The sequence below is a fragment of the Podarcis muralis genome, chromosome 1 (genome assembly GCF_964188315.1).
Source record: "Podarcis muralis chromosome 1, rPodMur119.hap1.1, whole genome shotgun sequence".
NCBI lineage: Eukaryota > Metazoa > Chordata > Lepidosauria > Squamata > Lacertidae > Podarcis > Podarcis muralis.
In genome coordinates this window covers 74,110,519-74,394,189 of record NC_135655.1, presented here as the reverse complement: position 1 = coordinate 74,394,189, position 283,671 = coordinate 74,110,519, and the positions used below count along the sequence as shown (strand labels likewise).

General features: G+C 43.8%; 8 protein-coding genes across 26 annotated transcripts; 6 read left to right on the top strand and 2 right to left on the bottom strand.

Annotated features, from left to right (window-relative positions):
* Nucleotides 1-43,430: 43,430 nt before the first annotated feature.
* LOC114599311 (cytosolic 5'-nucleotidase 1A-like) lies at nt 43,431-59,868 on the bottom strand. Of its 4 annotated transcripts, none has more exons than XM_028734343.2 (7): nt 59,501-59,868; nt 57,091-57,149; nt 55,149-55,316; nt 50,471-50,600; nt 46,640-46,762; nt 45,702-45,880; nt 43,431-44,089 (listed from the first exon to the last, which is right to left on the bottom strand). In XM_028734343.2, the coding sequence occupies exons 1-7, from the start codon at nt 59,700-59,702 to the stop codon at nt 43,787-43,789; spliced, it is 1,164 nt and encodes a 387-aa protein (XP_028590176.2). In that variant the 5' UTR covers nt 59,703-59,868; the 3' UTR covers nt 43,431-43,786. The 4 variants fall into 4 exon arrangements, with proteins under 4 accessions (XP_028590176.2, XP_028590192.2, XP_028590202.2 ...); XM_028734359.2 differs by having other exon boundaries at nt 57,091-57,144; nt 59,501-59,634; XM_028734369.2 differs by having other exon boundaries at nt 57,091-57,168; nt 59,501-59,632.
* Nucleotides 59,869-65,883: 6,015 nt separating this feature from the next.
* On the top strand, nt 65,884-86,991 carry SYT8 (synaptotagmin 8). Its single transcript, XM_028734333.2, has 9 exons — nt 65,884-66,106; nt 71,582-71,712; nt 73,944-74,104; nt 74,553-74,648; nt 76,419-76,586; nt 77,454-77,621; nt 82,663-82,780; nt 83,713-83,846; nt 85,379-86,991. Exons 2-9 carry the CDS (start codon nt 71,604-71,606, stop codon nt 85,610-85,612), a joined length of 1,188 nt encoding a protein of 395 aa, XP_028590166.2. The 5' UTR covers nt 65,884-66,106; nt 71,582-71,603; the 3' UTR covers nt 85,613-86,991.
* Nucleotides 86,992-87,124: 133 nt separating this feature from the next.
* LOC114599301 (uncharacterized) lies at nt 87,125-105,341 on the top strand. Of its 5 annotated transcripts, XM_077931427.1 has the most exons (7): nt 89,045-89,332; nt 91,319-91,393; nt 93,028-93,099; nt 95,026-95,207; nt 95,346-100,684; nt 101,705-103,483; nt 105,308-105,341. In XM_077931427.1, the coding sequence occupies exons 2-5, from the start codon at nt 91,330-91,332 to the stop codon at nt 96,183-96,185; spliced, it is 1,158 nt and encodes a 385-aa protein (XP_077787553.1). In that variant the 5' UTR covers nt 89,045-89,332; nt 91,319-91,329; the 3' UTR covers nt 96,186-100,684; nt 101,705-103,483; nt 105,308-105,341. The 5 variants fall into 5 exon arrangements, with proteins under 5 accessions (XP_077787565.1, XP_077787556.1, XP_077787553.1 ...); XM_077931439.1 differs by lacking the exon at nt 89,045-89,332 and adding an exon at nt 87,125-87,424 and having other exon boundaries at nt 95,346-103,483; XM_077931430.1 differs by having other exon boundaries at nt 89,044-89,332; nt 91,230-91,393; nt 95,346-103,483.
* Nucleotides 105,342-106,870: 1,529 nt separating this feature from the next.
* TNNI2 (troponin I2, fast skeletal type) lies at nt 106,871-114,991 on the top strand. Its single transcript, XM_028734305.2, has 5 exons — nt 106,871-107,015; nt 108,517-108,645; nt 111,757-111,846; nt 112,877-113,053; nt 114,542-114,991. Exons 2-5 carry the CDS (start codon nt 108,523-108,525, stop codon nt 114,635-114,637), a joined length of 486 nt encoding a protein of 161 aa, XP_028590138.2. The 5' UTR covers nt 106,871-107,015; nt 108,517-108,522; the 3' UTR covers nt 114,638-114,991.
* Nucleotides 114,992-122,216: 7,225 nt separating this feature from the next.
* On the top strand, nt 122,217-200,115 carry LSP1 (lymphocyte specific protein 1). Of its 2 annotated transcripts, none has more exons than XM_077931417.1 (11): nt 122,217-122,396; nt 172,213-172,365; nt 178,236-178,418; nt 181,648-181,978; nt 182,657-182,770; nt 183,276-183,319; nt 184,816-184,897; nt 185,985-186,122; nt 186,856-186,936; nt 187,684-187,807; nt 199,074-200,115. In XM_077931417.1, the coding sequence occupies exons 1-10, from the start codon at nt 122,320-122,322 to the stop codon at nt 187,780-187,782; spliced, it is 1,302 nt and encodes a 433-aa protein (XP_077787543.1). In that variant the 5' UTR covers nt 122,217-122,319; the 3' UTR covers nt 187,783-187,807; nt 199,074-200,115. The 2 variants fall into 2 exon arrangements, with proteins under 2 accessions (XP_077787543.1, XP_077787546.1); XM_077931420.1 differs by lacking the exon at nt 122,217-122,396 and adding an exon at nt 150,115-150,548.
* Nucleotides 189,745-213,438, bottom strand: PRR33 (proline rich 33). The gene is made up of 2 exons (XM_028734274.2): nt 213,108-213,438; nt 189,745-193,991 (listed from the first exon to the last, which is right to left on the bottom strand). The coding sequence occupies exon 2, from the start codon at nt 193,980-193,982 to the stop codon at nt 192,396-192,398; it is 1,587 nt and encodes a 528-aa protein (XP_028590107.2). The 5' UTR covers nt 193,983-193,991; nt 213,108-213,438; the 3' UTR covers nt 189,745-192,395.
* A 2,139-nt stretch (nt 213,439-215,577) lies between these two features.
* TNNT3 (troponin T3, fast skeletal type) lies at nt 215,578-258,377 on the top strand. Of its 10 annotated transcripts, none has more exons than XM_077931397.1 (17): nt 215,578-215,715; nt 227,060-227,091; nt 228,822-228,835; nt 231,555-231,572; nt 233,743-233,760; nt 234,503-234,520; nt 240,319-240,330; nt 240,714-240,725; nt 246,075-246,099; nt 247,721-247,766; nt 248,025-248,141; nt 248,847-248,924; nt 249,285-249,398; nt 249,944-250,053; nt 251,247-251,337; nt 255,335-255,375; nt 257,987-258,377. In XM_077931397.1, exons 2-17 carry the CDS (start codon nt 227,072-227,074, stop codon nt 258,033-258,035), a joined length of 783 nt encoding a protein of 260 aa, XP_077787523.1. In that variant the 5' UTR covers nt 215,578-215,715; nt 227,060-227,071; the 3' UTR covers nt 258,036-258,377. The 10 variants fall into 10 exon arrangements, with proteins under 10 accessions (XP_077787523.1, XP_077787521.1, XP_077787525.1 ...); XM_077931395.1 differs by lacking the exon at nt 255,335-255,375 and adding an exon at nt 252,464-252,504 and having other exon boundaries at nt 215,579-215,715; XM_077931399.1 differs by lacking the exons at nt 231,555-231,572; nt 255,335-255,375 and adding an exon at nt 252,464-252,504 and having other exon boundaries at nt 215,579-215,715.
* A 2,906-nt stretch (nt 258,378-261,283) lies between these two features.
* On the top strand, nt 261,284-272,978 carry MRPL23 (mitochondrial ribosomal protein L23). Of its 2 annotated transcripts, XM_028733778.2 has the most exons (6): nt 261,284-261,393; nt 262,413-262,535; nt 264,085-264,167; nt 265,670-265,743; nt 267,618-267,747; nt 271,214-271,348. In XM_028733778.2, the coding sequence occupies exons 1-5, from the start codon at nt 261,377-261,379 to the stop codon at nt 267,705-267,707; spliced, it is 387 nt and encodes a 128-aa protein (XP_028589611.2). In that variant the 5' UTR covers nt 261,284-261,376; the 3' UTR covers nt 267,708-267,747; nt 271,214-271,348. The 2 variants fall into 2 exon arrangements, with proteins under 2 accessions (XP_028589611.2, XP_028589599.2); XM_028733766.2 differs by lacking the exon at nt 267,618-267,747 and having other exon boundaries at nt 271,214-272,978.
* Nucleotides 272,979-283,671: the final 10,693 nt, after the last annotated feature.

Genomic DNA, 283,671 nt, shown 5'->3' with positions numbered 1-283,671 from the left:
AGTCTGTAACCTGAAGCATCTGTAACCTGAAGCATCTGTAACCCAAGGTACCACTGTACTACCCAAAGAGGACAGAGTCCTTTGCCTCTCCCACATCTGCCTAGACCTAGACTGGAGTTATGCTGTGTAAACTACAGCGGTACCTGGGGTTACGAACTTAATTTGTTCCAGAGGTCCGTTCTTAACTCGAAACTGTTCTTAACCTGAGGCGCGCTTTCGCTAAAGGGGCCTCCTGCTGCCGCCATGCGATTTCCATTCTCATCCTGGAGCAAAGTTTGCAACCTGGAGCAACTACTTCCAGGATAGAGGAATTTGTAACCCGAAGTGTTTGTAACCTAAAGCGTTTGTAACCTGAGGTACTACTGTATGGGGAGATAGGAGACGGCAGGCTAAAGCTTGACCAGCAGATTATTAGGAGCATGGCTTACTTCTGAGCAAATCAGTCACATGATGTGGGAAGTGGGTGGCCGTTACAACCTTGGAAGCTGCCTTATACTGAGTGAAACAGTCCATGTAGCTCTGTATTGTTCACACTGACAGTGGCTCTCCAGTTTTTCAGATAGGGGACATTCATAGCCCTACCTGGAGATCCCAGAGTTTGAACCTGGGCCCTTAGGCATGCAGAGCAGATGCCCTTCCACTGAGCTACACCTCTTCCCCTTATACAGTGGAGGACATGTTGCTGGCAGTCTGCTCACAGGACTATTACTGGAATGGTGATGGCTTTGCCACCCCACCCATGAGGCACTGCCCCAGGGCACTGTGGTAAGTTCAAATGATGGTTCACCTCCACATGCACACTGCTGTCTGCCGCAGCTGCCAAGTGAGCTCACCACATGGTCCACCACTAGAGGAGGTAGCCCATGAGGAGGGCCATTGCTCAGGGCATCCTCAAACCTAGAGTCAGACCCGAGACAACCACATTCGCAATCCCTCTAAAGTGAAGCTGTCCCAGATTACTCTAACCAATTCTAAATGTTTCTCCACAAAGCTTATAAAACTGCGTCTTTATTGAAATCTTTCCAAAAGACAGCAGGTATAAACTAACACTTAATGAGTTCAGCTGCTAGTGCCAAAAACATTCCAAATTGCATCCTCATGTTTACATAGCTCATCATGTCAACAGCATGTCTCCTAATGAATTGATAAATTAGTACAAAAACAATCGACGGAAAAGAAACTGTATGAACTAGAAACAACAATGGCAAGCACAAAACTTGAAGCAGTATCAATCTGGAATCCCCAGATTTATTTATTTTTTTAAAATGAATATATGTCCACTCCATATATTTGTTTCAGGTTATGGAATGAATCTACTTGGAATGAATCTCATCTAAACAGCATGCAGATTCACACTCTATGAAAGTCCTTAATTACACATTGCTCTTCTAAGACTGCACCATGCAAGCAGATTTTTAAAGACTGACTGAAGGAAAGAAGTTTGTGTCTGAAAGTGAAATGAGGATTGTGTATTGAAGGTTCATACAGGCAGTTTTTAAAACCCTTACTTTTCAGTGAGCCTTATACTTGTGTTAGGCCTCATTGACCAGGTATGGTGTGATAGCCTTAAAAAAAGAAGTTTGGCTTTTTAAAAAGGAACTATTAATGAAGCTGGAGGATATTGTTACGGTTGCTTACGTGTATAACATTGTTTCTTCTGTTTTGAAGGTCTGTGTTGCATTGCTTTGCTTGCCTCATACCATGAGAGGTGCTAATCTTCTCAAAGAGTAACCCAAACACTAAAAACGCCATTTTAAAATTGTCAATATAATGTACGGGATGGGCGGATGGAGTCACAGACACCGTCCACAGCAGGTACATCGCACTTGCACAGTGTTATGTTCACCCAGCACTCTAAGGTGACAGGCAAGCAGGCTTGTCACATGTCTGCATTCAAACACACATGGGGTTAGTTATATGTATATGTGCACATTTATAAAGGATTGTTGTAATTTTAATTAGAAATACAACACATCTGACCATCATGGGGGAAGTGTATAGCCATGATACCTGCTTGGTATAGTGTGCAAGTGCTGTAGACGGGCAATTTCCAGGCCACAACTCTTCTCCCTTTTTATGTTTTTATATTTTCAAATGGGATTTGCACAGGACAGCTGTTTAAATAGAGGTGCTCTTCAAACCTGGCAGCCAATGAATGAGAGGGCTATCCTCTGCAAAACAGCGCACATGGGCACGCTACAGATAGATGCATCCACAGGTGAGTTTTGGAAGTGTTTACTGCACATGAAAAGCTTTTTTGGCTGGGGGGAGGGCTTTTTCAGGAGTGGTGGTGGTTTTCCTTATTTTGTAGTTGAGGTTCCCCTCTTCTATTTTTACACTTAAATAACAACATCCCCTTCCAGCTGATGGCCACCAATGGGTGGGGAGACTTGGCCACTTCATCTAAGTGAGGTACACCCTGCTCCATTTCTTAGAAATATGCCTACCACCAGTATGAGATACCAAAAAAGGGGGAAAGGGGGAAAAAGCATTTGGCTTATCTCTAGAGAATACGCTAACTAAGCAATTCAGTAATTGGTGGTGGTGGTGGTAGGTATAGTTACTAGTGAAATAGATGAACCAAAAAAACAAGATGAAATTGATTTCAGTATAGAGACTGATGGTGGTGATGAAGAGCTGCAAGAAGCATCATAAGACTTTGGTCTAATGCTTTCAAAAGATAGTTATGTTATATCATGGTAAGTTCCATTAATTCACGAATTTGCATTGAAAAGGGCCGGGGGGGGAAAGAATGCTTTAAAGTGAATTTATAAAATGCTTGCAGCTATGTTTGCCTATTATAATAAAAAAAATAAACACATCAAAAGGACTATATGTTTCTTAAAGGTAAAGGTAAAGGAACCCCTGACCATTAGGTCCAGTCGTGACCGACTCTGGGGTTGCGGCGCTCATCTCCCTTTATTGGCCGAGGGAGCCGGACAGCTTCTGGGTCATGTGGCCAGCATGACTAAGCCGCTTCTGGCCGTTTACCTTCCCGCTGGAGCGGTACCTATTTATCTACTTGCACTTTGTGCTTTCGAACTGCTAACGAAAAAGTGACAATACAGCCAGCAAACTTTGTAAGACTCTTCTTCAGACTGAACAACAATAGCCTAAAAGTGCTAGGTGGTTTGGAGCATGAAAGAAAAGCCTGGGTGTGATTTTGAAAATGTAGAAAATGAAATTTCAAAATGAAAAGAGAACATTTTCTTTCACATGTTTGTATGAATGGGATTCCATGTATGTGTCTGGGAGATGGTATGTGGTACATGCTTTTACTTGGCCTTGAAAATAACGCTTGGGCCCACCTCAGATCCCATGGAAGCAAATTCTTAAGGCTATTCCTTCTCCAGTACTCTACTATATATGAAAATAATCTTAATGGCTCAATGCTGGAAGGCTTCCCTAAGGATTTCAAAACATCAGGATCATATTATTATTCATAGTAATGGTGCTCAATGGAGCATATTGTTCATCTTCTGATAATAGGTGATTAAGCCTTGCTAATTGTCCAAGGGATGACACACCATGCCTAAGGGGCATTCTGTAAACATCCGAGCTATAATTTGAGTGCAGTGTGTGCTCACAATAAGGCAGGTCACCCAGGATATTGCAAAAGCTTCCCTTAAACAGAGACCCAGTTACTTGATTGAGCACCTTCTCTCATATAGACCTGCCTGCATGTAAAAATCTATCAGAGAAGCACCCTTCACAAAGCGGAAGTTGACTGATATTTGATCAACTGCTACACAAGAGAGGCAGTAGCTGAGTTGGGGTGGCAACACTTACCTGATCTGGCAGCGGAATCGCTGTGGCTTGCTGGGAGAAAGGATGGGAGGGAAAGGCTAGCACTGTTGAAACACACCAGCAGGAGCACTATATTGGCTCCTTGTCCACTCTTGGAGAGAGGGCCTTTTCTGTGTTGGCCCCCTGAATGTGGAATTCCTTTCAGATATGGCTGGCATCAACTTCTTTGAGTTTTCAAATAACAGAGGCCAGTTGAGGGACACCTGCTATTCAACCCCCAGTGAATTGGGGGTTTGTGTTATATGGGCAGTATACAAATGCAATAAGTAAAAAATAAATACCTGAAAGTAAGTACTACTGAATTCAATGGTTTTAGATGGCTTTAGACAAACTATTATCTCAGTGTGTCGTCTCCCCACCCCCACCGGTGACCCACCATCAGCAATATAGGAAATAATAATACTGACTTAACTTACAGGGTTGTTGAAAGGCTTAAAACTAAATAATGCATGTTAAGTGTTATGAATATTTGAAAGCAGTATGCAAATGTTTATTATTATTAATTGATAGTTAAGGCATAACTGTACTCCACGCTCTGGTAACTTCCCGATTGGGTAATTGGAATGCACTTTACTTGGAGCTGCCCTTGAAGATGACTTGGAAACTGAAATTGGTACAAAATGCAGCAGTTCGTTTTTGTTCAGGTTTCATACAATTCCTGTTTTGAAAAAGCTGCAATGGTTGCCAGTTCATTTCCAGCCCAGTTTGAGCTGCTCATGTTAATGTTTAAAGCCCTAAACAACTCAGGCCTAAAATATCTGAAAGACGACCTCCTTCCCTACAGACCTTCTTGGGTACTGAGATCAATGGAGGGGCCCCCCTTGGTAGTTCCTCTGCCCTCAGAGGTTTTCTGTGATGGCCCCTAAACTGTGGAACACCCTCCTCACAGAGCTCATTGTACACCTTTGGTGAATGCTGAAGGCACACCTATAAACTCTGGGTTTTGACACTTGAGGTGTACATTTATACGACCCACCTTATTTTTGTGATTGTTTTGATCTGTTTTTAGCATTGTGGTGTAATGTTGTAACTTGCTCTGGAACCTTAGGGCAAAGGGAAACTAATTCATCATCATCACCATCTATGCTTAATGATACCAAGTATGCACTTTTGCTTAAAAACACAAGAAGGCCCATAGCTGAATGTTAGATTACATGTTCCGCATTAAAAGCTCTCAAGCGGGGCCAGGAAAAGAATTCTTGCCTAAGACTCTGGAGAACTTCCTCCAGTAGACAACACTGAGGTAAATGGGCCAAGAGTCTGACTTGGTAAAAGACAAGAAGTACAAAGGTCCACTTCATCCAACAGCAGGTAGTAGGTGGTCCATCAAAATTGGCACCCTGCTCTATCTTTTACCTATTCTCTGCTGCAGACATGCCTTTTCTTGGCAGGTATCCCACATTCTGTAAATGAGTAGAGTACTATGTGTCAGCTGTGCCAATCACCTTGCAAAAACTCACAGGATGTAGCTTTCATGAAACCCAGCTCTTACACACTTTGCCTTTCGATATTCAGACTACTCCCAGCTCTTTTGTTATCCGTGTTGCCAGTGAATCAACACCTATCTACATATCCCTTTCTGAGCTTAATTAACAAATGCTAGGGGCTGTTTCGGGCATACAATGCCATCTCTTGTGATGATCCTGTTTCTGCATGCTCACCCCAATTGAATCTCCTGCTCATGGGCACACCTGCCCTCCTCTCTGTGATCAGTCAGAAGAAACTTCTATTCCATCAGCTGAATCTACCCATCTATCTATCCATTGCCCATGGCTGCAAGCATTACTCAGCATTATGTAAAGAAAACCCCCAAAACATAATAATAATAATAATAATAATAATAATAATAATAATAATAATAATAATAATAATAATTTGTTATTTATATGCCTCCTACCTGACTGGGTTGCCCCAACTACTCTGGGCAGCTTCCATCAAATTAAAACACAGTAAGACATAAAACATTAAAAACTTCCCTATACAGGGTTGCCTTCAGATGTCTTCTAAAGTCAGATAGTTGTTTATTTCCTTGACATCTGATGGAAGGGCGTGCCACAGAGTGAGTATGTCTACCGGGAAGGCCCTCTGCCTTCTGTAGCCTTCTCACAGTGAGGGAACTACCAGAGGGCCCATGGAGCTGGACCTCAGGCTGAACAATCTAACTGCACAGCAGAAAAGATGGGGGCTGGGTTAAAGTCTTCATTAAGGGAAACTTTCTAAAACCTTCTAAGAACTACAGACACAGGATGTGGTTGGTGGCAGCCACTTCCTCAGGCAGAAAGGGGACCCTTTTTAGACCACCAACACCTTCGTCTTCCATCTGGACAACAGAAAACATTTTTTCTCACCAAATAATACTTCATAGAGACTTCTCTCAACATCAGGAAGTGACTTCCAAATCCGTGAGGTTAAAAAATCAACATGCTCAGTACACTCTCATGGTAGCCTCAATATTTGTTTCCTCTAGAAGAGAATAGCTTAGTTGGCTAGAGTGTGGTGCTGATAAAGCCAAGGTTGCTGGTTCAATCCCCATATGGGACAGTTGCATATTCCTGCAACTGGCTTCCAACTCAAAACTTTTATGATTCTATCTGTCCCACTTAAACGTATTAGTGTTCTAAACATTCTAAAGATTCAGCAGAGCTTCTTCTGTTCATCACCATACAGAGTTGTATGTTGATTACATAGAGATGTTGGGAAGTAGGGATGTGCATTTGTTTCAAGACAGATGGAAAATGGAATCAAATGAGGTTCACTCAGTTCGGTTTTTGATTGTCCTATACAGAGTGCAAAGAATGGGCATGAACTGGGGTCATATTTGGGGCCAAGTTTATTTGTGTCCAACAGCAGTAGGAGCTGAATTGACACGGAAAGCAGTATGGGACCACTCAGAGCCAGCCCAAGACATTTTGGCACCTGAGGCAGACTCCAAAATGGTGCCCCCTCCCTGCAAGAACAAGGGAGGAACATCAGGAGGTCAGCTTACCTTGACTCATGCGTTGGCTGGCTCTGGGACCATTCTTGGTAGCTGCCATTTCCTAATCCCCAGAATCCCTAGACAAAGTGCAATCCCAGGGCATTTTGCAGGGGTGAAGAGTGGATGCTGGATAAAACAGAGGTTCCCCCAATGCTGCCTGCAGATGTCTGCTGTGCTGCCACCACAAACACCAGCAGAGAGGAGAGACCAAAAATGAATGCAAGTACTGAAATGAAACAAATGTAAATGAGTAAAACATAATGCAAATGCAAATGAATGAACCATGAAGCAAACAGTTTTCAGCAATGAAAATGAACAGAATAATCCTGAAACAAAAGGCAATTTATTGTAAACCTCTACTGGGAAATGGACTGAGAATTATTTTCTGTAGAGCATTCAAGTTGTCAACTTTTTTTTACTGGACTCTGCTCATGATCCTTCTACTGAACCGCAGGCACTAGCAGGTGATGCACAGAACAAGCAGCTCATTTGGAGACAAAATGCTGGACTGGATATCTTTTTTTCTGATTTGGTACAGCAATACTGTACTCCTGCAGTCACATCCTCGAGGTGTGAACTGAATCTACTTTCTTCCTCATCCCTTCTTCTGATTGGACATGTGGACTGCTAGGTTCTTAAAATGTATTTAGTCCTGCAGAACTTCCTTTCGAAAGAAACTGGGCAGTCTCTTAGAGAAGAAAGAAAGAAAGATAGATAGATAAAACTTTATTCGCATTAGCCAATGGCCATAGCAACAATAAAACATTACAGTATATGCAGAAAAGGAAATTTGATATAAGAGCACAATTTAAAGTCCTGAATCAGCAGTCCATTAGTGGCCCTTATTCTGATTGCCCCTGCTATGAACCTAGCAAGCTTTGCTGTTATCTGCTCATTTTGATCTGATAGAAGAAAGGACATTGTGGCAGTGGTTGAGCACCTTGGGATGGTTAGTATGAGTGGGGTGATGATCTCGTTCCTCAAGTCTTTGTAGAGAGTACAAGACAGGAGGACGTGTGCCACTGTTTCGATGCTACCATCTCCACAAGGGCAAAGACGTTTCTCAGGCGGGATCTTTTGGAATCGACCCTCAAGTACCGCAGATGGCAAAACATCCAGTCTTGCAAGTGTAAAAGCACACCTGTATTTTAGGATAATAAGTTTGTGCAGATATGGGGCCAGAGAATCAAAATGGAGAGGTGGAAAATGAACATACCAAGGGCAGAATTTCCTTATAGTGGCCAGGTTGTCCTGATGCTCGATATCTTTTAGATGTTGACCAATTAGACTGTTTGCTTTAATAGAGCCCATAGTGAGTAGGTGTTGTGGTGATAAGCCACAAGAGTGAAGTTTTCGATAGACGGTTTTAAGCCAGGCACTTTTATGAGAGTCTTGAAGGGATAGTAAACCGGGGGGGATTTGAGTTTAGGCAGAGCCAGAAGTTAAGAGTTCTTTGCCAAGTCCGTACTGCTACTGAAGGGAGACTGGCCTCCAGTCTCAAATGATGTGTTTGGGACGCATGGCGGTACAGAAAAAATCCGCCTTAGAAACTTTGATTGAACAGCTTCCAAAGTGCTACGGTGGTTACCAGTCCACGTCTGAGCCCCGTATAGTAGCTGGGCTAGGGGTTTAGCTTGGAAGACTTTTACGGCTGATGGCATATGTTTGCCACCCTTTGTATTGAAAAAGCGAGTCAAAGTTTTGGCATTTTGGGATGCTTTTTCTTTTGCACATTTTTGGTGTGCTTCCCATGACCCTGTGGACTGGAAGATAAGGCCCAAATATTTGAAAGCTTTGACCTGTTTGATTGGCTGATTGTCCATACGCCAACTGTGGGGCCTATATTTTCTTGAGAAAACCATAACTTTGGTTTTCTGATAGTTTACGACCAGGTGTTCTCTCTGCCATTACACTGAGAATTCTCTTATCACTGAGAATTCTCTTATTTTTAGGCTTATTTTTGTTTGGGATAAGAGGACCGCATCATCAGCATATAATAGTACAGAGATTGGTTTTGAGCCCAGTTTAGGAGTGTGGAACTCTGGAGATGTTAGGCACTGGATCATATATAGGTTAAAGAGTGCCAGAGCTAAAATGCATCCTTGCTTGACTCCCTTTGTGGCTGGTACAGATCCTGTAAGTTGGCCATTTGTAGAGCAACGCACTTTCAGCACAGTGTCTTTGTAAAGGCAGTTAATCAGATATAATAATCGTTTGTATAGGTTAAAGAGGTGTTCAATTTAGCCCATAGTCTTACTCGTGAGATTGAGTCAAAAGCAGCTTTCAAATCAATGAAAGCAGCATACAGCACACTGCAAGATTGCTTGGTGTACTTATCTATGAGGTGGGCTAGGACGAAGCAATGGTCTATAGTAGATCTGCCTTGCCTGAATCCTGCTTGCTGTTCCACAAGGATAGCTTCAACATCAATCCAGTTGATTAATTTATTGTGGAGGTGTTTTGCATATAATTTACTAACTATAGGTAAGAGGCTGATAGGTCTGTAGCTGTCCGGATCCAATGTAGGGTCCTTTTTGAATATTGGGATGATTACCGCAATGGCCCAGCTGTCAGGGAGTAAACCAGATGAATCAATGTGAGAGAATATTGCCGCAAGCAGAGGTGCCCACCAGTCAATATTGGACTTCAAAAGTTCTGGGGGCAGGTGATCAATGCCTGGGGCTTTATTGTTTTTTAGCTGCATAATTAGGTCTTTTACTTCAGTCATGGACACTGGGGGCCAAGCTGGTAAGTTTTCTGGAGATACTGTTGGGTGATTTAGCTGAGCATCCTGGTCTTGGAAAAGTGAGTAGTAGGGGTTCTTGGGGTTCAACAGTACAAGCTGGCTTGCTACGCTCATGCTCTGGTAGGCCTGATATGGTATGCCAGAAACAGGATGTGTCCTTCTTGTGTGAGGCCTTTATTAGGCTGTACCAGGCGTTTCTTTCTGCTCTCTGTCTTTTCCATTTAATTAGTTGCTTGTACTTCCGTCTAAGAGAGACGTATGCAGTAAATAAGAGAGGCGACCTGGAGGTCCTATATTTACAGTAAGCTCTCTGCAGGTGTCCCTTTGCACCACATATGATAGAAACTGCCTTCTTTGGATTTACACTTCCAACACCTATTATCCCCGGCTTTATACATTTTTTCTAATTTCACGGGGGTGATGTACCAACGGTACATCATCTTTCCCATATTTTCTTTAAGGGTGGTGCAGGCAGTAAATTTCATACCTTTATTCCATAGCCATGTCCAATTATCTTAGTCCAAATTATATCCAAAGTCTATTGCCCATTTTATCATAACTTCCTTGACCTCCTCATCCTTAGTATCCCATTCTAGTAACAGGTTATACATTTTGGATAGAAGTTTGGTTTTACTTTCTATAATCTCTACCTGGAACCTAGATTTTTTCTCATTCATCCCAGTTTTTTTGTCTTCTTTCCATAAGGCATTAATTTGATGGTACTGCAGCCAGCCTGTTAGTTTGTCTTTTAGCTCTTCGTAGGGTCTGATTTTCCATCCTTTTTCAGATCTTTCCAGGAGGTCTTCATAGGTCCATCTCTCACCTTCTATATTTGATTTTTTAATGGTTAAGATATCAATGGGTGATAACCACCAAGGGGTGTTTTTTTCCAACAATTTCCTATTCTTTTCCCACACCTCTAACAAGGATCCTCTGATGATATGGTTTGAGAAGCCTTTATGCACCTTTTCCTTATTCTGCCAGAGATAGGCGTGCCAACCGAATCTTAAATCGAAGCCTTCTAAATCCAACAAATCTGTGTTTTTTAAGACAATCCATTCTCTGAGCCAACAAAGGTATGAGGCTTCATAGTACAATCTCAAATTTGGGACCACAAATCCTCCTCTATCTTTTCTGTCTGTTAACAATTTAAATCTAATTCTCGGTCTTTTACCTTGCCATATAAATTTGGAGAGAATTTTTTGCCAGTTTTTGAATATAGAATTTCCTCTAATCACCAGGACATTTTGAAATAAAAATAGAAGTTTCGGCAGTATACACATCTTAATTGCTGCCATTCTACCTGACCAAGAGAGTTTTATCCTATTCCAAATATCTAGTTCCTTTTGAATTTCTTTCCAGGTGTTTATGTAATTATCTGCCATTAAATTTATGTTTTTCGTAGTTAGCCAGACTCCCAGGTATTTTACCTTTTTTGCTTCTTTGATTCCAAATTGAGATTCCAACTGTCTCTTTGAATCTTCTCCCAAGTTCTTAACCATCATTTTGGTTTTGATTTTATTTAGTTTAAAGCTCGATACTTTCCCAAATTCCTCTAATAGTACTAGAACTTTGTCAACACTTTTTTTTGGATCCTCCAACGATATTACCAAGTCATCAGCATACACTTTCAATTTATATTCTTTCAGCCCAATTCTGATCCCCCGTATCTCTGGTGTTTCCCTTATCTTGTTTGCAATTACTTCTAGTACCATTATGAATAAAAGCGGTGACAAGGGGCAGCCTTGTCTCGTACCCTTCGAGATCGTGAATGAATCAGTTAAGTTATTATTAATAATCAATTTAGCTCTTTGACTTGAGTAGATCACTTTAATTCCTTCCAAGAAGGCACCTTCTATCCTTGCTTTCTCCATACACTTTAATAGAAACTGCCAGGATACATTATCGAATGCCTTCTCTGCATTGATAAAAATTAAAACCGCAGGGATTTCATTCTTCTTTTCCAAATATTTTATAATGTTTATTATGTGCCTTACATTGTCTTTAATTGTCTATTAGGAAGGAATCCAGCTTGATCCGTGTGTATTACGTTTTTTAGATATTTCTTGAGTCTATTCGCCATTATTTCAGCAAATATTTTATAGTCATTATTGAGAAGCGATATCGGTCTATAGTTTTTCACATTCAGTTTGTCTGAGTCCGCTTTAGGTATCAACGTGATATGCGCTTCTTTCCAGGAGTCCGGTATCTTCCCTCCCAGTAGTATATTGTTCATTACATCGCATAACACCAGGGCTAAATATTCCTCCAGGACTTTATAATATTTGGTCGATAATCCATCTGGACCCGGTGCTTTCCCTGGTTTCATTCTCTTTATTGCCTCCTGGACGTCCTCTATTTTTATAGACTCGTTCAATTGGGCTTTCTCTTCCTCTGTTATAGATGTTATTCTATTGTTTTCTAAATATTTTCCTATTTCTGTTATATATTCTTCTTCTTTTTTATATAATTTTTCAAAGAATTTAAGGAAGTTTTCCTTTATTTCCTTTGGGTCTTCCACGAGTCGATCTTCTATTTTTATCATATTAATCGCCTTTCTTTTTTTCCTTATGATAGAATTGTTGAGGAGCGGACCTGCAAAAGCCAGAGTTAAGGGTAAGTGGTTGCTCTCAATGTTATAACCCACTTGGAACCCTGTGAGTCTCTTAGAGATGTTTAGCTTCTGCAGGCAAGCCAAATCATATTGTTCATATTTAGCCAGGACTCCTTCAACACTAGGTGTACTGTCATATACATTTTTTTAAGCAGATGGATTCCCCTGTCCTGTGCACAGTGCCTATCTTATTCTGCTCCTGATTGATATGCGGGCCATATTTCACGCTACTGAGGACTTCCAGAGGCATCGTATTATTGGTAACTTCAGTTCAATGCATCAATCATCTAGATAAGGATAAGCCATTCAAAGGAAATCGAACTAGCAGACTGGAAACCGTTGGTGTTGGTTACCACAAATTGATATATCTTAAATTTGAAAAGTCAGACATTTGCTAAAGCCACAAGACTGAGAATCACCGGTTTCACCAAAATATAAAGTTTCTAGCCCTGTTTGATGTAAAGACCAAAAATGAGAGCAGATTGTGCCCTAAGGGCTCAAAAATATGAGTCAAACAATAATAAGCCCAACTTCCTTTTCTGACGGCTCCCTGACACTGTTCCCAGCAATCTTCACAGATACACCCATGAATCATCTTTGATGCAGCTTTGTGAGCTAGGTGTGCTTGGTATCTGATTTCTCAGGATTAAAAACATCTGGGTCAGCCAAGCCTAAGATTGCCACCTTTTTCCTGGCAGAAACTCTGTGCTTTAAAAGCTTCACGCCAGGCAAAAATGCAACAGGTGTCGTTTTCATGTTTCCTGCCTGAGGTAACATCAGATGAAATGAAGGCTCTGCTGATACTTTTTGATCTATGATGGCAGCTTCACGCATGCAAGCTGCTATTGCTGAAGATGAATTCAGCCTCCAAGTAACTTCTCTCAAGGCTTCCCAAAGGACAAGAAATAATGCAAGGGGTGGGGCTTTGGCAGTGGTTCCTTAGTGCAACAATATGTACAGAGATCAGAAGCAAAACCAGCAACAGCAGGGAGAGGAGTCTGAAGGGGAAACAAGAAGTGAGGAATATGGTATCTTTTATTCCAGGTGTATTCTGCAACATGTTATTGACACAATAATAGTGCATCAGTGGTAGACTTACTTTACTCTTTCTGTTGTTCTGCAACGTTTTCACCAGGCTACCACATCACTGTCTGGAGTGTGCTATAGTACAACAAAAGTGTCACAACAAAACAAAACCCAGAACATTTGTGGTATGAAAAGTTGCAGAGATTCAGCAGGAAATTACACTCTATGCACTGTTGGATATGAAGCAGTAGAATCATAGAATCATAGAGTTGGAAGAGACCACAAGGGCCATCGAGTCCAACCCCCTGCCAAGCAGGAAACACCATCAGAGCACTCCTGACATATGGTTGTCAAGCCTCTGCTTAAAGACCTCCAAAGAAGGAGAATCCACCACACTCCTTGGCAGCAAATTCCACTGTCGAACAGCTCTTACTGTCAGGAAGTTCTTCCTAATGTTTAGGTGGAATCTTCTTTCTTGTAGTTTGGATCCATTGCTCCGTGTCCGCTTCTCTGGAGCAGCAGAAAACAACCTTTCTCCCTCCTCTATGTGACATCCTTTTATATATTTGAACATGGTTATCATATCACCCCTTAACCTCCTCTTCTCCAGGCTAAACATGCCCAGCTCCCTTAGCCGTTCCTCATAAGGCATCGTTTCCAGGCCTTTGACCATTTTGGTTGCCCTCCTCTGGACACGTTCCAGTTTGTCAGTGTCCTTCTTGAACTGTGGTGCCCAGAACTGGACACAGTACTCCAGGTGAGGTCTGACCAGAGCAGAATACAGTGGCACTATTACTTCCCTTGATCTAGATGCTATACTCCTATTGATGAGGCCCAGAATTGCATTGGCTTTTTTAGTATGAACATCCCAAAACGTTTGCAGGTTCAAACAGTATCATCATGAATGTGGAATAAGAAGAATGGGGTGTGTTTGTAAAGATACAGGGAGAGTCAAGGAGAGAACAGTGGGCTCCATAACAGCTCTGTATGAAATGACCTTAATGCAGCGTGAGGTTTATACTAAGTTTCTTTGATGACACAAACACTGTCGCATGAAACACTTCATATAAGAAACAGGAGTGCTACTTAGCATGTCCTTATTTTCATCTGAAATGTTGGTCAAGGTTACCATAGCGATGGGAACCAGAGAACATTGAAGGTGACAACTGAACTGTCATCAAGTGATTTCTGGGAAGTTGTTGGAAGTGAGAACAGCAAACCAAGAAGGGATTGGTGGCAATCCGTGATAAAGATGCATGGACTGCAAGTTGGATCTTCTTTGAGTGGCTTACAATGGGTTGAACAGCATTTACGAATGGTGCAAGTCATCAGCTGCATGAAATATTGTCCAAAGGGGACATGCACTGTAGGTGGGACGTCCATGTTACCACCCACCCCTTAAAATATATGTAAGCCTACTAGCGCCTGTGCCCCGTCTCACTCCATTTGCTGACCCCACACCACTCCCCCTACATCAACCCCCCTAGAGCTTCTCCTTCCCATCTATGCAACTACTAAGCTCACTTTTCACCATCCCAATTTCTGAGGCTGCTTCTCCTATTCTGCAGGCTGACTTTGCACCCTGTTTTCACATTCACCCCATGTCCCTCCCCCCTCCTTTTGTGCACCCTCTTGCATACAGACCACCACATGGTAACCTGCTGCATCTCCCCCCCCCCCCACACACACTGGAAGTATTAAGCACCCTTCTCACCTTCCACCCAGTTATGAAACCACCCCCCCTCCTAGTCTGCAACACTTTTCCTACCTGCATTTTCACCTCCACTCCCTTTTCCTGCCTCTTCCTTTCTCCTTTTTTGCAAATTTCCCTTATATGCAGACCACCCCCATTTCCATGTTTCCTCTTCTCTCCAATTCTGCATCCCCCTTCCCCACTATATTTATCTTTAGCAAACATATAATCTTACGAGCAAGCTTGACAATTAGCTTGTTCAATTAGAGACGGTTAAGTTTAGGTGATGGATGTTGGACATATATGGTTGCTTGTGGATAGAGCACCTGCTCTAAATTACTACCACACTGAATCTGGAGCATTGTGTTGAAGACAACACTTAACACAGTGTAAAATACCTTCTCCTTTTTTTTAAAAAAAGTCACCACTTTCTCTCTCTCAGTGACCCTCCCTTCCCTCTTCCATGTCACAGCCACTGCCTTTGGTTCCCTTACCCTTCCCTGCCCTTATGCAAATTGAGGATTGTGATCAGGTGCTACAAATCCTCCAACACAGATTGCATGATGACACTCTTACATTTTTATTATATATAAGATATACACCAGAAGGAGGCGTAGTAAAATGAGAATTAACTGGCTTGCCTCCAGCAGCTAAATGATCTTCAACAGTGGACAGCCTTGTAAGAGCCTGAGTCCAATTTGAATTAGGGAAGGCACAGCCCATCTGAAGACAACAGTACCTTTGGAATTTGACTGAGGGCCAGCCAAATTGTAACATGCGACTAAAACATCATTTAAACATTGACATATTTAAATATCGAGTGTGTATCTCATTTAATACACAGGCTTTAAAAGAATGAAATAGCAGCAGCTGGGGGTGCTGATAGATGGATTGGATCATAGCAGGCATGGAGGGAATATTTAACCCTTTCCTCCTCTTCCAGTCCTGAGGAAAATCCCTCTCCTGAATCTGGATGTTGTTTTATGGGAAACTGCTTCTGGTTGTTTGTCTCCACAGAAAGGATGGAGGCTAAATTGCTTGCTGCACTCTGAGCAAGCGGAATGTGTATGGTAGGGGTGGATTGATGAGTGATTAACTTAAGCAACAATTAAATAGCAATGGTTAATTTACTGCCACCCATGATGAAGGAATGACACGATCACATTTGTTGTCAGTCACATGAACATCAGCAGAGTAGTTATTTTTTGTTTATGCAAGTGGGGAAAAACTACAATTCAAACACTACAGTGCCAACATGCACAGTACTTTTCATTGGGTCATATCCCCCCCCCCCCGACAATGAATCTTTAACGAGATGTGTGACAGGCAGAAATTCAGCACAACCTTTTTCTAGCTGATAACAAGTGGTGTGAAAAATGGTATCTCTTAAATCAGTTGTTAAAAGACACAGAGCCCCTAAGGCAGGAAAATGTGACAACAGTAACTTTAAAATAATTGAAGAGACCGACATTATTTTGGTAACTCTTCTTAAATATTTGCTCCATGCCTCTAAAACTACAGTCCTACACATCTGTGACTCAGAATAAAAGAACACACTAGTAAGTAACCATGCCTAGTGTTGATTTTGGTTCAAGAGGAATATTGCAGCGACATACAGTATCTTGGATGCGCAGTTGTGAGCAGCAATCAACAGCAGCCTTCGTTGAGCAGCAGCTGTGGAAGGGGACACAGGGCTTTTCATCAAGCTAGAACAGGGGTCGGCAAGGTTTACCTCACCTGGGCCGGTTCTCTCCAGCAGAGATCCCTCAGTGAGCCAGATCATGTGCGCTCTCAATTTCCGGTGTCTGTGTCTGCGCAGACACAATTTCCGACACTGCGGAAGCAAGTCCCCGTGCTGCACTGCGCCAGTTTAGTGCAGCACGCAGGGACTCGCCGAGTGGGCGGCTCAGTTCAGGGGTGGCTCGTGGGCTGGTAAAACGACCCCCATGGGCTGCTTGTGGCCCATGGGCCTTAGGTTGCCAACCCCTGAGCTAGAACAGTGGTCTATCTTGCCCAATATTGTCTACATCACATGTCCTAACCTAGTCCTTCAGATGTTAGAAAGTAGAGCTCCCATCACCCTCCCCTCTAAGTTCTAGTCCTGCCTGGGAGGTTGCATTCATAGTCCTCAGGGTACGCCAGCCGCCTACGTGTGCGTTGCAGCCTGGGGTATTCCCTGGTCAGGGGTTCGGGTTCTGGCTCATGTTCCGAGGATGCTGGCTGCGATGGGGCCGTTTGGTCTGGCACAACCGGCTCGCTCAGTTGTAGCTCTGGTTCTGGTGTCCTTTTGGCCTCGCTGGTCCTCTCTGTATTTACTGATTCTGCCTCCCCTGCGGGCCCCTCCTGCTCTGTGGGCCCCACTGCCCCACTGTTCCCTTGGGACTCCTCTGACCTGTCCTCCTCCTGGATTTCTCCCGGGAATCGTTGCCCGTAGCTGGTTGCCAGCTTTGTCCCCCATCAGTTAGCACCTCGTACGACCTTGAAGACTATGAATGCAACCTCCCGGGCAGGACTGGAACTTAGAGGGGAGGGGTGTTATGTACTGAGTTGAATAGGATCCAAAATGCAGCAGTCGGATTGGTCCTAGAACAATAGGATTCAGAATGCAGGTTACAGACGCTTCAGGTTACAGACTCCGCTAACCCAGAAATAGTACCTCGGGTTAAGAACTTTGCTTCAGGATGAGAACAGAAATCGTGCGGTGGCGGCGCAGCAGCAGCGGGAGGCCCCATTAGCTAAAGTGGTACCTCATGTTAAGAACAGTTTCAGGTTAAGAATGGACCTCCAGAATGAAGTAAGTTCTTAACCCGAGGTACCACTGTATTGGCAATGCTAGCTGGGGCAGACAGGAGTGGTAGTCCAAAACATCTGAAGGACATTAAGTTGGGGAAGGCTGGTCTGAACAGGCTACCTTCAGCAATTCATTGTTTCAGGCAGACATTTGTTTACCTTGAAATTATTATTTGTCCAGATGGCCAGATTATTTGTCCTGCCCTTTCTCTAATGGGTCAAAACAATAACAACATACATGCCTTGGCCTATTTTATCCTTGCATTGCAAGGCTTACAGCAACTGTGCAAGGTAGGTTAGGCTGAGAGATAGCATCTAGCCCAATTAGCTTCATAGATGAGTAAGGAATGTGAACCTAGGTCTCCCGGATCCAAATCCTACATACTAACTGGTACACCACACTGGTCTTCAATGTCCTATATTATTTTGTGACTGGTAATGTGGCAATCTAGCTTTGTGTGTGTGTGTGTGTGTGTGTGTGTGTGTGTGTGTGTGTGTGAGAGAGAGAGAGAGAGAGAGAGAGAGGGAGGGAGGGAGGGAGGGAGGCAGAATATACATATTCAAATATCAGTGTTTGTACAGTAAAAAAACCCTGTACATTGTATTGAAGCAGAATTGTTAAATATTTGGAATGACTTCGGGCTAGTATGGGGCATAAAAATAAAAACTAGCACATTTACACTCAAACAACAACAACAACAACAATTTTATTATATATACCCCCCAACCCTGAAATCTGGTTGCATTTCCCCATCCACTCTGGGCAGCTTACAGAATATATAAAACATAATAAAGCATCAAATGTTAAAAACTTCCTGATACTGTACAGGGCTGCCTTCAGATGTCTTCAAAAGAGGTGTGTGTGTACGCGCATGCTTTGTCAAAGTTGCAATCTCAGGAATTATAGATAATTGTACATGTCAGGAAGATACATTGCAGAGTTTTCTTGGGAGTTCTGAAATAACAAGATTCTTATGGGATCAGCCAGGAACAGAATTAAGGTGCAACTAGCAGATATTTACAAGAAAACACCAATGGGAAACTAGTAGGATCGAGGACCACCAGCTGACCAAAAAGAAACAAGCAAACCATTGTCTGGCTTGTTCTTTGAACCAGATTCAGCTACCCTCTTATACTAGTGGAAGCCAGTGGAAGGACTTTGGCAGCAAAACAGGACTATCCCACTCCCCAAAATGCTTTCTGGAAGGTTGAGAGACCTCCCCCCGGGAGAAGAGGAGATTGTTCCATCAGTGGAAGCATTTCTGTTTGCCTGATGGAACGATCTCCTTAGCCACTACACTGAATTCCATCCAGTGACTTTCATAGTACCTTCATCTGTTGAAATCAGCCCTGGCAACTTCTCACAGCCTACAGATGTGCTAATGTCTGCAGATCAGGCAACTGTTAAAATCTTGGGAGCAGAAGCAGCCCTAATGGGATTACTCCAGTGTATATGGTCTGATTGTGAAGTAGCTAAAAAAATTGCCGGAAGTGTTTTAGGATAAAAGTGTGGGTAACTTTAATCCTTTACTCACTGGTACTCACATCATTCACACACCTCGCTTCCAAATCCTCTGTGTCTAAGACCTAATGAACTGAGGCATTACTCTGGGCTGGGTGGGAGCTCTGAGTTGACGCAGACGGAAATTCTTTAGATGATATTTGAGGACTCAGTCAATACAACAGTCTAGTGCCAAGTCTCAGAAGTGGCATGAAACCTTTATTTTGGCTCTAGAGAGCATCATTAAAATAATGGAGGCCTTTTTTGTGCATAGATCAACTGCATATTTGATCAAATTACCTGCACTTAGGCAAAAAACAAACAAATTAGAAAAGCTCTCCCACCATTAGTCTCTTTGTTCGGTTTTTGTTATTAGCCCTGCAATTATTCTTTGACATTTTTGTGCTGGGTGAGCTCACCTCGGCTTGATTCAAAATCAACTCAGTAGTTATGAGCTTTCTCAACAGGCATTCAGAAAAATGCTTCTCTGAGTTTTGTTTTGAATGTTGTTGTTGTTGTTGTTGTTGTTATACTTCTTCACATGTAATGACCTTACAATGCCACTTTTTTGGGGGGGGGGGAGCATTAGGATGACTACTGAACCAATGTTAGGATGGTTTCCCTGTTGCTTCCTACTGCAGAGAAGTGAGGTGGGATTGGTTTACCTTTTTAAATGAGGTGGCCCAAGCTGGTGGTTAAAAATGTACGCTTGAACAAGCATGTTGCAGTGGTTCTCTCCAAGCTTCCATCATGCTTTCCACACTCCTTCCTGTCACCTCCCAGTCCAGGAGGAAACAGGGAGCATTGCAGAAGCTACAGTGCACATATTTAAGCTTAAAAAATAAAATAAACCACTTCCCTCAGCCACTTTGTTTAGGAAGGTGAACTGAGTACATTTGTCATTTTCCCGAATTTCAAATGGTCCAAAACAGATGGTTGCACATATTTGCACAGCTCATCTTTATTCCTGTAATGCTCATCTTTATTCCTGATATTAAAAGACAATGAGATACTTTTCTATTGGAACTTTTTGGGATTGTTAAGTATAGCAATAGTGTGTTGTTTTGTTATTTCTTTGTTGTTGTTTTGTTTCTGTTGTGTGATCTTATATAAGCCCCTAAAATAAAACCACTATGTTTACTGATAATGTGATAATTGGTTGTAATGGCCTCTGTTGTCTTCTATACCAGCCCTATTGTCTGATTCCAAGGGGGAAAGAAGAATAGATTTCACATTCAGATGGCATCACACATATCTGTATTATCATAATCCCCATTGCCCCCTGGGAATTGTAGCTTGGTTTCCCTTGCCCCACACCCATTGAACGACAGCGGCCATGATGTGGAGCCGCTTGGAAATTCTTCTTCTCCCCCTCCCCCGCAAAACAACCCACCCTAACCTGGGAGAAAGAGCAGGGGAATGAGGTCAGCAGCCCATAAAACCTGTCCAGTATACCTGAAGGAGCACCTCCACCCCCATCATTCTACCCGGACGCTGAGGTCCAGCACCAAGGGCCTTCTGGCGGTTCCCTCACTGCGAGAAGCCAAGCTACAGGGAACCAGGCAGAAGGCCTTCTTGGTAGTGGCGCCCTCCCTGTGGAATGCCCTCTCACCAGATGTCAAAGAGAACAACAGCTACCAGACTTTTAGAAGGCATCTGAAGGCAGCCCTGTTTATGGAAGCTTTTAATGTTTGATGTATCACGGTATTTTAATATTTTTTGGGAAGCCGCCCAGAGTGGCTGGGGAAGCCCAGCCAGATGGGCGGGGTATAAATAATAAATTATGATTATTATGATTATTTGCCAGTGACAATCATAAGAAAGCCAAATAAGTAAAATACATTTCAAACAAAAGATGGTTTGGTTGGGTGTTTTGGTCACTGAGTTCACAACATTCAGTGAGAGTTGCATTCCTAGTAAGGGGCCGATGTCTGTGCATGTGCTTGTAAGGCCGCTGACTCCGTGGTTCATGTAGTTTCACATCAATCAATGGGTTGTTTCCAAACAAAAGGCCATTCACAAAACTGACCTTCCCCTTCTCTGTTTCCACACAATTCCATATGCCCCCCACTCTGCACATTGCAGCCTCTCATAGAAGATTTCTCTGTCCAATTTTAGGTCATTCAGAGGACCTTTCCTGATTCTCTTAGGAAGTTTTACAGGCAGCAGAGGAGGAAACATGAAATATTGATTGTGAAGGTGACCTTAGATGCAACCTAATGAGAGGTACATCAACGATAAGGGAATAATATTAAATAATTTCTGGGCATGTGACTACAAAGCAGCTGGCTTTGGACCTCTACTCTGTTGAATACTGAGTGCACATGTGCAGAATCTCTTTTAACCTTTTGAGAAGAACTTCTCACCAGATGATTTGTAATTTCATTCATTCTTTTGATGTTTATTTATACTCCACTTTTAAAAAGGTATGTTTTCCTGAAGGTGGCTGACTGGATGAAAGCAACAACAGAATCATAAAAAACATTTAGAATATGCAGTCACAAGCAGCTAAAACATATTAGCATAGGGGACAAAATATTGTAAACAATAATACAGCCAAGTATTATGAGTTGGACAAATTTGTATGCCAAACTAATTATGAACTTTGGCGCCATCATTAATTATAATGAGTAAACCATGTGCTTTTTTTTTTGTCTTTCTAAGCTGCGATGCCAAAAAGTGACACAGTCCTTTTCAGAGTGTGGAAAGAGACAATAATTTCCAGACTCGTGATTTCAGCAAGTTTGATCCTGGGACAATCTGTTTGTCAAAGGTCTATCTGAATAAATGCTAGATTTTTATTTGGTGCAAAACAAAACACACACACACACAAATAGGGATGCCAGGTTTGGCAATGTCTCCTCTTCCCTAACTCCAGTTGCAATTAAAATTAGGATGCTGCATTTGCTGCTACTTGTGGAATAGCCAACACTGTGAGCAGATAAAGCGGACTTTTGTGCTAAAAACTATTCTCCTGTTCATCTGTCTGCTGAGGATGATAATACTGATCCTCTGGCCCATGGCGGCACATTTACATTCATATGCTTCTTGATGACTCTATTTTACCTGCCCATTAAGGAGGGGAGCGGGACCATCTGCATAGCAGATACTCAGATTAAGACTATTGTTTGAGGAATAATGATGAGCTCTTTCTTCAGAGTTTCCTGTGCTGTCAGAAAGATTTATTTCACCAGAGCAAATGGGAAGGCTATGCTAATATGCAGAACTGGTGCCAACAGGATGGATATGCTATGCCCATAGCTGTCAACGTTTCCCTTTTTTAAGGGAAATTCCCTTATTCTGAATAGGATTCATCGCAAGAAAAGGGGAAAGTTGACAGCTATGGCTATGCCTGATGTGTTGACTGGATCAATTTTAATAGAAGCCAACTGATGTTTAATGCAGTGGCGGGGAACCTCTGGGTCATGGACCAAAAGTGGTTCCCCAGTCCTCTTTGCTGGGACTCTCTCCAAGTCACTCTCCCCACCTCAACAGTTCTGTTCTGTATCCTACTTGAATGCTTTTGCCTGTCAATAACATGTCCTTGGAACTGTGATAACCCCCGCCCCCTGCATGCCTGGATGAGTGTGTGGGCATGTAGAATGAAGTCTACTATAGAAAAGGCAAGAGTTCCATCAGTTACTCCATTCACTTCTGCCTTTGGCCCTGTCATGTGATTCCCCCTCACCCCAAAGGTTGTCCACTTTGTGGTACTGTAGTTGCCAAGTGGTGTTCACTGAGATTATGAAATGGATACAACAGAGTTAAAATCATTAACCATAATATCAGAGAAGCTAGTTTAAAATGCCTGCTGATTTATTTATTTATTTAAGTCTTCACCAAGTGCCTGATCTATAGACCTGGGCCCACGTTATTAAGTTCACAGCTCCTGCTGGCACAAGCTATGTGTCTAAGCCATTTGGGGGGACCAGGACCATTAATCATGACCCTCCCCCTGAGGACCTCAATGATTGAACAGGGATATAAGGAATCTTAACGTATCCCGGACCCAAGTTGTTAAGGGTCTTGTAAATTAATACAATGGTACCTCTGGTTACGTACTTAATTCGTTCCGGAGGTCCGTACTTAACCTGAAACTGTTCTTAACTTTAGCTAATGGGGCCTCCTGCTGCTGCTGCTGCCACCGTGCGATTTCTGTTCTCATCCTGAAGCAAAGTTCTTAACCCAAGGTAATATTTCTGGATTAGTGGAGTCTGTAACCTGAAGCGTCTGTAACCTGGGGTACCACTGTACAGTGGTACCTCGGTTCTTGAACGTAATTCATTCCAGAAGACTGTTTGACTTCTGAAACTTTCAAAAACTGAGGCACAAAGGGCTGGCTGCAAGTTCAACTGGAAAAACTGAAAAACATGCAGTGGAAACAGTTCAACTTCTGAGGCACGTTCGAAAACGGAAGCAATTACTTCCGGGTTTTTGGCGTTCAAAAACCGAAACATTCGGCTTCCGAGATGCTTAAAAACCGAGGTACCACTGTTCAAGAATTAATTTAGAATCCTGCACCTCCTGTACCTTCTATTCAGAGTCCGGGGAGAGCTTCTATTAGTGCCAGCTTGTATTAACATAACTGGATATTCATTTTAAACCGTGCTTTAAAAATATTATTAGTTTGGCTTTCTGAATTACCAACCATCAGGGTGTCACACATTGTCAATGGGGCTGTTGTCACCTGTTTGGCAGAAGTGGTTTGTTCATTTAAAGCAGAGCAAAATAAACACCGGAGCAGAGACTAGTTCTTTTCTATTGCATGTGTCCAAGTGAGTTGGCTGTGACACTTGTAAACATCTGTGATAAAGGCACTGATAGTACAAGATGGATAGCACAAAACAAGATACTGAGAGCACCCAAGAGAGACTAGAACAAGCTGCAGTTTGGACCGCTAGGGATTCAGGGCTGGTTTATGTGACAGTAGCAAGCTTGAGCAAAGTCTGTAGATATGTTACTCCCTCCAACGCAGCCCACCAGGGACTTCAAGTGCGTAGAATCAATGTTGTGTGTCACAAAGCTTAGGCCAGCATGCAGGATCCCAGCTGCATGCTGCTGCCTCCAGCAAGTTAAGCAGCTGTCAGGAAGGTGGATAATCCAGATACAGGTAATAACATTTTATAGCAAAACCACATCTGCCAATGAATTTAGGTGAACGCATTGTGCTTTTGGAAAAGTGCTAGACAATCACTTCTCATCTTTCTTACTTTTTTTTTCTTTGATCAAATCAAGTGTGGAGAGAAAGAAATGCAGAACAGCAAGCAAAGAATAAAATCCAGCCATCAGTTCTTCAGCTTGTACGTTAAAGAAGTTACGCTGATTTCTGCTAACAGAAAAGCTCCTCCTTGAAATGTTGTCACCTGTTTATAGTTCCCTGTGAACAAAGATCCCATTAAGCAGACTGCACAGCCATACAGACACATTAGTTGTGCAGAGAGCAAGCTGAGACACGTGTAGGAATGCTGAGCAACATGTGCAGCAGCTAGCTATCCCCATCGTACGGCTAAAGGCACAACATAGATCTCACGATAGATTTTCAGGGTGAGGTTAAGAAGCAGCACATAAAATTGAGTTGATGCTACTAGGCAATTTAATGCTGTTGAACATGTACACCAAAGTTTTAATGCAGAACCCAAATTCAGCAAAAGAAAGAAAAGGTGGAGGGGTCTTGACTGTTATCTTTCTTCAGCATCTCTCTTCTTCCAATTCCATGGTTCTTCAAAACAAAACATATCAGGACTGAAGCCCTCTGGCCTAGAAGCTCTCTCCCTTAAGCCTAGGTGTGTGGTCTGTTAGTCAAAACATGCTCAAACTCTCTCTTCTTAATATTACCCCATACATTCAAGCACTGAAAATCTGAATCCAAGGCCATATGTGGAACTGAGCCCTATCTCCAATTAAGCTTTGCTTTCATTTGCTATGAAATATAATGTTCCTGTTTAATAACTGACCAGTTAAAGCAGTCCTTTCCATCAATAACTGACCAGTTCAAGCAGTTGTTTCCATCAAATTATTCCTCCAATTCAATATGTTGCTCAACAGTTGTTTTACTACAGAATCCTGTTACAGATAGATATTACAGTATGTTCTTGTTTGGAGATTGTTTTCAAAGAAAGCACCAAATAAATGTATTTCCATTGCAGGGGATGTCTTGCAGCTGAGCTGTAGTTGTTTTTACAATGCAGTAATGATATGACTCCAATGACTGACTGAAACGTCTAAGCTCTACTATGGCAAAATAAATGACACACTTTTGCAATGATGTGACATGATGGCATCTACATGTTATTGACACTACTCACAGTCTACCCATTTGACAGCATGCAAGCTGCCATCACCTGTGTAATGCTGATATACTATACCAGAGAGCGGCTTGAAAATTCTATTGTCAAAACTTGTTACCAGAAACTAAAATTTAAAAGTAACCACAGCTGTGTTGTGAAACAAATTCCTTCCTCACAGTCCTATTTATACCTGATTCTAAGTCACGCAGATAGACCATTTGGATTGATCATGGAAATTCTGAGTTCTAATCTTTGTTGAGCCACAGAATCACTAAGTGGCCTATATGGGAACATTATTCACATTATTCACCTTCTTTGAGAAGCATCAGCAAATGAGTGTTTTGTAAGGTGGCTAGTGAAGTTCCACCTAATTATAAATTACAACTAGATGTCTTCCTGCAGAAGCTGCAGGCCCTTCGCTGTCCTTTCCACATCTAGACACACAGGCATTTTTGTACCTGTGTATGCGCACCTTAAAACTTCCCATCCAAATTATGCAATAACAAATGCTACCAGACCTTAGTTATCATATTTCATTCACAACGCGCTCATGATAAGATTTTAGGGTGGGTGGGGCTTGCATGCATTTCCATTTGGTGTTGCTTTAAAAATAAATAAATACCACTGCACAGTTTTTAACACGGAAATCTTGCACATGGAAATCTTGTATTAAAGAGGTATTTTAAAGTCCCAACTTATGTACTAGAAATATACAGTAAAGGTAAAGGTAAATGACCCATGGATGGTTAAATCTAGTCAAAGGCAACTATGCGGTGTGGTGCTCCTCTCTCTTTCAGGCTGAGGGAGCTGGTGTTTGTCCGCAGACAGCTTTCTGGGTCATGTGGCCAGATTACTAAACCACTTCTGGCACAACAGAACACTGTGAAAGCCAGAGCGCATGGAAACACTGTTTACTTTCCTGCCACAGTGGTACCTATTTATCTACCGGCACTCATGTGCCTTGAAACTGCTAGGTTGGCAGGAGCTGGGGCAGAGCAACGGGAGCTCACCCTATTGCACAGATTCAAACCGCCGACCTTCCAATCGGCAAGCCCAAGAGGCTCGGTGATTTAGGTCACCCGCGTCCCACTAGAAATACAGGCTCTGAGGGAATCCCCCACATGTAATGTGCAGAGAGATCTTGAGATAATAGTTCCTGGGAACTATGTTGCTGAAATTTGGACATGCCTTCAGTATGCTGCAATTAGTTAACATTGGCACACTGCATCACTGGGGTTTCCAGAAGCAAAATGGCTAGGTTGTGCTCATGTGAGGAGCAAACGGAAGTAGGGGTGTGGTAATAGAGGCCACCCACCAAAATATCCCCACACACCTGTAAAACCACCCACTGCAAAAATGTGCTAATGAGCTTCCATGTTGGCAGTGACCCTGGATGTGTAATGGGTTATTTTTACTTCTTGGTTGTTGTTGTTTTTGCAGGAAGGGGAAATCCAAGTTAAATGGGAGATGATATGGGCTGGTTTATTTTTTTATGTCAACCATGAGAAAACTTGCACGAATTTCAGAATATGCTCTTCTCTGGAAGCATCCTCTAGTTAAGACAACACAAGGAAGGCACCTCAGTCTCATTTAGAGTGACCAGGTGCAAGAACCATGACTGAGTTCAGAATAGTTGGGCAGTTTTGGTGGGTCAGCTTGTTGTCATGCAAGGATGTAAAAGCAGCGCTTGCTGAAATTTTCTCTTTTATCCAGTTAGTAAAGATATAAGAATAGTGAAGTTAATTTTAGAGTCCCCCTGCTTGCTTCTCCTTCTTGTTAAATTCAGTGTAGAATATGATGAAACTCTTCTCACTAGTCGACAAGATGTTAAATGCAACCAGCTTGCTAACTAGGTACAGGCCGTGTATGCAAAAAAGCCTGTTTTCACTTAGCCTTTGCATATAGAAGGGAACTTCATCATCCTTCTGGTGAAACATGATCAGGACAAGTTTATTATAGGGTATAGGAAGGAATGGATGTATAAGCTGCAAAATTAAACACCTTTTAAATGAGTTCAAGAGCCATGACTGCTAAAAAATAATAATGCTAGGAGCTAAGCAGTTTCTATGGAGACACTCCCACATTTGCTAAAGATCCCTCCCCTCATCTCACAGATCTACAATTCCTAAGATTCCTTGGGACAATGTGACGGTAGGGAAGTCAGAAGGTTTGTAAATATAGTACAGTGTCCTCTTTGGCCGCATGTCATTTGATCACCTTTCCTGTAATCTCCAGGAAGCCACTAGGTAGGAACTTCTGGAAGGATTGCCACACACACCCTGAATGTAACAATGCCCTCATTTGTCTGCACATGTTATACCCTCATTTCTGCACTTAAGCTTGCAACACCCAACTCTAATTAAGTCCGAAATTAATTCAAATTGCATGTAGTCATATTATTCTAGTTTTAAGGCTCTCAGGGGCTTCACTCATCTCCCTGAAACAGGGCCAATGCACTTTCTTCCTCAGCTCTCAAAGAGCTGCCAGAGCTCTAGATACTGCCTCAACAGGAATACACGGGGAGTTTTAAAAGGGTGGATTTGAAACGGTTCTAGTTCATGGATCATTTTGCCACAAAATCACTCTGTAGTTTAGGCTCCATTGTATCACCTGCATATTCACCTCTTCTCGCATTAACTTACATGTCTTTCCATATATATTATTCCAAGGGAATTGTATTCCCCAGTCGTATATTTAATTACAGACCGTGTATCCTGATATGACCCCAGCTGTTCTTAAACTGAGACCTGATGGTTCTTTCTAAAAAAAAATTACATCCTACATGGCTTGCCCAAAGGTATGCTGATCATTTGTGTTTGGTTGTTCAGGATTAATCACTCAAGAATAAATCTTGTTATGCTCTCCCCACTTCCCAAAATTCGGAGAACTTCTGAGGCAACACTACAGGATTTAGGCTTTAGTCCTGGCCCCATTTACCTGGGAGTAAGACCCACTGAATTAAGTGGGATTTACTTCTGAATAAACATAATTAGATTGCTTACTTAGTATACTATCTATAAAAAAGCAGTGGAGTTTTGTGAAGTCCTTGCTAGGCTCGTAAGAAGATGGATGGCAGGAGTGAAACCACTGCTCCTACAAATATCTTAGAAACACAGTGGTACCTCGGGTTACATACGCTTCAGGTTACATACGCTTCAGGTTACAGACTCCGCTAATCCAGAAATATTACCTTGGGTTAAGAACTTTGCTTCAGGATGAGAACAGAAATCATGCAGCAGCAGCAGCAGCAGGAAGCCCCATTAGCTAAAGTGGTGCTTCAGGTTAAGAACAGTTTCAGGTTAAGAACAGACCTCCAGAACAAATTAAGTTCTTAACCCGAGGTACCACTGTAGTATGCTTATGTTTGTGTTAATATTAAAGGCATGGGTGATATACTCTGGGTCAATGACTGGTGCCCCACTTTTGATTAAATTTTAAATTTAATTACTGCAGATTAAGAGTCTCATGTTCTGCCAACTGAGCCATCCCAGTGTTTTATGTCAGAAAATAAATGACAACTCTTCCTAAAACGCTTGGCCTCTTTCCCTTTGTGCTTTCCAACATGGGGCAGGTTAAGGGTGATTCTAATCAGGAATATGGCATGGGGGAAAGGCGCATAACAGCATTTACCAGCACTATTACCCTGAACTGATTTGCCATCCCTGCAATGGCTACTGCTAACTTTTAAATAAATCACAGGACATCCTGATCCTGGACCTCCCATATCGTGGTTCACTTGACCCTGAGACTGAGGCTCCTCTGACATCCCTTGCTTACTCTTGAACATTGTTTTATACTGCGGTACAGAGTTGGGGATTGGAGGTTGGATTATGTCCCATCCTTTTGGTTCTCTGTCCATTGTGGGCTAACAACAATAACACTCATATGCATTTTGACACCTCCATCTTCACTTTTCATTCTGGGAGGTTACAGATACAGAACCAAGCCTACCTGTATAATAAACCTTGGGATTATTTTTTTTGCAAAAGACCCAGTTATCCCACAGAGGCCAGGGTGTGGGACCTAATGGCATGATCCCATTTCTTTTCTCCACATTTTTCTCCTCCATATTTGCTATGTGAAAAGGGTTAGACTTTTATGAGAGTCTAGAGTTATCACTCTGTTGAGCATTTTTGGCAAATCTGCAGTTAAAAATGCAGAGTCATAGAACAGCCGGAAACAGAATCTAAGCATTTCCAACTTCCTCGTGATGATGTGATGATGTTCCATTCTTTATTCTTCTTCTGCTGTGTCATGCTTCTTAAAGAGCTGCCATGCAATTTTGGTCATGTGTTTTTACTCTGGTAATCGGAACAAATATGTTAAAGGGGATTTAATCATGGGTTTTTTTTTAAAGCAAGTTCATGGAAGAGAGTAAAAGTATCAAAAAGAAAGTTGGTTATAGGATGCCAAGGAGTGTGTGTGTGTGTGTGGGGGGGAACAGTGCTGTTGGTTAGGACTTAATTATTGATTTGCATAACAATTCACTAACCAAATCCTTGGAGACTACAAACTAAAAATGTGCTAAAAGCTCAAAATTATCACCGATAAAAGCAGTATTATTGCGCTAGGAATAGAACTGACTTTCAACATAATCAGATTTCACAGAAGAAGTTGTATGTTCAAAGAGTTTCACCCGTGCAAAGGAATCAATGTAAGATGAAAGCTAAGAGGCTGGATGCCAGCATTGCTGACTGTGGTTAGAGGTAAATATGGCAGAATAATTATTTATTTACCATATTTATAGATCACCTTTTACCTGACAGTCCCATGGCTAAAATACATAGAATTAAAAATCAAAGTTAGACTATAATATTAAATATAATATTAAAATAAGCCAACATAAATTCCACTTAAAACAGCAACAGCAGTACAAATCTGATCCAATGTACCTCACCCTTTCCCAAAAGCCTGAGCAAAGAGGTGTATCTTCACCCAATAATGAAACAACAGCAATGCCATTTCAATATGTGAGGTTGAGGCACAAAAGGCCAATGTGATATTAAATTCTGTTATTCATTGAGACATTATGAAGAAGTGAGAATATTTCTCCAGCAGCCTTTTTATACACACCTTTTCTGTACAATGATTCCACAACTGAGATTGCAACCTAACCTAAGACACAAGGCTTAAAAATAACCTATGACCTACCCAGGGTAGAATCATAGGGTAAAGTCATAGAATTGTAGAGTTGGAAAGGACCCACGAGGGTAGCTCAACCCCTTGCCCAATGTGAGACTCAAACCCACAACCCTGACCCACATTCCCATGCTCTACAAACCGAGCTATCCCAGGTACTTCTGTATATTTATATGTATATTATTTATATTTATATTGCTACATTGGAGGCCTTCATCAACTGAGGCCTTCATCAAGTTGGGATAAAGTTACAAGGCCTATAATTTTCTCTTACGAAAGATCAAAGACCAGAAGCTGGGAAATAATGGACGTAATTATTACTAACACCAATGTAGGCTCCATAATCCAACACAGGCTTAAGTCCATTGAAATCGGTGCTTTTAATTAGATTTAATTCTGCATGGAATTGTGACCATGTATAACTTCTGAGCAGGGAGCTAATGAAAATCTCCTTTAATAAATACCTATTCTGTCCCCTCAAAGATTGGTGTTTACATTTTCTGGTATAACAAAGGATCTAGTCATGTGTTATAATATTACTATTATTATGTCACAAAACCATCAGGTGGGCATGGTTTTGGGGAACTGCCCTCATGGGCCAAATTGAGACCCATGCTGGGCCTGGTTCGGCTCACAGGCTGGCAGCTTCCCACCTCTGCTCTAGCTTAAGGCTGCCTATTCTGACTGGCAGCAGCTCCTCAGTGTCCCGGGAGAGTAAAACACTCTTGGACGATGGAGATGGTTTAGATCCATTCCAATCTGGGTTCAGGCTTGGCCATGGGACTGAGCCACCCTTGGTTGCCCTTGGCTGCTCTGATGGAGGACATCTGCAGAGAGTGGGAATTTGGGGGAACCATGTCACAGTGGTGCCAAGCCTACCTACAGGACAGTGTTCAGAGAGTAGCGTTGGGACTGGTTATGTTATGCTTAACTCCAATGGTACAGTCAGTATGCTGATGATGTCAGGAGTGCGTGCAGGAGCCAGGCCCTGTGACCAGTAGGACTTTGCAGGACTGGGGCCTTCCTAAGTTTGTTCTGAAGAAGCAAGGCGCGGCCGCACAGGTGAGGCCGATTGGTAACTCACAGCACCTGGTGGCAAGAGCCGGGAAGGGATATAAGGTCAGCATTTCCCTTCGGCTCTTTGCCACAGCAACACATTCCCTGCCTTGCTGCGTTTGGCTCCTTGCTTCTTGATCCTCGGACCCCTGACTTTGTGACTCCTTGCTTCCTGACCGTTGGACTCTTGGCTTCCTGACTCCGGGCTTCTGGACTCCCGTTCCTGCTCCCACCCCGCCATCTTGCCCCCAGTCCCAACATCCCCAGCTGGGACTTTGATCGCTGGTGATCCGGACCGTGACAGATGACACCCGGTTCTGCTTCTCTATAACATCTGAATTAGGAGAGGCTGTGCACAGCGGTAAAATGGATGAGGAAAAACAAGATGAGTGTGAATCCTGGCAAGATGAGGGTGTTGTGGGTGAGCTATGTCAGCTAAATCGGTCAGTTTCCAACCCTGGATGGGGTTGCAATCTCCCTGAAGCAGCAGGTTCTCAGCCTAGGTGTGCTTCTCAATCCTGTTTTGTCACTGGAGACCCAGATGTTAAGAAATGAATGAAATAAAGAACTGGAGGTTCCTATATTGCCTAGACTCTAGACGATGGGATAGTATTTTCACTTCTATAGCAAGGGTGTCAGTGGACCTTAAATTACGACTTAGACAATAGAAAAAAAATATTTAGAATTTATTGAAGTAATAAGAACAATGCTTCTTTAAGCACATGTTTCTACCTATACTAAGTTTTGTGAGAAAGTAGTAGATTATATAAATATGATTGTGTGATAAAAGATAAGATTTTCAGAGTATATTATAATATACATACCTACCCTATGGAATTTGACAGTTGGTGCCACATAATACTTGCTCTGCATTTTAAAGAAATTGATCTTTTAGTGTGACAACACCCCCATTTGGAACTCCCTGCCTATGGTCATCAAACAGACACCTTCACCGTGCTCTTTTTGGTGCCTCTTTAAAACTTTTTTGTTTAGAAAAGTATATCCAGACATGTGTTTTAATCTGGTGTTTAGTTTATCGCTAATTTCAATTACCGGTATTTTAAAATGTTTTAAATGGTTGGTTTTAACTGCTTTTTACTGTTAATTTTACTGCTTTCTTCTTTTCGTAAACCACATTATATTATTGTTATTGTTATGTCATTTTATACCCTGCCTTGTTTCCTGATGGGACTCAAGGCAGCATACAGATAAAAACAAGAACTGCTGAAAACATAGAAAAATCAATCATTAAAAAAACAATTAAACATTGATAAAATTAAAACTATATACACGTATAAAATCTGTTTAAAACATACCAACCATTACAATAAAACCAGCACGGCTTTGAGGTATTATTACAATCAAGTGGTATATAAATATTGTGAAATATAAAGGTAAAGGTAAAGGTAACCCTGCCCGTACGGGCCAGTCTTGCCAGACTCTAGGGTTGTGCGCTCATCTCACTCTATAGGCCGGGAGCCAGCGCTGTCCGCAGACACTTCCGGGTCACGTGGCCAGCGTGACAAGCTGCATCTGGCGAGCCAGCGCAGCACACGGAATGCCGTTTACCTTCCCGCTGGTAAGCGGTCCCTATTTATCTACTTGCACTCGGGGGTGCTTTCGAACTGCTAGGTTGGCAGGCGCTGGGACCGAACGACGGGAGCGCACCCCGCCGCGGGGATTCGAACCGCTGACCATGCGATCGGCAAGTCCTAGGCACTGAGGTTTTACCCACAGCGCCACCCGCGTCCCCTTGTGAAATATATATATTTTAAATTACCCTCTGCTACTCTAATTCTGGCTCTGGTTTTCAGTTTTGGGGAGATTACAGAGAAAGGGGCTGCTTGAGGCTTGCCAGGCTTCTCTCATCCTCTCTTGAGAGGTGTAGTTTCTGTCCAAGGTTGACTCATCAAGGCATGACTGGTATGGGATTGACTCCAGCAAGCTCTCCTTACACAAGAAGAGCAACGCTTGAAACCCCTGGTATAAATGGCCCGGCTGAACTTCCTGCTTGAACACCTTAGCCGGGATACTAGCCAACTACTAATTACTAGTACGCTGGGAAACAACATTGATTGAGGAATACACAGCCTTGAATACGTTGTGTAACAAAGGCTGTGTACACATTGCAGACTTAAAAAGCAGCAAGGTTGTGTTTTCTCGATTCAGATTGAAGCTGGCTTGTTGGGGGGAAACGTCAAAATGCAGTATTTCATAAGAAACAACAAAATAAATACAGGATCATCGTCATCGTTTTATTTGTATGCTGCCTTTCCATAGTTGAAACTATGCTCAAGGAGGCTTACAACATGACAAGATTTACATAACTACAAACATAGCAGAAGTCATAAACAATAAATGTTGTTTAGTTGTTTAGTCGCATCCGACTCTTCGTGACCCCATGGACGCCAGGCACTCCTGTCTTCCACTGCCTCCCACAGTTTGGTCAAACTCATGTTAGTAGCTTCAAAAACACTATCCAACCATCTCGTCCTCTGTCGTCCCCTTCTCCTTGTGCCCTCCATCTTTCCCAACATCAGGGTCTTTTCCAGGGAGTCTTCTCTTCTCATGAGGTGGCCAAAGTATTGGAGCCTCAGCTTCACAATCTGTCCTTCCAGTGAGCACTCAGGGCTGATTTCCTTAAGAATGGATAGGTTTGATCTTCTTGAAGTCCATGGGACTCTCCAGAGTCTCCTCCAGCACCATAATTCAAAAGCATCAATTCTTTGGCGATCAGCCTTTATGGTCCAGCTTTCACTTCCATACATCACTACTGGGAAAACCATAGCTTTTACTATACGGACCTTTGTTGGCAAGGTGATGTCTCTACTTTTTAAGATGCTGTCTAGGTTTGTCATTGCAAACAATAATAAAACACATCAAAACACACACAACCAAATGGAGACAATTTCCACGTAAATCATAAGATCTAAGACTAAAGATACAACAATAATATCAATAACAGCAACAAGCTCAAACAATACTCCAGCCCAATAATCTGTTCAACAGCCTCAGTTTTTGTAGCTGGAGTCAGTCAGCACTCCACTCTCCCAGGCCAGATGGGAAAAGGCCAGCAAGGCAGGGTGCAGGATAGAAATGGATTGTAGTTTATGTCATGTGTACACTACTTCCCCAAACAGCATCAGAGCTAAATACATAGCCCTAGTGTCAGGAGCTGCTGGATCTGAATGCAGCTGCCCCATGTGGTGAACTACTGAACTGCAGCTGGCAACCTTCTTGATGAAGAACCTTCTGTCCTTGGACCACTTCCACCAACCCAGGCTGGCCCTTGGCTCCTCCCAGGCAGGAAGGATGATAAAGGGCTTCCTGTTGCAGCTCTGCTTGGCTTGAGCAATGCTGTGATGCATTCCTGTGTCTCTGGTTGTTCTTTGGCCTTGCATTCCTGTGTGCTGCTTGACCCGGTCTTCTCTTTGGGTTTATTCTCTGGTGTGAAATATGGGAAAATGCCAGACTTCTCTTATCTCAGGCTACCAGAAGGCACAATAGAGTTCACTCCACACTGTTGTAAAGAGAGTACTGGAAAGATGACTTAAAGTTGTTGTTGTTGTTGTTATTGTTATGAAGATAATTAATGGTAGGTGCAGGCCAGTTTGTGAGAGACCAGGGCCACAACATTTGGCTCTGATTTGCCCTTTGGTCTTGACTTCTCCTTCAGTCCTGACTACTGCCTTGTCCTGTGGCCCCTGGCTTGCTTCAGACTGCTGCCTGTGGTCCAGCCTTGATACCTTACTCCCAAGTTGTCCTAATGTAGCCTTCTGTGCTTTCACTTTCCATGGGAAATTCGGGGAGGTGTGTGGGCAGAGAAGAGAGACCAGGGAATTGCCCTTGACCTTATCTATAAAGTATGCTTTAGGCCAGGAGTGGGGAACTTGTGATTTTTCAGAAGTTGTTGGACTCCCAACTCCCATCAGCCCCAGCTACTGCATATAATGCATGTGCTCTACCACTGAGCTATGCGCCTTCCCTATAGGAGGCAGCTGTAGCCTTCACACCAGAGATATTTTGCTAGAAATTGTTGGAGAGACAATACTGAACCAGACGTATCCTGTGTGATAACGGCAGCACCCTGATGCTCTTATGAATTGACTGAAAAATATTGTGTTTGAGGAAATAATACAATTTCTGTCTATGCACTAGATCTCTGATGACCTATTTGCATGTGCAAATTACCATTTCATGTTAGGATAATCATCTGTTGAATATCTGTGTGACTGCTTCATTCTCAACTGAGCTTTCTTCATTCCAGCTCACACCACCTCGGTTTTCTTCTCCGCTGAATAAATTCCATTGTGTAACTATTCCTGCCTCCTCCATTTCTGAGTTTGTCACCAGGAACCACCCTGCCATGCTGCTCCGTTCTCAACTACACATGAGCATACATGTCCACACACATATAAGCACCCACTGCTTCTTTGATGGGGATTGCCATCAAAGAATGATGTGGACCAGAAAATGGCCTTTAGGCACATGACACAGTTCTACAGAACAGGTTTGGCGTGAATGGGAGAGACTGCCTGGAAGCCGTAGGCAAGCTGCTCATTGATGAAAAGCTGGGAATCAATGGGATAAGTTAGTAAGGAACAAAACAAGTTTCACCGGAACTGCAACAGTGTTTTCCAGGATGCCAGATTTTGCCATACTCTGTACCTGTCCTTTCTTGCCCATTTTCAACACTGCTCTTTTTACATGGCAGAATTACATTCGATTGTTGCTGGAAATGGTATAATATGTAGTAAAACTTACCTGCACCCTGACACCACTGTGACATTGTCCCAGTAAGAAGAGTGGGAATCACAGGGACTAAGGAGGACTTTAAAAAAATATATTGGGGGAATCCTCTCTTGTTCCTGAAGAAAGGGAGAAAGCTCTTGCATGCATGAAAAACACATCTTCCCATCCGTTCCATCCCTGGCACACGCACACACACTGTCATTCTCATCTCCCACCCTGCCAGTTTTCAAAATAGTCGCAAGTTTCTGCCAAAAGTTAATAAAGCAAACATATTTTGGACAACATTGCTATCATTGACCATAAAAATACTTGGTGCATCGCCAAGCCCCCACAGCACTGCAGGGATTTTTTTTCTTTCCGTTTGTGTTTCTGGAAAGGCAACAATCCTTCTTTGGCATTAGCTTTTCCACAGTCCTGGCGTTTCTTCGTGATTCCTATCCTGCTGCCCAATAGACAGACAGACAGACCTAACCCCAGACCTAAATCCAAAACATACTATGAAAGTTGCATGCATTTGGGGGGTGCCCTGTCCAGTGCTCGACATTTTAAGGAGGACACAGACAAACTGTTCTTACTCGTGAGGAAGGCAACAAGAATGACAAAGGGTTTTGGAAAGCAAGTCCTGTGAGAAACAGGTAAAAGAAGTGGGTGTGTTTAACCTGGAGAAGAATTTGTGTGAAACAAACACTCTTTGTAGAGATAGGTTGAGAAGTTAACAAAGTTCTTCACTGTCTCCTAGAATGACTATTGGTCTTACACTACCAGTAAATCACTCCCAGCCCCTTCTAGGATCTTTGCCTTCCCCTCAGGGAAACAATCTGGGTTGCCTTGCCTAGCTAACCACTAATTCGTCCCTAACCAGGCTCTAAATAGATTCTTATCTAGGTACTTTTTAAGCCCTAACTAACACTCACTGACAAACAAGCCCCATCACACAGTTTGACTGCCAGTTTCTAACTTTTTAATATTTCTCTCTCTCTCCTGATTGGATAACACTCCACCCAGCTCTGATTGGTTACTGGGTCACCAAGAAGAAGAAGAAGAAGAGTTTGGATTTGATATCCCACATTTCACTCCCTTTAAGGAGTCTCAAAGCAGCTAACATTCTCCTTTCCCTTCCTCCCCCACAACAAACACTCTGTGAGGTGAGTGGGGCTGAGAGACTTCAGAGAAGTGTGACTGGCCCAAGGTCACCCAGCAGCTGCATGTGGAGGAGCGGAGGCGCGAACCCGGTTCCCCAGATTACGAGACTACCGCTCTTAACCACTACACCACACTGGCTCTCCAGGAGGCTGACCCAGGGTCTGTTCATCACACCCCCAGTTAAAAGAATTCTAAGTAGCAAGGGAGTGTTACTAACAGTCTGTTGTGTGCTGGGCTACATGAATGAAAAAACAGCAAGTATTACAAGATCAAGAAATCATGAAATTGGTAATACAGTACTGAATTGGAAAAGGATTGATGTTATGAAATTATGCAAAATTAATATTAAGGCCCCACACTTTCAAATATTTTGTCTAAAGCAACATCCTCTGAGTTATATGCAATGAAGCCATCCCATTCATGCAAGGACTTCTACTTGTGCAGCAAAACTCTACTCCCGCCCTCTTTCCCCAACATACCCCTCCAAAATCCATTCTGGAAACGCTCTAGAGCAGATTGTGAGGGTAGGCAAGGGAAGAGAGAGAGGAAGTTCTGCTGCAGAAGTCCTTGCCTGAACAGGGCAAGTGGATTGGATGCAACCCACTGACTTTAATTGTACAACTTTGGAAAAAAATAAAATAAATGTCATGGGCTTTTATGGATTTATTTAATTTTTAAATGGTCTAAAGCTCAAAAGTCTGGGTTTTAAAACGGCATCTGATTCAGCTCAGGAAGGAAGCCACAGCACAACACAGTGAACATTTTACTGGAGCTTTCCATCCATCATTTTCAGGACCTTCCTAAGCTTTTGACGATAAGGAGATTCAATCTTGTAGGGGGACTTAATCCTCCCCAGTACAAAACTTTAAGGAGAGAAAATGTCAGCTTGTAGACAATGTAAGCAGAGCAAGGAACTAATGGCGAGACTATACTGGGAGCACGGCTCCAATGTGGCAGCTATGTGGATCTTGCCATCTGCTTGTGAGTGTAATAAGCTGCTGTATGGTGGAAAGATCCGAGCCTTTGATTCTGCCCTAGGAAGAATGCCAGGTTCACTTGCGGTGAGGCAATGGACCATACTTGTTACAACTGTCCTTAATTTAGGCACCTGGCTGGTAGCCATAGGTGATAAGGGATTCTGTGCAGGTGGGCATGGATGCTGCCAGGGGAGGGATCACTCTGTTCCCCCTCTTTGCCCAGCATGGCAACCAAGAGAGCCGCCAGAGGAGGGAATCCTCTTTCTTTGCACCAAGTCACGGAGCTCACCATTCTTTCTTCGCCAGCCCACAGTAGGCAAGTTTTTTTGTTTTTGTTTTTTAAAGCCGTGTTAGTAACTTTTGTGGACTTCTTTCCAAGTCTGCCTTAAAAAAACAACCCCACACCCTTGGACACTTGTCAATAATGGAAGGGAAATGCCAAAATGGTTGACAAAAATCGGGAGATGCAGGGCAATCGTGCTCCGAGTGGCCACTTGACTGACATAATGAAAAGGACTCTATTCCAGTCTTTAATGACTTCATAAACCTATTCAGTAACGCTGGCTTTTCTGCGTTCTCCTCAGGGCAAGGTGCCCAGCTGGTGTACATCAAACCCACAGCTTCAGCAAGTCCAGTCAAGCTACGCCGGTGACATCTGCTGGGGATCTATCCTTGTACTTGGAAACAGTTCAGTGCTACTTTGGTCTTGGTCAGCTTCCCAGGGCTTGTCAGGCAGCTGGATAATAAGGCCTCAGCTGCATCACAAAACAGCTTTAGCCAGAAAGCTCGCTGTTTCCTTTCAAAGTGTATTACAACCCTTTCGGTTCATTACTAGTGGCTAGTAACCTCGGCGGTCCAAAGGCCCGCTTTGCCATCCATTGATGAAGCGCAAAAATTCACCTCATGTGGCTGCTTGTTCAAACAACAGCACTTACAGAAAGATAATTTCGCTTGAGCCCGAGAGGAAACTGCAGAGCTGAGTCACATTGGGGGGGGGGGGAGGGAAGATGGTTGAGGACAGTGCTCTGTAAAAAAAATATCTGGGGAAATCTGGAAGAGGAAGCCAGAAGCCCAAATACTGCCCTGAATAGAGCTGGAGAGGTCTAGACTCACATCTCTACTTGCTTATTCAGCTCCCAAGGTGACCTTGAGAAAGGCACAGGTGCTACCAGTGTAACTTACCTACCTTTATTCTTAGGCAATTCTGTGAGAGAAGAGCTGTATATTTACCAGCTGGAGCTGTTTGGTGGAAGAGCAAGCTATAAACGTAATTAATAATAATTTGGAATTACTGGTAAGAACGAGACAAACCCTTCCCTTTCTCTCTTTAGGCATATTTTGCATAGTGTGTGATTACCTTATATGCTGATGGAACTTGATGGCACAGAGACGGCTCATTATTTCCTCAGCAATTACACACTTGAGCATTCCTGTTTGTCCAGGTGACAGAGACACCCTAGGCCTGTGGGTTGTTGTTTCCCTCTTCCCACCATGCATCTGGATAATCTCATCATGTCCTTCCCACCTGCAAGTCTTTCATTTCTACACCACTTTTTTTTGGCATTGCTTAATCCCCTTTCGTTCAGATATTTGACTGAGTCAGCCTTTAACATGACTGTCAGGAAAGCCAAGGGAATAGGTCTTAATTAAGAGAGTTCATTTGATGTCGCTATGCGGTACGGCTTGTTTCCTGCAGTGGATTCTCTCCCAGATCCAGAGCAGAGCCATTGAATTGGCAGTGTTGGTGTATCTACGACGGGATGGTCTCAGGTTAGCTTCCTCCTTGCAAATTATGTGTGTGTCAAATTCATGAATCACCATAGTTGCAAATGGTTCTACATTAAAGGAAAGGACTGTGATGTTACACCTTGTTTTCTAACCCACCCAGTCTGCAATGTTTTCTATGGCTACTTAACTGCCACCACAATAAAAACCCCTACCGTGCATTGTGCAAAAGGGGCCTCATAATAATAATAATAATAATAATAATAATAATAATAATAATAATAATTTTATTTATATCTAGCCCTCCCCAGCCGAAGCCGGGCTCAGAGCGGCTAACAACAATAAAATAACACAGTTTATATAAAATCACAATCAGTTAATTGAAATGCATTCTAAAATCAATTCAAAATCAAATTAATGACAACCATTGGGCTAGAGTTCTGTGAGGATTACCAAAGGAGGGAGTCAGGCTGTGCCTTGGCCAAAGGCCTGGTGGAACAGCTTTGTCTTGCAGGCCCTGTGGAAAGATGTCAAGTCCTGCACGAGCCTAGTCTCTTGTGACAGAGTGTTCCACCAGATCGGAGCCACAGCCAAGAAAGCTCTGGCTCTGGTTGAGGCCAGCCTAACCACTCTGTGGCCCAGGACCTTCAAGGTGTTTTTGTTTGAAGACCGTAAGGTCCTCCGTGGGACATACTAGGAGAGGCGGTCCCGTAGGTACGAGGGTCCTATAAGATGGTATATGCAGGAAGCCCTCATTTGCAGAGCACAATGATGGTTGGGTTTATAAGGGGTGAGGCAATCTTTCAGGTGTCCTGGTCCCAAGCTCTATGCAGCATGGCAACAAGGATTCAGCTGATATAAATGTGATGGGTGTGCAGCAAGTGGCGGGGACCTAATTTGAACAAAATAGTGCGCCGCAGCCAAATGCAAACTCTTATTTCTGCTGGCTAATCGAGAAATAACTCAGGTCGGCTAAAGCTGATAAGAATATTAAGCTGAAACCTGTTTGACTGCTTCCTGACAGGAAACCAAAAACAAAACAAAACAAAACCTTGATGATGCCAAGGAAAACTGCTTTCGCCAAGATTCCTCCCTGGTGTGTTAGCTTCATTCACGCAGAATGAATAGGATTCAAGCATGCAGTCGCCCCACCTGCCTTCTAAAGTGCTGCACCATCCAGTTTGCAGGTGCCCAACTCAGTGGTAGAGCACATGGTTTCTATGCAAAAAGTCCTGGGTTCAATTTCCTGCATCTTAAGGCTGGGCTGAGAAAGACTCCTGTCTGAAACTCTGGATAGCTGCTGAGAATCACTGTCGACAATACCCTGTGGGTTGGGCCAATGGTCTGGTGCTGGGTATAAGCTAGTTTTCTGTGTTCTTTGTTCTTTTGTGTGTGAGCGAGTGGAAAGTCTAAAAAGTAGTCAAACTTGCAAATGCTAAAAAATATACTATACAGCCCTGACAGGGATTCCATACAGGGTATTTTTTTAAAAGAGACCTATCACAGACATTGACACGTTGTTTTGAGGTCAGAGGGTGGAAAGGAATGTTATATTCACAAGCAAGCAAGCAAAGAATAATCTTGGCTGTACTAGAAAGAGCAGGGATAGGCTAAACCAGTGGTTTTCAACCAGTGTGTCGTGACACCCTGGGGTGCACTGAACGATAGTCTGGGGTGCTGCAGGCAACAATGGCCTCTGTCCCTCTTTCCTTCCCTCCCTCCTCTGGTGCCTCCGCCTCCCAAAGGCTTGCACAGCTGCTTATTGCAGCAGCCCTGGCTATAAGCAGGCAACACCTCTCTTTGGGATGGGGAGGGGGGCAGCTTAGAGACCAGGGATGATGGCAGCAGCTGCCTAGAGGACTCCCAAGGAGAGATGAGAGGAGGCTGAGGGAACACTCTACAAAGGAGGATATTAGAAAAAGCATAAGAGGCTGCCAGCTCTGCAGGCGAGGGGTGACATAACTGGGCTCCTGAGCCCCACAGGGGTGCCGCAGAAAGAATGTAATTGGTCAAGGGAGCCTGGGCTCAAAAATGTTGAAAACCTCTGGGCTAAACCATGCCAGCTTTGGTAGAGAGCTCTGTGCTGCCCCCGTGTGGTATAAACAGATTGGCCAGTTTTAGATTCTGTATTGGACGAGATGGTTGGACAGTGTTCTCGAAGTTACCAGCATGAGTTTGACCAAACTGCGAGAGGCAGTTGAAGACAGGAGTGCCTGGCATGCTCTGGTCCACGAAGAGTCGGACATGACTAAATGACTAAACAACAACAACAATTCTAACAGGGCATCAGTGGCCCCACTTAAAGTCAACACTCCACTGACCTCAGCAGAATTCTGGACGTGGCTGAAAAAGGCACTCATGTACACACTCTCTCATGATGAACCTTTGATGCTTCTGTTTGTAGTTCCTTCCAGGCTGTAATAATAAACTTAATGTAATACTTGCTAATATTTTATTTGTCCCTAGGAGCAAACAACTTCTTTCCCCCCATTAAAGCTGCATTGGAGGATTTTTACCATTGCATGTTATTGAGCTTTCTAGGCCCTTAATAATACTAATTTATTTATTTTTAAAAATCTATTTCCATGTGCACTAACAGAAACGTTCTTCCCAGGATAAATAGCAGGTGCTTTTTGGGGTGGGTGGATTTTCATTGGGACGGTAGTGTGGGACTGCCTTGTCGCTTCCACCTCTGTGCACCCAGAAAATCTGCTCCAGGTGTTTGAGGAACCTTCTGGATCTTGGGGAGAGGCGAGGGGGAGGTCCTATTGCATGAGTGGAAGCAGAAAATTCAACATTTTGGGAAAGAGTGCAACAATCACCACAAGCATGGACTACCTTAGAGCCACCCTCCCCTCCTTTCTCAGAGGTGTGGTTCCGATGGTAGTTATTATTGTTTTGCTGTGTTATTATAAATTTGTTTTTGTGGTGTTTGTTTGAAATGTGTCCTTGTTTCTTTGTTGCAAGCCACTTTGAGCATTTTTTTTTGTGGAAAAGTGGCATACAAATAAAATGAATCAATGATGAGTTCAGTGAAATTCTGGGGAAATTAGCTTATCTCCTGCATTTATACCTTAGGACAACTTCACCATTATATTTCTGATCAGTGCCATTTTATTTTGTATTTTTAAAAACCCACTATTTTTATTTCTGCTCTTTTTGCATACATATATATAAAATATTAGAGCAACAGCTAATACCGGTAAATGAAAATGCATTTTAGTGCAATAAAAAAGGCTAAAAAAAACCCCCAGCAATCACTCTGCTTTTTTTCTAGTCACCATTTAGCTATCAAGTCAATTAGTTATACTTCAGTCATTGTTCCTTTATGAGCTTTCTGCTGCACAAGTTAAATGGGTCCATATATTTGGATTTGTTCAGAATATATCGCAGCAAAGCAGCCGACACTGTATCTTCATGCAGCAGTTTTGTTCCCTTGGTCCCTAAATGCAGTCAATGCCGTTTCAACTTTGTCCTGTCAGTCTGAAGCTTTGCCCAGCCATCCTTCAATTTGTTCAATCACCACAATATTGCGGCCATGATGTGGTCCCTGTCAGCAGTCACAAGGAACCAGGGCAGAGGGTATGCCAACATCCTGGGCACCCTGGATATTGTGAAGACCATCGTCAAAGAAGATGTGGGGCTGAATCTTGGAGAGTATGGGGCCTTTAGGTGCTCCATCCATGAAGAAGGCCTCATCAATTGCCAGGCCCCATTCCCGAAGCGTTTTTATGGCCCGGATGCCCATGTCACGGCCACTGCGGGCAGTTACCAAGTAAATGCGGATGGGAGAGTCCTCTTTGCCAAATTTTTGGCGCATCTTCCCAAGATGCAAAGCAAATGCTTTCAGTGGGCCCTGTAAAATACAGCAGACAAAAGAGGGAAGCATTATATTATTCCACAGAACAGTAAATTATAAACCAAACAATTCTAATCAGAGGGGGGCAATAGGATTCTTGGGACCTTGTTTTTTATTTTTTTAAAAAGTGTAATGTAAACCACATGGCTTTATCTTACTTTATCCAAGTGACAACATTCGAGGAGTGATTATAAAAACGGCAAGTTTTTAAAGAAGTCACTGTATATGTGATCATTTCATCAGGGCATGGGAGAAGAGTTTTAAAGTGTACGTCGTCTGTCTGACTTTAGCATTCACTAGATCAAAGTACAGAAACCAGAGAAGATTGCTTTGTAAAGATAGATCAATGTAGCAAAGCCCCATCAAAAGAATCGCCTTCCTGGCCACTTCAGTCCTTTGAATTGGGTGGGGGAACTGTGGCATTTCAAAGAGTCAACTGACAGGTGAATATGTGCTGTTGGATGACTTGCAGTTGAACATATTCATCGCCTCCATTGAAAAGAATCAGGTTTGAGATAGTGCCAGGTGATAGGAAAACTGTCAGACACATCATCCGTAGTCATCAGGTAATGAACATGCCTGTGTAAATTCATCCGTCCTCTCTCAGGCCTCTGCCAGTCATGACCCATCATGCCTCTAATACACCCTCCTCACTTCTACTAACCGTACAGATATGAGCCTTGCTGCTGTTATCCACACTCTGGTAACCTGGTAGTTGAATTACTGCAATGCATTATACACATGAAGTTGCTTTAGGAAATGGTTTGGAAACTTCACTTGGTCAAAACAGGGCAGCTAGGTTATTACTGGAGAGCGGTAAATATGATCGTATTACACCAATGCTCCATGATTTGGAAGCCGCCCAGAGTGATTGGGGCAACCCAGTCAGATGGATGGGGTACAAAATAAAAATAAAAATTATTAATATTATCATCATCATCATTATCTGCACCATACCTTCCAACATTTCTCCAATGAAAATAGGGACGTCCTATTCCATAATAATAATTTTATACCCCATTCATCTGACTGTGTTGCCCCAGCCACATTGGGTGGCTTGCAACATATATAAACACATAATAAAACATTAAACATTTTTTTTTAAAACTTCCCTATACAGGGCTTCCTTCAGATGTCTTCTAAAGGTTGCATAGTGACTTATCTTTTAGGCTCAGGGGTTGCATAACTCCATACCCTCCAACATTTCTCCAATGAAAATAGGGACTTGCTAAGGAAAAGTGGGACATTCTGGGATCAAGTCAGAAACCAGGACGGCCGCTGTAAATCTGGAACTGTCCCTGGAAAATAGGGACACTTGGAGGGTCTGCTACACTGGCTCCCAATCTGCTTCTGGAACTTTTAAAGCTCTGCATGGCTTCAGGACAGGCTACTTAAAGGATCATCTTCTCAGCAGTTGGATATGAGCAAAGCCCATCAACTGTAGCATAACCCTGACCTTGCCATCTCGCCCTTGCTCAAGATCTCAATAGCTAGTTATATCGATTCATATATATTATAGAAATGAGTCTTAGAGGGAGAAATCACTCATACACCTTGCGGGGGGTGGGAATGGATGCAAGTAAAGGGTAAGAAAAGTAAGCAACCTCACCTCTCCCATGGGCACACTTTCCATCTTTTTCTCATACGCTACAGCCCCCTCCAGCCCCTTCTCACGAAAGACCCGCTCCGTCTCGTCTGAAAAAAGTACAGCATCACCGTCAAAGACGACGTGCAGCTGGGTGCTGGGAGCCTGGATCTCCTGCTGGAAGATGAGTGCTGCTGAAACTCCTGTATGACAGAGAGACGGTTAGATTGCCTGTCTGGAAGTGGTTCAGCAGAGGATGCATGATAGACACAGCTTGGACTAGGCCCCAATTTAAATATCCTATTCTCTGGCATGAAATGATCTCCTGAGGTTAAGCAGACACAGATGTGGTGTATCTCTGGAAGTGACAGATGTGAGGCATGCTCTGTTGGTTCACAGCCTGCTCATGACTATTAAAGCTTTTAGATGTCACAACTGACTGCTTTATTTTTTGTTTTATTTTGCTGTCAGCCTTCAAAGGGAGGAGGACAGGTTGTCTTTGATGCAGCTGCCTTGTCACAACAACAGGCTCCAGGGGAAAGCAGAAGAGATGAAGCAGTCTCGCCTAGGGTTGAAGCCTCTCTCCCACGTTCCCTGTGCACTAGCTGAACAGGTCAGTGTTTCCTCAAGATGTCTGTTCAGAAGTGTGAGGAACATTGCAGGGAAACACTATTCCTCTTCAGCAACGAATGTGACTTTCCTCACAATCACGCCGCTAGAGGAACTTACCACACTAAACAATGACACCAACCGGGATTTATCCTGGGTACAAACCCACAAACAGCATTTCGGAGCAAGAGAGCAAGCACATTTCTCTGTTGTTTGAACTTGATGGTGCACAGATGATTTTGAGAGGACATATGGAAGGAGAGATGGTAGGCCCAGGACATAAAATCAAAGCAATGTCAACAAACTGTAACAGGAACTTTTTAGGCGAAAGAAAAGAAGAAACAGAAACAAACCTCTTTGAAGCGCATTGCACACATCTGTCATGTCAGCTGAAAGGAAAAGCTTCACATTGTGGGTTTTCAAGTACTGGGTAGAATCTTCATCACTGACAAAACAAAACTTGGAGATCTCCAGACCTTTAATCCAGGGACAAATAAATATTGTGCAGTCAGTTGTAAAGGGGGGACTAACAAGGAGTTTAAGCATATTAGAAGAAAATATACCATACTACAAGGTCTGATTTGCAGGGCTGAACTAGGCAACCTCTTCTTAATCTTGGTTGTGTAACACTTAGAAATTGTCACCAGATGTCACTATAGTGCTACTTGCACAGCTAAAACAAAAGTATCAAGTCTTTCATTCTGGACCAAACTGGATACAATGTCAATGGCATGTAAGCAATTCATGGGCATAGTGTTTTTTTAAATGCCAATGTGGGGAGGCCCAGGCAGGATCAGGACTGTGATGCACAGGAAGGGGCATCATCAATCATTTCCCCGGTCACCACCTTGGCAAAAATCACTCCGGAAGTTGGCATTAGCCTTAGGAGGAAAGCTCCCATTGGTGCCCTAGAACCAACACTTCACAGACTCAGTCAAATCTATGCTCAGTCACAGCACCAGTGTTGGAGTGCAACTCTGATGGGGTAAACATGTTCTTTTTTAGCCCCATCCTAATATTAAGCAGTTTTGACTCTCTGTTGTAATAGAAATCAAGAAAATCATAGGCATTGACCTAGCATTCAATCAGTTGTTTATCCTGTTTAGATATATGTAGGTTAAAGTGCCAGATCAGAATGTGGAAATGGTCACTTTTAATAGCAACTCAATTGATTATTTATTGTTGATTAGTCAGCATTGCAAAAAGATTACCCCACCTTCTATAGGAGGCCAGTGTCTGTAGGTATGAGATATGGCTTACTCAATCCAACTTTGTAAGAGTCGGAGAAGGGAGGTGCCAAAATAATGTAATTATTGAGAAATTGAACTTCTTCACACAGCATTGGAACAATAGAGTACAGGACACAATACACCCCTGCTCTGTTTTGGAATGGATTTAAGCAACAGTACTAATTACTAAAACAGAACAGCAGAACTGTTAGAATCTATGATTATATTATTCTAACAGCGCTGCTGTTCTGTTTTTATAAATACTGTCAAGCATGGCAAAATGATTAAAGTGGCCATACGATTGGAACACCCGCAAAGTATTCTGCATCTTTTATTGTTTTCTTTCATTTTCACTAATAAAGAAAGAGGAAGGAACTACAGAAAGTTGTGATCTTCAAATGGTGGGTTTTTCTACATTTGATGCACGTACAGGGATGGGAGTAGTTATCTAAAGCACATACCCAAGCCCTGAGAGAGGGGTTTGGGGCCCATGAGATGGTGCTGATAGTTTGAGGCAGTCTCAGGCTCACATGCCCTTTCATTTTGAATCTGAAAGTCCCTGTCTTGGTTCCAGGCGCCTTCCCCCCTCAGCACTCACACTATGGTATGCCCTCAAGGGTGCCTGTTCCACCCATACAAGTCCTGGGAAATAAGTACAGCTGGTTAAACTGTACCTAGGTGAGTCAGAGCTTGAGACCACACCTTGGCTGCTTCCAGGTAGCCTTGTGTTACTGCTCACATAACTTCACAGTGTCCCCAACTCACATCCTCGCACAATGGGGAATAAACACCACAGGAAAAGTGGCAACCTTGCCAAGATGTAAATGCAGCACTTGCTCTCTGCTCTTTCCCGCTGCATCCTTTGTGGAAATTTCCCTCCATACTTTTATGTTTGTAGCACATACCCTTTCCCTGCCAATTGTGGGGAGGCTGCAAAGTCTCAGAGCTCATATTCACAGCTATAACCCAGATGATTGTTAAATGTGTCATCTCCTTCTTGGAGTACATGCCTGGTTCTGATTTTTTTTGGAATGTGGACCTAGTCACAGGCAGATTGGGCTGCATGGAAACCATCTCCCTCCCACAGTGGTGAAGCAGGGGTACATACAGACACAAGTCTTCAAGGAAGCTAGTTGACATGTGGGATAAGTATAGACTGAACTATTTGCAATACGAGACACTGCCACGTGTGTTCATTCATGAGTCTGTTCCATCCCATTTCCACATTTACCTGTGTGTGTGTTTTTAAAAGCATGAAAATTCATAGTTAAATGTGGATTTAAGCACATATTTTATCACAAACAATGCATTTCAGTACATATTTCATTGCAATGTGGGCAATCCTAAACATACTTTATATAATGCACAAATTTCAACAGATTTTTATACATTCTTTGAGCCAACCCAACGACTGTTTCGCAACATTTGGAGAGGTGTGAAATCCAAAAGATAATTTCAGTACAAACTTGGTCAGTGCACTGAAATATGTGGGCCAAACATTATCCTCCATCCTGAGCTGCCACTAAATTTTGGAGCCAAGTGCTCCCTGCCTTCTTCACCTTCTGCCTGCAAACAATATAGTCCTGTTCATATGGATCATAATCATAAAACAAAGATGGTGTCTTAGGCTGCAGTCCAAGCCATATTTATTCAGAAGTAAGTCCCCCACTGAATGCAACGGGCTTACTCCCTGGTGGGATTCCGCCATAAGTTACTTACTGGTACTATTTGTTCCTCCCTACTCCCTGGTATGTATACAGTGGTACCTCGGGTTACATACGCTTCAGGTTACAGACGCTTCAGGTTACAGACTCCGCTAATCCAGAAATAGTACCTCGGGTTAAGAACTTTGCTTCAGGATGAGAACGGAAATTGTGCTGCAGCGGCGCGGCGGCAGCGGGAGGCCCCATTAGCTAAAGTGGTGCTTCAGGTTAAGAACGGACCTCCGGAACGAATTAAGTACTTAACCCGAGGTACCACTGTATTGTTGTGAGTTGTTTCACACTTAAAGTGACCTCCATGTGTGCACTTTGGCAATATACAGGGACTATTTGTGCTTTAAGATCAGCAGGATGAACTGTGTGGTGTGAGGGCCCAGGGAAGTGCATTTTCAGTGGTAATTCTTTGCATATGGAACTCCCTCTATTTCAAGGTGTGTGCAGTCCTGCCTTTATGTAGTGTTAGGTCAGACATCCCCAACCTGCGGCCCTCCAGATGTTTTGGCCTACAACTCCCACAATCCCTAGCTAAAAGGACCAGCGGTCAGGGATGATGGGAATAGTAGTCCAAAACATCTGGAGGGCTGAAGGTTGGGGAGGCCTGTGTTAGGTGATTTGTCAAAATGCACCTTTTTGGTGTGCATTTGGAATACAAGGTTGACTAGAAAAAGGTCTAATTTGCTGCTGGTGGTACTGTTAGTAATTGCTACATAAATTGAATCATTATGAGCTGCTGTGCTTTACATTTTAAATGAGTGTGTGTGGGTTTTTTTTAAAGAGTTTACTTCTTTTTAATTCGTTTGACCTTTTAGCAAAGTGCCCTGTGGCTTCTGCAAAGGACAGGATATATATCACTGAAACAAACTAATAAATGAAACCACATTTGCCAGTGGCTGCCTGATTTGTGCAAATGCATGAGCCTTTTTCTAGATGACTCCTCCAGTTATGGGTCTCCCAAGGCACTCAGAAGTGGTCCTCTATAAGCATGAACTAGCCTCCTATTCCATACTAAGTGCTGTCTTCCTAGCACAGGGATGAATGGCTTTGTAGCCTGTCCAGTGTCCTTACCTCTTTTTGTTTCTCGATTCACAATTCATATGGACTCATCATTGTAATGTGCAGAAATGCAAACGAGGTCAAGAGGAAATCAAAATTACCCCCAGAAAGAATGAAATTTACAATGAATGGAAAAAATGAAATGAAAATGGCTTAACAATCTTATGCCTAGGACACCTACCATGTTGCTTAGCACTGTTGATGACCCGCACACCACTCTCTGGACTGTTATTGGAGAGGACAATCACGTCAAAGAGCTCCTTCTCCTCTGGGTCTCTTTCAAGAAGTTTCTTGTTCACAAACTGTGCTGCCTGGGGTGGGGTAGAAGTGCCCAGAGGTGTATTACCATTCATTACTATATACCTAAACCCTGGCCTTTAAGGCTGTAAGTGGTGAAGGCAAATGTGTTAGCATTTTAAATATGGCTCAGATTATTTGAAAGCATCTTCACTACTCTGAAAGCACAGGTGCATATTACTGTGCGAGAGGGAGTCGTGAAGAAGAAAAACCAGATCCACAATTTTCTAGCAGTTTCAGGGAACTGATTCTGTCACAGGCAAAACTGTGATTGTATTTGCACTGCTTATGGTGCTCTCACATACCCACTCCCCAGTTGTGGGAGAAAGGAATATTGCAACCATATATATTGCAACCATATATATATATATATATATATTTGCTTTCGTAGATTTTCACGGGTACAGGAATGCAGGTTTTGGTGTCCTCGGGTGTCTTCCCGTGTAAAAGTTGGGGTGTCTAGGCGACGTTTCGACGAGGTCTCACTCGTCATCTTCAGGCTGGTGCTTTCGGCTTCTTGTTACTGGAACAGAGCAGGATCTCAGTGTTTGAGTTCCTATAAATACTGTTGAGGAGGTGTGGTGTATAGCCTCCAATGTTCTGGGCAGAGAGGAAGTTCCCAGGCTAGTGTGCCTTTTCTTCTTTTGTTCCTTAATTGCTTGAGGGATATCTTGAGTGATTTCTTGAGTGATATCCTGAGTACCACTTAGGTGGGTCATTAGGTGTGGATTAGTTGCTAAAGCCTTTGTGTCTTGACCTCTTGAACTTTGTGAAGAGTTTTTCTGAGAAGATGGCTGTACTGCATTTAGTTGTGCTCTGGCTTGGCTTCGTGTATAGGGGCGAGCTGTGGTTTTGTGGCCTGTGCCAGCCAGATCTGTGTAGGGATTGCAGGGGGGTGCAGCATCCGGAGGTGCCACCATGGTTTGGCTACTGGATGGTGTCTGTAATTTATCTGTGGAGAGGGTCTGGGTTTGGGTCTGGTGTGGTTGATTGGTGATGGCGTTCTGTGTGCCTCTGGATCTGGTGTCAGTTTTTGTGGGGAGGGCTAATTTCCAGATGTCTGGCAAGCGGGATGTGTCGTCACGCTTGTTCATGTTGTGAGGGTGTTTCTCTATCTCGATGGCTTCCATGATTATTCTCTTGTGGTGATGTTCCATGTTAGAGAGCAATTTGGAATCTGCAAAATTAATTTCGTGTCCTGTTTCTTTCATGTGTTGGAAAAGAGAGGAAGTTTTTTCTTCTTTTTTGACGGCATTCTTGTGTTCTGCGATACGTGCATTTATTCGTCTGTTTGTTTGTCCAATGTACGTGGCTGGGCAGACTTTGCAGGGTATTTCATAGACCCCTTGGTTTTCTAACTGGATTTTATCCTTGGGGTTTCTGAGGATATTGGCTATTTTTTGGTTGGCGCAAAAGGCTGTTTTGATATTGTGTTTATGGAGGATTTTGCTAATTTTATCTGTAGTGCCCTTGATATAAGGAAGGAGGGCCATGCCATTGTTTTCTTCTGTGTCTTGGTTTTTGGGGGGTGTTTCTTTTTGGATTAGCTTCGTAACCCTGTTTTGCTGGTATCCATTGGCAATTAACACATTTGAGAGATTCTGTAACTCAGTTGTCAAGTGGTCTTTGTCAGCCAGGCGTTTGGTTCTGGAGATGAGAGTCTTGGCTACGGAGTTTATTTGTGCAGGGTGGTGGTGTGATTGTGCATGTAAGTAGCGGTTGGTGTGTGTTTTTTTCCGGTAGATAGTGTGTCCTAGGGAGCCATCAGGTTTTTTGTAGATTAGGACGTCAAGGAAGGGAAGTTGGTTGTTGGCTTCTATTTCCATAGTGAATTGTATTTTGGGGTGTAGGCTGTTGAGATGTGTGAGGAAGCTGTCCAGTTTTTCTTTCCCGTGTGGCCAAATTACAAAGGTGTCGTCAACATATCTGAGCCAAAGTTTGGGTTTGTGTTCTGACTTGTCTAAAGCATTGGTTTCAAAGTGTTCCATGTACAGGTTTTTGACTTGTCTAAAGCATTGGTTTCAAAGTGTTCCATGTACAGGTTTGCGATGACCGGTGAGAGGGGTGATCCCATAGGTGCTCCTTCTATCTGTTTGTATCTTTGTCCATCTGTTTGTATCTTTGTCCATTCCCCCCGAATACATCTTGGACCTAACCAACCACTGCCTAACCAACACGTACTTCATCCACAATGGACAAAAATACAAACAGATAGAAGGAGCACCTATGGGATCACCCCTCTCACCGGTCATCGCAAACCTGTACATGGAACACTTTGAAACCAATGCTTTAGACAAGTCAGAACACAAACCCAAACTTTGGCTCAGATATGTTGACGACACCTTTGTAATTTGGCCACACGGGAAAGAAAAACTGGACAGCTTCCTCACACATCTCAACAGCCTACACCCCAAAATACAATTCACTATGGAAATAGAAGCCAACAACCAACTTCCCTTCCTTGACGTCCTAATCTACAAAAAACCTGATGGCTCCCTAGGACACACTATCTACCGGAAAAAAACACACACCAACCGCTACTTACATGCACAATCACACCACCACCCTGCACAAATAAACTCCGTAGCCAAGACTCTCATCTCCAGAACCAAACGCCTGGCTGACAAAGACCACTTGACAACTGAGTTACAGAATCTCTCAAATGTGTTAATTGCCAATGGATACCAGCAAAACAGGGTTACGAAGCTAATCCAAAAAGAAACACCCCCCAAAAACCAAGACACAGAAGAAAACAATGGCATGGCCCTCCTTCCTTATATCAAGGGCACTACAGATAAAATTAGCAAAATCCTCCATAAACACAATATCAAAACAGCCTTTTGCGCCAACCAAAAAATAGCCAATATCCTCAGAAACCCCAAGGATAAAATCCAGTTAGAAAACCAAGGGGTCTATGAAATACCCTGCAAAGTCTGCCCAGCCACGTACATTGGACAAACAAACAGACGAATAAATGCACGTATCGCAGAACACAAGAATGCCGTCAAAAAAGAAGAAAAAACTTCCTCTCTTTTCCAACACATGAAAGAAACAGGACACGAAATTAATTTTGCAGATTCCAAATTGCTCTCTAACATGGAACATCACCACAAGAGAATAATCATGGAAGCCATCGAGATAGAGAAACACCCTCACAACATGAACAAGCGTGACGACACATCCCGCTTGCCAGACATCTGGAAATTAGCCCTCCCCACAAAAACTGACACCAGATCCAGAGGCACACAGAACGCCATCACCAATCAACCACACCAGACCCAAACCCAGACCCTCTCCACAGATAAATTACAGACACCATCCAGTAGCCAAACCATGGTGGCACCTCCGGATGCTGCACCCCCCTGCAATCCCTACACAGATCTGGCTGGCACAGGCCACAAAACCACAGCTCGCCCCTATACACGAAGCCAAGCCAGAGCACAACTAAATGCAGTACAGCCATCTTCTCAGAAAAACTCTTCACAAAGTTCAAGAGGTCAAGACACAAAGGCTTTAGCAACTAATCCACACCTAATGACCCACCTAAGTGGTACTCAGGATATCACTCAAGAAATCACTCAAGATATCCCTCAAGCAATTAAGGAACAAAAGAAGAAAAGGCACACTAGCCTGGGAACTTCCTCTCTGCCCAGAACATTGGAGGCTATACACCACACCTCCTCAACAGTATTTATAGGAACTCAAACACTGAGATCCTGCTCTGTTCCAGTAACAAGAAGCCGAAAGCACCAGCCTGAAGATGACGAGTGAGACCTCGTCGAAACGTCGCCTAGACACCCCAACTTTTACACGGGAAGACACCCGAGGACACCAAAACCTGCATATATATATATATATATATATATATATATATATATATATATATATACACACACACACACACACACACACACATACACGCACACACTGGAAATGAAAGTGTATGCAAAAGAACGCTTATATATTCATTTAAAACATCTTTAAAGGTAAAGGGACCCCTGACCATTAGGTCCAGTCGTGACCAACTCTGGGGTTGCGGCGCTCATCTTGCTTTATTAGCCGAGGGAGCCGGCGTACAGTTTCCGGGTCATGTGGGCCAGCATGACTAAGCTGTTTCTGGCGAACCAGAGCAACGCACGGAAACGCCGTTTACCTTCCCGCCGGAGCGGTACCTATTTATCTACTTGCACTTTGACGTGCTTTTGAACTGCTAGGTTGGCAGGAGCTGGGACCGAGCAACAGGAGCTCACCATGTCTGGGGATTCGAACCACCGACCTTCTGATCGGCAAGTCCTAGGCTCTGTGGTTTAACCCACAGCGCCACCCGCATCCTAAAAACATCTTTACAGTCTGATTAAAACACGAGGGGGACAAGATTGTCTATTTACATATCCATGGGTGTAAAGCATATTGCAAAGCCAGATTAACAGTGCAAGTGAAAAATCCACTGCCACCCATTTCAACAGCAAAAGTGTCCGTTAATTCCGATATGAGAATTCTAAAAGACACAGGGGGGTCTGTATTTCACACATGCCTTGACCGAGCTGTTCTGGGCACTTTACCTGGATAAAAGTAAAGGCTGTCCCTGGCTCCAAAGGGTTGTTCTTATTCGTTTGCTGATGCTTCACATATTCCTCCTTTCCCTTTGTCAAAAAGATCTCGTGCTCCTTTTCCAGGTTGAAAATAGCCCTTGTTGTCACAGCAATGACCAGAGCTTCCTTGGGATCTTTCTGAAGAGGAGAAGCCCAAGAACAAAGTCGAGGTTTGGCAACCAACATTGGTCAAGAGGGGAAACTGCACTGAAGGAAACCTGAATGAACATTTGTGTCTCTTCTGTATATTTGCAACTCCTCCCCACTCAAAGCCCCACTATTTGCATTTAAGACTATTTCACTGCTATATGTTTTGGCCACCTCTCCTTACACGAACTGACTTGGAAACAGTAATCATCATCATCCGAGGCTCTTCTTCATGAGTCCCTTTCATAAGAAGTCTGGAGGGTGGTATCCCTGCTTGTGCAATGCTCTCTCCAGGAAGATTTCCCTGGCACCATCTCAATCTATCTTTGGGTGCCAGGCTAAAAATTTCCCTTTTGAACCTGGCCCCTTTGTGTGTCCTCTCTTGGTGAGGGAAGATCTATAAAACCTGTCTTTTATTTGTTTGGATATGCTTTTAAAGGTTTTTATTAGTTGTGTTTATTATAACTGGTTTTAATATTTAAAATTTGTGTTGCTTTTGTGAATATAAACAACAGCAGCAGCAACAATATGCTTATAGCACATACCTCTACCTTCTTGGGAAACTAATTCTCAGAAACATGTATATCCTGGCAAGCTTAAGGCAAGCTATCACTATAATTACATCCCCTGCAGAGAGCACAGATGTGATGAAGCAGAACTTGAACTCCAGTGTCAGGACTCCCAGCCCATGACTTCAATTTGTGAGCTGGCAAAGGAACTACAGAAAGCAGCCAGACTAGTTTTAGGCATGTTTGAACAGCAATAGGCCAGAGTACATCATCTGGTACCAGCAGCTTGCAGGTTAGGCTTGCTCACTTGACTTGAGCAACCTTGCGAGGTAAGTGCAAATCTGCAACCTTGTGGTGGTAAAAACAGCTGTGGGGGGAGTTTTAGGAACCAAATGACTGAAAGGATAAAGGTAGTATTCCTTCTCGTTGTCATCCTTGGATAGAAACCCTTCACTGACAGTTCACAACAGAGAAATGACCTTTAGGATTCCCAGGGGAGCATTCTGCCTTTGAGTTAGACTGAGCCTAATGGGAAGCACCCTGCTTTGTTTTGGAGGAACTTTCTGATCATTCCAGACCCAGAAAGGGTTCTGTGCTAGAGAACATGCTTTTTCATGAAAAGCACCCCAGGTTCAAACCCTAATATCTCCAGATAGGGGAGAGACGCTGCCAATCAGTGTTGACAGTATTGAGCTAGATGGGCTGATGGTATGACTCGGCATCTTTTTTTTTTTGGTAAATAAATTTGTATTAGTTTTCCAATATTCCCCCATTAATGGCCAAATTGTAACAATACCAATATCTGACTCAGTATCCAAGGCAACTTCCTATATTCCTATGGTCTCTGAAACACAGAATATGCTGAACCAATCTGGTGTTCTAAGTTTGGGACCAAATTTTGAATCACTTGGTTTTCATTTGCCCATAACAGGCATAAGCAAACTGGGGCCTCCAGATGTTTTAGGACTACAACTCCCATCATCCCTAGCTAACAGGACCAGTGGTCAAGGATGATGGGAATTGTAGTCCCAAAACATCTTGCCTATGCCTGGCCCATAACAGTGGTACTGTACTGTTCACATATCTCCAGGCTGTATTTGTCTGGAAAACAAGACTCCTCAGTTTCTTAGTGTATACTGAGGGGGAAACCAGTTTCATTATGTTTAGAACCCTATTGTGCTTAATTGAAATAAAGCAAAATATAGTCCCTCCTTTAATATGCTGACTATAAACTACTATAGCTATTAATGCCATACCTGGGTCACACTGCTGTTTATGACTGTGCTTTCGAGGTCTGCCATCTTCCGCTTCTGACCTTGAAGGAGGGGAAATAGCTGAGGCACCAAGCATCACATTACATTCTATCCAGTAGCAGGAAAGGGAGCATTTATCAACCGTGAGAAAGATTGCACATGACACCTATGCCACGCTATCTCTTTCCATAATTTGTGGAAACAGACCTGCAAACCTCTGTGGCACAAACATAACTTTTCATAGATTTATGCAAAACACTGTCAGAGCCAAACTGAAGATAACATAAAAGCCAGGAAATAGCAACAGATTAGCCACTGAGACAAACAATATAAAACACAAAACAATATAAAAGCACCCGCAGAGAGAGTAACAGAGAAACAGAAATAAAAGGGTACCCTGCTAGCATTCTCCTCAAACTGATCTCACCTCCAAGGAGCGCACCACAGCCATCGTTGCCACCACTACAGCAACGCGTGATGAATTTTTTGGAGGCAAGATCTGCTGCCCCTGTGGATTATGCCGCCTGAGGCAGTTGTCTCAGTTTGCCTCTGGGTGGGCAGGCCCTGCATGCGAGGAATCTTTAAAAAAGCAACTAAGCAGCCACTCATGAAAGAGAGAGCCTCTGATCACCTCCAGGTTAGACTTTTGCAATGCATTGTGGGGCTGGCAGGGGTTGCCTCCAGAGACTGCACAGTTAACAACAGCCACTTGGCTACTAAAACAGCAGTCCTAACCCCACTTTCATAAGAGTAAGCCCCACTGAAGTCAACATGGCTTGCTTCTGAGAAGACATGGTTACAGAAGACTGTAACAGAAAAATCCTACAGGTCTACTTAAGTTATCTGCATGAAAGGAAGACCAACTGGAATTAATGGGAGCTACTTCTAGGTAAGCAAGACTAGCGGTCTTGAATGCAAAACGTTATTTATTTGCTTATACACCACTTGATTGTAAAATGAAACCAAACCCTGAGAGCGGTTTACAGAAAAGATAAAACAATAAAGTTACCAATAAGATGAATTAACCATAATAATTTATGACTTTTGAAAAGTTAAAATAACAAACTTAAAATTAATTAAAACTCATATCAACTTTCTCAATATCTGGATTGCCTTGTCTAAACAAAAATGCTTTTAGCAGGTGCCGAAAAGAGTACAGTGAAGGCGCTTGTCTGATATCAACAGGCAGGGAGTTCCAAAGTGTAGGGTGCTGCCACACTAATCAAGTTCTTACAGATGTAGAACAGGTATTATGTGTCACCTTTAACAGTGCCAGTTCTGCAGATCAAAGCACCAAGTGGGTGTATATGAGGTAAGGTGATCTCACAGGTAAACTGGTCCCAAGTTGTTAAGGGCTTTATATACTAACACCTTGAACTTGGCCCAGTAGCAAATAAGCAACCAGTGCAGATATCTGAGCACAAGTGCTATATGCTGACTAGGCCTCAATCCTGTCAGCAATTGTGCTGCAGTATTCTGCACTAACTTCAGCTTGCGGCTCAAGAACAAGGGAAGCTCCACATAGAGTGCATTGCAGTAATCCAGTCTTGAAGTAACCAATGCACAAACTACCCTGACAAGGAATTCCCAGCCCAGGAATGACTGTAGTTGTTGAACAAATCGCTACTGGTTAAAGGTACTTCTTGCCAATGTGGCTACCTGAACCCCCAGTGACAGAGCTGGATCCAAAAGCACCCCCCAAATTTCTTGGACACAGGAACAACTCGGCCATAGTGTCTTGCCAGGATTCAAGCTCATATTACAGATCCCTTGGTTGGTAGGTAGTTAGGAAGTTACCCAACAACTTCCTGTTTTGTTTCTAAATTCTGGTAAACTTCTGCACATTCTTTTCTAACTCCTGGCCTAGATCGCCAAAGATCAAAAGTGTGGAAAGGTGGGATTTTTTTGGTAGCAAATCTGATGGGTTCAACACAGGAGCCCAAGAAGACTTGGTAGTCATTGGCTCTAAATCCCGTTGTTCGTAGCAGAGCCCTACAAGCCCCGAGGTGAGCCAGAGCTATAAACTAACATTTTGACCTGTGATCCCATCACTGTCCCTACAAGCACGCGCAACTCTGGTGTGGAGCTCAGCTCACCCCAGCGGATCTCCTTCTTTTAGCACGCCCCAAAGTTTGAGAGGGAATGCATGGCTAAAGAGCAGCAGCAGCAGCAGCAGGCCGGCAGAGATCGTCTCTGATTCCTTTCTGCAGGATCCCTGCATCTCCTTTTAAGGGCTGAGTCCGAAAAGAAAAAAAGAACGGGAAGGATCGTCCCGGGGGGGGGGGGATACCAACTTGGGCAGCTTCCCGCAGCACTTCTAACAAGTGAGCGAACAGCAAGGATGGCGTGGGTTCCTTTTCCCTATCTGCAAAACACACCCATGCACAATAAATTCAAAAAGAGCGAAACTCACCAAACGCAAATGCAACTTGTCTCATCCAAAACACCCAGTATTTGAAAAAGATGCTGCCTCTTTCTATCCGGCAGAAGTAGAGGCGCCAGGCATTCTGGGACTTGTGGTCAACACCGCTGCCTTTCTTCCCTCTTCCGACGACGACAAAGAAGGCGGCGGACTCGCTTTCCCAGCGTGCTTTGCGCCAGGTCGCTGTCAACATGCCAGAGCGGTGGGGTGAGGAAGAGTCAGGCGATGGGTGGAACCATCGCGGCAATGACAGGGCATCTCTGAGCAGCGCTGCTAAGGGACAAAGAGAGACAAGCCCAGAATTAAATTTCAGGGTTGCCCTAGGCTAGCCTTTCATTTTGGGATAGGCTGCGCATTCATCAGCCGTAAGCCTACCAAAAGCACTTTTCTTCTCACTGCTTATAATTTTACTACAACCCTTTAATTTTATGGGCTGTAAAAGGCAGCTGTTAAATATAGTCCTGCCACAAACCTCATGAAAATACAGGCTGCTTATAAAATACAGCTATCAACATATGAAGAGAATTTGTAAAAACTGATTTCTTTACCAAGTGTTTGTCTGTGCTCTCTCCTTCTTTTCTGTTTTATTTTATTTATCTATTTCAAGATAGATTTAGGGTTGACATCTTTAATATTATTATTTTTAAAAATTTTTTAAAAAAATTAAAAAAAATATTTTTAAAAAATAATAATTCAGATGCCTCTGTACGTGTGCAGAGCACCATTGCCTTGAACGAAGCAAATGTTTTTTTTTAAATCAAAACAAAAACCTAAGGAGGGGAAATGCCTTTGAATTTCCTCTTTTGACAAGAAACTGCTTTAAAAATACTAACATGCAAATATCGAAAGCACTGGCCACAATGTTTCCATTCTGCTTTTTATGACAACTGGCCAGGAAGAGAGAATTCTGGTAGGCCAGTAAAATTCAGGCTGGTTGGTAATGGTATTTAGACTGTTTACCGAAGGCTGTGCTCAACTCTCACCCTGTTTATATTTCCTGTAAATTCCAGAGCAGCTGAAATGCATAGGAACTTTGACATGGCAATGCCACCCAACTCCATGAGCTGTTGAGTTTCCGCCAAGTGAGTTACAGTCATTTTATTTTAAAATGTCTAGGCTTCATCCTGATGAAATCAGTGTGCAAGAAAGCACACTTGTAAGAAAGCCCCACCTCAGCATCACACATACTTCATACACTTCAGACATTTTAAGATCTAATTCACAGGAAAAGGCTGTAGCTCAGTAGCGTATATGCTTTGTATGCCGGAAGTCCCAAATTCAATCTCCGGCTTCTCCACACAATTCTCTCTCTCTTTTTTATAATAATATTTATTAGTTTCCAACAAATTGAACACAACACTACAAAAAACCAAAAAAGAAAAAACATACAATAATACAATACAATACAAAAAAAGAAGAAAAAACACTGCAAAACACTAACATACAACTAACAAAACAAAACAAAAACCATTTAAAACACAGTCCAATTTCAATATTTTATCCTCCTTTCACTAATTTCCACGACCTCCTCACACCTCCCTTTTTGTATTCCACTTCTATTGATTGTTTCAGCAATTCCTTTCCATCTTCCTCTATTTTCTACCCTATAATTGTCTTAACACATTCTAACCTTATTTTCCCTTTAATGCTCTAATAATCTATTTAAACTTAATTCCTTATAACATTTCTACTAAAGCCATTTAACTTCATTCCAACATTTTTCTAACTCTCCACACAATTCTCACCATAGCAAAGGATACACCGGCTGGGAAGAAAACCACATTTTCCCAGTAAGAAGACACTGTCTTTTGAAGCTTTGGGAAACACAATACCCTTGCAATAGAGGTACAGTGGTACCTCGGTTTTCGAACGTAATCTGTTCCAGAAGACCATTCACGTTCTGAAACTTTTGAAAACTGAGGTGCAACGGGGACATTGAGAAAAATAACATATACACTCAGCGGAAGCCGTTTGACTTCCGAGGCGTGTTCGAAAATGGAAGCATTTACGGCATTTGAGTTCTGAAACGTTCATCAACGGAGACGTTCGAAAACCGAAGTACCACTGTATTGTGCTTTAAGGAGAAGATATTTGAGCACCGCACAACAAAGGCACAACAGCTGCACTAGGAATGAGTAGAAATTTGTCTGGTCAAGTCTTTGGTCAGTGAACAGCTCTGACTTTTTGAAAAAGGATGTGGTACAAGTATCTCTCGCTAAGGTATTCCTCAGCTACACTGGAGCTTGCCAAGCTTTGTTTGAGCTGCTGTCGTTATGCCCAAGCAGAACAAAACCCGGAGGCCTTTAACTTGCAATGCCTTTTGCGTGACACACTCCGCTCATTGCCAAACAAACAGGGCAGACCTGCTCCTGAGGAGATGGGACACCGGCAGAGAACACTCTGACTGACAGCCTTCATAAACATGGTAGCCCTGCAGGCATGCTTGTTGCTTCTTAGGAATTTATTACTTTTTCCTTATAGGGTGGAGTGAAAAGTATCCCAATTTAGGTGAGATCAGAAATATACAACCATAATGTATGCAAGATGCATTGGGTTTCTGTGACCCTTTGGTGTGGCACATTTCAGTGCATCAAGGTAGACCTGTTCCCACACAGACCTGTTTTATAAAGATTATGGGATTCCATTTTTATTTTTCAAAGTTAATCTCCAAAAGCTCCCTGTTGACTAGTTCATTTTATTGTATTTACATATTTTCTTAGACTATTACCTCTTGTGTTCTGAAGTATCTCTGTTAGAGGAGAGACATGTAAACTGTTTTACTCAGATGAAGATTGGGCTGTATATGACCCATGCATTCCTTATTTCAATGTCCCTTCAATTAGTAATGGTTGAGAGCTCTATCCCTCCTCTCCACAGATACTATGGATTCCTGTACATTTGGGATGGGGAATAAATTTGTTTCAGTTCACATTTAAAGGCAAACCTACCTAAATTGTACTTTCTGAAGCAATATGCATGCAGAAACAAAGAATTCACATTTTCCCAAATTTTGCAGTGCAGCTCTCCAGCTATGTAATGTGTTTAAAACTGCCTAGAGCCTGTCATCTCGCCTGTATGCCAGCTGTATGTCATCTACCCCTCCTTCTGAACTGGATTTAAGCCAGATTCCTTGGCGTGCAGCAGGACCAGTAGCAGAAACTTATTGTTGCTTAACTTTCACATTTGCTTTGTATTTATGTACTTATTCTTAGAGTGGGCTTTTTTGTAATGTAGAATTTATTCTGTGTTTGCTAAATTGTTGATTTTTGTTATTTTGAATTTACTGACATATTCTGTATTTTGTATATTTGTATATTTGTATTTTCAATGTTCTCTATTTTGATGTTTTGAATGTTCCACAGCTCATTGTGGAAAACCAGCCTGTAAGTGAAATCAACTAATGAATCAATATACTGAGGTAAAGTGTGCACAGAAAGCATGTATTAGTGAAAACAACATAAAAAATGAATTCCAAATATGTGTATATTAGAAGAAAGTTGCATTAAGATACTCATAAATTTTCATGGTGGTTTTTTATTGCAAACTGACATGGAAATGTGGATAACTGAACTAAATATTAGAAAAAATGAGAAACAAAATAAACCAAATTTGTCAGATTTGCCCTATCCCTACTGTAAATTCACACAAACAGGGTCCCCCCCCCAACCCTAAATATTTTAAGTCTGATAATGCAACCACTGTTTTCAGGCAGTTATTAGGGGATCGGATCACATTAGGAATATTGCACAACAGCATCGTGGAATCATATAAGACTGATTTGATTGTGGAGTTGGGTTCATACAGATACATTTGCAAATATGTTTGTATTAGATAATTCTACAGGAATTTAACCTGAGATCTTCTGGATGCAAAGCACACTCTCTACCAATGAACTATAGTCCTGCTTCCTTGAAATCTTGGCTGTACCAAAAAGTAAAAAAAGAAGAAAATAAAAGAAAGCATGCTAAGGACATGGGCATTGTTTGAATCCAGTGCAGAAATGTATATGTGTACTTAGATTCATTCATTCATTCATTCATTTCAATATTTATAAACAAGGCTTATTTATATAACATAACACTTGGTTCACATGAGAGGGTCCACACTTAGGAATGCCTGAGCTTGAGGACAATTGCACGGAGGGAACTGGATGGCACTACCAAATGGGTGAATTCATCCATGCATTCTCTCAGATGAGTTTTATTTCTTATTGATTTTCTATTCTCCAGAAGAATGAATTGCAATTAGAATTGTCCTGGCCACAGCACAAGCACCATGGAAGTAAACATTCTGCACCTGACTGTGGCTCACGGCTGGCTTTCAACTGTTGAAGGGTATGTCTCATGCAAAGCATACCATGGCATGGAGTTAATGATTAAACTGCCTATCCCTGAACTCTGCATATGGAAATAGAAGATTGGGTGGAGCATTACACAGAGCAAATCTCGGAGAGGCAAGAGACTGGCTGACATGTACACACCATTCAACCAGTTTACTGATTTGGGTGTTGTGAACTTTATTCAGCATTAATTTTGCTGGAAAGGAGCACCTCACTAGTCAGAAACTTGCTATGAGTATGAGTGCACACATGCATGTATATTATTTAGTGAATGCAACATCAGATGATTATGATTTATTAAATATGTATACCACCTTTCATCTGTAGATCATAGAGTGGTTCACAACATAAAACTACAAAATGAAAAGGGAAAATACATAAGACAAAAGCAAACCAACCAACAACTCCCTCTCACAGACACATTTTAAAAGGCCCTAGAACGTTAATCAGCCAAATGCCTGGTTAAAGAGAAATGTTTTCACCTGGCGCATAAAGATAGGTAATGAATGTGGGGAGAACATTCCACAAATGGGGAGCCACCACAGAAAAGGCCCGTTCTTGTGTTGCCACCCTTGTGGAGAAGGCCCATGAAAAAGGGCCTCAAATGGTGATCATAGTCTCTGGGTTGGTTCATATAGGAAGAGGCGGTCCTTGAGGTATTGTGGTCCCGAGTCATTTAAGACTTTAAAGGGTAAAACCAGCACTTTTAATTGGACCTGAAAACTAATTGGCAGCTAGTGCAGTCTGGCCAGGATTGATGCCTTATACTCAAACTGTCTTGCCCCGTGAGCAACCCGGCTGTGAAATTCTCCACCGGCTGAATTTTCCAAGCTGTCTTCAGAGGCAGCCTTAAGCATAGCATGTTTCAATAATATAACCAAGAGCATTAGAGCATAGAGAACAGTAGTTGGCCTATCCTTGTCCGGACAGAGACACAACTGAGGCATCATCCAAAGCTGATGGAAGGCACTCTGTGCCACTGAGGCCACCTGAGCCTCAAGCAACAGTAAAGGACCCACTCCTTCAACTGATGGAAATGTAAACCCCTCAAGAGCAGGCAGTCTCCCATCCATCTGGTGTAGGGAACCATCCAATAACAGTGCCTCAGTCTTATCTGGATTGAGCTTCAGTTTGTTGGCTCTCATCCAGTCCATTGCCAAGGCAACACAATGGTCCAGCACATCCGTTGCCATGCCTGAAGATGTAAAGGAGAAGTAGAGTTGTGTGTCATCAGCATATTGCTGAAAAAATACTCTTAGGCTCCAGATAACCCCACTCAGCAGTTTCATGTAGATGTTAAACAGCACAGGGGATAAAACTGAACCCTGGGGAACCCCACATGGAAGGCTCCATGGGGCTGAAGAGCATCCCTCAAGCATCACCCTCTGGAAACGAACTTCCAAGTAGGACTGGAACCACCACAAAGCGGTGCTACCCACCCCCAACTCAGACAGCTGCTCCCCAAGAATATCATAGTCAATGGTATTGAAAGCTGCTGAGATGATGTCTTGCATATCTCAAACATATCTCTGAGTCGGTTAGAGTGGAAGACAACAAAATTAATTTAAGGTGAGCTCTCTTTTCTGTTTGGAAACCGCCCCCCCCCCCCGACAATGGGTATTTCCTTCCACATGGGTATTTATTGTGGGATTGGTGCTCCTCATGTATGCAACGTTTTATTCTATCTGACATGTCCACACAACATTTCCCTCAGAATACCAGCCTGTTTCTTCTCCCATCCAATCTGCAATCAGTTTCAAAAAAGACCTGTAACAGAAAGCAGTGGAAACTCAAGAAAATATTAAACTCTAAAGACTAACTTTCCCCCTCCAGCAGGTCCTTTTCTATTGATGCAAACTAACACATGAATGCAGATGCCCATTAACTCAAGTTTACAGAGTCTGTTAGCTCTGTCACAGTGCTGTGTGGGTCTCTTATAATATTAGCATCTCACTGGGGAGTGCCCAGAGTTCCTGTGTAAAGGTACATAGTTTAACAACTGAGGTGGAGCTGACCAGAGCCATTCCTATCGCCTTTCTGGTTTCTCAGTTGACAAAGAAGAATTTCCGGTTTAGCTTCTGCTTTACACAGAAAAGGCAGCCAATTCCTGCGGTTGGGGATTAAATGCAGTGCATTGAGTTGAGGGTCAACAAGTTTTGCCACAATGTGCTCCATTCAAGCTCTGAGGTAGGAAGAGAAATGGCTAAACACCAGGAAGAAGGATTCTGTTAAGCTATGATGAAGAGAAACTAAAAAAAGTAAGTGGTCTTGCTTCTGTTTCCAATTAATACTTGCATTTTTTTAAAAAATCAAAGCTGCCTGCCTTACCTTGATGGCTGTAAAGTTATTACATACAGGGTTTTGGGGGGTATTTTTTTAAAAAAAGGAATTATATATTACAAACTATTTTTGAAAAACAAAATACATCAAGAAATGTATTCTGAGGATTTGAGATATAGGTTACATACCAGCCCCCTTTCTGCATTTCAGAAGTGAAGCTCAAATTGGCATTGTTGTACAAATGCAACAATATTGCAAAGGAATTAAGTGGATGTGAAAATGATTTCCCATGAATTTGTTAATTATTTGGTGGCTTAGGCAGATGTGTGACTCCCCAGCCTTCTAAATTGTCATCATCTGGTATGCTTAGGAGCTGCCTATGGTGGTGGTGGTTGTTTTTGAAAAACTGGATTTCTGCAGCAGCTCGTTTCTAATTCCCCTGAGATCTCTGGTCGGTTTCATACAACTGTAACTGTAACTGTTTCAACTTGTAATAGTTTCCTGCCTTTTAAGACCGAAGGTGATTTTGTGGTGAAGCCAACTGAAGGAAATGTAACCCCAGCTTTTTTTAAGGGTCCATAGGTAGGAGGATCCAGGGAATTATAACCCAGTTAGCTGCTATGAATAAACTCTAAAAATGGAAAGGCTTTTTAGAGTTAAAATTACCAAGCACAGAAGCACAATTCTTCCTGAAGAAACATCATCATGGCTTCTGCAAAAGTAAACCCTCCTGTCACACCAAACCTTTAGCATTCTGAGAGTGTCGATGAACATTTGGAACAGGAATGGAAGATACTGGCATCTCAGAAAAGACTCCTGAGTAAACTTAGTTGCCATGGCATAGGAGTAGGGGGTCCTCTTATGGATGTGTAACTGGTTACAGGAAGTAGGAAGTAGAAATAAATTGTTGGTTTTCAGAATGGTGGTATGTAAGAAGTGGGGCTCCAAAGGATCAGTGGGGCCAGTGCTTTCTATCTTCTTCATAAATCTAGAGTTAGACTTGAACAGTGAGATGGCCAGCTGTGCTGACAACATCAAGTTATTTCTATGGAATTTGGAGAATGAGGGCAGTTCACAGTCAAGCAAAATCTGCTTGAACCAAAATGAATGAGTGCGCATACTATCAAAAACGATGCCTCTGTCATACCACCTTAGAAATTAATGTCTTCTTCCAGCCTGTACATCTTCTCCAGGCCTAGGAGGAGAATTATATTAGAAAACAATTTTCTGCTTTGTTTAATAGTGGCATGTTTAATGGGGGCACATTCATTTCTGATCTTTCACAGCGCCTCGTAGAGTAGTGTGCAATCAATATTTCATTGGAAAGGACATTTTCATGCACTTGTTACCCACCGTCAGATGTAAACGCTCTTACATTTCGGTACTATCCAGAGATAGAATCACTGAAGCAAAAGCTTCTGTTTGAGCTTCAGCAGCTAAAGCTGCAGCCTATTCAAGCAAGTGGGTTTGGACTTGCCAGAGCTTGGGGTCCTCTGAATGCTGCTGTCCCCCTCCTGCATTGGCAACCTGCACCTGCAACTACCGTCATCCATGACCATTAACTATGCTGGCTTGGGCTGATGGAATGGGAGTCCAAAAGCACCTGGTGGGCTTCACAACCCCTGCCCTAGAATGCCCTACTGTTATTGCTCTTCCATTATAGTGGCACTGTTTCCAGAGACCTCACAATGTCAGAGCAGGAGCTGCAGAGGCTGGCTTCCTCTCCATTCTTGTTCTCCTCTCAACCACCAAAAGTCTATGGCAAGGTGCTCTTGGGACATGTTAAGGAATTTCCACCAGGCTGGTGCAGCAGAACTGATGGCTGCTGCTGCTGCCTTGCCACTAGATGAAAGGCAGCAGCAAAGGGACAAAAATTGCCCTTAAGGCAGCACGGGGATACCAGAGTATAATATAGAGAGCAGAAGAATAGATTCAAAAAGTGAGAACTGCCACAAAACATTTCAGTAAGGATGGTCCAGTTCGGGGTTCTAACCAGACAGTAGCAGTAGTGCAGGTATGGCTGTGTTGCCTGACTCATTTTGCAATTCTGCAAGTCACTGTCAGTTACTGGGAGGGCATGGGGTAAGGCAGGGCAAGGCAGGGAGCTCAGCTCAGCATGGTGCAGGCGCAGTGTGGGGATCACTGGATTGATTCCGCTGCTGCACTGCACCATGCCAAGCTCCCTGCTGCATTGCCCCATCCCCTTCCCTCTCAGTAACTGGCAGTGATGTGAGGTACTGAGAAGTCAGTAAAGCGATGCAGCCTGCACAGCCCCGCCAGCTACTACTACAATTAACTGGCAAAGTCCTTTCCAAGTATGTTCCTTTCTGCCCACTCCTGCAACAGTCAGTCAGCATTCTGTGGCTATTTTGAACATGTTCAGTACCCATTGTGTGTTTGGGGGTCTGCCCATCCCCTGCCTTAGGGTTTTCCATTTTTATACTTCCTTAAGGTCTCTCTGAGCCTACTGATACCTCCCTCTCCTGCCATTTAGGTTGCATAGGAATCCACCCTTCTCTGAGTTTGCTATTATTGTACAGTGGTACCTTGGGTTAAGTACTTAATTTGTTCCGGAGGTCCGTACTTAACCTGAAACTGTTCTTAACCTGAAGCACCACTTTAGCTAATGGAGCCTCCTGCTGCTGCCGTGCCACTGGAGCACAATTTCTGTTCTCAACCTGAAGCAAAGTTCTTAACCTGAAGCACTATTTCTGGGTTAGCAGAGTCTGTAACCTGAAACGTATGTAACCTGAAGCGTATGTAACCCGAGGTACCACTGTATAGGATATTATTAGTATTATATAGGCTGTATTATTTAGGAGTATAGCTTGCCTTATCTTGGGGAATCACAACACATATAAAAATGTGCATTCTTTGTGCATTTTTGTTCTGGTTGCTACGTTCTCTTGTTAAATATTGCAACACTAAAAGTTGCTTATTTTGGTTCTTCACAGTTTACAATATCCTTTGAGAGTTTCCCCTATTCCCCAGGGATGGAGAGGTACAAATATGTGTTGGGAGCTGTGCCCTTACAGATCATTATTTCCTCCACCAGAGCAAAACACACAGTACAGTTTCAAAGATGTGCTTTGTTCAGTAAGGATGGTCCAGTTCGGGGTTCTAACCAGACAGTAGCAGTAGTGCAGGTATGGCTGTGTTGCCCAACTCATTTTGCAATTCTGCAAGTCACTGTCAGTTACTGGGAGGGCATGGTCACATTTTCACATTTTCTTATGGTGGAAGTGGTGAACTGCACTGCCCCACAGGCCCAAGTATTTTTTTTCAAGTGGGGGGAAGAGGACCCAGGGACCACCTACCACTTCTGTCTGTGGTGGAGTGATAGTAAAGGTATCCACTGTAGTGGTGAGAATAATGATCCAAACAGAGCTGCATCCAAGCATTTTACTGGGAAACTTGGGGGACAGACTTAGATCTATATGCATATGTATTATATTATGTTGGCTTGGATGGTGAAATACTGCAGCTAAGAACTAGGAATCAAGACATTGACTATCCTGGAGTGTGCCTGAAATGCAGGAAGACTGGATTGGGTTTGGGGAAATAAAATTCAGCCCACAACTGAAGTGAGTGGAAAGATGGGCAAGAGACAGGGGAGCAGTGGTCTGAAGTCATGGGTGAAGAGGAAAAACCCTTTACACACTTATCCTGTGTGCACCTCAGGAAGGCATTAGGGAGTGGGGTCAGGTCTCTGCAGCTGGTGGCTCCAGAGGCAGCCCCACAGCCTGTAGAAGTGATTTAAAAGCCTGTGAGTTATGGTGTGGATTTGCCTCCACTAGTATGAAAGGAGTGGGTTTAAGCCACACACTGATCCCTTTTTCTCTTTCTTAACCCATGCTGGCTGATTTTTAGCACTTGGTTCCTACTTATTTTAGTGGATGATGCTTTGGAAACAAACCCAGCTGCTAGGAATGCATTGTAGTCCGTGGATCAGATGAGCTAAGTCTGTGTATCCAGACTCTGGCAAAAGAAACCCCTCTGCTGATATTAGGTCAAACCTGGGTCAGCGCAGCTCTTCTCTGAATCCCCATCCTGGCCAAAAGTGGAAGCCAAGGCAGGCTGTGGCTGCCCGGCTTAAAGGAATCACATGTAATGCGCAGTCTCTTGTAATTTGGCTTCTTGCCCTTCTGTTTTTTAACCTTCTGGATGCCTAATACATTTCAAGGGGAGGAAGCACCATCTTGTTCTATGCCTCAGGCAACAAAATGTCTTGGGCTGGCCCTGTCAAGGATCGTTCCTGTGTACTTAGTGATGTTATGCTAGCGAGAAACCTGGAAGCCTCAGCTTTTCACAATCATGAGTGAAGCTGAACAATCATGTCTGTTTCATCCAGTTATGAATACATAGGAGCATTCTGGAGGCCCTATTGCAGGGGCAGCTAACCTGTGGCCCTCCAGATGTTGTTGGACTCCAACTACCATCAGCACTAGCCAGCATAGCCAATGGATAATGGAAGTTGTAGTCCAGCAACGTTTGGAGGGCTACAGGGTCTCCAACCCTAGCACAGAGCATCTATCAAGAAAAAGGTGTCAACCTTAGACACAGGGCAGGCCTCAATGGATGGTGATGTGCAATGCTCATGATCTGTGTTTACAATTTTTTAAAATCTTCACCTGCTGAAAAGAAAGCTGAAGAGGCAATCTCCAGTAAGGAATGTTGTTTTAAAAACCATCCTTTCATTGATTGGAAAGCATGGCTTGCTATTTCCAGCTGCGTTTCTTGCTCGCTTACAGAAATGTTAACTCTCAGTATGAGTGGATATGGGACAGGAGCCAAGATAAATAAGCAAATACATTGACGCATCTGCCGCCCTGATTTGACGTGCCACTTGTGAGTGTGTTCCCAGGGCGGAGTTTGAGTTTCACACCTTGTTCTGATTACAGAATAGGTAACAGGCAATATGCAGGCAGGAAGAAAGGAAGGAAAAAGTCCATGCGTCTTACTCGTTTCTTGTGTATTATTAGCTAGGACTTGGCTAAGTAATGTGAAAATAATGAAAAAATCCTTATTTAAAAAGACCCCTTCTCAAATTTGGAAATATTCCCACTTCCAAGTTATATCAGTTCAAAGAAATACATACATTCTGTTGGGGTGTGCCATTTTGGGGTGGATCAGGAAAGGGGACAAATGAGTCATCCACAAAAGTTAATCTGCTTATTCCTCCCTTATTGGACCTTAGGATGGCCCCCCTCCACTCTGCACATGCTCAGAGGAGGAGATTTCTATTATTACTTCACACTTTAGAAAGCTAGTTGTAGCTACAAAAGGATTGTTTGTGGTACTTGTTTATTTTTCTTTTCTTAAGGAGGTAGTATTAAAAATGTCTTCTGATTTCTGGTTCAGATTAGGCCCTTATTATGAACTTTAACCTGCATAGGTGAGGTTGGAAGATCATAAACTTTTTAAGGAAATAACGATTCCATTTGTTTTTCCAGCTTGCCTTCCTGAGCCAGAACAATGTCTAACACCAGCACTACACCCAGCAGCCCCAGCAACCTCACGGCAACCACTGCTGTGACCACTGCTCAGCCAAGCATCATTGAAGACTTTCTTAACAAAATTCCATGTGAGTGCATGATGAAAGGGTGAATGGGGCAGTGGCGTAGCGTGGGGGGTGCAGGGGGGGCCGGCCGCACCGGGCGCAACATCTAGGGTTAGGGCAAATCCACAGGTTAGGGGGCGCAAATCCACGGGTTAGGGGGCGCAAATTACTTGCCTTGCCCCGGGTGCTGACAACCCACCCTACGCCACTGGAATGGGGTGGACTCAAATGTGATGTTTAAAGGATTGCTGGAAGACTTTGTCATGGGCGTCATTTTGATTTTATAAGCTAAAGCCGTTGTTTCTTCCTGTTTTAGCTTCCAAAATATGTGTATGTGTTTTAACTGAAATTCACTTGACTTTTTCCAGAACTTCTGCATGTTGTACAGTTCATTAAGGAAATTCAGTGCAGCCCATAAGGACAGTATTTTTGTTGGCTAATTCAAACCAACTCAACATATGCAAACCCATCCCAATCCTCTCTACATTGACTTGCTATATTTGCTCTCGAGGCACTTAACAATGGAGTACCATTTTGTGTAGGTCTGCACACATTGGAGAATACAAGAAGAGCAAAATCTTCTCCACTAGCTTAATTGAAATGAACAGGAGTTACTCAATGTGATCTTGAGCAACTTCTGCTCACTTCAATGGCTGTTGCACAGCTGATCATCGTCGAACATTTTGCCTCAGGAGTTCTTGACAACTTGAACCCTTCAGATGGTCAGATTCCTGCCTCATCTTCACTCTTTTCACTTCTCTTCCCTCATGCCTTCTCCCCATTTCCCTGAAAATATGTGAGGCACCAAATAAGAATAACAAAGAGAATTGTGATGCTATCATCTAAAAAGAAAAAAGGAAAGGAAGATGTTTGGCAAGAAGAGACACACTTACCTTTTGGCCTGTTCTTTCTAGGCACAGGTGCACACTTTAAAGCTCTTTTTTGTCCCTGCAAAAACCCACTCTCTAAAGCTGAAGTGCAACAAATGGCAATTTGGATTATCTATGGATTGCCATTTGCTCCAATTCAGCTTTAGAGAGTGGGTTTTCACAGGAAAAGCTACAGAGTGGGGGAAAATCCCCAATGCTTGGACACAGAGCTTTAAAGTGTGGACCTTGCCTGGAAAGAGCAGAGGAAAGATAAGCATGAATAAGCCCACAGTCAAGTTGAGCATACAAATCACTGATAGTCATTAATAAGCTATGGCCACCACTGTGTTCCCATTGGTTGGTTTCTTTCCATTTCCTTTTCAGTCTATTATAAATTGACTTTGACAACATAAAGTGAGAGAAGAAATTATTTGGCTGTTTTCGTGAGGGAGACTGCATTACACATTTTGCACAAATGAATTTCCTCTACTTCTCCCAGAACAGTTTCCTCTAAGGGGAACTAGCATGGGGAGTAACTATGCCATCTGGTGGTAATCATTACAAGAATTAAAAACAAAAGGGATTAGCTCAGGAACTGCTTGCTGCTTTTTGCAGGACCTAAAAGCAGAAGGATATAAGCCAGTAAGTGAAATGAAACAAATGAAATAATTTGCCTGCTATAGGAGGTGATACTAGAATTCCCCAAGATATTGACTGCATTTGGATGAGCATATCTTGGCTTAATAAACCAAGGTATGAAAAAGCCTGTTGTTTGTGCACAATTAAACCAGGAAGTCTCTTAATCATACTTTCCCATTTTGTCCTGATTTGGAAACCATGGTTATCAGTTTTGGAACAAGCTAACATATTAAGTCAACTTCAAACCATGATTCAACATTCTGGCTTGTTCTGAATAAGGAAGCTATGGTTTCCAGCTCCAGATGAAACAGTCAAGGTAAAGGTATCCCTGGCCATTAGGTCCAGTCGCGGATGACTCTGGGGTTGTGGCACTCATCTCGCTTTACTGGCCAAGGGAGCTGGCGTTTGTCCGCAGACAGCTTCCAGGTCGGTGATTTGAACCATTGACCTTCTGATCGGCAAGCCCTAGACTCTGTGGTTTAGACCACAGCGCCACCTGCACCCCAGATGAAACAGTAAACTATGGTTAATTTAAGACTTCCTGGCTTGTTTGCTCATGATGTGAAGGAAGGGGCAAAGAGGCTGCTTGCTAATATAAGATGTGAATGCAAACATTGCTTTTGGGCAAGGATGCTTTATTAATGTGCACTACACAGAAAGTAAGAATGAGCACCTTTCTTTCTTTCTTTCTTTCTTTCTTTCTTTCTTTCTTTCTTTCTTTCTTTCTTTCTCCTAATGCTGGAACAGTACCCAGATGGGCTCTCATAGCTATTGCTGTCGCAGTGGGCCTGGTCCTCCTCCTCTTACTCATCTGCATCATCAAGTGCTGTTGTTGTAGGAAGAAACGCAAGAAGAAAGAGAAAGTCGCCTTTCCCAGCACCAATGGCTCACCCACCCAAGCCACTCTGGTAGGTCTTATTGCTGCCCCATTGTGCCCATTGTGGGGTATGCTATGCACAAAGCAGAGGCAAATTGGTGTGGGGCAAATTAAGAAAATTTAAGAAATCTTCTCAGAGCTTGATATTTGGGGAAAGCCAACTTGAAAGAGCAGTCTACTTGTTTGGTTTGTTTGTGTTTGCTATTTGGGGAAAGCCAACTTGAAAGACCAGTATACTTGTTTGATTTGTTTGCTATTGCTATTGGCACTCTAGTTTTCATTACTTGGTTCCAAAATGGCTGTTCCTTAATGCTCACTCACAGCAACTATATTTTTGATTGCTGTTAATGTACCAGCTATGGATTTTAAACTGATATTTTGCCTCCAAGTGAATAAAGAGAAGTACAATACGCTTAGCAAACTGCCTCTTCTGTCTTAAAATTGCCCATAAAGAGAGGGTGTTGCTGTCTTGACAATAGATCCAACCTGATATTGATGACCTGGAGGGTGGACTGCAGAATGAGAAACGAGGACAGCTGCAATATTCTCTGGAGTATGACTTCCGTAGCCAGGAGGTATGATTCTCAAATCCCAGGGTGAAATATTTGTGACCCTCTTTTATTATAAAGCTATATTATCACAACCTCTTCCTTTCCCCTTCCTTCCAGCATTCAAAATCTTTCATTTTCACATAACCAGATTTATATCCACCCCCCACCCCACTCCACAACAGAGCAATCCTAAAATGGTGGTGGGGAGATTTCATGCCAGAGAAAACACCCTAATGGCACTGCTCCTCAGCTGCCTTTCCTGGGAGCTTACAATGCTCCCTTAATGATCAGTCCCAGTCATTGTCAGTATAGCTGGCTTTTCCTTCATTCTCACCCAGCCCATATGTCCGAAGCTGGAGTCAGGAGGTCAGCAATAAAACAATAAGCACTTGATGTCAGTGAAGTTAACTCTTTATTCAAAGAAACAAAACAACTCAATTGTGCTAGTCCGGGGGGGGGGGGAGGTTACCGGGAGGCGAGGTCAAGGTCCTGGGTCGAGGGTCTGTAGACTGTCCTCCATGGGCGAAGCGGGGACCAAGGCGAGGAGCTGGACAAGGACAGGAACTCTGGAGGAACAGGACTGGATGCTGGCCGAAACAGCTCTTCAATGACGTTGCTCCTGCAACCTGGGACCGTGCTGACTGGCCTTTATCTTCTCTGAGGCCAGGGGCGGCCCCGGCCCCCAGGAGACCCGCCTCTCCTGACCTTAAGGCGAGCACTCCTCCTGGGAGAAACCAGTTCCCTCCGCCTCTCTGCCCTGAGCCTCTGCAGCTCAGGAGAGGCTGAAGGGTTACTGGACCCAGGGGAAGACTCACCTTCCCCTGACAGGGCTGGGAGAGGCGCACCTGTAGGCACTGTGTCTTCAATCACCTCCGGAGCCAGAGAGGATTCACCTGGTGCCTGCTCCTGAGGATCCGGCACAGGTGCAGGTGCTTCAGATCCAAGGCCCTGCCCTAGCTCAGCCGGCCCTGGAGACGGGGACTCCTGTGCAGGCTGGGGTTCCTCCGGTTCGGCCTCTGAATCGGATTCCCAGGCCATCACATCAATCCTAGTGGTCACAGCAACCCTTCCCAGTAGGTCTTTCCCAAATGAAGCAGTTGTAAGGATTGAAGGTCCCCACCTGCCCACCGCTCTTTAAGTCTCTTCCTCTCCTGGTTCCTTCCGCAGCAGCCTAAGGCTCCATCATGTCTCTCTTCATCTTGTCTCCATCATCTTGTCTCTCTCTTCATACCTCTTCAGGTTCTGGGAATCCAGAAGGGAGGGGAGCTGGTCACAGCAGGAGGGGAAGACTCCTTCTTTAGCAGCCTGCCTCATCTCTGCCTCTTGACCGCTTCTACTTCTGCCTCTGATTCTGGGCTGCCATCTGCCACAGCCTCTTCCTGCTCACTAAACCCTGTTGTCTTTTCAGCTTCTGACACTTCTTCATCCTCCCGGTCTGCTCCCTCTACTCTCTCTGACCCTGCATCGCCATCCCACCACCAATCTCCAGACTCTGAGCCTTCTTCCCCATGGGGTTCCCTTAGGGGTTCACCAGCTGGTGCCTCCCCCCACTGCTCTGCATCGAGCCAGTCCATGACACCATAGCTTACATCAGTTATGCCATCCTAATAGCATTTTTTTATCTGATTCCTTCCTATCCTCTGCTACTCAGAACAGTTTTTTCTAACTTTCCTGCTTTCCCATACCATATGTAGCCTTGGTTTCCCCACTCCAGCTGTAGCCTATTTCTGCAGTGTCTAAGGGTATGTGAGCCATTCTACGATGTTAAATGCTTTGGTGTTGCTTCTCTTTAAGATGAAGGTTGGAGTGAAGCAGGCGGCAGATCTAAAGGCTATGGACAGCGGAGGCACTTCTGATCCCTATGTGATTGCCTACTTGACATCTGATATGAGGAAGAAGTATGAGACAAAGGTTTACCGTAAGACGCTGAACCCTGTTTTCAATGAGAGCTTCATTTTTAAGGTAGGAGGTAGTCACCTCTATCAATCAGTTCATTGCTCCACTTATAGCCATTTTAGCATTGCAGTGTGTAGATTTGTTTATATTATGCAGAAAAACAATTAAAAGACCTTGGGTAAAAAGAAAAGAAAAAATCAACATTATCAATCTGGTGTAGTTTAATTGACTCGAGTGAGATTACACCCCCTTAAATGATCAGCAAATTGTCTCGTTGAGACTAATAGCCCAAGCTCATGTGATAGCAAGCATAGCGTCTTCCACCTGGCAATAGGCAGAGCAGGGTGGCATTGTTTACTTGGCTTCCCAGCACTGGGGTCATGGCCATAGCTGTCAACTTTCCCCATTTTTTTGCAAGGAATCCTATTTGGAATAAGGGAATTTCCCTTTAAAAAAGGGAAATGTTGACAGCCATGGCCATGGCCACCCTCGCAGGGTGGCACCTAAAGCGGGAGGCAGGTTGGTGCCACGTTGGCACAGTGGCAAGAGCTGAGTACCAGTTGGTGTGGACAAATGGCAGTAGATAGTTATTTCTATCATACTCTGTTTATAAGCTTCCTTGGGTTATCTTTCTGTCCATTGTTGGAGACAGTGCTATACACTGTGGACTTTCAGCCTAGTCTGTTATGCTGAAGTATGACATTCCTGTATCAACCACAATAATTCTTGCATTAAACCCATAAAATGCCTTTGGTCCTCAAGATGTTGCTGAACTACAACTCCCCTCAGCCCCAGCAAGCATGGCCAGAGGCTAGGGATTCAGCAGCATCTGTATGGCCACACCCACCATGCAACTTTAGAGAGGCCTGCAATTTGGGCCTACTGGAAAAAGCTGGAAATCAGTTTGCTTTCTTCCTCTTTCCTCCTTGCCAGATACCCCAGGCAGATATAGCAGAATCCACACTGGTGATGCAGGTGTATGATTTCAACCGCTTCTCCAAGCATGACATCATTGGTGAGATGCGGATCCCTCTTGGTGATGTTGATTTGCAGCACGTCATTGAGCAATGGAAGGAGCTCACTGAAGCCGGCAAGATGGAGGTTGGTATTATCAAGCAGTGTGGCAAATCCTCTGGGCATTGCAAGTGTCTTCCAGAGTGGGTTACAAGAAATAATAAAAAAAAGTGAATATAAAAAAGTAAAATAAGCTAAACATCGCTGTGGTAAAAGCAGCACAAAATGGTGAGCAGTGTTAAAGTTGCATCTAAAAAATTTCTGCAAAATAATTTTAAGGAGTCTTTGCCAGGCACCGAAATGACAATAAAGCAAACAGCAGGTGAGTCTTTCTGGGGAGAGTGTTCCACAGGTAGGATGCTACCACTGAGAAGGCCCTTTCAGGTCCTCAGATGATAAGCAGCCACAGGAAGCCTTCTACTGAAGATCTGTATGTATGATTAGGTTCATGAGGAGATAGCACCCTTATCCTATGCCATGAAGTGCTTTAAAGGTCAAAAGCAGCATTTTAAATTGGGGAACAGGCTGGGAGCCTGGCTTAGCATAGCATAGGTGCAATCCCACTTATTCTGCACTAATTGCTGTCTTCAAAGGCGGCTGCACATACAGTAGCCTAACTTGGTGGTTACCTAAGCATGGATAACTGAGCAGATATGCTCAGACTGTGATTCTGAACACGGTATGGGCAACACAACAGTGGTTTTTGATGTTGTGACTTAGTCCTATGCTGTGCAGCAACACCTGCCTTTGCCAAGGATGCCAACTTAGCTAGTTTGGCACAGGTTTTCACTTCTGCTGTGCCAGCTGAAGCAACAACGTAGGGCCAGGCTGCACAATGTTCAGAGGGGAGTTATTGCTCATTCCCCCATGCCCTTGCAAAACCTGCTGGGGCAAGCCTACAGATCAATGTACAGGATAAAGAAACTTCTTGCATCAAAATATCACATCACAAAAAGGGTATGTTGTTAGCTTGAAATTCTGTGAAAAGAAAATGCCAAATGGATCCATTTAGTCACAATATCAACTGATTTGACCAATGACATCCAATCAAAAAATGCTCTAATTATACACGCTTCATTATATAAGTTGATTACATAAGGAGTTTGCCATACTGGAAGTTATATAATTTCTGCCACTTGCAGGGTGGCGTATGTTGCAAATTGTGCTAATTTTTTTGTAGGTTGGAATGCAAATCCTTTGCAGTCTGAGAACACTGTGCCAAAACATCAATTCTAATTTTGGTTCTGATAAAACCAAAGTCTTTTTCCCATTCTGTTTTGTAGAGGTTTTGAAAAACAAAGTATGACATAGCGTGTTTGCTGCATATTCAACTTTTGTGAGGCAGCAAAATAGGATGCAAGGCAAAGCCAGGGGTGAAGGAGAGGCTATGATCAGAAACAAAGCAGCATAGGCTATAACTGAAACGAAATATACAAAATTCTTTCAGTAGTACCTTAGAGACCAACTAAGTATGTCTAAGGTGCTACTGGAAGGAATTTTTTTATTTTGTTTTGACTACAGCAGACCAACACAGCTACCTACCTGTAAATAGGCTATAACTGTTAAACACTTTCTAAAATACCTTGTCTGAGAATACTATCAAAAAGGGGTGTGGTCAGCATGCAATTTCCAAAATGATATGTTCCAAGACTGAAATTATATGGAAACCCCTATACAAGGAAGCCTTGCATTTTTTTGTATTATATAATATTTCAAATCTGTTTCTTTAAATACAAGGCTTTGCCAAGCATGGAAGGGGATGTAATGAATGGATGTTGTTAAAAGGAATGTCTGCATGGCTGCAGGATTGCCAACAGCAGCAAGAGATTTCTTTTACTTATGCCGCTGGGATAAAGCCAAGCTCTAACTTTATATCCAGCTACTTATTGTCACAAGGGTTTGGGAACAGGCACACAATATATAGTTATTATTTAAATCAAAATATTTTTACAAAACTTGTTTCTGCTTTCATTCTCTTATAGAATTAACTAATTAAGAAGTGCCCAGATTGACAACTGGATCACTTCTAGCTCAGACAAGTAGCTAGAGAGCCATTTTCAGCTGTAACAGCACTGCTAATATTGGTCATATCTAGTATATCTGGATGATAAAGTCTGGAAGAAAGACCTGTTCATTTATTCTAAGTATGTACAGACAAGCTGAAGTTGTCCAGAATGCACAGAGCCTCCTTGACACAAACCTGTGGCTGCCGCAAGCTGAGCTGGCCATATAAAGTCAATCTGAGGTCCCTTTGAGTCACAGGAGCAAAGTGCCTCCCAGGAACTGACACTTTCTAGAGGGAACTGTCTCATCAATAGTTTGCTGCCTAGAGGCTATATAGAGGAACAAGGAAGGGCTGGATCAGGGATGGTGCACTAGGGCCAAGTTGTTTGGCTCCTGCTTCTGTCAGTCACAGCCAGCGCATGGCCAATGGTAGGAGATGATGCAACATCTGGAGAGCCATAGGTTCTCCATCCTTGGGCTAAATAAGGGCATACCAACAACAAGGGAGGGAATGTGTCAGCAAGTAGACCACTGTATGCAAAGGCAGGTGTAAGCAGGATGTGTGAATCAACCTAGAGTAGCTACTTCCCTCTGGGTCCATATGCCTCACCTCTCCCATGATCATGTATCCTGCATTCATACTATTTCGGATTATGAAATGTAGTTTAATTGTATTTAACACATAACTAATCTATAGTAAGTGAACATGAATAGGTGTATCCCAAACAGTGGAACATTAGGCACTCTGAAGGGTTGTAAGAAGCAATGCCCACAGGCGTTTCATTAACATTTACCATTTTGTCCAAAGAGCAGTAGTCATGTCATCTATTGCTCATGACATTCCTTCAGACAACTGAGTTTCAATGATTAATTGTTTGGTGATAGCAAATGCCAATGTGCCTCAGGATAAAACTGGCTTTCTCAATCAATCAAACAATTTATTGTGTATAGCCAAAGGCATTTACAATGAACAGCAGAGGGCAAAAGCAAGGCTGAAATCACACTGGCTTTCTGAAGCACATCTTTATTATCCCGAACCGTTGAGGAAAGGCTAAGGAAGCTTTAATTGAAAAAAATGATCATGCACCACTTGAGAATTCCCCATGGTTCCTGGCTGGTAGCTACTGTAGGCAGGGAAATGAGTTTGATAGTATCTTGGCCCTAGCAAGGCAATTCTTATTTTCTGATTACTGCTGTGGAACTTGTATATTCCTCTTGAGCAGAATGTTGGGAATGTTATTCAGCCCAAGGGCTACATTCCCTTCTGAACAACCTTCTGGGATCCACAGACCAATGGTGGCTGGGGCCAGAGGCAAAAGTGGGCAGTGTAATAAACATGAATGCTATCTTTTCAGTAGCCTCATTTCCACACACACACACACAATTCTCCATCCTGTCGAGCAAGTAGGGTCATCAGAGTTGAAGGACACTTTCCAGCCAACCCAAAGCAGTCAAAGAGCGGTGCTCTGGGGAGAGTCTTGAGGGCTAGATAAAGCATACTAGAGGGTTACATTTGACCCCAGACCTGGTCTAGAGAGCACTATGTAGTGAAAATAGCAGATAGGATACAACAGCTTAGGTTGTGCAAAGACCTAACATAATTAGAAAGCTGAGGCCAAAGTACTCTTTTCACAAACCATTGTGGGTTTTTTGGGTGGGTGTATTCTGCAACATGACCTTGATGTAATAATAGTGCACTCAGGGTGGGTTTATACTGAATGCCGCAAACCCGGAAGTAGGTGTTCTGGTTTGCAAACTTTGCCTTGGAAGCCAAATGTCCAGTGCAGCTTTCGAGGCTTCTGAGACTTCTGATTGGCTGCAGGACACTCCTACAGCCAATTGGAAGCTGCACCTTGGTTTCCAAATATTTTGGAAGTCAGACGGACTTTCAGAATGCATTCTGTTCAAAAACCAAGGTACGACTGTATTGCCATCTGGAGGGGGCACTGTAACACTATATCACAACAACAATGGGACACCCCCATCCCGAAATGGAATTTTTCTGCTGTGAAAAGCTACTTGTATGCCAACAGAAAGCTATGCTACATGCTAAAAAATGAAGCAAAACTTTTGCAGGAGCAAACAGCATTAAAAGCAGAATCACACATGGCCACCCTGATACCACATCTCATCCTCAATGAGGATGTCTGGAGGGGTCCTTGTTCCTCTAGAATCAAATTCTGAGAACACTGATTCTCTTGGTCTGTAGCAGAAGCTGCTTGTGCACAGTGGTGATTGGTTGATTCCCGTGACATCGCAAACCCATAGAAAGTGTTTCAACTTAAAAATATATATTGTGGTTTGTTTAAATAAACAAAAATCAAAGCAATGAAAGAACATTCCATCAAATAAACTAGCAGGTGGTACAATATTGATAAAATAGGAAGGCAGGCTTCTTGCCTGGGGGTGGGGAATGACAAGACAGATGGTTGAATCAGCATTCAAATTGCTCTGAAGTACAGGGAAAAAATCATTTTCATCTTGTGGAAGAAAACTATATGGCAACCCCCCCCCCTTAAGGTATGCTTGTACATGCCCTTAGAACAGGAGCAGTATTATTCTCTAAATGACCACATGGAATAGTGTTTCCAGCCAATACAGATGTCATGTGGGTGATCCCTCCCAACTTTTAAATAGCCATGGGCTGCTTCAGTTTTGATCAGAGTTACTGGTGCTGCCAAAGGGGAATCCATGACATTTTCTAGAACTAAATCACCCCCTTAGCCAAAACTGCTGTCAGCCCTGCCTGAGGTAGTAGCGGATAGAGACAAGTACATGTTTGGTTCCTTCCTGTAATTTCCCCCCTAGTGTGGCTAATAACAGCTTCATAGGAGGGTCCATTTAGATTGGGGGAAATGGTGTGGAATCAATTTGATTTGAGAGGAGAGCATCTCTATGCATAGTTGGAGAGCCCTTCTTTCATCTCTGTCTCATCACAACTGTCCTATCTTCTTCTGAGGTCAGGGAAAGGACTTTGAAGGACAGTGGTCATGGCTTCCAGGCAGCTTTGAGACTTGGACACTCCACAATTGGGCTTTCAGTTTCTGCTCTTCATTTGTCAGTGGGTTGAAAATTTTTATATTTAATCTTCCTCCTTCCTCCTGCCTTTTTCTTCTTGTAACAGCAAGAGCGCCTTGGGGAGATTTGCTTCTCACTCCGATATGTTCCCAGCACCAGCAAATTAACTGTGGTCATCGTGGAAGCCAAAAAGCTCAAGCGGATGGATGCACATGGCCTGTCAGGTAATGGGAAAGGATAGCTGGAGCTCACTGTTCAAAGTGAAGGGATGTGAAATAGATGTAGGGCCCCCTCAAATGAAGTCTGGAAGTCTAGGATCATCTTTGACCTACTACCACCTGGAGGACACATTGCCAGCTATCTTGCCCTGACTTCCCACTGCCCTTGAAAATAGGAAAGATGCCTTGATCATAAGAGCTGCACACCTATCTCTTGTGCCATGACAGAGAATGTGCTTGTCTGCTGCTGCTGATATTCAGATCACGCTGCTGGAACAATACTTTAGGGCAAAGATTTACATCTTAAGATAAGGGAACTGTGTCAAATCTGAGTGAGTCTTATTTTTTAGAAACTAGCGAGGAATTATCCCTGCCTCCTCCAAAATATATCAGAACAGCAGTTTAGTCTCAGGATGACCCTTTAATGAAGGACAGGCTGAATCCAAGGCTCAACAAGACCATTCAACACGTTTCACGAGCAAGAGATTTGTACCTGGGTTCCTACTCCAAACCCAACACCGAGTCCTAGACACTGTACCACTAGCTGCTGGCAAAGCTAAGTGGTGATGAAGGAGCTAGGAGAGGGGTGGGGAACTTGTATCCCTCCAGATGTTGCTGGACTACAACTCCCATCATCTCTTGCTGTGTTGCTGGGGCTGATGGGCACTGGAGACCAGCAACATCTGGAGAGCCACAGGTTCCCTGCTCCAGAGTTAGGATGTGTGATGAAAGTCCAAAAGCTTGGGATGTGGTGATAGGAAACCCTTTGTAAGGTTGGGGTCTTGTGGAAAATGGTTCCATTTTGAATTAACTTGGTTTATAAAGACCTCAGAAAGAGACCTTATTCAGTCCAGCCCCCTTATATTGTAGGAATATATAGATTCCTTCTTCAGACTGTCAACAGTTTCTGACTTTCCCCTCTCCCTCCTCCATCCCAGATCCTTATGTCAAAGTGCAGCTTATTCTGAACAAAAAGAGATGGAAGAAGAAGAAGACAAGTGTAAAGAAAAACACATTACATCCCTACTTCAATGAGGCATTTGTTTTTGAAGTGCCCCTCAACTTGATCCAGGTATGTTTCCTCTGTCCAGAAGGCACCATTTCATGGGAGACACATGTTTCTAGGGAATTAGCATTAACCTCGACATCTTTGCTTGTTGCCTGTGCAGAGGATCTGCTACGAGCACTTCTCTTGTTACACTGAAATAAGCTTTGATGGCTACAGCTGTTCTTGCTATTGCATATCTGATACTGAGCCTCTCCTTCTCTAACAAAGGCTCATAATTATTTTGCACATAGGAAAACTTACACAAAAACTTACAAATAAAAGAATATCAACATCATATTCATATCTAGCCATACAACACCTGCATTAATGGTGCGAAGCTGTAGCTCAGTGGTGGAGCATCTGCTTTGCATGCAGGCTAGGACAGACCCGTCTGAAACTCTGAAGAGCTGCTGCCAATCAGCATACTGAGCTAGGTGGACCAAGGGCCTGACCAATGGCAAGATAGCTTTCTATGATTTCTGCAGCATCATGGGGGCTGCTTTCCCATGGATTCAACCAATGGCATTGGTGCAAAGTTTAAAGGCCTACCACCATGGGGACATGGCCAATGGCACAGGTCGTTATGACGCAGTTGTTTCCTGTTTGGGGTTGGGGCTGACAGTTGGATGGTAACTGGTATGTCCAACATCCTGGAACAGTTGGGTGATAACTGGTACTGATGACGTGATGATGGCCTTTAAACTTTTCCCGCAGTGCAAATAGATAAATTCCATGCCACTACTATAACATCTAAAGCAGGGGTGGGGTGTTAGAATTCCTGCTCCATGATTGCAATCATGGGATTGTTGTCTATCACATGACGGTATATGTTTTGACTCCACAAAGTGGGATGTGACGGAGACAGGATGTTTGTGTTGCTGTGTTCCGTGAAGTGGGACTATTGTCCTTTGTTCTCTCTCTTTGCTGTCTGATGCTAGAGAGAGAGGGAGCCATGTTGCAGTGCTCCATGTATGTTTATGTGTAAATAAAGTAGATTAGCCAAAATGCTGAGTTGCTGAGGTCTGTTACACAAGCTGCAAAGACTCTGCAGATCCCTAAGTGTACTGATGTCTGTTGGCATTGGTCGCTGTGATGTTCGAGCAGAAGAAAGCTTATGGAGCTCCCGAATGATCAACCAGGAGGGAGAGAACATGCCAGTCGGGCATGTGTCTCTGCCAGGGCCTTACTCGAGAGTAGGACAAGCTCCTGACATGGGGAACCTGTGGCCCTCCAGATGTTGCTGGACTACAACTCCCACTGTCCCTCTGGCCATACTGGCTGGAATTGATGGACATAAGAGGGCTACAGGTTCCTGATCCCTGATCTAGAGAACATAACAGTACAGAGGCAACCTTATGGGAAGAGGAGGATATGTGGTACATCGTGTCTGCAATGTGATAAAGCTCTCCCCACTCATTGTTAAAACTACTTTAATGTACCTGGAGGTCCACACTGGGCATATGCTTCCTAAAAAGAATACATATTCCTCAAAGCTTCCATAGTACCCCCTGCTTCTTTCTATCATCTCATCTCATTGCTTTGTGTCTTCTTTCCAGAATGTAGACCTGGTGATTTCTGTCTGGGATCGTGACAAAGTGTCCAAAGATGACCAGATTGGGAAGCTGTTTCTCAGCTGCCGAGCAACAGGCAACCAGCTACGTCACTGGTCGGATATGCTGGCCAATCCTCGCAGGCCTGTGGCACAGTGGCACAGCTTGCAGCCCGTGGAAGACGTTGACAAAACCCTGGGACTGAAGACTCGCTTCAAGCTGCCACTACCGAACAGCTAAGAACAAAACAAACCTCTCCACTGGAGAAGATAACCCCAATGTGCTTGGCTAGTAGGAAAAGTTTGCAAAGGAGCAGCTGGTAGCAGAAATCACAGTGTAGCATCATGATCACTTAGTCAAAAGTGTTCTGAAGGAGAATATTGATCGCTCTTTGCTTGAACTCAGACTCTAAAGGATATTTATCTTGGATGAGTGGAAATTCAAATGTGTGTATGTGTCTGCAACCCATCACCATGGAATCCAGAAGTCACTGTTTCATCATGACGAAGTGATGCTACTAACAGGATGTGCGGAAGGCCATCAACCTCGGGTTAAGAACTTTGCTTCAGGATGAGAACAGAAATCGTGCTCTGGCGGCGTGGCAGCAGCAGGAGGCTCCATTAGCTAAAGTGGTGCTTCAGGTTAAGAACAGTTTCAGGTTAAGAACAGACCTCCAGAACGAATTAAGTTCTTAACCCGAGGTACCACTGTATATATATAGCTACTAACAAACAGCTTGCTAAATAAAAAGAGACAGGTTAAATCGAAAGAATCAAATAAATTCTCCCTTCAACATTGCTGCTAGGTATTTTAGACAGGTTTTTCAGAGGACATAAGAGCCTGCTGGATCAGGCCAATGGCCCATCTAGTCCAGCATCCTGTTCTCACAGTGGCCAACCACATGCTTAAGGGAAACCCACAAGAAAGTCCCAAGCACAAGAGCACTATTCCTTCCCTGCGGTTTCCAGCAACTGGTATCCAGAGACATTATTGCCTCTGCCTGTGGAGGCAAAGCATAGCCATTATGGTTAGTAGCCACTGAATGCCCTCTCCTCCACGATTTGTCTAATCCTCTTTTAAAACCATCCAGGTTGGTGGTCATCACTGCCTCCTGTGGGAGCGAGTTCACAGTTTAATGTTGAGTTGCATGGAGTACTTTCTTTTCTGTAATAATCAGGTGTATGTGTGCCTGCTCCTTAGAGTATGCCAAGAAAAAAGCACACCAAGAACTCTGGCCAATATAAGTTTCAATAGTGGGAGTGGTCCCTACTCGCAAATCAAAAGTAAATTGTAACAAAAACTAATTGACTATTGATTTAAAATCACTATTGATTTGCGAGTTATGGGAATCTGAAACAAGATCTGTGTGTGAATTCTCAGCAACAAAAGCAAGCAAGCAAGCAGGGAGGGACAAACAAATCTTTATGGTTTCAATTTATTATGCTTGGGGCCAACAAAGAATAAATATGTTCAGTGTGACACAAAGGAGCATGTTATATCATTATTTTGTTCCAGCTGGGTACATTTGCCGCTTACGTTGCCAGAGACATGTATGGATTGCAATTGCCACCTGCCACTACTATCAAGTGTGTCAATAAATGCTGCAATAACTAGGAGAAGATCTTGATTCCTTCTGCTACTAACCTCTTTGGAAGTCAAGTGTAGCTCAGCATTATGCCACTCTATCTTGTTCCTACCCCTGGTACTTCTTCTTAGCTATCCCTGCAGGGTTTATTGTCCACAAATTAAAAACTGGTTCTTCCTCTTATTTGTGGAACAAGCAAGCAAAGACTTTCTGTTTCTGGATCTCAGGCAGTGACGTCTGCCATCATATAGAGAGCAGTATCTTGGATACCCAAAATGAGCAGTGGTCCACCAATCGCAATTGGCTCTGTGGAGGAGTAGACCCTTCATAAATGACTGGGGCTGCTTGGCTGTTTGATTTATTCAAGCAGCCCCAGCCGGAGCTGCACACTGGCAAGTTTTTAGCAACAAGGAAGCAAAAATAAAAACCAGTTCATCAGTCTCGGACACTCCTGCTTCTAAAGCTAGGTAAGTGCCATTATGTATATTTTCTTTTAGCCATTCTCAGCTGGAGTCCTGAAGAAGAATGAGGAAACTGATCTGCATCATTGTAATGCTGCCTCCTACTTGTTTAGCCGACCTTGAAATATGGCCAAGGATCAAACTGAATGTTTTTGCTCGGCCACCAAACTGAACTGCAGGATTCCTGTGTATTTTAGAGCATAATCCTGTACTTAGAAGTATTCCCAGGTCAGTGGGTCTAGGACTGCAGCATAAGGCTAGTAGCTGAATTAAGCCTACAAATCTATAAACACACTTAGAGACCTTGAACTCAACAAGCCTTCCTTTTGATGCAAAACAGCGGTAACAGAGACTATTTACCATGAAGGACAGTTATCTGTGTAAAATAAATGTGGTACCAAATAAATCATTCTAAAAATACATTTCCCTGCAACTCAGAAAGCATACTTTTACATTTATATGTAATGAATGCACATATTTTATGTAATGAATGCACATATTTTATAACACAATAAGACAGAATAACATCCAGAATTTCCACATGCAGAAAGTTGTGAGATTAAGCTTTCAAATGTGATAGCAATCTTTTGTTGCTCTGATTGATACCATGGCCGAATATGCCTTGATAAAAAAAATGGCATGCTCTTTATTTGCAATCCATATATGTAGGGAGAAACAATATCCTTCATCTAGTAAACAGCCCTACTAAATAGCCCATATGGCTATTTAACGATGCTATATAGATACCCAAGCTTTTCACTCAACTAGTGAAAATCAGTAAAACATTAACGATTTTGTTGCAATTATATGTACTGTAAGTAAGAGTATCTGGCCCCGATACTTTAATTACCTGGAATACACAGAACTAGGAAACATCACCAGCAACTGGGTTGTCAGAGTGGCTATAACGCTGTTATCTTTCCACCAAAGAATCCTTAAGGCTAGTACTGTAGTATCTTAAAGACTAACAATTTTGTTCTGGAAAAAGTTTTCATGGACCAGCTGCATAAATATTATTCTCAATTGGTGAGAATAGCATCAGATGCACGACATGTTATTCTCCGTTGGCAAATGTGTGCGTGCGCACACACAGCATATATGTGTGAAAAAATGGAGATAGAGTCAAATGGCAATGATATGCAAAAAATACAGGATGAAAATACAATTAAAGTTTAAATACATGTGCAGTAAGCACAGTGACTATTCACAGGAGCCATAATTAGTGAGGGGGTGGAAATCCCCATCCCCACAAACACATACACCACCTAAAGGCAGTACTGTCAATCTTAGTCGAACACCCATCTGCTCTCAGGAGATTGATACAACAGCATTTTTTTTTCATCACCTCAGAGTTATAAGAGACAAACCAATAAGATCCACCCACAGGACGCTTTGCAAATGCACAGTGTGTTCTTTGGATTTATTTAAATACGAGCGATCTGACAGATGATTCCGGGATGATCTCTCCCCCCCACGCCCCCAACTACAGCCTTGTCTCTGAGCAAGAGAAAAGATCTGCCTGCCAAGCACTTCGTGGCACGCGCTGAAAGCGATACAGACGCGGGCCACCACCACGGGGGCGGGCCAAGTTCGCCGCCCAGCGCGGGCAGGCGAGGGGCGTTCCTGGGAAGGCGGAGGCGCCCCGCTTGCGCCTCGCAGACTACATTTCCCATCCTGCCCTTGCACGGTCCTCGCGGCCCCCCTTCTTTCCCTCGCCGAGAGATGGCTCGGAAGCGCCGAGAGTCCGGCGTGGATTTCGGGGCGCGGAGCTCCTTCCTGGCAGGTGCAGCGCAGGGCGATCCTCGAGGGCTGCGTCTGGAAGCGCAGCCAGAACTTTAGTCCGAAGTTCTGCTGCAGAGCGCCGCGCCACTTCCCGTCGAGGCGGAGAAAGGAAGCTGCGAGCCCCGGCTCCGCGTATGTAGGGCTGCCCGACGGGCGGAGAGGGGCGCGCTGGGGACCCGGCGGGCAAAACTTGTAGCGTGGCCTCTGCCACGGAAGTGGGCTATGGGGTCAGGGAGGGGGAGCTGGCCGCCCCAGGAGACCCCGGAGTCTTTTATTGCTGGTTTTGCTTTGTTTGTTTTACGTCTGATATCTCAGAATAGTTTATATCTTTCTCTTTCCTTTCCCTTGGTGAGCTTTATTGTGTGCGCTCGTAAACTTCCTCCTTTGTGGTGCTCTGGGAAAGGACTGGGGCACCAACGTTGCCATTTTTCCTATAAGACCCCAGTGCCTCTGAATACCAGTCGCTGGGGGTGAATTGGGGGCGGGGGACAATCGTGGTAGCCAGGGTACTATTGCCCTCATATCCTGCCTCCCAGGAGGTATCTGGTTGGCCACTGTGGCCAATAGGAAGCTGGAGGAGATTGGTCCTTGGTCTGATCCATTAGCATTCTTTTTATGCTCTTGTCTTCTGGATGAGACCAAGATGTGGGTAGCCCATCCCCAAGGGTCAAGTGGGGTGGTCTCAAGCAAGCGGTGACCTTTCGTCCTGCATGTGTGCCAATATCAAGTAATTGGAGATTGTCTCCGAATGTGTTCCGGTTTGTGTGGGAATGTGTAAACATCATTTACAACACAGTGCCAGTTTGCGCATTTGATGTGGGGTGATTAATCTCAATGTGGAACATTTATAACATCATGCCGGATGGTGGTTAAATATACAAGACAGAGAAGCCGACATTGTGTAATGAAAGCTGGAGCATAGGGGGCAGGGGAGATAACTCGGGAAAGAAGACATTATATTGATTCTGGATCATTGAATGATATTCTCTTGCCCGCCTACACAACATCCACTTCTGTGCTGTCAAGAGTTCCTCTTTCTAATGCTTTGGAGCAACATGTTTTCAGGCTGGCTCTTAGAAGGCAGCTACAGCTGCACCCTGAACTGATGGGGACTCTCCACAGCCAGAGTTACAGCTTTGTCTACAAGTGATGTTAGGGATTAAAATTATTAAAATTATGGAATAATTATTCAAGAACTCCAAAGGAGCTACAGCTCACAAACAACTTCATCGTTTTCGATGGATGAGACCTTCCTCTTGCAAGCACTTAAAGCTACTTTTAATAATCAGACAGCTCCCCTTAATATTTCAATTAATAATGCCACAGTTTCCCTTCATTGTGACTTTCCCCAGGCATAAGGTATATAATGCTTACTCGTGCCTATATGATCTTACTGCTCATACAGTATATGGATATATACTTTGGCATGTTTTCACAACATGAGGAACTTTAGAACTCTAACAAGCAACTTGCTGCTTTCTTCATTTCAGTTGGGGACCAACCTGTTTATGGTTTCTACTTGAATTCTTATTCTGAATCTGCAACCTGATTTTTTTTTTTAAAGTTCTACAAGTTCAGCAGTGAGTTTCAAATACAGTGGTACCACAAGTTACGAACTTAATTTGTTCCGGAGGTCCGTTCTTAACCTGAAACTGTTCTTAACTAGAGGTGTGCTTTTGCTAATGGGGCCTCTTGCTGCCGCTGCGCCGCTGGCACACGATTTCTGTTCTCATCCTGGGGCAAAGTTTTCAACTCGTGGTAACTCTTCCAGGTTAGTGGAGTTTGTAACCTGAAGCATTTGTAACCTGAGGTGTTCGTAACTCAAGTTACCACTGTAATCGATTACTTACTCTCTTCTAATTTTGGTAAGAATAACAATTTGGTCCAGTTTTCTATTCAGATTTGATTTGACACCTCTGGAGCATGCAAGCTTGCTTCTGTTCAGCATGCGCCCTTGAACGGTTTCATTACCACCCTTCAAAGGATTTTGCATATGAACGTGCCATTCTACCTATTGGTCTTCTCCCAGTAGGCTAGATCATCTATGCCCTGCTGTAAATCTGAGCTGTCTTGCTGCGGGTTTAGAGTCTAGAGCCCATCTGTTCTTCCATATTTCAGATTTGGATGCCATGGAGTCAACGGCAGGCATAATGATGAACAAAGGACCAGATTCTAGGAAAAGTGGGATTACGGGTAAGTAAGAGAAGAGAGACAGACCCAGTTCTAAAGGTTCCCTCAAAGGGCTTCTATTGCACAAAGGCATGCTGAAACACACCAGCACATCCAGTCTGCATCCTATTGTTCAGATAACTTGCCTAGATCTGTGGCAATAGCTTGTTTCCCTGTGTGAGTCCATTTCTTGTTCTCCCTTTCTCTGTCCCTGCCCCATGGAGGGCCATGGACACGTGGGTCTTCAGGATGAAGCCTCCTAATACTAAGTAAGGTCACTGGTCCACAGAGCCAAGAGGAAGGCTGTAACACATTGACATGCAAAGATTCAATCCCTGGCATCTCTAGGTCAGGTGGAGAATGACATTTGTCTGGAATCTGGAAGAGATACTGCCAGTCAGTGGAGACAGTTTCAACCAATGGTCTGACTCCATAGAAATCAGCTTCATATGTCTCATGTGTTTTCTCCTATGAATGGCAGTGGCTCTCTAGGGTCTCAGGTGGAGGTCTTCCTTGGGCTGAGATCCTACCAAGGACTGAATCTGGAGCCTTCTTCTCTGAGTTCATTGGATGCTTCCCACATCATGCCCCACTTGTAGACTTCCTGGAAGCATCTCACTGACCTCTGTTGTTGTGTGTGCCCTGGATAGGGAACCTGTGCCCCTCCTTGTGTTGTTGGACTCCAGCTCCCATCAACCTCAGCCTTTTGGCCAATAGTCAGGGATGATAGGAGCTGCCATCTAGTTTGTAGAACCAAAGCTTCCACATCTTTGTAGCATCATTATATGCCTGTCCATGGTACTGGGGAGTTGTTCGGACTATGAACCTTGACTCTTGCTCTAAATGTTTTGAGTTGATCCTCTGTGGTTGATACAATGCATAAGTGCCATTTTAGGCAATCTCTGTTCATGTCAACATGGAAAGTCTTGTGCTTATTGTATCGACCCTCTTACAGAGGCTCTGCCTTGTGCAAAGTATTCCATTCCATTTCATTTATTGAATTTATATACCACCCTATACCCGGAGGTCTCAGGGCGGTTCACCAAAAAAGATCACAATATATAAAATAAAAATAAAAACAATAATCCAGTAACACCCCCCCCCCAAAAGAGCCACATTTTAAATGGTATAGGATGTTGATTAGGTCAGCCAAAGGTTTGGTTAAAAAGAAACTTTTTTGCCTGGCACCTAAAGGTGTATAATGAAGGCGCCAGGCGAACTTTCCTGGAGAGGGCATTCCACAGATGGGGAGCCACTGCAGAGAAGGCCCGTTCTCGTGTTGCCACCATCCGGACCTCTCAAGGAGGAGACACCTGAAGGAGTGTCTCACAGTGCAGTCTCTGGAATACCTTCCCTGGTGCAACATCCCAAGTGTTTTGCTGCATTAATGCAACACCGTGGCCACTACATTGCTGTGGCGAAATGTCCCTTGCACAGCAGACATAGGACTCATTTGCAAAGCTCTTAGATTTTTTAGGTGCTTCAATATGTGCTAAATGGTAATAGTATTGTCAACCATAAGCATTGCAGTGGATTGGGGGGGCGGGTGGCAGCTCGCATGTTGCATGCATCAGTTTTAACATGTGCTTTTATTTTTGCTCTTGATGTTATATGATAAGCCATTCCTTGCTAACATGCATTTTTCTCTCAATGTCCAGGCTTGCTTACAAAGCACCTTTGGAAGGCCTTGCGCCTGTCTTCCCCCGTGGCACTTTCCCAACACTGTACAGGTAGGTGAAGCGTGCAACGCATTCCAATATACTATCTGTTTTTGTATTCTGCGCCTGTGGACCGAATACTGAAACTGAATCTGGACGGTAAGAAAGAATTGGAACATTTGAACAATGGTGACACCATTTGTTGTGACTGTGAGAACAAATCATGTACATCAAGGAAATATAAGCACATCTCTATACTTTGCATGAATGAGACAGGTTGGATAGATATACTTTTTCAGGGTACAGAATTTGTTCACAACTCTTAGTGCAGAATCTAATGAATAGGGCAAAAGTAGCTATTGTCTTTGATGGAGAGATGGCGGCCACACAGCAAAACACGGGATTCTTACAGGGAGGCAAGATGGTAGCCTGTGCATATTCAGCAGCTAGAATTTGTTGTTATGGGTTGGATCCCCTTGTGGCTTTCTCCTTGGGCTTTTGATTCAGCAGACTAGTGAAAGGTGAAGGTGATTTTTGTGGATTCCCCATTTCTAACCCCTGCCACCTTCCATGTTGTTCTGGAGGGTCCAGATTTTTCAAGGGCTGCAGGAAGGATTGGTGAGAATTGCTTCTTTCCCACCTTCTCTTAGTTGAAGCGTCTGCTGGATCAAAAGCCTTTCTGCAAGCAGTGGAAGAACAGAATTGGACTCAACCCTATTTAGATCATTTATTTCCTGCTTTTCTGCAACAGATCTCACTCAAAGTAGCAATCTTATAATATAAGTGCTGCTTTACCTGGAATAATCTCTGTTGTATAAGCATGTAAAAAAGAGCATCTTCCAAATTAACAACAAATTGCTTGATTTGAAGCACAGAATACGTAGCCTAACTGTGCATGTTTGGCTGTGGATTTTTGTAACTGGATTGCAATGGATTAGCAGCCTAGCAGGATGGATTTGTGCTACTGGGAAAAGCTTTGGGTGCTGCAGGAGTTGCTTTGGCATAAGCCATTTTGTCCTCCGTCACAGCTACGCTCATTTGTAGGATCAAGGTATTCTTGGGCTTTCAGTATGAACAGATACTGCTATTTACTAATTAATTTTAATGTATAAACAAGTTAAGGCCTAGAGCCTCTAATAACTGTCACCCATGTTAACAACACACAGTGGTGGTTCTTTTTCCATGTTGCCTCTGGAAGGCAAGTGGCACATCATACAGTTATTAACTGCATGCTCCTTGCTGAAGGCACAGGCAATGTGCATTTAAACCAGCCTTGCAAATAAGCCCACGAAAGTTACTAGCCTGCAAGCAAACCTACCAGCTTGCAGAGGATGACAAAGAGCTCAGTCTCTCCTATGGCAGCTTGCTGCACTTCTATGCTGGGTACAGAGGAGGGGAGCTTCCCTCTTCTTCCAGCAGCCAGCCTGGGTTCTGTTCTGGTTGTAGTAGAGCAATGGAGAGCTCCATCTTTCTGCCAGCTTGCTTACTCACCTGAATGGAATTCCTGATCACCTATGACTGCCAAGCTAGTGCTTAAATATCAGGCTGATTCAAAACACACAGGATTGTTAGTCCTATTCAGAATGGGCCCATTGAAATTAATGGACATGGCTCGCTAAAATCCACTAAGTTCGGCGGCTGTACTGTAAATAGAACATACAAAGGATACAGCTCACACATTTTAAGGAGTAGATGAATCATTTTAATTTGTTTTCGTTAGTGGTCTATTAGCATATTTTACGTTTATACACTGAGACAGAGGGAATGCTTATAGAAACGGATGTGACAGCTACCTTCCTGTGAAAGACTCTGCTTAAAGCCGTGTGTGTGCTCATGGCAAAATATAATCTAAAAGCAATGGCAGTGGGAGTTGCGTGAAAGGAATTGCCTCTTCCCAGAGGCACAATTCATTAGCATTCATGATATGTTGTAGATCTGTGCAAAGGGGAGCTATTTCATGAGCATCTGTTCTTGGGGGGAACCATCCTGTTCTTGCAGGTTCTTGCCCAGACTTGATAATGAGCAGGAATGAAGTGCCGGAACAAAAGATAGTCCACAGAGAAGCTTCATCAAGGCCTTGGTCACCCATGAAGACTCACCAGACACTCTGCTTATCCCTCTCATCAGACAATGCCAGGCAATACAGTGGCTTGGTCTCTCTGGAGAACCTTGATACTCAGGTGAGTAATTATCTAAGTGTGTCTGCGCTGAGACATTTGTTGGGCAATACACAGTTTGTTGTCTGTCATGCGGCTGCATCAGTTTGTGAATCTAGTAGCAGGAACTTAACTGATACCTTTCTCCTCTTTTTCAAATAGATGAAACAAGCCCACAGTGGTGGGGCAGCCAGCAGCACTGGTTCCCTGGAACGGGCATCCTTGTTTTGTGCCTCTGTACCCAGTTCCTCATCCACATCCATCCCCTCCAAGCCAACAGGATCTCCATCCAAGCCCAAGTCTTCCAACTCTTTGTTTTCTCCGTTGCTGCCAAAGGGCAGCTTTGAATTCAGTCCCAATCCGTCATCTGTTTCTAGCTCCAAGAAGCGCCGCAATGGGAGTCTCAAATCCGGGGAGGCCAGTGACCCAAAGCCAAGGGAGCTGCAGGCAGGCTTCGGTTTCTTGGAACCGGTCATCGCCAGGGTAACGGACTTCATCTACGTGGGGAACCTCCGTGCGGCTTACAGTGGGCAGGTGCTGTGCAAGAACCAGATTGACAGCATCATTGACGTGAGCAGCTTGCCCAGGGACTGCAGGGTGAGCTTCATCCCTTGCACCTGCAGCCGAGGGCCCCAGCATAGCTGGTCCCGCCTGAAGGTGCACGTCCAGGGGCCTTTGGAGGAGGAGCGCCTTTCTCTGCAGCAGCCGTGCTTCTGGGACATCAACCGGTGCCTTGAGGCCTCGCTGGAGAAAAGGAAGCGGGTTCTGATTCACTGCAGGGATGGCTACTCCCTGGCTCCTACCTGCGTCATCCAGTACCTGATGGTCAAGCACCACATGAGGCTGCTGGCTGCTTATGAGTTTGTCAGAGCAAGGTACCCAGTCAACATCCGGGAGTGTCACCAAGACCTGCTGGTGGACCTAGAGAGGTCTCTGTGGCCTGGAGAGGTGGACATGGAGTGCTCTAAACAAGCCATGTCAAGGAAGATGGCATGGACATAGGGTCAGGCTAGATGGCAGCAGTTTCATCTCACACATGTAGAAAGGTGGGGAGGAATGTGGTTCATGGTGACTGAAGCTTCTCCCCTTGCCTGTCCCTTCTCTCCCAGCACCTTCCCAGTATCTAGGAGAGGGAGCAGTTCTTGCATTGTACACACTCTCTTCACCCCCTCTCCTTTTTCCACAGCAGGGATGGCTCAACTTTTTTCGCTGCATTTGCTCTTGGCTAGCCTTCTCCAAAGTGGGCATGATCATCCTGGGCCCACTGTTTCTTACCCTTTCTCAGTTCTTTCACACCTTTTCTTCCACGTACACAGCCACACACGCTACACATCCCCGTCACAGGGCTGAACTTCCCCAGGGAGATTTAAATCTCTCCACCACGTCCAGTGCTGCAGTGTTGAGGGCTATTGCTGTCTCTCCTACAAAGGGCCCAACCTCTGAAGACCATAGGCAGTGGTTTTCCTCCCCCTTGCAGCATTGCACTGGGGGAGGAAAGCAACCACTTGAAAGGGCTTAGCAGGCCTGATTTGGCCCATGGGTTTACCACCCTTGTTCTACTGCAAGTTCCTGGTTTCAGCACATGGGACTGCAGCAGCCATGCCTACTTTGGATCTTAGGATACAGTAAATAACAAAATACCGTAAGAAAGCATGCGAGCGCTCAAAGCCAGTCAGAAGGCCTAAGGATGCCATTGCAATGTTTCTGTTATGAAGAAGCTGCCTTATATTGAGCTGCCTTAAACCATCCTTCCCCAGTAGATCCTTTTGCAGCCCATCTAACTCCTTCATTGGAAGATGCCAAGGACTAAGTTTATGTATGCAAGTATCTGCTTTGTCACTGAGCTGTGGACCAGGGCTATGTTTACTCTGCTCTAAAAATACTTTGCAGGGTGTGTGTGTGTGTCTTTTTTAAACTTGATTTGGCCAGTAATGAGAAGAACAAGGAACTATTCAGGGGACTGAAAATATTCAGAGGACTGTCACCACTGGAAATCTTAGTTTGGAATTCTTCTGCTTTCTGAAGTTGACCAGGGCATTGCCCAGACACATTCAAGCAAATACTAGTAATCACCATAAGACTAAAAAAATTGCTTTTTTAAAAAGTGAAAACTGAGTTTCCTAGGAAACGAAATTATGCATCTAGTACCACATTCTGTGGTTTGGGAGGGGGTTTTTTTTAATGCTCCTGTGAAATTACAGTTTGCATACATCCCTGATCCTTGCTTTTGTGCTGAGATACACCAACAAGCTCTTTAAATTACCCAATTTGATGAGGTAAATGGCTCTCCACAGCAGCTATGCCTATTTCCATAACTCTGTAAATGTGATAATTCAGCCCTTTCTTAGCAGAGCCACCGTAGGCCTCTTTTATTGTCAGGGAAATTATAACACTGGAGCAGAACGTTCAAAGTGGAGATTGTCTTGACAGCACTTTCCAGCTCCTACAAGATGAGAGCTTGTAACATTTGCATAAAAGACTCTTAAATCAGGGATGGATGCGGCATTAGAGAGCAGGTGGGTTGTCAGCAGTGGAATTTAAATCTGGTGCTTAAAATCCTAGATTCTGTGATTGGAATAAAGTAGGTATTTATTCTTTTTTCATATATTCTGGTTGTATTTTTTCCCCTTGTTCTTTCAGATTTTGTACTGTGGTTGTAGATTTTGAACATTTTTATGCAGAACACTGGCTGGTTTCATCCCTAGCAAACTGAAGCAGATGGGCAGGAGGGGGAATGTCTGTACAGACTGGGGTGATTGGGATGTGAGCTGACCCTTGATCCTTATCTGTTGCACCTGTAAAATGCTATGAATGCGTTGACTCTACCAGTCAGTAGCCTTGAGGAATTCTAACACAACAAGCACAACAGGCAGCAAGAAAACATGGGAGTTCCTATGGTTCCTCCAACTCTGTTTCAGCATCCTGAGCAGCAGTGAGAACAGAATCCTTCCTTTGCTCTACCTTCCCCAACCTGAGCATTAGCCAGGTCACATGCACCCCCTTTTAAAAATCCAATACAAAATGTGGCTCAGAACATTATGGTAGTTTTGCACCTCCCCTCCAGGTAGCTTGGCCAATATTCAAGGTGCTGGAGGAGCAAACCAGCCCTGCTGTGCTCTACCTCTCATTTAAATCAGAAGCAGTGAAGGCGGTGAATGTCCTTTGTGAGTGTCTGGAGGCTGTTGGAGGATGGATGGCAGCTAATGGATTGAAGTTGAATCCCAGCAAGGCAGAAATATTGTTTCTGGCAGATGGGGCAGGCTGTTGGCTGTTTGCAGTTTGGTAGCGCTGCAGAGAGCTTGCTGGGGAGACCATGCATTAAAAAGGGACTCAAAAATAACTTAAAACAAGGTTTTAATAACAAAAACAAAAACTCCATTTACACTAAATACATCAACAAACAAACATGACCCAACCACCAACCCATCCCCCAGGGTAATGGGAGAGCTAGGTGCTGCTCCTTATATACTACACCCAGATGCTGACACACCTTAATCAAATACAACTCAGCAGCACCTGCTATGTTTCACAGCTGTAAAGCTGGGTCTCCTTATCTTGCTCTGGCCCTTGCTCTGGCCCCTTAAAGACATACACATCGAGTGGAACAATGATGAACCTTTATATTTAAAGAAACCATTCAACATAGGCAGGTGTGGGGGACTCCGTTGTCCTGAATGGGTTAACTGTGCCCCTGAAGGACTAGCTGCACAGCCTGGGACTCATTTTGGACTCACAGCTGTCCATGGAGGAGCAGGTCAATTCTGTGTTCAGGGCAGCTGTTTACCAGCTCCACCTGGTACGCCAGCTGAGAACCTACCTGCCTACACACTGTCTCACCAGAGTGGTATATGCACTGGTTATCTCCTGCTTGGACAACTGCAATGTAGTCTGTGTGGAGCTACCTTTGAAGGTTACTCAGAAACTACAATTAATCCAGAATGGGGATGCTAGACTGGTGACTGGGAGCAGCCACCGAGACCATAAAATACCGGTCCTGAAAGACCTACATTGGCTCCCAGTACGTTTCTGAGCACAATTCAAAGTGTTGGTGCTGACCTTTAAATCCCTAAATGGCCTCAGCCCAGTATACCTGAAGGAGCATCTCCACCCCCATCGTTCAGTCTGGACACTGAAGTCCAGCGCTGAGGGCCTTCTGGCGCTTCCCTCCCTGTGGGAAGTAAAGCTACAGGGAACCAGGCAGAGGGCCTTCTCGGTAGTGGAACCCGCCCTGTGGAATGAGTAATTATATAACATTTATATAATCTGAAGGCAGCCCTGTATAGGGAAGCTTTTTTAAGGTTTAATGTTTTACTGTGTTTTTATATATGCTGGAAGCCGCCTAGAGTGGCTGGGGCAACCCAGCCAGATGGGCAGGGTACAAATTAAGAAGAAGAAGAAGAAGAAGAAGAAGAAGAAGAAGAAGAAGAAGACGACAGAAATGACATTACTATCAGTTCTACCAGTTTGTGGTTCAAAGCAGTCCAGCATGCTGCAAATTTATCCTAGTGATAAAACTGACACTAAAATACTTAATCCTTTATAAAGCATTCTAATTGAAGCTTGGCTTCAAATGTGTCATATGTGAGTAGCGTTTCTATAATATGAGAAAATATGTTAAATAAAGAACATTGTGACCCTATGTAGACCTGGCATTAATAGAGATGTATTTAAGAGGTGTCTGATTGAGACTACCCAACTGAAAAGTATAGGCATATCCTTGATGCACATACAGTCTGACTCAGAAAACTCACAGGGGCTGCCAGCATTCAGGAATCAAGAGCCCTATGCATTTTGAGCTCTTCGGTAGGGTCAGGAGATTTATAGCCCTTTTTCTTATTCTAACTGACTATATGATAGCTGATCTTTGTGTAAAATCCTGTTAGCATTCTTTCTCTCTACGAGGACAGCCCTTTCAGTTTTATGGGTTTTTGTGCTACCCAGAAGTTTCATAAGTGATTCTATGAAATTAAAAGTGTCTCACACTCTAGGTATTGCAGCTCCAGCCCTACTGCAATAAGTTACCGTATTTTTCGCTCTATAAGATGCACTTTCCCCCTCCTAAAAAGGAAGGGGAAATGTGTGTGTGTCTTATGGAGCAAATGCAGGCTGCACAGCTATTGCTGAAGCCAGAAGAGCAAGAGGGATCGGTGCGTGCTGATCCCTCTTGCTCTTCTGGCTTCAGCGAAAGCAACGCAAAGCCTCCTGAGCGCAGCCAGAGCACTCCTGCCTCTTCGCTCAAGAGGCTTTGTGTTGCTTTCTTGTTTCTTGTTTTCCTCCTCTAAAAACTAGGTGCATCTTATGGTCGGGTGTGTCTTATAGAGCGAAAAATACGGTAGTTGTTCAGTTTAGCCCTGTCCTGTTACTTTCAGCAAGGCTCTGTTGCAATTGACTTGCTGCATTTTAGCTTTTGAATGTTGCTTTGACTGTGCTTCTACCAGCAGGTGGCAGAAGGAAGCTGTATTCCAAAGCAAGACGGGCGATATGAAAGCTGGACACTTGAGGTTAATAAAATGAAGTCCGATTCCACCTTGATCGTGCCCATGTGACACACGCTTTTCTCACCAGGCTATGCCAGAGCGCATTCATTACTAAGACGAGTTGTTCTCCCTTCTCTGGCACTGCAATCTCTCTATGACAGTGCAGGCAGCCCTTTCCTGAGTTGCCCAGGTGCCAGAACAGGAAGTCAGAACTGTAGTGTTTTTTGACTGTTTGCAGCTAGCAGGGTGGTTACTGATTAACAGGGAGGCTTGAGATGGCATTGCGTTTGCTTTTATAATCCAGCTGAATCAGAGCAGACATTTTATGCCAGAATCAAATGTGAAAGTGGACTTGTAGCAGCCTGGATTCAAAACATGAAGTTGAATTTCAGGCTCCTGATTTATTCCAGAGGGCTCCTGATTTATTCCAGAGGGCTATCTTGTGGCCCTCAAAATGTTGGACTACAACTCCCATTAGCCCCACTAGGTAGGGATGATGGGAGTTGTAGTTCAGCAACATCTGGAGGTTCAAAGGTCTGCCCTCCCCCACTCTGTAGCAGGGAGTGCCTTCTATCAGTGGACTACAATCCCCATCATCTCTGACCACTGGTCCTGCTAGCTAAGGATGATGAGAGTTGTAGTCCAAAAGCACTCTGTACTTTACATAGGGTTTGTGTAGGGTTTACTCCTTAGCCTTTTCTTCTCCCCAATATATCCCACAATGCAGCAGAGGCTTAGAATAAGTGCTTTCCTTCTAGACGGGTTCCCTTCCCAGGTTGATGAGCCCTGTCTGCCTCTCACTCCCCTCTACAGCACATGGAGAAACTGCCTTCTGCACTTGGGGTTATTTCTATACTAATTGCCCTGATTAATGTCACATTTATAATTAGCAGCAAACTATCTTCCTGTGTGATGTCTAGATAATGCAACCAACCCAGTTTTTGTACATAATTATCTCTATGATCAATACATGGCAAACCCATTGCTTACATTTAGAAATAGCATGTATTTTGAGGCTCTTGTACTTATTTCTGTCTGTCCTAGGTAGCCCAAGAGGACCCTGTGGGAAGAGAGGCTATCATACCAAAAAGGCAGGTTTGGGCTACTTCTTCTTTTTCTTCTTCTTCATCATCATCATCATCATATTAGCCATTCAGCACCTTTAAGGATCAGCATTCCAGTGCTATACTAGCCCTGCTTGCTGCTGTCAGGGGAATGAGATCTGCTGGAAGCTGTGAGGAGAATTTATACCGCAGTATTGCCTTGGGTGCTGTAATCCTTCTTTAGTATCTCTTTGAACTTAAGATCTGCACCTGCACAGCGTGTCAAACGTGGATGTATTGAGTCTGCGGGAAGCATTGAAAAAGGAGAGGAGGAGCAGGAGGGAAGAGAACATCCGAAATCCACCAAACTACTGAGAAGCCTTAAAATCCATCTTCCTTGGATATAAACTTGAAAAGCCAGTTTTCATGGACCGTGCAGCTTAAAGCTGCAGCTGATGAATGTGATTATTTCCTCGGTATTGACTTCTTAAACGATACCCAATGAGAGTCTGTGGTACGGTGGGAAAGTGGTGGATTTGGGCTGTAGGATGCTGGCCCTTCTCTTAGCCAGTGGTGGCCAAACTTGGCCCTCCAGCTGTTTTGGGACTACAACTCCCATCATCCCTAGCTAACAGGACCAGTGGTCAGAGATGATGGGAATTGTAGTCCCCAAACAGCTGGAGGGCCAAGTCTGGCCACCACTGTCTTAGACAGAGTGAGGTGGCCATGGTGGCAACAGATTTGGAGGCAGCAAATAGGGAGTTGTGGTGAGGCTCTGTGTGCTGCCTGCTTCCCTCAGGTGTGGTGGAGGTTGATGGCCCAGTGCAATTTCTGAAGTAAAATTCAACTGTAAGTTCAGTCAGCTTCTCCATGTGAAATGGGGCCAGTAGGGAGGACCTTTGCTTCATGCTGCAAAATGTATTGGACTAGTCCTTATGTAAAAAGTTTGCTTCAAATTCCTGCTTGGTTGAGAAATTTGCTGAGTAGCCTCAGGCAATTTGTTCAGTTGCACAGTGGCAACAAAACTGAGCTGTGAATCAGGAAGTCCCATGTTCAAATTCTGCTTCTGCAATGAATTTGCTAGGCGGCGTTAGACAAGCTACTGTTTCTGAACAACGGCTCCCCCCCACTCCCCATCATGAACTGCCGACATTTACTTTACCTTGCCTTCTGGATTACTATGTATGAAGCACTTTGAACACACTATATAGATTATTATCACTTCACCTAGCCTACCTCATAGGGTTGTTGTAAGGGTATAATAGGAGAATCCAATGTGTCCTTGGAGAAAAGGTGTGGTATAACTACAAAAAGATCAATAAGGTAGTATTGGGTGCACAAGAAAATTAGGGTGGACCCTGTAAATGTTGTCTATGTTAAAAATTAACTGAAGTTCTGAGCATGTGTATATGTATATTTTTCATATGTGTCTTTCACTGCATTCATTTCACCTGTTTACCATGTAAAATATATGACTCTGCTCCCGACACTCTGCAAAATACACTTCCTCTTCTGTTATTCTCCCTGCTGCCTGACTTCTCCAAGACTTCTTGACTGCTTCCCAAATTGATTGCTTTAGCCGAGGGGGGTGGTTTGTATTTCTGGACCCTAACACACCATTGGTCTAAGGAAGACTCCATGCCCTTAAAGAGAGAAGGGGTTTTTTTGCTGAGCTGTTTAAGAAACACATTTATACCTCCTCAGTAAGCCAGCTGCCCGTGGCTTGCCAGTTGATCCAGTCCTCCCACCAGCGCTGTGTGTTTTTCTTCTTGGGACTTAGGTGAGCCCTTTGCATGTCTCTTATTGACCCCCCCCCCCCCACTTGCTGTTCGAAGAGGCTGAAAGAAAGAGTAGAAACTCTGTGGTTCCTAGATTAATGATTCTTGACTGGGGGGAAAAGGATCTAAACCACAGTGTTGGAGGCAAAGTCTGTCCTGTGAGCACCCGTCTGTCTTTTCTTTCTTTAGCCTGTTACAGCAATCAATTTCATCGGACTTTGTTGCTGGTCCCACTCCATAAAAGTGGCTTTGGCTCTCATGATTCAAGAGCTGGAAAGCTCAGATTTACTCCGTCCTCAGATTTAATTCCCACGATGTTAAGGAATCTGCAGTGTAAATTTGCACTGCGAAACCTGAGCTTGAGAATGCAGTCAAATTTCCCTGCTGAAAACATGGCCTGTTTCTACATTAAAACTTGCTCGGTAGAGAAAGCCTAACCAGAAAAAGAAAAAGAAGAAAGCATACGATTTTGCCTTTCAGGAAAGAAAAGCATAACTAATTTGAGTAAGCTTGCTCTCCGTTCAGTAAGCAATTTTGGGGCGGTAGGGAGCAGATGGAAAAACCACTTGTTGAAGAAGAAAGGGGAAGATGTAATGCTTGACCGCGTGACCTTTTTCGCACTTGCTGCTAAGAAAATGATTAAAATAGAGTGCTTTGTTTTCAGTGAGTCTGAGTGGCGCTGGTTTCACAAGTAGCATGCTGACATTTCTGCAAAAAAGGCAACTGACAAGTTGGGATATACTGTAGAAAATACGGAAAGGATACAAAACTTCAAATTACACAAACATCTATTTTGATGATTGGCATGATTTCCCTCTGTTGTTCCTTATTTGCATTTTGTTTTATTTCTAGTATATGTCATGCCCACTGTCATTTGCACCTTTGCCACCTGTGGTTACCACAGTGACACCCCTTATTGGCCCTCCTGAGTCACTGGGAAAGGCAGGCCACAACCCAAGGAGACAGCTGCAGCTCCTTTGCAAGCCATTTTTAGAAGCACTTTCTTCTCCATTATGTGATAGGCCCTACACATTTTTCAGGATAAGGTTTCTTTCGGGAGGTCAGCCATGGCCTTCGGGGGTGTCCTTTCTGGCCATCTTTTAACTCTTCCTTGTCTCATTCTGAGTATAATGGCCATCCATTTGCGATCCAAAGATAGCAAAGTAGTTAGTTCACACACTGGTGGGCAGAGGGGGGACGGACAGGCGAGGCACATACCTTTTAAATAATCAATTTGAAACAATACAAAAATACAGGGAAACCTTAAAGTTTAATGCAACTTGTTCCTGTGAAGCCGCTGAAATGGAAGCAAATTTGTAAATGTGTAGCTGTGTACTTCTCTGGTTACCACCATTATGACAGCCAGTAGAATGCATTCATGTACTGATAAGAATCATTGCAATAAAATGTAAGCTATTGACTAAGTAGCAAAGCATGCTTTGTCTCCTCACATGGGCTGCAATATGAGTTTATTGCAGAGGTTTCAACACACATTGTTTCTACAAGACTTAAAACTTGCAAGTTTTCTGGAAGGCTTGCTATAGATAGGTTTTTCCCATTGCGACTGAGCAAAGAGTATATTTGTTTGTTATTGTTAGGTTGGATTTGTTGTGTTATAAAATGAAAAATTAATAAAAATTATATGGGGGGGGAGAGAATGTATTTGGCAGCCTTCCATAAATTTGGCAACTACTTCCTCACTTAGCAGATGGGGAGCAGTTGGGCAATAAGTACAAACCAATTTTTATTTTCTAGTAGTGACCAATGTTGTTTAATCCAAACAATACACTTGTATTAAATATATCTATGCCTTTGGTTTGTTGCAGGTGCTCATCAACAAAACCAAGATGTCTGAGTAAGTTACTGTTGTGTATATCTTGTGGGCCACATTTTTAAAAACACAATTCTAGAGCTACAATTTTTCTTTCAATCCCATCAACAAAAAGTAATACCTTTCTGCACTCCCATCTGTCTAGCGCATTTGCTGCATCGGCTTCTCTATGCATATCTCCAGCTGGGCGGAGAGATGTACATCCATATAGATCGTGTACACTGGGCCGTCCCCCATGCCACCCAGAGGCTGGAGCTGTGTGCAAAGAGCTCTTTCAAAAAGTTACAATTCTTCTGGTTATCTGGCTTCTCTTTCCTCTTCCTTCCCTGCCAAACAATAGAAGGGTGGGATTTTTACATTTGCAAAAATGCTTCGCCCACTATTGCCCCAATTGCTCCATGCTCAGTCTTTTGGATCATAGAATCTGTCTTTTTATTCTTGAAACTAACCATCTGTTTTTCCTTCCCTGCTTTCTGCTTGTGTCTATTTCTTTCTCCCAAACCAGTGAAGAAGTAAGTTTCCCTTTCTATTTTGGCTGGGGTGGATGGGGTGAGGTTCATGGGTAGAACTTTGGATCAGAAGAGCATTGGCTAATGCTACCAGTCTGGGATAAACTCTGCCCTCTTGGAGAAGATCTTGTAGGGCAGTGAAGATTACTCATCAACCAAAATGCATTGTCTTTCCTCCTCCTCTATAAGCGAGTTTCAAACATTCCATTCCACCCTCCCAACATTCCATCACAAGATGCAAACTATAATGGTGCTATGGAAATAGAGAGACAGCTGTCTGTGTGTGCGTGTGCACGCGTGTGTGCGTGCCTGGGTGCCTGCATCTGCCTGTGTACATGCAAATTACCAGATCCCTAACAGTCAGAAGAGAGGTGTCTTGGTGGACTTCCTTGGATGGATAGTTTCATAGTGCAGGGGAAACCACTAAAAAGGCCCTGAGTTTTGTAACCACCTTCTAGGCCTCAGAAATATAGAGCAGCAGAAGAAGGGCCCATCTAAGCATATAGGACTTACCATATGGATTCCTTTTCTTACTGGTGTATTTGGTTTCTTTTCTTTTCACTTGGGAGCAAACTTTCCCTCTCTTTTGCTTAGTCCCCACCACAAGTATTGAAATGGATTTTCCCATAGGAATAAATTGCACAAGAAAGAGTTACAAAATGGGCTTCTGGAAGAAGCATCTCATAGCATACATAGGCACACTAATGATAGATTTTGACCAAAGCTACTGCAGTACAGCCAAGTCTTTCCACTGCCTTTAAAAGTCACTTTTAAAAGGCCAAATTCTGGTCTGGCTGCCCCCATACTGTGGTGACCTTATCAGATTTCTTAAACATTCATGACTTGGATGGGATGCCCTCAAATGAAAGTACAGCAAGCAGGTCAGGGAGCTATTCAAAACATGCATGGCTATTCCCTCTGCCCCAAAGCACCAGAGATAGAATGTGCTGTTGTTATGAGGAGCCAACTTGCAGAAGCAAAGGGTCCAATTAGCATCATTTGAGGGCAAATCTTGACATCTATACCCAATTGCCTCTTGAAGCAATGTCAAAAGACATGCCTGGGGGAGGGGGAGAAATCGGCTGTGACTGTGAGAAGGACAAAACACTTAAGTAACCCACTTCTTTCTCATTTTGCTTCTTGCCATTTCAGAAAAGGAAGAGGGCAATCACTGCCCGCCGGCAGCATCTCAAGGTACCTTTTCTCTCTGGTCGTTCCTAACAAAACGACTTCTGTTTCTTTGTTACTTTTCCCCTTGGATCAGAGATGTGGATGGTAAAAAGCTCTAAGCCTCACAGCACTGAACTCTGCCTGAGTGGCCCCTTTTCCAAAGGGCTTCTTGACATCTACAGAAAACTGGCCTGACTATTCCACACTAAGACCCTTTTCTATTGTTGCTTTTCATCTACAAGAGCTCTTTTAAAATGTCAGACGCTTGACGACATGGATAGGGAACTGGTGGCCTTCTAGATATTGCTTAATGACAGCTCCCGCCATTCCTGACCACTGGCAATGCTGGAGGGGAGCTGTAGCTCAACAACATTGGTGGGGCACAGGGTCCCCATCCCTACTTCACAGCTTCTGCCATGTTTAACTTTTCAAGTACAATAGCCCCACACTTGCCATGGCGGTGGCAGCAATGATGGCAGTTTAGACACAGAGCTGCCACAATCATGTGAAAGAGGCCCCCTCACCCATATGTCAATAGGGAAGGGGGCAGATGGATGGATGGTGTTGAGACTTTTCCACCACACCTTTCCCCTCAAGTGTTTTTTTGCCAAGCTGAGGCAACTTGTGATACTGGAGCTGATCTGGGGAGAAAGGCGCTCAGGGAGAGAAACTGCATGGACATAATGCAGAAGTGTGTGTGTTGAGGGCAGGTATGGTTTTGAACCTCCCACATGTGAATCCTTTTCATTGTTAAAATCGGTGCCTACCCTCTCTTTCTACATGATTGGTGCAGCTGCATGTTTAAGCAAACAGAACATCTGCTGTTACAACTAGCTTGACTCTGAATCCAATCATTATAGTATTCGTTTTACACAGGATACCGAAGCTAAGGGGCGGTGGCTTTCCCAAGACCACCCAGTGAAGTCATGGCAGAGCACAAGCCCTGGCCCTACACCAGAAATGGGGGACCTGTGAACCTCTAGATCAGGGATAGGCAACCTAAGGCCCGGGGGCCGGATGCAGCCCAATCGCCTTCTCAATGTGGCACGCGGATGGTCTGGGAATCAGTGTGTTTTTACATGAGTAGAATGTGTCCTTTTATTTAAAATGCATCTCTGGGTTATTTGTGGGGCATAGGAATTCATTTATCCCCCCCCCCCCAAAAAAAAATATAGTCCGGCCCACCACATGGTCTGAGGGACTGTGGACCAGCCCATGGCTGAAAAAGGTTGCTGACCCCTGCTCTAGATATTGTTGGCCTACAGCTCTAAGCAACCCTTACGGTTAGCTATTCCGACTGGGGTTAATAGGAGTTGGGAGTTCAATAAAATCTGGAGGGCCACAGCTTCCAAACCCCATCCTACCCTTTCCCCATTAGGCCCATGCTGGCTCTGCCCAGTCCATTTCTCTGTGCCCAGCACTTCACCCTGGTGGGTGTTTGTGTATCATTGTGTATGATGACGATTGCCTTGAGAAGTCGTTCTGTCCCCCCAGTCATTGTGCTTGTCCCAACTTTATCCTCCAGAGTGTTATGCTCCAGATTGCTGCTGGTGAACTTGAAAAAGAAGCTGTAGCCAAAGAACAAGAAAAGGCCAACTACCTTGCAGAGCACTGTCCACCTCTGTCACTCCCAAGTTCCATGCAAGAATTGCAGGTAATAATTGAATCTCCTCCATTCACTGCTGCACAAGAACCGCAACATAGGATGTCAGTTCTAAGGTGTAGTTCTAAGGTGTAGTGACAATAAAGGTATTATTATTATTATTATTATTATTATTATTATTATTATTATGGCTATTATTTAATTTCATTCACCTCTAGTTTGGTCTCAGTCCATTGCCTGCTCCAAACAATCTTCAAACCCAGAGGTCTGGACATGCCTGTGTAAATGATACAGTGGTGCCCCGCAAGACGAATGCCTCGCAAGACGAAAAACTTGCTAGACGAAAGGGTTTTCCGTTTTTTGAGTCGTTCCGCAAGACGAATTTCCCTATGGGCTTGCTTCGCAAGACGAAACGTCTTGTGAGTTCTTGCGAGTTTGTTTCCTTTTTCTTAAAGCCGCTAAGCCGCTAAGCTGTTATTAGCCGCTAAGCCGCTAAGCCATTAATAGCTGCTAAGCCGCTAATAGCCGTGCTTCGCAAGGCGAAAAAACCGCAAGACGAAGAGACTCGCAGAACGGATTAATTTTGTCTTGCGAGGCACCACTGTAATTCTCCTTTCACACTAGGTCTTCACAGAGCATGTGAGTGAATGCATATTGGTCCAGACAGTGATTTTTTATTTATTTTTTAGAACACATCCGTGCTTAACAACTTTGCCTGATCATTCATGATACAACGGCATTGGTAGAAACAGCTACATAGAACAAGGATGGGGAAGTGTAGCCCTCCATATGTTGTTGGACTCCAACTCCCATCAGCCCCAGCCAGTTTAGCCAGTGTTTTGAAATAATGGGAGTTGGGGGTCATAAACAGCTGGAGGGCACCAGGTTCCTTTCAAACCTGACATAGGATATTTTATCAGAATCCATAGTGTTGTTTAGTGGTCAAGGTTGAGATATTTAGTTGCAACATTTGTTATTGTGTTTTTTATGGATTATTTGCTCCTATGTTGCTTTTGAAGCAAAGACATCATTTAAGTAAGGTTGGACTATATTTCTAGGGCTGTACACCCCCCCCCCCGGGTCATGTTCAGCTCCCATGTGATTTTTTTCACTCAGAATCGCCTATATATCTGGCCTGGTCATTGCTTCTGCACATTGAGTGACTGTTGTTGTAAACAACGGTCCACCCCTGTGCGTGCTTATTCAAAAGTAGGGCCTATAGTATTCAGTAGGGCTTACTACTAGGAATATTGGTTTAGGATTGATGCTTAAGGGAGCCTCCTATATCAGATACACATTTCAAAGGCACAGAACCCTTTGCTTTTTTTAAAAAAAAAAGTGTTTATGTGTGTCACTGACCTGTGTTAACATGAGGTATGAAGAAGCAACTACAATGTGTTTTCCAGAAATATGCTGCTTTTCTGCAGTTTATGGTTGGATACACCAAGAGTCTTTAAGTTTTCCTGAAAATTTTGCACCCACATCTCTTCCTGTCCCACAGTCCCCTGGTCACTGAGCTCTGAAGCAGTGTCCCTGACTGAGGGGAAAATAGACTCAACCATGGCAAGAAAAATGCCTCTGCCACCTTTCATGACTTGCTCAATAATCTCTTGATAAAATAATTCACATCCCTCAGCAGGGCCTATGCAAGTAGCCATTATTGCATCTAACCACATAGCAGGTTTCTTGTACTGCAGTGGAATCTAGTCCAGTGAAGGAGGTAGCCGAGAGTGCAATCCTAGAGACACATCTATGAACTAAGGACAGTATTCAGCTAAGTAGTTGTAAGAGGGCAAGGATTAGCACTAGTGCAATGGGATCCCCCCCATCCAGCCCTGTTCATGCCCCACAATATCACCAAATCTGCTCTGGAGGATCAGGGGAAACCACAGAACAGATTTAAGGGGCAGACAGAGAGGGGGTGAGTATTCCATCATGCAATGACAAATTTTGTGCTCATGGAATGTTCTCCTTAGCTCTGCTTTGACAACAAACCCAAGTCCCACAGAAGTAAGTAAAGAAAAAGAATTAAGCTGCAAATTGCATCAGGTGTGAATCAGGATTCCTTGGTAGGAAGGACACACTTTAATGCAAAACTAGCTATTTAGTAACACACACACACACACACACACACACACACACAAACACACCATCCTAAAGAAAGCATGAAGTGGCATAAGAGAATCCCACTTATTTATTATACAGTGGTAAAAAGGTAAAGGTACCCCTGCCCGTATGGGCCAGTCTTGCCAGACTCTAGGGTTGTGCGCTCATCTCACTCTATAGGCCGGGAGCCAGCGCTGTCTGCAGACACTTCCGGGTCACGTGGCCAGCGTGACAAGCTGCATCTGGCGAGCCAGCGCAGCACACGGAACGCCGTTTACCTTCCCGCTAGTAAGCGGTCCCTATTTATCTACTTGCACCCGGGGGTGCTTTCGAACTGCTAGGTTGGCAGGCGCTGGGAACGAACGATGGGAGCGCACCCCGCCGCGGGGATTCGAACCGCCGACCATGCGATCGGCAAGTCCTAGGCGCTGAGGTTTTACCCACAGCGCCACCCGCATCCCATATTATACAGTGGTACCACGGATTAAGTACTTAATTCGTTCCGGAGGTCCGTACTTAACCTGAAACTGTTCTTAACCTGAAGCACCACTTTAGCTAATGGGGTCTCCTGCTGCCGCTGTACCACCAGAGCATGATTTCTGTTCTCATCCTGAAGCAAAGTTCTCAATCCGAGGTACTATTTCTGGGTTAGCGGAGTCTGTAACCTGAAACATATGTAACCTGAAGCGTATGTAACCCGAGGTACCACTGTATTTATATTCTGCAATCCTATGCATACATTTGCCAGGGAAGTAGGTAAAGGTAAAGGTAGAGGACCCCTGGATGGGTAAGTCCTGCTGAATTCCTTGAGACTTACTTCTGAGCAGACAAGTACAGGATTGAATTGTGAAAATGCTCTCCACTTGATTTAGGTTCTCAGATTTTCAAAAAAGCAGCTGGACTGAAGAACTCACTATGAACACTTCTGAAACTGTGTAGCCAGACCTCTGTACTGAAGACACATAAAATATAGATTTCCCCACAGAAAGACTGGGGAGGAAATGCCCTATGGGTTTCAGCAACCCTCTTTAATAATCTCTCCTTGTTTCTCAACAGGAATTTTGCAAAAAACTTCATGCTAAGATAGAGGAGGTTGATGAGGAAAGATACGACACAGAGGTTAAGTTACAGAAAACTACTAAGGAGGTAATCCAGCTCTGTGCTGTATTGAGTGTGTGTTTCCATTTCTGGGTTTCATTGTCCTACTTTTGTTTCCAAAGAGTGGGTTGGGTCCAGAAGGATACAATAACTTCTTGTATATAGCTCTTGAACAAAGGTAAAAATTCCACAAATGGATTCAAAGTTACATTTCTAGACTGTCGGAGGTCTCACTTTCTGTGTTAAGGGTGTGCATAAAGGGTATACCTGAAATATACGATGTGTGTTCAGTAGGATAAGAAACCACCAAGAAAATATGGAAGGCTGGCATCTGCCACCTAGAAGAAAGTGTTTACTTGTTACTAGGGTAGTTGCATTGGTACATTGACACCAATTTTCTAAAAAGTGTAAAAAGGAGGAAGAAGTCATGGAACAAATTACATTTTGTAATGTTCAAATTAGCTGTGGGAGGGTTAGTTCCTCTTTTGGGAGAGCAGAAGCAGAGCAATAGGAGACAACTCTTGGGATTAAATGCTGTCTTTGCCATATATTTGTAGTACATCTTTGTAGTATATTTGTGGGCTATCACACAGAAAAGAGTAGGTACAGACATACCTTCAGTGTAACTCCTTGAACTACTTTCCCTTTGTATCTTTCCCTCAAGTGCCTGCTTCTGTCCTGTAATTTCTGTATACCATATTTTTTGCTCTATAAGACTCACTTTTTCCCTCCTAAAAAGTAAGGGGAAATGTGTGTGCGTCTTATGGAGCGAATGCAGGCTGCGCAGCTATCCCAGAAGCCAGAACAGCAAGAGGGATCACTGCTTTCACTGTGCAGCGATCCCTCTTGCTGTTCTGGCTACTGGGATTCAGAATATTTTTTTTCTTGTTTTCCTCCTCCAAAAACTAGGTGCGTCTTGTGGTCTGGTGCGTCTTATAGAGCGAATAATACGGTACTTTACTTTGTCAGGCTGTGTCCTATAATTGAGTAGTGCTTTGTGCTGTGTCCCCCTAATCTAGGTAATTTCAGTCACCTTTCCCACCCTTGCACCTTTTTCTTTCTCTGCCTCTCCCTCTAGCTTGAAGATTTGAGCCAGAAACTGTTTGACCTGAGGGGCAAGTTCAAGAGGCCACCTCTGAAGAGAGTCCGCATGTCTGCAGACGCTATGCTACGTGCCCTTCTGGGCTCCAAACACAAGGTCTGCATGGATCTTAGAGCTAACCTGAAGCAAGTCAAGAAGGAAGACACTGAAAAGGTATCTAAAGGGGTTAAAAGAAGCATCCGCTATGACTTTGCTGTGTAATTTAGCAAAGCTGTCTACTCAAATTCTGATTTGTAATGAAACTACATGTCAAAGACATGGACACATTGTGTTCAGGTCTGGTATCTACTGCCCTACAAGTTTTTCTCCCCTTAGTGCCCAGTTACTCAGTTTAGCATTTAACAATGTTCCCTTACTTCTTTGTTGCATTCATTTCCTTGTCACTAGCAACTAGCCTCAGGTTCTTTCTTTTGTTTCACCTGGTAATTGTCTAAAGTAGCTCAGTGGGGATGCTTTTTATACTTTTTTTTTTGGTACTACATTCAGTGTCAATCATATTTGGTTGTACTTAAGAAAATTACATCAGTTTTTTTCATTTTACCTCTTGGAGGTATGTAGCTACTAGTACTGTAATTACCGATGCACAAATGCAGGCAATGACCTTTCAGTCCAATCTAGACTGCAGTCCTGTACAAAAATATTTGGGAATAAGTCTGATTGAACATAACGGGGCTTGCTTCTGAGCAGATGTGCATAGGGTTGTGCATTAATTTAAAGCCACAGATCACAAGTAAAATAACATAAATTCATTCTTCTGTTTTACCTTCCCCCCCTCCAAATAGAGTCTCAAGGCAACTTACAGCATTGATAAAAAAACCCAACCCCATTAAAGCTAGAATAGAATACGAAGCTTTAAGACAAGCAGTGCACAGTAAAAGGAAAAACTGTCAACTATTCATAGCTCTGCAATTTTTTTCTGTGTCCCTCACCACTCCCACTAAAACCTGTCAGAGTGAAAACCTCCCAGTTTGCTTCCTATGAATCAGCAAGAAACATGCTGTGTGGGTTTCTTAAAGGAGAACATCTCCAAGAAGCACACTGATAACAATGGTAATAAAGAACCATTACTGAGATAATGGTGAATTTAAAAAGGCCACAATTAGACAACAGTGAGTTTTAAAAAATTGCATTTTAAGTCAGCTGGAAGATGACAGGAACCAGGAAGGGCATCCAGCGTAACCAAGCAGTAGGTGACTGCAAAAGCAGTACAGTTACTGTAGTTGACTTCCAGGGTTTTCTGATTATGAGGCTGTACCCAACTCTGTTTTACTTAGAGCAGACACATAAAAATTAATGGACTCAAGTCAGTCATGTCTATTAATTTTGGTGGGTCTGCTCACAGTATGACCAACATTGGGTGCGACCCATAGTGTCCAAGACTCTGAATTGTGTCTGGAAGAATAATCATTTTCACTTCTTGCTGTGTTTTGTGTTGAGTTTTATGCTGTTTTGGGATTCATAGATACCTTTCCGGCTGGGAGCTTGTGAACCAACCCTATATAACTGACACTCTTTGTTCATACACAAGTGCTTGTAGCATTCTCTCTGTCAAGCAAGGCTATGTAAGGAAAAGCAAATGGATGTGGCCCTTTGTTCAAGGACATTGACCAAGCTTGAATGTTTCTCCCCTTCCTCCCATAGGAGAAGGATCTTCGTGACGTGGGTGACTGGAGGAAGAACATTGAGGAGAAGTCTGGCATGGAGGGCAGGAAGAAGATGTTTGAAGGTGGCGAGTAATAGGAACCATGCAGCTGTTCAGTCCAATCCTCATCCCCCATCCAAGTCCCACCGCTCCTTTTCCACCTATCCTGCCACCTCATTTTCTGCCAATCCTTTACAGCGCTGTTTTTGGGATGACTTTCCTCAGACCACAGTTGCATTTCATAGAGCAATCCACCTTACAGACCCTACCCGCAGCCTGACCCCATGTTATTGCTGGAAAGACAATTGTCTTGAGCTGTGAAATGTCTTAAAACCCATTTTGCAACAATGGTAGCTGCATGACCTGAAACAATCCAGTCATTAAATCCTGTAATTTGGTAGGACCTGTTGTTACAACTAAACTGATGTAAATAAAGCTTTGGAAGTGTGGCTGAATTTGTAAACCTTGGGAGGCTGAGGTACAAAATGACTTCGTGCCGTGACTGCGTTGTATTTTCCTGACATGGAAACTGCAGATAGATCTCTCTCAGATACAAACTGCAGTTGCTGTTTTGCAATGCATACACAGAGGACTTCCTTGTGGTGCTTTTGTATTATATGTGTGCCATGGAATTAACTCTTGCCTTTGAGAAGAGTTCCCAGAGTTTGAATGTAAGCAAGTTTGCAGCTGCACTCCAAATAATTTTTTGCCTCATAGCCACCTGTTTCTGGAGCACTAGGGACAGTTTTAGGAGGCACTTGTATGATCACAAAACAGCAATAGCTATTACTGAATGGGTGAACAAGCTACTCAGCTGCAGATCAAATGTCCATAAAAGCTCCTGTCTTCAGGACCTTGCTCTGTCCACAGGCCGAAAGGAAGAGAGGCTTTTTGGGTGCTGCCGCTGAATAGAGCAAAATGCTTCTGGTGCCAGTTGAAGAGAGTAGCTTGTTTTTAAGGTATTAGCAGGCAAAGGATTAAGCAGGATTATCCGTCTTCCACTAACTCAGTGTTCTCACTGCAAGGACATTTTCTTTTAGCATAGTCATCATTATCGACACCAGGGTTACTCGGAAAAACTACTCTGCCTGCCTCACACCTAAAAAATCTGAGCAGCTGCATGTGACTTCTTCTCAGTGTGTCTTCTGGGCAGGCTAATGAGGTGCTCCATCCCAACTATGGCAGTGAGAGACCTTATTAGATGCTGAACATAATGATTGACTGGCCTTCCAGTCACCTGTGAGACTCAATCTATTATTATTATTATTATTATTTATTAAATTTGTATAGCCCTTCATCTGAAGATCACAGGGCAGTTTACAACAATCTGCTGCTTCAGTTACATGTGGGATCAACAACAAAATGTTGCAGGGTGGAGTGTCATTCATTCCATTCCAGGCCGCCTTAGTTTTTCATTGCACACCACTGCCTCACTCAAGACTCAGTCGGCATTCGATGGTCACAGAGCATGCTCAGTCCTCAATGTTCTCTTCTGTGCTCCTCCCTTCCTTAGGCTTTTTACTGTTTTGGCTTCATAAGAAAACAACACTCACAACCTGAACTTTGAAACCAAGCGAAGGATACGTCCTTAATGTTGAACAGGCCTCACTGGACTCCATGCATGGGACTGGGCAGTCAAAGGTTGATAACAGGCATAATGGATCAGAACTTTTATTGCATTGCCACTATGATGGCCAGTTCTCCATTTCCAAATGGACTGCAAACCTCAATCAGATATTTATTATTAAAATAAAATCCAAATTAAATTACAATCTATAAAAACCAAATAGAATTACAAATTTAGTGAAGGGCTTCATAGCAAAATATGCACAAATGTAAATACCACAAGAGAACAAGAGAGCACAAATAAATACCAAAGATTCACTGTGATTTGCAAGACATCTCCTAGGAATGAGTAAAATACAAAAATATGCATCTTAAAATTATAGCTATGCAAAACAATAAAGCATCTATTAGCAGAACCTCTCATGCTTTATGAACCCATTAATCTAACTCAGCTACCATTAACCTCAATTAGCTAATGTACTACTTTTTGGAATGCAGCTATTATTTGGGCTGTTATCAGCAAATTGACTATAATTTTAGTTTCATTCCAAAGGATTAGAGAATGATGGTTTTGAATGGTATATCCCAATATTTGACTGAGCATGCTGAGACCTCCTGCTGCGGGAGCTAGAAGTACTTGTTCTTCATCATCGCTTTGCAAGTAAGCTGGGGAAACTGCTGACTATTGAAACAACATGGCAGTGAGCTACATCACTCTGTCTGAAGGAAAGAAGGAATGTATCTGTATTTCCAGAAGTGGAACATGTGCAAAAGGAGTTTGGAGGCCAGCTGAGCTAGATCCTGAAGTGAAAGGTGAAAGGAAGGAAACCCAAGACTAAGCAGGAGCCTGAATGGAGAGAAAGAGATATAAGAAAAATGCCCTAGATGTGAGACATAGGGGGCCGCTTAGCCTGGAGACTTAGGGAAGGTCCGGGGTTGAGCTGTGACTTTGCAGGGAGAGCATGGCAAGAACTTCAAAGGCAGCATACTGTCAACCATCAACATGGCCTTGAAGCTGGAAATGATAAAAGGAGCTGGAAACAACATTTAGATATAATCTTGATCTTTACAACAGGCCTATGGAGGATTATGACACCTTTTGTGATGCTGAGTGGCTCACTGTCCATGGTAAACACTGCAGGGGCAATTTAAAGAAAACTCAAGTGCCCACCTGCAGGCTCCAACTCTTAAAAACGCCTGCATGCATGCAGGCACGTGGAGAGGGGAGTTGGAGGGGAGTTGGAGGGGAAGGGGAAGTGGGGGCTTGCATGAAACAGATGGCGGAGGCTTTGGAGCAGTGGTGGTAGTCCTTCCCCCTGCTGCAGCTTCTGAGCCCCTTGCTATAACCTTCTATTGGAGGACAGAACAATGTGTGCAACATGGCCTGATCAGAACCTCCCTAACAAGCCAGCTGCCTTCAGGTACTGTGGAGAACATCATTGTCAGGATTGAAAAAAGATTCAGCTGATGGTCCAGTCAGCTTCTGTACACAGAACAAGGTTGGGTGGTGGGAGACCATTTTGTCCTTTGGTCTTGGGCTGGCCTATGGGAGAAATAGTGCTTAATGAGCTGTGGAGTCTAGAAATGTGCGTAGCTTCAGCATGTATGCGTCTTCTCCATTCTACATGGGTGAGAACTGTGTCAGGTGAAATACGATATACGATATACGAGATATCTTTATTGTCATTGTCCCATGCAGAACAATGAAATTGAAAAACTACATAAAACTACATAAAACTACCACAAAACTATATAAAAACTACATAAAACTACATAAAAACTACATAAAACATTCAAAAACCCCTAAAAACTCTGAAACCCCATTTTAAAATACACTATACTATAGAGACCCCTTATGCTGCGTTTAGAACCAGAATTGCATTTGCGTAGAAACTGTTTCTCAGGCGGCTAGTCCTGGCCTTTATAACCCTATACCTTCTTCCAGAAGGCAGAAGCTGAAAGAGATCATTTCTGGGGTGCATACTATCCTGTGCTATCTCTGCCGCTTTTAAAATATGTTTCCATGAGTGTGGAACAGCCAGCTGGAAGCATAAAGGAAGTACTGCATTAAAGAGTCACTTCCTGTTCACAGAGGAGTAGAGCAACTGTTGTTCCATTCACCCAACAGTGTCGCTTGCTGGTTCTGACAACCCTTTATCTTTAAATTTTGTTTAAGGTTTAAAATTTGTTTGGAAGGGCCCCAACTTCCTTCTTCTCAGAGCCCAAGGATTTTTCTTTAGGTACATACCATGGCTTACCTATCAAAGCTAAGATGGCCTAGCTCTGAGCTGTGTCTGAGATATGAGCTAGTAGTGCCCAAGAAGTATGGGAGAGAGGGACACTCCTTAAACTGCAATCAACCTGGGCCAATGGGATAAGTTTTCTGGGAGGCTGACATTTATTGATTAGGGAATGGGGAGGCAGACTGCAGGTTTATGCCTGGTATTATTTTGACAGAGCCAAATGCCCCCACCCTTAATAACAGGCAATTTCCTGCTTGGTCTTTACATTATTTTCTGTATCATGAAGTACACAGATAGGGGTGGAAGAAGCTGTCAGTTTCGGTTTTCTCAGCTTCTCATTTTACCAGTCTTAAATTCAGTTCTCTGCATCTCTGCAGCAAACTGTGATTTTTTTAATAAAAGCACACTTTCCCCTATTATATGCATTTTCGTGAACAGTGGTTGGGGAACTGCATCGTGAAATTTGGTTAACTGTGAATTTCGAAGGATGGCTGTGCTGAGGTTCTCATATTGTTTTGGGGGAAGTGTACATTTGATAAATTTGGTTTTAAAGGCAACGTGAATTGGCTTTCTTCCCTATCCCTAGCTGTGGAAGCTGCTCTGTTGGGCCAGACCTGTGATATACAGTGGTACCTCGGGTTAAGAACTTAATTCATTCCAGAGGTCCGTTCTTAACCTGAAACTGTTCTTAACCTGAGGTACCACTTTAGCTAATGGGGCCTCCCGCTGCTGCCGCACCGCCAGAGCACGATTTCTGTTCTCATCCTGAAGCAAAGTTCTTAACCTGAGGTACTACTTCTGGGTTAGCAGAGTCTGTAACCTGAAGCGTCTGTACCCTGAAGTGTCTGTAACCCGAGGTACCACTGTACTGCACAATGGGAAGCACAAAGTAAATGAAGGTTAGGAGAAGTGACTCGATTATTAAGTCGTGCAGGAACTTTCTCCACAGAAAGATAATTTACTGCCCTATGAAACAAATATCTTCACAGCTGAGTTCCTCCCAACAGCATCTCTGACAGCATCATCTGGGGGAAAATATCCAAACGCATAACAATGAGGCAAAAGCTCTCATGTTCAGAGATCTGGCAGATCTGCAAACTGTGAGGCAGAAAAGCAAAGCAGGCCACCTGTGCTAGCCCCCTAAGGCGAAAGAATTCTTTTCAAGCATCTTAGGCTGTGGGGAGGGATAAGTAGATTTGTTGGCATGGAGACAGAAACAGGTGTCCCTAACAAAGGATGGAGCACACATCAGGTGAGGGGTTGCCCAGAATTAGAAATACTATAAATTGACTGGAAACATTTCCCCAAAATTGAAAATAGATTGGGGCAAATGCACAAGCAGTAAATGTCATGCATCTGTTTCACAATGCTTCCATGGAGAGCATATTCCTTTTAGAAATACTTGCCCCAATCAGCATGGACAATCCACAAGTGGAAACCAGTGTTGGTGCGTGCTGACTGTTCTCACAGCAATCATTACCTGTGTGAGGTGTGGGTGATTGACTCCAGAGGCTCACTTCCCCCCCTCCTTTCCTAACAAGGTGAGCAACACTGGCAGGACTTGACAGTGCTGATCACCTGTGCAGCGGGGGAACTCCTGGCTCACAGAGGCAGCTGTATAACATCCTGGAGTGTGGGAGGCTCGCTGGATGAAGGCATTGTCTTGGAATTAAAGACTGCCTTTTCTTTAAAAATCAAGAGAACAGCTACAAAGTCTATGTAACGAAAAATATATTTATTTCTCCCACATAAATATTCTGATTTATTAATTTAGCAGAATATTAACACAGTAAAAAATTTAAGTGTGTGAGTGCGTATGTGTGTGTAAACAGGCTTTTAACACGGCACTTAAATATGGTAGAATTGCTAGAGGAAATGCTACGGTTTTGAAATATTTTAATAAATGTGAAAAAATATTGAAAGTCCCATTAAATTCAACAGGACTTGCTTCTCAGTAGACATACAGAGCTTTGCACAAAGTCTTCAAAGCACTGCACATACATTATCTCAGTCATCAGGGAGCCTAAATGCTCTAAGTGTAACTCCTCTCTCTCCTTTCATCACCTTTATTCAGCTCTTGTGCAAGGGATTTGAGAACCTTGTGCTCTCGCCTATCTAAGGGGCCCTCAGAACTGTGTCCTCTTGTCCAAGCCATTTCGGAGGAGTTGCTTCATCATCCATGAGCACACGGAAAATGTAGCAACACAGAGGAAAAGAAGGCCCCGGAAGGAAGTGGTGGACTACTTGGTGAGGTTACCCCACCATCTCTCATTTCATCTGCCACAGTAGAGACCAATCTATGTACAAATCGTTCTAAGGCCTTTCATTAACTCCCCCACCCCACCCAGATGTTTCAGTTTGTTGTCCTCTGAGCTGTCTGGATAGATAACTTGTTAGAAGCTGTGGATCTGCAGATTAAAATATTCACTGATACCCAACAAATGTGTTTTGCTTAAGCTGGGAGAATGATCTGATTCCTCACAACAATTCAAATGCCAATTATGAACCCATTATATATGGTGATTTTGAAGTACAGTTGCCTCTGTGAGGGTACTAACAACCTCGTCTTAAATGCATCTTCTAATCCATGTAATGTGATCAAAGAGACCTTCCAAATTAAAATATATGTGCTATTTAATCAAAACAAATTGTTACTTTTATTAAAGATATTGAAAAATTACCTGCAATTGAAATGCAACATATACACTGAAAGACTCAAATTAATTGAAAGACTCAAACCAGTTAATAAAAAAGGCAGGATTTAAAAGATAAACGATCAGCTCTTCAAGTTTATTTTGATATATACACTAGAGATTTACTGAAGAGAACAGCTTTAAACTGTTAATACTACTTGAGATCGTTCTTTTTTATCACAAACTCCAGTTCTGGGTTAGCTGATCTACAAGCTAAGCCAAGAGTATTAAGCAGGTTTTATCATATTGCTTTTAAATCAGCTTAAATTGGAGTATGTGCACATCAATCCTGAATACATTTACTTGGAAGTAAATCCATTGTTCATAGTCAAAGAGCTCAGTATAACAAATCCACTTTACTTGCTATGGCGCAGCTGCATATTGGGGCCATCAGCAGCCCCCTCTTTTTGTATTAAGGCCGTGTTTGGAAGCCAATACAGAGCAACACAAGTTAGTTAGCAATAGAGTATGTGTGGCATAGTGGTTAGAGTGTTGGACTAGGACCCGGGAGACCAGGGTTCAAATCCCCACTTGGCCATCTGACTTGGGCCAGTCATTGCCACTTAGCCTAACCTACCTCACAGGGTTGTTGTGGGAATTACGTAAATATGATGGAGGAGTGACAGGGACAAATGCACGAAACAAATCAATAACTTTTGGGGTGTCATGGCGGCTGATTGACTGCCATGAGGCATTTTACAACCAACCCTCCAACTGACTTAAGCCGCTCTCTCTGCTCTCCCTTCTGGGGTGCTCCTTTGGCTCCATATTTGCCAGGCTGTGGACTTTGGCCCTCCTTCCATCCTTCAAATATGCTGCTTGTAGATACTTGCTGAAGCAGTGTTGCAACTGCCCAATCTCCCAGCCCTGCTATTTGCTCTAAGGATCCTAGCATAGACAAAACATAGATAAGACTAAGAGAGAGAGAGAGAATAGGAGTTATCCATACATGTAGGAACAGAGGCTGCTGATGCAACATTTGTGAGGTTCAGCTTGATTTAAGGACAAAGACTCTTCTTCAAACTGCAATCATTCTTTCTTCCCCTTTGCGGCCTGCATCTTAGGGTGGGTGGGGAAATTTGTTCCTCTTTTTTTTGTTGCTGTTCTTTCTGAGTGAAAAACAAACTCGCACCTTCAGCCTTACATGATATCCGGTGCTGCTGGCTTTAGAGTCAATACAGGAAGAGTGGGGAGAGCTCAACTGCTTGCTCGGTGTTCTTACAAAACCGTCTACAGAGCCAGTTGACTCAATTGCACTCTTCGCAAGCAAAGAAAATGGCTGATGCGGAATGTCTGAGGGACGTCGACTGCGAGATTGAGGTAGAAGAAGGGGCTGAAGGCGAGACACAAAGGTAAGGAAGGGCCTTGACGCATGTCTCGGCTTCAACAGGATAGATTTGGGCTTGTCGTTCTCCTCATGTCTTGTGGCAGTTTCAAGGTTAGCAAAGTGAAAAAAGGAAGATAGGAAAGGAGAGGTGCTTATCTAAAAAGAGATCAGTCGGTGGGAGATCTGGAGACCAGGTTTGCTGACTACTTTGGGGGAACTTGTTCATGATTCACACAGATGAGCTTCTGAATCATTGCTGTTCATGCAAAAAAGAAAAAAGAAAAAAAAGGGGGGGTTTAGCATAGAAGTGGTGAGAAGTGTGAGCTGGGATGCTCTTGTTGAAGTATGGCTTCCCCATGTGAACGTGCTTGGGTGTGGTAGGATGATTAAGTGCTTTGAACGCACTTAAGGTGCTATATAAATGCTGAGTATTAGGGCTAAGATTGTTGTGATGAGAGTAGATATTAAATCTTGACCTGCCTCAGTCATGTGAAAAGGTGGGAAGTCTAGCTTAAGGAACAAAATAGGACAAGTGGGCAAGGAGCGCAGAACCCTCCCCTCATCCATCGCTTACCTCATCATAATCTATAGCGGCAACTCAAGACATTTTGTTGCCTTAAGCATAGCCCCAATGAAAATCACCCTCTGCTGCCAAGGTTTTGTTGTGCCATTCAGGCACCAAATGCCTGCTCCCCCCCAAAAAAAGCAGGCCACTTCACCCCACTGCCAGGTAGGACCCACCCCAAAAATCTGTTCCCTCTTGATGCTGCATCCCCCCACCTCAAGCAGGACTCTTAATACTGGGAGGCATGAAATACTTGCGGAAAAGTAGGGAGGGGGAGGAGCTGCAGAGACGCTAAGTTGTTGGAAGGGGAAGGGTTCTGTACTCCCCACCCAAGCACTGATGGAACTGCTGCCATTAGGTCTAGTTTGGCTCTAATAATAATGGAGATGAGAAGATGGAAATCTGTACATTTCAGAGCACATCTCAAGTGCCAAAGTGATGTGGCCATGCATCTCCACTGTTCCAAATGCTTCATATCAGCTACAGAGTTCAGACTCCAGGACTTCAGAGATGCCCCTGACATTACCTGCACATTTGGGGAGACTAGACTGTGACTTTCTTTCTTTCTTTCTTTCTTTCTTTCTTTCTTTCTTTCTTTCTTTCTTTCTTTCCTTCCTTCCTTCCTTCCTTCCTTCCTTCCTTCCTTCCTTCCTTCCTTCCTTCCTTCCTTCCTTCTTTCCCTCCCTCCCTCCCTCCCTCCCTCCCACAAAAAACCCCAGTATTGTTCAGCATTAAGTATTAACCTGAATAAAAAAAGGTTGTATCTTCTCAGCATCAAAAAAGGGAGCCATGTGGTTGTGGTGGGGTGGTGGAGGAAGTAAAATAACACACAGGTAGGGGGAGCAGATCAGGATTGAGACTGTGGCATGCAGTGGGGGATTTTTATTTTACTATTTCCCCTTGCACTGTGGTCTTGATGAAAGCAGCTCCTTTCCTTCCACACTGCAAGCCAGAATTTGCCCCGGAAGCAACGCTGCTGTTGGCACCAACAGCACTGAGGGATAAAAAGGCTATGCTTGATTCATGTTTTGCAAGAGTTAGGGGGAATTGCTTATTTCCCTTCATCATAAAAGTGAAAATCATGCATATCAATGGAAGTCTGTTCACATGATCCGTGGGCATGCAGCCAGTTTATTCTTTAACCATGTTGGCACTTCTTCTAAGTTGGCAGTTTTGACTTGGGATTGCTTTTGGTGACATGCTAATGACATAGGCACAGACCTATGGCTCACTGCAAACACATATAAGGTGACATTTTTGGACAGTTAGTTAGTGGAGACAGCCCTGTGCCCACAGTTGCTTTAATCTTGCTATAAAAATTAGACCTCTTAGAAAATTTGGAATAAGGGACAAAAATCAGCACAGAATTATAAGCACACTCCTATAAGCCTCAGTGCAAATAGTAGAAAATGGTCTTCCCCTTTGATTGATGTTTTAAATTGATGGATTTGAGTGAACAAAATAGTGGTAGAGGCCTGTTAAAGATGAATGGGTCCATGTAAGCTTGAGAACATTTGCCAAAATGAAAAGTGACAACCATAATCTATTTTAAAGGTGGTGAGTAGCTCAAGGAATGAGTTATTTTAACTGCCTTTGACTTCTGCTTCTTATGTTGCATTTCGCCTCTGCATCCACGCCCACCCCTTGCATTTTGAAAATGTGATGTAGGAAATTGGTCACAGAGCCTCATTTTTGCAATCCACTTAGGAATTATCGCTGAGGAAGTCTTTGCAGGACTCAGACATGCACCTAGCCACTCCCTTGATTGCAAGACTCAAGGCTCTTTTCTAGTCACTCACTTCCCTTCTGCACAAAATGCCAAGAAAGGATCTGCAAGGATGAAAATGGCTCTTCGTTATAACCTCCTCCTCCTCTTCTTTCTTGAAACTGAATCTGTGAACAGCATATTTCCTCTTAGAGTAACCACAGGGTTTGCTTAGTGCAGTTCCTCTTTCCCCTTGAATTGTTGCTATAAAGTTTTGTTGAAGCAAATAACAGTGCTCCTCAGCATACTTGCATTTTGTCACAGGCAGCTTTACAGGATAGGCAAGGATAATTTATTGAAACTCATATGTTATATCCCTACCTCCCCCTCCCCTGGCACGATATGGGGCAATTCCTGCATGTTGATATCTCACCATAAAAAACACCAAAAACCCTTCACATTTCTCTCAGAATTTGCCTTTCCGTTAGTTCCTTGATATCACCAATTAAAAACTTTAGGGTGATGCTGCAGGAGCTTATATGATGCTGGCTACATATGGAGTATTCAATCTGATTTGTTTTCTGGGGGAATATGCGATGGTTGCGTCACACAATTTTATGCCATGCTTTCCTGTGCATTTGGCCAACACAAAACACTGCAACGAAGGTGCCAGCTAGACCTCTCCAGGGATGGCATTCTATAAGCAGGCCACCACCACCTAGGGCTTGCCGATCAGAAGGTCAGCGGTTCGATTCCCTGCAACGGGGTGAGCTCCCATTGTTCAGTCCCAGCTCCTGCCCACCTAGCAGTTCGAAAGCACGTCAAAGTGCAAGTAGATAAATAGGTACTGCTCCGGTGGGACGGTAAACAGCGTTTTGGTGCACTGCTCTGGTTCACCAGAAGCGGCTTAGTCATGCTAGCCAGATGACCTTGAAGCTGTCTGTGGACAAACGCCGGCTCCCTTGGCCTATAGAGCAAGATGAGCGCACAACCCCAGAGTCATCCGCGACTGAACCTAACGGTCTGGGGTACCTTTACCTTTACCACCCAAAAAGCCCTCACTGAAGTCACCCAGAAAAGGAGCTCTGACAAAGATCTTAAAGCCCAGACACATTTGTAAGGTAGACAGTCCTTTGGACAACACACTCCTAAGCAACAAAGGACTTCAAAGCTTAAATGCAGCACACTGGATTCTTCCCGAAACTAGTGGCAAGATGCATTTCCTGCAGTTGGTACCAACCTATAACCAGCCACTTCTTTTTGCACCCACTAAAGCTGGTACAATAAAAGAACCTGCACATTGTGTTGACGTAAGTACAGGCCAATATCTTACGAGGCAGGCTAGCACCTCTCTTGTTGTGAAGCTGGGAGGTACATCGCTAGAAAATAGCTTCTTACAGACACAATCAACTATCCTTGCACAACCTTCAAGGTTGCCTTCCTACTCAGGCTTCTCGTTTCCAATGCGCTACAAAGCTCAGAGGCTGCCCATGTATGGTCATCGATTAAGGCAAGCTTTGCTGTGCCAGCAGGCTCCATCCCTTCCTTTGCCACGTTCATCCTCAGCTGTCCTGAATTCTCTAGATCCCTTAGAGGAGACTTGGAGAGTCCTAAGTAAGATTACAGCAATTGCTAAGAATATCCAGCACTGGAAGGAGATTGTCTGGGAAAGCTGATATCTAGTGAGGTATCTCTGGACCCCTGGAACTGCATTCCAGAGGGTGGGGCAGAGGAGTTGCAGCTCTATGTATAACTCAAGCGTGCGTGGCTGTACTAAAAACCTGGTGAAAATTCGGTGAAAAATATGGTGCACTTGAGTGAACAAAATGAAAAGCTGAAATACAGCTTGACGGTTGCAGTGAGACACAATGTATGATGACAGCTTACAAGGAAACCAGTTATCAGTCCATTTAAAGTATGCAGTTTCCCACTCTTTATTTGCTTTAGATTCTCCCTTCATTTTTTAAAAAAATCTTTTCTTTGTGCAGTCAAAATTCCAGTCATGTCTTGGTTAGCAATTAGCATGATAGTGATTTTATAAGTGCCCGACAAGGGGATGTGGGCGCTCCTGAGAATCAGTCTAACACTCTCTGTAAAAACTATTTAGTTACAGTCACAAAAACTTTTGATCACTTTGATCAATCTTCCGGAGCTTTCCCCTGAAAGCAAAGAGAAAAGAATTCTCATTATCAAGCTTCTGAAAAATGTCTGATTTATGTAGTTCAGGTCCTTTGAGAAACACACTGAGATAAGTGTTGCTTTGTTAAGCCTGAAGTATTTCCTGGAAATTGCAACAGCACTAGACTAACAAAGGCAGGGAGATAGTAGCAACTAATGAGAATGTGAATTTTGATTCATTTCTCTTGATTCGTTCAGGCTTTGATGTGAAAGATACCTACCAAATCCAAACTTTCGTTGTTGTTGCTTTAGCAAAGGCCAACATAACTCATACAACAGTACAACGAAGAAGTGTTACACAGCTCAAAGCACCATAAAATATACCCACTGTGATATTCAATATATGTCTAATATATTTTGCAATTAAAAAGAAAAAACAATCATTACAAAAAGAAATCTGGAACAGGATTCTACCGACTTAGGATACAATACAACATTTTTAACAATAGACTTGATAGTCCCTTACAATCTGGCATTCTTCGTCCTCCTTAATAAGCAAACCTACCAGAAATGTAAGGCTCAGTGGACTTATTTTCGAGTAAACGTGCATAGGCTGGTGCTGCATGTAATTTTGCATGCCCTGCAGATCTTCAAGAGAGTTTCACATGGAGATATGCAGAACATGCATATAAATCACACAGATAACCTCTTCAGTGTTAAAATGAACCGTGCACGGGTATTTGTCCAAGCAACACACAGGGTGGATTGCTTCCCAGATGAAGGTTATGAAGACAACTGAAGTTCAGGAGGAACAGTATTCTTCCATGGCTTCAGGAAAGGAGTGTGTTTTCATGAGACCTTTGTTGAAATAATCAAACAATTGAAATAGAGGAGATCGAGAAGAGATATGATAGCCATCTCCAGATATCTAAAGGACCATTACATGGAAGATGGAGCAAACTTGTTTTCTCCTGCTCTGGAGGGTAGGACCCATACCAATGGATTCAAGTTACAAGAAAGGAGAGTCCAACTAAACATCAGGAAGAACTTTCTGATGGTAAGAGCTGTTCGACAGTGCAATGGACTCTCTTGAAAGGTTGTGGACTCTCCGTCCTTGGAGGTTTTCAAACAGAGGTTGGATGGCCATCTGCCATGGATGCTTTAGTTGAGATTTCTGCATTGTAGGGGGTTGAGCTAGGCAACTCTTGCTGTCCCATTCAACTCTACAATTCTTTGAAATGAAGTGGTGGTCATAAAAACACATACCTTACCAAGGAAATGACAGACACAAGTATACCAAGGGACCATGGCACCTAAGTTATACCAACATACCTAGAGGCAAATGGGAGAGATACCACTGGAGAGTGAGAGAGCAAAAAGAAAAGGAAAATTCATTGAGCAAGAAAACCTGCAGAAGAACACAGGAACATCAACAGTGAACTCATTACTATTATCATTATCATTTATATGGTTTCACTGATGTACATGGAGCTTACAATCTAAATTCAAAAAAGGAGCATCCACCAAGGGAGTGGAAGGAAGAAGAGGCAGGGCATGCAGGAAGAGGATATGAGATTGTAGGTCTTCTGAGCACACTTGAAAGCCATAGGAAGGGGGCTTGGCTAATGTCCCTGGGCAGTGAGTTGTGCAGTGTCAGGGCCACCACTGAAAAGGTCCTGCTTCTGGACCCTGACAATTGTTGGCAGCGTAAGCCTCACCTCTCCCACATACTTGTGGCCATATATGAAACAATCCTATGCCAAATGTAAAATCCTAGCCACTTTCTAAACAGGAAATGACTGCTTAGTATTGAGTAGTAGAATTCTAACCGCTGGGGAACCATAGCAGGAAAAGTGGTTGCAGTTTTTGCTGTGAGTACTCATACATTTGCATATTCATGCTTACCCATGGTTTGACTGAGCGCAAGGGTGGGGAATTTTTGGCTCTCAAAATGTAGCCGGACTCCAACTTCCATCATCCCAAGCCAGCATGGCCAATGGTCAGGGCTGATGGGAGTTGTTCAGCAACATCTGGAGGCCAAATGTTCTCCACTCATGGCTTAGTGTTTTATTGCAGTAGCACAAGGGAGTGCAGATCATGAACATGCACACTGTAGAACAGAACTCTTTTCTGGAACAGATTGTTCTTGCTTTGTTTAAACTAGACAGTCATAGCAACTACTTACTTACTTTTTAAAAAATCTAGTGTGTTGGCTTTAGAAAAGTTAATAAACAGCACAGGAGATCAGCCATATGCAGTCATATTATGGGTGTGATTTTAAACACTCTTCCCTGTGTGAAAGCTCCATTGCACTCAGTGGAACAAACTTCTCAATTATGCATAGGATTTTGCTAGCTCTTGCACCCCAGTCTGATTTGATGTTTTGCCTCTCGACATACATCAAATGGCCATGTGCGCAACTATACAGGCTATGGTTATGCCAAAATAATGGTATTTAGAGAAATCTGCACCATGGCTATAAATCTTTGAGACTGTTCTGTTTCACACATGGGGAAAAACCATTCATTCTGCCTGAGGGACATGTACATTTTAAGCAGTCAGAAATCATATGTATTTTCTTGCTTGCCCTCAAGGGGGCAGGCTCTGCTTTGCCATTTTCTACCTCTTCACAAGACTGCTAAAATGTTTTATTTTCTCGAGAAAGTTTAGATAGGGTTGCCATATTTCAAACAGTGAAAATCTGGACAGAAAAGTTGTTGAGCTATGCTGGTTTTGAGCTATTTTTATGGGAAAGCGGCAAAAAAGGCACTGCTGCCGTGGGCTGCCATACGTCCAGATTTTCCCTGGACATTTAATCCTGATTTCCACCTGGACACTGCTGCTGACTGCAGTATTCTGGATATGTCCAGGAAAATCTGGACGTATGGCAGTCCTAGAGAGCTGCTCATAGAATGACAAGAGAACATTAAGTCCATAGAATATGAAGGCTCCTTGTCTAGCTTGATATTAAAACATAGTGGGTTTCATACTGTTTTAACACCCCTATGGGAACCATACCAAGGCCTATTTTCTTGTTACAAAATGTGTGGAATATTGCCATCCTCTGGCATGTATATGGCTGAACCTTTCTGCACACTGGCCCAGAGTATTTAAAGTATGAATATGACACATCCAGAGATAGACAAGGAGCAATGTTGGCCACATACTAAATTCTGAAGAAGATAACTGTTTAGTATTGTGAATTCTGAAATGAACACAGATTCATTTTGCTGGGCGGGGGGGGGGGGGTGTATCTAGCTTATAGAAAGCTACAGCTGGGCTCTGATTGACATATCCCTCCCCCCTCTCAGTGTTGTCAACATTAATTGACATCTTCTGACCATTTTGGGCATGATGAAAGAGCTTTCTAAATGCACCCTTATGTGGCAGGCGACATCCTTCTATGTTGTTATTTGTAATGTTCATGCAGTACTTTCCAATGTCCTCGAAGATGTACACTGAGTATATTGGATTGTCAGTAACACTGCATGGTTGTTGCTAGGTAGAGGGTTAATGATTTGCGATGGATTTACACAGACCTGAGAAGGGGCTTTCCATATCCACATCCACACCCAGTTCTTAGGACTGCTTTACACATTATGCTGCCGCAAACCTGGGGCTGCTATCTTCTGCTCTCAACAGGGAGCCACAGTCAATCCCGGCTTACTGAGGAGCGTCCCTGATGTAGATGCATGTAATTTTTTTACCATTATGTTTTTTTAAGTGTATGACTTTAGATTTTAAGATGTGCACTTTTAAAAGAGAGCATAATAGGTAAAGAATTCTCTCTGTACGTGCTGGTAAATTCCTGGAAAACATTCCAAGGCTGCTTTGAATGGAGCCAGCAGCAGTCTCATCACATGCCAGAGAAATTACCAGAATGAATAATGGCATCAAAATTAAAGGGAAAGTCGACTTATGATGGCCTTGCAAGCTTCCAAAATGATAGCACAAATTAGCCTCCTGAAACTACCTTGATGTATTGGTTAGAGTGTTAGGCCACGAAGATCTAAATTCAAAGCCACACTTACCTGCAAAGCTCACTGCATGACCTTGGGGCCAGTCACCATTTCTTGGCCTAGCGTACCTGACAGGGTTGTTGTAAGGCAGGGATGGGATACCTAATCTTGTCAGCCCCAGCCAGCATAGCCAATCACCAGGGGTTAGAGGAAGTACAGTATAACAGCACTGGGAAAGCCACTGGTTCTCCATCGCTGTTGTAAGGAGAGAACCATATAAATCACACTGAACTCCTTAGAAGAAGGGTAGGATTTAAACGTAATAAAATGAAGAGTTGCCATCTCACCCAGTTGGAGGCGGTGGTGGGGGAATCTCTGCAATGCACGAAGCCACTAACAGTGAGTTCAGATAACTAGACGTCTTGAGACTGAGGTTTGATATATTCAGCAAAATCCATTCAGTGTTGGGGAGAAGAGCTAGAAGCTGAAGGGCAGCTTCCCCATTCCCAGCTCACTGCCTTCACCAGAAGGCTAGGGTTGTTCCCTCTGACATGCCATTCTCAGCCCCGAAGGGAAGGGGTTAACCCCATTCTTGCTTCAGATTGGAGTATATTTTCTTTGTCAATGTATCCATCTTAATGCACACCAGATGTGCAAGGCAGTTCCTTGAGCATCTTAATCCTGGGCTTCAGTAGTTGGAGTTGTCTTTCTTACAATGGGTAGGGCTGCTGGGGGCTCTCTGGAGATTTGATGTGATTAAAAGGAGGGGGGGAGAGTCATAATGAGCAAAAGTCCCGTCCCCCACCTGGTCCCCTCTTCCCACACAGGAAAAAGCTGCCCCCAGCTACTAAAAGGAAAGTATCAATAAACAAACTAAAAGTCAAATCTGTTTTATCGTCTACTGACTGCATTAGGCAGTGACAAGAACCTGCCTTCACCATGCCATCATTTCTCATTTTAAAAGTAGCCACATCAGGGCCAAGAGGCATTAATTGCACCTAATCAGCACAACGGGCATTTCATCATCATGTCAGATTGTGAAGACTGAGCATGCAGATATCTATGGCAAGGCTGTGGTGCTATCACTCCTCATTAATTGCATCACAAATAATATTCAAGAGATGGCCGGTGCAAATTGCACAACCGCACTCCACACAGCTGAACCCATAATAGCGACAATTGCACTATCTGGAGAGAGGGCTGCATTTTCCCAGCGCTGAGATCTTGAAAATATGTTATCTTCGTAATAGAAGCACAACCTTGAGGGGAGACGTGAGGACACAGCAAAATGAGAAACAAAATGTGCATTTCTTGCACAATAAACAGAGAGTGCTGCGGATTTGCAGTTGCTGCTAATTCTTTTTTACTATTCTTTGGATGGATGAAGGCAAAATGCTTTAGGCACTTCAATAGGGATTCATGAGGAGCAGCTGCCTTATTTCTGAAGTATTTGCACACATTTTACATAAAGTTGTATTTTATACTGCTGTCACTGTCCCCTAAACACACACACACACACACACACACACACACACACACACACACACACACTTCAGAACCAAGGCAGTTACATGAGGATAGCCCAGCGGTGCACCTTAGTTCTTGCATCTTTAAAACATAAATCTAGTTCATTGTGTATCTGTGGTTATGCCCGTTTGTGCAAGCAGACACAGGAACAGGTTGCAGGTTTGCCTTGGATTTGCACCCCTCAGTATCACAGAAGTCATGAGCAACGGTGCATGTATCTCCTGCATGCACAGTCTTTCAAAGGAAGGGTGGGCCAAGGGTAGATATCACATGTGATGCCCTGTACTCAGGGTGTGGGGCTGTTTGCAAGCCTGAAATTCAGTCCCATGCTTCACTGTGTTAGAGCTCACATGTTGAGGAACTGTGCAGATCTAAACCGCAACAGGCATTAAAGTGCATTAAGGAGCTAAAGGATTGTTGTGGGGGTGGGGGGTGGGTAGGCTATAAGCCAGAGTCCCTTCTAATTCCTGGATCCAGCAAGGGTTAAAATCTCATGAAGGATTCAGTTACTGGAATAGCTAGGCCAGCTTCTACTTACCCCCTAAGTACGAGCCGTTAAGGTAACAAAGGATGTGGCTCTGTGCTAGGGAGGAAGTGGGTGGGCTCCCATCCTTCAACTTTCTGGTAGTTAGAAGGACAAAGACCAGAGTGGTGTGAGCTAGAAGTTAGAGGCAGGCTGCAGGCTGGGCAGCTGAGAGACAGAGCCATGCCTGATTCCTGCTGGAATCCAAGGCTGTGGCTAAGGAAGAAGCAAGACTTTCTTAGGGTGTTAATAATTTGAGCCTGTCCAACTTAGGCTCAGGTTATATATATGTGTGTAAATAAGCCATATATCCTAAAGACACCACAGTCTCTGCTGCCCCTCATTCCAGGGAAACTAAAACCTGGGTAAGCACCAGTAACTCCTAGAATCTTGCACTGCTCAGAGAGATTGGGGTGGCATTTAACAGTAAAATAAGGTGGGGGTGGGGAGGAGGACAGAATCTGTCAGCAGTTGATCACTGCAGCATCCAGAGAATGGATGGGACAGATTCCAGTTTTCCAATGAAACACTTTGTTATTGTTGTTGGTAGCTTATGGTTTTATTGATCAGAAAGCACGAAACAAGAGTCCCTCCCTACAAATAACAACAATAATTTCCTTATCCAGTGTCTCACTTTTATTTTGGTTCACTTTATGTAAAATGAATGGAAGGAAGGAAGGAAGAAAAATTGTTCTGAGAAAATTAGCATACTAACATATACTGTCAACTTTCACAACATATGGTCACTGGCACCAGATTCCATCACTCTGGTCCTGCCATGGGGAAAAACATCTCTTAGGGCATGGGTCTGAAACTGTTCTCAGCCCAAGGGTCAAATTTCCCCATGGACAACTTTCCATGGGCTGCATGCCAGTGGTGGGTGGAACCAGAGTCAAAACTGGGTGCAGCAACAGCTGTGACTCTTACTCTCACTCTTCCCCCAGCCCCCCCTACTAACCTGGGTTAAGCCATTGTTTGGCTTAGCAGTATTTCTGAACCAATCTGTGTGGATAAATGCTAATATCACAGAAATTTTCTGTGATCCATAAGCTTTCAGTATGTTTTTCTGGTCTGTTTCTAAACACCCATATGTGTGATTCACACTCCAGACCAGGCTTCCTCAACCTCGGCCCTCCAGATGTTTTTGGCCTACAACTCCCATGATCCCTAGGTAGCAGGACCAGTGGTCAGGGATGATGGGAACTGTAGTCTCAAAACATCTGGAGGGCCGAGGTTGAGGAAGCCTGCTCCAAACTGTGTGGAAAATATGTTCTTTCCCATTTTCATACATGAGATGATGAGAGGGAGAGAGAAAGGTAGCTCTTGTCCCACAGATGGGAGTTTTCATTAAAGACAGTGCATGTGGTTGCTGCTCTGGATCTCTGGAGAAAAATTATAGCTTGTTGGCAAACTCTCCATTTCTGACTCACTTCCAAAGGGGAATCTTAATTTCAGAAAGCACAATTTGTGGCTGTGTTGTTATATCTGCCATTAAGCGGTTCCTGTTTTCCTAAAGAAAGAAAGAAAACAGTTTCCTATCTCCTGCATTGTACTCTTGAGGTCTTGTTGACAAGATCACTTAATGTGGATTAGATAACCTTTAGCACTTTTCAAGTTCTTTGCTGTTCAGCTACAATGGCTGAAACTTGGTAAAAGGGGGTGGATCTTCCCTCTACTTTTTCAGGGCATATGAATAAAATAATAAAAACGGATGGATTCCTTACCCCCCCTCTCCTACTTTTTCAGAGCACATTCATGGACTTATTCAGTAACAAGGTATTTTAGGAAAGACACATGGAGTCTGCCCTGTCCCACACCTCAATCACCCACAAGGAATTAACAAGGATGGATTAGGACGGGGTAGGCAGCCTAAGGCCCATGGGCCGCAAGTGCCCCATGGGGGTTGTTTAACCATCCCACGAGCCACCCCCAAACTGAGCAGCCCACTTGGTGAGTCCCCGTGCGCTGTGTTAAACCAGCACAGTGTGGGGACGCGCTCCTGCAGTGCCAGAAATCGCGTCTGCGCATGCTGAGATGCCAAAAATCGCATCTGTGCAGACGCCGACACCGGAAATTGCAACCGCATGTGCGATCCAGCCCACGGAGTGATCTCCGCTGGAGTGAACCGGCCCAGGCGTGGTAAACCTTGCTGACCCTTGGATTAGACATTAAGGAGGCTTGCACCAGCTGCTTAAGAATTTACCTTGTGTTCCTTGCTGTGCCAAGGTAGTGGCTGCATCTAGCTGTCAACAACGTGATTAAGCTGAGTGTTTGCAGCAGGTTGGACTAGATGATCCTCATGATCCCTTCCAACTTTATGATTCTATGCTGCTCCTGTACTTTTGCCCCAATAGCGGTGGTAATGCTTGGGCTGAATGCAAGTTTGGAAGCTCCTGAGGGACACTGTCCTCACTAAAGTCACAGCAACTCCCTGGTAACCTTACGCCACCTTGATCTTACCTAACTTTGAAAAAATGGGGTCCAAAGGAGTGACTCATCTACAGGATGATCTTTCGAAACTAAATCAACAGAATGACTTTTGAGGTTCAAGGACGATGTGGCCCTCCAAGTAAACAGAAGGGTTTCCTCACTCCAGCATGATAAAGATCAAGCTGTGAGCCTAATATGCTTTGCAAACTCTTCGTGAGATCTCTTTCTGAGCATGTTCAGTACATCATATACATGATATGGCTACCATTACCATTTTATCATATAATTAGTGAAAGCATGCTCGGTGCTGCACAGAACACAGAGCCGAACAGAACCCATGCCTCAAAAGTGTGCACTTTAAAACAAGGTTAGACAAGCATTTTTTTCTGCTGGTTCCTCAGGGGGTCATTGGTCTGGGGGTGCATGTTGGCAGTGGGCGGAGCCTGACCTTATGATGAGCAGTGCTAGAGACAAAAATGCTCTGGATTAATTTATCCAGAATAAAAGCTACTGCTTCAATTTTCACTGTGATGACCTCACGTTAAAAATCCCAATTCTGCGTAGAAGAAAGTCTATTGGTTTTGATAGGGTTACTCAGAAATGACTATAAAGAGGATTGTTGTGTTCATTTTTTGAGTACAAAAGACCAGTACAGTCCCTGTTCTGGAAAGCAAGTGATAGCAATTCTTTTCTGACTTTCATGTATCACATACACATAACATAGATGGCAGAAGCATACCCATTATCTTTCAAACTTCTGAAAGGAAAGCTTCTTCTCTCTAAAAACCACGCAATCAGAAAAAAACACTATAAACATCTGTTTATTTTTTTATCAACTAAAATGCTACCACTTCCAACTGTTCTGAAAATACAAATAAAGAGAGGAAAACACAAAACACTTTCAAACACTTTCAAAAGCAAAGTAAAACAAAAGGAGGAAGCAAACAGGAAGGAACTCCGACCATCCCTGACCAGCTTGGGTCGAAGTGGAAGTTCACAACATCTGATGGGTCCATATGGGCCAACTCTGAGTAAGGGGATCCAAATATTACAGAACTTTATGCCTGCATAAGATAGAATATCTTACAAGGGACACTTAACATTTCAGTTAAATGAAAACAATATATTTCTAGATAAATTAAGTGTTGTGCAGATGGCAAAGCAAGGAGAATGAATGCATGGACCACACCAAATGGCCCCAACCCTGACTGGTGTGTGCTTATTTGAGCTTTTGTACAGACCCCAATAAGTACAGTCTCTTAATTCCCAGCCATTGGTCTCATGCTGGCTGGGGCTGATGGCAATTGTAGTCCAAAAACTCCTGCCACATGTTAGCCGCCCCTGATCTCGATGAAAGATGGTGAGGGCAAGAATGAGAAGAAGCCTACAAAGAGAGAATATTGAGGTGATGATTACTTGACTGTGAAGCAAAGAAAAGGAACTGCTTTTGTTTTTTATATGTGATATGAAAATTGAATATTTTGGAAATTTGAATACCCCCTCCAAATATTAACAGGACAGGTAGGAAAAACCATCAGCAAGGCAATGAGTACTGTAATAAAAACTTTAAACCATAGTGGATAGAGATTATTTTCAGTTCAATGCTGTTTGTCTTACAGTGGTACCTCGGGTTAAGTACTTAATTCGTTCCAGAGGTCCGTACTTAACCTGAAACTGTTCTTAACCTGAAGCACCACTTTAGCTAATGGGGCCTCCTGCTGCCGCCGCGCCACCAGAGCACGATTTCTGTTCTCAACCTGAAGCAAAGTTCTTAACCTGAAGCACTATTTCTGGGTTAGTGGAGTATGTAACCTGAAGCGTATGTAATCTGAGGTACCACTGTACAGTGGTACCTCGCAAGACGAATGCCTCGCAAGACAAAAAACTCGCTAGACGAAAGGGTTTTTTGTTTTTTGAGCTGCTTCGCAAGACGATTTTCCCTATGGGCTTGCTTCGCAAGACGGAAACGTCTTGCAAGTTTGTTTCCTTTTTCTTAACACCGTTAATACAGTTGCGACTTGACTTCGAGGAGCAACTCATAGAATGCGGTGTGGTAGCCTTTTTTGAGGTTTTTTGAGGTGATTTTTGAAGCTTTTCCAAAACTTTCCCGACACCGTGCTTCGCAAGACGAAAAAAATCGCAAGACGACAAAACTCGCGGAACGAATTAATTTCGTCTTGCGAGGCACCACTGTATATAAGTTGACTATATCACACTCTTTCAAGACTCCTTCTTTATAGCGTCTTTCCTCCCACCACCTGTTCTTCAAAGTCAACATCTCTCGTGAGGATTTTTAACATTTCATAGGGAAGAAAGGGCCTGTCAGAAATTAAATGTAACATGTTGCTTCATCACAAGTTGGATGAGGTACCAGGAGCTTTATTCCAGAATTCCAAAGATGAATGTTGTGCTAGGGATGGGCATGGCAGGCAAAGTTTGATGGAGTAGAAGTTGTGGAAAGAGGAAGGAAATGTCTGAGGGGGTGAGAAATATATGCCTTGAAATCCTAATTCTCCACCTCTCATGCCTCTCTCCCGGTTCTATAGGAGAGCTGAGGGACAAACTGATTCTCATCTCGCAGGCCGCACAAAGCTGTTCAGACTTGCTATGAAAATATTTACATTGAGTTTTCCTGACTGCTTGGGCAGTGGCCACAAGTATGCATTTTTCCCCTATACCTCAATTTGTCACAGACCCAAACTAAAGTCACTTGCAGTAATTTAGCCAATGCGAACTCTCAAAGGGGGTTCATTTTTTAAAAAATCTCCACATTAGCAAGCCTCAGTGGCACCAAGGCTCTTTGATAAACCTTTCCTTATCTTTCCTCCTCTCCCTGCTCCTGTTTCTTTTCACATTCTCCGGGCTTTTCCAGAACTAAGGCCTAATGTGGCTGCTGAATGCAGAACTTTTTGTAGGAGGCAAGCATCTGAGCTGGGCACAGGAACACCTTGCTCCCAGCAATTGTCCTGCCTACTGCTCCATATCTGTACCCCAACAATGGCTAATTTAAGAAATATTTTTATCCCACTATATCATAAAAATATGAAAATGGTTCACCAAATGAAAATTTCAAATCAGAGACCACCAGCTAGCTCTTATGGAAGATGTTTTTTAAATTGCTTGCAGAAGTTTGATGCCATAGAAAAGTTTTCACCAGGCATTCAGAGATTAAAGCAGAAGTTGCCCACTGGATATCATATTAATAAATACAGAGGCTTTTAAGGGCACATCCATATTTTGTACACATGGGGACTGTTATGGCATACACGCGAGGATTACATTCACAACGGCATTGGCAAAACAAAAGGCGCTGGAATACTAAGTAGCATTTGGAGGAGGTCATACCCCAATCATTCCAGTAGTTTGTGTCTTTTTATCATCTGGGACTAACATAACACACCTGTGTATACCTGGTCATTGCAAGATGACGCAGGGACTGCAGTGGGCTTATTTCATTACCACAGTCAAAGGGGAATTCCTGAACTTTCTGGACAGGCTCTTCACTCTCTTCTTGACAATTATGGGTTCTTCGCAATTAGAGACCAATTAGAGATCTCTCGGTGGTTTGCAAACACTGCTGTTCTTCCTCCATTTTACACATTGAAACACGTGTGGGCAACCAGTCTTCCATTGTCCAAAGGAGCTGAGTCACTGAGTCCTCCCGGGACAACACTATGCATCCAAGTGTGAAACAAAAATCAGATTCAGGAGGACCCCACAGCGTCTGCTTGAGCTACAAACCCACAATCCTATGCTGATACAAACATATCATATGCGTACTACAGTGTTGAGGTAGGATTCAGATTCTGGTCTAGTCCACTTTTATACGTGGAATGAAGCGGGGAAGGAGGCACCATTTTGCATCAGGCAGAAAACTCTCTTGTGCCAGTCCTGCTTAGAGACCGAAGTGGTACAATGTGTGATACCTGCACATTTAAATTTACTCCTAGATTATGTGTTTGAGGCATATATCGCTGGAACATCTGTCTTGCGATACCTCACTCATACCTGCTGTCTTCCTCTCCCCTTTGCTATGAACTGACTAACTTTACTTTACTTTACTTTACTTTTAAAAAAGGTAAAGGGACCCCTGACCATTAGGTCCAGTCGTGACCGACTCTGGGGTTGAGGCGCTCATCTCGCTTTATTGGCTGAGGGAGCCGGCGTACAGTTTCTGGGTCATGTGGCCAGCATGAATAAGCCGCTTCTGGCGAACCAGAGCAGCGCACGGAAATGCCGTTTACCTTCCCACCTATTTATCTACTTGCACTTTGATGAGCTTTCGAACTGCTAGGTTGGCAGGAGCTGGGACCGAGCAACGGGAGCTCACCCCATCACGGGGAATCGAACTGCTGACCTTTTGATCGGCAAGTCCTAGGCTCTGTGGTTTAACCCACAGCGCCACCTGCATCCGGCTTACTTTATTTTATTAAGCTTTTTCCTTGCAAAGCATGATGTCCCTGTGTCTTTTGCGTGGAACACAATAGCTTTGTAGATACAGAGTAATCTGCTGGGATTATTGGGTATCGACAAACGCATCTCAGTGTAATGAGTTGAGATACTTTCCACTTTTGCAATCCTATGGCTATGTGAATTTGGTCATGTGAATGTGCCCTTGGTTAGTAACAGTTTGATTGAAACTTGCCCCCAGTACCAAGCTGTTCTGCCTGGGAATTGCAACAGTATTTGCAAACAAGTGCTGTTGAAAGAATGAGGATGGGATACAGCTCTTAAAGCTCTAGTTTCATGGGGATTATCATCTGAAGCGCTCAGCCCTTTAACCTAATGCCCTAGTTAAATGAAAGGGATTGTGTTTAATGGGATCCTACCCCCTGACGATAGACACGTGTAATTAGCAAATCTTTACAGCACGTCCAATCTTTAGGAAAAGAAATAATTTCCAATTCCAGTTTCTACAAAACTTCCATAGGGGGATGTAGATTTCAAAAGCCGAATATTCCAATATATTCGTGGAGAGAAAAAAGAAAAGTTGTCCACCGTGCCAAAGGCTCTGCTGCTCTCAGTGATACAGATATTTTGAGCATCCAAATCTTGTATGGCAGCCTTAGCTGACTTGCAACTGACCTCTTGCAAAGTATGTCTTCATCTTAACTTGCTTGCAGAGAGATTCTGCTCTAGCAAGGTGCCATTGGGTTTCTTTAGTTTTAAGAAATCTTAATTTACCAATAACAAGGCACTCTGGTATACATGTAACACTATTGGTTTGTTTAAGCCAAGAATGGGGAACCTCAGGTCTGAGAGTGGCAGGGAGTCACATGTGGCCCTTTAGGCCTTTCTCATTTGGCCCTCAGAACTCTCCTCAGGCCACATTCCTCATCAGCCCTTCTTGCACCATTCTTTGATGCTTTTTGCCTGGATGGAGGGTAGGAGCGCTTGTATAGAAACTAGCCTGAAGTACAAAGGTAAAATTCATATTCCTTATTATGCCCACTTTTGCCTCTGGCCACACCCAAGATAGTCAAGTGGCCCCTAAAAGGTTGCTTAGGATAGAATGTGGCACTTGGGCTTAAAAAGTTTCCCCAGCTGTGGTTCAAGACACGAGTCACACAAGAGCAATCCTACAGGTGATCAGACAAACCTTGGTTTATTTCTCCAGAGTTTGGTTTGCTTTCCAGCTGCTCTTGGCTCAAGCCTTTGTAGTTGAATGATCATCTGGTGTCTGTCTGGTGAAGCAAACCATGGTTAAGAAAGTGTGCTAGCTTTACATTTGACACTATGTCATAGTTTAAACAAACTAAGGTTTGTAAGCATAAACAAATCATGGTTTCATGTGATTTATTGGCAGTAAACAAATCACAGCTAAGGTACTGAGCAGCATTTTTGCACAACACTAAGTTGGCTTATTAAGCCATGGTACATCTTTGTGTGGGACGCGGGTGGCACTGTGGGTTAAACCACAGAGCCTAGGACTTGCCAATCAGAAGGTTGGCGGTTCAAATCCCCGCGACAGGGAGCAGGGGAAAAAAACCCCAAAAAAACAAAACACAAACAAATCCCCGCGACAGGGTGAGCTCCCGTTGCACGGTCCCTGCTCCTGTCAACTTAGCAGTTCGAAAGCACGTCAAAGTGCAAGTAGATAAATAGGTACCGCTTCAGCGGGAAGGTAAATGGCGTTTCCGTGCGCTGCTCTGATTTGCCAGAAGCGGCTTAGTCATGCTGGCCACATGACCCGGAAGCTGTACGCTGGCTCCCTTGGCCAATAAAGCGAGATGTTGTTGTTCTGCAAATCACAGTGTACAGTGGTGGATCCATCTACAGTAGTACCACTTTCATTTTTGCTTCACGAACTGTGCAGAGCCTGCAGATATATTGGTAGAATTATAAACAGAGAACAGATTAGCAAATTAAATAGAAGAGAAAATGTCCTTGAAAAAGAATAGATATCAACTAGTATGGAAAACACAGAAAAGTTAAATATTAGCCAGAATGATGTGATGGCTTCAATGCGTATCTGAGAAGGACCGCCATACACGTTGAGGAATACCTAGCACTTTGCTCAGCCAGAGGAAGCTGAAAATCCCCTCTTTTCAATGTGTAGTCCTCCTCCCATCATCCCTGGCATGCTGGCAGAGGGTGATGGGAGCTGGAGTCCACCATCTGGAGGAGCCACACACTCCCCATTGCTGCCAAGCTAACCAAATCACCACACACTCACACATGGGACATATACATCTGTTAATTATTCCACAACAATCACTCTTTCTAGTGCCACACTCACAACACTTAATATGGATTAGAATTGTCACTCCACCTGTAACCACTCATTGAAATGGGGGACGGGGGACGGGGGTAAGAAACACTAGCTATTTTAGCCATTTGTTAGCCACTCAATGTCAAAACTATTTTCCCAGCCCCATGTGGAGGCCATTGCAAATAACACCCTTGCTGTGTTGTTGTCATTTTTATGGCACCATCTCTGTGTGTTGCAATTTACTGAGCACAGGAGGAGAGGTCCCTACCCCATGGAGCTTACAATCTAAAAATTAGCACAGAGGAATGAACGGATGAATGGGAAGGGTAAATGTGTGGAAACTAACTTGCACGCAGAAAAATAATATATGAACAACCCGTTTGCAATAGAACAAAATTTGCTTCCACCAGAAGCAGCCTAAATGTATTTGTTTCCTTTTCAGGTGACATATGTACTACCACCAGGCTGCTTTGCTATCCCTTTATGCTGGGGTCTTATATACTGTGTGTGTGTGTGTGTGTGTGTGTGTGTGTGTGTGTGTGTATGCAGGCCTATCCTGCTCTGTGAGAAGGCCTAGCCAGAATTGATTTTTGCTAGAACTTTTCCCTCTCTTCTTGCCAAACATGTTTCAGCTTTCTGATGATTTTGCAACCAGCCCCACATAGCAAAAGGATTGTGTAATTAATGAAGGCTGGTGTCCTTTTTCCCTCTCTGGGGCTCTCTCCCTCCCACCCACCACAAAGACTGATTCACTTCCTCCCTTGAAATTTCTCTTACCTTTAAACCCTTCCTCTTTTGCTGTGAGCTGATAACTGGCCCCCTTCTCACTTCTGCTGTGTTTGCACTGCATGGTTTACTGTGCAACATCCCCCTGCTTTGGAGTTCATTCTCATTGTACCCCTGTTTTGGAGTAAGTTTGTGTGGGGTACACTTAGACAGTGTCATTTCAATGGGTCTACTTCAAGTAAACATTAGCTGAATAGAAGCCTAAATCTACCACTGCTTCTTGTCCTAATCCTAAAATCTGTAGCATGGTGCCTGTGTGTGTATCATAACCCCATCACCCCTCACATGAAGTTTTTTAAGCTTTTTCATGGGGTTGTTTCGTTGTGGGGGTTACCTGATTATTATAAGGTTCCCCCCATCATTTGTTTTGAGGTGTGTTTTGGCTGTTTGAGGGGCTTCTGTGCATTACTAGCTTGGACATTTTTGTGGTGATCATGACAGTTGTTTAGATTCCTAACTAATACATGACTGGGCCTAGAGAGCAGACAATGGGATGTTTCAGCAGGAGATGGTAGCTCAATGTATGAGAAGGATATTATTTTATTTTGTATTATTTAAAATTATTTCAAAGCAGCTTAATACAGTGGTACCTTGGGTTACATACGCTTCAGGTTACATATGCTTCAGGTTACAGACTCCACTAACCCAGAAATAATACCTCGGGTTAAGAACTTTGCTTCAGGATGAGAACAGAAATCGTGCTCTGGCGGCGCGGCAGCAGCAGGAGGCCCCATTAGCTAAAGTGGTGCTTCGGGTTAAGAACAGTTTCAGGTTAAGAACGGACCTCCAGAACGAATTAAATACTTAACCCGAGGTACCACTGTATGTGAAATCTCTAAGCGGTACATAAACATGCGAACAGTAAAATGTATCATCTTATGGGTCAGGGAAAGCTCAGGTGAATACCTGGCTAGCCTTGTGGGATGGAGGGTAACAACAGAGAGCCATTCATGGCAATGTCAGCAGAGTCCAATACTTCATCACCGCCCTTCTTGGCTGCTGGGAGAATGCAGTCTTGATTCCCTTCTGCATGTCACAAGATTGTGATGGTGGTCTTGGTGGTCAGGAGGAAGGACTTTTTAAAAATAGCAGCCAGACCCAAAGTGGGTAGTTACAGGGGAGAAAGGGCAATTTAAAAATCCCAATCATGCAAACATTTCATTATGCTAGGTCAGTGTTTCCCAACCGGTGTTCCGCGGCACACTAGTGTGCCGCGATACGTTGCCTGGTGTGCCGCGGGAAAAATTGGCGGGGGGGGGGGGAATAAAGGGGGAAAAATTATTCCCCCACCGCCAGGCGTGGGGCTGGGGCGGGGGAAGCCCGAGCTTCCCCCTCCCCCAGAACGGGACCCAGAGCCATGCCGAAGCTGCGTGCAGCTTTGGCATCGCTCTGGGAGCTTGCGGGGCTGGGGGAGGAGGAAGCCCTCCGCCAGCCTCCAAACCATGTCGGGAGACAGCGGGATGGCGCGCTGCGCCTCTCCCGCTGTCCCCCGAGTTTGCAGGGCTGGCGATGGGGAGGAGCAGGCTTCTCCCCCCGCCAGCCTTCCAGCCAAGTCGGGGGGCAGCGGGAAGGGCGCGCTGCGCCTCTCCCGCTGTCCCCCGAGTTTGCGGGGCTGGCGACGGGGAGGAGCAGGCTTCTCCCCCCGCCAGCCTTCCAGCCAAGTCAAGGACCTCTTCTGAAGGTGGGCGGGGGGCGAAAGTCCTTGCTCCCCCCTGCCTGCCTTCCCGGGAGAGCGGAGAAAGGCAGCGCGTTTCTCCGCTGTCCCCGACGGCTTTTGAAGGCAGGCGGGGGGGAGCAAAGACTTTCACCCCTGCCTGCCTTCCCGGGAGAGCGGAGAAACGCACTGCCTTTCTCCGCTCTCCCAGGAAGGCAGGCGGGGGGGAGCAAAGACTTTCACCCCTGCCTGCCTTCCCGGGAGAGCGGAGAAACGCACTGCCTTTCTCCGCTCTCCCAGGAAGGCAGGCAGGGGGGAGCAAAGACTTTTGACCCCCGCCGGCCTTCAGAAGAGGTCCAGGACCTCTTCTGAAGGCGGGCGGGGGGCGAAAATCTTTGTCCCCCCTGCCTGCCTTCCCAGGGGCTTTTAAATCGCCCCGGACAGCGGAGAAGTCCTCCGCTGTCCCGGGCGATTTTAAAATGCCGCCCGCTAGCATTTTAAGATTGCCCCGGACAGCGGAGAAGTCCTCCGCTGTCCCGGGGTTTTTTAAAATGCTGGGGGTGGGAAGAAAAGCCCTTGTCCCCCCCCAGCCTTCAGAAGAGGTCGGGGGACAGACTGTCCCCAGACCTGGTCTGAAGGCGGTTTCCCTAGGAACGCATTAATTGATTTTCAATGCATTCCTATGGGAAACCGTGCATCGCAAGACGAAAAACTCGCAAGACGAAGAGACTTGCGGAACGAATTAATTTCGTCTTGCGAGGCACCACTGTATCCGGAGAGGCGGCCTTCAGGCGAGTTTTAATTTTAATTTTCCTTCTCCCACTTAATGCCCCACACTCGCCCGAGCAGCTTGCAGTCCTCGGTAACCACAGCGACCCGAGGGAGGGGAGGGAACAGGGAAGTCGAGGGCGGCGGCGAGCCGCGATGACGTCAGTGGGCCGCGCCGCTTCGCCCTGGCACGGTGTGAGAGCCCCGGCTAGTGGCGCGAGCTTCAGAATAAGTGGGATCCGCGTGCACGAGACCGAGATTGCGGGTAAGGAGCTCAGCCCTGGGCAGGAGGAAGCGGGGCCGCGCGTGCGGGCCACATCCCCACAGAGAGCGAGCCTCCCCCGGCCCACCACTCCGGGCAGGTCCACTCGCATGAGGGGGCAGCGATGGCGACGGCCGGCAGCTTGCCTGCAATGCCATCCCTCGAGCAGGCGAGGAGCCCGGAGGCTACCAGATGCGAGTCCTCTTTCCCACCCTGCTCGGGAGTCCAGAGCACTTGGTCGCATTCAGGATCTAGAGTGGGGAAGCGGGGCTTGTGTCTGGGCTGGACACATTGGGCTGCCTGTGCCACTCGACCTGCGGGGAGAAATGAGGGTGGCAGTCACGACCGTGAGGCAGGGCTGCCAAGTGTGGCAGAAGAGGACACGGCCGTCGCACCTGTCCTTAGGTAGGAGCTTCTTCCGTGTCGACCTGCTGCCCTAAAGTCTTGGCTTTTTTCTTGGCTTTTTGGCGGTTGGCACAGAAGGAAGGCAAGGGGGAGGGGGAAAATTGAAACTTACACTTTCGTGCGTCCCTCCCGGCGTGACGCTGCGCGCTGACGTCACGGGGCTGTAATGGTGGTGTGCCTCGAGATTTTTTTCATGAAACAAGTGTGCCTTTGCCCAAAAAAGGTTGGGAAACACTGTGCTAGGTGATGTAAAAAGTGACTGATAACAATGTGAAATGTACTTTAGTCCAGGCTTCCTTAGAGCCCCAGACCATGATCAGATGGACCAGTTTCTCCCCCCCCCCAACCAAAGACACTCCCTGAAGACTCCTCTGCAGAGTATTCATCAATGTTTCTAACATGAAAGTAACACAACACTCTTCCTCATTAGTGCTGTCAAATTTCCAGCTCTGAAGATTTTCTCCCACTCCTTGGCTTCTAAATGCCATGCATTTTCCTCATGTGTGTAACACGGGGGAAATGCACGGGTGTGTGGTAGTGGCACATGATGTGTACACAAATTATAACCCCATATCACTGGGCAGTTCTAAAAGCCCTATTGGGAGGGCAGGGGATGAGGATAAAGTAGGGTCTCTTTGCTCCATCTCCCTCTTTTCTATGTAACAATAGTTTCTGCCAGCTGTACCACAGCATAGGACAGGCAAGTCCAAAGTCTGTTTCAGGGGCCTAACTCAGCCCCGGCCCCTGTGGCGGTATATTTCCTGGGGTAAAATCCTAAAAAAGCTCAACAACTTTTTGGACGGCCCTCCCACATGTTCATTTCATCAAATCTGGCCCTCTTTGAAAAAAGTTTGGACACTCCTAGCACAGGAAGTCACAGTGGTACTACTGCAAGAGTAACACTCTTCATCTCTTGTGGCAAATATAAGCATACCTTTGGGACCAGCAAGCCATTGTCTAATGGCTATGACACTGAATTATTTGCTGCTCAGGCCAGGGCATCTTTCACCCAACGTTTGGACTAAAACAGCTCCATTTGTTGCAGCATCTACTCACCTAAATGGCTGACTCATTCCTCAAAAATCACAGAAGAACTTATCTTTTCTCTCCTTCCATCTGCTTTCACCATTGCCCACCCCTCCCTACTGCCACTCAGACTGATCCTTCTCCTTGATCCTAACTGCCCTATTAGCTTTGGAAACTCATCTGCTAGCATACAAGTGTTCACCTATCATATCATTGCAGATTGAGTCTTACATGATGCCTGAGGAATGAGGGTGGGGGGCAGAGGAAAGAGAAGCTGTGAGGTGTTGGAGGGGCCAGTCACAGAGAAAGGCATGTGCAGTGCTCCTGCAGGGAGCTGATTTTCCTTTATAAACATCCAGTCACTACAATCCATGTAAATCAGGGGTTTCAACATGCAGTCTTCCCTTGCATCAGAACATTGTCCCCACCATTGGGGACAATGGTGATACCCAGATGGGCTGCCTGTGCAATCATTTTGGTAAAGGCCACTGAGCTGAGTGGCCTTGTTCTGCCCATGCTTACCCTGTCCCCTATGACAACCATGCTCCCAGCCTCCCTCTTGTCACCAAAGTCATCTTTTCACATTCCTCTCTGCCCCTCCTCAGTTTGCTATGAATTGTGCTGCATACCAGGCTATAATAAGAGCATGGTGACCAACCACTGGACCATTTTTTTTTTCATTTAGCTCCAGTCCCGGCTAGTGATGCTATGACTCCTTGCCCTCAGCCTTTAAATTGCTCACTCCAGATTAACTCATTTAAAGCCCTTAGGAATGCTTTCCTTTAGAGACCAGAGGACTTCAGATATATCTACAAACAAACAAACTTGCAGCCCTAATAACTGTCCTGGCTTCTCTAAAGAATCGTTGGAGTTCAGTTCAATGAGGGTGCTGAGAATTTGTTTCAAGATGTCCGGCCTCTCCTCACAGAACTACGGTTCCAATGATTCACATGGGGAGAAGATGGGTAAAGCGTTTTACAATCTGGAACCACTCATCTCACATGATGGATCCTAAAGTATCTGAACACAGAGGACCTACGTAACACTTCTTCACTGATGTCAATGCATAGTTGGATTGATTGGCCAGTATAATCTATCTGAAGACTTCCTTGTAATAGAAATCAGCAAGAGATTATTCTTATTGAAATGCTGTTTTCCTTCTTTGCAACTTCACCATGGCACCTATCAACACAGAGCCACCATTGTCTTGGCCTGGCTAAGTCTTCCTCTTGCTTTTGCCCAATCTTCATCTGAGTGGATTGGGTCAAGACAAGAGCCCAGACAGGACTTTTTCTTCATGCAGCAGGTGAAGTACATGGGAAATGATGGATACTCCCTGCTCTTCCATTCCCAGTAGCACAATTTCTCTGCACCGAGAAAGTGCGCTGCTTCTTGCAGTGACCAGTTGGGGGCCTCCAGAAAGCTTATAAGCAGGGCATAAATGTGATAGTCCTCCCCTGTTGGATGCTCCATGGTCTCATCATGGTTGGGCAACAAAAGGGTAGCAGATCTGGTGCAGTGCCTACACTATTGTGGGGATGGGCCCTCGATGTATGGCTGGCTCACTGTAATATAGAAAAGGTGCCCAGTCTAAGTTCACAGTCCCTGAATGAGCAACTGTGACTCTGCAAATTTGTATGTGGAGGTGCCTGCCTTTCCACTCCAAAGTTTTCTGATGACCCTGTCTTATTTTCACCATCCCTATCAAATTGATTGTACTGGAAAGATTTGGTTTGTGGGGAGAGGGTATTTTATAATTTCCTCTAGCTTTTTCATTACACACTAATACAAATTGCCCCATCTCACACGTTAGGGCAACTTCCCTGTAGCTGATGTTGCACACTTGGTTTTTTCCACTTTGTGAGCAGACTCTGGGGAACCATGAGTAGCAGTGGCTTCTCATCACTCATGCACTAGATGAACATATAGCAGAGCTCTCTCCTATGTTGTCACCTCAAAAAAAGGTATCATAGAGCTGGAAAAGAGTAAGAAAAGGGTCAAGGGGATGGAGCAACTCCCTTGTGAGGAAAGAAAAATATAACATCTGGGGCTTTTAAGTTCAGAGAAAAAGCAAGTAGGAGGAGACATGATAGAGACTTACAAAATTATGCATGGTGGAGAAAGTTAATCCGTCTCTCATAACACTCAGAAGTCAGGGACATCCAAGTAAGGTCAGTGTTGGACAAATTAAGGGCATATCAGAGAAAGCACTTCTTAGTACAACACCTAGGTAGTTAATCTATGCAACTTGCTCCCAGTGGTGGCCATCAACTTGGATGGCTTTAAAAAGATGATGAGACAAATTCCAGAAGGATAAGGGTATCAACAGCCACTTTGCCACAAGGGCTGTGTTCTACCTCCACTGCTGGAGGCAGGATGCCTCTGAATAGCCATTGGGAGAGTACTGTGTGGTTTGGCTGCTACGGGTTGTTGAACAAGATGGGCCACTGGCTTAATCCAGAAGAAGATTTGATATCCCGCTTTATCACTACCCGAAGGAGTCTTGAAGCGGCCAACATTCTCCTTTCCCTTCCTCTCCCACAACAAACACTCTGTGAGGTGAGTGGGGCAGAGAGACTTCAGAGATGTGTGACTAGCCCAAAGTCACCCAGCTGCATGTGGAGGAGTGGAGACGCGAACCCGGTTCCCCAGATTACGAGTCCACTGCTCTTAACCACTACACCACACTGGCTCTTATCATCAGCAACAATTTACACACCAGTTGCACACTAAATCCTACATGATTGTGCCTTCTGTGGGGTATTTGAAAACTCTGATTCCATGGGGGTTTACTGGACTACAGTGGACCAGCAGATTTGGCCCATAGCTTCACTGTTTTTTTCAACAGAGCTCAGTTGGATTGCCTCTTAAGTGTTTTAGCAGCCACATAAATTTATCTTCAGTCACTTGCTCAGCTCTTATTAAGAAATGCCTTCAGCCTGGCTTCATACTATCGATTTGCAAACATTTGCTTTGTGATTACATAATAGGGAAACAGCTAGGGGTCGTTGAATGGATCAGAAAGGGAAGGGAAGACAAATGGGAAGTGGAAGCGAAAGAGAAAGACCAAAAGATGAATGAGGAAAGGAATGAGAGCCAGTGTGGTGTAGTGGTTAGAGTGTTGGACTAGGAGCTGGGAGGCCAGGGTTCCAATCCCCACGTGGCCATGAAGCTGATTGGGTGACCTTGGTCCAGTGACTGCATCTCAGCCTAACCTACCTCACAGGGTTGTTGTGGGGATTAAATACAGAGTGGAGAGGACCATGCACCTTGAGCTCCATGGTGGGCTAGAAATGCAATGAATTATTAACGAGGCAGGGAAGTGTCCCATTCAGTTTAAACTCCCCCCTGAGTTTATTCTGCAATCAGATGGGAGAAAGGGAGGGGATTCACCTCTGCTAGCTAGCTGAAAGCTTTCCTTCTCCCTGACATTTCCAGTAGTCTGAGAAGGAGAACGTGGAGGTGGAAGAGACCAGGGCTGGGGGGTGGGGGAAACGCGGATAGGGGGCTTAGAGAAACAAAAGGAAACCAGCTGCAGAACTTCCTGGACAGGGAAAGAGAGGGAGAGCGCGCACACTATCTAACGAGATTATTAAAAAGCAGGGAGAGAAGGGAGGAGGAGGCGGCTTTCCGCGCAGGCAGGAGTTCAGCGCCTGCCCCGGGTTCATTTCCCCAACCATGACCAGCGCGATCCTGAGGCGGAATTCCAGCAAGCAAGGCTTGCAGAACCTCATAAGGTAAGCCTCTCTTCACCTGCCCACGGGCGAGATGGGGATACCGAGATAAGCTCTTCCTTTGTTTACACGGTGCTCGCGCCACGGACGGGGCTGATTCCTCGCTTCGAGGGCTCTTCCCCCTAACCTCACCCGTCCCCCAAGTGGCCGAGATTTTTGTGGGAAGACGCCGATTCTTGATCCTACGTGAGTCCACACGGCGTTGGCTTTTTCTGTTGCGAAGGCAGCGACACCCGTTTGGTGGCTGGGGATTTCAGACAGCGAAAAAGCCTCTTCCGTTCAGGGAGTGATGGAATTTGGAGCGGGGGGAGCCCCGGATCTATGGATCGCTTTCCCAGATAATCGCACCCTTCCCTTAGGTTGCACCTTAGGGCTTTACCTTAGCCTACAGGGCTCTGGCATTTGTGGAGGGCGGAGAGAGCGATTTGGCACTGAAGGCAGTTGCCTCTGGGGATCTGCTTTTTGGGGGTGTGTGAGAGAGATGGGATTGGCAGCTAATATAATTTGCAGGGTAATTAACTTGAATAAGGAGAAATTTAAACGGTGAGGTCCTTTAAAGGTCCTTTAAACTAGTAAAAATGACCGAACTTCTGGCCAAGATGCTAGAATCTTTCTTTACTGTGAACAGTGTGGTGGGAAAGCGATTGTTTTCTTTTTGTCAGTGAAAAGGACAATGTGCACTGAAATCTCGTTTGGAGAACTAAGGCGGCGATCCCACGCACACTTAAGACAAAGTACATCCTATTGACTGTTATGGGGGTTACTTCTGTTAAGGCTGCAATGTTATACAGTGGGAGTAAGTCCCAATGAACGCAGTAGGACTTACTCCTGAGTAGACATGTATAGGCTCACACTGTAAACATCTTTGGAAAAGAGAACAGTGGAGCTCTGAGAAAGGCATTGACTAATTACCTTTCAAAATAAGACCATCTCCAGGCTGTAGAATAATGAGGTTAATGAAATTGTTACCAACCGAGAGGCAAGTTGGGCATTATACTTGACCCTCCAAAGAAGACAGATGTCACTGACAAGATATTCTTGGATGGTTTGCTAATGTTAGTTTGTGGGTGTCTATGCAAATTTTGAAACATTCCATTGTCTAAAACTGTGAATGGGTAAAGGTGGCAGGCTGACTGGGCAGATGGAGATGTCTTTCCACAGAGTTCATAGGGGAGTTTCCATGGGATCTCTGCCTACTCTGCCTGTTCAGGCATTGCTCTATGCCCTTGATCTTCAACTGGTGGGTCAGGATCCACTGCTGGTTCACAGCCTGGTCTAAGGTGGGTTTCAGCATCAGCATCACTACAACCATACCGATATATGTTTATGAAATAAATAAATTAGAAATGGGTCCCCAAATGCATGTTGAAGGTGTGTCCTGGGTCTAAAGAAGTTGGAAAGCTGCTGCTCTGTGCTATGGCTGGCCAATGCTATTAATTAATGCTGATCCAGCAGTAACTAAATACCACAGGGGGAAATTAAAGCTATGTATTGGTTAGAATAGTTCCAGTTCAGAGAACATCTTCTATCACAAAGCAAGAAACATGGTTAGGGAGGATGTAAGTCAAATATGGGAAAAACAGATGATCATATATTCTGTGGTCACTGCTTAAAAATGTTCCATGTGGCAGCTCTAATCCCAGGTGGGACAGAGCCCATTGTCTGCAAACTTTGGCCAAGTACTGCAGTAAAACTTGTTACACACCCCAATTCTACATGTTTCTAGGGGTGTGGCATAACTCCTAACTCTGACAGGTGATCAGCTCCTCTTTGCATTAGAACCATTAGGTGCCAGGCAAAAACATTGCTCCTCTCCCAGGCTTTTGGTTAATCTACGGCCTTTGAAACTGTGTGATGTGTGTCTGCGCGCGTGCGCAATTGCTAGCTTTGTTACTACATTATGTATTTTTGCGCTTTTATATTGTGAACTGTCCCGTGTTCCTCGGATGAAGGGTGGTTCAGAAATTTAATAAATAATAAACCATCACCCTCAACTTGGATTCTCCCCCCACCCCCAAAAAATGTAGTGACCATAAAGTAAATGGCTATCTGCTTTAACATATAGACCCTCACACACGTGAGCCTATACTGTTAATAAACCGCCGCAGAATATTGATTTTTATTAGTTACCAATGTGAAGGTTAGAGAGATAACATTGCATTGCAAAGGTTATTGAGCAAGTAGCATCATATCTGTGCAAATCAGAAGAAATAGCTCTGAAATTATGTGGTGACCCCCACAAAAGTTACTACAGGAGAAATGTTATTCCTGGTATTGTGGTTCCTGGAAGTAAGTACCCCTTGTATTGTCTTACAAATGGTTCTTGTACTTTCAAATATGCAGTCTCTTGAAACCCTTACTCTATAGAGTCACAATGAAATCAGTGGAGCCACTTTTAGAGAAAAGGACTGGAGGGTTTCAGCCCTTTGGGCTATAGATTTCTAGGATGTTGATATGTTCATTCACTATGTTCAGTTTAGATTTCCCTTCCTACCTTAAGGGGTGCCTCCCTTCTATAGATAACTTCTCTCTTAAGTGCAAAGGAAGGTTGTCTCCCTTGTCCAGTCCATGCAGGGTCTGCCTTGTACAAGTCTTGACTTGAAGATCAGGGAGGGACCAATTGCAGTGGTAATTCTCAAGCTGACTTCAACTATATATTCAATGGATACTTGGCTTGGTGACTTGTCCCCACCCCCACCCCGCTAAGATGGATTCTTAATCTTGTTTGAGTTAATGAGTTTTAACAAAGTAGAGTGGGTATGGAAAAAAAAGTTGAGAATCCCACAGAAATCAATGAGCCTGACAGCACTTCTTACTCAGAAGTAAACCCCAATGAGTTCAATGAGACTTAACTCATATAAAGCCCAAATTTGCAATCCTATTCTCACCTAGGAGTAAGTCCATTGAACTCAATGGGGCTTACTGCTGAAAAGACATGCACAGAATTGTATTGTTTAAGCACCTACCTATATGTTAACAGCATAATAAAAGCTGTGTTTATTGTGATAGACATGTGTATTGGATTGCAGACTACATTTCAGTGATTTCACTGGAATATTGGCACACTCCCTTTTCTTTGGATTGCTCCCAAATGTTATGTTTTTTAAATAGCTTTTCTTTTAATCTGCCTTAGGGGGTTAAAAGAATCTAAACTGAGAAAGAGAAGCCCCCTCCTCAGCATGGGGCACAATAAGTTGTTATATTGCATGGAATCTCATTTTGGAATAATTCCACTTGCAGTTGGCTTGGGATATGTAAATAATTTCACGTGTAATGGAGCTGTCAAATACAATTCCAACATTCTTAAACATCTGGGGTTCCACGCTTGGGAAACTAAACAAGATTGGGTGGTGGCAATATAAGACCAGTGAAGATAATGACACACTGTCCCATTTTTACCATAATACAAAGCTGAAGATAAATGTCTTGCTAGGTGGGGAGAGCAGCAAAGTCTTCCAAAATAAATGATGAATTGTGGGGGTGGAGAGGGTAAGCCAGCTACAAACATTGAATCCTTCAAGCACCCATAACAGGTTTGCAATTATCACCTAGTTCATAGTAGGTGTAAATAAAGTTGTAGCGTATTTGATGGTCATTCACTGTCAGATGTGGCAAACCCTGATAGCTCAGGCAACACCTTCAGAAACATCACATCTGGGTTTTATAAACTGTTGGGAAAGAGAACTTCAAGCAGAACCACCAGAATAATAATAATAATAAAAATCCTTCCCCAAACAAGAGTGCCCTTGCTTGCACCTGTGATGCTTCCTTTATCCCTTCCTCTGGGTCTTCTGAATACCTGAGATGGTGGAGCAGAGCTAGGATTCCACATGGTGAAACATTCAGAACCCACCAGTTCAGTATTTTTTTTAGTTTAAGCAGTAGCCATGCTTCTCAGGTTTCACCTGGGTAAAAATTCTTCTTGAATGTTCCACATTACCAGTTCATACACATTCCAGAGCCAGTATGATCTGGAGGTTAGAGTGTTGGACTAGGATCTGGGAGGACAACAAAAATTAAACTTGCCTGTCCCAGAGTCATAAAGCTACCATAGACAAAGAAGACTTAAAAGGTTCAGTAGTTAACTGAGCAGCTAAAGTTAATGGGATCAAAACCATTATTTTCCCCAATAGAGTTCTGACTACATATCAAATTTTCACCTACCCAGCTTCCAGTAAAACAGATAGAGGAACTGAATAATGTACAGTTTATCTTGAGGTGTTTGTTTTACAACTGATACTTAAATCTTCTTTTGACTTTTCCAACATCTAAATTGTTTCTTGTATAGTTTACATTGGTCAGAATTTACATTTGGTTTTTAAAACTGCCCCCTTTCCATTTTGATCCCACGTTAGTGTAAGCCTTCAAAAGTGGCATATTTCAACTACTAGGCTCTCCTTGCCAGGGAAGTCAATGAGGCCAACTCAAGAGTCCTTACATGTCAATGAAGGTTAGGAAGCCAGTGAATGTGTCCCGAAAGTCAGGGGAAGCCGTATCTATGGCAAGTCTGGTAAACAAAACCGAAAGAAAGGGAGGGGGGGATAATGTTGGGGACAAAGTGATGGGACGGGGAGAAAAGGATAAGCAGAATTATTTTGTTTTGTGAAACCTTACGTGCATAAAACTTGAGTGAGCTAATGTCAGTGTACAAGCCTGAGATTTGAGTAAATCTAAAGGCAGGCTTGGACAGTACTGTAGTGGCAGACATCCTCTCAGAAGTGCGAGGCATTGTTGTCATTGTTTACTTATTATAATCTGGGATAAAGCAACTTGAAGCAATGCTGCATCTAACAAAGGCTCTGTTTAACAACCCTGGCAGGCACTGGAAGGGAAGGCGAGAGTTAGATAAGATGGTAATTGTCCATTCTTTCCCAATGTCATTCCTAGTTAATTACACAGTCCCTGGCAATAAGGTCTCCCAGCAATCACCCTGGGCTCCCTCAGCTTGATGGGCACTTCCCAAATGCCAGGCTTTTCAGATGCAAATGGGGTACTCCTGGCAAGTGTTTTCATGCAAAGCTCTGCTTGTTATCTCTTTTCATAGGTCAGGGAAGAAGCAAAGGAGACAAAGCTCACCTTTTTAAGGCTATGTTTGGGACACTTTTATGGGTTCTCCACAACTACACAGGATTTTGTTACGAGGGGGGAGGGACCTTTTCCAGGCCAGGGGCCGTGTTCCCATCTGAAATATTCTCCTGGGGCCAAATACCTGTGGTGGGTGGGGCAGGAGGCAAAAGTAGGTGGAGTAATTTTTTACATTTGTACTATAAGCTAGTTTCTAGAAAGACTCGGGATAGTGTGGCCTGGGAAGAATTCTGAGGCTAAATAGAGATGAGCAGAGGGCCGCTTTTGCCCCCCAGGCCCGAGGTTCCCCACCACTGAGCCACAGTAAAATGTGTCGGAGAGACACATCTCTAAACACACTGCTGTTGTGCACCAAGCAATAATGGGCAATGATGACTCCGTCACGCATCTCCACCATGGGCTTGGAAGCGAGGGCCTCTCCTCCACACCTCATATGTTTCCTGCAGAAAACATCAAACTGACCACAGCGAACAAAGCTGCTGGCTGTCATTCTTGATGCTGAACAGAAAGCAGCCAGAAGTTCACTCCTAACCATGACTACTCAGAAGGATGACCTATTGAATTCAATGGGGCAGGCATTCAGTTATGTAGGGTCAGAACTGCAGCCTCGGTTCTAGAAGCATGGGGCAGGACTGCATTATACTGTAAGAACTAGCTTCTGTCAAGTTGTGGGAGGAGGCTAGGCAAAACAGGTACAGTGGTACCTCGGGTTAAGTACTTAATTCGTTCCAGACGTCTGTTCTTAACCTGAAACTGTTCTTAACCTGAAGCACCACTTTAGCTAATGAGGCCTCCTCCTGCTGCCGCACCGCCGGAGCATGATTTCTGTTCTCATCCTGAAGCAAAGTTCTTAACCCGAGGTATTATTTCTGGGTTAGTGGAGTCTGTAACCTGAAGCGTATGTAACCTGAAGCATATGTAACCCGAGGTACCACTGTATAGGCAAAAGTTAAGTCATAGCCAGTGCAGGAATAGCATTGGTGGAGGCCAGTTCATTGGGGTAAATGGGGAACCGCCCACCAACCTCAGCCAGTCCCCACCAATCTTTCTTCTTACTGACAACCATGCATGGGGTGGAACTGGTTGTCAGTTTCCTCCTCCTCCTTCGTCCCAGAGTTGACTTTGTAGAACTCGACAGGGAAGAGCGTGGCAGTGAAACTAGAGCTAGTTGGCTCCACCAGTCACTGGTTCTGACTTCCAACTACTTTTGACCTCCCTCTTTTCTGCCCCAATGAGCACCAGCCACCATTGGTGGAGTATCTGAGTTGTCCCAGGGAATATGAATACGTGAAAATAGGAAGCTGCTTGGCACTGAGCTTGACCAATTGTACCTCCTGCCCAGTTTTGTCTACACTGACTGGCAGCAGCTCTCCAGGGTTTCAAGGAGGGTCTTTCTCAGCCCTACCAAGAGATGCTGGGGACCTTCTGCACGCAGAATTCATCTGGTCCAATTCTTTTGTTAGTTGTGAACATCCTTTCAGACCGCAGATAGGAAAATGGTCTCTAGCCTCCTCCATAAAAGGGTGTTTGTTAAATAAATGAATGACAGTAATCACAGATAGTTATCAATTAGCAACATTTGGTCAAGTAATGGGTTAGGTGTATAAATTAAAACATTTTGATTACAAATATTTGTGCCCCCAGTTAATTGGACAACACATTTTTTTGGCAGGGGTGGATTACTATATTGCCCCAAATATAAGCCACACCCGAATATAAGCCACTCCCTAAAAATTCTGCAGGCACTCACACCTGCTCTGTTTTACCATATGTCTGTTTCAGCAGCGATACCATGAAAGCCCATTTTTGTAAGGTCGCGAATTTAAGCCGCATGTTAACTTTTCACGGTCAGAATTTGGGGAAAAAGTGAGGCTTATATTCAGGACAATACGGTATTATTTTTACTATAACAACATTGACAAGGACAGGGGCCCATTGTAGAAGAATTTCCCATTCTGTCTCAAATTGAAGGCTGCTTGGTGATGATGCCTGCTGTGACACAGACTAGTATCATCAAAAAGCAAAGAATTTGTGCTTTTGCACTTAAAGCATAACCATTGCTTTGTTCATGTGCAAAGTTATGCAGATGCAATCCATTACCTAGTGAAAGAATTACCTTATATGATTTATCAACTAAGATGTTGAAATGAGGTGGTGGGGAGTCCTACTGGTTATCCATGGTGGAGTATACAGTAGCATCCTTTTGGCTACAATCCTCTTCACACTTACCTGGGATTAATGAGACTTACGGTACTTCTGAAATGTAGATATGCACTAGACTGCACTGTGTATTAGTGACCATAGCAAGCTCAGTGGCTTCCACCCTCTTCCACTTACAGAGGGCAATGCTGAGGCACAGTGGAAGCTTTGTAGCTTGGGGAAGATGCTGAACATTCTCTGCTGGAGAACCCTGACCCTCTCCCAGAACTGCAGTTCCCAGGTTTTCCTGGGGAGAGGGAATAGCCATTTAAACCAGTTAAAATCTTTGACCTGTAACTTCCGATGCCGTGCACCAAATCATGAGCAATGCCAGGAACAGAACAAGGAGCCCTGGCACTCATGCACAAAGCACTCTTTTACATCTGAACAAGTTAGCAAATGACAGGAAAACAGTTTGGTGCTGATACAAAAATTGAGTGGTGAGTACGCAGTGCTGGACACATCTAAGGCTTGTGTGCTGCCTGCCTCTGGGGTTGCAAGATGGAAAGTATCCTGAGCTGAGCTTAGCTCAAGCTGCTATTTAAATGGCCAGATTCCTCTTCAGCTGGGCATTCATGAGATACCCCCATTCCACTCCTGATGCCCACCTGTCCCTTGGAAGCCTGATAGCTAAGTCCCCTCTTGTCAGTGTAAGAATATGAGCTGTCCCCCTCTCTGAATACTGTATGCGTTCATTCCCAGAATTTCCAAACACTGTGGGTTGCTGTGTCCCTAGTGCAGCAGCTGCCTTCTACCCAGCCTTTAGCTGTGTGTCACACCTCTAACTATGTGTAAGGACTCCTCGTGGCATGTCTGGTGTCAATGGACTGCAGTATCACTATGTCAGTAACCTCCTGAATCAGAGGGATCTCCAATGGACACAAGCTATCTTGGACTCAAGTGGGACTTCTTGACAGAGAACTCAATGAAATCCAGCCTGGGTAAGGGAAAGATGCTTGAGCGATGGCTCTGGAAGAGTGAGGCTGGTCTACCCATGCAGTTCAGAGAGTGGGCAGAATGGACTGTACCATTTCAGATTGCAGGTGGGGGGTGCCAATTTTGAATGTTTCACTTTTAAAGGATCTCATGGGGTGGGGAATCCAGCACATCAAGGGGAAAGGGTTTATCCTGCTTGGTGGGGGATAACCTTGAGCTCCTTGAAGGAAAGGTAGGATATAAATGCAATAAAAAAAGAAGTGTGGCAAGAGATGCAATGGGGGCATCTCCCTTCATTGCATCCGTATGATTGAGGGTATTATCCAGGCTGGCAACCCTACCCCTCCGAAAGCCCTTATAAATTTTCAATCTCTGAGTCAGCATACAAATCTAGACTTGTGAAGCTGTGTCCGAGGCATTAATGCACACATTCTTAAGCGTTGCCTTCAGCCATTCTAGACTCTTTGTGTGGCAGAAGAAGTTGATTCACTGCAATCCACTCTGAACTGCATGGTGCCACAGTGGCTATAATCAGTGACCTACTAAGTTGTTCGGTGTCTGCAGCCCCCTTGCTCACTGAAGAACGATGGAATCTGGGCATGCTGCCAGCTGGACAAGTTTAACATCTGATCCCCAAGGGATAGGGATTTTTCCACCCTAGTGGTCTTTGCATGAGGGCTACCAATATCTTTAGAAATGCATCCGATGCTAGACAGCTTCAGAGTGCAAGTACCAAATGAAGCACAACTTCATTTTCAATATCCTTTGAACTGGCTCTTGGTTTCCCTGTAGTACGTACGCTAACCAGGGACTTAGCTTTAATCCTCGGTGTCCCACTAAGCAGCTTGTGCCCTATTATATCAGGAAGCCTGCTAGTCTGGGAAGGCTCTCCAGGGGTCTTTCCTCTGAGCCTCCTTTCATCATTCATATTTTGCATTCTGAAATATGTCTCATCTTGCCTTGCAGGCTTGTGGAACGTGTAAATCAACTGTTTCAGGCTGTCACTGCCCATCACTTTGCCAATTGACAGCTTCTCTTGTTAGAAGAATCTAATGTCGTGGCTGGCAGGATGTCTTTAATTGTTGAGGGTTTTGTTCTTTCTTTTTTTAAAAAAGCAAATCAAATATTTAGCATGGCATATGTTATTCCTTGCATTTCAATTTTCTAGCTAGCTTGTACTGAGATTTCACATTGCTTCTCTTACGCAGACCCTGCATTCCTTGCGCGAGACTTATGCTCAGTTATCTTCCACTCACTAGCCAGTGGGGGAAAAGAATAAATCTGGATGCCACAATTCCCAAGCTGGGAGCCTACAATATATGCAGGCATGAGCTGAATCATGTATGAGAAGGATTCTGATATCTGTGGAGAACAAACACTGTTTGGCAAACGCAACTGCGGGAGAGGCGAATGATTGATGAGAGACCATTATAGCAGCTAAGGAGTGAATGGAGATAAACACTGGGGAAAAATGGAGTAAAAAATACTGTATTCACAACTGGCTTGTTAAAATGGCTGTCAGCCACCTTCTACCTGACAAATATGTTAACTGTCCCATTAAGGGAGTCATCGGGCAAAAAACGCCCACCTCTTTCTTTGTGCCCTTGATATCAAAGAGGCCATCCCAGATATTGTATTCCATTTGGAAATTGAGCTACTGCTGCAACTCACATAGGGATGCCAACAGTTTGTTGCCTTTTACACTGTGAAGCAGGGGTGGGGTGGGGTTTTTCCATTCTAAGAGCTACTTTCCCTTCTGAGGGCCACATGCCAGTTCAGGGCTGGGCAAAAGGGGGTAGCAAAAGAGGTAACCAATCTTTGTCCTCAAAAGAGTCTCATGGACCAAGCTGGAGAGGCCAGGGCTCTCCCTTGTGCCCTCGGTTTCAAAACTCTGGCTACTCTGGGAAGTAGCAATTATCTGAAAAGCTGGTCTCCCTACCTCTGAATCAATCAGACTCTCAGTGGTGGACCTTGGGATCTCAAATTTCAGCAGCACCCTTCCATTCTACAACATAGCTGTGGTGCTCCCAAGGCTCTGTGCCCAGTGCCACTGAACCAGTCACACTCCCCCAAATTTTCCTCTGAGGTGAGGCTCTGGCCACGATGTATCACATTTCACTTACAATTGGTCAGTTTCTGCTAGGTAGGCTAACACTTACGTGGTGAGCTTCCCCTTCCTGGCTCTATCCTCGTGTTGACAATATTTTAGTTAGAAACAGTATGATTTAGAACGTTTTCAGGCAATTCCATTTGGGGGTCACCTTTCCATCTTCCTTCCAGTCACTCTTAACCCTGCAGTTCTTTAACTCAGGTCCACAGAAGACCTGCTCCAATTCATTCTCGAGTCATCCAGCAAGATATGCTACATAAGAGAAGCCGGCAAGGACAGACCCCTATTTTCAGCTCATCCCCAAGGCCTGAAAGAGGGCTCACATTTGTCTCTCGTCCTTTTGTGTGAAAGGTGTGGGCAGACAAGCCAGTAAAGGTGGGTGGGTGTGGAATGGGGTCAGAGGAAATGGCTGCTGGCTTTATTTTTAGCAGGACAGACAGAACTAGGCTAGAGGAAGATGCTCCCTGTGGAGGTTTTTTGGGGGGTGGGGCGGGGGGGTGGGGGAATGCTCTGTTTTGTTCCACATAACAATGCAACTGTCATCTTGTGTACTACAGAACTAGAAATGCAAAAGGGTCATACAGTTAAGCCACCCACTTGTACCATAAATATCTGAGCACATTCCGACACAGTTAATGATGCTTTGTAATAAATTCATGCCTTCAGAGACTCAAGGTTTGGTCTGAGTCCCTAAAAACATAACCTATCGTTGTTTCCCTTTCCCATACCAGGAAATCACTGCCAGGAGCTTGCAATGCATGAACATTTTAATGTGACATTAGGACATTGGGGGAAGTTGTCAGAGCCAGGGGCTGGAGTCAGACTATGAAAGGTGGACACAAATTGTGGCGAAAGAGCTTCAGGTGGAAGCTGAGCCAGAGGACATCAAGGTTAAATTATTCCCAGTGTCTGCACAGCACCACTGGATTGTTGCGCATTCGCTGGGAAACATTTGGTGTAGAAAATACATTTAGCCGTCCATTTAAAAAGGAAATGATATACTAGAGGGGGTTATTTATTTCAGGAATTTAATATATGGAACTAATTCTACTATGCTGGTTAGCTAATGAGTGTAAAATGCCCCAGTAACTGTTGTAATCTATTCATTTGGTTTCCTCACCAAGGAAGCCACTCTACAAAGCATTTACTTGAGGAAATCATTTATAGCATTGCACTAGCAATGAGTGTGGAGATTACAGAACACCCTAAAGGTAAACTAGCAGAATTGTCTGTAAGGAGCTATTGAAGTGCTTGCTTGGGTGAAACCTGCATATAATTGCATTTTTCTCATTTACATAGACACTAAAATTAAAAAAGTTGTATTAAAATACACTGAAAATACACATGGAAGGAAAGCAAGTGCCTGATGAATTCTGAAACATGCTTACACAAAGAATCTAGAAGGCTTCAAACATACCGTATTTTTCGCCCTATAGGACGCACCGTCCCATAAGGCGCACCTAGTTTTTTGGTGGGGAAATAAAGGGGAAAAAAATTATTTCCCCCCCCCCAGGCGTGGGGCTGGGGCGGGGGAAGCCCGAGCTTCCCCCGACCCCAGCCCCCAGAATAGGCAACTCTCCGCAAGCCGTGGGAGCCCGGCGCCGGGCTCCCGTGCCTTGCGGAGAGCTGCGCGAAGCCTGGGTGCGCTGAGCTCAGCGCACCCAGCCTTCGACATGCAGGCAACTCTCCGCAAGCCGCGGGAGCCCATCGCCGGGCTCCCACGGCTTGCGGAGATCTGGGCAAAACCTGGAGAACGAGAGGGGTCAGTGCGCACCAACCCCTCTCGCTCTCCAGGCTTCAGCGAAAGCCTGCATTTGCCCCATAGGATGCACACACATTTCCCCTTCATTTTTGGAGAGGAAAAAGTGCTTCCTATGGGGCGAAAAATACGGTAATTATCTCAGGATTATTTGATCCTGCACCAACTTCTGTCTACATAGACAAGGAATTCCAGGGTGTTTCAAGCAGGAACCCTTGCTGACTATATGTAAAATTAGAGTTGATCCAAGCCAGCACGGTATAGTGGTTAGAGCAGGCATAGGCAATCTCTGGTCTTCCAGATGTTTGGGACTACAATTCCCATCATCCCTCGCTAACAGGACCAGTGGTCAGGGGTGATGGGAATTGTAGTCCCCAACATCTGGAGGGCCAAGTTTGCCTATGCCTGGGTTAGAGTGTCAGACTAGGACCTGGGAGACCAGGGTTCAAATCCCCACTCACTGAGTGAACTTGGGCCAGTCACTCCCCCTCTCAGCCTAAGCTACCTCACAGGGCTGTCAAGGGGTGAACCACCTTGAGCTCCTTGGAGGAAAAGGTGCAATATAAATACAATAAAGGAATAAATAAATTTTGCTGCCTTATTATTGAGCACTCCTGCATCCCCACTCCTGCATCAAGGTGCATAGTAACCAAGCATAGTAACCCTTGCAGTAAAAATGCATTGATAATAAAGTAAATAAGTAGCGATTTGCTCTCTTTTTGTGACATCCACACTTTGTCCAATGGCAGGGCTAGGCTGATATTCTGGTTTGACAGTTCCATACAAAATGTGTACACCACATGGATTGCATTTGAGCTTTGTATTCGTGTATTCGTAAGCACTTGTCTCTTTAAAGTGAATAAAACATCTTTTCTTAATCATCTCTCTAGTATGTTTTGAAGAGAGAAGTGAATGAAAGGCCCATGCCCACAGTTCAGATATGACACACAGTGAATGTCTATTGTGTTTGGTAGCATATTTATCTTCTGCCACAAATCAACCAACCAACCAAAATACAGGCCATGTTACATGACACACGATGGGGAGGCACATTGCGTCCTGGAATTCTACATTTTACAACAAAAAGATGGGTCAGGGTGAGGGGAGCTGAACCTATCCTCTCCCATCTTACCTCCATGGGCACTTTTGCTTCCAGATTGGATGCCAAAAGTGTGCTGAGCTGGGGAGGAGCAGGCATTAACTGATAAGGGTGCAGACAGGCAAAGTGAAATGAAGAAGGGAGCAGGGTTTGATTCCCCGCATCCATGGGTGCATATTGTGTGTGTGTGTGTGTGTGTGTGTGTGTGTGTGTGTGTGTGTGTGTGAGAGAGAGAGAGAGAGAGAGAGAGAGAGAGAGAGAGAGAGAATTAGACCCCTATTTGCCCCTACCTCTTTATCAGAATAAACAGAGGAGGCTGCCCTGTTATGTCTAGGTAAGTCCCAGGTCTCTAGATTACTCTGTATTCCATGCCCATTTGTGCATCAGAGATTGCAATCCTGCTAATGTTTCTACCATCTCTTATCACTGAAAAGAGAAGTGAATCAAGACTCAAGAAGTTGTTTCTTTGTGTGTGCATGTGGGCTCAGACGTTGATTGCTTTCTTTCAGCTCTTTCTCCTGTCTGTTACACCAGGAAGTGCAAACAACTGAGAAACTCAAGTGGATCAAGAAGGATAACTAATTGTGCAAAGGGGGCCAAATAAAAAGAAAACATGTTTTCGATGTAATTCTTTTTCTTGGCTTTTCACTTGATCATCCCTTACGATGCAGACATAATACATATATGGCATAGTCCACAGGTGGTTTTTTATTTTTTATTTTTGCATACAGAATGCCAAACTATATATTATGCTTAATGAGTAGTATGCTGTTGTTTATATGATTACAGGCTTGGGGGATTGTTACTGGGTCTGCAGCACATATTTCTTCCCTCTCCAGCAGCCGTGACACCCCCACATCCCTTCTGCACAGAACATTGGAAAGTTTAGGGTCCACACCCAGAATATCTCTGGCTGAAACTATGCATTATGGGAAAAATGTGTTTGGATTCCTGGAAATGAAGAAGAAAGCTATGGCGTGATGTCATTGTGTTAGCATTTTCCCACTTGGCCTCTTCTGTGGGTGCTGGGGAAACACTAATGTGGTGAGATCATGCCACAACTGCTTAATACTGGGGTAACTTAGAGGAGAGGTCTTTCCATAATGTGTAGTGTGTGCCTGATAACAGCAGTCAGATGTGTTTATGTGCCCAGCCAATGCCACGTGATTTTCAGAACCACAGACAATTGCACCCGCAAGCCAATCGACAAATCCTATGCAAAAATATATATTCCAGGAGGTGCACAGCTGTGAAGAAAAATAAATTTCCTTTGAATAAAGTCCTAGTGAGGTGTTCCTATATCAGCGTGGTGCAGGTAGTAGGGACGAGTGCCCTTGCCCTGCACTCTCTGCCATCTTTGTTGCCCTCCACAAGTTGGATGGTGACTGCAGTGTGAGCCAGCTCTGCTCATGTTGTAGACTCCCCACTCATCATCAAACCCTGATTTTCAAGGGTTCTAAAATCACAGGGAGCCTGTAAGAGGAGAACAGAGGAAGGAAGAGCATTGATTGCAGGAATATATCTGTTATGTACTGAAGTTCTCACCCTGGGCCAGCAGGGGGATACTGTAGATAGTTTTCACTCAGGTCCACATATGCAAATAAGGAATTGAAAGTGGCGTTCAGTGATTGGATAGTTACAGAAAGTTGCTACTGTTGTGTTGTAGTGGAGCTCTATATAAGCAGGCTGGCTGAACCCTTCAGTTCAGTTCTGTTCTGGCCTGTGAATAAACTAGAGCTGTTTGAAGAATTGCTGTGTCGTCTGATATGTTCACCCACAACATAACAATATCAGACCTGTTTTATCCCTGTTGCAAGCAGTCACCTTCCAGCTTGTGGAGGGGGATGGGGGTGAGAGAGCTCGTCCCCACTTCCTTTTCCATGGGGTGTTAATCACATGGAGTAGGAACACCTGAAGTGGGCTTAAAATGGCTTCATCTCAGAGGAAGCACAATTTCCTGTCCAGCTGTAGCTGTAATGCTTCGCTCTGACTCATCTCACCCATGATGGAAACAGAGGACCATTTCTATCAAGATAACTATGCCACTTTAAGAATCTTGAGCAAGTTTTAAAACCCATACATCTCCACATAAGATGATCTCCACAAAAATTGTGGTTTTTGAGGAGAAGGTACTGCTGCCATCTTGAATTGATGTAGTGAGTTGAGTCAGCTGATATGGGCAAGGTTGCAACTTCTCCAAACTGGCAACAATTGGTGGTTCGTTCATATAAATAATGCAAACATGAATACATCTACTTTCTGCTGCTGAAGTTGAACTAAAAGGAAGAACTTGATAATGGAGAGACAGGTGGAAACCATAGGAGTGAGCTTGTTGCCAGGAGGATGCCATTTGGCAGAGCGCTAGTGCAGCCTATCTTTCAAGCATGTAACTGTATCTTTTTTTTTTTGGCCTTTTTGTATGCGATGTCACTGGGCTACTGTTGCTCTTGAAGTAATTGTCCTTCAATTAAATTCCATGCAGCCAGAGCAAAAGAAAGAGCAACAGATCATGAGCTTCTGAGGTCATGGAGAGAAAATTAGTCACATCCAACTGAGAAACAAAGGGAGCGGCGAAAGGAGGCTACAATGGCAATATAAATGCCTGTTACAACGTTCCTAATGGACTCCCAGTGGTCTAATCCAGGGCAAGGATGCAAGCTAGATCTGGGAGGGGCGTTGCAATTCCCATTTTAAACCCTTGGGTTGACATTCTGGAAAAAGCGTAGTTTAAACAAAATGAGGATCCCAAATACATCTACCAAAATTGTGACTTTCTCTTCCTACTGGAACGGGGCAAGATGGAAAATTTTGGATTAAGAGTGTTTCTGAATCAGGCCTTTTGTCAAGTATTGTCACATACATATGGGACAGAGGTCATGATGGAAAGTCCATGAATGACTTCATTTAGATTACTGTATTAGAGAGAAAAAAAGCACACCACTTTGGCTTTCTGCCAGGGCCTAGACAACTATTTCCATGGAAACTGTGGAGAAAACAGTAAATATGAGCGCAGAATGAATTAAGATAGAGGTTTCTCAGGTCTTTGCATCTGACACTTTTGCTGTCTTTGTTCTTGGGTCTGTACGCCCAAGCTCAAAGTTATGGGGTGAAGCTAGAAAGCAGAAAGGGGAAAAGAAATTGTCCGTTTACCCTGAAATACTTGTGTGTGTGTTTGTGTAGAGCACTCTATATAGAGAGTTGCATCCAATTGTGTCTCTTCTCTGATTGTATTCATTTATTTAAATATTTTCATTCAGAAAAAGATCACAGTGTGGTTTCCAAAAACCCAATAACAAAATTAAGCAACACAATATAAATGATAAAATGTGAAAAATTGAAATAGAAACAAAAACATATCCTAGAAGATACCGGTACTTCCATGAACAAAAATGTGCTTAGGTGGTGACAGAAGCTCAAGGATGTAGCTGGCCATGTTACTAGGAGAAGGGAGTTCCCCCACGGCCCCCCATACTTGGCACCCCTGTTTTGTAATATGAATGACTTGATGTGGTTTTTTTGTGCTTGTCGTGTATGTAAACTGCTTTGAGATCTTGTAGACAGTACAGAAGTTTATAAATGGTAAAAAGATAAAGGTACCCCTAATAGGTAAGTCTAGTTGCGAACGACTATGGGGTTACGTGCTCATCTCAGTCTATAGGCTGAAGGAGCTGGCATTTGTCCACAGACAGCTTCCGGGTCATGGGGCCAGCATGACTAAGCCACTTCTGGTGAACAGAGCAGCGCACGGAAACGCCATTTACCTTCCTGCCAGAGTGGTACCTATTTATCTACTTGCACTTTGACGTGCTTTCGAACTGCTAGGTGGGCAGGAGCAGGGACCAAGCAACGGAAGCTCATCCCGTCGTGGATTTGAACCGCCGACCTTCTGATTGGCAAGTCCTAGGCCCACAGCGCCACCTGCTAGGGGACTATAAATGGTAATGATAATTGAATAACAAACACATACATTTGACAGCATTTGACCTGTAGAAGCTGGTATTTGACAGCTGTCATGATGTCAACAGAGCATATGCCATGATGCGGCATGCATCAATCAACATTTGATGGTCTCTAGCAGCGGACTTACAGTAGCAGTCATCATTTGGCCACAGCTGACAGCTGACATGTAGTAGCACACATTATCTAACAATATTGGATAGATGGTTTGCAATAGGATTTAATAAATTAACTTTGCTTTGCATTTACATTTGGATTTCAAATTTCAGTTTTGAAAATGACATTGGTATTTGGCCCACTGATGTTGATGCCGAAATCCAGATTTCAAAATGTCAGCATGTCTGTTTCACACGTTCCTTCTGAGAAGATGCCTTCGCTGTACAGTGGTACCTCGGGTTAGGTTCAGGTTACATACGCTTCAGGTTACAGACTCCGCTAACCCAGAAATAGTACCTCGGGTTAAGAACTTTGCTTCAGGATGTGAACAGAAATCGTGCAGCAGCGGCACAGCGGCAGCAGGAGGCCCCATTAGCTAAAGTGGTGCTTCAGGTTAAGAACAGTTTCAGGTTAAGAACGGACCCCCAGAATGAATTAAGTTCTTAAACCGAGGTACCACTGTATTCTTTTCAGCACCTGCTTAAAACATTTTTGTTTAGGCAAGCCTATCCAGACATGTGTTATAACTTCTCTTACTGTTCATTTTAATTATCTTTAAATGTTTTTAAACTGTTTTAATAGGGGGGAAAACACTGGTAGTTTTAGTATCTCTTGTAAACCGCTTAGAGGCTTTGCTACAATCAAGCCGTGTATCAACTTTGTTAAATGAACTAAATTTGTGCTGCACCGACCTCGCCACTGCCTTGCCCCTCTATCTCCTGGTAAGCAGCACCACTGCAAGACCCTTCTCTGCTGGCCCTCATCTTAAAAATTAAAATATATGAACCTGCACTTTTATTGCTTTTTTGGGCTGAAAAATGCTGGTTGGTTCATGGGCTTTGCATGCAGGCATTCATCCTGCTGGTATGTTTTGCAGAAACCAGCGTGGTCTGCTGCTAAAAGAGGGGGAGAACGGGGCTGGCACCAGAACCCATGTTATCACCCATGTTGGAATGTTACAGAAACCTTATCGTTTCCTCTGGGATCTGAGGGGTAGTTCTGCTGACAGAGAATTTTATTATCTGGTGGCTGGGACGTTCTGAGAGGAGTTTTATGTCAAAATTTTAATCTTCTGTTGGGGAGGAAGGAAAAACAGCATGTAGCAGAGTTGGTTTGGGAGGCCTGCAGGACGATAGCACTGGGTGTCCTCCTCCAACTTTCTCACACACACACACCTCCCCACTCCATTTGTAGCAATGGTACAGCTTGGCTCAGGAATTCTGACTAAATTACTATGTTTCTAAGAAAACATGTCAAAGTCCCTCACCATTCACAATTCTCCCTCCCTCGTGGAGACTGAATGGCGGCCCAGGCTTTTCAGCTCTTTTCTTGGCCTCTCTCCCTGTCAGAATCAGCATTTTCTGAGTGTCGTTTATTTCACTTAGTTTCAATTTGCTTTGTTCTCGTTTAAATCTCAGTTTAAGTCTGCCTCGAATAGCCCAAGTGGCTGAATTCACTTGTGCAGTGATGCTACAGGGATGTGAAACCCAGTCTCACCCCACCCCTTCTGTGAAATCTAGATGACATCATCTGCCAGAGCAAAAGGATAACTGATGGAATTTCCTTGCTCTGGCAAGTGAATGAGGTGATGAGGAGGCTTTCAAGTTTATTTGTGACAGATGCGCCATGGCTGCACGCGAATGCCCAGGCTCCTAGGGAGGAGATTGTGGTTGGGTTGTGCTTCCCCACTCATTTTGCTGCTGTGCTACACTGAGCTAAGCCATGTTTTGACTTAGATTGTTGTCTGAACCCAGGCTTGTGATTGTTGTTGTTTAGTCGTTTAGTCGTGCCTGACTCTTCGTGACCTCATGGACCAGAGCACGCCAGGCACTCCTGTCTTCCACTGCCTCCCACAGTTTGGTCAAACTCATGCTGGTAGCTTTGAGAACACTGTCCAACCATCTTGTCCTCTGTCGTCCCCTTCTCCTTGTGCCCTCCATCTTTCCCAACATCAGGGTCTTTTCCAGGGAGTCTTCTCTTCTCGTGAGGTGGCCAAAGTATTGGAGCCTCAGCTTCATGATCTGTCCTTCCAGTGAGCACTCAGGGCTGATTTCCTTAAGAATGGATAGGGTTGATCTTCTTGCAGTCCATGGGAATCTCAAGAGTCTCCTCCAGCACCATAATTCAAAAGCATCAATTCTTTGGCGATCAGCTTTCTTTATGGTCCAGCTCTCACTTCCATACATCACTACTCGGAAAACCATAGCTTTAACTATATGGACCTTTGTTGGCAAGGTGATGTCTCTGCTTTTTATGATGCTGTCTAGGTTTGTCAATGCTTTTCTCCCAAGAAGCAGGCGTCTTTTAATTTCGTGACTGCTGTCACCATCTGCAGTGATCACGAACCCCACAGGCTTGTGATTTAGCTTTCTCTAACTATAAACTGTAATCAATGTTTGTTCTTGGTTTACAGTTCTTGGTTTGCCCAGGAGAGCTCAAATATCAGCCTAGGTTTGTGCAACACACTAAGCCAAAATGTAGCTTATCCCAATGAGACACAGCAGCAAAATGACCAGGGAGAAGCAACATGGCTGCAGTCTCTTCCCCAGTAGCCTGCGCACTCGTGCATGTGCTCTGTGCCATGTTTGGCTTAGTGTGCTATGTGAACCAGACCATATGCTAGAATAAGTTGGAGAATGAGGAAGACTATCAAGCAGAGACTGGATACTTCTTTCCTTTTATTTGATAGGGTTCCTGCTTCCACACTAGCACTTTAAATGGTAAGAGTGCTTTGTGAGATGGTTTGCATTTCTAATGAAATGCCAAAGGCTGCATTTCATTTGGCTAAATATGTTTTACATGTTGAATGTATGCAGTCACAAGTAAGCTGCAGTGAGTTCCATGACGTGTACTCCTATCATAGGCTGCTTCCTTTATATTTAATTAAATGAATTGTGCCTTTACTTTAATTGTGTAGTTGGTAATGTTTTATGGTTTTGCTGTGATTCTCTTTTATGCAAGCTGCTTTGGGAGGATCTATGCTCTTGAAAAGGGGCACAAACATATCACTTAGAACAAACCAAGTAATTTGTCAAGCCGAACTACACGAAGCATACTTTAGTTGAGCATGCTCTTGGTTTGGGCATGCCTTATATTTCAAAGGGATGATGGTGAGGCCCAGCAAACTTGGCTTGTGTCCCAGGTAAAGGGAGTGCTGGTGCAAGAGTTCCATTGAAAATATTATTGGAAAGGTAACAAGGTTGACCTCCACTACACTAGAGGTAGGAATACTTCAGCTAGCTGTGCATAGAGTTGCTAGAGTAGAAGGTACATTAGTGATGGGCTTCCACTACAGGTAATTTTATGATCAACACAACTGCTGTGTAGCACAGCGCTTCAGAAGCAATATAGCACACAAAGTAGCTTGTGGGGGGTGGGAGTGGGGCTACTGTGATAGGTTCCTCTCAGGTAACTGCTGTTATTTACCAAGAAGGGGAGGGAAGGTTTATGCTGGGAAGATGCTCCACCAGCAGGGCTGGATTGGCTCCGCTGGTGCATTTGCACCTTATCTCACAGCCAAGACCATATAACACCGGTCCTGAAAGACCTACAAACACAATTCAAAGTGTTGGTGCTGAACAGCAAAGCCCTAAACGGCCTCAGCCCAGTATACCTGAAGGAGCGTCTCCACCCCCATTGTTCAGCCTGGACACTGAGGTCCAGTGCTGAGGGCCTTCTGGCGGTTCCCTCATTGCAAAAAGTGAGGTTACAGGGAACCAGGCAGAGGGCCTTCTCGGTGGTGGTGCCTGCCCTGTGAAACACACTCCCATCAGATGTCAAGGAAATAAACAACTATCTGACTTTTAGAAGACATCTGAAGGCAGCCCTGTTTAGGGAAGTTTTTACTGTTTGATGTTTGATCGTGTTTTTAATATTCTGTTGGGAGCCACCCAGAGTGGCTGGGGAAACCCAACCAGATGGGCAAGGAATGAATGAATGAATGAATAAATAAATAAATAAATAAATTTTATTATTACCAAACTCCTTACCCCTCCCCAACCTGGAAAGCTGATGTAAGGTCTCTGCTCCACCCAGCAAGCCCTTTCTGTCAGCCTGAGTTCACCAAGTGTTCTTTCATACGTTGGCATATTCTTGAAAGCTTCTTTATACTGCCTTGGACTACCTAGCTCAGTATTGTCTGCCCTGATTGGCACTGGAGGCTCTCCAGGGCTTCAGGTGGGGTCTCTTTCTCTTTCCTGGAGATGCTGGGGACTGAAGCTTTGGCCTGCAGAGCAGATGCTCTTCCACTGAGCTATGACAGTTGAGGATCTGTGCCGCTCATGGTGGTTCGGGCTTTGTATTTTCTCCATGCCACATAGCAACATACCTCTGCTTCACCTGACTTCCCTTTCTCTGTGATCGATAGGCTGACGGCGCAATGGAGTGTGGAGGACGAGGAGGAAGCAGCCAGGGAGCGGCGCCGAAGGGAGCGTGAGAGACAGCTGAGGTCCCAGGCAGAAGAAGGCCTGACCACCACCAGCACTTCTTCTGAGAGTGGGGTGGCAGCACAAGAAAGCCGGTGAGAAGCGACTGAGCATAAAACCACACACACACACACACACACACACACACACACACACATCTTATTCCAGTCCACTGTTAAAACACAAAATAAAATCTCACAGTTGTCAGCTGCTTGATGAAGAATTCTCCAGAATTCAACAGTATGTCCTCAAATAGAAGTTAATTCAATAAAAGTGACAATGAATTGCTTTATTTGTGATGCATTTATATAGGTGTATATAGTTTTGCTTTGTTTTTATTTCATTTTAAGGAAATATTATTTACAGTTGTATTATTTTGTGTAATAAAATAATACAGTGGTACCTCGGGTTACATATGCTTCAGGTTACAGACTCCGCTAACCCAGAAATAGTACCTCAGGTTAAGAACTTTGTTTCAGGATGAGAACAGAAATCGTGCAGAATGGCTGCAGTGGGAGGCCCCATTAGCTAAAGTGGTACCTCAGATTAAGAACAGTTTCAGGTTAAGAACAGACCTCCAGAACGAATTAAGTACTTAACCCAAGATACCACTGTATAACATTTTTCAACCAACCAACCAACCAACCAACCAACCAACTAATATGGTTACAATAATACTGAGGAAAACATGATTATTATCTGGCTTGGTACGCCAGCACTGTGTGCAGGCCAAATGAATCAGCTCCCATGTGGCTGGCTGCAATCTCATTATTTCAGGGAGAACAATAATTTCCTCTAGTGTTTGAGGTGGCAGTAATTGGGCTCTCCTCATTTAATCCCCACAACAACCCTGCGAGGTAGGAAGGTTAGGTTGAGAGGTAGCGACTGGCCCGAGGTCACCCAGTGAGGATTGTGAGAAGCCCCATGTTTTCCTCCCTTGTAAGTCAAAGGCCGGGGGAATTCAGCTGGTAGGAGAGGGAAGGTCAATCATTCTCTTGCTTGCCAGTTTCCCCCTGCAAATGTTTTCCCAAGCCATCTATAATATTTTCTCTCTCTCCCGGTCAGGCTCCAAAACTGAAAGTGTAAATGGGATGAAAATGTGATTTTTTTGTGGGGGAGTGGGAGCAACTGCTGGAGAAAATGGGGTGGCTCGGTAATGGCTAAGCATCTATCCCTGCAACTTCTCTCTCTCTCTCTCTCTCTCTCTCTCTCTCTCTCTCTCACACACACACACACACACACACACACACACACTGTTCTCTCAGCAGATGCAGGGTTGGGACCATGTGTTTGCCAGGGAAATGCCCCATTAGAAAGTGACCCCTTTTTAGTGTTGCATCTGAAGACTGGCTATTGGAGGAGAAGTTAATACAAAGAGAGAGAAACTATGCTTCTAGTTATTTTTCTGTAAAAGAAAGGTTTTCATTTTCACTTAAAAAATAGTTGACTTGATGGCTTCATGCCGCTCCCCACCCATTTCTCAGCCTTTTCTGCAGCTGTTGATCTGGCTGCAAAGGTCAACATATGAATACTGTCTTTCTCTTAAGTAAACTCAGCTCGCACTTATGGTGACTCATCCTCTTCTTGTACCTTGCTGCACCAATCCCTCATTTCCAGGAAGGAAGGGGGCTTCTTGCAGCCACTTTCAACAAACAGCTGTGATAACTTCCCTGTAGGTCCAGATTATGCTTGTTGGACATCCTTTATTGTGTCAGAACCTCACAGAATGTCTTGGGCACCTCTCCACCTTCAGTTGAGTATGATGAGTATACAGGACTGAGGGTGGGGGAATGGCAGTGGCCAATGCCATCAATACCATGCCATGCTTGGCTTCCAGAGGCATCCAGCTGGTGACTGTAAGGAGAAACAGACTAGGGTGGAATCTTAGATTCTTACTTCAGTATAGTAGAATTATCCATGCAGCCTCAACCAAAAGACCAAGTCCAGGAAATACAATATTTTGTGAGCTCATTTGCAAATCGGACCAATGATAGTCTCTCTTCAACACAGTATTTTACCAACTCAAGCTCCCATTTTAATTTTCCTAGCTTTTTACAGTGATCTGAGTTGTGCAATATTTCACACAGTGGATTCAAGTTGTCATCATTCCTGTAATGCTTGCAGACTTGCTACTATAACAGTATTGTCTCTTTCCTTGAATCTGTTTTCCAATTCATTGAGTGCAATGGTCAAGAACAATGTCATCAAGCCTTCTGAGCTCTAGTTCTCTTTCCCTTCCTTCAAAACTGACACCCCCACTGTCAATAATACTGTCAGAAAACTTTTATGTGAGCTTACAAAGAGGTTTTGATGATGCTTCGTGGTCAGCAGTTTCCATGCTTTCCTCGGCTGCTTCCATAGTGTTACTGAAAACAATATCCTTTTGCATTTCTTGCAACTGCCTTGTAGCACAATAAGATTCAATGCTGCCTCAATATCCGGAGTCTTCTGCTATAACAGTGATGTTATAAGTTTAAGATATCCCAGTTATTTTAGCATAATTTCAATAAGAAGGGAGGGCAGATAGATGACTAATCTAACTGAGCAATTCAATAGCTCCAGTTTTTAGATGACCAATTTTTTCACAACGGAAAGATGCACTGATGCATTTGTGTGTGGAAAGAAATAATTATTTATCTGAATGTATAATCATAAATGAATCCGAATGTCCAGTCCATTGTTGAACCAACAGGCATTTTAAAAAGCTACCTTTATAAATCTGAGCAACACACCCATTCTTAAGAAAAATACATACAACTGTTTACATAAGCCAAAATATTCCTTCATTTAAGGTAGAACCTCAGTTACGTGCACTATTGCCAAATGGAGTTGGTGATTTAAAGCAATGAAGAAACAAAATGTTTCAGTCAAGTTCCTTTGAGATCAAAGCTTGAACACCACCAGATGTGCATTTCGAGACAGATGCTTCGTCATGCGATTGAGTAATTAGTTTGTCAAAATCTGACTGTAAGCCAGCTAATGTGGACAAAATTTCAGATGTTATACTTCAGTACTTTGTGAATGAAGTTCTAAAAAAAACAACACAACTGTCTTTCTATCGGCTTCATGATATAGCAGAGCAATTGCCACATCTACAATGCCTTGTTTCGGCAGGTCCACATAACAGCAGGGTCGCTTTTATATGTCAAGCGGTATATAAATAGTCTTCATAAATAAAAGTAAAGATTGCTTTATCCAGAGTCATGAAAAAGGAACATTTGTACCATTTGCATACGTGAAAATGGACGTAGAAGGAAATGTACAGTAGTACCTCGGTTTATGAACTTAATCTGTTCCAGAAGTCTGTTCTTAAACCAAAGCCATTCTTAAACTGAGGTGTGTTTTCCCTAATGAGGCCTCCCACTGCCAGTGCCCTTCCACTGTTCGGCTTCCATTCGTAGACCGAGGTAAAGTTCGCTAACCGGAACACCACTTCTGGTTTTGTGAAGCTCTTATACAGAATAGTTCGTAAACAGGGCTGTTCTTAAACTGAGGTAGCACTGTACATAGAAAAATAGCATGTCTGAAATGGTTATCAGGTAGGGCTAACTGATCTCCAGAAACATTTACTGATTCTCTGCTGATTCTCCTTTCCCTTTTCTCTGTCATGTCAAATGTACAATATACGATATATATTTCATGATCAATGTTGCAACTTGCGAGTGTGTGCTGCCTAAACATTCTACAATATCCAGTTCAGAAATCTCAGGAGGACCTGGCATTGTGGGACAGGAAGAGCATCATCTCAACTACGGAATCATTTTGCATTTCCATAACTGTTTCGAATCAAACAGGCACTGCGAGTGCTTTAAATTGTGCCTGTCTGCTGTCGGTAGATCTTTCATTCTAAAAGCAGTCGGGCTCAGGCAGTGAAGGAAGCCTGTGAAAAACAAAAACAGTGTAAGAGGTTCTAAGCAACTCTCTCACATCCCCGTTTACTTATTTTCCTTTTAGTTAACTCTGGCCTAGGAGTTTGTGCATCTTTGTATTAAATTGCAGCCGCTGTGTTCTATCATAGCTTTGGAATGCAGTCTGTATACTCCAAAGGCCAAATGACGGACTCTTGCCAGTTGGGTATAAGTGCTCCTTTCCCTCTCTTCCTTTATTAATGGATGGAAGAGATTATTTTCTCTGTGTTAACACATACACATACACAATCCTTAACATTAAAAGCATAAGAAATATCTAAAGTTCCGTTCCCCACCCTCGAGTCTCTCCCCCCCCCAAAAAAGAAGAATGTAGGATGCTTTATATTGTTTCAGACTGTATTCTTAGTGTGAATTACCTCAATACTTATTGCTGGTGGTGCAGTGGGACATTTGTCTGCCAGCTAATTAGGAATCACTTGGATAAAATGTTGGAATATATTTTAAGGACAACTTTCTGCACTCCGAAGCCAACAGGAAACTCTCACTGATTTTTTTAAAATAATCCTTGAGTCAGATGATCTAGACTCAGTTTGCTGATAAACTATATTGTATTTGTGGAACTTCTGCCATCACATGAGCTCTCAAAAGAACAGAGCAAGATCAATTTTCTTCTGCGCCAGCAAATAACTGTTGTGACCAATAAACACATAGCAACAGCCCAAGTTATATATTTCAAACTCCTACTGGTACCAATTGGAGACTTAAGCTGCAATTCTCTCTGCAGTTTCCTGAGAATAAACCCCAGTGAAGACAGTGGGGCATGCATCTGAGTAAACATGCCTAGAACTGTGCTGCTTATCACTCCCACTGAAACCAACAGGATTGATCAGAGCCTAGTTTTGACTGCACACAAACCTTATAGCCAGCCGCAAATTACAAAGCACCAAGCATAGGCAGAGTCCTATAAATTAATCACCGTTGTGAGTTTCTATACCAAACCACACTGATGCTTTATAAGGGCTTTTGTAAACAATCAGTGAAAACATCCCCCAATTACGGTACCTTTAAATTAGAGTTTATGCTTTTTTTTAGCTTTTGAGCTTTTTTTCAAAGGAAAACCCAGAAGTTTGTGCATCTTAGACAAACCCCCAAAGTTGTTGTCAATGGCAGGTGTGTGAGTCCTAATATAATTCATGGGGAGAAGGGACAGAAGCTTGGCTGCAGCAGATACTAGACCACTATTTCATGACTTAAACAAAATCCACTGACTAAATCTGTACTGCGGTGGTGGGGAGGACACAATCTCTAAAAAATTAATAAGAATACCACATAACTCTAAATAAATATTCAGAAATAGTGCAGCATTGCTACGGATGCTTTTGTATAGATGGTTAACCTCCCCCCCCCCCCCCCGTGTGTGTGTGTGTTGACATCCTGAAAAAGAGAGAGCTAAAACTGAAAATTTCTCAAAATGGCATGAGCTTGAGAGTGGAATGGTTGTGTTTCTTGTCACTAATCAGGACTCCATCTGCACTATAGATTTAAAGCAGTCTCATACCACTTTGAGCAGTCATAGCTTATCAGGGGAACTGTAATTTGTAAAGGGTGCTGAGAAAAGAGACTCCTACTTCCCGTGCAGAAAAAAATATTATTTATTGAATTTATATACCCTTTAAACAATCCCTCTGGAAATTGTACCTCTGTGAGGGGAATGATGGTATGAAGGCTTAGTGGCGCTGCAGTTGGGGCTGAGCAGGTGTACCAGCCGAGCCAATCCAGCTCTCTTGCCAGTGCGTCCACCCAATCACAGTGTCCCCACAGCTCTGTCCAGGTAAGCGGCAGTGATTCCAGAGTCAGGAGGGCGGAGTTGCCCTAACTCACCAGCCACTTCTGGCTTCACTCCAGCTCCCATCAGCCTGACCATTGGCCACAGGGGCTGGGACAAAGGGGAGTTAGGAGTTTACAACATCTGAAGAGCCCACAGGTACAGTAGCTAAAATGAGAACAGTCAACAAAGGCAGTGACCAGAACAATGTGTGTGTTATTCTGAACTTGCATTGTGTTAAACATCTTTCTTTCTTTCTCCTGTGTTTCAGGATTGATGGTAAGCCTTCTGGGACTACAGAATTGGAAGAGGATGAAGGCTTTAGTGATTGGTCCCAGAAACTTGAGCAGCGCAAGCAGAGATGGGCAGGGGAAGGAGTGCCGGAAGCAGAGCAGACATGCCAAGGTGACTGGAGAGAAGCCCAGCCGGTGGCACCTGCATGCTGTGAAGAAAGGTAGAGATGCTTTTTTGTTCCTCCAAAAGACGTGGCAAACTCTTACACACAAACCAGAAGAACTGGTGTCGAACCAGAGACACCAGAAGAATTGCAACAATTCTGTGCAGGTGAACTTAAGAAGTAAGGCCCACCAATTGAATGGGGCTTACTTCTAGGTAAGGGGATGTAGCCTGGCCACTCTCAGGACAAAACGATCCGATTTACTGCAAGCCATTTCCGTTATCAAGACATTTTCCAGCCCAGGCAGATTTTTATTTGACATTCCTGCATTAGTTCCACTGAGTAAACACATGTATGGTGGGTTTATTGTTTGCTTAAAAAAAATATATGGCTGGGGTATGTAGGCTGTTTCAGCTGGGAGAGAGAAAATATGGAACACCTGCAGCAGGACAGTGCAAAGGAAAGGAAAGGGAGGGTGTGTCCTGAAAACCTTAATTAGGAAAACACATTTAGGTGAGATGATTCTGCTTTGCTTCCTGTTTTCCTGGAGGCTGAGGGAGAGCCACAGCTCCAGTGTAAGTAGACTCTTGATAGTGGGCCTTTTACCAGACTCTGGGTGGAATTTAGAGTGAAATCTTTCTCTTGTGTCCTTTAAAAGAGTTGCTCCAGACTCTGAAGTGCATTGTGAGGTTTCATTATATCTGTTGTGGGCCATATGTACTCTGAGAAGCTATCACTGCCTTAACATGGGGAGACTATAAATTCTTTGTAAACTTCCGGGGAATTTGTTCTTTCTAACTGTTGGTTAGCTTTCCCCAGTGGATTTTAGGATTGTTAGGGTTATTGGGCCTTGGGGGGAGTCCACAGAAGGATATACATAGAGATCTCCTACTTGCGAGTTGAGAGTAGGCTTCATATCACTGGGAGCTTCCCAAGAGTAGAATGCCAAATGGACTTGGGTGCTATTTGGTCACAAATAGGAGGTTGCTAACTCTGTAACTGGCTTTTGGCATGTGCCTCTTAACGCCAGCTTAATGTGCTGACCTTAAGCTGGTTGCCTCAACTCAAAAATGATATTGTGGAGTTGGAAAAGTCCATCAATGGCTACCAGCCACAGTGACTGTTTTGCCTCCACACGCAGAGGCAGTAATGCTTCTGAATGCCAGCTGCTGAAAACAAAAGGAGGGGCGAGTGCCGTTTTGCTCAGATCCTGGTTGCAGGATCTCATAGGCATCTGGATGCCTACTGTGAGAATAGAGTGCTGGACTAGATGGGTCATTGGCCTGATCCAGCAGGCTGCTCTTATGCTCTTATGATGAGGCTTTTTTCTGTCCTTTCAAAAGCTTCATCTGATCCTGCCAGCTCTCATCTTACTTGGTTGGCAACCCTATACAAACACAATATTGTTGGTTCTACGTTGGTTTGGGGTGGTGTTTACCAGCATGCACATTTTTATTTTCACTGCATTGGGGGGGGGGGGTACCTTATAAGTAATGAATGCAGTGCTCATCTTTATACAGCATTCGTCATCCCCCCGCCCTGCGTGGAGATTCCTGGTACATCACAGATGCACCTGGGGCCTTCTGAATGCAAAGCAGGTCCTCTGCCACAGAGCTGTGGTTTCCCCACCCCTCAATTAAAGTAGTGACTTTGGAATTAAAGTTACTGTGATTGGTGAGGTTAAAACATGGAGGAGAATGGATGCTGCCTATACGACTACTGTGTACACGAAACATAGTGAGAAGTGCATGCCGAGAAAAGTGTGGAAATTCAGTTGCAATTTTCTTAGCAATTTTGCATAGCAGAAAAGCAATGAGTAGCATGCTGAGAGGCACCTGGGGTGAGCAATGCTTTATAATTGTTTATTCATAAGCATAGGGCCTATAGGTAAGCCTTGGGTACTTTTTACTGCCAACAGGACTCCTTGCCTAAGGAAGAAATGATGTTTTAATGGTTTACATTTCTAGCATTTTGTTTGTGGTTAATATCTGGTTCCAAATTCACATAAATGAAGATATGGATTTACCTTGTGTTCCATGTGAAATGCAGGGAGGGGTTGCCAGAACTACAACCAGCATTTATTGGGTTAATTTGGAATGCTTGTCCACCTTCCATGGGCTTTAGTAGGAACATCTGCTCTGCCTCAGAGCCCAGCAATGGAACTGTGTAAACACAACTTCTCGTGGTGCCTACACACATTCCCATATGTTTTTGGTATGGACATTGTGGGTCAGTGGAAGGTTAAATCAACTTCAGCTTGGCATTTACATCCAGGAGAGTCATAATATAGACAAACGCCGCCATGCAATAGTGCTTGGGTTTAGGAGATGAAGAGGAAAGAGGATTGAAGGGGAAAGATACATGATGCTGAGGTTCTGTGGGGTTTTTCCTTGAGGGATTTTGAGTGCAACTGTGACCCAGAGGTCAAGCATCCTCTCTCCCAGTGTTGCTGCTGCCATCAAACTTGCAACCTGACATTTCTCCCCTGCCACCACCGCAAAAGGCAGGATATGGATAGCAAAGCTTCACATGTCATTTCCCCCTTGTTTTTCATCGAAGGACCACAAAGCAGGGGGTATCTCTGCTCTGAGATGTATTGCACAAGTATCCTACCAGTAACACAAATAACTTCTGCTTCACCAGATTCTGGTTATTCTGAATGCCCTCATCTATTTTGCCCTGGGTTTTTCAGATATAGTAGTTCCTTGTTTTGAACAATATATCAGGAGCACCACTGGACTCGCTGTCTTTACTTTTGATACAGGACAGTTTAGAACCTGGTAGAGTCAGCTTGCTCAGTCTAACCATTAGGCAGAGGGAGACAATTGCACCAGGCAGCAATTTTTGGAGACTCTCAGTGACATTGTGTTTCACTTGCATTTGGGTGTCAAGGTGGCTTGGGCTAAATCTGGAATGTAGACTTTGTTAACAGAATACAAGGCTCCCATATATGTGTTGTGCTGGGTGCTCCACAAAGCCTTCCCCCTATATATATACTCTCCCATTCTGGCCCCTACTTCTGGGGAGTAGTAAGGAAACGCAAACAAGTGTCTCACCATATTAATGATTATGTGGCAACTCATTGGCACAATGCCGTATTTTGTTTTTCACATAGAAGTCAAATTGGTGGCATCATTTGAACTAGTAGACTTCCTTTCCTGTGAATATTGTAACTCTGCTCATCTTAAAGATATTAAAAGCGGGTGCTTGGCTTTTAAAAGAAAAGGAAGTTAACTGATACTTTTGTCCTTTTCTCTTATCCTTTTCTCCCATTGCCAATTTTCAGTCCTAGGTCACCAAGGCGTTCCTATGAGGAAGAAGAAGGCAATCTGATGGAAGCAGAAGCCAAGCTAGGGCAGATTCACCTGGATCAGGAGTCTCCCATCTTCATCCGGTTCGCACCTGGGCCTTCAAACTTCCTCAAGTTTTCCTCTGGTTCCATCTCACAAGATCAGCCTGAAGAAGAAGCAGAGCTGGATCAGCAGCAAAAGCTTAACGAAGATGTGGGTATCAGAGAAGAGAATCAGGATGTCAGAGAGGAGCTCCAAGATGTCGAAGAGGAGCCACAGCATGTCGCAGAAGAGAATCGGCATGAAGAAGAGAGAAAAATGCAAGAGGTCAGATGTGTTCTGTCATATGCCTACAAATTAGTAGGCTAAAACCAAAACGGAGGCAACAGGACCACAAGGGAAATGGGCAAAACAAGGACATAAAGAAAGACAAAAATCTGCTTGGGAACTTTTGTTGGCCCTCGGTGTCTTGTAGCTGTACACACTACTGCTGTTGTCACTGCAAGCCATGGGGATGGGATGACGTCAACTATGAAGTTCAATATTACCTTGAGAGAATGGGAAACTCATCTGAATATGACAAAAATAATTTCAACAGACACAAATGCAAAGTTACGCATTGAGGCAAAAAATAAAATAAAAATGAAATTCACAGATATAGGATTGGGGAATATCTGGTTAGGTAGCAGGCCGTGTGGAAAGGGTCTGAGGAGCGCAGTTGACTACAACTGTTGTTGAATCAGCAGCATGATGTGCCTGCAAAAAAGGGGGGAGGGCTAATGTAATTTTAGGCTGCAATAATAGAACTGTAATATTGATATCCTGGGAAATTCTTCACTAGTCAGAGGTCATCTGTCTGGACCACTGTGTCCAGTTCTGCACTTGAAGAAGGGAGTAGGACAACTGGAAAAGCAGAGAAGGTAGTTAGGGGTGTGGAAAACAACTCCTAGAGGAAATGTTGCACAAGCTCTTTTTGCTGAATTGCCACCAATTCTTTCTCTTTAGGAGAAGAAAAGGAGAAGGAATGAGGAGGAAGAGGCACCAGAAAAACGGCAAAGAACTCCAAGCACTTCCAGCCAAGAGGAAGAGTCTCAGCCACCTTCAAGCCCTACGGTAAAGGTATGCATCATAATCCTTAGGTAGGAGGACACTGGAAATCCCAGTAAACAAAGGTTGGGTCTCTCCTCCCCCCCCAGCTCCCCCCCCCATTTGGGGGACTATACGCTTCAGGTTACATACACTTCAGGTTACAGACTCCGCTAACCCAGAAATAGTACCTCGGGTTAAGAACTTTGCTTCAGGATGAGAACAGAAATCGTGCTCCGGCGGCGCGGCGGCAGCAGGAGGCCCCATTAGCTAAAGTGGCGCTTCAGGTTAAGAACAGTTTCAGGTTAAGAACGGACCTCCGGAACGAATTAAGTACGTAACCAGAGGTACCACTGTACAATGACCTAGAAGAGCAGAAGGGTACAGAACTGTGCAAATCAGGTGGGAGAAAGGCAGTCCTTACACCTTTTTCTTCTCTTTTCCCAGCCTTAGCTTGGCATTTTGGGGTGGAAGCAGGAAGGTTGTATCTATCTTCTAGACCACTGACTAAGCTGGTGTGTTGTCGTTTCTTATTTAGATCGTTGAAAGAACTGAATCCCTGAACCATTCCATACAGAAAAGGTAACTTCCACCCGAGGATTGAATGTTCTTAAGTTATGCAATGTTGATGCTGTGTTTCACTGGGTTAAAGGCAACTATGCTGAAAGTAATAATAATAGTAATTTATTATTTATACCCCGCCCATCTGGCTGGGTTTCCCCAGCCACTCTGGGCGGCTCCCAACAGAATATTAAAAACACAATGAAACATCAAACATTAAATACTTCCCCAAACAGGGTTGCCTGTTTTACTTACTTCCCATGTTACATGCTGCCTTTCAGAGCAAAGTCATCCCAATGTAGCTTCTATGAATAGCAAAATAAAACTATAAAAACAACCTAATTATATTTGCAAAATTAAAAGCAGCAGTTTAAAATGATATATAACCCAAGCCGTTAAAAGTAGATTGAAATAATTACAACAAATTGAGGTCCCTTTAAAAGCTAATAAATATGGGGATGGTGGGGCCATAGTCTATATTATTATTATCTGTAGATCAAACTTCTCAGGCATATTGGGCCACCACTGAAACAACCTGATCAGAAGTGCCCACAAATCTAATTAATCTTGACATTTGGCCTGCATGCAGGATCTCTGATCTTAAGGCCTAGGCAGGTTCAAGTGGGTGCTGTGGGGCCCTTCACAACACCTGGCCCCAAACCATTTATTCTTCTTGATACTGAGGGCAAAGAATTGGGCTGGTATCTCTTTCTTGGGCATAACACTTAAAACTTGCTCAGACTTGTGCTTCTTTATTCAGACAAAGAACTGAAACTTGGTTAGATATTTAGCCAAAAAGACTGGCCACAAACCAGGATGTGCAACTAAAGTTCGTGCTAGACAAGGTTGAATACTGGTATAGTTCACATATCGCACTAAGCTAAATCATGTGCAGGTTCCTAGGGCAGAGATTGTGGCCACTTTGCTCTTGCTGAGTAGCTCTGCTCCTGCACTGAGCAGGTTAGTCTGGGTCATTCCCACCCAGACTAACCACAGGCTGTAACCAAGATTTGTCCTATCGCTTATGGCTTGTCTGTGAGATCTATACTATAAGGAGAAACAAAACCATTCAGGAGGAGCAGAACAGCCTTGATCTCCTCACTAGGAACCCACACATTCTCACTAAAGCAGAGTTTAGCTTGGTATGACGTGTGAGCCAGGCCACTATTTACCATGAACAAACCATGGTTAAACTTTGGTTCAGGCAATCTCCCCAGTCTTTCTGCTTGCACAATGACAAGCAGGTATTACTGGTGTCACCTTTATACAAGTCCTCTGCAGGGGCAGAACTTATTAAGCAAGCTAAACCATGGTTTCCTTGAATTCTCAGGATCTTAACCCAGGGTTACTGCAACAAATCATGGTTAAGTATTTTCTTCAATTAGTTCTTACTGTATTCCAAAAATAACTGGCAAGTGGGAAGATGGCGCTATGAACATGTTGGGCTGGATTAGCTTTGAAATGCCCAGGTTTGCGAGAAATCCTCTTTCCATTGGTCTCTTCTGTTCTCCTTCCAGTAACAGTGTGAAGAAGACACAGCCACCTCTTCCAGTTTCAAAGATTGATGACAAACTTGAACAGTATACTCATGCCATTGAGGTAAGGTGAAGCTCCTTGACTCTGTTAAGGAAGTTGCCCAAAACTGTGCTGAGGGTGCAGGCTGGTTTCCTTCCACTCCTGATTGAGTTAGGGAATGTGTTAATTACTTTGAAGAACCTGCCTTGATTGGCTCTAAATGGATGGCAAGCTGGTTAGGTACTTCTGCTGTTGCACATAATAGGATTCAGATGCTGGCATCTCTGAAGATGTCATGTTTTCTGTGGCAAGCAAAGTCCTATGTGTGATGCTGTGCATGTGCTACCAGCTTGGTGTAGGCTAGGAATCAGCATGTGAAGGTGCTTCCTCTGCCCTCCTATCCAGTTATCTCATGTGTGGGTTGTGGCTGACTTCTGTTGGGCCTAATGAGATGCTTTCTTGTTACAATGCTCTGTTGCACCTCTACTGTAGGATGGGAAACCTGTACTGCATGAGAATTACATAACCCTCCTGCAGCCAAGCTGGTGCCAGATGTATCGCTCTGCTTTCCTTTGGACCACAAACTCTGAGCAGCCCAGGACCTCCATACATACTGCTCAGCCTTGCACCTTGGGGAGGTTACTTTGGTGCTACTAATGTAGCAGTTTGACTTCACCCCTGGTGGTGCACTCCATTGTCCATTGAGACAGACAACATCTGCCCTAACCATTGGCCATGGAGACTGAGTCTGCGTATTCCTGCCTTGCTGGCTACAGATTTTCCACCCTTGTCTTACCATCTATAGTATAGTTTGGCTGGCTGGTTTGGGTGTGTGTTTTCATTATGTGAGTCTCTGAAATGAAGGCAGTGTCTGCACTAGAGGTGTTTAGGAGCTGCCCTGCACCCTGCCTGTCTGTCCTACCATCAGCAGGAGCTCTGTTGGCACAAAGTGGTTGTGCATTGAAATTCCTGTCTTTGAGAGGAACACATCCACCTTCCATTAGAGCTTACTTAAGCAGCAGCATCACTGTGATGCAGATTCTGCCTCATGTAGGTACCTGGAGATGAGAGTCAATTGGATGTGTTTAGAAAGAGCCCAATACACGATTGTAAAAGAGGTGAATTAGTTCAGAGTAAGAAGCTCTTTCAAATTTACGTATGTCCCTTCCAGACGTCCATCAAGTCTCCGAAGCCAGTGCGTCAGCTTTCCATTGACCTGCCTTCCACTAGTGCTGCGGTGGCCAGCACAAAAAGCCTCTGGGAGACGGGAGAAGTGGCTCAAACTTCTGTGAAGACAACCCCCTGTAAGGTAGGGCTTCCGTTGTGCTTTGTGTTTAAAGAGCCTACTGTTGGTAAAGGTTGATGCTGTTATAGAAAAAAATGAAAATGCACCTTATTGCAGGAAGCATTTGCATGGACATGATTTAATGTGCAAAAATGCACTCAATCAAATGGGGTGAGAATATAGGGCTCCCATACTGATACATTGCATAAAAGTTCTGTCGTTCTAGTAAAGCCTCTTGCATGGAGGTGCCTGTGGTAAATGTTGACACCTAGGTTGTTATACAGGCTCCCAGTACACTTCTGAGCACAATTCAAAGTGTTGGTGCTGACCTTTAAAGCCCTAAATATCTTTGGCCCAGTGTACCTGAAGGAGCGTCTCCACCCCCATTGTTCAGCGCAGATAGAAGTCCAGCTCTGAGGGCCTTCTGGCAGTTCCCTCACTGCAAGAAGTGAATTTATGGGGAACCAGGCAAAGGGCCTTCTCGGTAGTGGTGCCCGCCCTGTGGAATGCCCTCCCGTCAGATGTGAAACCAGTAAGCAACTACACAACTTTAAGAAGACATCTGAAGGCATCCCTGTATCAGGAAATGTTTAATATTTGACATTTGCTGTGTTTTTATTATGCTGGAAGCTGCCCAGAGTGTCTGGTGCAACCCAGTCAGATGGGTGGGGTATAAATAAAAGCACCATCATCATTATCAAATGAGCTGGAAGAAAAGCAGCTCAAAACCCTACCACTGTGTCCATGCTTTTTCTAGGACATTGTGGCTGGAGACATTGTGAATAAGAGAAGCCTGTGGGAGCAGAAAGAGAGCCCAAGGACAGATGAAAATGTCAAGGTGAGAGATCCACTTGTTTTTGTAGATACTCAGGGTTTAAACTGGTGAAGAGAATCTTGGGGGCAACCTGGAGCCTGCGTGGCTGCTCCTTTGGAAAGGCATTGCTTATTCATATGGTGCTATACTATGGTGTTGAATTTGCTTTTAATATTGCTTCTTGCAAATTGTGGGAAAGCAGTGCCTCAGCAGCATGAAAGCAGTGGCGTAGCGTGGGGGGTGCAGGGGGGGGCCGGCCGCACCGGGCGCAACATCTGGGGTTAGGGCAAATCCACAGGTTAGGGGGCACAAATCCACGGGTTAGGGGGTGCAAATTACTTGCCTTGCCCCGGGTGCTGACAACCCACGCTACGCCACTGCATGAAAGGGCTCTAGCAGGGAAGCACTCTGGAATAATCACCTATAAATGGAAACGTGTATGGCGTCTTTAACACCTTTGGGTCGCTAACAGTTCAAGTGCTCTTTCAGGGCTCTTACTTAACACTACTTTTTGACATGAGCTCATCTGTGGCAGGATGACCATCTGTGTACAGTTTCACTTCTCCTATAACTTGCTTTTTTACAATAAAAATCCCCTTACTCCCTCCTCGGGTGTAAAAGGAGAAGTGGAATAAAGTCAGACCACTTTGAGAATACTGAAAGTTGGATAAGCAGGCAAAACACTTGGAAAGCAGGAAAGCAGGCGGTGTGGGAAGAGGAGTAAGTACTTTAGCCTCTGAAGCTTCTTCCGTTTCCTCCCCTCACGTTTAGCTTCCTCAGAAGCTTCCTGGCAAGAAGTACAAGTACGTGGCAACAGGGCACGGCCAATACAAAAAGGTCTTGATAGAAGATGGGGCAACTGAAAAATAGCCTGCTTTGGCAGCAAAACACACAGGTAGGTACAATGGGCCACGCAACAGATTAACTACTAGTGATTTTTTCCTCAGTGCTTGAAAGACCACCTTGCATGCAATACTTTAGTAATCTTCACATAATTTACCATTGCCATATTACAGGTGGCGAGTGAAGCAGAGCAATATGGGGGGGGTGTTGTAAGTGACCCCTTTGTACTTCAAACTCACTCTCTTTACTAGCTCTCATCCAATCTGAAACTGACTTGTGTACACACAGCTGCTTGTGCACCATTCTTAAGTGACTCTGTCTTGAGCCACAGTGACATTATCTCTTCTGCATGTAGGGAGAAGGATTTCTCTGGTAGCCGTGGAAAGCCTTATGTCTCTCGGGCAGCAATGCCATGGCATTTATTTAGTCATGAAAGACAGCACTTACTTTTTTCTCCATAGAAACACTTTATTCAATCTATATATACAAAGGTAATTAAAAAATAAAGCCTTGATTCAGGTAGCTGGGTTTTGCAGGAACTGCCTCTAGAAGGTACAGACAATGCAAAGCTGTGGAAGGAAATCTTAAAAAGGTTTCCATTGGAGTCTTGTGAAGGATTGTAGTGTGAACTATAGGCTCAGAAAAAGCCCCACAAGAAAAAGCCCCACAGCCCTTACCAAATTACTCTCCCCCTTCTTACTACATCCTACCTGACACTTCTGTTTCCAAATATGCCTGCTTCCTTTTTACTTAACACTTTTCTGTGTTCCATATTAAGACTTTACTTTTCTGTGTTCCTGATATGCCTACGTACTTTCTTGGTTCAAAATCCCCTTGCGTCTAAACTATCATTGGAGAAAGAGCATTTATGAAGACTGACTCAAACTGAACTTTGACTTTCACATCCACTTTTGAAGGGCAGCTGATACCCAAGACAGCTCACAACCTATTTATCGGTTTGTGCATTACCCTTTATGTCTTCGCGTGCATTACCCTTTACGTCTGAAAGACCTCATAATTCTCCAAAGCTTGGCTTATTTCCTGGTTCTGTAATGAAGCACACAATGGCTTCTGATCCTTCTCTTTACTCATGCATTAAAGCTCCTTTCCTTAAAGGTGGCTGTAGGGATTTTGGGTCCCACAGCTCAAAATTAAAATGCAGGAAGTTTCCACCTATGAGCCATATTGTGTTTTAAGAGCAGGATGACTCATTATGAACACTGCTCGTGTTAGTGGAGCACACTAACTGGGAAGGAAAACATACCTGTCAGCCAGATGTTGGCTCTGCAACCGGGTGAGGAGGAAAGGGCCCTTCATGCTTGTTGCAGAATCCTTACTCTTAAAGGCTGCTGAAAATAGGAGGGAGGTGACCAGAACGTAGCCAGAATCGCCAACTTTTGGCAACTGAGGCTCTTCCAAGGATCATTCTCCCTGTGCAAAGGATTGAACTTTACAGCTGTTTTTGCATATGGCAGGGGAGAATTAAGCTAGCTAACTCTTTGTTCTTAAAAAGAAAAAGGCAAGTGCCCTTGTTCCATCACTAGTGCCATATCTTATCCACCATCCTTTTTACTCTTGGCAACATTCCCTATTGGCAACTCTTGGGCAGGCAAAGTGGAAATGCATTTCAATCCTACTAAGAAAGACCTATTGAATTTTTCCTAAGAAGAGATTCCAGAACTTTTGCTTTTCGCCAGAGCTATCTTTCAAAGCCTTAACTGCAAATGGTGCTCAGCAATATATACACTGTATCCAACACTTTTTATTTTTCAAAATGCAGTCGTGGAGGGGCCCATGCTATTTTGGGGTTGAAAATTCTCCTGTCTCCTAATCTACTTTTTGATTTACAGGGGAAAAGATATGGGTGCCTATATCTACATTGTGGGGCAAAGGTGGCATAAGAGGAAATAATTATGAAGCCGCCTCCTTCCTCCTTCCTCCTCCTCGTCTTCTGGCTTTAGATTGCAGCTTCTGTGGTGGCATTAAAAAAAAAAAAGATGTGTTGGGGACAAGTTACACATGACTGGACTGAAATGTTTGGGCTTTTGTTTGCTGCCACTGAAAAGCAGAACATTAGATGACTACACTCTATGATAAAGCACAAGAAACTGTACAGGAGCTACAGAACTATTAGAAATCACTATTCACTTCACACTTTTCAGAACCATTAGTGCAAAAATAAAAGCTTAAGGGTGCAACTGTGTGGCTATAAAATGGCAATGAAACTCAACACCTCATCTTTTAGGCAACCATCCTAGCAAACCTGAGCTTGGAGTACCCCTGGCTGGAAGGAGCTGGGCCTTATAGTTCCCTTTACACTTAGGAGAATTCAGGCAGCTGACTCCTTTGAGCTCTCTTGCAAATTCCATCTGAAATGCTTAAATGGTTACACTTGCACTGGGAAGAACACTCTCCTTAGAACCATAGTGTCTGCATTGATGATGCTGCTGTAGTAAGTTTGCGATTTGCTGTGGCAGCAATGCCTCAACTGAATGGCAGTATTAAGCAGTGTGATGGGTCCTTGTGGAAACTATGGGGAATTTGTTTTGGTACATGGTACAAGTGTGGGGGTGGGTAGAATATGACCCTCCCCCCAAAAAAAGCTCTGAGGCTGCAGCACAAGGTCATCCCAAAACAGACTGCCCCAAGTATTCTGCTAGAACTGCTTTAAAATAGCAGACAAAAGCTCTAAAGCTAGTATGGGAACTGCAAAAAAGAAGCATGAGTGAGAGCAAGGAACAGCAATCTGTGCTCCTGATGATGCTCCCAGTCCAAAGGGCCACATTAGCATCCTAGGGTCCAGAACTGACTCTGGATCATTCCCTGCTAAAATGCTGGGGTTAAGCAAACAAAACTCCAAACCAATAACTATGTATACTCTTTCGAGCAGATACTGCATTAAGCAACTCACTTGATTCTCAGTGCAAACAATCCACTCCCAATCCATGATTGTGTGCTCATGTGAGGAAATCAGAGTGTGAATTGGGTGCTACATGGATCCTAAAGTAGTTGGAACAAAGTGTCATGCACCCCAGTGGTGGAAATTGCTGTATACCTTTTCCACATGTGTAGACATGTGGCAAATGACAGTTTGGCTGTACTTTGGGGTAGAGGAACATGGCTGTGAATTGGCCTTAAGTGCGAATCAGCAGCAGTGCACTTGGATTGTGGAGGACTTCAGCCCACCACCTTCTCAAGGTTGCTTTCAGTACTTGCATCCTGCAAATACTGTAACTGTAGCAAAAGTGACCAGAAGTGCTTTTAATGCCAGGGTGGGCATGCTTGGTTGTATTCATGTATGAGTTGCATGAATCCCTAGCTGATTTTTGTGCTGCATCTATAGCCATATTCTCTTGGTAAATAAGTAAATGCAAAAGTGGAAGCAGCCCTAGAGTGAGATGGTTAAGATCTATTGGAGGAAGATGTACAAAGCTAAAGTCCTTCTGTGCCCTTGCACAGTGGGCTTACGGCTAGCTTAGTAGTGCTGTCCTGGAAATAAAATCATGGAAGTTGGCAGCCAATGCACTTTTACTTGCCTGGCTGCCCAGGTATAAAAACAATACTTTTTGTCACAAATCTCCCTAACCTGGTTATCTCAAGGCAATGAGAAAACGAGTGACCTTTTACAAGCTAGGCTCAGTATGACAAATGATGGCAGAGTATTTATTATTATTTATTCCTGTAGTATATAACCTATTTTGTCTCCTACTGTGCCACTTCCTAGTGGACAAGGATCTTGACATGGTCATCTTATGTCTCAGCTAACACCACAAATGGATCTATTGCAATGTATTTTGCATGGCCTCACCCTTGAAGAGTGTGTAGAACCTGCAGCTGCTGTGGAATGCCCCTGCCCACTTCTGGGGCTCAGGGAAGACATTACAGATCAGTTCTGGTGGGATCTACACCGCCTGCCTGTGTGAATGCAATTCATGGTGCTGGTTCTGACCTGAGAATCTCTGAATGTCTTGGATCCTTGGGTGTCTTAAGGAGACCCTGTTTATATGAACTTGCCAGTGCCATTAGGATCTGCAAGGGAGGTTGTTGAGATCAGTGTTTGAGAGACTGAATCTATGAATGGCCAGAGCAGAGCAGAGCACAATTCCAGGTGATGGAATTATGAAATGCAGTCTCTGAGGAGGGCTGCCAGGCAACATCATTCTGTGTATCAGTCCTTTGTAATCTCCAGGACTTTGGGCTCTGAATCTAGTTTGAACTCTTTGTGATGGGTTGAAGCTGTGGTTTGAGTGTATTTTGCCTAAAGGCTATATGGCAGCCTTAAACGCACATTGCTGAGTGCTGCCTTGTTATTAAGAAATGTTATACAGTTAATTCAACTGTATAAAACTGCCTTTGAGAGCCTTTAAAACTATTGGTCTTTGCTTTTAATTTGCTGTTCAACTTGAAACTGAATGCCTTATGAAAATAAGACTTGAGGGGAAAGAGGTGTTCACCTCATGTTCCTTTCTCACTTACTTATGGTCACTACATGCAGGTACACAAACAGCAACCCTTGACGGATTTTATTAATTTTCCTATTGCGCGATTCCTCCTTTTGGCAAACTCATGTATTTATTTCAGCTCCTCCCAGCTCAGGATACATCCTCCAAAAGAAGCCTTGAAGGGGAATGCAGATTCATTCATTGCTTCCCTTCAAGTTGCCACCCTGATGCAGCCCTGTTGAAACTCATCAGTGCTTCGGGTGGCTGGCCTTGGATTCGGCGCACCTCAAACAGGGTAGTGATCTTTGTCATGGGTTTGGAAGCCAGCTCTTTCAGCTTCCGGGCATCAAAGCGCGGCCTGTGGAGGAGAAGGGGCAGACGCCGCCGGAACGAGAACGTTCCTTCTCTCCTGACTTCCTTTTCCTCTGCTGCCTGCTTCTTCTCTTTGCTGACGGTCATCTGATACAAGATGGCATCCCACATCTTGACAGCTCTGGACTTGGTTGCTCTCTGACCAGGGCCCTCTTGAGAGGCTTCTGTTGCCTTCTTTTCTCCCACCTGATCAGGCTTGGCTGGCTCGGCCTCTGAGACCGGAAACTGGGGCTCTTCCGACTCCACGACCAGGTGCTTTTTGAGGCGAGACCAGCCACTAAGTTTGCTTCTGGGAGGGACTGGTGGCTTAGGCTTTGGTAGGGGGCCTGCAGTGCTTGGAGAAACCGCAGGTGCCTGTGGCAATACAGTCTGCTTGTCAGCCCTGTTTTCTGGCGAGAGAGCAGGGGTGCCAACAGCTGGTGGAGCAGATGTAACTACCTCTGGCACGGTGGGCTTCTGAGGGGCGCTGGGACTTGGCTGCCTCTGGGCCTCGCCGTGTGGTTCAAGGCCTCTGTTGCTTCCTGGAGTCACAGGCCTTGGGAACTGAGGAGTTGGGGATGTGACCACTATGTGCTGCCTGGGGACATGCAGTATTGCAGTTTTCACTGTCCTGATGGGAGGCTCAGGGACTGGAGTCATCTCTAGTCTAGGAGTAATTGGCCTGGTTTGGCTTGCAAAGGGTGTGGCTGGTGCCTGGCTTGGTGGCATGTGCGAGTGATTTGTCTGCAAATGGGTAGGTGTGGTGGGCCTCTTGGGAGACTCTGCTGACTGTTCCAACACGGGGGTCTTCGCCTGCGGTGTCTGCATGCTGTGAATGAAGGCGTGTGTTTCGGTAACATGGGTGACTACCGCTGGGGTCTCCACCACCACAGGTGTGGGGGAAACGGGGTGCTCGGGGAAAATGAACACAGAATGTGTGGCACTCGAAGAGGGCAAGTGTGAGTGTGTGTCTCCTCTGGGTTGCCACAAAGGCTCAGGGGTGCTCTGTCTGTGAAATGGTGATGGGGAGGGCGAGATGGCGAGTTTGAGATGCTCCGAAATGCTCCTCTGCTCTGCAGCGGTGAACGTGAAGGGTTTTCCTTTAGGGTAAGGAGATGAGACGTGGTGGGTGACAGGCTTGATGGAAAAGCGGGGAGGGAGGTTGATGGTGATGTGCGCTGTGGTTTCTGTAGGCTTCCGCGGGGAGGAGCGGTCATTGTGTTCCAAGTCTGGGCTGGCTTCACTCACAGGGGAGAGGCTGGTCCGGAATGATGCGGCTTGCTGTGCTGATAACGTTGCTTTCTTCTTGGCTGCTTTTTTCAAGAGTCTCTGCAATTTAAGATTGTCCATTCCAGGCTTTGGTAGAATAGGTGGGGGTGGAGCCTGTGAGTGTAGGGAGGACGGCTCGTGGGGTGGTGTCACAGTTATCAGCATCTTGACCCCCTGAAACAAAAAGCGGGTATTTTTCAGTTGGTGATATAAACTTCCTGACTGTTCATTATGATTTTACTCCATAAATGTGCAAATGAGTCTTTACTAATATATGTAGGGAAGACCAAAATATATTCATTAGCCAAGTACTCAAGACTACAAACTGCTTTAAAATCCTGAAGAAACTGGGTGAGAACAATTCTGCTCCACCTCTTCCTGCTTTGGATAATTAAACTGGAACAATGTTGAGACTGGGTCATGTTTTATCACACCAGTGAGCCATCCTAGATCAAACACCCCAGCTAGAACTTCTGAACTGGTTCATGGCATCTGAGAGAACTTGGTTCACACCATCCATCAACTGAAGTGATGCATGTACAAGGCAGGTCATTAAGTATCTGTATGGATTTCAGCAAACTCCCTCATCCCTTTTACCTGTTAGCTTGTGTGAAGGAGGTCTGCATGCAGAAAGGGGTCATGCTGCTGACCCCATTCCTGAGGTCTTGCACCTTCCTTGCCCTGATCTTTTTAATACTTTTTAAGCCATCCTCCCACTTTATATTGGAATGGGGCAGATTTGGGTCAAAAGATGCTGGTTTGCTACTGTCTTATAGCCTTTATTCGATCTGTGATAACAACATTGATTCCTGACGTGATCCTTTGCATGCTGGCTCCCCCAACTTTGCTACGCTATGAACAGAGAGTCAGCTAAAGGTGAGCTGTGCAACATGAGAGCTTAAGAAAGCTGATGTACAAGCTGCAGGTTCCAGCAGTAGATGGTGTTGAGTATCACTCGTAAAAGTTCACTGGGGCTATCGGGTCCTCCGTGCTTCTCCTTGGTGATTCGTGTGCTTATTTCAGCTGCTGTGGTGTGCTAGCCAAAACACATTGCTCAGCTGATAGCAGGTCCTCCGGGAGCTGGAAAGCATCTACCGAGATGGAAAAGCCCTCTTTGCTTATCCTGAGCCTTTGATATGGAGAACAGATGTTTCCACTTCAGGGTACACAAGTGGCTCAAGCAGCATTTTGCCTAGGTTGCAGTTTGTCTTTCAACACAAGCTAATTTCTCCTCTGGAAGGCTGACTTTTTTCTCTCTTACAAAAGGGGCCTAGAAAACGCTGTCTGCAGAACCGTGTCTCCAAGTGTCATTTTAAGGGTGATTTGCACTTGGAATCTAGGGACTGGGAGCTGACTGAAAACACAGCTCTGGTGAATACTTGTACAGCAAACTACCAGTTGGTGGAGCTCACCTTTAACCCAAATGGCAGCACAATATATTTATATTGCACAAATTGCCACATATGTGCATAGGGCTGAAACTCCCAAATGTGGATTTTGGGTTTTCTTGTGGGTCAACATGATTACCCTTAGTTTTTTCTTTTTCAAAAGTAGTTCTTGCATGTTCTGAGGAGTGTGAATTGCTGCTTCTGTAACATTCAAAGAGCTATGTGCTACATTTCTCTCGCCTTGTGCCTCCAGGGCAGGGCCTGCATCAATCACCCTGAAGGAGAGGCATGAGCTCCCTTTTTCAAATACTCCCTGGTGAAAACAGAAACCATGGTTGATTTGTGCTTCCTCTTTCTCAGGATGCTCAAAATCTTAATCCATCCAAATCCACAAGAAGCAATAAAATGTGGATCCCGTTAAACTCTTCTGACCATGATATGGAACAGGAGGAAGCATAGCGTATTATGCTAGAGCAGACATGGGCAGACTTCAGGCCTGTGGGATCTGCTTGTGGGATGTTTTTTCCTAGGACCTACACCCCCCCCATGCCCACTGCAAAATTGTAGTTTGGGAGCAATGACAATTGCATACTGCAATTCAAATACACACTCTTGAACCAAATAGACTGCCAGAGAGGGCAAATGGTCAGAATGGCGCAATCATGATAGATCACTCCAACTCTGCCTTCTCACCACTCAGATATTGCCTGCTGCTATACAGAAAATCTCAGTGGACAAAACAGAGAGAGACAAAGCCTCTCAGATTCATCCAACTAGGTCTCTGTAACACAAATCAGGTTAGCATCCTCATCCAGGATCAAGTCCTGGATAACTTGTTTTGTCACGCACCTACCTGGATTTTTAAAGATGGAGAAGGGACAAATGTTGGACTGTGGGTCCATTTTGGTATATTAATAGGTAGCTGCATATACACCAAATACTATCTCCCAAAATAATTTGAAAGGATATGAGGTCACCTTTAAATGCCTTTTTTGCTTCTTACAAGTCAGTAATAACATAGGAAGTTGGCTTCTCTTCACCTTTATTCCAAATAATAATCCTTACCAGTGCATTTTTTCTAGAAAAATGTTTAGGGGTACTCTCATTTTCCTACTCATATTGAAATACTGCCCCTCAATGAGGCCAAACAATGTTCACAAAATGTTTAGGGGTATGCGTACCCCCAGAAAAAAAGCACTGATCTTTACACTTGCTGACAGGAAGCAAAAACTGGTGGAATGTATCTGCAGGAGAGTTTTTTCAAGGGCACCAATATTTAAAACCTTGGCTGTTCTTCCCCACTCCCCAAGCATGGTGGTTTTATTTGTATCCTGATATCTTCCAATCTATAAAATCCTTATTGTGATTGCTCTGAGAATGTGTTTACATTTTCCACTTCTAACCATGCCAAAACCTTTTCCAGCGCCGAATTTTTGCTTAATATCATTTTTCATGTTTGGAGCCAGGGATGGTAGAAGCTCTCGTTAACCTTTCTTTGGGATCATGTGATGTACTTAGAAATCTGTTGTGGCCCACCGCGCTCTCCTCGCCTGCCCGCACCTCAGTTCCTGCTTTGAATTTTTTGCACATGGCTGAACAATAAGTGCAGGGACCCAGTGGCATTTTGTGTGGTCTTACTGAACAGTCATTTTTAGAACTGATCGTGACTGTGCAGCTGAGTAACTTTTCAAGGACCTCTGATAGTTTGGGACACTTGCAAGTCGAAACTTAACTAAAGCAAGAGAAGCGTGAAAAGGCCAGGGATTAACAAGCATTTCCTTGAAGATGGTGCCAAATCACTTTGCTTCTTGCGGGACCTCTACTGTTCTCTGGTGTGTCACTTTATATTTAAGCCTTCAATCAACTGTATACCTCTAGCTTCAGCAGAACAGAATAGCTTCCAAGATGGAAAAGTAATTTGCAATCCCCGAGTCGAATATAGAACCAGCTGTTCAGCTTGGAGAGAAGACTGAGATGTGAGGAAACTTGATACTTGTGCCACAGTTGCTGAACTGCTAAGGTAAAACTGTAGTCCCTCTACTTTTGCGAGGGCTATTATTATGCTTGACCAAGTCTTCTTCATTTTCTCTTGGCTCAAAGAAGAATGGCAGAGCCTGACTGACTGGCATGCACCGCTACCAGTATGGCTTGCTGAAAAATGCATATCTCTCTCCCAGGCACAATAGGTTTTAGACCTCTGTTCACAGGGCTTCATTCTGCATTGCTATTACAGTGGTACCTCGGGTTACATACGCTTCAGGTTACCTATGCTTCAGGTTACAGACTCCGCTAACCCAGAAATAGGACCTCGGGTTAAGAACTTCGCTTCAGGATGAGAACAGAAATCGTGCTCTGGCGGCGCGGCGGCAGCAGAAGGCCTCATTAGAACTAAAGTGGTGCTTCAGGTTAAGAACAGTTTCAGGTTAAGAACAGACCTCCAGAACGAATTAAGTTCTTAACTCAAGGTACCACTGTATAGCAACAAAAGAAGGGGAGTGTGCTGGTGTTAATCATCCTACAATCTAGTAGAGTAGAGAACTTGTAATAGTGAGCTTCCAGATGGATGCTGTTACACACTGGCAAATTCAGGTTGTGCAATTAAAATTTTGCTGGAACTTTTTGCACAGCAAAGCCATTTCCCCCTAAAACTGGACTTCCTGCAATCAGGAAAGAGTTGGGAAAAGGCACTTGAAAGTCTGGAATAACATTTGCTTGACACAACATAGCTAACGTCTCTGCAAACAAACTGCAATGAATGCTCAATAAACAGGTATTCTGGAAGTAACCTCAGTGCCGTAGTTCCTTTTTATTTTTTTGTTTTGTGCCAGAAGATGTGCACTTCCTTTCTTAGATGAACCAGTCCTACCTGGTCACTGACCGATGTCTCAACACACACGAAGTCCCCATGCCTACTTGATTACAGAAAACCAATCTCACCAATACTGTTTTGGGCAATGGAAAAGAAGTTAAAACGGGAGACTGTAAAATTGCCTAAACTGGCTGTGAGACTGGACTCCAGCCGTGACTTTGGGACTCTCCAGCAGGGAGACCTTGCTCCAGGCAAGGACCAGACACTGCTGGCATGCTGTGTGGGCAGAAAATAGCTGTTGCGAGGCTCCACCTGTGTGTTGCTTGTGGGTGGTAAGAGGCAAGAATAGACATTGGTAGTAAAGAGCAGGGAGCACCCAGCATGGATTCTCAGCCGTGCAAGGGATGACTTGGCTGCACATCATATCCTATCCACAAGCCGCTTCCAGTCCCCCAGGCCAACAAAGTGACGGTGAATTTGCTTTATGCTCTAAAACCCGGTTTGCTTCCAATGCATCTTGCTTCAGGCTTAACTACGGAAGGTAAAAATAGCTGTGTTGGCACCACACCTTTGCCTCTTTGCTTCCCCTCACTTGACAATGCATTCCCCAACCATCTATAGGCAATGTGATGGCTCTTTCCTACTGTGAAGGTTTCTTGGACGCAAACACCTGATGTTCATTGTTTGCTGTGGCCACATTCTCGGAGTGAGGGCTGCAGGGGCACTGCCCTCTGCGGTCAGGAGGGTGCACATGTGTGTTGCTGCAACAAGTGCTTACCTGCTGCATAAACTTCCTTTACTACAGGAGTGAGGGCGGGGAACTGTGGCCCTCTAGATGCTGTCCGATTACAACTCCCATCATCCTTGACCACTGACCATGATGGCTGGGGCTAGGGTTGCCATATTTCAGAGAGAAAAATTCCTGACACCTGCAAGCCTAGCTGGGGAAGATGGTACTTGGGAATCCAACAGAGCCACCAGACGGAGGTTCTGGGGACATTTTTCTACCTACAGCTGCATGATGCCATCTTGTGGTTTTTCTTTATTTCTTTTTTACAGGTTGGCTTGCTCCGTGATTGATGGACACCTGAGGCAATACTTCTATGCAGTGCTGATGTTCCCCCTGCTAAAAAGGAACTGTGTTCAAAGGATGACTTCACTTCCCAGCTCAAATCCAGCAGCCTGCTTCAAAACCCAGCTACTGATTTTCTTCACAAATGGGAGCATCTCTCCAAGTCTGACTTCATTTAGACTTGGACACAGCATCAACTCAAGTGGCAATAATCTAGTTGTTTTTTAAAAGCTATCTCTAGATCGGCTTTTCATTCTTTTTTTTTGGGGAAAATTAGCTTGCGTGCTGTTCTGTACCCTAATTTCTTAATTTAGTAAAAAGAGAGGTTTGCCTACTTCTCCTGGCCAAGCCTAGGGCCTATCTTAATAACCAAGGGGGAACGTTTAATTTTCCTTAACTACTTTTGAGTTGTGAGCAAGAAAGTGAAAGCAGTAGGAAAACTTAGGAGTTTATGGCTGAGTCTAAGGATCTTTCTACCACCTAAGCCTTCAAAATGACAAGGCATACCAGTGTCTCACCTCTTGACTAACATGGATGCTTTTGATGATACAGGATGCAATCTTGAGCATGAATTGGTGCCCAGTGCACCTTGGAGGCCTCTTCCCCCTCACACCTGAACCATTCCTGCCTTGAAGGGAGCATGGTGGTGCTTCTGGCAAAGTTACCAGATTGGTGTATCGGTTGGGATGAAGGCCAGCTCCCAGAAGACAGCCAAATGGGTTCTCAGAGGACCCATGGCTGCTAATACTTTGCAAGGAGTGCTTGACTTGGTGCAAAGAGTGCCACACCTTGCAGTATAAATGCATCTCTTAGCTTGCCAACTTCAAACACTTTTTGCCTCTCCCTCATTATACAAAAAAGGGGGAGGGCACAATAGCCTGCTTCTAGCCTCCCAAGACCAGCAACTCAAGGGCTTAGACAATGTTATACATATCCCCACCCCACCTCCTCTGTTGCTTCCACTTGGTACCATTCTATGTGACCTGGACTTGTTTTTGTAAGCCTTTAATAAAAATTCTGCGAAACAAAGGTTTGGCTCTTGTAGTGTCACTTAGCCCCAAAGCCTTTGGCTCTGTTTGTCTAAACTGGAAGTGACACTAAGCAAGAACTTTTAACAACGGTATTCTCCAAAGCAGAGTGGGAGCAAGAAAAGATGGTGCACCACGAGGATAATGAATTTTTGCAGCCCTTTCAACTATAGAAGGGTTCATGAGGTGATGCAGCCTCATGTTCAGCAGGTGTGCCCCCATCTATGTGCATGGCATGCATGAGAAGGGCTTGACTTGCAGTGAAGGCTGGTGCCCATTGGGGCCCGTAGGTTAGAATATGGGGAGGTCAACAGTAGATGGACCTAGAGCCAATGATGGACCCTGTGGTGGACCCAATGGTGAAGAACAACAGTAGGTGAACCCAGATGGATTGGCAGAGCTAACTAATTATGCTTTGGTCCCATTCCCCTCCCTGCTGAATTCTACAAAGGCAACACTGAGATTAAGGTGGAGAAGGCTGATAGCCAGTGTCACCAACTGGACTGGTTGTCAGTAAGGAGGCAGGCAATGAAGACAGCCTGAGCTTGGTGGGACAGTGGCCCATTTGCTCTACTGCGCCAATTTCCACTATATCTTTGTGTGCCAGCATGTTGTGTGGAGCTCCTTGTGCTGCATGGAACAACTCTATGTGCATGGAGCCCTTTCTGACGTCCACCAATGTGCAGATGGGCAGGTTAACCCATTAGTGAAATGGAGTAGGGCAGCTTGACCGCCAGACCACTTTGAGTTCTGGACTCCTGTATTTCACAGCTGGTTGTAGGCACCAGGCTGGTGCCTTCTCTACATTTCTTGATGCTGTGCATGACTCGGAGCTAGTTTTAAATCAATATAGCTTCGTTAATGTTGCCACATTAAACCTTAACACGTTTATTTGAAGATAAATCCCATTGTTTTATAAATAAAGGATGTCTTACACATTGCACAGCAACAAACCCAAGCTTGCCATGGGCGTGGAGTGCGCACATAACTAGAGGCTGCAGCCAACCCTAGCACTGAGTGCATCTGTGTAAAAATCTCCCACCTGTATTCTGTTCCATTTCATATTTTAGGCGAATGCAAGCTTAAGCATACAACTAAAAAATGGAATGTGTGAAGAAATTGTCTGGTATTTCTAGGACTGCAACAGTCCTAAATATTTAGATTGCTGGAGAATGTGACTTGTAGAACTGAAGGCCAAAAGAGTATATAAAATGGCAACAGGAAGACTTGATTTAGGCCCAGTATTCTTTGTCCTGTAATGATGTACAATGCTAGTCATGCTTGGAATAGACCTGCTGAAATCAATGTGACGTGCCAGAGGTTTAACAGGTTTCAGTGGGTCTACTTTGTATATGAATAACATTGGCTACCACCCACAGTATATTTTAGGTGATTACTTCATGGGCAGTATTCAGCTGACTTTTACTTAGAGTAGGCACCTTGAAATTAATAAAGTTAGATTTATTAATTTCAGTGGGCCTGCTCTGAATAAAACTTAGTTGACTGCTGACCAATGTATGTGATACAGTGGTACCTCAGGTTAAGTACTTAATTCATTCCGAACGTCTGTTCTTAACCTGAAGCACCACTTTAGCTAATGGGGCCTCCTGCTGCCACGCCACCAGGGCACGATTTCTGTTCTCATACTGAAGCAAAGTTCTTAACCTGAGGTACTATTTCTGGGTTAGCGGAGTCTGTAACCTGAAGCATATGTAACCCAAGGTACCACTGTATATTGCTTAGGGATGGATTCAGCTAATGAGTCCTGCTGGTGGAAGCTTGTGTGAGGACTTCCACTAGCACAATGGGGCTTCCACCTCACCTCCCTCTGGGCTCTGGCAGGACTGGGAGAGCCCCCAGAACAGCTTGCAGGGGGAGGAGAGGGTGGATTGTTCTGTCTGGCAAGCAGAAATGCTTGCGCTGAGGGAATGATCGCCATAGTGCTACGTTAAATTCCTTCCTTGGTGTGGCTTTTCAGCACTCCATTAACATCACTGTCTTAAACCTGAAACCTCTCTTCCAATTCCAGAATTTTACTGACTTAATTTCTCAGCTATGCAACAAACAGTGTCTAACTGTAAAACTATTCCCCTCATTAAAATTCTGCCTGCTGAAGTAAACGGATGAGATTTTCCTCTCTCCCTCCATAATTCATAGGCAATAAACGTTTTGTGGGTTTCTCCAATCCTAGAAAATATTCAAACATATCAGTGATGATCCCAGGAGAAAAACTGGCCAGTTAACAGGACAGCAATATCTCTGTTATCCCACTGATGATCTGTCCCTCTGTAAGTGCCTCAGTTGGGAACTCCAGATGATCAAAGACTCCACATTTTAAGAAACTGAATGAGATAAGTCATTAAATCTGTTTCACATTTGGATATCCTGAGTGGTTTTCTAATGCATCTGGACAAAATAGCCTCATTTGCATATCCTGGCAAGCTGCCTTATGGCTGACTTGGGACAGTGTGAATGTGTGGGCTCCTGGGTGCTTTGCTCTTCTCTGGTCTTTTAAAATTCCACACAGAGCAAAGTCAAGGTGTTGTCTGAACCTTGGCTCATAGTTGAACACACTTCTTCCTACCTGTGAATTGTAACCAAGGTCTGTTCTTGGCTATAGCTCATGGGCCGTGATAAAGAGAGTTTAATCATGAGTCTATGAGTTCAGAAATGTGCTAAACTAAACCTTGGGTTTATCCACACTTATGGCAACAAATGGCAATTTGGGGTTTTCATGCATTGCCGTTAGCTCTGATTCAGTGGTAAAGAATGGGCTTTCATGGGGAAAGCCCTGGAGCAAAAAAGAGAATGCTTCGACACAGAGGTCGACTATGCCTGAAAAGCGTGAAGGAAAGGTAAGAGTCCTTACTGGGTGGAACACTGGCCCAGGCTACAATGACAGTTTAAAACTCACTAATACTTCACGGGTGACACGGGTGGCGCTGTGGGTTAAACCACAGAGCCTAGGACTTGCTGATCAGAAGGTCGGCGGTTTGAATCCTCGCGACGGGGTGAGCTCCTGTTGCTCGGTCCCTGCTCCTGCCAACCTAGCAGTTCGAAAGCACGTCAAAGTGCAAGCAGATAAATAGGTACCGCTCCGGCGGGAAGGTAAACAGCGTTTCTGTGCACTGCTCTGGTTCGCCAGAAGCAGCTTAGTCACGCTGGCCACATGACCTGCAAGCTGTATGTGGAAAATGCCAGCTCCCTTGGCCAGTAAAGCAAGATGAGCGCCGCAACCCCAGAGTCGGCCACAACTGGACCCAATGGTCAGGGGTCCCTTTACCTTTTTAATACTTCACTTCTATTCACATGGCTGCTTAACAGCGGGTTGCATTACTGATATGGGATTTGCTTTCTCCCATGCTAGGAAGAAAACTGGCAGCTGCCCTCCATGCCAGAGGTTCTCATACGCTGGTTTTCAGAAAGCTGGTAGAACAGGAGACAATATCTATACTTGGCTCAGTGCTCATTTCTCTCTTCCAGACCCCACCCCTTCTCCCTGCAAAAAGGATTGCTTTTCCCAGGGCTGGATTTATAAAAACAGGCCAACAGATCAGGTCTAGGGCTCATGGTTTTCACAATATGGTGCTGTGTAGTCTATTATGTTTTCCTAGAAATTGATCAACTAAAGGGACACACACACACACACACACACATGAGAGAGAGAGAGAGATTCATGTGTGGCCCATTAGGCTGGGCCCAGGAATACACATCAATTAACATACAAGAATAATACAATAAAGCAGCTGCAATACATTTTTAACTGCCTATGAATTGCTCTTAGGTACACTGATAGGAATATGCAGGCAATTTATTTTTTAAAAAAGGTTTTTTTTAAAAAAATAATTCAACGTTCATACTTCTAAACAAAAGGATTTAGCAGAAGACAAAAAGTACAGAGGAATCATGCTCCACTGTGCAAACATGAAAGACTCTAATCCTGGGGAGGGGAACCTCTGGCCTTCCACATGTTAATGAACTATGACACTCATCAGCCCCAGCAAGCAGAGTTCAGTAACATGGGGGGGGGGGAGGTCAAAGGTTCCTCGCCCCTGCTCTGTTCTGGTGTTGGACCACGACACCACAAGAAGGGCACCCACAGATGACCTCAGTGATCAGGCAGGTATATAGGGAATAAGATGATCCCTTTGATATCCTGGTCCCAAGTTGTTTAGGACTGGCCACCCCTCAACTACTACAACAACCCAAGATTAAGCCAGCAAATGAAAGGAACTTCAAACCACCACCTCAATCTTCCAACAATCAATGGACAGCCCTCTGCCTCTCCTCCAACTTCCTTTGCCCCTCACCCTGGCAGTTTTCCTCCCCGCCACCTGCAACATGGGAGACAAACCACCTGGGACTCCGCTATACATTTTAAGTGTGTTTTAAGCGCAATATACAATGTGACACTAGATGGCAATGGTGAGCCTTATGGAAAATTCAATGTATTGTTTAAAACACCCTTTAAAAAGCATTTTCGGAACCTTTTTTTTATGTGTGTGTAGATTCCACCCTGGTTGCAAACTGTCTCTCCATGCAACTCTCTCTCTTTGGATGCTGTTTCCCTGCTTCTCCTTCTCCATCCCTCCCCTCTCCTTCTAAGGTCTTCAGAGATTCGGAGTAGGGAAATAAAGACTTCCCTAGTTAAGCTTCTTAACCTCAAAAGGCTGTGTCAATGGCAAGACTTTAGTGGCCTACAGAAAGTGACATCAAATTGACAAAAATAAGCCACACTGAAGTTCAGCCCAGTAACATTAGGTGTGAAACAGAGCCCCCATCTTCCTTACGCTTTAAAGGCCAGGCAGGTGACAGCGGAAAACAAAGGAACAGAACAGCTGCAAATTTCCTTAGTGGTAGCTGGGGAAACTGAATGCCATAAACCTGTTGGCCAAAAGGGGCACATTCAGTTTCTCTATAGGACCAATATTTGAAGTACATTTTCATGAAAATTATGGAATGGTGAGAGCTAATATGCTTTGTTTTTCGGTATTTACTGAGTAACTGTTTGCAACACTGAATTCTGATATTGAGGAGATTACATGCTATTTCTAGGAGGGAAAAAGATCCAGGTGACTGGCACTTCTATAAAAACCCATCTCCATTAACACATGGAAAGTTCCATGACCTAATTATAGCATGGGGATACTATTTGGGAATTCAGGTTGCTTCGACAGTACAGCTCTTTAGTGCTGCTGAAGTAGTGCTTTTCGAAAACGAGCTAGAAGTGGAATTAAAATGGTGATTCCGTACCATTAATGGTGCTATATTATTCAGCAGCAACACCCTCATGGCCAAGAAATTTCCATAATGCTTATGCAGCTGTAAGTCCCAGGCAGCGAAAATCCCCTGCAATGTTAATTAGCAGCTTCCTCCTTGCAGCTTCTATCCCTTTTTGCTGCCTGTGGAGGGTTCAGCAGCTCTACTGAGGGATAGCCTCTTAATTGCACCTCAGACGAGAGGAAGCCCTGAGTGTGCCCCCTCCAGTTGCTCAAAGTTTCACCTTACTAGTTTCAGCCTTGCTTGGCTGGTAACAGGGAAAGGAAGGAAATAGGAGAGAGGCTCGTATCCCCACTGTATTGCTAGTTCCTTGTCACCAAGCTCTGCTGATAGGGATGAGCCTGCCTGGTCCCTTCCAGTTTTCAGGCAGGAAAGGAAGTTCAGTCATGTTTCTGCAAGACTCATAAAGTTGCATTCTTGTTCTAAGTTCTTATGGTGGCAACGTCTACCATACAAGCCCTGTTCAGGGAAGTTTTTACTATTTAATGCTGTACTGTTTTTAACACTTGATTGGGAGCCGCCCAGAGTGGCTGGGGAAACTCAGCCAGATGGGCGGGGTATAAATAAATAATAATAATAATAATAATAATAATAATTATTATTATTATTATTATTATTATTATTATTGGAAAAACAGGAAGCTGCTGAAATGGGTGTATGCACACACTGACCCATGTGTTTATAGTAGGTTGCACCTGTGGTCCAGATCCTATCACCCATGTTGAAAGGGTGATTTCATTTCCCATAAGCCTGCATCCTTTGCATCTCCTATTGAGCATTATGAGAACTAAAAAAGAGAGGGCAGCAGTTTGGAGAGCTGCATTGATGCTTGCCAGGAACAGTGCAGATAAATTTCCAATGTGTTCCAGAAAGGATGCTTGAAGATTCACATGGCAAGAAGTTTTGGCCTCTTCTGACCTAGTCTGAGTGCCATCAACCTCCGTATCTTATTACTAGTCCCTTAGCTCTCCTGTCTATCTAGTTATTCTAAGGCATGTGAAATGTGGATCTAAAAATAAGGTACAGTTGAGGAATATGAGAGCCAATGGTAAGGGAGGATGGTTCCCAGTCTCAGTGATAGGAAGTGACAACAAACATAGAGTTAATGACAATACAGGGCTTGGTAACTGGTGAAGATAAGGCTCAAAAGATGGAAGAAATCATTGAGTTCTTTCCCACAAAATTTAATTTAGTAGAACAGGTTCTGCTGCAATTCCAAAATGAGTTTGGGATTCCAGTTGTCCACTTCTAATGATGAACTTATCAGAATCCAGTAAGGTCCAGAAGATGGATCCAGTTGCTGAAATTGCATCCCCTCTATGACAGTACAATCTAAGATTTTTACATATCAGCAAAGCCTCCCTGCCGTTGACAGAACCCAAACGTGTTCCGGCAAACCCCAGCAAACAAAAACACATTTGTTATGGGCAGCCCTTCAAACCTGAAGGTTATAGTTATACCTAGTCTTCACCCGCATCTCTATTAAGGCTCTGAATAATTGGGCTGAGGGTTTGGGTAGAATCACACCTTGAATGATTTTGCACCAGTAAAAGAAATGTCATTAAATAACAATGCTATCCTAGCCATATCTACTCAGAAGTTCAAGGGGGGTTACTCTCATATAACTGTGTAGGACTTCCACGCAAATGGAAGCCTGTTAATTACACCTATTGCAATCTTGCATCACAGTGAACTCAGACAGAGTTGCTCTTCTGTTTTCCCAAATTACAGTCCTAACTAGTGAAGGTTATATTTCTAGCAGGTTCTTCTTTGGGGTATGTCTGAACCTACACTCATGTTTCTTCTCACTTCCTTATTCCCTTGCTGCCTTGGAATAAATCCTCACACGATTCTTGTGCTTATGTGCTTCCTCCCACTTGCATTGCAGGTCTCAGATACACACACACACACACACACACACACACACACACACACACACACACCTATTAGACTATTAGATTATGGATTTGCACAACTGCATGTTGATGCTAAAACATCTGATGCAGCGTGTACCAGAAAAGCAGGGAATTTAAAGATGGCTTTGTGAAAAAGCCAAATATTCAGATTCTTCTAGCATTTGAAATCATCAAGGTGCATTGATGAAGACAGGGGTGCATTCAGTGAAATAACATTGGAGGTTCTGAAGGGTCAAACTAGATGTGACATGGGAGACATGTAAGGAGAATATTCTGGGGCTGTTATTTTGCTAGAGTTAGAGAAGGGGTGCTCTGGGAGATGGTGTTTAACCTTTCCCCCCCTCTTCCCTTTCCCCTGACCTAATTCTTTCCTAGTTGCTTTCAGGAGATGGCAATTTAGATTGCAAGGAAGATAAGGGTTAAAAGGCCACTCTCAGAGCGCTCTTTCCCTGATCTTGAAAGCAGATAAGCTATGTGAGGCTGCTAATGTGTGTGAGTGAGAGAGGACTAGCATAGCTCAGCCTATCAAGAGGCTAATCATGGATAGTTCATATCACATAAAGGGCTCATCCACACTTATCTTTTGCCCCAGCTTTCTAGGCACAGGTCTGGCCTTTAAAACCACACATACAAACACTTTTCTTCTTCTTTTTGCCCTGGTGCTTTCCCTGTGGAAACCCACTCTTTAATGCTGAATCAACCCATGCTTGCCAGGGATTGCTGTTGGCTCCAAATCAGCGGTAAAGAACAGGTTTTCACAGGGAAAGTGCTGCTTTAAAGCACAGGCCTGTGCCTAGAAACACAGCACAAAAGGAAGCCTGGAGGAGCCCCTAGTTTAGTCAGAAAACAAGAGACAGTACAACCGGCAGCGTGCAGAAAAAGCATGTGCCAATTCTCAACAGAAAACTTGGAAACAATCTGCAGCCACAAATCACATGATTCAGCATGGACCCCTTTTCAACAGCACATTTTGGTAAGACAAGTGAAAACAATTCATGTGGACATACATTTGATTAAAATAGTATAAGAGTTTAGATGTGCTTATTAAAAAACCAAAACAAGAAAAGTAGCATCCTTCTACCTGTTGCATTGTGGGGAAGCACTGAAATAGCTTTCCTCTAGTTGGGCCATCATTACATCACTGTGAGGTAAATGCTGTGTCCTTGAAAGTTTCACAATGCATTGGCACCTAGAGACAAAAAGGCCTTTTTTCTCCCATTATGTTCATGACACAACCTTAGCCTATCAAGGATGACTGGTGGGCTCACTTTCAGGTGACCTTGGCAGTAACCGCTTGAGGTTGCTGCCAAAACAATAGCTGGCCCTTGTTGAGACCAGCAGGGGGAAATAGGATTTGCTCTGGATAAGGGAGTAAGTGGGGAAAGAAGCACTTGATCACGCAAGTCCATTCCTCACCCCTCAGCTATACTTTAAAGTACCCCATCGTTACAGCTGCACTGAGGCATAGTTTCATACTAAAAGGGTTTAGTATGTAGAACTTGTATTTCCCCTTTTATATGCATTTTTGCAAGCACTATTCACAAAAATAGCATTTTAATCCACACGTGCCCTAAAATATGGTCCTAAGTACACATTTTTGGTTGGAGAATTGCATGCAAAATTCAAGAAAGTGTGAATTTTCAAGGATAGCTGCTTTGGGCTGTGTATATTTTGAAGAAGTGCAAATTAGGTAGGATTGCATTCAAATACAAACTAAGCAAATTTCTTCCCCATCTCTAGGTGGGAGTTTCGAGTCAAAGCAAGGTTTGTAGGTCAGTTGTTGATCTTAACTGAAAATTAAATTGCAAAAAGACAACAACAACAAAACCGCAAATATGTTGTTGCTACTTTGTAACATGCAAGAAGAATTATAGCTATGTTTTGTCAGCAGGGGTCAAACATATGCACAGCTCACGGAAAACATAATTTGTGCACGCAGAACATTATTATTAATAATTATTATTATTGCTGTGGATGAAATTATTACCTGCCCTTCACCAGCAAATCCCAGGGTGGGTTACAACAATTTGAAATTCAGCATGAAAAACAGTTAAATCAGTTTACGGACACAAGAATAGTGTAGGCCCTGACAGCACTAATTTCAGGTGTCAAAGTCCAAGGTAAAGAGATGGTGCTTAGGTCATGAGCATAAAGGGAAAAGAACTCGTTCAAGGTAAAAGGTATGGAGCAGAGAGATGAGCTAGACAAAGCAAAGTGATGCTGAAGCAGAGAGAATGTCTACATCTGCTCCTCAAGGGTGAACAGCTATTAAGATCAAGGAGAAGGACTGTAGTAGCTGTTATGCAGGTTGCTAAAACAAACCCAGAAGGTGTACCTGACCCAGTGATATTTTATGAATTAGGACAGTGATGCATGCATACAATTCACATGGGTCATGGATCAGGCATCCAGCAGGTGAGCCAGGTACTACAGCTGGTTTCATGAGGGATCTGAAGTGTGCACACCATGAAACATGATAGGAATCTGGCTCGCACTGTTGGTCTTTCTAGCCCAGAGCTGCCTTCTCCAAGTGACAGCAGCTTTTTAGGCAGAGGTCTTTCCTAGCTCTGCTGCCTGAGGTCAGTTACCTGGAAGAGATGGTAGGGACTGAAACAGGACCCCTCTCCATGCAAGCATGTGCTGTGCTGGTAGCTACTGGCTCTTTGCTATGTAGGCAATCCTCCTCCCGGATGAACCTGCTTGGGAATTCAAGTCTGCTGTGCAGTCTCAGGTTCTGTCCAGCCTTTGCCAGTCCGGTGCCCTCCAGATGTTTTAGACTACAATGGGATGAGAGTTGTGGTACAAACATCTGGAAGGTGTCAGGATGATGAAGGCTTTCATATGTTTATGCAAACTGCATAGAGATCAGGTAGGTTGCCAGGAGAGCTGCACAGTTGTGCTTCCCAGATTGTGGAACATCTTGCCTAGAAGGGTTTGCCTGTCCCTGTTCACCTTCTGGCAGTCAGCATAGATGAGACTGAGCTGGATGGACTCAGTAAGAGGCAGCTTCTTATCTCCATGTGTTGGGCCAGTATTAAAAAAGGAAAGAGAATTTCCGGATGCCAAGATCCAAATTCGGGGTAAGTACTCTTTGGTGAGAAAACCCCAGCAAAATGTTTAAAATCACAAGATATGTAGCAAAGCAAAGCATGGAAATAAAAGCCACTATACCTTTAAAAGGGCCCTCCCGAGTTCCAAGACCACATGTTTGGTAAGTTAAAAATGGTTTACTTACAAACTCTCCAAAGGTCATATTCATGTGCTTTGCCATACAGCATTCAGAAAAAGTTGCACAGGTAGAAAAACTTAATTTAGTTCCTAGATTATTGGTTCCTAGATTATTTCAGCAAATGGTTTTTTCAAACTGCTGCTTTGTATTGTTTTACTTTTGGTTTTATTCACCTGGGAGTAAGTCCCATTGCACTCAACAGAGCTTACTTCCAAGTAGACTTGCCTAGGATTGCTCCACAAGGGTCCACGTAAACTAGAGATGGGGAACCAGGTGGCTTCCAGATGTTGTGGGACAACTTCTCTCATCACTCCCAACCACTGGCCTTGCTGGAATCCAATAAAATCTGGACGGTCACAGTTTCCCCATCTTGGAGCTAAATGGAGGTGCAGCGTTTTACAGTGGTGCCTCACAAGACGAAATTAATTCGTTCCGCGAGTTTTGTCGTCTTGTGATTTTTTTCGTCTTGCGAAGCACGGTGTCGGGAAAGTTTTGGAAAAGCTTAAAAAATCACCAAAGTCTTTAAAAACCTCAAAAAAGGCTACCACACCGCGTTCTATGAGTTGCTCCTCGAAGTCAAGTCGCAACTGTATTAACGGTGTTAAGAAAAAGGAAACAAACTTGCAAGACGTTTCTGTCTTGCGAAGGAAGCCCATAGGGAAAATCGTCTTGCGAAGCAGCTCAAAAAACAAAAAACCCTTTCGTCTTGTGAGTTTTCCATCTTGCGAGGCATTCGTCTTGCAAGGTACCACTGTATACAAAATATTTTATATGAGTCTTTTTTTTGCAGAGTCACTAGGTGCAATACTGTGAAAGTGCAAGGATGCACCCCTTTTCTTGCCACAAATGTTCATAGGGCAGGCTTAAACAGTGCTTGGGGTCTAGAGACCCCAATGAAAAATAAATGATTTGGAATTAGGCAGAGGTTGGAAGACAAGAATACAAAACATCAAGCCAACTCTTTGTAAAGATTGATTATAGAGATCTCAGTGCTGCCTGTGGTTGTTTTGCCATAAACAGAAAATCTGAGCCGAATCAAGACGAACACATGGGAATGGATGGCATAAAACAAGAGAGGAATGCAATGCAATGAAGGAGCACAATGCCCACAAATGGTGTGAGTAGCATAATTTGTACTAAGAAACTAGGCATCAAATAAGAGCTTGTTATGGCAGACAATAAATGTGACAGTCTGCATGGTGCCATAGGACTCTCAGACTGTGTGTGTATTGCTAGTTTAAAACACAGCCAGGTTGGGTTTTTTTTTCTCCATTCGGACCTAAGCTGGTTTGGGGGGAAAGTATCAAAATCAAAAGAAATTACAGAACAGATACAGGATAGCTTATGGGTAGATACTTTGTTATTTGTACATTGCTTCCCAAACCACCACCACCGGCACTGGATACAGGGCAAAAGGGAGTGTGTACACAGCCTTAGGTGTTAATGCTACAAAAGACTCACTGTGCAATCCTATACATGCCAACTTTTGAGCCCCACTGAGTCCATTGGGGCTCACTCCCAGTAAGTGGGTATAGGGCTGCAAATCAACATGTCCAGCAACACCGCAATCCCTCTGGTAATCACCAAAAGATCCCAAATACCCCAATGAAGGGTTTCAGTCAGTCAGTCATAACCTTCAGCAGCAAAAATAAACGCTACTGCAGCAGTAGTACTGCTTGTGATGCAGATCTTTCTGGAGCTTGCTGGATTGGGGGGGGGGGGGGGAGGAGAAAAATGACAAGAAAAACGAGAAAGGCTGCATCTGAAGCCAAACTAACAAATTCATCAAATTTCTCAAGACGCTAATTCATGTGCGCTTAGGAAGGAGCTGACATGATAGTGTACTTGCAACCTAAGTTTAAATATTTTGTCCTTTTCCCATAATCTTCTTTACTTTTCTTTCTTTCTTTATTGCAGACTACTGCAATAAATAAGAAACCAGCTGATCTATCTGGAAAGGGGCCTCTCACAGCCAGCTAGCTAGCTGGGTATAAGTTTCTCCTGTACGCATAACTGCCAATGCACAGACCTCATCTCTCCAGCAAATCCCTTGTACTGTACGGTGTTATATCAGCTCCAAAGGCTGCCCAGAGTAGGCAGCGAGTTCGGCGTTGCTGGGGATGCCATCTCTTTTCCTTTCAAACGCTGCAGGGCGCCTTGTGCAGCTTGTGTTTTTAAAAGCAGTCAACAGCAACAACAGCAGCCTTATTCACGTCCTGATTCCTGCCTGACTTTCCATTGCTTTGGAAAGTGACCGTGGTAAACAAAGCAATTTCTCAAACCAGGGGGTTGGGGGAAAGCGTGGCAAATGCGTTCCTGCATGCAGAGAAATAGACATAATAGCAAAGTGCGTATCTGCACTCGACAGAGCCGTGTTTCAAACCAAATCGAAGCACTAAATCGGTTCTTCCCACCTCCTTTCAAACCCAGAATGTGAAGAAAGATGAAATCTCTAGTATAAGTGAGCAGAATTTGCTCCCTTGGGCGTTCATTCATTCCAAAGGGGAGGGATTCTGCAATAAAGGCGAGCAAATCGGGGGAGGGACCGGGGTGGCGGATGGCTTTTACCTGTTGAATGTTGCTGAATGGTTAAAGGCTGCAGCTTGTTGCTCTCAGCTCCGCGTGTTTAAAAACCGGTCTCTGCATCCTTGCCTGGACTCTTCCCTTCCAAGGGAGGAGGAGAGACTGATGCTCCCTGCCCAAAATAAAACATGCCCCGCTACAGCTCCAGACCTAAAGGTCTCCTCTGTGTCTCAGAGGCTGCTAAAGCACAGAAACTCTGCTGAGGGGTCTCTGTGTTTGTGTGTGTGTCGACCCCTCTGGATGGCATAGGGTTACACAGCAAAGGAGCCGTGCCAAAGTGGTCTATCTTGGAGAAGAGGCGGGGGTGGTGCTGGTGATGGAACAGACAAGGCAATGGAGAAGGCGTTATATACCTTTGCGCGGTGGAAACAGGGTTTGCAACTGAATGGTTGCGCTCTGCCCCCTACTGGCAGAACGGAGCAGCTGCGTTCTCGTCCAAAAAACGTCCAAATGCGCCTGCAAAATATTTGGTATTTACTTCTATCGCTGATCTAAATCAAGGGGCTTCTTCCCTCGCCTCCCCGCCCCTCCTCCCTGAGTTTCGAATTCGTGATCCAGGCAGAACCCAGATTCTCATATTTATCTCGGGGAGAAATAAATACATTATTTGTTTGAGACCCCCTCCCAGGCCTGTCCTTTAAAATTCTGCTTCTTGCAACCAAGGAAGCGTGAAATGCTTGTCAAGAAGTCATTTCCCATCCTGCATTTACAACGCTTTGTGCTAACCACGGTTACTGCACGCCTCTTAATATCAGAGGGTTTGCATATTTTAAAGAAGTCTCCCTTCTTCCAAGCAATCAAGGGCAACATGAGGATATTCATGCTTTTCACTGTGATTCCAGTGCGATGGGACTAGCATATGGGAAACCAGGGTTCAAATCTCCATTCTGTGAGATCAGGATGCCGGGCCTGATCCAGCAGGCTTTTCTTATGTTCTCAGTCTTGAAGCTCCCTGGGTGAACATGAGCTAGTCACTGTCTCTCAGCCTACCCTACCCCACAGGGTTGTTGTGTGGGTAAAATGAGGAAGGGCGGGGCGGGGGGGGGGGGGAGAAGCATGTATGCTACCTTGTGTTCCTTGATGGAATATGGGATACAGACGTAATTCATTTTTTTAGAATTTTATTTTATATAATATTTTGAAAGGAAGCTGGCGAGTAAAACAGTGAAGTGACCAACTGCCACTAGTTGAAATGTGATCATTTGACAGTATGTCCAGAGCATCAGTTAGATGTAGTAGTGACCATTTTAGGTCAGAAGCCAAGCTTCAGAATGTCTCTGTTGTGGATATTTTGATCTGGAAAGCCAAACTGTGTCTCTCTGGCAGGGCTGGCGCTAGTACTATGAGGCAAAGTGAGATAGTCATCCTGGGCAGCGTATTTTGGGGGCAGCGGGGGCAAGCTGTGGTGCTGAATAAGAGAGCTGTGGGGTCCACCCTGCACTCCCCAAGCTTATTGGCTGCCTTCAGGTGCAGCTTAGGATACTGTCCTCTTGTCAGTGTTATACAGTAAATACATTTAAAGTGCCCCCAACAATCATGGGAACTGTAGTTTACCCCCTGAGAGAGCTGCAATTCCCAGCACCCTTAGCAAATTAGAGTTCCCAGGTTTCTTTGGGTGGGTGGGAATAACTTTTAAATGTACGGTGTGTACAATCAATTGCCAGTCTAATCAGCTTCCGTAAGTGGAACAGGAGAGGCAATGGGGCAGGGTAGGTGCCAGCGTATCCTTTACCTCAGTCAGGCAACAAAATTATCTTGGGCTGGCTCTGCTGCTACCCCACCCCTGGTTCCGCCGAGCTTGTGATATGGTTTGCAAAGCTGGTTTGCCCTAGCTTGCTAGAGCAGTGTTGTTTCTGACGTAGTTCAAGCACTGGGACTCCTCTAATTTGTCATGGAAACTATGTATTTCCTGAGTGTGCACACTATACCTTTAACACCCATTCTTTCCCTCAAAGAATTCTGGGCATTGCAGTTTCCCCCTCACAGAGGTACAGTTCCCAGCAACCCTTAACCAACTACAGTCCCCAGAATTCTCTGAGGGATAAGAATGCGCTTGAAAGGCACACAGTCTTTTGCCTCGGACCTTTTCGAAGAATGCATCTGCGTGGCTTCTTATGTGCACAGCCTGTAGCGTGGTCAAGACAGGAACCATTAATGGGCTTTAAAATAGCGTAGACAACTGAAGAGCACCAGGCTCCACTCTTCACCACCCCAGCCACCAGCTCCTTGGCGCTGGACCTCCTTCTTTAAATTGTGCTTGCTTGCTTGGGTTTATAAATATAGAAACCTAAGCTATACGATGCCCCCCCTCCAAACTTGCCCCTCCCATCTCAGCCTGGTGCAGTTCCTTCAGCTGCTCCTATACTTGGTATGACCTTTTCCCATCTCTTCCCCACCCCCTTCCCGGCCCTCTCCCTTTCCTTGCTCTTTTTCTCCCCAGTGTTGTGAGCCTGGTGGCCAATGAGCTTCTCCAGAAGATCAAATGTCCCTATAACAGGAGGACTTAATCGCCTGGTGGAGTTTGCAGACCCCGCAGCCTTTCTCCCATTCGGCAGAAAGCTCCTTGCTTCTCACAGCAGCTCCCCCCTCTCAGGTAAGGAGGAGATTCAGGCAAAGGGCGTAGCTCTGTGCGAAGGGGACCCAAAAGGAAGAGCAGGTGCAAACCTCCGAGAAAGGAGTTCAGGGAGTTGTGGGCCTAGCATAAGGCTGCGTGTGCCGTTGCGTTCTTTTCTGCAAAACGTTCTGGGTTCTGTAGTTTAAGGCAGAGGTTGGAGCTACAGGGTGGGGCAAGCCAGGTTTTTTGCCCCTTGTGAAGCCTCCATAGGGGCGCCACTGAGGCTCCCCACCTGTGTGTGTGTGTACGCATGGGTTGTGTGTGCCCAACTGGGTCTTTGACCTGGGTGAAGTAAGGCCAGCTGGGAATTGTAGCTTTGTGAGGGGTGAGCCGTAGTGGTCAGAATTCTTTGGGGGCTTGGAAAGTGCTTTAAAAGTTATAGTATGTAAACATCCTAAGTCCATGTCTCGCGGTCATTTCCCTGGTGGGCCTACCATTTTTCTTACCTCTTTTGAGTGGGGCTTGCTTCAAGGTTGTACTAAAAAGCAGCAGCAGTCCATGACAGATAGATAGATAGATAGATAGATAGATAGATAGATAGATAGATAGATGATAGATAGATAGATAGATAGATAGATAGATAGATAGATAGATAGACGATAGATAGATAGATAGATAGATAGATGAGGGAGGGAGGGGGAGCATTTCAAAAGTGGAGCCTAAAAGTGAGGACTATGTGGCCTTGGAAGTTGTCAAGGAAAGTATATCTCATATACACCAGGCTTCCCCAACCTGTCGCCCTCCTGATGTTTTGGACCACAATGCCTGTCAGCTCCAGTTTGTATGGCCATGGTGGCTGCAGTGTGATGGCTGTTGTAGTTCAAAACATCAGGAGAGCACCACTAGGTTGCTGTACACAAAGCTCTCAAAATCTTCCAGTGGTTGTATTAATCTCTGCTGATAATGCTGCTCCAGGTGCAGTTTTCCCTCACAGCTTGAATTTAGCTACAAAGGGGAGATAGAAGTTAGGGTAGAGATAGATAAAAGTAAGCCTTTTATGTCAAATGAGGTAGCCATTGAAAAGGAGAGCAGTCTCAGAAGGCTCTGGAAATAAAAGTGAATACTAATTAGTACAGCTTTTTGGCAAAATCCCATTGACTTCAAAGAGTTATAGTGGCATGGTTTGGGATTGTTTTAGTTGTGGACTCAGTGTGTCAAACGTGATGGGAGTTCAGTTGAGAGATGAAGTGATATTGAGTCTCACGGCCTGGCAGCTGTTCACACATTGCATGCACTGGTTATTCCCAAGTCTACTGGCGAAAATGTAATAAATGTTATTCACTTCCTTGAAAAGTAATGCTGGACTCCAGGAATGCAAAGTATATGGTTTATAAGGAAACATGTTACACTTATTATGCAGTTCCCACAAACTGGATGAAAAAGTGTGAATCTGAATAGTTTTGGGCTGACTAGGATTTGTTAGGATTCTTCAGTTTGCATATGCCTGCCAAGTTGCTACAAGCAGATCAAACCTGATGGGGATTGCAAGGGACTAAATTAAATATATAGTTGCCATATTGGAAAACAGTGGCATAAAAATTCTTTGGCAGGAAACAGGCCTAAGCATAAAATGACTGAGGAATCAATGAATGACCCCTTTTGAGTAGAAGCGTATCAGTAGCATGTTTGTTGTCATGGCTGAGGCTGCAAGCTTACCTCATTGAAATCTCTGGGACTTACCTGTGAGCAGGTGCATATAATTAGGTTGTTTCTCAATCTTCACAAATGTTGGGGTCATTTTGATTAAGAGCATACCAACAGTTAATTAGTGTATTGTTTTTTTCCCTTCACCATATACGGAGAAAGAGACACTTGCTGCTCCCAAAAAGGAATGGGTGGGGAGAATGAATCCAAAGCTCTGCTTTCCTACACTGAGATATGATTTTGGTCAGCGAGGAAGTTGCCTGAAAATAGCCGGGCTGTGTGATGACACAGGACGAAGAATCAGTGCTTCCTTCTAGAGGCTGCTTCAAACCACTCTGCATGGCAGCCTCTGCCCCCAGATGGCAAGTCATTTTGTGCACAGCAGCTCACAAGGTGGATTGGATAACTTTCTCCATGCCACTGCAGGCCATTTTTGGCTGTTTGAGCTGCGATGGAGAACATTGCCACACGAGGACTCCCACGTGTGGCAGCCATAATCTGGGAATCAGCCCACAACAAGTGGACTAGAATTTCTCCCTTGCTTTTCCAGAAGTACAAGGTCCAGTGCACCACCTCTGGTCTCCCCTGCCACTCTCACCTTCTGAAGCACTAGCGATCAAACTGTGTGTTCATCACAATTTAGGTTTGGGCCACATTGACTGGCTACTCTCAAATATAAGCAGCAACTTTTTCTATGGTCTAGGGTGCAGCAATCTTGTGTGCATGTCTGAACATGTTATCTGACAGACACCAGAATCTTTTCCCCCTTAAACCGGGGAAGGCCTACGGGATCTACTTTTTTCCACCCCTCACTAGAATCTCAAATCTACCAATTGGAGCCTGGTGCAAAATATGTATATTTAGAATTGGAGAATTTGTTTTGAGTACCAGAATGGAACACAAAAATTCCACACAAAATCCACTCAAACTTCCAGTATAATTTTGGATGGAGTGGTGGTGCGGGGGAGTATTCATGTTGCTGCGATTGTGAAATAATTGGGGGTCAGAAATCCTTGCTGACTGATTGTGACCTTCCAGGAGATCTATATCTACCCTTTGCCCTGCTCTGCATAGACCAGCCAATCTGCTCTTTTCTTGCATTATCATGAGCTAACTTGTCATTGGACTATTTCCCCCCCATGTGGAAGATTCTGCTTTCCTGACCATATACTCCTATCTATCTTTGGGTTGAAATCCTTTGCACATTTGAGACTAACCCCTCATTGATTTTAATGGGACTTACTTCTGAGCAGATACACAGAGGATAATGCTGCAAACCTGCAGTTATTTTTATTCAAAGCTTCATGTTTTAAAGGGGAAATTCTGTGGCTCGCGGATGTTTAATGATGAAACGGTCACATTGAGATAGAGTTTGGCTGCCGTTTGGTTTATGTAACCCCTTAGCGTATAGCCATCCATAATGTGTTTTCCTGATGCATTTATTTGCGCGGAGAGAAAGTTTGAACAACACCTGTGACGCCTTCTGCTGCCAGATCCTTAACAGAAATGTCACAAAGCAGTCCAGCAGAGGGTGCAGCTGTGTGGAAGGGGATCAATAGGCCAGGTTTCCGAGTCTTTCTTATTCTTAGCTGACTTTGCTTGGTTTGGAAATGAGCAGAAGCATGAGAGACCAGCAGCACAGATGGATGGGATTAGGAACGAGCAGCTTGGGCTGTTGCTTCTTACTCTCAGAGTGTTTTTAACTCCGGCTGTTGGAGTCTTGGTCCCAAATATAGAATCGCATTGCCACCATCTAAATGGCTACAAAGAATTTCTACTGAGACAGGGCAAGGAAGAAAATGCAGGGAGTGTAAAGAAATATGTCCTAGATGGTTATCGGATAAGTCAGATTGACTAGATATTCTGCCAGGGGAGTGGATCTATCTGCCAAATGATAGGTGGTGGCCCTGACAGTTGCTTCGTGATTTTCTCGTGCCAGCAACCCCCACCCCCGCCTCAGACTTCTAGCTTTACCTGCCAGGTCTGCTCTCCAGTGCATGCCCATTTTCTTTCTCTATCTTCCTCTCATCATCTTGCCGCCTCACCTCCCTTGTATGGCCAAGGAGAGGGAATGATTGATAGGAGGAAGGCTATTTTCATAAATGGCTTCTGAGGTGTGAGGGAGTGAATTCAATCTATCAAGGGGAAGATGGGTACATTCTCAGCTGTTAAGAAGCTCCGGAGGAGATGGGGACTGCGCTTTTAAAGCCAAGAGTTGGAATAGATTTAGGCCGAAAGGAACATATAGTTCAGAGCAGGAAGCAGAGACGGGCCTGGGGATTTATGTGACAGAATCATGATCCACTTTGTCTCATTCAATTTGGCTCCATTTCGAGCATTTATTTATAACTTCTGCAGTTCTGCACCGGGGAGGGTGGACCTTACAGAGGGGTTTTTTTCGGGGGGGGGGGGGGTTCTTTGAACTGCAAATAAGGTGTGCCTTCCTGGTAACTATTGTAGTATCGATTCTTTTGCTATTGACAGAATCATTGAAAGTTTTAAAGTCATGCAAAACTGTACTACTGCTAATAATACTACTACAGCAAACTGTCCTAAAAGGATAAAGGCCATGGGGTGAGAAATCTGTGATTTGGCCTTTTTGACCCAGCTTTTTCTTTTTCTTTTTTTGGAAATAATTCAAAGCAGCTTTTGTGGGCTCTGATACTGATGAGAGCATGGGGGGGGGGGAATGCAGGTATAATACAAATGCCTCTCTCTTCCTCTCTGTTCCCTTCCCCTCTTTCTGGTGTGGCAAGAATAGTAGCTTGAGAAGGCAGTTTAGTTTAGGTGGTGGTTTAAATATCCCCTCCAATCAAAGTGGGAATTCTTTTGTAACTACAGTGATACCTCAGGTTACATATGCTTCAGGTTACATACGCTTCAGGTTACAGACTCTGCTAACCCAGAAATAGTGCTTCAGGTTAAGAACTTTGCTTCAGGATGAGAACAGAAATCAGGCTCCGGCGGCGCGGCGGCAGCAGGAGGCCCCATTAGCTAAAGTGGTGCTTCAGCTTAAGGACAGTTTCAGGTTAAGTACGGACCTCCGGAATGAATTAAGTACTTAACCTGAGGTACCACTGTATTACTGTTCTTTTGAAAAAAATGAGAATCCATTTATGAAACTTCCATATCTCATCTAGTTTTGGCTCCAAGTCTTCTACTGTCTCCTGAAGATCAGCAAATTGGGATGTCTGATAAATCAGGATAGGGAATACATTCCAAAGACTGTCCTACCACAAGTTGTCTATAAGATGAAATGTCGGGAGAATTAAGAACAGAGTTTATTTTGAACCAGGCTCCTTAGGACTTTGAAAGAAGGCAGATCTACCTTAGATATTGAAACTGGTCCCCCTCAGGAGCCCTGAGGGTGGGCAGCACTTATCTCATAGGGTGGGAGGTACCAGAATTCAATTCTCAGATTCTGCATGGACATGCATGATCCGAAAACTATATCCAGGCAACACTGGAAAGGAATACTTGAGTTGCATCTCTGGGATTGTATACTGCTTCAGTGGCGCAATATACCGAAGCACTAAAATAGTGCTGCCACAGACAAATGATTAGGTTGCTTGTGCATTTGGGTCAGCCTCAGTTTTGATGTGAGGATTCTTTTGAGGGGTATTTCTAGCCCTTTCACAGCACCTCCCCTGATTCCTAGGTCAGTAATTCTTATAGCTGAACAGGTTTGAGTATTATTTAAATGTACAGTGTTGATATGCCACTGGGACCACTTTTCGGTAGCAGAAGTCAGCTGTGGTACATGTGATATACTCATCAAGAAACGAGTGCCTCTGAAGGCACATGTGGAATACATTTCCTTGCTAACTTTCTAGCACCACTGAACATTTGGGGTAAAGGAGAAAACTGAACCCTGGCTCTTCTCCTCTTTAACTATCAGCCACAGGATATCAGAGGAAGGGAAGCTGGTCCTTAATTCCCATGATGCTGTTTACGAGGTGATCTCCCAGACTGCCATGTTCCAGAGTGCATAAAGCCTAGGAGAAACAGTTTGAAAGTGTTAAAGAGACCAGCTTTGAGACAACTTTAGAATAGATGGCTCTCTTCTTGACAAAGTGAAAATACGTTGACACTCAGATTTAAGAACCAGTTGAATGAACAGCCCCCCCCCCATTTATCCCCCCTAACATTATGAATATTCCATGTCAGTTTTTCCATGTTTTTCCATGTCAGTGCAGGGTGTAGCCTAGTTATCATAAATGGTGATGATCCATATCACCAGAATATTTCCAGGTCGTTTGGATTATTTTGTTCAAGTATTTGAGTTGTGTCATGATATTGTTGCTTATTTTTTATCAGATGCAAGCCCTCATTACAATTTAGCTCCCCCTTTTTTTACAAACCATTCAGCAAACGTGTGTATGTTCATATACCAAGAAGCACATATTCAAAATCTGTACACCATTTTTAAAAAGCAGAGTTTGGATGATATGGCCCTTCCACATCATGGTTTAGTGTGTGTGCAATTTTTTTTTGCAGGGTCCACATAACATTGTCATTATCAGAATGCTGTCTCAGATTTTTCCCACCCATTTGATACATATTTACCATTTCTGGGTTGTTTGCTGTTTTATTTATTGGATTTTCTGCAGAATTTCCGCCCTCCCTTCCCAACAGGTGGGTGGGATTTGCGACAGTGAGCGGGCTTACCTGCTCCGGTGCCTCCCACCTGGGTAGGATGGCCATCGTCCCACCCCCTCCCAGCTAGGACAATGCTCAGCCGGCTGGGGTGGGGGTGGGGCGAGGGCCAAAGGGAAAGAGGCTGACCCCTCGGCCTAATCCTCACTTCGTTTCCTCCTCTTGCAGGTTCATTTGATAAATGAAAGAAAAGAAAACAAGACCATCTGGAAACAATTCCAGAATAGGACTGAACCAGATTTTCTGGAATGTTTGTGACACAAAAAGGAGCTTTTGGGGGAATGAGATGTTCTTGAAAGACAACAGCCTTTTACCTTTTTTCATAGTAGTTCGCGGCTGTTTGTCCTTGCTCTCCATTAGCTTTATTTGCCTGGAGTTCCATTCACGCGTTGCCAGATTTGCTCATAAGAACATAAAAAGAGCCCCAATGGATCAGACCAAAGACTGGTCTAGTCCAGCACCCTGTTCCTACAGGGGTCAGCCCAGATACCTCTGGGAAGCCCACAGGGAGGAGGTGAGCAACTGGCATTCGGAGGTATGCTGCCTCTGATACTGGCAGTGATATACACACTGTATACGCATGTCCAACTCCCAAGAGACTGCAATCTACTCCCAGTATAAAAACCTGGCAGTGATCTGTCCTTTGTCATTGGAGGGAGGAGGAGTGTGTGTGTGTGTGTGTGTGGATTGCCCAGAATTGTTGAACCCAGAGTTGTTGAGTTTTTTTTTTTTTGGGTAGGATTGCCCAGAGTTCTTCAGCTTAAATTTGTTAACTTTCTGTAAACTTTATTTAATCCCGCAATCGATAAGGGTCCCGCGATCAGCCAGGGATCTACTGGTAGATCATGATCTACTGGTTGGAGATGCCTGATATACAGCTACTGTGAGTAGCAGCCATTGATATCTTTATCTTTTGTCCATTGTCACTGCTGAAAAGGAAGAAGGGTGATTTAAAAAAAAAAAAAAGTTCCAAAGTTGTAGTTGATCAGGACTGCAAAGAGCATTCTACGCCGTGCCGCTTCCTCAGACGGTGCACTGAATGATTGTTGGAGGGCAGTAGTGGATGTCATGGGGGGCCTGCAATGCTCACCTGACCTCCTTCCAGTTGCACGGATGCTGCATACCTGGTCAGGGAGGGAATGATGAGGTGAGGCGATGGGGAGGTCAGTGTGACACAGATGCACCAACCAGGAATCTGACCTCGCCACCACCTTGCCCCTCCATCTCAATAGGCAGCAGCAACACAGCTGGAGGGAGGTCAGGTGAGCGGCATCCCACATTACTGTGGGGAGGGCATATCTTGCAGGGGGAGTAGACGACCCATGGACTGTGTACTACTTCCTTTGGCTCAACCCTATATCTGAATGAATTTATACATAGAATTTGGTGGTTCTGACCCAGTCAAGCTTTGCCATCTCTTGTATCAAGCACCTGCTTTTGTCTGAGTCACTTATGTACCGTCAGGCTTTGTTTTAAAGCCTGACTAATTCTATGCAAAATTCTATGCCCCCAAATACATATAGCCTATGTATAAAAGAGTCAAGCTCCATGTGGTACCCTAGTTCTTCAGCATAGTTATTTTAGGAATATGCCTATATTACAAACATAATAATGTATGCAATCGTTGAGATTTTCTGAAAGTTGCATCCCTATCTGGCTAAAAATCTGTCCAGGGAGCAAATCACTTATCAAGTCCGGTACACAAACTTTTACCCGATGAGTCATAAGGACCCATTCTGTCACTGCCTAGAAGCTCCTGTTATTTTCAACTCCTACCCTGGCAATGAAATATCTTCTTTTGCCACATTCCCAAGACCCAGTACTTACTGGCAGTCTACCCACAAGACTCTCATGACCCTTATGAAATCCCTAGTCAGTGGGGACCTTTTCTCAAAGTGTCAGCAGCAGAAGAATATATATATGAAAGGGCAACAGAATGAACCCATTTTCGGAACCTTACTTTTTTAAAAGCTTACACGTCTTTAAAAGATGTCTAAAAACGGCCATGTCTTTCCTGTTAAAATGTATTCTGTGATTGACTGGCATAATTATAAATTAGCCTTGAAGTCAGTCTTTCCCAACCTGGTGCCCACCAGATTGAGTTGGGTTGATTGGATTTGTAGTCCAAAACATCTAGAAGGCTCCATGATGAGGAAGGCTGCTATAATTTTTTAATAGCATGCTCACAGACATTTTTGCAGTTGTTGGTCTAATGGATGACTTGTTAGTTGAGGTCCCATTGGCAGGGCAGGGTGGGGGGAGTTCTTGGCCAATTTTTACCATTAGCAGCAACCACCCTACAGATTCATGATGCACCTAAAATGGCCCCCACTTCCTTGGAATTGCATTAGCAAATAAATTGTTTTTTAAAAAATTGTCTGTGCTTGTGCATCTTTACAGTGGTACCTCAGGTTACATACGCTTCAGGTTACATATGCTTCAGGTTACAGACTCTGCCAACCCAGAAATAGTGCTTCAGGTTAAGAACTTTGCTTCAGGATGAGAACAGAAATTGTGCTCCGGTGTCGCAGCGGCACCAGGAGGCCCCATTAGCTAAAGTGGTGCTTCAGGTTAAGAACAGTTTCAGGTTAAGTACGGACCTCCGGAACGAATTAAGTACTTAACCCGAGGTACCACTGTATTTCTAAGCTCTGAAGAAACGTTAAAATAGGCGTGTTGGACAAAAGCCATTCCGACACCTCTCAGGTGGGCGCCATTGCCATTCTAAGAGAATGAAGGAGGTGTTCATGGTGAGTTCTGGCATCTCTTTTTCTAGAAAAATAGCACTGACCAAAACTATTTTGGGAACAGTTAGATTGGAAGGGGACTTTGGTGACTCTTCTGTGTTTTCCTCTTTGCTATGGAGAGCCGGTACCACGCCATCCTCAAAACCAAAATATTTTCTGCCTGTTGTTAGGGGTTTATCACTGGAACGCTCAAAACCTCACGACACAGCGGAACGGGTGGGGTTCGGGGCAGTGTTAAGTGCACACCCTTTGGAGTGTTTACGTTGTATCATTAAGTGTTGTCACTGGGAGCTGGGCAGGACCCCTTATATGGCAGGACTCTTGCCTCCAGGATTATTAGACCCTTCTGAAATAGAAACCTTGTGAGCCACAGATGTTCCTTTAGGACGCACATCCATCTGCCTGCTCCTTCAAGACTCCTCTCATATATCAGCTGAGTAATGAACTCAAGTCGGGGCTTGGGTTTCCTGGGGAGGAGCCTCTGTTTTCTAATTAAAGCTCCGTCCATCATGAATTTTGCTGGATGTTGGACGAAATCCCTCTTGCAGAGCTCATCGTCCCTGACCTCTCCGAGGTTTTCTAACCCTTTAAAAATAGTTCTGCAAAGGCGTTGCTAACCATCACCAAAAAAGTTGTTGCTGTGCTTTCAGTTCTCCTCTGAGGCTTCTCCTGCCACATTGTGCAGCGGAAGCAGCAAACGCAAGGCCAGGTTGACCAGGCACTTAGCTGCTGGGGCGAAACAGTGGTAGCATCTCTGCCGCCTTGAGCACCATTTGCTATGCTGGGAAAGTAGGAACCCAAATCCCTCATGATCCCAGGTTTTTCCGGAGCTTACCCAGTGGTATTAAAGCTGGCTGTAGTAAATACAAGAGCTAGCCAGATAACGTTACCCAAATAACCTTGTTAATTCTGGCACTTTTCCATCCACCCTTTAACAAATGAGCCTGCAGCTGATCTCGTCGTAGTTGTCTTTGGAATGAATAGAAGCCCTGTAACCGCAGCAAATGGTGTGTGTGTGTTTGTGTGTGTGTGTGCATGCGCTCACACAAAGAGCCTGCGTTTTATTTTATTCATTCAATTTATATCTCACCCTTCCTCCCAGAGTAGATCAGGGTGGCAAACATAGCAAAGCAAATGATAAATATATCTAAAAACTGTTTAAAAACATTCTAGGAAAAAAAACCCAGCGAAAACATTTTCTCAAGCAGTGATTTCCGGGCTGCCAGGAACATTGTCTTTCAGCCATCATGCCTGGGTAAACAGGAATGCTTTTAAATTTACCCTGAAAATCAGCAAAGTGGAAGACGGCTATAGCTCACTAGGGAAGGCATTCCACAAATGGGAAACTGCCACTGAAAAAGCACTATCACCGGCCACTGCCAACTGGGCAACCCCTGTGGTAGTACCACAGAAAGGCCTTACTTGCCAATTGTAGGGTCCAAGAAGGTGCTCCTTGGGGTATTTAAGACTTATGCTAGTACTAAGTCCCTGAATTTGGCCTGGTACCTCACTGGCAACCAGTGCAGTTCTTGCAGGAATAGTGACACTTGGCCTCATTGGGCTGCCCCACTTAACTAGCCTAGCGGTTGCATTCTGCACTAGCTGAAGTCTCCACACCATCTTTGGGAGCAGCCCCCCCCCCAAACAGTGCATTACAGTAGTCCAGACAGGATTGCGGCATTCCTCTCCCAGTGGTATTTCCATGCTGGTTGCTGAGAAAGAGATATGGACCCTGTGGGAGTTTTTTTTCTATGCCTATTAGCTGTGGCGGCAGTGGGTGGGGTGGGGTGTAATAGGCTAGACTGCAGACTAGATCCAGCCCATGGGCCAGCGACTTTCCATCTCTGATCTAGGGGAATGTTTCTCACTACCAGATATCAGGTTGACATGCCTGAAGTTGCCCATTCACATATACATCACACAGTGAGGACCTGATGGTATTCCATCTAGTGCTCATAATAACGTGAGTGCAATTTGGAGGGCTTGAATACCACAGCGTTTGACATCTTATTTCAACTTGGAGTTAAGTGTATGAATTACTGTAGTTTATAAGGTTCGGCTCAGACAAGTGACAGGCTAGCCTCCCATTTGATGATTAATTGTACTGTAGGGTTTATGAAGTGTATAGCTACAATAATCCCTTCTTCAACTCATTTAATTGCCATTGCTCCACATCTTAAGTGTCATGGGATTTTTTTTACATCTATAGAAAGATCAGGTGTGCGTGGGTGATATGTCACAAACTTATTCTGCTCTTTGCTTGTTCTTTCATCTAGAAACCTGCCAACATGTCTGACAACGAAGAAGTGTAAGTAGAAGCGTATCAATATTACCATTGGTTTTAAAGGGCATTTTTTTTGGGGGGAGGGAGGTTTTCTGGTAGTGTGAAACAACAGGTACGAAGTCAATGACCTGTTCCGAAATCAATGAGGAGAAGCAACACCTAATTTTACTGCATTTATTTATTTATTTATTTATTTATTTATTTATTTATGAAGTCATATGACCTAGGGCCAAATCCACAACCTTAAATAGCCAGTGCTATTTGCTGCTTGCACAGATCATGGGCAGAATGTAACTTCTTAACTGTATAGTTTGGAATTAAGGTGAAGAAAATGAGGAGGTTAGTGATGAAATACTGAGAAAACAGAGCACATATTATGTATTTATTATGTATTTTAAAAATCCATGTTGTTCTGCACTGCACAAGCCTGGTTTGCACTCAACACTAATTCAAACTATGGTTTAGCTTGAATGAGGAAGTTTGCTGGTGCACAGGGAGCAAATTGCTGCTGCTTTGCTCACCTGCTGCTGCCATGCTATCAGGAGCGAAACCATGGTTTAGTTTAGCATTATGTCCAAGCCTGGGGTTGTGATTTGTAACTGAGGTTTGTTCTTATTAACAACCATTGTTTGTTTGTGGAGAGCAAACCACATACCTTGGTTCGGACATAACGCTAAGCCAAATCTTGACTTTGTTGCTTTTGTGGCAGCAGTACAAGCAGAGAAGGAGCAAAGTAGCCACAATGTTTTCCTTGTGTGCCAGTATGCTTCCCCATTCATGCTAAGCCATAGTTTGGTTTGTGTCATGTGCAAGTGAAGCCATACCATGATCACAGAGCAGTTTCCAACCTGATATAATATAGCAACATGCAGCATTAAATGACATTAGTATGCATGAATTAATAAAACCAGTCACTGATAAAACAAAGCAGTGCAGCCTCAGACAACTTTAACTAATTTAATCCAGTGTGCTGTAGTGGTTAAGAGCGGTAGACTCGTAATCTGGTGAACCGGGTTCGCGTCCCCACTCCTCCACATGCAGCTGCTGGGTGACCTTGGGCCAGTCACACTTCTTTGAAGTCTCTCAGCCCCACTCACCTCGCAGAGTGTTTGTTGTGGGGGAGGAAGGGAAAGGAGAATGTTAGCCGCTTTGAGACTCCTTCGGGTAGTGATAAAGTGGGATATCAAATCCAAAATCGTCTTCTTCTTCTTCTTCCAAACATGCAGGATGAAATAAAAAAGGTTCTATAGTACATCCCCAGGAGACTTAGATTTGTCATTGGTAAGAACACAGAAAGCTGATAAGGTGATGGTTTAGTGGAGCTGAAGCTAGAATGCTTCATAGAGAAAGCTTACTACTAAATTTAGTTTTCAAAGGAGTCTTGAAGTCATGATGGAGTGTCTTGACAAACAGAGAGAGGGATGCAGTGCTCACATGCATAAAACCTCCAGCCTTCAGCCAGACTAGTGATGCTCTACCATTTTTTTTATTCTGACAATGACTTGGAGCTGAAAGATGATAGCACAAATAAGGCAGGATCTATGAATTATACTTACAAGCAGCAAGTACATCACATGATAGCTATAATTTAGTCTGCAATACTGTGCACATTCACCAGACTGTGAGTCCATTGAACAGAGTGAGACGTCCCTTCAGTGTAAACAAACATAGGATTGCTCTGTTCATTAATTTGATTACGGTCTTATCTTCTGTGTTTCCTTTTCTGTCTGTCTTTTTTTTTTTTTTTGTAACAGGGAGCAAGTAGAGGGTGAGTATTTATAAGCTTTTCTTAATTGTATATCAGCATTGTAAAGTGTCTAATTTTTTTATATACCTTTCCAATGCATATTAGGTGTGTGGTTTTTTTTAAAAAAAAACACCACATATCTTAGTTTTTTAAAAATGTACTCAGCATATATATAAATATTCAGAAGGCAGAATCCTAAGAGGATATCTGTTTCTATTATTCTTGTGATGGTTTCATACTGTGAAGGTCTCATAACTTAAGTCATTCATTTCTTCATACCAAATTCCTCCCCTTTCCCACCTGTAATCCATCATACACAACCATTCTGAGTTCTGGCTGACCATGAGCATAGGATCATGGTATCTCATTTTATAAAATTCTGACCAGTGTTGACCTTGCTTACATGGTCAATGCCTGTTTCACATGGTTGGATTTCCTGTTCACTCAAATCATATCTATCCTCTCTCCTCCACCTCCTATTTTTGCTTTCTTGTCATGCAGCTGCTGCCATCTGTTGGTGACGGATTTGACAATCACGGAGCCCATAAATATGTCTCTTTTTGTAGCTTACTCATTTCAAGATTATCTTATTGCTGCTTGTTACCTTGTGGAATTTTGAAAGTCATTAGCAAGGATGGCCTAAAAATGAATGAATTTTTTATTTTTATTAAACAAAAAACAAAAAAAACCAACCCGTGTTTGCAGACTGTCTCCAACCTATGCATTTTGAAAAGTTTTGCCTTTTTAAGATAACACCATTGTAGACTGGGGAACAAGTACTATGTAACTTTCTATCCCGTGTCTATTTCCATTGTGCAAGATTACATTTCCAAACATATTAGCTGTTTCAAAATATATGAATTTGTGCATTGTAGTTCATTGCTGTTCTCTGTATTTGTTCACGCTCTCAGCATATGTTCCCTGTCAGAAATCGTACTATCAGTGCATCGTACTATCAGTGCAGACTTTTGTTGTCTTGCAGTCGCATGTGGAAGCAAATTTTCTGCGCAGGGTGCTTGGTCATGTCTATGAAGCATATCTTCTATTTGGACTGAAGACAGACGACTCTCTTTTTTAACAGTCTTTCCTCAAGCTGATGCCATTTAAGAGGAAGCTGTCTCACAAAAGTGTAAAGCTGGAATGGAACTGAATATCACATAGCTGCAGATAAATAGTTCAGCCTTTTGAGGCAGCATCTTCTGGGAACAATTTAAGCACATCATCTGTGGTCAAGAGGAGAGTGTTTGACCTGTCCTTGTTTTTGTCTGAAAAATGGCTTCTCCAATCTCCCCAACCTCTCCTGGTGATGCTCCAAGATCAGAAACAACCCTGCCAGGAGAAAAATTAGCTGAGTAGAAGCAGTTGTTGGGGGCATGGAGTGAGAAGAGGAGTCATCATTTTTTCCTCCCATACATGTGGCACTTTAAATTATCCCACACCCCACTTCGTAGGATCTTGGCATGACCTGTATTATCATACATGGGCTGGGCTGCCATTATGTCTAGTTCTTTCCTAAATTGCACTGAGAAGCTGGTTTGATCTTCCCTGAGGATGACTTTCACAGCAGCAGCATGTCATATGGTGGAGACCTCTTTAAAGTGGGTTGACACAGCAGCCACTTAGCAGGATGGTGCCAGCTTGCTGTACAAGATTGCCTGGCTCCCACCATGAGGTTTCTAGTGCCCAAGACTGTTGAAAGATGCCACTGTGAATATTTCATAGGGGCTGATCTACAAGGTGAGCCAGTGCAAGAAATACTGGCCACTGCATGGAGCACTTCCAAGGTGGAGGTAATTTTGCAAGCAGCCTCCACATTGTGGCTGTGTCATGTGGAATTGCTCCAAAAGCAAAAGGCAGCATTTTGTGCATTGCTTACTCATTCCACTACCAAACATGAGCAGGGCTGCTGAATAGTATATTCCATATTGGAAGTGTGCATTGGATATGAAATATGTTCAGTAAAATAAATCCAGATTGTTGCAACAGTAACACTAAATATCTTGATTCAAAACCTTTCACTGATTTTAGCAGCCTCTAGTTATACATTAATGAAGAAGAAACATTCAATGGAGGAAATTGCATTGTTGTTTTACTATCTATTGAGGCTTATTGACCAATACCAATATAAACAGAATCAGGAAAAAAAATATTACGGCTGTAATTCACTCTCAGATTGAAATACAACCCTCTCCAGCGTTTACTTGTTGGTATTAAATTAGTGGATTCTTAAACTACCATTCCACCTACAAGAGATCATCAGAGCAGGCAGCGAGCTACCTTTGACTGCTTGTGTGAACTGCGCAACAGTATCCTATAGAAATCATTTGGAGAGAAGAGTTACTCCTGCTGAAAGTTCATTTATGCAATATGCCCTTCCTTTGCAGAAGTGCAATGGAATCTCAATCAATTTTTTACATCGGGACATGCTACGTCTATTAGAACAATATAATTTACTCATGCCAACTCAGTTGAAATCTCTTATTCTTGAAAGGAAACAATGGCCATTTCATTATTTTTTGTACTTGATTAGCTCCAGACTTTTGACTGAGAAGAACCATGGAAATAGGTTTGGGTGTTTTGTTTTGTTTTGGCTTTTTATAAATAAAGGGTGTTTTTATTTTCAGGGAGTTTTTATCTTTTGTATCAGTCCTTGTGGTCCATGTATTGCAATTGCTATGCTTTTTTGTTGATTCTGTTGCTTTTCTCGTTTTCTTTCTTTCTTTCTTTTATCCAAATGCAGAGGAATACGAAGAAGAAGGTAACCAAAACCTGGAATGTGCCTTCTCTCTCCTGGATGATCCCTTGATCTTCAGCTCTTTAGCTGCCTGTCATTCACCCGTCTCTTTGTTATTGTCTGCTAAAGATGATCTGAAATGCTAGGTGAATAACCAGCCCAGTGACTTTAGAATTAAAACTGGAGGCCATTTCACAAGGCCAAAGGGGAGATCTTGACAGCCACCCGATTAAATGCATATTACACAGCTAGCCTTTAACCCAAGCAATTATATGATTGCTCAGTTGTGCATCTTGCTGAATTCCCTTTCTGGCCCTCATAATTAGATTTGAATTTGTGGTGGCAGAAACTCCCATGATAATATTTAAGTTCCCAAACAAACTGTCATCAGCACAATAAGTTAAATGTGCAGGTTGATAATATAAAATTGGGAAATGTACATCATCTTTAGCTGACTACAGGTTTGACAAGTTACAGTAGTGTATATTGATACAGGCACGTTTTGAAGATGGAGTGAAGAAGATTCCCTTTCACACAGTTCCATCAGTGCTGAACTTATTGTTTGTACTGCAGACTCTTGGCAGTGACGGGGTCTTCAGACAAGCTTACAGGATCAAAGTGTTGAGTGAGACCACACATTATATAGCCTATTAGGTACTTGGATGTGGAAGTGCTAATACATTTTTCTAGTGCAAGAGTCTTCTTTGTTTTGCTGTACTCCATATCAGGATACCCCTCAAATATTTTGAAACAGGCTATTTAGGACTCAGCTACATTGTCAAAGAAAAAGCGCTTTATATGCGCTGCATATTCCTTTTAACACTGTGACACCAGATGGTGCTGTTCCATTTTTGCCAACCTGATTTCTCACAAAGTTTACAATGCATTTAACTGAAACACTTCTTTGATGTGTTTACATCCAGCCTTACAATCCCTTGGCATTTGATGATAAAACTTTGCTCTCGGGTTATAAAGGGAGAGATAAAAACCAGCTTGGAAGAATATTGATTTTGTGGTTGTTGTTCAGTGATATATAAAGGATTTGTTTTATTTTAAAGCATTTCTAAACTGCTTAATATTTAAACATAAAAAGAGTAGAGTGATTGAATAAAGCAGGAATCTAGTAATACCAAGGACCAGTTGTATAGATCAGGGAAACCGTGGGCCAGCAGAGATGCCTTTACAATATGGATTTCTTCTCCCACCAGGAAACAGAGGCCTGCCCCATTGGGTTGGGGTGTGTGTGTTAGTCAGACCTTCTGGGCTAGCCTGCTCTCCCATGTACCACAGTCATTTCCTTCCTATACGCATGTGATACTGTGGATAGCCTGGTTCAGTTGTTAACACTTTTAGTTGTACCAGAAGAGAATGCTGGGATTGGAGCAGGAATGCCATGGTGTTAAAAATGCAGGGCAGTGTAGCCCTTGAGGCTCTGGATATACTAACATGTCTAGTGTTGGAGTAAAAAAAAAGACTATGGAAGACTGGAAGACTACGAGCATCCAACACAGAAACTCCATAACATCACAATTGGAGGCTTAATTCTAAATGTATTATTCTTAGCTCCTGAGTATGATGCTGCTGAGGAGAAGTTCATTTCCTTATTGAAACAACAGCTTTTAAGCCAGTACACTAACTGAAAAGCAAAGAAAAAAACAGTGCTTTGCTTAGGGTTATTGTGAGGGAAGATCCTTTTCAAACTCCATCTTCAGCCACTTGTCAAACCTAACAAAGAAATAGTCAAGGGTGCTAACCTAATACAGGCAGCTTCTTCTGGGAAAAATGAATTTCCTTTTCCCTTCCTTCCTTCCTTCCTTCCTTCCTTCCTTCCTTCCTTCCTTCCTCCCTCCCTCCCTCCTTCTTCTTTTCCTATGTTCCTTCCTTTCTGTTGGACGGGGGGAAACCCCACATTGATTTCAGTGTGTGATTGCTACGCTTGGCGTTTCTCTTCTCTTTAAACTGCATGCTCCCCTCTCTCCTGAATTATGTTTTTCTGGTTTCTGAATTGACCATCTTTGTTTGATCTGTAACTGTCTTCTTCTGTTTGCTTCCTGTTTTGTACATTCTCTTTTTTCTAACCACTTATTTCTCCAGCAGTAGTTCACAAAAATAGTTTTAAAAGGGTTTGGGCCACTATCTTAATGCTATTATCTTGTTTGTCTTTGCCTCTTGTTCCCATGATGTCTCCTATCAGAGGAAGCACAAGAAGAAGGTATGTGTGTGCGTATGTGTGTGGTGTTGCCCCCTGGATTTCTCTCTCTTCCTTTTCAGAAGAGTGGTTTGTCTGCACAAAGGAATCCTAGGGTGGCAGAAGAAAAAGAACAAGATAAAAGAGAATATTAACTCCAAAGGCTTGATTCCATGGCATCAATGTGGGTGGGTGGGGGAGTTGATGAAACTGAGTTGATGTTGCAGTCTTCATGACAACTCAGTTTTGAATCCCCTATACACTAAAAGAAGTGTTATTTGTTTGTTGTTCAAGGTAAATAACAGAATTGGTTGCATTTTTTTCAAACTTCTATTTTTTTTTTTCAGAATAAGACTCTGCCATAGCATCCCTCTTTGGAGAAATATAGTCATTTTTGGTTCATTTTCTCCACAAATTGCAGGATTTGAAATGTGACATATTATATAAATAACCTCTGTCTAACAAAATATGGGATTTTAGGATTCAACCTAACTCTGATCTGTATGCATGCTTTAAAAACAAAGAAAGCCAAAAACTGCCCATATACTTACTATCCAAGTAACATTTCAAATCACTGCTCAATGTGTCCATTCAATGTGTATGTGATTAATTTCCCCCTGCTTGACTTGCAATATTGTTATTTCTAACTTAACCCCTACAACCTCATGTTCTTCACACAGTTTGGGCGGGCAGATTTCATTTTTATTGTTTAACTCTTTTTTCTTGCTTTTGCTGTTTCCTTCTCTTTTTTCTATTCTTCCTCCAGAAGAAGCTCAGGAAGAAGGTATGTGTTGAGGCATCTCGGTTCTGACCATTTAAATGGAAGTTGGAGCACTCCATTTCTTAAGGCTGTGGAAGGGAAGGTGTGATTACAGTACTGTCCTTGCTAATTGAATGCAAAAGGGCACTGACTGTAGGCACTGACTATATCTAAATAGACCCTTCAAAAAATGTACAGCCACCGAAACACCCTAAGCCATCTGCGCATGGTGCTTGATTTTCTATTGACTTCAGCTGAATTACCTATGGCATAAGAGACTGGAAAGTTGGAATGAATGGGATATTATGTAGGTGGCTCAGACTTCCATTCCACAGCCCTGCCTTGGAGCAAGCAACTATATCCTTTGGTGTGTGTTGCTGCTAATTCCAATATAATGGCTTCTCTCCTACCCTCACAGAGAAATTAAGGCAGAAGAATACAATTGGGAAAACATTGCATTGGAATTCAAAATCCACATCCGCTTTTCTTTCTGGCACAACAGCTTCCATATGTGCTCATGGGGTGAAAATATGTAGTCAAAATCAACTCTTAAAAGTTGGTATTATTTATTAGTATAATACGGCAAGATTTAGGATTAGCTGCTTGATGAAAGCCCACATGAGCCTTCAGCAAAGTGCAGCCCAAACATTGAACTCATAAATATGAACTCATACAGATGACCAAATTACCCTGGCATGAGATTACTTGCCTGGCGTAGCTTCCTTCCTTCAATGAAGGAAGACTTTACCACACTTCTGTGCAGATATGAGGGTGGAAATGTGGTGAAATTGACAAACGTTCTACCCTAATCTACAGAACTTGCTGTTGAATTTGCCCTGCTGTGTTGCTTAATATCATCCTATACTTGTGTAAGATACTTTCTGTCTGCTTGAGTACATATACGCCTTTAATTCAGCTCCAAAGCTTTAGTTTGGCTCTTTAAAGAAAAGTAAGGAATGGTTATCTGCTTTTAATGCCCTCTTGAGACTTGATGTCTGCAGCCATGATTCGATTCAGGATTTAGTGGAATATAGAGAGTAAATTTGTTTCCGCGCTCCTGCTTCTTCCTGAATTGACAATGCATTGCATTGGCTTCAGGCTGATCCACCCATTACCCAGAAGTCTGTGCTGCAGTCCCATGCTGAAGAATTCATACAATAGACAAGCATGGCAAGATGTGAATGCATATTCCCAACATGTGCCTGCCTGTTGACAGCAGCAGCACTGGCACTAGCTTGCCTTACATAGTTCCACAACAGGTTTTTGAGCACCGGTTCTTCATGGCCTTCTTCTTCCTGCCCTGTTTAAATGGCTGAAAGGGTCAGAAGCATCCTAAACCTTGTGCTGTTCTGGCCCTGTAAGCATATTCAGGGCTTAACCACATGTGGTGCTAACAATGTGATTAGCAATAAAACTGAGAAACCGTATCGCCTCCTAGTACTTGCTATTAGTGAATGAAACCAGTGCGTCTACTATCTGCTGGAGAGGCTCAAGGGGGAAATATGCACATGACATCTGCTCTGTTTCTGGCTGGGAGCTGCAGCATGCAAGCCAAACCATAGGTAGTGTTTCTAGAATAGGCAGGTAGCTTTCCTTGTTGGGGATACAAAGGAGCCGACTGGAAATCCAGTTGTGCCTAATTTGCTTGCCATATTGATGCCACTGCAGTCCTCCCTGCCATCTGCAAGGACAAAGTGTGTGGTGAGAGAGAACAGCACAGGCTGAGGCACACTTTGGTTGTGGGGCTGGATGGTCTCTGTGAGTTTGTTCCTGAAGTATGTAGATGTGCCCCAGAAGGAAAGGAACAGCTTCATAAACAAAGCAATTCTTGGCTTACAATTCATCTGCAGTCTGAACTCTTTACATTTCCTCTTCCGCATTTGCATGAGCTGCATTTGTCTATGTGCATTCCACCATCCCTGTCTTAACTGCATTAATTTGCTTTCCTATAGTGAGCTGACTTATCAACACTGTCTTGAATTACTTTAAGCCTCTTGTAATCGTGTTGTCCTTTTTCTAATATTCTTGTTTTCTATTGCCTTAATCTTGTTCCATGATACTTCCCACCTGGTGAAGTTCATGAACCAGGTATGTGACTTGACTTCTGAATTCTTCTCTTTCCATCTCATATCAGTGTGTGCAAGAAGTTGAAAGTGATGGAAGAGAACAGGAGAGCAACACATTACCTTAATATCTATGTTGGTTTCCCTGGAGACAATCTCTCTTTCCCTCTATCTCATTTTCATTAACAAATGGTGATATTTATTGTGCATTAGAACAGTGAAACCTTGTCATACAGGACAGACACTCAGCATATATGATCTAGAGCAGGGGTCAGCAAACTTTTTCAGCAGGGGGCTGGTCCACTGTCCCTAAGACCTTGTGGGGGGCTGGACTATATTTTTGGGGTGGGGGGAATGAACAAATTCCTATACTCCACAGATAACCCAGAGATGCATTTTAAATAAAAGGACACATTCTACTCATGTAAAAACACGTTGATTCCTGGGCTGTTCGCGGGCGATTAGAAGGTGATTGGGCCGGATCCGGCCCCTGGGCCTTAGTTCGCCTACCCATGATCAAGGGCAGTGGTTCTCAACCTGTGGGTCCCCAGATATTGTTGGCCTACAACTCCCATCATCCCTGAGCTCTGGCCTTGCTACCTAGAGGTGATGGGAGTTGCAGTTCAACAACATCTGGGGACCCACAGGTTGAGAAAGGCTGATCCAGGGTTTATCCATTGACTGCAGTGCTCTTGTGGATATAAGCCAACTGAGACTCTGCTAAGAACACGGTGAAGCACAGGATTACTAGCTGCACAACACTTTAGACATTCCCAGGGAAATACCTTTATATAGTATTTGGTTAGTGTACCCATCTCTATGATCCAAGCATCCCCCTAATTGCTAGCCTTCCTTCATATTTTTATAGGACTGACTTTTGCCTTTCCCTACACATGTTCCAAAAGACTGGGGAAATTAAAATGCCCTTTTTAGTCTACTTTCTTTTCATTCCCTGGATAAGCTGTAGGTTATACATTTGCTCACACTGTCCACCAGTAGCTGATGGACTTTGGTGGAACCCTTCATAGACAACTAGAAGCAGGTCTGAGGTCATTTGGGGGGGAGGGGGGCTGAGAGAATCATCACAGGAGCTGTTGAAGCCCCTTCAAAGTACCAAAGGGACAGGCTATCTTGTCCTCTTCTCCTGCAACTTTGCCCAGCACTTGCACATGCTTGCCTCTCTAAAAGAAAGGTGAGAGCTTATGTAAAGTCCAGTCCAGATGACACAAGTAATTCATCGCTGACATCCTTAAAAAAACTGGTATAGTTTATCTGATGCTTAAGGGCTTCGGTTTTCTGAAGCACTTGGCAAAATAAAATAAAATAATTGCTCTTCCACAGGTGAAGTTCACAACAGACATGAATCCTTGTGCGTTATGAATAGTGCATTTGGGTTGTTGTTTTTAATAATTGGAAAACCATGTCATGTTTATTAAATTGTGAGCCTGCAAGCAGGGATCTGCTTGTTTTTATAACTGTACAATGGCTAGTATAGTATAGGCATTTTTATAAATATTAAATAGTTGTGTTGTTTTTACACCTAACAATAGCAGGTGTACTATGGTTAGATTCACACATGCACACAGACACAACAGCCATTGTCCATATCGGAAGGATATATAGCTTTTAGGAAGTGCTGCTTCCTATGCTACTTTTCTGAAATGGAGAAATACGATCCATGCTCAGAAAAGCCACATGTGAAGTGATCCTGAATTCCATGTATGCAGACAATATGTGCATATTTCATATTCCACATGTGCAAATCACCATAGGGTGATATCCAACTAAGCCATGTTCAGAGCAGGCCCATTAAAAACAATGGCTTAAGTGCATTGATTTCATTCGGTCTGTTCTGAGTATGAGTAGCTGGCTATCATCCCTATGTATTTAAGAAAAGTACAAATAGATTCCAAGGGTTTCTATTCACATTTGTAAATCAACTTAGGCTGCAATCCTATACCTACCTACCTGGGAGTAAGCTCAATTGAACTCAATGGGACTTACTTCTGAGTAAGCATGTATAGGACTGCACTGTTTAATATTATACAAGAGACCCCATGTTAATTTCCCTGTCTCTCCACCTCTTTTCCTTCTTTTCCCATTCATGTTTGTCTCCTTTTTTATTTTAAACAGGTCATTAATTTGTGTTCCCCTTTAATCCCCTTTAATCAATCACTTATTTCAACCTTGACTTGCAAGAGTCAAAGGTTGCAGTCACCCTGTACTTATTACTTGTCTTGTCTTCCTTTTTCTCTAATGGCACGCCCCACCTCACGAAGTCCATGAACCAGGTATGTGACATGACTTCTGAATTCCACTGATTATCTGAAAGGGTGATGTGTACAGGAATTCAAAGGTGGAGCAAGGAAACAGGAGATAACAGTTTCAATAACTCTTAACACTTGCTTGATTTTAATTTCTTTTCCTGCAACCTTCTTGATTTGAAAATAATGCATTTTCCCATCCTTCACGTGTAAGTATCTGGGAGAAAGAAAACATTTGCAGGTGCTTGAAATAGAAAAGGTAGAAAAGACATAGGGTTTTCTTAAATGGGCAGCTAGTGGGGGAACTAGGCAGAATCAGGGAAGATCTGAGTCCTCTTCACGCATTATGATGAGCACAGGTAGAGGGGGGAGCAGGATCCCACCCACTGTCTTCCCTTCAATACAACACACAACTAACTTAAGTCCCACGGATTTAATCTAAGTCTGGATCCAACCTATTGGCCATTTCACAAGTCATGCTGAAAGTGCTCCTCCCTCAACACGTTTTCATTGTAATGTGTGAGGAGAGCTAGAGACTAGGGTTCCTTTTAAATGGCTTCAGTTTATTAAACAGTAATGGCTTTGTGTAGACAAAAGCTACTATGGATAAGCTGCTGTATTCATGAGTGAATATTTTTTGTAAAAGGGCATGGTCGCAAAGATCCATTTTTTGGTTTTGGAATTCTGCATGTATGGCTTCGTTCTCCCCAGAGACACAGATGGAATCAGAGTTGGTTTCCATCTTTGCAAGTGGAATGGAAGCCAAAGAACCTAACCACATGACAGATCAAATTTATTCTTGTAACAAGAATAGATTTAAATCGAACCTTTGCCAGATAACCATGGAACTTCCTTGCTTACTCATATTCTTGCACGCCTAGGTACTAAAATGTTACAATGAAGATCATAGCTACCCTGAAATTGACTGCAGCTTTTTCTTACTATTCAAAATATGAAAGCTTACCATGGTGCAAATTGCCATGAACAAAGCATGCAGATGCAAATTTCGGACCATACATGTGGTTCTAAAATGGGCTGATGAGACTATCTACCCAGAAACAGAAATAAATGTGCTCATTTCTGGTTTTGTGGAGATGATCCCATGCAAACTCTTTAGAACTGCTGCACTCCAGATGAACAGGATGATACTTGAATTTCTTCTGGATCAGCCAAGAAACCATTTTTGTAAAGCATAATGGCGAATTCCTCTTGGCCCGGGGGCTATGCTGACAAGTGAATGACAAAACATGTGGCATTTTTCTATGTGCCTTTTTATCTGGTATTTGCCATTCACCTTCATTGATTCCCCACTGGGCTGCTTTCATGTGATTTTTTCAATGTTATTAATTTTCTTTCCCTCTACTCCCCTCCCCCTCCCCCACCCCTCTTGAAGCTCATAGAAGCGCCCAAAGACCTTGTAATAACATGTTCCTCTTGTTTCCGTTCTCTCGCTGTCCGTTACATCTTGTTCCATGACACTTCTCCCCTGATGAAGTTCATGAGCCAGGTATGCGACACGACTTCCACATTCATATGTTGATTCTGATATGTTCACAGAATGTACATAATGTCTTTGAATGGGATGTTGGAAGAGAAGAAACAAGATAAAAAATATTAACAAACTGTCACTTACAGACTAGTGGGTTGTTTGTGGAATGCTCCACACTTATACCAGCAATAACCTAGTTTTTCCCTCCCTCCCCACATTCCTACAGCTTCCCTCAGTGCCTCTTCTGCACTAGATGTTTATATTTAACCAGTATTCTTCTATTCCCTTTTACCCATTCCTTGATCACCTGATGAAGCTCAAGAGTGCTTACATGCGTGTTCTTTCTTCCTTTATTCTCTCCTTCCCATCACTGCTTGCTTCCACCTTGACGCCTCCGGCAGAAGTCCAAGAAGGTATGTGCTTTCCACTTAAGGAACTGTTTGTCTTCCTTTTCTCCTCTAGGGCGGTGCAGAATAGCGTTTGAAGCTTTGCAGCGAAATCCGATGCATGTTTACTTGGAAGTAAGGGCGCTGTCAGACGGTTGCTATTTTTCAGTGGGATTCAATCAAATTCAGGCTGCAAAACTGTAGTTGATTGGAAGGTCTTGCGCAATGAACACGCTTCTCCAAAAGATCAGATTTATGGTTATAAGCAAAGGGAAAGGAAAATGCATTGAGAAGTGTGGGATGACACTTCCTTTGACGTAAGGTCATCTCATTGGCCTGGCAACAAATTCTATGGGAACGATGGTTAAATAGCCAGCATTGTCTAATCTCCCTGCAAACAGATCAGTGTGAATGTTTAATAAACACAGTATTGCCTGGAAGTCTACTTCATCATACTGTTTTCAGTGGCCCTTACTCCTAGGGAAAGTGTGCATAGGATTGCAACCTTAGGTTTCATGTTGTGAGGAAGGATGGGCAAACTCCTTGCATAGGAGTTTTCTTTGCAGATTTTCACAGAAGTTTCCAGATATGCACATGCACTTTCAATTCAATCTACCTCACAGGTTTGTTGCAGATATAAAACCTAGATTGCCTTGAACAGCCTTTGAGGAAAGGTGGGATGTACATGGAATTGAATACAAAATGGAAAGTTTCCATTAGTAAATCTTTACAATATGAAAAGGGGCTTTAGATGTTCAAACTGAAGAGTGCCACTCTAGTTTTTTGAAAGAGATTTTCACCTGCTGTGCCTTAATACTAGAGGATATTATGATTCTGAAAGGCATCCTTACTTTCAGAGGGTTAATATTAATGCATTATGGGATGGTGAAGTTTTAGAAGGCCAGAAGGATCATGAAGAAAGGCAAGAGGGTTTACTAGTGGCTGTTGAAGTTTCCACTAACTCATTCATTTGTTAAAACAAAAATTCCTTCCAGTAGCACCTTAAAGACCAACTAAGTTAGTTCTTGGTATGAGCTTTCGTGTGCATGCACACTTCTTCAGATACATTGGTATCTGAAGAAGTGTGCATGCACACGAAAGCTCATACCAAGAACTAACTTAGTTGGTCTTTAAGGTGCTACTGGAAGGAATTTTTTTTGTTTTGACTATGGCAGACCAACATGGCTACCTATCTGTAACTCATTCATTTCTTGGATGACATTAGTCATCAGGGCTGGTCATAGACTGAATGCTGCCCCAGCCAGAGGGTGGCCTTGGCCTCCCCCTTCTGTTTGTTCAGCTTTTGATCACCTTACTTAAGATATCATTTGCAGCAGTGCTTTTTTCTGGGGGTACGCAGGGGTACACATACCGCTAAACATTTTGTGAATCTAAGTTTGCCCTCATTGAGGGGCAGTATTTCAATATGAGTAGGAAAATGAGAGTACCCCTAAACATTTTTTTAATAGAAAAAAGAGCACTGATTTGCAGCCTCTTTCATAGCTTTAATGCACAGTTTGCATATAGGATCTCTATCTTTGGCATATAAGTTGACAAATTCAAACATTAGGATCTGTAAATATGAACTGTATATATTTTTTCTTTCAGCTACTGTGCACATGGTTTACTTGTTTAATGCATTTCTACCCCATCTTACAGGCTGTAGTACCCTTACAGGAAAACATTGGAGCGCATAAAACACCAAAAACACAATAATACTATGAAATACATTTTCAAAAATCAGTAAAAGTTAAAAATTTCCCCAAACAGCAAATGAGCCAGCCACAGACCTCTTGTTACTTTGTATGATTGCCACTCACATCCATTTCTGGAAGTTATATACTCAACAAAATCTAAGGATGATGATGATGTTGATAATAATAATAATAATAATAATAATAATAATAATAATAATAATAATTTATATGCCACCCATCTGACTGGGTTGCATACCTGAAAGACTGTCTCCTGCCCTACAGACCCTCTTGGACGTTAAGATTGGAAGGAAGGGCTTTCTTGGTCATTCCACAACCCTCCAGATTTTGGGAGGTTGCAGCAGCCTGGGAGAAGACATTCTCTGTGGTGGTCCCTAAGCTGTGGAACTCCCTTCCCACAGAGGTGTGCCTGACACCTTCATTATATCGTTTTTGCTGTATGATGGAGATATCATCATCATCATCATCATCATCATCATAAAAACAAGCTGTTCCCCGCTACAAGGACCTTACAGTCTACACAGTAAACATGGCATTTGTCCACCCATGAAGCCAACAGGACTGATTGGGTGGAGAAAAATATGTCTTGTATGTATGACCTGGCCCTCAGAAATTGACATTTTTTGACAGTCCCATCGCCTATTTCAGTCATAGGACACAATGTATTGCTCTTCTTTGTTTCAACTGCACAGGAAGAACAAATGGTTTTTAGAAACTGGAAAGTAGAAAGAGGAGAGACAAATAAGGTTGTTGTGAAAAATAGGAGGAGGAAAATTGGAGCATGTTGACCCAGTTCCTTTCTTTCCTTTGCCTTTCATCTGCAGCTGGAGCCGAAGGAGAATATTGTGATGGTATTTTGGTGACATTTGGAGATCGCACACTGTCTTTTCTAACACCTTTCCCCCGCCTTTCTGCTTCTAATCCTCACCCACTGTAAAACCAGGAACTGGGCCAAATCATCACAGTTGCAAATGTACAACCTTTCATGCCTCCGTACTGCTAAGAGATAAAAGTCTTAAGCCGTCAGCAACCCCTCCTCTTCCCCCAATCTGTTGTCATTCCCAACAGAAGTAAAATAGCATTGATTTAAGTCCAAACAACTGCAAGACATGTCTTTAGAGGGGTCCCTTTGCATATACTGTGCAGGTTTCTAAAAAAATATATTAAATAAATCAATAGCATCTGGTGGCAGACGGACAATTATCAGGATTGCAGTAGATGAGGAGGGGAATTTAATCCTTTCCTCTCCTGCTGTGGTCCTTAGAAAAAATTCCTCTTCTGAAGGGATTTACTTTGGGATGAAATCCCCCACAGTTTGGCCCCCATTCAGGCCATTAATGGGGTCTTCTTATAGTGATTTGAGGTTTTAGAGTAGAGACCAAAAAGGACCTTGGGACAGAACAACAACATTCCTTACTGATGTGTTTTGATCCTTTCTAGATTTCAGATTCTGAAGGGAGAGTGTAAACTGTTTTTTACATGAGATTACTTCAATTCCCTCTCCCCTTTTAAAATCTCATGCTTACTTTCCAGCTTTCTTTCTCTTTATTTTCAAGCAAAGCACTGAAGGACTCTTTTTCCTTTGGCAGGATCATTTTAGGGATTTATACCTTGTATCTCTTGTTTGTAAGAACCAGAACAATCCGAACCTCAGATAAAGTGAGGGGCAATTGAAGAAAGGGTTTTGCCATGATGATTGGGCTTGTTTGTTTTATCCAGTTCCTTAAAGAAGAAGAAGAAATGCTATCTTGAAGATACAACAGTAACCTGGAGACTAGTCTCTGTGCACACACTACATCTTGTTTTGTCACGTGTTTTCTGTTAATTAAAAAGAAAGAAAGTAGAATAGACTTTTTGTTTTTTGTTTTACCCTTATCCTGAAAGTACAGAAATGTTACTTTTTATTCCAGGATCAGAAAACTAACCTTTTTAAAACTACATGTTCATGGAATTATTCCTGTATAATCAACAGATGCTCAGACCTATGGGGTGATATTCCACTTTAGGTATACTCAGGGAAGAATGGACTTCAGAAACTAAAGTCCATTGATTTCAGTAGATCTTCTCTGAGTTTGGCTTAGTTGGATATCACGTGGGGTATTGGCCAATGGCACATGTATTTCAAAGCCAGTTGTGAGGAACAGATGAACAATAAAAATATAAATATGTGATGACATTCTTGTAATCTGTTCAGATATGGTGAAATAGGAATATATATGGCACAAGGAAGGAATGAGGAACCATTGACCCTCCAGATGCTTTTGGATCCCAATTCCTATTAGTTGCAGTCAGCCTGGGTAGTGGTCAGGAATGATGGGAGTAATGGTCTAGCAAGATCTGGAAGGTCACAAGTTCCCCACTCCTGATGTAAGGGAGTTGAGGCAAACAGAACTTAGTGGGTCTCTGAATAACATCCATGAAATATTGTTTGGTGTGATTTGTAATCTATTCCCTAGGTTTAAAAAAAAAGCTATTTCAGATCAAAAAGCTCACTGCTTACCACATGAGAAATATAAAGGCCTCTAAAAAAATTACACTTCTCATATATCAACTTCACTGAGAACATCCTCCTATTCACATTTTATGTAGCAGTAAAGGTAAAGGGACCCCTGACCGTTAGGTCCAGTTGCGGACGACTCTGGGGTTGTGGCGCTCATCTCGCTTTACTGGCTGAGGGAGCCGGCGTACAGCTTTTGGGTCATGTGGCCAGCATGACTAAGCCGCTTCTGGTGAACCAGAGCAGGGCACAGAAACGCTGTTTACCTTCCCGCTGTGGCAGTACCTATTTATCTACTTGCGCTTTGTCGTGCTTTCGAACTGCTAGGTTGGCAGGAGCTAAAGGATGGGTTAAGAAGAAGAAGATTTGGATAGTTCTAGTGCTGAAATAATCAGCAATACCCAATGTTTTTACCTTTACTGGCTTAGAAAAATCCCAGGCAATTCTTTTCCAGCCTTATCACTTTCCAAAGCAAAAATTTACAATATCTCCATTTAAGGCTGATACTTTAAAACCTTGCTGTGAGTTGGAAGGTGGGGAAAAGAAGAGTCTTGCTTCACAGTTTATTTTACCTAAACATTATTGCTGTAAAAACAAATAGCCCTGCTTCAGCTGAGGGGGTGACATTTTAAACTTGATTCTTCATATTATTTGCCTTGTAAATTCAGAATCTGAATGTTTGGAGTTCCTCAAATAAGTCTGCGTTCATGATACACTGACCAAATAGGCTCTGAGCTTTTTATTGCTGAAATCTCACTGCAAAAGTGACAAAGGTGGCACAGAAAGAGCATTGTATGACAGAATTCTTTGAATTCATACATAGCATGTGGTCATAAACGACATTCAAGTTTCGAGAATCAGCACTCAATGTGGAGAAGGAAGTTGCTGACTTCCTGATGCTATGTTGGAGCTTTCATGCAAGCTCTTGTTTCGTTTTTCTATGCTGTTTTACTTCCAAGTAAAACTGGTCTGCCAAGGAGTGTGTCTCTATGAAGTGTCAAAGATGTGATTCAAGTGCCCTTGGGATGATTCCATGAGAATGGACATCCCTTTTGATTCTTTTGCTTTAGCAGACCAGACTAGGATATATTGTTGTTCTAATATTGTCTTTCTCCATCTTTCCTTTCCTTGCTTTCTCTTTTCTTCCTGGATTGCTCTATTTAGAGAAGAAGCCCAGAGTTGTACCACCGTAAGTGTGCACTTCCAGATATTGAAAATACCGCTTGTTTTAAATAATCATGTTAAAACTTGAAGGTGGATTCAACTAGATGTGTAGTGACTTTCATATTTAGCTGGCTGAACTTCTCTTTCCCTTGTGACGAAATGTGAAGATCTTCTTGGAATATGGCAGGGATGTTCTGCCAACTGAATGCAGAAATGTGCATCCAACTGGTTGCACTTATTTAGAACATGGGGACCTTGTGGCCCCTCAGCTGTTGTTGGACTCAGCTCTCATCAGCTCCAGCTGGCACGGCACGGCCGGAAGTCAGCAACATCTGGAGGACCATAGGTTCTCTACCCTGATTTAGAATGTCCAAAGCCACTCTTCTGTTACCAACTGTGTGCTATGCCCTCAACAGGGTATAGTGCCACAGTTCATGTTTGGAGTGGCATGGAATGAAGAAAGAAGAGGAACAAAGCCAGAGTTAGATAAAGAAACTGTGATGGTGGCGCTGATGGGGTACTTGGGGATTAACTAGTCATGTACAGTGCAAAGTAGAGTGCACTGGTCCAGGAAACATTTATGGTAAAGACAAACTTTGAGAAGGGATTGAAAGGAGGAGAGGGAGAAGGGTGGAAGGACAGAGAAGGAAGGATATTCCAGGTGTATTGAAGCCTAGAAGAAGGTAAGGAGGACAACGCAGGGCAAGGGATAAAAAGGGGGCATGGAGCAGTGGGAGTTAGAAAGGGATTGTGGTGTTATGTACAGTAGTGGCAATGCCATCAATGCATATTAAGGATGTGAGTATTGGGGCTAGGGAATGAGTGGCATGCATTAAAGCAGATGACCTTTGACAGAGAGGAAGTCGGTGATTTCTTAAGAGTGGTGGCTGTGAACCAGTGGCCCTTCAGATGCTGTTGAACTTCCATCATCGCCACCCAGGGATGATGGGAGTTGTGGTTCAGCAGTATCAGGAGGGCCACAGGTTCCCTAACCTGGCTTAGATACTAGCTGGTTTATAGTAGCATGTGTTTACATATAGAATAACTAGTATTTCTCTGTTGCATACAAAGATTGACACAGTAAATCAACTGTTCTGTAAAGCAGGAGTGTCCAACATAATGATTAAGGGCTTAATCTAGCCTTTTTGGGATCTCTAATCCAGCCTGCAGCATCTCTGTCATACTTCATCCAAACTGATCCATGCACATCTCTATGGTGCCAGCACTCTTAGTAGACCAAAAAAGTCCAAATATGTCATGATTATTGTATTTATGCTGCAATCTTTAAAGGATAGATATTTTATCAGATCTGAAGGAACAATATTTTCAACTTACCGGTAACTTGTAATTGAAATGCAGTAGATCACTTGGTGTTGAAATCAGGTGGAACTGACATTTTGTAGCCCAGAAATATTTGAGAGAGTGCTGCCGTTGGACATTTGTTAGGAGGTGAAATTGGTCCATCAACATTTTTTAGTTTGACACCTCAGCTCTAAGTTGTCATTGTACTTAAGCTTTCCCAATTAGTGTTCATACAACCTTAATTTCAGTTACATTTTCTTCTGAATAGTTCTTTCGAATAGCATACCTCTCCTTAGAATGTTTACCTTTGATGTTTATATGCCTTACTTTCTCTTTCTCCAAAGGCTGACTGCTCCTAAGATCCCAGAGGGGGAGAAAGTAGACTTTGATGTAAGTATTGTTGGCTCCTTTCAACACTATTGACTCCTGTAAATTTTCATTATATTTTAGTCAAGAGGGTTAAAAACAGGACCTTCACCTCAATCCTAAAAACATATTCCTAATCCTGAGAGGTAATTGAGTGTTTGGGGTTTTAATTAGTGGGGATGTGGAAGGATTCTTTGAGTGGGAAAACCCAAATAATCCAAATCATTCCATTGTCACTGTTTGCATCATAGCCATCATTCCATCTTCTTTTTCTTACTCCAGGACATCCAAAAGAAGAGGCAGAACAAAGACTTGATTGAGCTTCAAGCCTTGATTGATAGCCACTTTGAAGCTCGGAAGAAGGAAGAAGAGGAAATCCTAGCCCTTAAAGAAAGAATTGTAAGACTCACTGGTGTGGTCTCCACAATCATTTCTTCTCCAAGAGGACAGTGTACTGCTGCTCAAGAGTCCCACAATTTAGTTTTAATAGAGACACAATACTTAATGGTTACATCCAACTGAGAGTAGAACCATTGAAATCAATTAACATTACTTATTTAAGTCTATTGATTTCAGTGAGGCTAGCCTTGAGTACAACCCAATGAACCATCCCTACTCTGTAACACAAAGGAGTGAATTTTTAAGAGCTAACACTTTTTTATCTAAGTATAATTGCACCTTTTTGTTTAGGTGGAAGGGATACCATCCGAATGAGCTTCTAATAACATTATTGTTATTTTGAGTGAGGGGGAATTTGATCCTTATGCTATTTTCTCATCTGAAAAAAAACCACATGACATAAAATCCACAATCCAAATGGGCGTTGTAGTCTCTACTGTCGTCTGCAGCAGAGGTACTGCTTTATCCTTTGATCGGCTTAAATACAAGTGTTTTAGAAGACATACAACAATTTACCTACACCCTAGGTGTAGGGACCTCCTCTAGGGATATTTTGGCTATCTGTATGGGATCACTGTTGAACCAGTTTGGACTGTTTCACTCTGAGGGAAGTTTCTTCTGTCAAATGTTGTTCCAGCCAACAGCACATAAAGAGTCACAATGAAACATCTAATTTCTTCCTCTTTTTTTGCATGAAATGAACAGGAGAAACGTAGAGCGGAAAGGGCTGAACAGCAAAGAATCCGGGCTGAAAAGGAAAAGGAGCGTCAGGCCAGGCTTGCTGTGAGTTGTTGTTGTTGTTATTGTTGTTGTTGCTTATTGAATCCTATACCCGGAGGTCTCAAGGTGGTTGACAGAATAAAATCAAGATATAAAATCACAAAACACATAATCAAAATAACAACCCAATAACCCCCTCCCCCTCAAACCCCACATTTTTAAAGGGCATAGAGAGACAGAGCAATCAAGCGACTTCTTCTGGCAGAGTTATTCTAATACTTTTTGCTCCATTCTGCAGTCTACTGCTCCTGGTCTCCTTTTGGTTCCATCCCACAATCTACCATGGCCATTCCCCAAACTCCTTGTTCTGCACTTATGATCCCCAAGTCTGATGCTGGCTGTTTTCCTCTTGTCCCTTCGTAGGAGGAGAAGGCAAGAAGAGAGGAGGAAGATGCCAAGAGAAGGGCTGAGGATGACATGAAGAAGAAGAAGGCTCTGTCCTCCATGGGTGCCACATACAGCAGCTATTTGGCGAAGGTACATCCACTGCCTGACTTGAGGGAATGAAAATGTGGCAAATGGCACACAAGCGTAACGACGCTCATCTGAAAAACCCTCTGGTTAAGTGTTCCCTGTATCTCATGGGTGGGTCTCATCAGTTGCTAGGAATTCTCTAACCACACATTGGCAAGAGCTCTGAAAAGCTCTTCTGCTTTCAAGGGAAGCCAAGGCAGCTTCAGGATCTGCGCAGAGACACTTGGGCTTTGGTTTTCTCCTGTACAAATGCCAGCAACTTAGTTTTGCTTGACATCAGCCCCACTGGGTCCTAAGGCCTTGGCATGGGCCCCAGCACTTGCCCCACAGTGCCAGGGGCTGATACTGGGCCTGCAGCCAATAGTCAAGACCAAAGAGCAAACCAGAACTGGAGGTCAAACCAGGAGGCAGGATCAAGAATCAATCCAGGAGTTAGTCACGAGCAAAGGACAGAGCTGGAGGCAGAACTGGGCAATAAGGACACAGGAATTCCTACCTACATGCACCCTGTGATATACTGAAAGTGTTTGGGTTTTTTCCCCCCACAGGCTGATCAAAAGAGAGGAAAGAAACAAACTGCAAGAGAGTTGAAGAAGAAGGTCCTGGCAGAGAGGCGCAAACCTCTAAACATTGACCATCTTAGTGAGGACAAGCTGAGGTAAAATGGAGTTGTACGAAATGGAAGGAGTCAAGTGTATTTATCATTCATTCATTCATTCAGTTTTTATCCTGTCCTTCCTTGCAAAGGAGCTCAGCAAACAACCAAGGACTAAAACAATTCAATTAAATCCAGTTAATATAAAATAAATATTGAAATATATTACAAACATCTAGAAACAGTCACATGCCTGCACAGTCCATAATTGCAAGGTTGTCAAAAGGAAAAGGAATGCTTTTAAATTCCTCCTGAATGCTAATAATGTTCATACACCTACCAGGGAGGGCCTTTTAAGCTTCTGGATTATTGCAAGATCTCTCATGGTGGGGGCGGGGAGAGCCCTGCCATCAGAACCCAGAAGCCACAGCTGCACAACCCAGAAAAGCAAGGGGGCAACCAGGGTTGGTGGTAAGGTAAAGGCAGGTAAAAGACCCCAGATGGTTAAGTCCAGTCAAAGGCAACTATGGGGTGCAGCTCTCATCTCACTTCAGGCCAAGGGAGCTGGCGTTTGTCCACAGACAGCTTTCCGGGTTATGTGGCCAGTATGACTAAACCACTTTTGGCACAACAGAACACCGTGACGGAAGCCAGAGCACATGGAAATGCCATTTACCTTCCCGCCACAGTGGTACATATTTATCTACTTGCACTGGTGTGCTTCGAACTGCTAGGTTGGCAGGAGCTGGGACAGAGCAACAGGAGCTCACCCTGTCACACGGATTCAAACCACCGACCTTCTGATCGCCAAGCTGAAGAGGCTCAGTAGTTTAGACCACCCACGCCCTATTATATTCTTATTGATATAAACACCCTTTAATAACCCATGCTTGTAGTATTGCTCAAGCATATCATTGTTGTCCTAGTTTTGTTCTTTTAGTTTATGTGAACTACTACAGGTTAATAAAATCTCAAAAGTGCCATATTTGTATAAACAGGATGGCCCTTTACCTTTGCCAACCTGGTGCCCTCTAGATGTTTTGGACTACAACTCCCAACAGCACCAGCTAGCGTGCTGCATAAAACTTTGCCTTATGGCTACTAGTTCTTTGGGATCTGTGTAATCTCACTGTATACAAGTTGTACAAGTGACAATAAAGTATTTCATATTTCATATCTACGGAAGATGTGCTATGGGAACTTCAACTGTTATCTCCTTTCTTCTTCTTCTTCTTCTCCTCCTCCTCAATTCACAGGGAAAAAGCCAAGGAGATGTGGGACTGGTTATATCAGCTGGAAACGGAGAAGTATGAGTATTTAGAGAAGATCAAGAGACAGAAATATGATGTGAGTAGAAAATGAGATCTTGGTTATCATTCTGCTTACGTCCAATGCCTAAGTGGAAAAGGGTTGCAATTCTCCTGGGAGAAGCGTAGTGTGTGGACCTTAAAATACCACTCTGAAGGCTTATCAATGGGATTTACATTTCATTTGACTCTGAAACTGTTCGCCCAGAGTGGGTTTTGGTTTTCTAGCAGGAGAAGAGAACTTATGCCTTTATGATTTGCCTGGAAGGAGAGCATGAAAAGCGTTTTTAGCCCGATCCATGAATTTACCTGTCTCCATCATAAAGTGCCTTGAAGAGTAGAATGACTAATTTCATGGTTTTATTTCCCATCACAGAAACCAAGAGAGGTACCCTATTATCTCTATAGGTCTGTCAGCACTTTTTAGCACTGGATTGAAATATCAAGGGGTATTCTAATGCTGAACTCTGTTCTGATGTCAGCTGCTTCTTTCACCCATGGATCATGTCACCTCCCTCACTTGTACTCATGTAGACAGAGAAACCAGCAACATGTCTTCTTTTGTCTTCCTAACCCTACATGACACCTGCCGTATTTTTTATTTTGAAAAAACAAACCCGTGTGTGTGTGAATGATCGCATTGGATGGGAACATGGAAATATTCCAAATTTCTCTACGAAATGTGAGCATAGCCCCTGCTCTCCTGCCATGTGATAAGAGAAACCACTCTGTATTTGTGTAAAATCTAGTGTGCAAAAAGCTAAAGAACCTGCAGTCCAATCGCACGTTGCCAGGCCTATGCATACTGTACAGGTGGTACCCTCCTTATACATGTACGAAAGCTGAAACCTAGAAAGAGAGGACAACTAGTTGTGCTGGGGGAGGACGGAACTTGACCGATGTGCAAAATCTGCCCCATTGTGCTTGGACTCAGTTCTTTGATGGTATATAAGAATAGGGTATCTGTTGATGGACTCCCTGTTAAAGCATTTGCCTTGTGCTAGAATATTAATGCAATCCTTTGCATTTTGCTTACAAGATACGATATAAAGCAGAGATTTTTAATGTGTTATTCGGGACTATTTACCTCTTTCTGAGTACATACTGCAAACATCTGGATTTGAAAAGGACCCCAAAGCCAATATAATTATCTCGATCTCTCTTAGATTTTATCACTACGTTGCAGGGTGGAGGCACTGTCCAAGTTGTAAGTACAAAGAGTTTGCCCACATGACAAAAGCAGCCAAAAAAAGGCTGTTTTGCGTGCATGAGCCTCCTGCATGCCCAGAGTCCGGGTGCTCCAGGTTCACGCAGGACAAGAGGCTGGCACTCAGTTCCTGGCACAGAGAGCAAGAAGCTGAGCATTGGACATGGCGCTGTTCTTTCCTTCCATTCGCTCTCAGAACAGGTTAAGCGGATGAATACGGGTGCAGGGTCACACACTGCAGAATATAGTGGTTGTGCCTGTGGACCTCTGGATTCAGGCATCTTGTAGGTTAACTGGATGATGGCAGCAAAACAGGGGGACTGGGAATGAAGGGCAGGATCGGCAGGGAATTCTTGAATCCGGTGGTTATCTCAAGCTTCATAGAACACAACCACAGAAATACGATGTCAGCCTCTTTCAATAGAATTATTTCTATAGGATCTGAGCTGCAGTCCTCAGATTAATCCATGGGGTGTATTCCATGGGGAGATCGGTGAGAAGCAGTGGCTGGTTAGGGAGATTCTTATAAGTTTGGCCATGTCCTACAGAGAATCCAGAACTGTGACTGTGTGCAGAGCCAGAGAGACAATTTTAATGCGGGGTGGCCATCCTCTCCTTGCTCTGCTTGTGAGCTTCCCAGTGGCATCTCTCTGGCTCCTGGTGGGAACAGCATGTTGGATAGGGTGGAGCTTGATCTAGATCCAGCAAGCTAGTTCTTATGACATTTTAATGCTTGAATTAGAAATAGAAAAGGGACAATTGTTTTTAACACAGGAACTAGGTAGGGGGCAGGGGCAGGTAGGCGAGTCTATAATAGAAGGGAAATAAGCAAGGCAGCAGGACAAAATTCATACAAAAGAAAAGACAAAATTAGCACAAAAGGAAGGAAGAATGGAAAGAAAGCATTCTTGTTAGAGCAACAGCAAGCCAAGTTGCTGTTCAGTGCTTGCCTGTAGCTTGCCGATTCTTTTCTTCCCAGGAGACTGAGTGCCATGCCTGCTGTCTTCAGCTTACTGCAGGTTTAGCAATGAAGGTAAGTCCTAAACCCTGAGGCTAGGCTGGTGAGCAAAGCGAAGTTGGTTCCTTAACAAATACCTGGTTTAAGAGGGCAATCCAAGAGCCATTAGGGAGTTCCACAAGGCAGATTTTGCCTGCAAAGTAAGTATATCCGGTGGCCAAGTTTTTTCTTTTCATGTCGTTCCGTTGCTTCTGGTGATAAGAGTCTCTTTGCTTCTGCTTGCCATGGAAATCCAAGATGGTGGACAACAAAATCCAAAATGGTGGACAAGGATGAAACGTGAACTCTTGCATTGGTTTAAAGTGTGTTTCAAAGGACAAGAAATAATATTGCTGGGTGACCTATTCAAGGACTCCTGAGAATAATATAAATAAGGCTAATGAAGAATTTTAACTATGCTGAATTTGCCAGGGTCTAATAGGACAATTGTCTTGTTTTCTCACCTTATTTCTTAGGGGCTGAGGAACCTATGCCACATGGCGACCAGAGTAACTGGAATTATAGGAAAGGCTCATTAACCAAGCACACAATTAATTATATTTTTTTTCCCCTGACTTCTGTCACAACTCAAAACATAGCACCCCTCCAATAAAAAATGAGACAACCACAGAAATTATCAGAGCCTGGGAGCTGATTTCAAATGTCTGTGGTTGATGCCTATTTCTGATATTTCCTTCCTTTACCCTTTGGGAGCTCTTACTTTGGCTAACAATGTGGAGCATAGCATCAAGTGGATTACTTGATGACAAGTGGTGCATCTGGTGAGGATGCACAAGACTCAGATTTGTGTACATTTCTGTGGGACCCCCTCACATGTGGCAGAGGAGCATAATAGCCTTTTTCTGTGCATTGGCTTCTTTCCATGCGGTAGCACAGTAATGTTTGGAGCCAATCATATGTTCCATGATATGTCCCAGCCATTGCCCTTCTTACCATGTAGAAGCAGTTGTGCTGCTGCTGTGGTAACATGAAGGGGATGTCACAGTCTTGGTTATGTAGCAGATGGCTTCCTACAATTGACACTGGCAGTTTTTATCTTTTCATTTATGCATAGGAAAACTTCCATTGCCATAAGTTTATGGGAGCACCGTAGTTTCTCCTCCCTCCTTTTAAAGGTTCCTTTGAGTCCTGTAGGGTGGAGGCCGATGTGGGCTTTGTGCTTCCAATGTGGCAGCTCCCAGGAGAAGCGTCAGAGTTAAGCTGAGCAAACTGAACTGGTTAAACTTCCAGCTTTGGAGTCCATCCATTTCCAGCTCCTCTTCAACACAGGTCATTCTCTGTGTTCCAAATCAATGTTTGCTAACTGGCTGGTAAATCTCCAGCAATGTTTATGGGCTGGGGAAGAGGCTGCAACTGAACTGTGAAGATGGGCAGGGGAAAAGGGGATGATATAACACATACATAGACAGCTCACTTCAGGAACAGCATCATAATGCCTGTATTAAAATAAAAGCTTTCAAACTCTCCAGAGTTCCCAAGAAAGGGCAATTTTGATCTTCCTGTTCTTGTTTTCTTGCCACGATTTGACCAACCATAATGTAGTCAGGTTCCTTGAAATAAACCTGGATAAACACTTTAACAGCATTTCTTGCTCACTGGGGTGCCGTTATAAACATTTAACAACTTTTCTGGTAAGTTTACTGCCGGTTAGCAATGTCTTTGTCTCAAAGCTTTTCATCCCAAAGGGAAGACTTTAGGATCCCACCCTATCTACATGCAGCAGCCCTGCTGCCAGGTAACAACCACCCACCTTCCCTCCACTATGGGAAGCGAGATCACTTTTAAAAACCTCGTCACATATGTTGTTTGCAGATCACCACCCTCAGGAACCGGATTGATCAGGCCCAGAAGCAGTGAGTAACCTCCTTGTCTCCCTCTCCCAGCCCAAAGTACAGAAAAATCTGCTCTCAACGCTTGTCAGCGGTCACTTCAGTCTTGCTGCCCTTCTTTTCTGCTGCGAGGGGGATTGGGGAGGGGGGGGGGGAGAAGCAGGAATGACAAATTCCACCCCTCTCCCTTCCTTATAGTAAAGATTGGCAAAACTGAAGTGAATCTTACTATGCAAAAGAACCCACCCCTTTTCCTGCAATCTCAGCAAAGCTCACCTGGGGCTGTGCTGCAGTTCCTTTGTGCTTTCTGACACTGCAAGGAACAGGATGTAATAACACTAATCTCATCCACGTTTGCCGGTACCACATGGACACCATGGGCCACCAACGGGTTCTTTTGAACTGGTCACTTGACCCTTTAAAAATTCCCCTTCCTCCTACCTAATTCAAATCCCTTCCTGCTTGTTTTGTCCATGTCTTCTTTGTTGCATGTGTCCACTAAGAAACCGAATGCATCAGAGATGAAGGCCACTGGGAGGGAAAGTTGTCAAAGATTGGGAATGGGTAGTTGGGGGAAGAGTGGAAGAAAGGAGCAACTCTGTGCTTGCTTGTTCTTCGTATACAAGTCTATACTGGAACACAGGATGAAGATAGGAAGCGGCCTTACATAGATTCAGGCCATTGGTCCATTAAGCTCAGTATCGTCTACACTGAGGAAAGGAAAACAGCCAAAAAGGCATGTCTCCTTATGCAGAATGGAATTAATGACAGATCAGATTTTTGTTTGTCTGAAGTCAATCTGTGTCATTCCAAATGATAAAAAACCAAGTATTAAGTGCTGGTGCCACTTGCCTCATGCTGAAGCATCTCATATTAATGAATAAACAATGTCAATTTCAGACAAGGTAAGAAAAGTATCAGCAGCATATTCCATTTGAGCGGACTTGTGTGGTCCAGATGTCAAATTTGAATTGAACTTTAAAATAATTTGCTTCGGAAGGTGTGGCATTCTAAAGTAAGAAGTGGCTCTTTATTGTTAAATCAGAACACTTAAAAAAAGAAGGAGGAATATTTGAAAATTCTAAAGCAAAGTCTCAGGGCTTCATGCTGTATTTCAGTATAAATTGGGACCCAGTGATAACAATGGCAACAGAATAGCCATTGAGATGGATCCAGAAGTTCTTGAGCTGATCTGAAGCTTTTGCAAAGCAGCACTCCTAACAAGACCTGCTGCAACAATGCAGTGCCATCACCCTCATAAGCCATGTTTGCTATATGGGCAGTACAGGTGGAGATGTCAGTGATAGGATGCCAGTCTCTATTGTCTGAGAAAGCACTTGGCAGCCCCTTGTCTCTCATGTATAAGGTTTAATTTCAGAATAGAGTGTCCACCTGCATTAAATGACAGGTAAAGTATGCACTCTGTCTTCTCCGTGTGTGTATATGCATGTATGTCACTGTGGCAGATCCTGCCATAGGTGAACCTACTGCTGAACAAATCCACTGGTCTTGGTAGCAGCCATGTAAGCATTCAAAAGATACTCCTTGTTGCTGTTGCATCTGAATACCTTCCATGGATGAGTCAGTACTGGAAGTTTCCTAAGGAACCTTTATTCCAGGCAGTCCCTGGCTGCTAATCCAGGATGGTTTGCTGGGCAACTTGCAGTACCACCCAGCTATAAATAGTGTGCAAACTGTTCAGTAACTTCAGGAAGGAGCCTTATCAGGATGTGCATGGGAAGGTCAGGAGTAAGCAATGAACAAGCATTGCAAGAGGGATCTGCTGTTGCCACAGTGCGGAGACTCTAACACTAGACTAACTCACTCACCTGGAACTAGACCTAGCTCATGGCAGAAAGGTAAGTGCTGTGCATGTTTTGGGTGCTGCTTTATCTGCTTGCAAAATAAAGGAATCTGGAAATCATTTGAACCACCACAGGGGAGAACTCCGGGACTATCTCCTTGTTTCCTGGATCCTGGGGGGTGGGGGGGAGAGAATAGGTGATTCGTTCCAGTAAAGTTTAAAGGCATTTGTGCAATTCTGAAGAAAAAGTATTTTTGTGAACTGCCATGGTTCATCAAATAAGTAGTAAGCATTTCTGCACATTGTTATCATTAATGGTTTAAGTCAAGAATGGGTAACTTCTACATTCCCGGGGACCACTTTTTTGTGACACAGTGGTCCAGGAGCTGGAAGTGTATTTTACTGTCAGCATTGCCCTTTCATAAGTCACCTGACTACATAATAAACCTGGCACTACCTAGCTACAAGAGCTTCACAGCTGTGGGCTACATGTGCTTAGCAATGGCTGTATGAAATCCAGAGGTGTAATGCAATTTTCATTTCTGGAAAATCTGAAACTGGGGGCCTGTTGTCACTTTTTTTTAACCACATGGGGTGAGATAAATTTGCTTCTGAGGCCAGCTCATACCCATAGATGGTCAGCTGGCCACTCCTTGGTTCAATGATAAAACGTATTTCATGCACTTTAATGCTGATGTACCCAGTTAAAGGGACATGGATCAGGCCTGTTCTGGTGACGAGAAATGTTGAGTGACTCGCCCACTGAAGGGTTGGTAAAGGATGTGGCTGTGGCTGGCGCGCTGACGTGTTTTTCTCGTATCTGTATTACAGCAGCAAGAAGGCCGGAGCCAAGGGCAAAGTTGGAGGGCGCTGGAAGTAAAGTTCCGGAAGGTGCCTGCAGGCAGAATCTTCAGCGGTGGCATGGCTAAAGATCGCTGGCCTCCCCTTTCCTCTTTAAACACAAATTCCGTTCCCTCGCCTGAGCAAAACCATAGTTGCAACATCAGCCTGGATTGCCTACTGCTTATTTCAAGGGCTCCCACATCTTCCAGAGCCAGTGCCCTGGAACGGAGATGACTCCCTGCTGACACCTCCTACGACCTGCTGTGTGTGTCCTTTTATTTCCCCAATCCCAGCCCTACACTGACTGCCCAGTAGATTGCAGTGTATGAATCACTTGGTTTTGTAAATAAAGTGTGACCGATAATGTACTTCAGCCATACACTCCTGACTAGCGTCTTCATTTTCTTCCATTCTGTGATTGTCTTAGAACGCATCCTCCCCCCCCTGCCCTCTCCTGGGACCAGAATGTTTAGTGGCCCAGACGGCTGGTAGAATTTAGCCACAGACCATGACATGTGTGCCGATTTACACCCAGCAAAGGCTACAACAGCAGTGGGGAACCTGAGGCCTTCCAGATGTTTCTGGACTCCACAACACTGCCAGGCACAATAAGTGAGGCTAGGGATGATGGAAGTTGTAGTCAAACATCTGGAGGTATCACAGTATAAGTCATACTTGAATCCTGTGCATATTTACTTAGAAGTAACTCCACTGAGTTTTCTTAGCTATCCACTATGACTACTCTTCTTAAATCCCTGTTAACTTTGTTGCATTGAGCCTCTAGGACAGGGATGGGGAACCTGTGGCCTTTCAGATGTTGCTGGACTCCAACTCCCACCATATCTGGTCACCGGACATGCTGACTTGAGGGCTCACCTACATTTCCATTTTTCCTGTGATTTATAGGCAAGGATCCAAAATGTTTTTCTTTTGTCCAGGAAACTCCACAGTTACAGCTGAATTGGAACTAATGTCACTCTGCAGAAAACCTGACTGATATTCTCCCCCCCCCCCCCCCAATTCAGCAGTAAGCAGGGGGTTTTCCTAGGGGAAATGGTGGGCCAAAAGATGGACCTGCCTAGAAATCACATGACAAGCAGATGTGTGGATGATCCCCGTGTCTCATGGGAGCTCATGACCAATAAAATCTGAAGGGCCATAGGATCTCCCGCCCTTGCCAATAAAGGAAAGGTAATTATTTGTTTACTAGCAGCCTCATATCTAGTGTAGCTCAGGAATTCTAAGAGACAAGGGCGGAGGGGAACCAGTGAATTTTGAAATCTGTGTTTCAAATCAGTGCAATTTTGAAAAGTTCAGACTGCCATTTTGACTCAAAGTAGTGCCCAGTTGTATCCAAACAGACGAAAACTGGTCCTTGAAATCTCAAACCATCAGGCAAAAATTTAGAAGAGGTGTCTAAAGGTATCACAAACAAACAACGTTCCAAAATATAAAGCAGAGGTGGCTGGCTGGAAAGATGGAACCACAAAAAATCTCATTCCTTTATCAACACCCTCAGTCACATTCACAGACAAGAACTACACAGCATTGGATTCAGCCAGCAGGACCCCATTGGTGTGCCTTAACTAGCTGTTTTGCACACCTGGAAAATAGGAATTTCCTCCAGGCTGCAGCACCACACAAATGCTGTACAATAAGACGACCACCCGAGACAAGTTGGGCTCTGCACTCTCCTGACCTGCAAGATTTGAATGAAAACCATCTGGACAAGTCCTTTTCCAGAATGTGGCCATAGGGTGAGGGAGCTCTGGCCTTTAAAGTTCAGCATGCAAAGCATATTGTCAAGGATCTTTGGGAATGGCCATGAAAATACATTCAGTTTTGGCTCTGCTAAATAAACAAATAAAGGCTGGCCATTCTGCTTGATCATAGTGAGGCATCAAGAGAGCTTTCCCCCCTTCCTAAATAGCTTGGAGACATCACTATTTGCTGAATCCACTGACTTTCCAAATAGCCACAAGAACAGGTTGAGATAGGGCAGTTCCGACTAAATTGTCCGCAGGTTTCACTGCCTTGCCGTGTCCGTAAACTGAGCTTGTGAATAGGAATACACTCAGCTGATTGCTTTAGCTGCACAGTGTTCTCTAAACAAAGCTGAATGTTGGAAGGTTCAGGACACCTAAGGCAAAGTTCCTCTTCACAGAGCACATAATTAAAATATGGAACTCATTGCCACAGGAGGCAGGGATGGCCACCAACTTGGGTGGCTTTAAAAGAGGGCTCCTCAAACTCACAGAGGACAATGGCTATGAACCACGATGGAGATGCTCTGCCCGTCTCATGTGCCTATAAGGAACAGGGGGGTCCCACTGACTGGCATATTTACAAGCCTCTCCCACCTGTCACCATCTTGGATCCACTTATCACGCAGTTATCATGCAGTATCTCAAGAGGGCTAATAAGGAACCTGCGATGTAGGTCAGCATCGCTTCTCTCAAATGAATCCCAAAGCGGACCAATTCCAGCTGCAGATGCACAAAAGGTCACCCTTCACCTTCTTCCTTTCAGTAGCTCTGTGGAACAAGCAAGGTCAAATGGGTGCAGCGAGCCTATCTACCCTGCAGGGGGCGATAGAGTGACTTTCTAATTTAAATTCTCCGCGCATAGCAAGAGGGGCTTAATCGGAGGGAGCCCATAGAGATAGAAAATGAACTACGTGACACGCAACGTGCATTTTCGCATTCCAGTTGAATGCAGCCGTACGCGCAATACAATATGTAGGACCCACTCTACTTCCAAATCTCTATGGTGCCGTGTGCAGTTTCTTTGAATGAGGAGCGTTCCTGTCCTTTCACTGAGACTAACAGGGAACGAGAGCAAAGATGAGCTGCTCGTATCCGCAGATTTGAATTTCGACGCCCATAAGAAATCAAACTTCCGGGTCCCTTCTGAGAAGTGGGCTCCGCTCGCAGAAAATGACAGGACCCCCCCCCCCCCCAGTTTTTTAACGTAACTGAAATGAGGTAGCGCGTCTCTCCCAATAGTTTTTAGCTATCCCAAACGCAATGCAGCTGCATGGGGCTGAGCACTGGTTTGGGGCTGGTAGTGGTGCAGCCCAATACGAAGACTCGTACGTGCCTGCTCCGGGGTAACCCCATAGGAACAGAGTCCAAGGGATCTGAACCAGGCTGGCTTTTGCTGCAACCGGAGGAATGTCTGAGCACTGAGGCTGGAAACCCCCGCGCCTGCAGCAGGGGGAGGGGAACAAAGGGGGCTAAAGGAGCCAACATTCACCCCGGACAACAGCCATCATCGCCGCTCTATAAGTTCCTACGTCTATGCGCTCTCCCTCTCGCAGCAGGATGTGCCCGCCCCTTCCGGGGGTGAGGAGCGCGTCGGAGGAGGAGATCGGGAATCATGGCCCGGCGAATTCTGTAAGTGCCCGGTATCGCGAGGGAGGGAGTTTCCCTCCGGCTCCGCTTCTGCGCCCCGTGCCGGGTACGACTCTGACGGCGGCAGCTCCCGCTTCTTTTGAAAGGGCTGCCGGGCTTAGCGAGAACCTCGCGGCCGTGGTGGCGCAGCCCGGAAGGCGCTGCCCCCGCTGACCTCCGGCGGGCGAGAGGCTCCCCGGGTCGAGTCCCAAGCGCGGCTCCTCCATAAACGCCACGGAGGGCGAAGCGGGGCAGGCAGAGGCAGGGAGGCCGGCAGCCGGCGTGGTGCCCTCCAGGCGCCATCGACCCGCAATAAATCCTGCATTGCAGGGGGTTGGACTAGATGACCCTCGGTCTCTTCCAGCTCTACAGTTCTAGGAACTCCCGCCATACCTGGCCACGCTGATGGGAGTTGCTTCAAGGAATGTATCCCTATTTTTGTCACTGTGCTCTACTGTTTGGAGGTCATCAAATAGAAAATCCAGTTATTAAGCAAATGCAGGCTTTTTGCTGTGTATCGTCTTTGTTTAGTTGGAGTTGCTTGGAATAGAATAAATTCATTTAGATCACCTTTCCTTAGATAGATGTATCGTATTTTTCGCTCTATAAGACGCACCAGACCACAAGACGCACCTAGTTTTTGGAGAAGAAAAACAAAAAAAATATTCTCAATCTCAGAAGCCAGAACAGCAAGAGGGATCACTACACAGTGAAAGCAGCAATCCCTCTTGCCGTTCTGGCTTCTGTGATAGCTGCGCAGCCTGCATTCGCTCCATAAGACGCACACACATTTCCCCTTACTTTTTAGGAGGGAAAAAGTGAGTCTTATAGAGCAAAAAGTACGGTATAAGGAAAAAGAAGCAGCTTGTTCTTTAAAACTAAAGTTTCATAGCAGATTTATTCTTTTTATAGCTTGATGGCGAGTTTATGATTCCCACTTCCTTGTAATAAATGTACTTGAAATAATTTGTATTAAGAATTCCAGTCCCCCCAATGGAATTATTTATTACTTCCATCTATAGATATCCCCTGTACCAGTATGGAAATCCTCAAACAAGGGTTTTCCGGACAGATTACTTCTTGACAATGGTGAGGCCTGGTGTTCCACAGCCAGAAGACACTGTGCAATTCCGCATCCCCATGGAGTAAGTACATACAAAGAAAGGAACGTCTGCTTATTGGGTTAAAATGAAACACTTCAAGAAGACATCTCCCCAGAATGTTGCAAGTGTTCCGGGTCCAAAGGACAAAGACAAGGCTTAGAATCATAGACGGGATCCAAGGGTCATCTAGTCCAACCCCTGCAATGCAGGATACTCAGTTGAAGTGTCTGTGACAGATGGCCATCCGACCTCTGCTTAAAAACCTCCAATGAAGGAGAGTCCACCACCTCTTGTGGGAGTCTGTTCCACTGCTGAACAGCTCTTAGTGCCAGAAAGTTTTTCCGAGTGTTTAGTCGGAATTTCCTTTCTTGTAACTTGAATCCATTGCCTTGAGTCCTACCCTCCAGAGCAGGAGAAAACAAGCATGCTCCCTCTTCCATGTGACAGCCCTTTAGATATTTGAAGATGGCTATCATATCTCCTCTCAGTCTCCTTTTTTTCCAGGCTAAGCATAGTTAACTCCTTCAAGTGCTCCTGGTAAGGTAGTTTCCAGACCCTTGATCATCTTGGTAGCCCTCCTCTGCACACGTTCCAACTTGTCAACATCCTTCTTAAATTGTGCCCAGAATTGGACACAATATTCCAGGTGTGGTCTGACCAAGGCAGAATAGAGTGGTACTGTTAATTCCCTTGACACTATCCAGTGGTGGCATTCCAAACAGGTTGAAATGTCTGGGCTCTCTTCAAGCACAGGCTCACATAGATCTGGTTTGTATGTCACATTAATCCAAACTATGACATAATGTGAATTTGCGGGATCCTGGGGGCTGCTTTGTTCCTCCCTAGTTCTCCCGCTGGGCTTGGCAGAGTTGAGCTAAGCCTTGGCTGTATGAGCCCAGCTTAGCTCTCCAGGACAAGCCATGAGCCATAAACCATGGACAAACCTTGATTACAGCTCTTTATTAGTCTGGTGAAAGTTAAATTATGAGCCTGGCTTTGGAGAGCATGCTAAGCCAAGCCATGGTTTATCTCAGCGCAGCAACAGAATAACTGTGGAAGAGCAATGCAGCCATGATCTCCTCACACAGAGCCTGTACGTTTGTGTGTTTATTGTCAAGCCATGGTTGGGCTTAGCTGATGTACGAACCAAACGAAAGAATGCATTTCAGTCATCTAGCCTGGAGGTGACAAGTGCATAGGTTGGTTTCTCCAGCAAAAGACCCAGTTGGCATATCAGACAAAGGCACTCTTGCCCACCCCTGCCACTTGAGCATTCATGAGCAGGGTTGGATCCAAATTGCAGACCTGTTGCTTCAGGAAGAACACAGCTCCATCCATAACAGGCTGAACAGCTATTCCTGGGTGACTAGAACCCACACCCAACAGTAGCTCTGTTGTGTCTGGGTTAATCTCCAGGTGTTTTTAAAAAAACCTCTTGATTTGTGTTAATAAAAGTCATCTCCTGCACCCCCCTGCCAAATATATTTCTCCCAAAGACATGGATTGTTATGTAGCTATCTTACCGTTTTAAAAAATATATATATGCTAGAAGTGTTTCTTTTTGTGTTGTAATTGTTTGCATTTGGTGCAGAATGACAAGAGTGGAATTGAAGGATTACCTTGAAAGTATATATAAAGTGCCTGTGGCTGCTATAAGAACCAGGATACAGCACGGTGAGTCTTCTGTATACGTTTGGAGGGCATTTGGAGTCCTGTTTTCCAACAGAACTCTTTCAGTTTATTCCTCCCTCCCTCCCAATTAATTCGCTCTTATTTGGAGAGGCAGTTGTTTGCTATTGATTATTGATGCCCAATACAACAAGATTATATTTCTTTCTAATTGAAACAGTTCCTGTATTGATGTTGTTATCATCTCTGTCTTCTTATTCCTGGGAGGATCACACGTGGATTACACTCTATCCTTAATGATTCATATATAATCCTTAGAATTTACTAATAATCCAGCCATCCTCTGGGGGGATTGTGGTCAAAGCTGAAAATTTGAGAAAGGTGGCCCTGAAACAAATGAGTGTTCAGGTCCATCTTCATAAAGTTCAAAGGCATAAACCAAACTCAATTCTGGACAAGGAAACACCATGGAAAATGTGTTTGCATTTGTCCAAAATTGATTTTTGCCACCTATCCCAGGACTTAGGAATGTTATGGTCTGAAGGCCCACCATCTTGCTGAAGCTGAGCAGGTCTGCATCTGACCAGTACTTGGGTGGGAGACTCCTTCAGAACCACAAACATGCTGCAGTGAGCTCCGTGGCAGAAGAAAGGCAGGAAATCTAAATGGAAGAAAATGCAGTCCTCAAATTCAATCCAGCCCCTTTGTAAGAAAGTCTGGAGTATGTTTTTCCTTCAAGAATATCATTGGTATAGTACAGGGCAGTAGAGACTCAGGATTGCAAGAGCTTCAAATTTATAAGAGAGAGAAAATGACTATATAAAGGAGATGGATAAGTAAAGGGCAAAAATGTGAGGTTTGCTAAAGCACCCTTAGCCAAATAAATGAGACAGACTGCGTTGAACTTTCTAACCATGCTGAGTGCTTTATTGTCTGTGAGCACAGTCCACTGGGAGTTTGATTTCTATGAACTTTCCATCCTCCTTATAGAATCCTAAACCACTGGAAACTAGTACGTGTGCATGAGGAGAGAGAATGGGGGGGGGGTTGAGGAAATATAATAAATGTGTGGAGATTTAGCTCAGACTGTTCCAAATGTGTATATTTTCTGGGTTCTGTATTAATTGTAAATACTTACATCATTTTAGAAACAACTTTCTGCTGTGCATAGATAATGCTGAGGTTGACAGGTCAGGCTGAGGAACTTGAACTGTGCCAATGTGGATGCTTCTCTTAGTTCAGTAAAATGTTTCTCTCTTGTACCGTGAAATAATATGTGGATTTAAAAAAAAAATATGTACTGATGCTTTGCATTAATTATCTGTGTGTGTTACTATGACCTGCAGTTCATGCAGTTAAATAGAAAGTTGATTACAGTGTAAAACAGCATCATGGGCAGTAAAGCTACATCTTTGGCATTGGTGAGACTACAAAACTCATTTCCCCCAAAGATCAGAACCGACTCTAATTGAAAAAAAACATTTATTAGGGAAGGGAGGAATTGCTAGTTTGTGGAAAGTGAAGTGAAGCCTTCATATGCTTAACAGGTTCAATGAAGCAGAGGGATCACAGAAATCGACGAATCAAGAAGCCTGATTACAAAGTTGCTTATGTACAGCTGGTGAGTAAATGAGTTTCTCAAGTGGCTGGGCCCAAACATTCTAAATCTTAAAAATCGTTAAAGTTAATGCAATTTAGGCAGATCTGCATAATGGTCCTTCATTTACACAGTGTAGTTTTTGGTAGATTCTCATTTTTTCAGTTGCCTGTTTTGATTTGATTTATTCCCCTTTTAAGAACTAATAGTATTATTATCATTATTTACTTTTTATTAAAGATTTTATTGGGTTAGAAAAATACGTTCATTGTCTCTATTTTCAGGTCACATAGTCTTTTCTATAAATCAGTTATATTCGATGTGAGACATTAATGTTGTACACGGTATAAGGTCGGAGCGGGGGGGTAGACTTACATTCTTTTACTTAATGTATATGTGGGGTTTTTGCATCAGTGTCACTTGGGTAGGTTCTCATTAATTTTTATTTATTGACATATTTATCTCACATTCTTGAGGGGAGAGGCTGGGCCAGGATGTTACAGTTCTGAGGGCTACAAGAAGGTGACTGAGAAATTGTTTAAAGTGCTTTTATCCCCAATGTTCACTGTTCTCTTAGTGCAGAAGTTCATGGACTCAGAATGTTGACTCTGTGATGCTAATGGCATGTCTATTCTGCTAGTCTCACAACTGGATTCTCACTTTTTTTGCAGCAGCTGAAGAACACACATTTGAACAGGACAGCTGTAGAGTGAAATCGTTTAATCTTACTGGCAATATTAGTAGCCATTCTCTTTTAATATTTGGTGTCCTCAGCGTGTAGCCCTCAACAATGACACCTTCAGTTCCTCATGACTGGGAAGTCTTTGAACCAATAGTCCTATTTTTTTTAAACCCACTTCTCATTAGTTTTTAATTAGTGGCTAATCCTGTAGGGCTCCTGTTATGTTTTTCTTGCTTAGTTGTGCGTAACTCAGTATTACATTAGAAATAATATTACTCATGAATGACGTAGGAGGAAAAACATTGCTAAGGCCTGATTTATATGACTTGAGGAGAGCATACGACTTTTCAAATGGATGCATTTGAGGTGGTGGCCATCATAAATCAGCTCCCTCCCCTAGGCTCTGTTTGCAAAGGTGAGCTAGGATGTTCTAGCTTCCTGCCTTGGTTCGTGATGTGGTATCGTTTTCACAAAGAGCTAGTCCAGGATGAAACAGACAAGAAGGGAGTCCTTGGTCATTCCGAGGTTCTTTTCCGTCCTCCTTCCTTTGCTTCAAACCCTGCTTCGCCCCTTGATTGGTGTAAACAAGTCCAAAGCTCAAACAAGTTCATGTTTCTTAGACGTTCCGGGTAATCCTTTCAGAAAGCCATCTGTTTTGGAAGGTCTTCATGTTTGCCTCCTGAAAGAGTCAGTAGGTGGCAGCATTATTCTTCCCTGTATTCTTTGTCTTTGGTTGCTGGCATTCTTACGCATCTGAGAAATATTGTTTTGTCTTGAAGGCAGCAGTTACGTTTCCCTACTCTGGAAGTCATCAGCTTCTAGTTTCCAGGGCAACTTATGCAATATAATATGCACACATTAATCATTGCATTTCAAGTGTTGGAAGATGAAAACCCTGATGTGTTAGACATCATATAACACATAGCCGTACGGGCGAGAGTAGAGAATTGACTCGCATGCACAAGGACCAGGTTGTCTGGAAGATTGAGGACTCTTTCCCCACACACACACCAAACTTGGCAAGTGAATAGTTCAGTGCAGGTGGTATTTGTCTCCCACTGCAAATGACCTCAAATTAGTGCTTGTGGTCAATATCACCTTCAGGAGTTTCAGGCTGTTCTTGGTGTGCTCTCTCCCTTCTTCCCGAGGAGAAAACGTTTTGTAGCCTTGATTATGATGCAGAACTAATGATTGCCTTTTATGCTTCAAAAACTAGAACCAGGTTATATATCAAAATGGAAACTGCTTCTGTGCCTGGAGAACCTCAGCTGCTCTCTGCCCTTCTTCCCTCTCCTCCTGCTGTTAGTGAGGTTCAGGCATGCAAGATCTGCGGGTGCATTTACCAGGTTAGCTGATGCCAAATCACTTGAGAAGGGTGTGTGACCTAGTGGCTAGCATAATCGTCTTGGAACCTTCTAAAAACTCTGAAGCTTGTTGCTTCGAATAGTTCACGGCTGGCACGTGTGATGTGGTTTGGGGGTCGTGCAAACTATGCCAGCTGTGTTCTTGGTTGTTTTTTTGCAGCCTGCTGGTTCTGTTGCAGAGAGTCACTGTTCATCAAATTACAGTGCAAACAACTTAGTAGAAGGAGTAAGGCACTTCTCCCCTGTCCCTGGTTTGGATCCCGTTACAGTCATGTATGCCTTCAGAACTTCAGGGCGAGATTTTCATGGATGGCTCTGTGGAAGCTTCAGCTGCTTCAGAACACAGCAGTCCGTCTGACGAGTGTGGGTCTTTGAGATCATAGTACACCTTCCCTGGTTGGAGCAAAGTGGTTTGTTTGTAAGGTTCATTGCTCCCATAGCTGTAATCCTATGCTAAACGAGACCCATAACAAATGTCCATTGACCCTGCTGAGAGATTTTGACCATGGGTCCTAAACAAATGGTTGTAAATATGGCAGAAGTTCAGATTTGACTTTCAGTGAGTAATAAACCACCATCTTTTACACTTGCAGCCTTTGCTATTTGTTATATAGGGTTTCTGTATGGATATTTAGCCCTCGGCGTGTAGTTATTCCTCTGGATATAGTTGAAGTTACAAAATGGTCAAGTTAAACTAGCTACTGAACATGCACAGTAACTATTTTTCATAAAGCTTTCAGCACTCCGGAATCTGACCAGTGCAAAATTACTGCATGGTATTGTGAGGATTTATAAGGCTTTCAGTTCTGAGAGTTCAATGTAATGTCTTGGCTGTTTCAAATCCTATCTGGCCGCTGGCCAAGATCAGCATTTCTCGGCAAAACAAGAGATGGAAAGAGCCAACTTGTCTGCACTGACTTCTATTTATTAAAAGGTTCCAGAAACAGATTGACTTCTGCTCAATATTTGATTTTGACCAGCCTTGGAACTGGGAACTGGGAGCACTTTCCCTAGATAGCTGGAAGGGTATTGTCTAGTTCTGCTATCATGTCTGAGCATTGCCCTATGCCTTCTTACTTGAAACAAATGAAGAGGATGGGAAAGAGATGTAGCATTTCGTGGAAACATCTGCCCTGAGCAGCATACTTTCAGCCTCCCAACTCTGTGACTAGGGTTGAGCATGCAGAAGAAAAGTTCAAGGGCTAGCACCTTGGCTCATCCCACAGACCATATCCTTGCCCTTTGAGAACAGAAGGTCCCATGTCTACCTTAAGACAAGGCCTCTCAGTTTTCAGCTTGGCAGTAGCCCCAACCCTGGTATATGTAGAAACATCACTCAATGACGACATTGTGCAGGCAAGGATAAGGGACAGGTGGCAACCATGCTAATGTTGCTTGGTGACTTTCCGATGCTGCCCATGGTGTCTATACTGGAGTTATTTTTGTTGCTTTATTTTGTTTTTCTAGTTTCTTTAGAACTAAGGTGGACAGCAACAGCACACAACCAAAATGCTCCCAGGTGTTAAAAGCCCTTTCTCTCTCTTCCTTGTGTTGTTTCTGGAAAATGTTCAAGCTTGGATTTCAGTAGACCTCCGGAACAGTTATCAAAAATGTTTCTGGGATCTTTCCTAAAGGGCAGAATTAGAGGTGCAGGATAGAGAAATTGCATTTGGCAATGGCATGCAGTGGTGGAAATGGTCTCTTATGTATGTAGGGGTCTGACTTCCTATGTTAGAACTTGGAATGACATAGTAGTGCTTCTGCTTTGAGGCCTGGATCTCTGTAAATTGGGACCAAGATCTGTCACCTGTGCGGTAGGGTGAGAAGCCATAGATGTAGAAAGCTAAAATTGCACCTTCTTGTGGGCCTAGTTCCAAAATAATTGCATGAGACCGCTATCATTGGCAAAAGCTCAGTTAGCTTGCAAAGCAAAATTTGATTTGTAGAAATGCAGCAAAAATGCTCATGTCTTCTGAGTTTTATATGCTGTTGATTTCCAAGTTCTTTAGGGGTGGGCTAAAGCTGTTAAGGTATTTTGGAAAGCAGTTTCAAAATAGCCCCAGACAATATTTTTATAACACCTCTTTCTATGCGACGTTATTGTCTGATAGTTTTATTATACCAAGTTCTCTACTTGAATTGAATGGAAAGCTGACAGGGTTGATTTTAATGAGGTTGTCAACACTGCATACACTATGGAAAAATAAAGAGATAATGTCAACGGAATAGAATGCTGTCCTCGAATAATAGGTTCCTGCTGTTAAATAAAAGCGAAAAGGTCAGCTGATGATTGTTTTCCAAATGGGAGACGTTGAGTCTGTGGCAGCGCTCTCTGTGCTGGCATGGACTCTCTTCATTATGGGGAGTGATTGCTGTAAATGTAATCCTACATTTCAGGAATTACATGTATTTCAAGAATCACTTTTTATTTCCTATCGTTACACAGTTTTGTCTAGCATATCATTTTCCTCGGTCTGCAGACATGGAGGCACTCAATAGCCATGGTCTGTGCTTTAATGCATGCTCTCTGTCGGATAGACACACACACACACACACACACACACACACACACACACACACTTCTGGACCAAATGCTACCAGACCCAGGGTTGAGAAGATCACTGAAAATCTTCCCTAATTGATCCACTTCAGTGATGATTCTGTCCCCACCACTTTTATATCTATCTTAAAGGGGAAAAGTACCCATAAAACTGCTGTTTGCCCCCCCCCCCAGCAATTTTATCCACATGGAGGTGCATTTGTCTTCTCTTGATACATTAGTCTGGGGGGAAAGAATGAGTTGAAGAATGTTCTGAGGTAACCCAAGACCATCTGCTGGATTGGTGTTGTCACTCACACCTGCTGCAATCGAGAAATGTAATTTTGTAAATGTATACAGTCTTTCAATATGTTCTCTCCAGCAATTGATCTTTTGGCTAGGCAGGAGCATCTTTTGATCTGACCACCTGCTTCCTGAATGGTACCACACATCCTTGCACCATATTTCCTAAGTCACTGTTTTCTGCATGGACATCTGGGTCATTATTGAACCGGTGCTGGATATTTGCCTGCCTGTTATTTATGTAGTAAGTGGCACTCAGAGAGCCAGTGTGGTGCGGTCGTTTGGGTGTCAGACTAAGGCTGAGGTGTTATGGGTTCAAACCTCCACTTAACAATGAAGCACACTGGGTGATCTTAGGCCAACAGAGTGACCAGCCCATCTTGCAGGGTTGCCGTGAGAATTAAAAAGGGGGAGGGATTTATGCTACCCTGTGCTCTTTGGAGGAAAGGTAAGATAAAATATTCTACATCTAACTTCCTACAAGCTCTGCTGAGTCTTTTGGGGGTTGGCAGTAACATTCTGGACCAGCTGAAACTTCCCACAGCTGTTGAAAGACTTGTAGCTGCTACCAGAACATGAGATTAAGCATTTGTTTTCTATCTTTAGGCTGCGGGACAAACTTTTCAGTTTCCAGACTTGTTTCCAGAAAAAGAAGAAGTCATTGAGCCCGGCTCTTTTGAAGATACCCAGAAGAAATTTATGGAAGATGAGAGGCAGAGGCAGAAAGGCGACCCCAGGCAAGCAGACGTTCCCACCTGGTTTGGACTTTGATGGAAGCAGCTCGGAGGGACTCAGACCATTGCACCCAGGATGGGTTCTCATCTTGTACTGTCATTATGTGGACGTCATCCCCACTTCTATAAATCCTTTTGAAAATACACTGCTCATACTCCTTTTGTGCAGCAGGATCACTTCAGCTCTTTCCATTTCAGCTCATGATGTTTCTTTTTGTGGATGGAAATGCTAACTGCTCTATCCATCCCAAAGGCCTTTTCCATTTAGGCTGTTGCTCTCCCCTTTTCCTGGTCTAAATAGTTTTATTTCAACGCTGTTTACTGGCGTATAGAAAGGCTGGGACAGCCAATACTGTAACCATGAGGGCCATATGCAAGATTTGGGGTGACCTTTGCTATCTCTGAATTGGCATAAATAAAAAAATTGTCCAGTAGCAACTTAGCACTAAGTTCCATTTCATGCGACTCAATGTGGTGCCTTCCATGGTTCTAGATTCAGGTAGGTAGCCGTGTTGACCTGATGCAGTCAAAATAAATTAAAAAATTGTCCAGTAGTACCTTAGAGACCAGGGACGCGGGTGGCGCTGTGGGTTAAACCTCTGCGCCTAGGACTTGCCGATCGCATGGTCGGCGGTTCAAATCCCCGTGGCGGGGTGCACTCCCGTTGCTCAGTCCCAGCGCCTGCCAACCTAGCAGTTCAAAAGCACCCCCGGGTGCAAGTAGATAAATAGGGACCGCTTACTAGTGGGAAGGTAAACGGCGTTTCCGTGTGCGGCTCTGGCTCGCCAGAGTAGCTTCGTCACGCTGGCCACGTGACCCGGAAGTGTCTGCGGACAGCGCTGGCTCCCGGCCTATAGAGTGAGATGAGCGCACAACCCTAGAGTCTGTCAAGACTGGCCCGTACGGGCAGGGGTACCTTTACCTTTACCTTAGAGACCAACTAAGGTGCTACCGGACAATTTTTTCATTTATTACGACTGCGTCAGACCAACACGGCTACCTACCTGAATCTGAATTGGCAGACAGCCTCATACTTTGGGCACCTCACTCTGTTTCAGGGATGACCCTGCTGGGTGTGTGGGATTGATGTGGGCACCATTAATGAGACACTAGCACAATGGCGTATTTGGGAGCGGAGGTATCGCGCAATGTCTTCCTGCAGCCTGAAAGATCGTTCTGAATTTTCAGAACGCGTATACACAAACTGAGCTCCTGACCCAGTAAAAAGCACTGCCTTGCCCACTTAGTTATTGTGTGTGTTGTCAGTGTGTTGGCTTTGTCTATCAGGATTCTCAAATCATTGCATAAGGCTGCACTTCTCTCCCCGACTTGAATCTGTTACAGTGACTTGGGAAAAGGTTACCATTTGCCTTGATTCTTGTTTAAAGAATTCTTTGCGCTTTTGTGTATGCTTAGTCCTGCTTTCCATTTTCTTATCTCTTATTTTTCAAGTTTGTTTTTCAGTTTTCAATGAAGATGGCACAACATTAGGCAGCCTGCTCTGTGGAAGCTGAGCTCTGTTGCTTTTTAGGGAAATACTAATTCAGATGTCGTGGTCAGTGGCTGGATATCCCAGAGGCCTATGCTGCTACCTAAACCACCAGTGTGTGCTTCAATAAACATGACCCTTTCCCCTCCTCAGTTCTCTTTAATTCAGCAAAGCCTCCGCCACTGTTTAGTAGGAGGGGAAAACATGCTGGATGTGGCAGACTATGAGCATTTTTCTGTTGTTGAGCTCCAGAGCTGCACTGTGCCCAGCCAAAGGCTGGGGCTTTGTTGACTTACTCGCTGCAATAGACCTAAGCCCTTGTGACTGGTGCACATAGCCTAACCTGGCTTATAGAGGTTGGCTTAGCTTGCGTACCTTTCTTTATATCCAGACTCCTTTAGAATCCTGAGTGATCAGTGGGTCAGGCTTGCTTAAGCCTGTGGATGACCCACTTTCCCTTGGGATCTTCCTTTCCCCTTTTGCTAGCCAGCTATGCAATTTTTCCACTGTTACTCAATCAAAAGCAGGAAGCCAAGTTGATAGACCATTGTCTCCCAAGAGGGAATAATATTTGAATCCCAAGGCAAAGCACATTCAGTGCAACATAATAGACGTATAGAAGTCTGAGGGGGACAGTTTCCTACATCTACCAAAGTGTTGGGGTCATTCTTACCCGTATCGCCTGCTTTTTAATTATAAGCTTAATTCATAAAATTTTCCCCACCAAAATATTGCCTCTACACACACACACACACACACACACACACACACACACACATATGCAGTCATACCTTGAAAGTGGAACGGAATCAATCCGGAAATCTGTTTGACTTCCAAAACGTTCAAAAACCAAAGTGTGGCTTCAGATTGGGTGCAGGAAGCTCCTGCAGCCAATCAGAAGCCCCCTTGGACGTTTGGCTTCCAAAAATCGTTCGCAAACTGGAACATTCAATTCCAGGTTTGCCTTGTTTGGAAGCCCAAACTAGAAGCAAGCTGTTCAAAGACTAAAGTACGGCTGTCTATATATATATATGTGTGTGTGTGTGTGTGTGTGTATGCGCGCAGAAGCAATTAATACATTCTTTAAGCTGACTTGAGCAAGTTTTCAGCTTAGATATAAGGATGTTCTGTTCACCCTATGATACATAACCTGGTTCACACAGCTCCTAGTAGGGCATTTCTTCCTGACTCCTGACTTTAGGCAAGGAGAAAGTGATTGCCTGGGGATTCAATGGTGCTAAGCTGCTTCTGGTGAACTTTGGCTTCATTTTTGCATAACATTGCTGCTTGACTGAATATGCCCTCAGAACAAAAAAATACCACCAGCAGAAGTTCTTCAGATTTGAAGGTGGAAGGTAGTGGAAAGCTAGGAGATGAGCAGGGCACAGAGAGAATTAATCCCCACCCAGTTTTTTCTAGCTACACCCATGGGCTCTACACTGGAGCCTGGATGGCTGGACAGAGGAATTATTTGGGGATGAGGATATTTATTGAAAGTGGGGTCAGCTTGTCCTCTTGTGTAATTCTTCTACAAATGTACAAAACAACACAGAATATCAAAGCTTGGTAAGTGCTTTGGCTTCTACTCAACTGATCTTTCCGGATGGTAGATTATTGATCTTTGGAGTGGTCTTTGGGAGGCAAAGGGTCATGAGTCGTGCTTTCTTAACCAGCAACATAGCAAAATCTCCGAATAGTGAAATGGATAAAGTGGACTTTAGTCCACAAAGGCTTATACCATAATAAAGGTTAGTCTTTACAATGTCTCCAGCCTTGTGCTTGCTGTTTTTAAAATCAAAGTGGGTGATCATTCTGAAGGTATCCCTGGTTTATTTTTTAATAATTTGCTTGCAGGCTGAACTGCTTCATTCCATTCCATCTCTTAATTCTGAAACTCAAGGAGTCAACCCATGAAAGTTAGCAGTACAGTCAGGGCAGGTAAAAAATGTTATACTGTTTCGCTTAGTGAAAAATTAACTTTCAAAGCTAGCTTCAATGGGTTTTTCAAAGAGGAGAAGACAACATGTCATGGAGATAATAACAGATTTGGGGTATTGTAGCTGAATTAAATATCATTTTTCAGGAGCAACATACCACTAAATATTGGTTTATGTGGACACAAAATTGTTAGATGCTACCTACATCCCCTTTGTAGGCTCTCTGAAGCAATGCCTTCCTGTTTTTTGTTTTGCTTTCTCTATATGATCAACTGAAGCAGCAGCTCAGTTACTGAGGAGGCTTCATGTGAGCAGATACAACTTGAATTTTCTGCTTTTGAGAGCCTGTCATTTGGACAAGCATTGAATCTTCCCCACTGACACCTTCTTTTTCTCTCCACCCCCCCGCCCTCAAACCTTGGCCACAACAAATGTTTTTCATTCAAACTTGAAATCAGAACAACTCATAAAATGTTTACAAGGAAACAGCTGTTCCCCTGAGAGGCAATCTAAGTAGGACTTTTACGCACACCCCTTCTGCTCATTAGTTGCCTTTGACACCCCCCTCTCCTTTTGAGTGTCCAGCGTGTCGCTTGCTGCTTACAACTGCTAGGAGCTGCCTGCCCCTTTTGTGTACAACTAACCAAAACAAATATTTCGGAGTGCGTCATGATCTACTTAAGCTAGCAGGTTGGTCCAAAACAGAGGGCGATCAGAGAGATTTTTTTGCCACACAGTAGTTAATGAGAAAAAGCCCTGGGTCCACCTACAGCTGGTCTTAAAAAAGAAAAGAAAAAATCAGAATATATGCTGGTTTTCCAAAAGGATACAGTAGTGGAGTTACAAAGAGATGGCTTACCGTTTTGGATGGAGCTGGTTTGACTGAATAGTTGGCCTCCTGTATTCTATGTAGCACAGCTGCTTTGCAGCCACTATTGAATATTTAGCACCGCGTGTGTGCTATACAGGGCAGTGAAGTCAGTGTTCACTGCGGGGTTTGGAATAATGAACAATTATTTAAATGATTAAAAATGGCGCCTTCATATTTGGAAGCGGCATGGCTCTGATTACCAGATACTGGGAGTAAACTACAGCAGATGAGTGCTTCTGCATTTCACGAGGACATCTGGTTTATCCACTACTGAAACGGAGTATTGGATTGTGGTTTGCTTTCATTCTGACTCAGCGAGGTGGGCATGTGTCTCGAGAGGCAATGGAGTGTGCCTCGGGATGAAGTCAGACTGCTGCATTAGCAACACCAAAGTGGCCTCCCCAGGGCACAAGCCTGGGCAGTGTGTGTATGGAGGTCCTGGGCTGTCCAGGCCTTGCTGATGTGGTCCAAAGGAAAGCAGAGCAATACATTTGGCACCAGCTTGGCTGCGGGAGTTGCCAGAAGAAGGCATACAAGACACTATCCAACCGTCCTACACTCTGGATTTGTGTAGAGTTTACTCCTTAGCCTTTTCTGCTCCCTAAGATATCCCATAAGGCAGCAGAAGTTTAGGACCAGAGTTTTCCTTCTCCTAGATAGGCTACCTTCCCAGTTGACAAACCCCAACTACTCCTTATTTCCCGCCACACCATGTTCAGAAACTGCCTTCTTGAGCATTGGAGCCACTATTGGTCTCGTCCGCTCCATCCACTGGAGCCTGTCTTTGCATGCAAGGGAAGTCCCTAACTCACCCATCAGCTACCATCATGTGGTTTAGCCGGCCAGTCGAAGCCATTCCCAGGTTTGGGCTGCTGTTGCATACTGACAGCTTCTAGGAGCCACAGGTGAGAGCTGAGTGCAGGGTGGGGACCAAAGGTGGACACACTACTCCAAAAGCAGCTCAATGTGCCCCCCACCAGAGGTACTACCCCTCCCTTAAGGTAGAGCAGCTATGTTATGAGTACAATACAACGGGGCCCAGGGTGTTACTAGGGACTTGGGGCACAGGCCCACAACACAAATTTACATACAGTCTGTATTTGCTGTTTTATATGTATTCAGGAAAGTGGCGTCTTGCCAGTGCTGCACTTCACAGTGTGTCCATATAAGACAATTTTTTCTTTTTTTTTTTTAGTTAAAAAATAAATAAAAGGAAGGATCAGGAAATCTGGGACTCACCACAAAAAAAGCTGGTGGTCAGGCGCCCTGGGTTGTCTCCTAACTATGGGTTTAATGGGGTTAGGATGAAAGGCAACAAGAATAGTGAGAATTTGGTAAGGAACATTTGGGTAGCAATGAAAGGTTGTGTGAGGCTAAGGTAGGGGAGAATGGCCTTTGCTAATGGAGTAGGCCTTTGGAAAGAGGGAGGGAAGCAGAACAGCCTTCCTCAATCCAATCTCATCCAAAACATCTGGAGGGGTAACTCCCATTAGCCCCAGCCAGGGATGGTGGGAATTAAAGTCCAAGACATGTTGAGGGCACCAGCTTGGGAAGGCTGGTGTGAGGAGGTTGCCTGTGGCCTAGGCCGCCAGTAACATGGTGGAATGGCTAATGGTAGATATGGAAGGCGAACTTCTTTCTTAAATTCTCCCACTCCTGCTTAAGACTTCTCTTTTTCAAAGTGTCTGAACAGCAGCCTGCAAATGGCTCATCTGATCCAGAATGGCGTCTTCAGCTGTTGTGGCCCTTTCAGCGGGTGCATTTTTCAAAAAGAAAACATGCAATAATTTGAAGTTAGCCACTGGACTTCAAAGTTAGCCTTCTGCCTCCTTTTACAGTGGACTGCGGAGAGCCAGCATGTCTGCAGTGCCAGCTGGCCCTGAAAAGGTTACCTGGCCAACTTCATTCCTGCCTCCCTCAGCAGTGGTCAACTAGTCTTGGGCATGTAGCCAAGTGGCTCCTTCCTCTGAAAAGCACACTGTGAGGTAGCCATGAATGAGCATCCTGTCAGCAGAGCCATACAGTAGAAATTCTGCATCAGGCAACAACTGCCATATGTTCGGATAACACCGTATTTTTCGCTCTATAAGACGCACCAGACCACAAGACGCACCTAGTTTTTGGAGGAGGAAAACAAGAAAACAAATTTCTGAATCTCAGAAGCCAGAACAGCAAGAGGGATCGCTGTGCAGTGAAAGCAGCAATCCCTCTTGCTGTTCTGGCTTCTGGGATAGCTGCACAGCCTGCATTCGCTCCATAAGATGCACACACATTTCCCCTTACTTTTTAGGAGGGGAAAAGCGAGTCTTATAGAGTAAAAAATACGGTATATCTTGTAGGATACCTGGCTAGTGTAATGTAGGGGGTAATAATCTGAGCCGTCCCCTAGGAAGTCCTTGGTTCAAATGTCACCTTTATGACAAGCTCACTAGGTGGCTACAGGCAATTATCTCGCAACCTCAGTTCCCCTTTGTACTACTGACCTACCCTGTGGTTGCTGTGTAAAGATCACTGAGAAACTGTATGTGTAGCGCTGCTTTGAACACTCAAGACTGCTACGTAAATGCTAAGTAGGGTTATTTACTGAATGCAGATTTGACTTTGCACAGAAACAGACTTTTAAAACTGAAAGTAGATTCTGCCAAGCCCTCCGCAGTGAGACCAGCTCTTACATTGCGTAGGCAGGAGGGGAAGGTAAATGACATTTTTTAGAGAGCTAGACAAATATTGACATTTTCTAGTGCAAGCTTTTTAATTTATTGATGGGGCAACATACATGATTAACACAAGAATGGTTTATAGAATAAGAAGCCCATATACTAGGAGTCCTAGCAATCGAATGCTGATAAAACCCAACCCCAAACCCTACTTTTCTCCCCCGTTAAGAGCCCCATTTCCACAGAAATCAGATACACAGGCACAGGCAAAAGAGATTCATCATTTATATGAACTGCCTGTTGCTTGCTGACATTGGGCACTCCAGATCCTGGTGTCACTCTTTTTCCAGACTTAAAAAAAACCACACCCAAAAAATGCAAAACAAAGAACCATGGTAAATGTGGGATTCAGTCCCTGGGATCCCTGGCTCTCTAGCCTTTTGAAGAAACAAAGGGCTCGTGGCCCCACTAGCTTTTGTGGCTAGCAGTCCACTCAGCTGCAGGCAGTCTTGATGCATTTTAACCTGGGACTTCTCCTCCAATGCAGCCCCTGCCCCAGCCACCCCAGCAGTCAAAGCAGCCCCTTCTGGGAGGCAAGAAGCAACTCGGCTGCCAGCTGGTATTTGGCCGCTGCTGGTAGCTCAGGAGGCAACAGCTGTACCTAGGAGGTCAGGTCCTGGACACAGAAGTGGGTGCATGTCTCCAAGGAGCAAAATGATTATTGGACAGAAGTGCCTGGAATGAAGCAACATCGTTTCTGGAGTGACGCACAAAGCTGTTTCTTACATTTGGCACAGGGAGGGCTGCAGCTGCTGGCCTTTCTGTCAAGTAGCGGAGCTGCAGGATGGATCCTTTCCCCTCTGGCTCTACATAGATCCATGACAGAAAGTGAACCAGGGAGACGGCAAAGGGATTTATGGTGTCTTGCCTCATCTACATGTAGGGGACGACTGCATCTGCACATCCTCAAGGCCAACAAACGGCACTGAGATGATTAAATTGGCTCGCAGTATTTCATTGTGTAATCCTCACATGAAGCTTCAACGATGTAGGGCACAACGTTCCTTTACATGGCAACTTGAACATGTTTGCCCCCGGCCCTAAATCTAGCTGATGGCTTTATCTGCGGGGAAAGATACATTTGAGGTTATTTCACACACACACACACACACACAAAAAATGACTTCATGAGGCCGTTGTCCCAGTAGATTTGTAGAAAAACTAGCTGTGGTAAATTCTGAGGTTCAAAGCAGCATTTCAAAAGCCAGCTCAGCTTAAAGGGCTTTCAATGAATCTGGGCCGGAGCAGCAGTCCCAGTCCCACATCCCAACAATGTTGAGACTCGCTGGCTTCTGTGTGGCTCCTTAGGTGTGGTTAAAGGGAGTGTTGGCCATTCTGGATGGAATTAATGTGTTAAGGTGCATCATTTCCCTCTCACGGTACCCTTGGAGAATTCTGATGGGTTCAAGGCAACAGTCACCCTGCTATTTATGCACATAGGAGGCAAAACATTCTGTCCAAAACAGGTTTGCCTTCCATGTGGTGCATTTGAGAGAGACACACACAGGATGGAAGCTGAGATTACATAAAAAGTCGGCTGCAGAATTTGGATCTGAACCCGGTATGTCTAAATGTTTTTGCTTTCCTTTGTTGTATTGTAATTGTTAACCTCTTGTAAGTTTGCCCTGAAAACCTGTTGAAGAGTAGACTATAATTCAAAAGACAAACCCCAAACCCAGGTCTTTTGACTTCCAGTTTGGGAGCATAGACCACCTCACAGAAGATGTGGTAAAACTATACATTAAAGTCACATGTTCAGCACAAAGTAAAATGCAGAGCAATAGACTCTAGTTGTCTTTAACCACAACTGCACAAATTGGCTTCTTTTAGTGTCCTAGGAAGAAGATGACATGATTAGGTTAAAAAAATCAGCCTGATAATGATAATTTGGCTTTCCCTTCCACATTACTCATTCCGTTCTGGACATTGGGAACTCAAACTTTCAATATTTTTAACACTAGGTGATTCCAAGTACAGCCATTGCCACCCTGAGGATCTATTGCTTCTCCACTGGGTTTCATATTTGGTCCTCACATCATGTGTTGTGTTTAGCACAGGACACCCTTGGTGTGTCCTATCAGCTGCAGAAAGTTGGTCAGCATACTTGGGCAACCTTGTAAACATCTTGTTTGTTCCAGAGAAAGGGAACAGAATGATAATGATGATGGCAGTAATAATAAGAATAAGAATAGGTTTCTGTTTTGAGCACTCCCCCTTGTTCTAGACAGCAGACAAAAGAAAATAAATACTTGATAGGCATGTGGATTTCCACGCTCCTCTCTGCTCATGTGGGACTTGAGCACATGTGGTGCCATATGGTGTGGGAGGGGTGTGGCACCAAAAGCATATCCCGATAGCCAAAAGAAAAGAAAAGAAAGAAGAGGGATTGGACCCAAGGCATAGTTGTTTCACCACAAAAAACACTGATTGTAAATGAGTTGGAAGGAAAATTGTCTCTCCCACCCCCCTGCAATGCTCCACCAGTTTGCTGTTCATTTGTCGGGACAGGGGAAGTTGTTTACTTTGCTAGGGAGAAGGCCAGATGCAAGAGAAGCTGTTTTGCATGCAAGGTTTTTATGAAAGGGTTGGGAAGAGGAGGAGGGAAGACAAGGAACATTCCAAGTCCTTTGCAACAGATTTTAAAGATCCAGAAGCCTGTTGTTTTGCTTGTTAAAAAGATGTATCAAGACCAAGCTGCAAGTTCTCAGATTCTAGGCAAAGCTAAAAAAAAATAAAACAGAAATGGCTTTTTTGTGTGCATTGCCTGGTGTTGTGTATATACAGTTTTCCTTGGTTGGTATGTTCAACCAGGACAGAATGACACTGGGATATCTAGGAGAATGCGCCTTGATCCAAAGGGTATTCACAGTTCAGATGTTTTGCACATGGGGAATCTCCCATTCATCTATACAGAAGCAGCCAATGCAAGCACTCGTGGATTGATTATACCCAGCAAAGCAAAAGGGAAGGCTGTTCCTGGATGGTTCCCTCTGTGCCAATTGCATGATTGGAATGACAAAATAGCAGTAAAAATAACCACTGTGCTAGGAGACTAGTGGGAAGAACATAAATGGTGTCTTTCTTGTGTTATGGGGGAGATAAAGGCTGTGACATTCATTTTAGAGCTGAAACCAATTTGCACCCAAATTAATCTTTCCTTGCAAACATTCAAATACTTATTTGAATATTTGGTAAATATTTGATGTTCAACAATGCATTTGACGCCCAAACATTTTGCAGTAGCAGTCAACACTGGGCAATTATGTAACAGCTGGCATTCAGCATCAGTCAGCATTTAATGGTGTCAGTATTTGAAAATATTTCAGCTGGACACACAGCTACCACCAGTATCTGACAGTAGCCAACACGTAGCAGCCAGCTGTTGCAGTCAACATCTGACTTGAAGCAGGATGTAGTATTTACCGAATCTGACATATGACTTTTAGTGTTTTGCCAATATATCTGACAACTGATACGCAGTATTTGATTAGTCGTGGCCAATATGTTATATGCAGCAGTAGATGTCAAAATGTCAGTAGATGTCATCAGTATCTGCCAACTGATGTAACAGAATTTAGGAAACATCATTCATTTAACCAATGCAAAACAGGAAGATTGTGAAATTATGATGTGAAATCATGATTTCAGATGCCGGATGTAAAATTTCTGAAGGCAAATTTCAACATTATAACTTTTTTCCTTTTTGGTAATCTGTAGTTTTGCTGGGTTTTGAAAAACTGTATTTTGTTTCTGCTCTATTTCTTTCTACAACAGATCCCAAGTAAATGTCAATAATATGTAACATTCACAGCCATATCACACTGCCTGAAGCAGATTGGGGCTGTCAACACTTTTTGCCACAATCTCTGCCCCCCCCCCCCAATCTTCCTCATCCTCTGTTGCCTTCCAGGATCCCTTCATATTTTCTGCCTGAGACACATGGCTCAAAAGAGGACCAGCCCTGTAAATGTATGAAACAGGCTCAAATGACACTTTTCCCAGGGCTGGCGTGAGGAAGGATCCCTAAGTGCTCATCAGTTTAGAGCAGAGTTGGGGAACCTGTAGCCCTCCAGATGTTGTTAAAATCACCCCTGAGCATGCTGTCTGGAGTCCAATAATATCTGGAGGGTCACGGGTTGCCCATCCCTGGTTTAGAACCTACAGTAATGATGCTGTCTTTTGTACCAAATGAGGGAGCTCAGAGGTGGGCAGTAGAATCCGAGTTTCTCTAAGAAACCTAGCAACTGACCCTTGAATTTTAAACACTTTTTACTTGTTAGTCCATGTATAGAGTGAATAATGGAGTTGATAGGAACTTTGGCTTTATTTGGTGCCTGTGCTGAAGATTGCCCACCAGCTCCCAAGATGCTTACTAGCAGCCATGAACCTGGGCTAGAGGTTATCCTCACATATGTGAATTGGCCTGGTCTGTTTATGGCTATTCAAGTAACTCCCACATGCTTAGTCATTAATTTAGATCATTCCTTTGCTTTTGGGGGGTGGGGGAGCAGGTTCCAGGAACTCAGCAGCCAGACGTGGTGGGTGTTATTTTGGAACATTTAGTGAAAGTGACTGCATTACTTTCCTGTGTCTTTCTCTTGTTACTGTAAATATTTTCACCGAACATTATGTATCAAATACTACTTTCGGATTATATCTGTGCTACGAGATCTGGGGGTGACGACAATGAAGTGCATGGCAGTGAATGACTCACACCACAGAGAAGGTAAGGAGACTCTAGGATCTCTTCCTGCCTTTGGCTGAATGGCTCTGATAATATTGGGGGGGGGGGCTGGAAGGAGAGAAGGAAGAGGGGCCTTGGAAAAGAGAAGGCAGAAGGCCAAAGGAAGTGAGGGGTGGAATGAAAACCGAGTGTGGGAAGAATTATGTTATCAGCTGGTATTTGAGTTTGGTCCTTTAAATAAACAGAACGACCAGCTTCTGTAGGGTTGATCATGTACTAAGGTCCAGTATACAACAGCATGGTAATAAATTCCCAAAGAATGGAGATGATCTTTTATAGTGCGTTGTTTCTTCCTCCTCCACCTGCTGTTCTTAGATTTCCTTCAGCTTCCTCTCACTACTCAGGAAGCAAACTTTGAAACTTCCTGTTTCTTTCTTCACCTGAGCTCCTAATAGGATCCACCTGTAATTGGCTCTGCCTGAGACTCACTCCACATGTGCTCTAGATCTTCTGCAAGCACTCTCTCACACAGACACCTCCACAATCCTGGGACATAATACACAGACAAATGTCCTTCTTGGCCTCTGTCTCAACAAGGTAAATATCTCCCTGACCTACTGGGACAGAAAGTC

Bases quoted from the DNA above. Each gene is read 5' to 3' on its own strand.
- LOC114599311 (XM_028734343.2), bottom strand. From the start codon at position 59,702: ATGTTGACAGCGACCTGGCGCAAAGCACGCTGGGAAAGCGAGTCCGCC. The intron at 55,317-57,090 runs GTATGGCATTAA...TCTCCTCTTCAG, and splicing joins TAAACAGCAGTGTGACCCAG to AAAGATCCCAAGGAAGCTCT. The intron at 44,090-45,701 runs GTGAGGTTGCTT...TGTATTTTACAG, and splicing joins AAAGTGTGCCCATGGGAGAG to GGCCCACTGAAAGCATTTGC.
- SYT8 (XM_028734333.2), top strand. From the start codon at position 71,604: ATGTCTAACACCAGCACTACACCCAGCAGCCCCAGCAACCTCACGGCA. The intron at 74,105-74,552 runs GTAGGTCTTATT...TCTTGACAATAG, and splicing joins CACCCACCCAAGCCACTCTG to ATCCAACCTGATATTGATGA. The intron at 83,847-85,378 runs GTATGTTTCCTC...TCTTCTTTCCAG, and splicing joins TGCCCCTCAACTTGATCCAG to AATGTAGACCTGGTGATTTC.
- LOC114599301 (XM_077931439.1), top strand. From the start codon at position 91,330: ATGGAGTCAACGGCAGGCATAATGATGAACAAAGGACCAGATTCTAGG. The intron at 93,100-95,025 runs GTAGGTGAAGCG...CTGTTCTTGCAG, and splicing joins ACTTTCCCAACACTGTACAG to GTTCTTGCCCAGACTTGATA. The intron at 95,208-95,345 runs GTGAGTAATTAT...TTTTTCAAATAG, and splicing joins TGGAGAACCTTGATACTCAG to ATGAAACAAGCCCACAGTGG.
- TNNI2 (XM_028734305.2), top strand. From the start codon at position 108,523: ATGCTCCAGATTGCTGCTGGTGAACTTGAAAAAGAAGCTGTAGCCAAA. The intron at 111,847-112,876 runs GTAATCCAGCTC...CTCTCCCTCTAG, and splicing joins TACAGAAAACTACTAAGGAG to CTTGAAGATTTGAGCCAGAA. The intron at 113,054-114,541 runs GTATCTAAAGGG...TTCCTCCCATAG, and splicing joins AGAAGGAAGACACTGAAAAG to GAGAAGGATCTTCGTGACGT.
- LSP1 (XM_077931417.1), top strand. From the start codon at position 122,320: ATGGCTGATGCGGAATGTCTGAGGGACGTCGACTGCGAGATTGAGGTA. The intron at 122,397-172,212 runs GTAAGGAAGGGC...TGTGATCGATAG, and splicing joins GCTGAAGGCGAGACACAAAG to GCTGACGGCGCAATGGAGTG. The intron at 178,419-181,647 runs GTAGAGATGCTT...GCCAATTTTCAG, and splicing joins CCTGCATGCTGTGAAGAAAG to TCCTAGGTCACCAAGGCGTT.
- PRR33 (XM_028734274.2), bottom strand. From the start codon at position 193,982: ATGCTGATAACTGTGACACCACCCCACGAGCCGTCCTCCCTACACTCA.
- TNNT3 (XM_077931397.1), top strand. From the start codon at position 227,072: ATGTCTGACAACGAAGAAGT. The intron at 251,338-255,334 runs GTGAGTAGAAAA...TGTTGTTTGCAG, and splicing joins TCAAGAGACAGAAATATGAT to ATCACCACCCTCAGGAACCG. The intron at 255,376-257,986 runs GTGAGTAACCTC...TCTGTATTACAG, and splicing joins ATTGATCAGGCCCAGAAGCA to CAGCAAGAAGGCCGGAGCCA.
- MRPL23 (XM_028733766.2), top strand. The intron at 262,536-264,084 runs GTAAGTACATAC...CATTTGGTGCAG, and splicing joins CAATTCCGCATCCCCATGGA to AATGACAAGAGTGGAATTGA. The intron at 264,168-265,669 runs GTGAGTCTTCTG...TATGCTTAACAG, and splicing joins AAGAACCAGGATACAGCACG to GTTCAATGAAGCAGAGGGAT.